The 288,358-nt window shown below is 39.4% G+C and overlaps 2 protein-coding genes and 1 long non-coding RNA gene across 6 annotated transcripts; 1 reads left to right on the top strand and 2 right to left on the bottom strand.

Moving 5' to 3' along the window:
* Positions 1-3,614: 3,614 nt before the first annotated feature.
* Positions 3,615-5,595, bottom strand: LOC116420231. Its single transcript, XR_004230528.1, has 3 exons — positions 5,373-5,595; positions 5,130-5,234; positions 3,615-3,974 (listed from the first exon to the last, which is right to left on the bottom strand). It is a non-coding gene; the product is annotated as an uncharacterized LOC116420231 (long non-coding RNA).
* Positions 5,596-61,070: 55,475 nt separating this feature from the next.
* NUP62 (nucleoporin 62) lies at positions 61,071-123,362 on the bottom strand. 3 transcript variants are annotated; one of them, XM_023507254.2, is made up of 14 exons: positions 123,142-123,362; positions 109,018-109,306; positions 107,438-107,817; positions 105,502-105,612; positions 97,969-98,070; positions 96,717-96,821; positions 90,709-90,823; positions 88,886-88,924; positions 84,492-84,636; positions 84,274-84,323; positions 84,014-84,148; positions 82,332-82,443; positions 77,279-77,345; positions 61,071-61,510 (listed from the first exon to the last, which is right to left on the bottom strand). In XM_023507254.2, exons 1-14 carry the CDS (start codon positions 123,344-123,346, stop codon positions 61,419-61,421), a joined length of 1,947 nt encoding a protein of 648 aa, XP_023363022.2. In that variant the 5' UTR covers positions 123,347-123,362; the 3' UTR covers positions 61,071-61,418. The 3 variants fall into 3 exon arrangements, with proteins under 3 accessions (XP_023363022.2, XP_012409018.1, XP_023363023.2); XM_012553564.2 differs by lacking the exon at positions 123,142-123,362 and adding an exon at positions 122,440-122,534 and having other exon boundaries at positions 61,332-61,510; XM_023507255.2 differs by lacking the exon at positions 88,886-88,924 and having other exon boundaries at positions 61,332-61,510; positions 123,142-123,361.
* DNAAF6 (dynein axonemal assembly factor 6) lies at positions 122,639-202,031 on the top strand. 2 transcript variants are annotated; one of them, XM_031944893.1, is made up of 8 exons: positions 122,639-122,848; positions 133,190-133,298; positions 140,376-140,448; positions 147,010-147,115; positions 155,098-155,194; positions 184,631-184,716; positions 193,997-194,138; positions 201,998-202,031. In XM_031944893.1, the coding sequence occupies exons 2-7, from the start codon at positions 133,203-133,205 to the stop codon at positions 194,124-194,126; spliced, it is 588 nt and encodes a 195-aa protein (XP_031800753.1). In that variant the 5' UTR covers positions 122,639-122,848; positions 133,190-133,202; the 3' UTR covers positions 194,127-194,138; positions 201,998-202,031. The 2 variants fall into 2 exon arrangements, with proteins under 2 accessions (XP_031800753.1, XP_031800752.1); XM_031944892.1 differs by lacking the exon at positions 201,998-202,031 and having other exon boundaries at positions 193,997-196,024.
* Positions 202,032-288,358: the final 86,327 nt, after the last annotated feature.

Genomic DNA, 288,358 nt, shown 5'->3' with positions numbered 1-288,358 from the left:
GAGCTGATGCTAAGTGAAATGAGCAGAACCAGGAGATCATTATACACGGCAACAAGATTATAGGATGATCAATTCTGATGAACATGACTCTTTCCAACAATGAGATGATTGATGCCAGTTCCAATGATCTTGTGATGAAAAGAACCACCTATACCCAGAGAGAGGACTGTGGGAACTGAGTGTGGATCCCAACATAACATTCTCACTCTTTTTGGTGTTGTTCACTTGCATTTTGTTTTCTTACTCATTTTCTTTCCTTTTTGATCTGATTTTTCTTGTGCAACATGAGAATTGTATAAATATGTTTACACATATTAGATTTAACATATATTTTAACATATATTGGATTGTTTGCCACATAGGGGAGGGGGTGGGAGGAAGGAGGGGAAAAGCTGAAACACAAGGCTATGCAAGGGTCAACATTGAAAAATTAACCATGAGTATATTTTGAAAATAAAAAGCCATTTAAAAACATGTTTTCCTTTTCACATAAGCCCAATAGCTCTTTATACCAAGGAAAGATTCAGTTCTCTTCCAATCTAGGTACAAACAACCCCACTCAGCTTTGTCAGCCTATTAGCTTGTTTATTTTGTCATCTCTCCCAGGCAGTAATAGCACTCAAAGTGCTAGACAGTTGCAGTGAAATGGTCTTAACCACAAGAAAAAAAATACTAGGAAGCAACAGATTGTAGTGGGATTCCCCCCCCCCCCCCCTTCCCCAGCCCATTCTTCCAAGCCTGCTGCCTGACTTCAGACATTATATTAGGATCAGGGTCTATGCACTTCGGGAAGGCATTTCTGGGCTGGTCCCGTTCCTACTTTTTGAGGAACTGAATGTTGAATTATTCTTAGACTGTCAGAGACAGCCCAGGCTGGGAACCTACAATGTTTCTGTGCTTCCAAAGAGGTTTGCTCCAGGGCACAGTATGATCTCGGCCTTCTTGATCTGACCTCTGCATGCTACTGATCTGTGTTTGGGAAGGAGCATCTTGCCTCTGGCTGGGTTTCCAGTAGACTGCTGTTCAACTCAACCACTCTCAGCCAGCAGGATAGTTCTGCTAATTCAGTGACAGAAATGAAAATTCTGCTTTGCTTTGGGATTTCTGCAGGCTTCAGATTGAGCTAGAAATTGGACTGAGACACCACGCCCCCCCCCCCCCCCCCCCCCCCCCCCCCCCCCCCCCCCCCCCCCCCTCCCAAAGCTGCCTTCTAAATTTGCTCCTTTCTCAATACAGGCCGGGGCCTGTGATTGCTCCTCACCCTGGAACACCACTCCTTAGGCGGAGGTCCCTTCCTCAGTCCTAATGAGCAACAGAGCTGCTGCCCACTTAGACAAAATCAGTCATAGTAACCCTTATACCATTAACTCATTAAACATGGATTAGCCCTTAATAAGGCAAAGGCTTATTTAGAGTGGAATACATCAGGTTAATATTGACAGCCCTGGCTTTTAGCTGCCTTTTTGGGCATTAAGAGTAATCTGTTTATAAAAGTCCTTCAGTTTCCATTCCCAACTGCCTTGGAGTCTTTTATTAGCAGGATTAACTTCAGTTTATGCTAAAAACATATAGACGCTAATAAGAACAGGTAGCACAGCAAATAGACCTCTGGGATCTAGTCAGGAAGTTTTGAGTTCAAATCTTATCTCAGACACTGTATGTACCTCACACTAGCTGTATGACTCTTGGAACATCATTAAACCTCTCCTGGCATCCATATTTGCATCTGTAAAATGAGGATAATAAGAGCATCCACCTCCCAGGGTTGTTATGAGGATCAAATGAGATAACTATAAAGTGCTTAGCAAACCTTAGAGAACTATATCAATGTCAGATATTATAGAATTTTGTCATTTGGTTTGAATGAACTTACAGGAGAACAAGAGAAAATGGTCCAAATTCTGTGGGCTGTTCTCCCACTTAACTGAAAGCCTTTAGGGAAGCCTTTCAGGGCTGCAAGGCACTTGAAACCTCACAAGAACCCTGTGATATAGATGCAGTCTCACAAATAAGAAGACTGAGGCTGAGACCAACTGGGTAATTTGACCAGGATCCATGAGAGAACTCGGGTCTCTCTGACTCCAAGAGCTGTGTCCTAAGCCACTTAGCTGCTTCTGTCTTGGCCTAGTTTCCCCAAATTATGTGTTTGGTGGGATAATAATAATAATAATAGCTAGCATGTATAAAATGCTTTAAGGTTGGCAAAGCCCTTGGCAAATATCTAATTCTTTTAATTCTGATCTTATTATAGATCCCAGCTTCTTAGACTAGGTTCAGGACCCCATATGGGATTGCATAACTGAATGGGGGGGTTGTAAAATTGTGAAATATTATTAGTAAATATTTGATTTGTATACATATTTTATATACCAACATACACAGGGTCGTGTAAAAATTTCTCGGCAGAAAAGGGGTCACGAGTGGCAAAAGTTTAAGAAGTCTTGTTTCTTTGTTTTGGCCAGGCAATTGAGGTTAAGCCACATACTTAGGGTTACACAGATATGAAGTGTTAAGTGTCTGAGGCCAGATTTGAGCTTGGGTCCTCCTGATTCTAAGATTATGTTACCTAGATGGTACAATTTTTACAAGTACATTGTTGAGCTATTCAAGACAAATTTTCAACCGATATGTTTTTTATCCGCAACCAAAATTTGGTACTCCAGCAACAACAAAATTAGCCTAGATCTCCTTTCTCTAAATTGCCCGGCCAGCCATTAGTAGCATGGCCTTGAATTAGACTCCTGAAAAACTCCTCATGTGCTTAACAAAGACCAGAATTTGGTTATGGCCTGAATTTTTCTATTGAGATTTTTTTTTTTTAACTCTCCTGAATCCTAAGTTCCTGGAACAGCTTTGGTATTCATTTACAGAAGAACCTTCACAATACTTCCAGTACAGGAATGATATCTTCAAGTCCCAGAGAAGGGAATATTCAAGCCCAATTGCAACATCCATTGATAAACATTCCAAGGTCAGCAGCACTGTGCAAAATCCTGCTTTCATAATCTGGAATAATTACATTTGAATACTTTAGATAGTCATTTACCAAACTGAGAGGACTCCCTATTCTAGGCTTAATCTTGCTTGGATAAGCAGTTACAGAATTCTGATCAAGGAGAACTTAACCTCCAAATGTTGCAAAGCAATCAAAACATTTCTCTACAATGGTTTCCAATATCATGGCTTTTAAACTTCTGCTTTATTTTTCTAAGTTAACCCTTGAAAGAGATTTGGATAGCTGGCAAAAATGAGGACCTTGTTTAAGTGAAAAATCACTCTTCTATTTTCTTGCTTTTGGAGAATGAGGAATTAAAGTCATTCATCTGGGTTCTAGATGAAGTAATAAATGTGTGCAGAGTTGTATGTTTAGCATTTTTTACTTTCAAGAGCTCCTAATCATTTCTCATTGTCTTCAAATTGAGTTTTAGATCCACACCATGACGTTGTAAACTATAATTACTATAATTTGCTTTTTAATTCATTTCCTTTTTCTATGTTGTTTTGGGGATCACTGAAGGAAAACCTTTTAAATGAACTTCAGTTCAGTTTATGGACTGAGCATCTTTCACACTGAACATAAACTCATAGGCAAGATAAGATACAAACATTCCATTTATTCATGTAATCAAAAATCCAGACAGTATATTTTTAATTTAGATTAAAAGAGAAGCCTCTGAAAAATTTCTGGTCTAATCATGTTGTTGAAGAATTTGCATCTTTTAATTCTCTGATGGGGGAGCTCAAATGTCAGCTTTTCTAAGGATAGAGACATTGTTCCCCAGTCTGAGGTCCCCCTAACTTTTTCCAAGGTGGACATTCAGTGTTTACTTTAGCTGCACGCCTGGGTTCCAGTGGCGATGAAGGTACTGTGAAGTGTTTAGAGCTTGGTCAGACACGATACCGAGGGTCATCCATCGCATCCCAGGTCATCTTGGTCATCTTGATCTTTGTCCTGGTACTGAACTTTGATGATTCTGGAAGAGAGAGTGAGGCTGATGACTTTATGCGACTCTGCCTCACAAATTCAATTCACCTGCAAACCAAGCCATCCCTTTGATGTGGTAGATCCTCTCCTAAAATGAGTATCCACATAGTGGAGAAATTGTTCTTAAAGCTCACTGACTGACTCTCAGGAACCTAGATTTCTTTCTACCCTTAGAGCAGAGAGTCTGGTCTTTTTGGGGGGCACAGAGACATCTGGAGCCTCATTTTCTCAGCTCAGTAATTCTCAGGAAAGAGGATGCTCTGGACAATTTTAGTCAAGCACTCTGAAAATGACCAGGAGCATCTACTGAGCAAGAAATTGAACACTGTGTGGCGGGAGAGGGGAGGGAGAGGAAGGATGAAGATCTTTGTGATCGTGTGGTCATTTACCCCTTTACAATGGAGGACCTGGTGATTTTAAGATCGATCAGTCACTCCTTTAGGACTCTCTCTCTCTCTCTCTCTCTCTTTCTAACTACAGACCAGACTGATAAACATTAAAATAAGCATAAAACTATGAAAACAGTATGTGATATTTAATATGTATTGGTCAACCTGCCATGTAGGGGAGGATATGGGGGGAAGGAAGGGAAAAATTGGAACAACAGATTTGGCAATTATCAATACTGTAAAATTACCCATGCATATAACTTATAAATGAAAAGCTATTAAAAAAAAAAGAAAAAAAAAAGAAAGAAAACAGTATGTGAAAACATATCCTTTTCAGTCAGCTAGGAGTCTCTGGACTGAGAACTGTGGCTAGGAACAGTTGTGCTCAGAGTAATGGCCTGGGTCACTATACCCAGGAAATCTGCTGCCCAGCACAAGAAGAAGGAAAGAAAGCTTACTGGGCATTCCTGCTCATGGGTTGAGATGCAACTTCCTTGTCATCAGAGATCCCTTGCTGAATTGTCAGTGTTTTGGTAGTAGCTAAAATTGGTTTAGTACCAGTGTGAATAGGGGATTTAAAGCTGCAAAAGAAGGCTTTATACTGGCTTCCCACATGTAATACCCAAGGTGGGCGCGTTACCAATTCAGTCACAGACACATACACATACTCCTTCTAATGTATGACACACTTGGACTTTCTCTCAAATGGGCAGATTTTGTGAGTCCAGTCAGAAGTCAGCAAGGCTGGGGCATACCTTTTCTGAAAAACTTCCGGTGGCCATGGATGTCTTTCAAAGAGAAGCAGTCTTAGGTCTGATGCTGACTTTTATTAAACATTACCATTCAGGTAAATGGCAACACTAAACAATGGAAGAAAAGAGATTCATATTAATATAGCACTGTGTGACTTAGGTTTGCCTGATAGAAATTATTTTATTTAATATAATATTATTTATTTTATTTAATCTAATATTAATCAAAATTCAAACCTTTTTTACCTTAAAGAGAAAAAAATGTCCAAACAGTCTCTCATGCCATCGCACATATCCTTTCTTCCCCAAAACACTATGAAACCTTGAACAAGGAAAAAAGATAACATGTTAAAATATAATAACATTCTAGAATAATAACTGTTCAGTTCTTTTCTGGACAATTCTTTTTCAAAGAGTTAAAGGCACAGACCTCTGGGCCTGGTGTCAGGAAGACCTGCCTCAGACACATCTACTGTGTGACACTGGGAAAATCATTGAGCCTCTGTTTGCCTCAGTTTCCTGAAATGGCCAATAGAAATAATGATAGCACTTGCCTCCAAGGGTTGTTGTGAAGACAGAATTAGATAAAATTTGGGAAAAAGTATTTAGCACAATGTCTGCCACATAGAAGATGCTATTTAAATGCTTATTTCTCCTTCCCTAAGAATTAAAAAGAATTTCTTCTTGTGATCAATACTTTTACCTTGAATGAAAAATAAGACAACACTGTTAGGGAAATAATGATGACAACCATTTTTAGATGGGTAGAGAGACTATGATCTTATTTGGACAAGTTTGGTTATCAATATTAATCCATTTCCCTAAGAAAGGTCTTAGCTTTTGTTCTACCTTCTTTCCTAAAGGGAAAAGTCTGAAAAGAGTTTTAGACTGGAGAAATGTTACTTAATACTTTTAGAGAAACTGCAAAGGAGGTGTTTGTTTTTTTAAATACACTTCCATAAGGCAAAAGATCCTGAGAAAGACTAGTCAGATAGGATTGAGGGTAACATCAAAATAACAACAAAGAAAAAAAAATCTATAAAATCAAACCTTGGAGGAAGAGAGTCAAAGAGAGATGTCTGACAGTGTAAAAACTGCAGAGAGGTCAGGAAGCATGAAGACTGAAAAAAGGCCATTAGACATGGTTGATGGAGTTATGAAACGATCCAACCATTCTGGAGAGCAATCTGGAACTGTGCCCAAAGGGCTATCAAACTGTGTCTACCCTTTGATCCAACAGTGTTTCTACTGGGTCTGTTTCCTAAGGAAATCATAAAGGAGGGAAAAGGATCCACATATACAAAAATGTTTGTAGCAGCTCTTTTTGAGGTAACAAAAAACTGAAAAATGACCAGATGCCTATCAATGGGGGAAGGGCTGAACAAGTTATGGTATATAAAGGTAATGGGATATTATTGTTCTATTAAAAATGATGAACAAGCTGATTTTAGAAAGGTCTGGAATGATTTACACGAACTGATGCTGAGCAAAACAAGTAGAGCCAGGAATACATTGTGCACAGTAACAGTAAGATTGTGTGATGATCCACTATGAAAGACTTGGCTCTTCTCAGCCATTCAGTGATCCAAGGCAATCCCAATAAACTTTAGATAAAAAATGCCTTCTGCATCCAGAGAGAGAACTATGGAAATTGAATGTAAATCAACATATGCTATGTTCACTTTTTTTCTGTTTTTTTTTTTCCTCTTGTGGTTTTTCCCTTTTGTTCTGATTTTTCTCTCCCAACATGATTCATAAAGAAATGTTTATTTAAAACGTTATTATATATGTATAACCAGAATAAAACAATTAAAAAAGGAAAAAAAAAGAAAAATATATTGCTGTGTGTATAGAAAAGGAAAAATCATAACTTGAAAAAGAAAACTTAATATTAAAAATAAACTGATAAAAATATAAAAATAACTCATAACAAATGTGATTGAATTAAACAACCCAATAAAACAAAGAAGCAGATTGGATAAGAAAACAAAGCTCTACAATTTGTGGCCTAAAAAAAACACTTAAAAAAAAACCAAAGACATACACAAAATGAAACTTAGAGAATGGAAAAAAAAATTACTATGCATTGAGTAGATCCAAAAAAAGTAAGAGTTACAGTCATTCTATCTGACAAAACAAAGACAAACATCCAAAAAATAAAAAAGGGATAAAAATGAAACATTATGGTAAAAGGCATCACAGATAACAAACCAATATCAGTAATAAACTTATAAATTCCAAATTCCTTAGCATACAAGTTCAAAAAGGAAATAAATACTACCTGCACTACCAGAAGGCAGTAATACAATAGTGACAGGAGACTTTAATATCATTCTTTCAGTTTGTATAAGTTTAACAAAAAGATAAACAAAAGGCAAAATGTGGAATTGAACAAATGCTGGAAAAGTTAGGGGTGAAAGACTTATAGTATCTCCTAAATAGAACAGCAAAAGAATATACATGTTTCCATTCTGGAGAGCAATTTGGAACTATGCTCAAAAAGTTATCAAACTGTGCATACCCTTTGATCCAGCAGTGTTACTACTGGGCTTATATCCCAAAGAGATCATAAAGAAGGGAAAGGGACCTGTATGTGCATGAATGTTTGTGGCAGCCCTCTTTGTAGTGGCCAGAAACTGGAAACCAAGTGGATGCCCATCAATTGGAGAATGGCTGAATAAATTGTGGTATAGGAATTATGGAATATTATTGTTCTGTAAGAAATGACCAACAAGATGATTTCAGAAAGGCCTGGAGAGACCTACATGAACTGATGCTGAGTGAAACGAGCAGGGCCAAGAGATCATTATATACTTCAACAACAATACTATATGATGACCAATTCTGATGGACCTGGCCATCCTCAGCAATGAGATCAACCAAATCATTTCCAATGGAGCCGTAATGAACAGAACCAGCTACGCCCAGCGAAAGAACTCTGGGAGATGACTAAAAACCATTACATTGAATTCCCAATCCCTATATTTTTGCCCACCTGCATTTTGGATTTCCTTCACAGGCTAATTGTACAATATTTCAGAGTCTGATTCTTTTTGTACAGCAAAATAACGGTTTGGTCATGTAATACTTATTGTGTATCTAATTTATATTTTAATATATTTAACATCTACTGGTCATCCTGCCATCTGGGGGAGGAGGTGGGGGGAAGGAGGGGAAAAACTGGAACAAGAGGTTTGGCAATTGTCAATGCTGTAAAGTTACCCATACATATAACCTGTAAATAAAAGGCTATTAAAAAAAAAGAATATACATGTTTCTCAGTACTACATAGAATTGAAAAAAAAATGACTATATATCAGGGCACAGTGATATTTCAAACAAATGTAAAAAAGCAGAAATAGTTAATATATCCATTACAGAACATAATACAATAAAGTTAGTAGTTGGTTCAGGAGCCATAAACAAAAGACATAGACCCAAGTGGAAATTTAAAAATGAAATCCTAAATAATGAGTGGGTCAAAGAACAAGTCATAGAAAAAATGATTCTTTGATCCAGCAATGTCACTACTAATTCTGTATTCCAAAAAGATCATAAAAGTAGGGAAAGGACCCACATGCGCAAAAATGTTTGTAGCAGCTCTTTTTGTGGTGACAAAGAATTGCCTATGAATGTAATGGATTATTATTGTTCTGTAAGAAAGGATGAGCAGACGGATTTCAGAAAAGCTTGAAAAGACTTACATGAACTGATGAATAGAACCAAGAGAACATTATACATCATAACAGCAAGACTGAGTGAAAATCAACTATGATGGATCAGGTACTTCTCAGCAATGTGGTGATTCAAGACAATTCCAATAGATTTGGGATGGGAAAATGCCATCTGATTCTAGAGAGAGAACAATGAAGATTGAACGCAGATCCAACATACAATTTTCACCTTTTGTTGTTTGCTTTTTTTCTCATGATTTTTCCCTTTTGTTCTGATTTTTCTTTCACAACACAATTAATATGGAAATATGTTTAAATTGATTGTACATTCATAACCTATATCAGATTTGTTGCTACCTTGGGGAAGAGAGAGGTAAGAGAGGGAGGGGAAAAAATTGCAACTCAAAAGCTTACAGAAATGAATGTTGAAAACTATTTTTACATCTAATTGGAAAAATAAAATACTACTGAAAATTTTTTTAAAAGTAAAATTATTATGAAGAAAATAAACGATAAAATTTCAGGGATGTAGCTAAAGGAATCATAAAGGGAAAAAAACATCTCTACAAAAAAATTAAGGCCAAATAAAGGAATTTCAGAGTTCATGGAAATGGAAGTAGAAACTTTGTGGGTGAAGGCAAGTCAAGGCTATGAACATCTTTGTGTGTAGCTATAGTAGAGTATATCATGGGAAATAAGCAAATTGAAGAATCAAAAAGTTTCAGAGTTGGCCTTAGTAGTCCTTAATATGATTTTCCCATAGTCTTTGGTAATTTAAGTTTGCTCTGGCCCCATGTCTGAAGGACAGGTCTCTTACATTTCATTCACTCCCAAAACTTCTCCAATATTCTGAGTGGGTTGGGGGATTGTCTTTTTTCCACATTGATTCATGTCCCCATCAATTGTGGTTCCCCCTTTCTAGGGCCCAGTGATTAGCATCCCACTTCCATTTAACTATTCAATATAAGTTTTGACAGAGTATTATTTACTTTAAAAGTGTAGCAAAAACAAGTATACAAATATTTCCCCCAGCATCTTGGGGCTACCATCCTCCTTACACGGCCTCACTCTCTAGGAAGATGATGTCTACCATCAAGCATGTTAAGATTCTCTCTGGTAGAATGGGCAGAGGAGCACAATTTGTCCCAATTTGCTATAATTGTACTTACACCTTGGTTGGGCACTGAAGCCATTAATGTCACGCACTGCATCCTGGGCCATTGCCAGTTTTCTTGACTTTTGTCCTGTCACTGGACACTGATGACTCAGGAAGAGAGTAAGGCTTTGAACATCTCTGCTTCACTTAAATCCAATTCACCTGCAAGCCAAGCCATCATCCCTTGATGTGAATGGTACTCTTTAAAACCGAAAGCAAACAATAACAACAACAATGCAGGGGTCCCACCAAGTTCAAGTCCAAAGTCCCCTTGGACTATTTATTCCCTGAACCATCAGAGCTTTCCAGCTGGCAGACAGTTGAGTCAAAAAATATGCTATTGGAACTCTAGATTTGGGTAAGTCTACAATTGTATTGCTCAAACCCAAGCCCAAGTCAGGAACTTTCAGACTTCAGAGTAGGAAGGCAGAAGTCAGATTTTTCCTTGGATCACACCATTCTGGGAGCAGTGAAAGGCTGCAGGTCCATAACCTGAGCTGTTCCTTATAGTTTGAAATAACCAAACATTCCATTTCTTTGTTATTTTATAATTTTCCAATTACATATAAAATTAAAAAATATTTTTGGAAAATTTTAAGTTTGAAATTTTCTCCCTATGTTCATTCCCTCCTCCCTTCTTGAGAATGCAAGCAATTTGATATAGGTTATATATGTGCGATCATGCAAAACACTTCCATATTAGTCATGTTGAGAAAGAAAATATCAACCCTCCCTTTCTCATCCCCCAAAGAAACAAGAAAAAGAAAATTTTAAAAAATGCTCAGTCTTCATTCAGACTCCATCAGTTTTTTTCTCTAGAAGTGAATAGCATTTTTCATAATGAGTCATTTGGAATTGTCTTAGAACATTGTATTGCTGAGAATAACTAAGTCATTCATAGTTGATTACTGCAGATTTTCTTGTTACTGAGTACAATGTTCTCCCGTTCACTTTACTTGGTATATGTCTTTTTAAAGAATTTAATATTTTATTTCTCCACAATTACATGGAAAAATCAATTTTCAACATTCATTTTCAAATCATGTTCCAGGGGGTGGCACCAATATGGCAGAATAAAACCAGTAAGCTGCTCAAGCTCTTTTAGTTTCTCTCAAAAACCACATGAAACCAAGCCTCTGAACAGAGTCTGGAATGACAGCTCACAGAGAGACAGAATGAAACAAGTTTTCAGTTCAAGATAGGTTGGAAGCACTTCAACAAAGGTCAATATCATGTAAATCAACATATGCTATATTCACTTTTTCCCCCTTTTCTTCTGTTTTTTTCCCCCCTCTTGTGGTTTTCCCCTTTTGTTCTGATTTTTCTCTCAACATGATTCATAAAGAAATATGTAAAAAAAATGTATATGTATAGACAAAAAATAACATAATATTACATATAACTGGGGAAAAAAGAAAGGTCAATTTTACTGGGGTGAAAAGGGATGCAAAACTCAGAGAGTATCTGGGAAAGCTAATTGGAAGGTTTCAAAGACAGCAGATCAGCAACTGAGACTGTTGATACTGACTCAGTAGATTAGTAGCAAAGCACACCAGTGGAGTACCCTTTTGGCCCAGGACAAAAGGGAAATTACCAGCCTAGGAAATCAGGTGACAACAGGCAGAAGGTAGGTCAGGCTACCCCTAAGTTCAGTGATTAAGTCACTAAACACAAGGGGCCCCTGTGTTCAAAGTCACATAAGAAGTTTGGGACAAAGCCTCCTGTTCCCCCAGGAGCAGAGCTCAACCTTAAAAGTCACAAAATAGGGGAAAAAAGAAAGAAAATGAGCAAGAATCAAAAAAGAACCTTGAACATAGAAAGCTAGAATGGTGACTGGGAAGACCAAAACTCAAATCAGAAGAGAACAAAATGCTTACATGCAAAATATTAAAGTGGGATATGAATTGGTCTCAAGCTCAAAACACCTTGTTGGAAGAGTTCGTAAAGGATTTTAAAAGTCAAATAAAAGAGGTAGAAGAAAAAGTGGGAAAAGAAACAAGAGGTACACAAGAAAGTCAACAGCTTAGAAAAGGAAGGACAAAAATTGACTGAAGAATGGTTACCAATTCCTTAAAAAATCCAATTGGCCAAATGCAAACAAATATCCACTGTAGGAAAAAAAAAAAACTTTTAAAAGTAGAAAAAGAGATACAAAAGCTAACTGAAGAAAATCATACATTAAAAAGCAAAGCTGGGCAAATGGAAGTTAATAACTCTATGAGACATTAAGAGTCAAACTAAAAAGAATGAAAAAAAAATAGAAGAAAATGTAAAATACCTCACTGGAAAACAGATCCAACAGGGACAAATTAAAAATTACTGAACTACCTAAAAGTCACAACAAAAACAACAACAAAGAGTCTGGACAACATTCTTCAAGAAATCATTAAAGAAAACTCTCTTCAGAGAAAACCTTAGAGGGCAAAATAGTCATTGAAAGAATCCATTGATCACCTCCTGAAAGAGATCCCACAAGGAAAACTCCCAAGAAATACTGTTGCAAAACTCCAGAACTATAAAGTCAAGGAAAAAATACTATAAGTTGCATACAAAAACAATTCAAGAATTGAGAAGCCAGTCAGGATTACCCAGGATTTGGTAGCTTCTACACAAGAAATACTATATTTTGGAAAGCAAAGGATCTGAGATTAAAACCAAGAATCAACTACCCAGTGAGACTGAGCATAATCTTTTGGGGGAGGAGATGGAGCTAAAAATGAACTAAGAGATTTTCAATCATTTCTATTTAAAAAAACCCCAGGAAAGAACAGAAAACTTGATCTATAAATACAAGATTCACAAGAAGTATAAAAAAGGTAAACGGAAAAAAACAGTATTTAAAGATTAAACTCTTTATATCCCTAAATGGGATTTAGGGTTATAACTTTTAAGAACAATATCTTTTATTAGAGTATTTAGAGAATGTTATAAATATAAGTTGACTTTGATATGATGATATATTTTTTTAAAAAGACATTAAAGGATGGAAAAAGGACTGTACTGGGAAAAGAGGAAAGGAAAGGTAAAATGGGGTAAATTAGATCACATAAATAGGCATAAAAATACATATTACAATAAAGGTAAAAAAGGGAGAGGGATGGGATACTGTCTGAAGCTTAATCTCATCAGTTTTGGCTTGAAGAGGGAATAACATAGTTGGTTATAGAAATCTATCTTACCCTACAGGGAAGCAGGAGAATGGGAGGAGAAAAGGAGGGTCTAGATAGAAGGGAAAGCAAAAATAGTAGGAGAAAAGAGTAAGAGACAAGAGGAGAGAAGTTACAAAGGAGGGCAGTTTGAGGGAGGGAGTAGTAAGAAACAAAACACTGGTGAGAAGAGATAGGGTGAAAGAGAAAAAAAGGATATATAAGGGAGAAAATAGGATGCAGAGAAATAAACAACTAGTAATCATAACTGAATGTGAATGGAATGAACTCTCTCATGAAATGGAAGCAGATAGTAGAGTAGAAGTTAAGTGCAATGAGTTGAACCAAATCAGTTCCAATAGAGCAGTAATGAATTGAACCAGCTACACCCAGCAAAAGAACTCTGGGAAATGACTATGAACCACCACATAGAATTTCCAATCCCTCTATTTTTGTCCGCCTGCATTTTTGATTTCCTTCACAGGCTAATTGTACACTATTTCAAAGTCCGATTCTTTTTGTACAGCAAAATAACTGTATGGACATGTGTGTATATATATATATATATATATATATATATATATATATATATATATATTGTATTTAACTTGTACTTTAACATATGTATTGGTCAACTTGCCATCTGGGGGAAGGGGTGGGGGAAAGAAGGGAAAAAGTTGGAACAAAAGTATTTGCAACTGTCAATGCTGAAAAATTACCCATGCATATATCTTTTAAATAAAAAGCTATAATAAAAAAAAAATAAACTACAACTGACATTTTAAAAAAAAGAAAAGAAGTTAGGTGTTATAGGAAGAAATATATAGCAAAAGTATACTAGTGGGGGTCCTCAACCTCCCCCTCTCAGAATCAGATAAATCTAATCACAAAATAAACAAGAAAGAAGTTATGTAGGTTAATAGAATCTTAGGAAATTTAGATACTATAGTCTTCTGGAGAAAACTGAATGGGGAAAGAAAAAAATATAACTTTTATCAGTGATACCTAGCACTTACACAAAAATTGAGCATGTATCAGGGCATAAAAACCTCACAATCAAATGCAGAGAGGCAGAGATAATAAATACATCCTTTTCAGATCACAATGCAATAAAAATTACATGCAATAAACGGCAAGGAAAAGACTAAAAAGTAGTTGGAAATAAAACAATCTATTCCTAAAGAAAAGAATAAGTGGGTCAAACAATAAATCAGAGAATCAATAATTTTGTCCTAGAGAATGACAATGATGAGACTACATATGGGATGTAGTCAAAGCAATTTTGGGGGGAAATTTTATATTTCTAGATGCCTACATGAATAAAAAAGAGAAAGAAGAGATCAATGAATTGGGCATACAACTAAAAAAGCTAGAAAAAGAACAAATTTAAAACTCCCAATTAAATGCCAAATTAGAAATTCTGAAAATCAAAGGAGAGATTAGTAAAATTGAAATAAAAAACAATTGAACTAGTAAATAAAATTAAGAGTTGGTTTAAAAAAACAAAAAAAAAAACCAACAAAATAGATACTTTTCATTAATTTGTTTAGAAAAATAAAATAAGAAAAACAAATTACTAGCATAAAAAATGAAAGGGTGAACTTACCACAAATGAGAAAGAAATTAAAATAATTATTAAGAGGAATTTTGCCTAACTATATGCCAATAAATTTAACAATCTAAGTGAAATGAACAAATATTTGCAAAAATATAAATTTTCCAGATTAACAATAGAGGAAATAAAATACTTAAATAATACTATCTTGGAAAAAGAAATTGAACAAGGCATCAATGAGCTTTTTAAGAAAAAATCTCCAGGACCAGATTGTAATGTCCGGGCTAGCTTTCTGGAGGGCCTTCAGATGGGCCTTGGTCTTAGCAGGATAGACACCACAAGAATGGTCAAGAATATAGTCTAGATTCTTTATTCTGGCCCAATCTTGATTTTAGTGCAGGAGACAGGAGAGCCACCACAAGGCTGGTCAAAGATAGAATGTCTCTCTTCCAGTCCTTCTTAGCCCTTATATATCTTATTGTAATAACATCATTATACCATATTGATTATGTGTGAACTTAGAGAACCATTACATCACTATACTAAATACTAAGCATATATGTGAACTAGAGAACCATTATATCATCAATTCCACTGAATTAGCACCTTGTTTTAAGTACACTTCTCCAGAGTTCCAGCCCTCTACATCTCCCACTTTCTTTTGTTTTAGAACACAGGTGGTCAGCCCCTTCCTGACTTCTCAGGGAGGTGAGAACACCAAACCAGATATTGTTAGCAGGTTTCCTCTGGACTGATGGGTCTGACTTGAAACAAGTATACATAAATCCATCAGCATGGGAGATATTATATAAGCACATAGGAATATAACACAGGCTAGTAGTGATGTAACAAACAATATAAATCAATTTAAGAAATTATACATGTCCATAAGTCCTAGAAGTGGTCCAAAACCAGTCTATTGTGTATTACTTCACGTGTGAGGGAATCCAATGATTCCTGCAAGTTTTGAAGTCCTGCAAAAGTCTAATCATGTGTCAAGGAATCCAATGATTCCTGCGGTTTTTGAAGTCCTGTAGTATTCTCATCGACAATTTTTGATGTTCATGAGGCATGCTTTTTCAGTGGCACACGTAGTCAGAGATGGAACCATCAGATGTTTCTTGGGTTTTAAGGGTCTTCTCCTTTTCCTTCTCTCTCCAATGGACAAAGTGAATACAGCTTGTTGGCCCCCATCTGATTCCTTCTCCACTTGGAGAGATACAAGCAAACCCTCTCCCCCAAGCAGTTAACCTATCTGGTCCCTTCCATTCATCACTTTCTGGATCTCTCCACATCACCTGGAGATTATCTAAAGATAATGGAGCTGCTCGCACTGAACACTGCCCTCCTGATGGGTTATAAAATCTGTCTACGAGAGCCAATGCATCTTTATCAAAAATTAAAAAATTAACAGTGTAAAGAGCTAAATTTAAAAGTTCTTTAGGATTACCGGTGGATCCCACTTTCTTTTGTTTTTGGAGGAGTGTCTTGATGTCTCTGTTTCTCCTCTCTACTATTGTCTGTCCTTGAGGATTAAAAGGTATGCCAGTGGTGTGTAAAATCTGATACTGTGCACAAAAGTATGCAAAATGTTTAGAAGTATATACAGGTTCATTATCTATTTTTATTGCTTGTGGCACACCCATACTTGCAAAAGCTTATATAAGGAATTCAGTGACCACTTGGGCAGTCTCTTTTGTTGCTGGTATTGCAAAAGTAAATCCTGAAAAGGTATCTACTATAACATGGATAAAACACAGACGACCAAAAGATTTATAATGGGTCACATCCATTTGCCAAATTTTACTAGGTCTCAAACCACGAGGGGTTTTCCCTGGACAGAGTGTAAGAGCGTGGAAAGGAAGGCAAGCTGTACAGGCTTTTATTATGCTCCCAACTTCCTCTTTTGTTATACCAAATTGCAGATGTAAAGTTCAAGCAGCCTGATGATATTTAGAATAAAATTCTTTGGCTGCCTGAAATAAAGGAGTATTGGCCAACATGGTTAGACGGTGATCTGCCTTTGAATTACCATCAAAAATAGGACTTGAAAGTCCACTATGAGAGAGGACATGTAAGATATAAATCTTACTTGGATGCTTTCTCACTTGCTCTTGAAGTTCCTTAAAGAGCTGATATATATTAGAAGCTACAAATTTTATTTGGATTGTGGCAATTCTTTGTACCACACCTACTGAACAGGCCGAATCAGATATTATATTTATATCTCCTGGATAATAAATAAGAGCTAGAATGATTGCATACAATTCATTCTGTTAAGTGGACTGAAAAGGAGTTCTGACTACTCTCTTTATAGTTAAGTCATGTGAGTATACAGCACAAATGTTATGTTTGGATGCATCTGTAAAGATAGTTGGTCCTTTAAGAGGAACTTCAGAAACCTTTTCTTCAAGACTTCATCACCAATTATGTAATAGTCAGATTATCTTTAATGGAGACCCATGTGTAAAATTTGGAGCCATGGCCAATAAAATTTGCCACTCTGGGATGGTTTTGCAGCACATATTAATTTGTGCATTGGTATAAAAGGTGTATATCTTGTCAGGTCTTATCCCAGATAATTGTACTGCTCACTTAATGGCCTTTAATAAAATTCTAGCCACAAGCACTGAGTAAGGAGGAAGGCTTGGTTCTTGTTGTGCTGGGAGGTTCACCCACGCTATCACACTGTCTTGTTGATGAAGGACTGCTGTGGGTGCCTTTTGTATAGCAAAAAACTTATATTTCCAAGGGGTTTTGAGTGACTCTTTAAACCACATTGGATAAAGCCAGTTCAACTTCTCTCAAAGCCTCTTGAGCTTCTTTTGTAAGCTGGTGTGGTGAGTTTAAAGCAGTATCTCCCCTTAAAATGTTATATAATGGTTGCAATTGATAGGTAGTCAAGCCTAACACTGGACGCATTCATTGGATCATTCCCATCAATTTCTGAAAGTCACTTAAGGTGTTCAACATCTCTGTTCTTAAAGAAAGCTTCTGTACTGTAAGCACCCTTAGGATATACTTCATATCCTAAATATTGAAAAGGAGCATGCCTTTGAATTTTTTTCTGGAGCTGTATGCAATTTGTAGTTCCTTAGTGTTTCTATCCCAAGATATCATTCATGTAATATAACAACATAACTTTTGGAAATGCTTTTCTTTTTTATTATTATTATAGCTTTTTATTGACAGACCATATGCATGGGTAATTTTTCACCATTATCCCTTGTACTCAGTTTTATTACAACTTTTCCCCTCCCTCCTTCCATCCCCTCCCCTAGATGGCAGGCAGTCCTATATATGTTAAATATGTCGCAGTATATCCTAGATACAATGTATGTGTGCAGAACCGAACAGTTCTCTTGTTGCACAGGAAGAATTGGATTCAGAAGGTAGAAATAACCCGGGAAGAAAAACAAAAATGCAAACAGTTTACATTAATTTCCCAGTGTTCTTTCTTTTGGTGTAGCTGCTTCTGTCCATCATTGATCAATTGAAACTGAGTTAGGTCTCTGTCAAAGAAATCCACTTCCATCAGCATACATCTTCATACAGTATCGTTGTTGAAGTATATAATGATCTCCTGGTTCTGCTCATTTCACTTAGCATCAGTTCATGTAAGTCTCTCCAAGCCTCTCTGTATTCATCCTGCTGGTCATTTCTTACAGAACAATAATATTCCATAACATTCATATGCCACAATTTACCTAACCATTCTCCAATTGATGGGCATCCATTCATTTTCCAGTTTCTAGCCACTACAAACAGGGTTGCCCCAAACATTTTGGCACATACAGGTCCCTTTCCCTTCTTTAGTATCTCTTTGGGATATAAGTCCAGTAGTAGCACTGCTGGATCAAAGGGTATACACAGTTTGATAACTTTTTGGGCATAATTCCAGATTGCTCTCCAGAATGGTTGGATTCGTTCACAACTCCACCACCAATGCATCACTGTCCCAGTTTTCCCGCATCCCCTCCAACATTCATCATTATTTTTTCCTGTCATCTTAGCCAATCTGACAGGTGTGTAGTGGTATCTCAGAGTTGTCTTAATTTACATTTCTCTGATCAATAGTGATTTGGAACACTCTTTCATATGAGTGGTAATAGTTTCAATTTCTTCATCTGAAAATTGTCTGTTCATATCATTTGACCATTTATCAATTGGAGAATGGCTTGATTTTTTATAAATTAGAGTCAATTCTCTATATATTTTGGAAATGAGGCCTTTATCAGAACCTTTAACTGTGAAGATGTAGGAAATGCTTTTCTTACTGGAGTAAGAGCAGCAATAACATACAGTTGACACGTAGTAGGGCTATTCTTCATTCCCTGTGGCAAAACTGTCCATTCATATCTTTTATGAGGCTCAGCTAAATTAATGCTAAAAAAAAGGCTAAAAAGGCAAATTTTTTTTTATTTTATAGCTTTTTATTTACAAATATATGCATAGGTAATTTTTCAGTATTGACAGTTGCAAATACTTTTGTTCCAACTTTTTCCCTTCTTCCCCCCACCCTTTCCCCCAGATGGCAGGTTGACCAATACATGTTAAATATATTAAAGTATAAGTTAAATACTATATATATATATGCATATCCAACCGTTATTTTGCTGTATAAAAAGAATCGGACTTTGAAACATTGTACAATTAGCCTATGAAGGAAATCACAAATGCAGGCAGACAAAAATAGAGGGCTTGGGAATTCTATGTAGTGGTTCATAGTCATCTCCCAGAGTTCTTTCGCTGGGTGTAGCTGGTTCAGTTCATTACTGCTCTATTGGAACTGATTTGGTTCACCTCATTGTTGAAGAGGGCCACATCCATCAGAATTGATCATCATATAATATTGTTGTTGAAGTAAATAATGATCATCTTTTCATATCTTCCTTATCCAGAAGGATAGAATAGAAACAATCTTTAATGTCTATAACCCAAAGAGGCCATTCTCTAGGCAATTGAGTCAGAGATGGGAGTCCAGGCTGAAGAGTTCCCATAGTTTCCATCTGTTCATTTACTTTTCTCAAATCAGTCAACATTCTCCATTTCCCAGATTTCTTTTTTTCACAATAAATACAGGGCAATTCCACGGACTTAGAGAAAATTGTAAGTGTCCTTGGTCAAGTTGCTCTTGTACTACATCTAATAAGGTTTGGATTTTCTCGCTAGCTAAAGGCCACTGTTCTACCCACACTGGTGTATCAGTTTTCCATTGAATGGGAGCAGGTGAGAGTGCAGGCAGGCCTTCAACAGCAGCCCTGCCTAAAAAGCCAAAAATTGCAATCCTAACTGTTGTAAGATGTCTCTTCCCCATAGATTGATGGGAATTTTTTCTACTACAAAAGGAGTAAAAACTCCTTTTTCGCCTTCAAATGTCCATCTCAAAGGGGTAGCACTAATTTTAGCTGCTATTGATCCTCCTATGCCAGATATATAGGTATCTGCCTTAATCTTTGGCCAATGACTGGACCAGCTGGCACCTCTAATGACTGTAAGATCTGCACCTGTGTCTACCAATCCTTCTAATGGCATGTCATTTACATAGATAGTGAGCAAAGGTCAGTCAGCTGTAATAGCTGCTTTCCAGAATATTCCTGGATTTTGTTGCTGGTGTCAGAATCTGGGTGACTATCACCAGATTGCTTATTAGGAGTCTATATCAGTAAACCTGATGATACTACTTTTCCTGGGTGATAAGTCACACATTGTCTACCTATATTAGTGACTGGGATATTAGCTACACATTCCCCAGTTTCCCAAATCAGTATATGGATGGACACTGTTTTGTACGTACTCTCAGGAGGTGAAATGGTCAAGCCTACTATGCTTGGAGGCAAGGAATCTATAAGCCGGACAGGGACAGATTTTACCTCTCCAGGGGATATCTCAGTAGTCCCAGCTGCATACAACTCTATTCTCCCCAATTGTAATCCCTTTCTCCCATCAGGTTGCTTTTTTGGCTGATTGATCATGTCGGAGTACTGAACTTCTAAAGACTTTCTGGGGGTAACATCGGCTGCCACCATGCTCCAAGTGTTTTTTGCCTGGGATGCCGAGCCCCGCTTCCCATTTCTTTGAGTCAATCTACATTCTGATGTCTAGTGGAAGCCTCTGTTGCATTTTGGACATGGGGTTTTGGATCTTGTTCTTCTACCTTGTCTTCTATGCCAACATTGAGCTTTGTGACTAGTTTAGCCCCTATCAAAGTTTCCTGCTTGTCTATTTTTGTGTTCACCCTATTTCCAGGTCACAGGGACTTTCCACTGAACTCATGATCGTGTTAGTTAAACTGCTGAGTGTAAATACTTATGCCCCATGTTGGGCACCAAAATATATTGTCTGAACTAGCTTTCTGGAGGTCCTTCGGACAGGCCTTGGTCTCAGCAGGATAGACATTACAACAATGGTCAAGAATAGAGTCTAGATTCTTTATTCTGGCCCAATCTTGATGTTAGTGCAGGAGGCAGGAGAGCCACCATGAGGATGGTCAAAGATAGAATGTCTTCCGGTCCTTCTTAGACCTTATATACCTTATTGTAATTACATCATTACAGCACACTGATTATGTGTGAACTAGAGAACCATGACATCACTATACTAAGTACTAAGTATATGTGAACTAGAGAACCGTCATCTTATCAATTCCACTGAGTTAACACCTTGTTTCAAGTATACTACTCCAGAGTTCCAGCCCTCTACACCAGATGGCTTCACAAGTGAATTCTACCAAATATTTAAAGAACTATGAATTAAAGTATTATATAAATCATTTGGAAAAATAGGTAAAGAAGTAGTCCTGCCAAATTCATTTTATGACACAAATATGGTGCTGATGCCTAATCTAGAAGAACCAAAACAGAGAAAGAAAATTACAGATCAATCTCCCTAATGAATATTGGTGCAAAAATTTTAAATAAAATATTAGCAGAGAGGTTATAAGAACTTATCAACAAGATAATATACTATGACCAAGTAAGATTTATACCAGGAATTCAGGACTGGTTTAATATCAGGAAAATTATTGGCATAATTGACCATATCAATAACAAAACTAACATAAATCATATGATAATCTCAATAAATGCAGAAAAAGCTTTAGACAAAATACAGCACCCATTCCTATTAAAAACATTAGAAAGCACAGAAATAAATGAAGTTTTTCTTAAAATGTTAAGTAGCATCTTTCTAAAACCATCAGAAAGCATTATATGTAATAGGGAGAAATTAGAAGCATTCCCAATAAGATCAAGGGTGAAATAAGAATGCTTGTTAACATTACCATTGTCAATATTGTACTAGAAATGTTGGCTTTACCATTCTGGAGAGCAATTTGGAACTATGCCCAAAGGGTTATCAAACTGTGCATACCCTTTGACCCAGAAGTGTTTCTACCGGGCTTATATTCCAAAGAGATCTTAAAGGAGGGAAAGGGACCTGTATGTGCAAAAATGTTTGTGGCAGCCCTGTTTGTAGCGGCCGGAAACTGGAAACTGAGTGGATGACCATCAATTGGAGAATGGCTGAATAAATTATGGTATATGAATGTGATAGAATATTATTGTTCTGTAAGAAACGACCAGCAGGATGATTTCAGACCTCCAGGCCTGGAGAGATTTACATGAAATGATGCTGAGTGAAATGAACAGAACCAAGAGATCATTGTACATGGCAACAACAAGATTATATGATGATTGATTCCAATGGATGTGACTCTCTCCAACAATGAGATGATTCAGATCAGTTCCAATAATCTTGTGAAGAGAGTCATCTACACCCAAAGAGAGGACCGTGGGAACTGAGTGTGGACCACAACATAGTATTTTCACTCTTTCTGTTGTTGTTTGCTTGCATTTTGTTTTCTTTCTTTCTTTGCTCTTCTTAATCCAATTTTTCTTGTGTAGCAAGATAACTGTATAAATATGTATACATATATTGGATTTAACATATTTAACATGTATTAGATTATCTGTCATCTATGGGAGGGGGGAGAGGGAAGGAGGGGAAAATTTGGAACACAAGGTTTTGCAAAAGTCAATGTTGAAAAATTACCCATACATATGTTTTGGAAATAAAAAGCTTTAATAAAAAAATAAGATAACCCTAAAAAATAAAAATAAAAGTAAACATAAAAAAAGAAATGTTGGCTTTAGCAATAACAAAAGAAAAGGAAGTTGAAGGAGTTACAAAAGGCAAATTTATGACCAACAAGCAATGAAGAAATAAAACTATCACTCTTTGCAGATGATTTGATGGTGTACACAGAGAATCCTAGAGAATCAACTAAAACTCTATTTTAAACAATTAAAAACTTTAGCAAAGTTGCAAGACATAAAATAAACCCACATAAATCATCAGCATTTCTGTTACCAAAAAAGCCCAGTTTCAAGAGATAGAGAAAGTCCATTTAAAGTAACTGTAGACAAAATATTTGGATGTCTATCTGCCAAGACAAACCCAGGAACTATATAAATACAATTATGAAACACTTTTCACACAAAATCAGATCTAAACAACTGAAAAAATATCAACTGTTCATGGGTAAGCTAAGTTAATATAATAAAAATGACAATTCTGCCTAAATTAGTTTATTTATTCGGTGCCACACCAATCAAACTGCCAAAAGTTTTTTGTAGAACTAGAAAATATAAGAAAATTCATCTGAAAAAATAGGTCAAGAATATCAAGTGAATTAATTGGAAAAAATGCACAGGACAGTTGACTAGCAATACTAGATCTAAAACTATTATAAAGCAAAGACTGTTGTCTTTGAAATCATCTGGTACTGGCTGAGAAATAGAGTGCTGGATCAAAGGAATAGGTTAGGTGTTGGAATCTTTACTAAAATGTTAAGACATTTCTTTACAAAGTGTTAAAGACATTGGAGTTAATTTAATCTTAGAGTTATTTTGGGCCAGAACTTGAAACAAGATACTAAGTGGAACTGATTGAACAATGCTTGTGTTCACACCTTTAAAGAGCTCATAAGTATCTAAGTACTCAATGGAGTTCACTCCTTTGGGAGAGTTCAGGGCTAGTATGAGAGCTGAATTCACACCTCCCTTAGGACCAGAGAGCACTCTGGGAGATAACCCAGAATCCCTCTCCCTCCAGAAGGCGGAGTTAACCTTTGGGAGATCACATAAATATAGGGAGCTTTTGAAGCTTGAAGTTACTTCTTCAGGTGGAACTGACTGGAGGTACAGAGAGATTCATTGCATCTTCCAACGTGGTGCTGGCTGGAGGCTGAAGAAAGCAGAGGCAGAAGCCAAGGACAAAGCTGCAAGATCTCTTAGAGCTCAAGCAGAGAGATAGGCCTCAACTAACCGGGCTAATTTGGAAGGAGAAATAAACGTTGGCATTTTTTATCAGCTGGCTGCGATTTTGGATTAATTATTGAGTGCAACTGAGACTAAGGCTGCCCCCTCCAAGGAAAACCCCTCAACAGTTAGGTACAAAAAAATAGTAATCAATGATCATCATAATCTACCCCAAAATTCCATTTTCTGGGATAAGAACTCACTCTTTGACAAAAATTACTAGGAACACTGGAAAACAGTATGTCAGAAACTAACCATAGACCAACATCTCATACCCTCTACCAAGATGAAGTTAAAATGGGTAATGATTTTGGCAAAAAAAGGTGATAATATAAGAAAATTAGGAGAGGAAAGGATAGTTTAACTGTCAGATCTTTGGAGAAGGGAGGAATTAATAATCAACAAAAAATAGAGAACATTATGAAATGCAAAATGAATAATTTTGATTACAATAAATTAAAAGGTTTTGCACAACCAAAATCACTGCAGCCAAAATTAGAAGGGAAGGAGAAAGCTGGGGAAATTTTTCAAAGCCAGGGTTTTTGATAAAGGCTTTGTTTCTCAAATATGTAGAAAATGGAGTCAAATTTATAAGATTACAAGTCATTCCTCAAAAAATAAATGGTCAAAAACATGATCAATTTTCAGATAAAGAAATTAAAACCATATCAATTCCAATAGATTTGCAATGGAAAGTGCCATCCACATCCAGAGACAACTATGAAGACTGAATATGGAGAAAAACATAATATTTTCACCTTTTGTTGTTGTTTTTTACTTGTTTTTTCTTACTTGTGTTTTTTTCTCACTTTTCATCTAATTTTTCTTGTACAGCATGGCAAATATGGATATATGTCTAGAAGAATTGTACATGTTTAATTTATATTGAATTGCTGTGTTGTCTTTGGGAGGGAGAGAGGGAGAAAAAATTTGGAACAAAGATTTTGCAAAGATAAATGTTAAAAACTATCTTCGCATGTATTTAGAAAAATAAAACACATGGGGCAACTAGGTGGCACAATGGATAAAGCACCAGTATTGAATTCAAGAGGACCTGAGTTCAAATCTGGCCTTAGACACTTAACACTTCCTAGCTGTGTGACCTTGGGCAAGTCACTTAACCCTAATTGCCTCAGGGGGAAAAAAGAAAGAAAGAAAAAGAAAACCTATGTTTTGTTTAAATATTGAATCAGGATTAGGGTTACAAACTCCAAGGGCTACTCAATTGGAAGAGTTAGATGAAATAAGATCTTAAACCTCAGTGGATATATAATGGAATGGGGGAGGGGGTTTTAAAGCAAGGTGAATGAACACAAGCTATTACCATTAATAAAAATAATAGACATTTTTAAAAAAGGAAATACAATAAAAAAAGAAATTAAAACCATTTATAGTCATATGAAAAAATACTCTAAATCGCTATTAGAGAAATGCAAATTAAAACAACTCTGAGGTACCACCTCATATCTTTCAGATTGGCTAAGATGACAGGAAAAAATAATAATGAATGTTGGAGGCGATGTGGGAAAACTGGGACACTAGTACATTGTTGGTGGAATTGTGAACAGATCCAGCCATTCTGGAGAGCAATTTGGAACTATGCCCAAAGGGTTATCAAACTATCCATACCCTTTGATCCAGCAGTGGTTCTACTGGGCTTATATCCCAAGGAAATGATAAAAGAAAGCTTTTGATGTAGGAATTTTGACTTTGCTGTTTTCTTCTGAGTTTGTTTTGATCTTTCTTATCATAACAGTAACTTTCTATAGTCAGAATTTCTTTGTTTTTGCTTATTTTTCCAGCCTATTTCTTGACTTTTAATTCGTTGTTAAAGTAGGGCTCTGCTTCCAAGTGAAGGGTAACACTGTCCCAAGCTTCAGGGGTTTTGTATAGCTGTTTTAAGTTATTTGTAGGGACCTATAATTTTCAGTTCTTACAAGGTGGCGTGATCTATCCCTTGGATAGTACTCAGGTCTGTGAGACAGCACTCTTCTATCCTGGAAATGTGATTAGACTCCCCAATCTATTGTGGCCCCAAGTTCTAGTGCACCTCCTCACTCCGGGACTGACACCCAAGATGGCAACCTGCATAGAAGTATGAACAAAGCAACAGAATCTTATCCCCAATGCCAGTAAAGGGGTCCTGTAATCTCCCTCTGACCAGTTGCCTAAACCCCCTTACCATCTATAAACAGAAAGCTCTGGAAGCAGTTGCTGTTGCTACTGATTCAGTCATTTTCAAGGTCTATTCCTAGTTTGCTGGGGCCCAGTCTGTGATTGTGAGGTCTACACTGGACTGTGATCCACTCTCACTCTAGTGTAACAGGCCTTTCCTGTTAACTTTCTAAGGTGTCTTGGTCTTGTCCCTGTCCTTTTGTAAATTCTGTGACTCCAGATTTTGTTTTAGGGATTTATTTAAACTAAACAGGGATTATTAAACAGGGATAGGCTGGTGCTCTATCCACTGCGCCACTTAGCTGCCCCTTGTAGTTATTTTAAATGGAATTCTCTTTGGTCACACACAAAAAAAAAGATTCTCTAGGATTCCCCAAGTGTACCATCAAATATTATGCAAAGAATGATGTTTTTGTTTCCTCATTACCTATTTATTTTAATTCCTTTGATTTTTTGTGTTTGTTTGATCTCTATAGCTAGCATTTCTAGTACAATATTAAATAATATTTAATATTGGTGGTGATAATGGTGATGATAATGGTGATACTTCACCTCTGTTCTTATTGGGAAGACTTTTGGCTTATCCCCATAACATATAATACTTGTCGTCAGTTTTAGATGCTATTTATCATTTTAAGGAATACTTCATTTATTCCTATGTTCATTAATGTTCTTAATAGGAGAGGGTGCTGTATTTTGTCAAAGCTTTTTCTACATATAATGTAAATCTAAATGCATCCACATCTAATGAAATAATCATGTTTTTTCTTGTTTTTATTATTGATATGGTCAATCATGCTGATAATTTTCCTAATATTGAATCAGCCCTGCATTGCTGGCACAAATCTCCCCCTGCTCCGGGTTCTGGTGTATGATCTTTGTAATATATTGCTATAATCTACTTGCTAGTATTTTATTTATAATTTTGAATCAATATTCATTAGGGAAATTTGGTCTATTGTTTTTCTTTCTATTTCCCCAACTTAATAGTATTTTATTTTTTATGCTTATATATAAAGACAGTTTTTAACATTGATTTTTAGTTTTCTTGTAAGATTTGGGGTTCTAAATTTTTCTTCTTCCTTTCTCCCCAAGAGAACAAGCAATCTGAGAAACATTATACATGTATAGTCATTTTAAACACATTTCTATGTCATTTGTGAAAGAAAAATCCAAAAAGGGAAAAACCATGAGAAAGAAAAAAAAACAAACACCTGAAAACAGTATGCTTCTATCTGCATTCAGTCTCCATAATTATTTCTCCAGGTGTGGATAGCATTTTCCATCACAAGTCTATTGGAATTAATAGAGCAGTAATGAATTGAACCAGCTATGCCCAGTGAAAGAACTCTGGGAGATGACTAAGAACCACTACATAGAATTCCCAATCCCTCTATTTTTGCCCACCTGCATTTTGGATTTCCTTCACAGGCTGATTGTACACTATTTCAAACTCCGATTCTTTTTGTACAGCAAAATAACTGTTAAGACATGTATACTTGTATTTAATTTATACTTTAACATACTTAACATATATTGGTCAACCTGCCATCTGGGGGAGGGGATAAGGGGAAGGAGGGGGAAAATTGGAACAAAAGGTTTGGCAATTGTCAATGCTGTAAAATTACCCATGCATATAACTTGCAAATAAAAAGCTATAATTAAAAAAAAAAGTCTATTGGAATTATCCTGGATCACTGTATTGCTGAGAAGGGCAAATCAATCACACTGATCATTATACAATGCTGTTACTAATCTAGACAATGCTCTCCAGGTTCTGCTCACTTTACTCAGCATCAGTTCATGAAAATCTTTCCAGTTTTTTCTGAAGTCACCATGCTCATTATTTCTTATAGAACAAGAGTATACCATAACTTATTCAGTCATTCACCAATTGATGAGCATCCCCTCAATTTCCAATTCCTTGATACCACAAAAAGAGCTGCTACATTTTTACACGTGTGCTCTTTTTTCTTTTTTCTGCTCTCTTTGTAGCTAGATGAAAAGGTATGCACACTTTTATGGTTCTTCAAGCATAATTCCAAATTGTTCTTCAAAATGGTTGGATCAGTTCACAGGTCCACCAACTGTGCATTAATGTCCCAGTGTTTCCACATCCCTTCAACATTTATCACTTTCTTTTTCTGTCATCTTAGCCAATTTGATAGGTGTGAGGTATTATTTCAGAGCTGTTTTAATTTGCATTTCTTTAATAAATAGGGATTTAGAGCATTTTTTTCATATAACTAGAAATGAAAGATTTCTTCACCTGAAAATTGTCTATCCATATTTTTGACCATTTATCAACTAAGGAATGACATGTATTCTTATAAATTTGACTCAGTTCTCCATATATTTGAAAAATGAGGCCTTTATCAGAAACACTGGCTATAAAAATATTTCCAAACTTTTTGCTTTTCTTTTTTTAATTCTTTTTTTTTTTTTTTTTTTTTTTTTGTGAGTGTGAGGCAAGCTGGATTAAGTGACTTGCCCAAGATTACATATTAGGAAGTATTAAATGTCTGATACCACATTTGAATGCAGGTCCTCCTGATTTCAGAACCAGTGCTCTCTCCACTGTACTACCAAGCTGCTCCTCTGCTTCCTTTCTGACCTTGGCTTCATTGGGTTGGGTTTGTGTGTGTGTCTGTGTGTGTGTGTGTGTGCAAAATCTTTTAAATTCAACATAACCAAACTTACTCATTTTACCTTTCATAATGTTCTCTATTTCTTGTTTGGTCATAAATTCCTTCCTTCTCCAAAGATCTGACAGATAAACTATCCCTTGCAGGGCAGCCCTGAAGTCAGGAGGAGGACCTGAGTTCAAATTTGACCTCAAGATACAACACTTCCTAGCTGTGTGACTCTGGGCAAGTCATTTAACTCCAACTGCCCCAGCCAAAATAAAAAGAAAGAAACTATTCTTTGTTCTCTACCCATTTCAACCTCATCTTGACACAGGGTGTAAGATATTAATTAGTCTATGCTAGTTTCAGCCATACTATTTTCCAGTTTTCTCAGCAGTTTTTGTCAAATACTGAGTTCTTATCCCAGAAGTTAGAGTATTTCTTTGGGTTTTATCAAACAGTAGGTTAATCATTGACTACTGTGTCTTATATGCCTAACTTATTCCACTGATACAACACTTTATTTCTTAGGCAGTACCAAATGGTTTTGATGACTGCTGCTTTATACTACAATCTTAGCTCTGATATGGCAAGACCACCTTCCTTTGCATTTTTTCCATTAATTACCTTGATATTCTCAATCTTTTGTTCTTCCAGATGGATTGTTTCCTCCCCACATTTATTTATTTATTGAAGCTTTTTATTTTCAAAACATATGCAAAGATAATTTTTCAACACTGACCCTTGGAAAACTTTGTATTCCAATTTCCCCTCTTGCCTCCACTCCCTCTCCTAGATGGCAAGTAATCCAATATATGTTAAACGTGGGAAAATATATGAAAATCCAATATAGGCATATATACTTATACAATTATCTTGTGGCACAAGAAAAATTAGATCCAAAAGGAAAAAAATGAGAAAGAAAATAAAATTCAAGTAAACAACAACAAAAGAAGTAAAAATGTTATGTTGGGATCCATATTCAGTTCCCACAGTCCTCTCTCTGGGAGTAGATGGTCCTCTTCATCACAAGATCATTGCTGGAAAGAGTCACGTCCATCAGAATTGATTGTCATATAGTCTTGTTGTTGCCATGTACAATGATCTCCTGGTTCTGCTCATTTCACTCAGCATCAGTTCATGTAAATCTCTCCAGGTTTCTCTAAAATCATCCTGCTGGTCATTTCTTATAAACTAATATTCCATAACATTCATATACCATAACTTATTCAGCCATTCTCCAATTGATGGGCATCCACTCGGTTTCTAGTTTCTAGCCACTACTAAAAGGACTGCCACGAACATTTTTGCACATGTGGGTCCCTTTCCCTTCTTTAGTATCTCTTTGGGATATAAGCCCAGTAGAAACACTGCTAAGTCAAAGGGTATGGACAGTTTGATAACTTTTTGAGCAAAGTTTCAAATTGCTCTCCAGAATGGCTGGATCCGTTCACAACTCCACCAAAAATGCATCATTATCCCAGTTTTATTATATCCCCTCAAATATTCGTCATTATCTTTTCCTGTCATCTTAGCCAATCAGAGAGGTGTGTAGTAGTATCTCAGAGTTATCTTAATTTGTATTTCTCTGTTCAATAGTGATTTAGAGCACCTTTTCATATGACTATAAATGGTTTTAATTTCTTCATTTGAGAACTGTCTGTTCATATCCTTTGACCATTCATAAATTAGAGAATAACTTGAATTCTTATAAATTTGAGTCAATTCTCATGAGACCTTTATCAGAACCCTTAAATGTAAAAATGGTTTTACCAATTTATTACTTTAATATTAATCACTCATGTCTAAATCATGAACCCATTTCGACTTAATCTTGGTATACGGTATTAGTTGTAGGTCAATGCCTAGTTTCTGCCATACTAGTTTTCAATTTTCCCAGCAGTTTTTGTCAAATAGGGAGTTCTTATCCCAAAAGCTGGGGCCTTTGGGTTTGTCAAACACTAGATTGCTTTAGTTATTGACTATTTAGTCCTGTGATCCTAACCTATTCAACTGATTGACTACTTTATTTTTTAGCCAATACGAAATGGTTTTGATGACCTCTGCTTTATAATATAGTTTTAGGTCTGGCACAGCTAGGCCACCTTCATTTTCAATTTTTGTATTAATTCCCTTGAAATTCTTGACATTTAGTTCTTTCAGGTGAACTTTGTTATTATTTTTTCTAGGTCTGTAAAATAATTTCTTAGTAGTTTGATTGGTATGGCACTAAATAAGTAGATTAATTTAGGTAGTATTATCATTTTTCTTATATTTGCTCAGCCTACCCATGAGCATTTGATATTTTTCCAATTGATTACATCTGATTTTATTTGTTTTTGTTTAAATTTATTTTATTATAGCTTTTTATTTACAAAACATATATATGGGTAATCTTTCAACATTGACCTTGTAAAACCTTCTGTTCCAAATTTTCCCCTCCTTCCCCTACCCCCACCCCTAGATGGCAGGTAGTCCAATATATGTTAAATATGTTAAAATATATGTTAAATCCAATATATGTATACATATTTATATAGTTATTTTGCTGCACAAGAAAAATCGGATCTAGAAAGAAAAAACCTGAAAAGGAAAACAAAAATACAAGCAAACAATAACAGAAAGAGTAAAAATGCCATGTTGTGGTCTACATTCAGTTCCCATAGTCTTCTCTCTGGTCTCTCTTCATTACTAAACAACTGGAACTGTTTTGAATCATCTGATTGTTGAAGAGAGCCACGTCCAGATTGGATTTTATTTGCGTAGAAAGTGTTTTGTAGTTGATATAGTTCCTGACTTTGCCTTGGCAGATAGACTCCCCAATATTTTATATTATTGACAGTTATTTTAAATGGAATTTCTCTTTGTATCTTTTGCTGCTGGACTTTGTTGGCAATATATAAAAATGCTGATGATTTATGTGGATTTATTTTGTATCCTGCAATTTTGCTAAAGTTGTGAATTGCTTCTAGTAGTTTTTTAGTTAATTCTCTAAGTATACTATCACCTGATCTATAAAGAGTGATAATTTGGTTTTCTCATTACCTACTCTAATTCCTTTAATCTATTTTTCTTCTCTTAATGCCAAAACTAACAATTCTAATGCAATATTGAATAGTAATGGAGATAGTGGGCAACCTTATTATATCCCTGATCTTATTGGAAATGGTTCGAAAGACCCCAGCTTTTGGGATAAGAACTTACTGTTTGACAAAAATTGCTGGGAAAATTGGAAACTAATATGGCAGAAACTAGGCATTGATCCACACTTAACACTGTACACCAAGACAAGGTCAAAATGGATTCATGACCTATGCATAAAGAATGAGATTATAAATAAATTAGAGGAACACAGGAGAGTTTACCTTTCAGACCTGTGGAAGAGGAAGGAATTTATGACCAAAGAAGAACTAGAGATCATTATAGATCACAAAATAGAAAATTTCGACTATATCAAACTGAAAAGTTTTTGTACAAACAAAACTAATGCAGACAAGATTAGAAGGGAAGCAATAAACTGGGAAAACATTTTTACAGTCAAAGGTTCTGATAAAGGCCTCATTTCCAAAATATATAGAGAATTGACTAATTTATAAAAAACTAAGCCATTCTCCAATTGATAAATGGTCAAAGAATATGAACAGACAATTCTCAGATGAAGAAATTGAAACTATTTCTAACAATATGAAAAGATGCTCCACGTCATTATTAATTAGAGAAATGCAAATTAAGACAACTCTGAGATACCACTACACACTTGTCAGATTGGGTAGAATGACAGGGAAAGATAATGCGGAATGTTGGAGGGGATGTGGGAAAACAGGGACACTAATACATTGTTGGTGGAACTGTGAATACATCCAACCATTCTGGAGAGCAATTTGGAACTATGCTCAAAAAATTATCAAACTGTGCATTCCCTTTGATCCAGCAGTGTTACTACTGGGCTTATGTCCCAAAGAGATCATAAAGAAGGGAAAGGGATCTGTATGTGCACGAATGTTTGTGGCAGCCCTCTTTGTAGTGGCTAGAAACTGGAAACTGAGTGGATGCCCATCAGTTGGAGAATGGCTAAATAAATTGTGGTAAATAAATATTATGGAATATGATTGTTCTGTAAGAAATGACCAACAGGATGATTTCAAAAAGGCCTGGAGACACTTACATGAACTGATGCTGAGTGAAACAAGCAGGGCCAAGAGATCATTATATACTTCAACAACAATACTATATGATGACCAGTTCTAATGGACCTGGCCATCCTCAGCAACGAGATCAACTAAATCATTTCCAATGGAGCAGTAATGAACTGAACCAGCTACACCCAGAGAAAGAACTCTGGGAGATGACTAAAAACCATTACATTGAATTCCCAATCCCTATATTTATGCCCACCTGCATTTTTGATTTCCTTCACAAGCTAATTGTACAATATTTCAGAGTGTGATTCTTTTTGTACAGCAAAATAACGGTTTGGTCATGTATACTTATTGTGTATCTAATTTATATTTTAATATATTTAACATCTACTGGTCATCCTGCCATCTGGGGGAGGGGGTGGGGGGGTAAAAGGTGAAAAATTGGAACAAGAGGTTTGGCAATTGTTAATGCTGTAAAGTTACCCATACATATAACCTGTAAATAAAAGGCTATTAAATTAAAAAAAAAATAAAGTTAACCCAGTATTGAATTTAACAAGAATATAGATGGCATAAAGGGAGAAAAAACCAAAAAAAAAAAAAAAAAAAAGGAAATGGTTCTAGTTTTTCCTCATTATATATGATGTTTGCTGATGGTTTTAAATAGATGTTACTGATCATTCATTTATTCCTATACTCTCTAGTGTTTTTTTTTTCTTTTCTTCCTTCCCTGACTCCCCGAGGCAATTGGGGTTAAGTGACTTGCCCAGGGTCACACAACTAGGAAGTGTTAAATGGCTGAGGCTGGATCTGAACTCAGGTTCTCCTGACTCAGGGCTGGTGCTCTATCCACTGCACCATCTAGCTGCCCCATTCTCTAGTGTTTTTAATAGGAATGGGTGTTGGATTTTGTCAAATGCTTTTTCTGCATCCATTGAGATAATCATAATTTTTTGTTAATTTGGTTATTGATATTGTCAATTATGCTAATAGTTTTCTATATTGGACCAGCCATGAATTCCTGGTACAAACCTACTTGGTCGGAATGTATTATCTTGGGGATGACTTGCTGTAATCTCTTTGCTAATATTTTATTTAAGATTTTTGTATCAATATTGATTAGTGTTGGAATCTTTACTAAAGTGTTAAGACATTTCTTTACAAAGTGTTAAAGACATTGCAGTTAATTTAATCTTAGAGTTATTTTGGGCCAAAACTTGAAACAAGATACTAAATGGAACTGACTGAACAATGCTTGTGTTCACACCTTTAGAGAGCTCAAGTATCTAAGTACTCAATGGAGTTCACAAGAGAATTCAGGGCTGGCTTAGTCTGAATTCACACCTCCCTTGAAATTCTTAGGACCAGAGAGCACTCTGGGAGATAACCCATAATCCCTGCCTCGAGAAGGAGGAGTTAACCTTTGGGAGATGATATATATGGAGGAAGCTCTTGGAGCTAAGAAGGATTTTCTCCGGAACATCAACAGGGCTCTGAGACAGAACACTCTGGAAGAAAAGACTACTGGCCACAGACTGGAGATTGTGAAGCCACGAGTCAGAGCTGGCTGGAGGCTGAAGAAAGCAGAGGCAGAAGCCAAGGAAAAAGCTGCAAGATCTCTTGGAGCCAGGCAGAGAGATAGTCCTCAACTAACCGGGCTAAATTTGGAAGGAGAAATAAATGTTTGCAATTTTTACCAGCTGGCTGAGATTTTGGAATAATTATTTATTTCAACTGAGACTAAGGCTGACTCCAAGAAAAAACACCACAATTAGGAAAATTGGTCTATAATTTTCTTTTTGTGTTTTCACCCTACCTGGTTTAGGTATCACCACCATATCTGTGTCATAAAAGGAATTTGGTAGAAGTCCTTCTTTCCCTATTTTTTCAAATAGTTTGCATAGTACTGGAATAAATTGTTCTTGAAATATTTGGTGGAATTCGCATGTAAATCCATCTGGCCCTGGAGATTTTTTTCTTAGTGAACTGATTAATAGCTTGTTCAATTTCTTTTTCTAAAATGAGAATATTTAATTTATTTTCTCCTCTGTTAATCCAGGCAATCTATATTTTTATAAGTTTTCATCTTAGATTTTCAGATTTATTGGTATACAGTTGGGAAAAATAGTTCCCAATTATTGCTCTAATTTCCTTTTCATTGGTGGAAAGTTCACCCTTTTCATTTTTGATACTAGCAATTTGATTTTCTTCTTTCCTTTTTTAAAATCAAATTAATTAAAGGTTTATCTACTTTGTTGGTTTTTTCAACTCTTAGTTTTCTTTATTAGTTCAATAGTTTTCTTACTTGCAATTTTATTAATCTCCCCTTTTATTTAAGAATTTCAAATTTGGTATTTTTATTTTTGTTCTTTTTTTTTAAGCTTTTTTAGTTGTAAACCCAATTCATTGATCTTCTCTTTCTGTATTTTATTCAAGTATTCATCTAGAGATATAAAATTTTCCCTAAGAAATGCTTTGGCTGTATCCCATAAATTTTGGTATGTTGTCTCATTATTGTCATTCTCATGGATGAAATTATCAATTGTTTTTAAGATATGTTGTTTCACTCACTCATTCTTTAGGATTAGATTATTTAGTTTCCAATTATTTTTTGATCTATTTTTCTCTGGCCCTTTATTTATTTATTTTTATTAAAGCTTTTTATTTTTCAAAACATATGCGTGGACAATTCTTCAACATTAGCCTTTGCAAAACCCTGTGTTCCAATTTTCCCTTCCTTCTCCCATGCCCTCCCCTAAATGGCAAGTAGTCCAATATATGTTAAACATGGTAGAAATATATGTTAAATCCAATATACGCACACATATTTATACAATTATTGTGCTGTACAAAAGAAAAAGTGAAGCAAAATAAAATGCAAGCAAACAACAAAAAGAGTGAAAATGCTATGTTGTGAACCACATTCATTTCCCAGTTCTCTCTCTGGGTGAAGATGGCTCTCTTCATCACTGACCTAGTTTGAATCATCTCAATGTTGAAGAGAGCCATGTCCATCAGAACTGATTATCTTATAATCTTGCTGTTGCCATGTATAACAATCTCCTGGTTCCGTTCATTTCACTTAGCATCAATTCATGTAAGTCTCTCCAGGCCTCCCTGAAATCACCCTGTTGGTCATTTCTTACAGAACAATAATAATCCATAACTTTCATATACCATAATTTATCCAACTATTCTGTAACTGATAGGCATTCACTCAGTTTCCAGTTTCTTGCCACTACAAAAAGGGCTGCCACAAACATTTTTGCACATGTGGGTCCCTTTCCTTCCTTTAAGATCTCTTTGGGATATAAGCCCAGTAGAAACACTACTGGATCAAAGGGTATGCAGAGTTTGATAACTTTTTGAGCATAATTTCTGGCCCTTTATTATATGTAATTTTTGTTACATCATGATCTGAAATAGAGGCATTTACTATTTCTGCTTTTCTGCATTTGATGTTGAAGTTTTTATGACCATATATTAGGGCATTTTACCAAGAAAAAAGTATCATCCTTTCTCTTCCCATTCAATTTACATCAAAGGTCCATCACACATAACTTTTCTAAAATTTTATTTACTGCCTTAACTTCTTTCTTGGTTATTTTGTCATTCAATTTATCTAGTTTTGATAGAGTAAGGTTAAGTTAAAATTACTAACTGTATTTCCCTTATAGGGCAGTAGAAGGGGAAAAGGGAAAGGAAAGGGGGAGGCTAATAGAAGGGAAAACAGAAGTAGTAGTGGAAAGGTATAAGAAAGGGGGAGGGCTGTTTGTGGGTAGTGGTGATTAGAAGCAAAATACTGGGGAGGAGGGAAGAGGGAAGGGAAAGAAAAAATCATAACCTGGTGTAAATAAGATGATGGGAAATACAAGTCATTTTAACTGTGAATGTGAATGTGATGAACTCTCCCATAAAATGGAAGCGAATAGCAGACTGGATTAAAAGCCAGACTCCTACAATATGTTGTTTATAAGAAACACATTTTAAACAGAGCAATACATACAGAATAAAGGTTAAAGGCTGGAGCAGAATCTATTATGCTTCAGGTGAAGTAAAAAAAAAGCAGGGGTAGTAATCTTGATCTCAGATTAAGCAAAAGCTAAAATAGATCTAATTAAAAGTGATGAGGAAGGAAACGATATCTTGTTAAAGGGTATCATAAATAATGAAGCAATATTAATACTAAACATATATGTGCCAAGCATCATAGCATCCAAATTCCTAGAGAAGTTAAGAGAGCTGCAAGAAGAAATAGACAGCAAAACTATACTAGTGGGGGATCTCAACCTTGCTCGTCAGAACTAGATAAATCAAATCACAAAATAAATAAGAAAGAAGGTAAGGAATTAAATAGAATTTTTAAAAAGTTACGTATAACAGATCTTTGGAGAAAGAGTACACTTTTTTCTCAGTGGTTCATGGAATCTATACAAAAATTGACCATGTACTAGGGCATAAAGACTCAAAATTAAATGAAGAAAGGCAGAAATAGTAAATGCATTTTTTTCAGATCATGATACAATAAAAATTACATGCAATAAAAGGCCAGGGGAAAATAGACCAAAAATTAATCGGAAACTAAATAATCTAATCTTAAAGAATGAGTGAGTGAAACAACAAATCATAGACACAATTAATAATTTCATCCAAGAGAATAACATGAAACTACATACCAAAATTTGTGGGATGCAGCAAAAGCAGTTCTTAGGGGAAATTTTATACCTCCAGATCTTTACTTGAATAAAATAGAGAAAGAGAAGATCAATGAATTGAGAATGCAGCTAAAAAAGCTAGAAAAAGAACAAATTAAAAACCTCCAATTAAATATCAAATTTGAAATTCTGAAAATAAAAAGGGAGATTAATAAAATTGAAAGAAAACTATTGAATTAATAATTAAAAACTAAGAGCTGGTTTTATGAAAAAACCAACAAAGTAGATAAACCTTCAGTTAATTTCATTAGAAAAAGGAAAGTAGAAAATCAAATTGTTAGTTTCAAAAATGAAAAGGGAGACCTTTCCATCAATGAAGAAGAAATTAGCGCAATAAGTAGGAATTATTTTTGCCCAATTATATGTCAATAAATTCGATAATTTAAGTGAAATGGAAGAATACCTACAAAAATATAGATTGCTTAGATTAACAGAAGAGGAAAAAAATCATTTAAATAGTCCTATCTTAGAAAAAGAAATTGAACAAGCTATTAATCAACTCCCTAAGAAAAAAATCTCCAGATGAATTGTTAAAATTTTTTCTATTTTTATAAAATAATTATTTAGCATCTTGATTGGTATGGCACTGAATAAGCATACTAATTTAGGTAGAATTGATTCATTTTCATTATATTAGCTGGGCCTAATCATGAGCAATTGATATTTTTCCAATTATTTATATCTGACTTTATTTGTGTAAAAAGTGTTTTGCATTTGTATTTATATAGTTCCTGGGTATGTCTTGGCAAGTAGACTCCGAAATATTTTATATTGCCTACTTAGCTTGGATAGAATTTGTTTTTCCATTTCTTGTTGCTGGGTTTTGTTCCTAACTCATAGGAATGCCAATGATTTAGGTGGGTTTGTTTTACATCCCTCAACTTTGCTAAAGTTGTTAATTATTTCAAGTAGTCTTTTAGTTGATTCTCTAAGTATATCATCATATCTTTTGCACAGAGTGATAGTTTTGCCTAATCTAATTCCTTCCATTTCTTTTTCTTTTTTTTATTGCTAAAGCTAACTTTTTTTTTTTGTAATTGGGGTTAAGTGATTTGCCCAGGGTCACACAGTAGGAAGTATTTAGTATTTGAGGCCAGATTTGAACTCAGGTCTTTCTGACTTCAGGGTTGGTGCTCTCAACTAGCTGCCCCTAAAAGCTAACATTTCTAATACAATACTGAATAGTAATGGTGATAGTGGGCAATCTTGCGTTACCTCTGATCTTCTTGGGAATGTTTCTAATTTATCCCTATTATATATGATGCTTGATAATTTCTTTTTTCCAAGATAGGGTTATTTAAGTATTTTATTTCCTCTGTTGTTAATCTGGCAATTTATATTTTTGTAAATATTCATCCATTTCACTTAGATTGTTAGATTCATTGGTATATAATTGGGCAAAATAGCTCCTAATATTTTAATTTCTTATTAATTGGTGGTGAATTTACCCTTTTTATTTTTGATACTGATAATATGGCTTTCTTTTTTCAATCAATTAATCAATGGTTTATCTATTTTATTGTTTTTTTCCTTTCTTTCATAAAACCAGTTCCTAGCTTCATGTATTAGGTTTATTGTTTTCTTACTTTCAATTTTATTTATTTTTCTCAATAATATTTTATTTTTCCAAATACATGTAAAGATACTTTTCAACATTCAATTTTGAAAGAGTTTCAAGTTTTTCTTCTTCCTTCTCTTATCTCCACCTCTATAAGACAGCAAGCAATCCGATATGGTTTAAATATGTTGTGCAAGAAAAATCAGACAAAAGGAGAAAAAAACAAAAATCAGACAAAAGGGGAATAAAAAGATAAAAATACTATGCTATAATCCACATTCAGTCTCCTCAGTTCTCTTTCTGGATGCGGATGGCATTTTCCACCCAAGTTTATTGGAATTGCCTTGAATAACCACATTTTAACATTCATTTTTGTAAGACTTTCTGTTCCAACTTTTTTTTCTCCCTTCCTTATTTTCCCCTCTCCCCTCAAGATAGCAAGCAATCCAACATAGATTAAATAGGTACAACCTTTTAAACATTTCAATGTATGTTATGTTGTGCAAGAAAAATAAGACCAAAAGGGAAGAAAACTACATTCACTTTTATTAATCTCTCCTTTACTTTTCAGGATGTCCAATGTGATGTTTAACTGGGAATTTTTAATTTGTTCTTTTTCTAATTTTTTCATTTGCATGTCCAATTCATTGCTCTGCTCTTTCTACATTTTGATGTGATGCTTGTTATCATCACATTTTAGGATTCTTGTTTTTAATCCATTTTGCTATCTTTTTCTGTTTTATGGGTGAATTCATCTGAATCACATTCATAATTATGATTACTGTGTATTTTCCTCTATCCCATTAACTTTTGTTTCTTTTTCTCTTTTTTATCCTGTACCTCCTAAGTTTTTGCTTTTGACCACTGACTCTCCTAATCTGCTCTCCTTTGTATCAAACACCCATTTTCTTATCCCCTCCCTTCCTACTACCTTGTAGGTAAGATAGATTTCTAATTCATAACTGAGTGTACACAGCATTCCCTCTTTGAGCCATTTCCAATGAGAGTAAGTTTCAAATGTTGCCTGCCTCCACATACTTCCCTCCACTATAAAAGCTCTTTTGTTCTTCTTCTATGTGAGATAATTTACCCCATTGTGTCTCTCTTATCCTTCCTTTTGACACTGAATTTTTTTTTTTTTGGATATCATTCCATCATGTCAACTCACAATTGTGCCCTTTGTCTACATATGCTCCTTCCAACTGCCCTAATAATGACAGAGTTGGGAAGTGTAGGGTATGTTCAGGGAAGACTAGTACCTCTGGTGTGAAGACTGCCAAGCCCTTTACAAGGCTACTTTCCACATATGGTAGCCCTCTGATCCACCTGTCACCTGTGGCTCCGAGAATCTGTAGCATGTACAGCAACCATACCCTGGTAAATCGTTTAAGCAGGAGAGCTAAACCAGGTTGAGGGTAATGAAAGCGTCTCATCCAGTAAATTAGGGGATTATCTATCACAAGCATGTAAAGAATTCTGGTGTAATGGGCAGATGACAACAATTTGTTCCAACAGCCATGAAGGCAGGTGAAGAAATAAGTTTTTGTATCCTCCCCCTCCCTAATTTCTATTTTTTAAGCAGTTCATCAGTGATTTTTTTGTATCTTTTTACCAGCTTGACCTATTCTGCTTTTTAAGGAGTTATTTTCATGCCTTTCTTAGCCAAGCTGTTCACTCTTTTTCATGCCTTTCTTGCCAACATTCACATTTCTCTTCCCAATTTTCTTCTACCTCTCTTATTTGGTTTTTAAAAAATCCTTTTTTAGCTCTTCCAGGGCCTAAGACCAATTCACACTATTTTTTGAAGCTTCGCATATTACTACTTTGATTTCATTATCTTCTCAATTTGTATTTTGGTCTTCCCTGGTACCATGGTAACTTTTACACTCAGGTTCTCTTCTTGTTGTTTACTCATTTTTCTAGCCTATCTCTTGACTTTTAACTTTTATGTTAAAGTTGGACTCTGCTCCTGGAGTAGAGGTGGCAGTATCTCAAACTTCAGGTTTTTTATTCTGCTGTTTTCAGAGCTGTTCTGGGGGCCTATAGGTTTTGTTCTTCCAAGGTGGTATAATCTAAGAAGAAGTGTGGCCACTGCTCTGCTGGCCTGTAAGCAACCAGAAGTACCCCTTTCTGTCCCACAACTAGGAGCAGGGTCTGAACTGCTAGTGTTTCTCCTTGCCCTGGAACTATGTCTGAGCAATACAGTAGAGTCATGCTCCTAATGCCAGTAAAGGATACCCACCTCCTGATAGCAAGATGATGGACTCAGGGTGCAGATCAAGATATCTTTTCTTAGGTATGTCAACATGGGAATTTGTTTTGTTTGATTATACATATTTGTAACAGGAGTTTTGTTTTTCATGATTTTTCAATAGGGGTTCAGGGTGGGTTGGGGGGGGTGAAAGGAAAAAAAGACAGATTTTCTTCACTGAAAAAACATTTTAAAAAAGAAAAGCAGTTGGGTGCTTATTACTGGACCCTAATTGCTACTGAACTGATGACACAGGGTCATACAATTACCTTTTGTCTAGAATTGCCTACTATGAGTTAGATGGATGATGAAAAATTGTCCCTCTAATTGTGCCTCTAAGTAAGGCAGCTAGGTGGTGCAGTGGATAGAGCATCGGCCCTGAAGTTAGGAAGACCTGAGTACAAATCCAACCTCAGATACTTAACACTTACTGGCTGTGTGACCCTAGGAAAATCACTTATCTCCAATTGCCTTGCAAAAAACAAAACAAAACAAAACAAAAAACTTTAAATCATAAAGGAAGAAAAAGGACCCACCTGTGCAAAAATGTTTGTAGCAGCTTTTTTTTGTGGTAGTAAAGATTTGGAAAATGAGTAGATGCCCATCAATTAATTGGGGAGTGGCTGAACAAGTTGTGGTATATGAAGGTAATGGAATATTATTGTTCTATAAAAATCAGTGAAGAAGCTGATTTTAGAAAGGCCTGGAAAGATAACCATGAATTGATACTGAGAGAAACAAACAGAACCAAGAATTCATTGTACACAGTAACAACAAGAATGGGTGATGATCAACTATGAAAGACTTGATTCTTCTCAGTGGTTCAGTGAGCCAAAGCAATCCCAATAGACTTTGTACAGAAAATGCCATCTGCATCCAGAAAAAGAACTAAGGAGACTGAATGTAAATCAATACATGCTATTTTCACTCCTTTTAAAAATTTCTTTTATCTCTCCCATGGTTTTCCCCTTTTGCTTTGATTTTTCTCTCCCAACATGATTCATAAAGCAATGTGTATTAAACCAAAAACAAAGTAGGTGAGATACAGGAAGCTTCTGCTCATAAATGGAAATGGCACATTCAAAATCCCATCTATCTGGCTCCCTCTGGTGTCAATGTCTTTCAAATACAAGTAATAAGTGTCAGACTGGCAGTTTAGGACAGATCCTGGAATCCTGCCTCTTCTGTTAGTCCAGTGGGCCTCAACCAATAAGGTTCTGGTTCCTAAGCAACACTGATTTCATTCGTTTGCCAGTGACCCCATCTGCTATCAGAGAAGCATATACAACTGGGCCTCATCAGTCACAACTCTGGTAATAGGGGATGATATCCTAGAGCAGGAATCCTCAAACTATGCTTAGTGACCAAATCAGCTGGCCACCTGCTGTATGGCTTCCTACCAGAAATGTTTTCTATATTTTAAAGTACAATAAAATTTTATTTAAAAATGTAAAAGCTGTACAAAAACAGGTATAGGCCAATTTGCTGACTAGGGATCCTGGAAAGTCCTTTCAATAGGATAAATTTTAGGCTGCATACCTAGGAAAGCCTTGAAGGACGGAACAGAGGTCTTGATCTACAGTAATTCCTGGGTAATGGACATGAATCTGGCCAAGTAATATATGATCTAGAGAGCATAGGCTCCACCCTTTGGGGTCAGGATCATTGGGGGAATTGTGCTAATGCTTCCTACTGGATTCAGTTGCTTGTGGGACATGTTATAATCATGAGTCATCAACCAGGTTGAATCTGTTAAAAACAACAACAGAAATTGGGGAATTTATTCACTGGCAACACAGACATTGATATAGTAATATCATGTTGTATAGAGCTTGTGAGCATGATCTTCCTAAGTAAGGATAAGGCAGCTATTCTCACCAAACTGGGCTCTTTGGGCCAGTGGAGTGGTATTTAGCTCAAACGACTCTCAAAATATCCCCAACTGACAAAATTTCTATCTCAAGGCAAGAGATTTGCTCCCACTAATCAATAGCAACCTAATTGCTCAGGTCAGTGTCCAAACTCCTGAAGTCACGTCTGGGACAAATCGATGCCATTCTATGGAGGAAAGGGTTCTTTGGTCCCCTGGTTTCTGGGATCCAGCCTCCAGGAAGACTCATTTGAAAATAATGGATTGGTTTTGGACAGAATTTCAACTAGCCGTCTCCAGCTATTCCCTATTCCTTCTCCAGAATAGCTGCCTTGGCTTCAGAGTTTTTCCTCCTTCTGAGGGCTATCTATATTATAGAGAAATAGTTCAGATTCTCCTTAATTAGCACACTACCTCTCCTCTGGGATGGTTCAGACAACTACTTCCCAGAAAGGTCTTGAGGGAGAAGGAATCAATAGAAGACCCCTTGCTTGCTAATAGTACAGAATTGAAATTATTGGTAAATAACAACGAATTAATAAGTATTCAAGTGCATACTATGTGCCAAACGCTATACTGGGTACACAAAGGATGACATAAGACAGTCCCTGCCCTCAAGGTGCTAATGGAATCTAATGGAAGAAGACATCAATAAAAAGCTGAAAAAGGGATGGGGGGTAAGTTACCCTATGGAAAGATGATCAAGTCTTATACTCAGGATGGGAAATGATTTGAAGAAATAAAGTTTTCAGCACTGATTTCATTTTGCAGAATGATGGGTTTCTGGAGAACATGAAGTCTAGGAAAGCAACTGGATGGAAAACGATGAGGTGTGAATTCCTAGTCTGCCATCTTTAAACCATGGGTATGGGAGAAGCTCCCAGATGTCCACCCTCTCTTCCAGCTAGAGATAGGGAGGGCCTAAGAGCAGGGGGAGGAGGGTGCTGAGAAGGTGGGAGTTTTTTTTGGGGGGGAATCATTTATTTTTGTTGCATTGAGTTCCAATTTGCCTTCTTCCTTCCCTCCCAACCCTGCATTAGAGAAGGCCAACATTTGATATAGATATATATGTGGAACTGTACAATACATAATTCCATATATTAGTTCTTTCTCTGGAGGTAGAGCATATTCTTTCATAAATCCTTCATATCTGATTGAATACTCAGAATAGCTTTGTCGTTCACAGTAACACTGAACAAGATTCCTGTTCCTGTATACAAAGGTGGGAGTTCCTGAATTGATTTCATCCTGTGGAATAAGTTATCACAGATCATAAAGTCCAGGAAAGCAGCCAAATGGGAAATAACGAGGAATTTATATCTACTTGGAAGAAAGGGGATTTCCCTAGATGACTTGATGGTGATTCTGAGTCCCTGAATGGGGGTGATAGAGAATCTTTATTTAGTCACCCTGGAAGAAAGGGGAAGCCCCTCAAGGTTCTCAAGGAGAAGGTTTTGGGGGAAGAAGCAGGGATTAGTGAATGGGTAAAAAGAGAAGGCCTCAGTATCAGCTTAGATTTTGAGATAAGAACTATTTTACTATAAATAACCTTGATGTACCATATACTTCTGACTATACATGAGATGTCATCACCTGTGCTGTGATCCTGATATTTTCAGGGCTCTGAATTGGTTTACTGTCATCAGCCTATATCAGGAGACAAGATCTACCACAAACAGTAAAGACACCATCTGACTCAAGGGTCAGATTACTGAGATGTAATTTGATCCTTCTGAATGGGGAAAATAAAGCTTAGGATTTCTGGGTTTTGTCTACCTACACTTTTTCTTTTTTTCCTTTATAGTGAATCTACAGGGTTGGGAAGAAGGAGCATTGTAATTTTTTAGTTTTCTTTTTTTCTCTATCTGGGACGGGAAGATTGTTTAATAAGCTCACTGAAAGCATTTATAAAGTGGAAGGTCTCCATGAGATCCTCGGTGGCTTGCCACCATGGGGATGGTATATGATTGGACTAATCTGTAGCATGGTTTTCCCTTCTCCCTTCAATAAGGATTACTTTTCCTTAGAAGAGAACAATACTGTAGAGGTCTATTTCCTTTGATAACAGTCTCTTGGTCACTTAAGTGCCTAAAAAGTATATTCCAGAGTTCCATGTGGATCTGGGATTCTCTGACTTGGTGAATGACTCTATACCATGGAAATCATCATACCCCACCAATCTGACCAGATGCATTTGTTCCAGTGTATCCTAGTTTCATATTCTTGCTATGTTAGGGCTCCTATTTTTGTAAATTATACACTGACTTATGAGTGACTTCATTTCATGCCAAAATTGAACTTATGGGTAGTAGACTGAGCCAACAATAAAAATTACAATGCTATCTAAATTAATTTTCTTCTTTAGTGCTACACCAATCAAACTACCTAAGGACCATTTCATAGTGCTATAAAAGACAGTAATGAAATTCATATAAAGGAATGAAAAGGTTAAGAATCTCCATGGTAATAATTAGAAAAAGTATAAAGGAAGGAGGACAGCTCTTACACTGTACTACAAAACAATAATCATTAAAACAATTTGATACTATTTGAAAAATAAAGAAGTCAATCAGCAGAACAGATTAGATACACAACAGACAGAAATAAAAAAAGTAAAAAACAAACAAACAAAAAACACAGTAGCAATTTAAGTTCAATAAATGCAAAGATTCTAGTTACTGGAGGGAATAACAACCTATTTGACAAAAAACAAAACAAAAAAGTTTCCGCAAAACTTTTAGGAAAACTGCACAGAAACCTGGTTACTAAAATTAGATCAACACCTCATACCATACACCAAGACAAGCTCCAAGTGGATATATGATCTAGATATATAAAATCATATCATAAACAAATAAAGGAGGAAGGAAGAAATTATCTTTCAGTTCATATCTAAGCAAGTCATATAGAGGAACACAAAGCAAAAAAACTGACAGTTTTGATTACATAAAATTTCAAAGTTTTTCCACAAATAAATCTAAAGTAGCTAATTTAATTTAGGTGACAAGCAAGTAATTGGGAAAAATATCTCCGATAAAGGTCTCATGTCCAAGAGGACATGAAGGAACTGATTTATTTATAATTGATTTATAAAACTAAGAGCCATTTCCTAATAGATATTTAAATGATCAGAAGATATAAACAGGAAATTCCTTTCATTGCCACCCCTTCCAACTCTCTGAATTGAGTAAATTTAAAAATAAAACCTGAAAAATAAAGCCTTCAATATATAGGTGGCAAAATAAAATTTCCACACTATGTCCCAAACCATGCATCTTTTGCTACATTTTAAATTTATTACCTTTCTGACAGATGTCTTCTTGTTTATTATGGCACTGATCAGAATTCCAAAGTATTTTTTAATTTTTTTCTCTATATTCATCATATTGTAAATGTAACTATAAATAATTTTCTTTGTTCAGAATTCCTGTAAATGTTACCTGAAATCTTGAGGAAGTTATTTGAAAGGCATGGACAGCTTTTTGTCCAATTAAGTTATGGCTTGGATATAGATAAAAGGAAATTATATAAAGCTGTTTCTGGCAAACTGGAGCCTGAATTCCAAAGTATAATGTAAGAATTAAATAATTTTTCTTTTATACCATATTAAGGAAACTGTTTATTTATACTTTTAAACTTTTTTTAAAAATGTGTTGTATTTTGTCAAAAGCTTTTTCTATAAGAATTTATATAATCATGTAGTTTTTGTTTTTTATGTTCATGATTTTCCTAATGTTGAAACAACTTGGAATTTCTGGTAAAAATTCAATCTGGTCATGGTAAATAATGTTTAACGTTTATTGCCATTCCTCCTTTGCTATCTTATTTATTCATTTTTTTTGTTGTTGAGGCAATTGGGGTTAAGTGACTTGCCCAAGGTCACATAGCTAGGAAATGTTAAGTGTCTGAGACCAGATTTGAACTCAGGTCTTCCTGACTTCAGGGCTGGTACTCTATCCACTGTGCCACCTAACTGCCCCGATAATATTTTATTAAATATTTTTGTATTAGTATTCATTTAATGTATTGATTTATAATTTTTCTTTCATTAAACCATCTCTTCTTTGATTACATCAATTATTTTTGTCTTACTCTGAGATACCATTTACACACCTGTCAGATTGGCTAAGATGACAAGAAAAAATGATGATGAATGTTGGAGGGGATGCGGGAAAACTGGGACACTGATGCATTGTTGGTGGAATTGTGAACGAATCCAACCATTCTGGAGAGCAATTTGGAACTATGCTCAAAAAGTCATCAAACTGTGCATACCCTTTGATCTAGCAGTACTACTACTGGGCTTATATCCCAAAGAAATACTAAAGAAGGGAAAGGGACCAGTATGTGCCAAAATGTTTGTGGCAGCCCTTTTTGTAGTGGCTAGAAACTGGAAACTGAATGGATGTCCATCAGTTGGAGAATGGCTGAATAAATTGTGGTATATGAAAATTATGGAATATTACTGTTCTGTAAGAAATGACCAACAGGATGATTTCAGAAAGGCCTGGAGAGACTTACACGAACTGATGCTGAGTGAAATGAGCAGGACCAGGAGATCATTATATACTTCAACAACAATACTAGATGATGACCAGTTCTGATGGATCAGGCCATCCTCAGCAACGAGATCAACCAAATCATTTCTAATGGAGCAGTAATGAACTGAACTAGCTATACCCAGAAAAAGAACTCTGGGAGATGACTAAAAACCATTACATTGAATTCCCAATCCCTATATTTATGCACACATGCATTTTTGATTTCCTTCACAAGCTAATTGTACAATAATTCAGAGTCTGATTCTTTTTGTACAGCAAAATAATGTTTTGGTCATGTATACTTATTGTGTATCTAAGTTATATTTTAATATATTTAACATCTACTGTCATCCTGCCATTTAGGGAGGGGTGGGGGTAAGAGGTGAAAAATTGGAACAAGAGGTTTGGCAATTGTTAATGCTGTAAAGTTACCCATGTATATATCCTGTAAATAAAAGGCTATTAAATTAAAAAAAAAATGTTTGTGGCAGCCCTGTTTGTAGTGGCTAGAAAGTGGAAAATGAATGGATGCCCATCAGCTGGAGAATGGTTGGATAAATTGTGGTATACGAATGTTATGGAATATTATTGTTCTGTAAGAAATGACCAGCAGGATGAATACAGAGAGGCTTGGAGAGACTTACATGAACTGATGCTAAGTGAAATGAGCAGAACCAGGAGATCATTATATACCTCAACAATCATTCTGTATGAGGATGTATTCTGATGGAAGTGGATTTCTTCGACAAAGAGAAGATCTAACTCAATTTCAATTGATCAAGGATGGACAGAAGCAGCTACACCCAAAGAAAGAACACTGGGAAATGAATGTAAACTGTTTGCATTTTTGTTTTTCTTCCCGGGTTATTTCTACCTTTTGAATCCAATTCTTCCTGAGCAACAAGAGAACTGTTCGGTTCTGCACATGTATGTTATATCTAGGATATACTGTGACATATTTAACATGTACAGGACTGCCTGCCATCTGGGGTAGGGGGTGGAGGGAGGGAAGGGAAAAGTTGGAACAGAAGTGAGCGCGAGGGATAATGTAAAAAATTACTCAGGTGTGGGTTCTGTCAATAAAAAGTTATAATTATTTAAAAAAATAAAATTAAAAAATCATTTTTGTCTTTTTAGAAGTTTGGTAAAATTATATTTTCTTCGTTTGTTTTTTTATATTCATAATTTTCATAATGATGATGGAATTTCTGGCATACGTTCAACTTGGTCATGGTGAATAATTTTAGTTTATTGCAGTTCCTCCTTTGTTAGTATTTTATTCAATATTTTTGCATCAGTATTCATTAAATATATTGATTTATATTTTTCTTTCATTAAACTATCTCTCCTTTGATTACATCCATCATTTTTGTCTTTTTAGAAGTAGTTTGGTAAAATGTCTTTTTTCTCTATTGTTTTTGCAAACAATTTACATAATATATTGGAGTAAAGTTTTCTTTGCAAGAATTCATTTGTAAATGCACCTGGGTCTGGGTTTTTTCTTTCCTTTGGGAGTTTATTTAGGGCTTATGCAATTTACCTTTCTGGGATGGGGTTGTTTAAATTCTCTTGATATAGTGCTGGGCATGAAGTCAGGAAGAACTGAGTTCAAATGTGACCTCAGACACTTAGCAGGCACTTAAATGCTTGTTTCTTTCCTTGTTTTGTTTTATCAACCATGATATTTTATATTTTTGTCACTATACATTAATTTTATTTATCAGGGTTTTTTGTTTTTTTTTTTTGGCATGTAACTGTAATGCCGGAGAAACTGAGGCAGGATGGAGATTAGAGAATTTTAATATTTTATTTGGAAGGGAGAGATTGTACTGGGGGCATGTTGCCCCCAGGGCTGATGTCCAAAGCATCTAGTAAGGAATGTGAGTTCTCAATGACATATTTATGCACAGTAGCTAAACAAAGGCAGGGGGTGGAGTCCAAACTCTGGTGAGCGGGAATCTCCAGGCAGGAACTGTCAATCCAGTTCTGACAGGTTGGGGGGTAAGAACATAAATTCTAACAAACTGGGAGTTAAGGGGATGTCCAGGTTAGAGCCAGGAAGTTTGGACTCCCCCTTACCTTGAGTTTACATTTTGACAATTTATTATCTTGGAGCAAGTAGCCCTGAGTTATATCAGTCTTAATGAACCAGAGGGAGGTTTGCAACTAAGGGCATTGAGGCAGAACAATTTAGGGAAACTGAGTCAGGACAACAAAAGGGAACTGTGGCACAACATAACACAAAAGTTTTCCAACCCTTTCCTTTATTTCTTCATCTTATGTCAGGTGGCTTTTTTTCATCACTGATTTTGCTAACTTGAGTTTTTTCTCTTTTTTGAAAAAAAAAATCAAAGTAGCTAATGATTGTGTATTTTATTAATTTTTTTAAGAAAGGAAAATAGCTCTTCATTTTTGTGTTCCTTTCAATGGCATTTGGTTTTTAATCATGTTGGTTTCCTTTTTGATACTCACCATGAGTACCTTTGTATTTGTTATTTGTTGCTTTTCTATTTAAGTTCTTGCCCAAAGCATCAATCTCATCTTTCTTTTTTGTGAGTGACAATATTTCGATGTGTCCCAAAATATTGTTATGTTGTCTCATGGAAATTCTTTTCTTTGACAAGATTTTGCTTCTGATTTTTTCTTTAAGATTTATTTTAATCTGCATTTGTCTAAATATTTTTCTAATTCCTTTTGTTAATTATAATTTTTATTGCATTGTGGCTAATATAGCTTGAGTTTATTATTTTTACTTTTCTGCATTTGTCAGTGTACACGATTAATTTCTGTAAAGTTGCCTTGCAAAGCTGAGAAATTCCTTATGATTCCTATTCAGGAATCAATAGCTTTGCCACATCAAGTATTTTTAAAATTCTATTTCACATTTTTAAAAAAGCTTATTTCTTGCTTATTTATTTATTGTTATATTTTCCTTGGTCTGAAAGGGGCACGATGAAATCCCCTACAAGTATTGTTTTACTGTCTATTTCTCCTGATTGTTGCAAACACATTTCTCCCCATAGCTCAATTCACTTTTCCATTTAGTTTTTAGATACAGTTCAGTGATATATGTTAAATATTGCTGTTATTTCTTTTTTTAACCATAATTTAATTTTTTAAATCTTTGTTTATCTCTTTTAACCATGACTATTTTTACTACTACTTTGTCTGAGATCATAAATGCCATTCCTGCCTTTTTTTTTTTGATCCACAATAGATTCTATTTTGAGACATAATAGAAGATTCTCTTCTGTCCTCAAATTTTAATTTTGTGTGAATCTTTCTAAACTATGTTCTTGTAAACACCAAACACTGGATGCAGCTTTCTAATCCATTTTACAGCCCTCCTTTGTTTTATGAGCTCAATAATCAATCAACAAGCTTGGTCTTAGTGCACATTGTATATCAAGAGCCATGCAACAAATACAAAGAATGAAACATTCTCTACCCAGTAGAACTTATATTCTAATGAGGGAGACAATAAGCACATGTAAAAATATTTACAGATTCTGTTACAAAGGATGACTCTCTTGGAACTGGGGGGGGGAGCGGTGTTTGAGGATGAAAGGCTAAATGAGAAAACTTCCACAATGTAAAACAAAGATATAACATAAAACAAAGATAGAACATAACAAAACAATAAGATATAACAATGTTTTTAAAATTAAGAGCTCTGCTAACAGTAAAAATAAATAATTAATATTAAGTATATGCAAAGTAGTTAAATACAAGATAGTTGGGAGAGGAAGGGCACTAGCAATTTGGGAGGTTAGGAAAGGTTTCATGTGGAAGATGATGCTTGAGAAGGTCAGTTTGGGTAGGTTGAAGAGTAATGTCCAAAGAGGTTAGAAATAATTGAGTCAGGTTGGATAGGCCTGTAAAGGCCAAATAGAAGCCACAGAAAACTACTGAATTGATGAATAGTTAAGTGAGGAGACTAACATAAGTAGACTAGACATTAAAACATAATAAATCGACTAAGCCTTAAAATAGTACAAAGTAAAATGGCGGACCAATTTTCAGTTTCGCAGGTGACTGATGAATAATGAAGTTCAGACTCCAAGGAGTATAACAGAAGTAGCTGGGTCAGGCCTGAGTCCATTCCTTCTATGGTCTGGCTGGTGGAAAGGATGAGGCAGGGAAGAGCCTAGATCATCCCATTCATATTCATGGCTGATTGTTAGGTGTTTATATTTGTATCCTTAGTGTCAGGGACATAGTAGGTCTTTAATTAATAATGACTATCCTACCACATCCTATTATTTTTTTCAATCTCCTTTTTCCATTCCCCAAGAAAAAGTTGGGGGAAAGGAAATGAGATAAACACTACTATTATCATTGAAATAGTGTGAACCTACTCTTCCCTTGTTTTCACTGAGTCCAGATCCAAAATACTTAATCCTTTTGTAATTAATGCTTCACAATTGTTTTGCTTTTGATGATCTCCCTGACTATTCACTTAATACTCATCTCCTCTAATTCCCCTTTTCTACATATTTATGTTTCATGAAATTCTACACTAAACTGTGTGCATATATCCCACCTTCTTTTGGAAGGTTAACTTCAGAAAAAGATGGTTGTAAAATGCCCTATCTTCATGTTTGAATATTCTGACCCCACCCCAATTGTAAGAAATAGAAAGTTCTTCTTTCCACCTCATTTCTTCTCTGATGTATTCCTTTCTGCTGCCTTTCTAGCTAGCTTAAGCCAGGCCCTGAATTTGTCTAGGTTTTCTTTTTGACTTGGAAGAAAATGTAATTCTGAAGGATGAGTCTCTTTTCTCTGATTAGGATGTTAATCATTTCCCCCCTCAAGTTGCGCAAACATATGTGATTCTGACTATAGGTTCCCTGGCACTCCATCAGGAAATTAGTAGCATATTCCCACTGCAAGACAGCTGTTTGCATCCCTCTTTCCCACCAAGGCTTCCCTTTCCAATTCATGGATTTCCTCACAAGAATAAAATTTAAACTATAGATGATCTCACTAATTTCTAATTCAATCCATTCCTTTATAATAAGGTGTCTCCTTCTGTTCCCATATTTCGGTTATGTTACATTTTGCTACAGTATTCCTCTACCCAAAGCCTTAGTCCAGAAATCTGCATCCCATTCATCAATACCACCTCTTTAAATCAGCTGTCAGGTATCAAGCATTTATTAGGCACCAACTACTACTTAGCACTAGGGATACAAAGTAAGGTAAAAAACACCCTTTGCTCTGGAACTCACAACCTAGTGGGGAAGACAACATGCAAACTACTATGTACCTAGAAGATATAGATGGGATTAACAGGAAGTAATCAACAGAGAAAAAGCATTAGAATTAAGGAGGATTAGCAAAGGTGAATGGAAGGTGGGATTTTCACTGGGGAAGCCAAGAGGCAAGAGATAGAAAAGGGAGAGCATCTCATGCATGTTTTATTGTTGTTTAGTTGTTTCAATCATGCTTGACTATGACCCCATTTGAGGGCTTCTTGGCAAAGATACTGGAGTGCTTTGCTATTTCCTTCTCCAGCTCACTTTACTGATGAGGAAACTGAGGCAAACAAAATTAAGTAATTGCCCAGGGTCACACAGCCAGGAAGTACCTGAGGTTAGATTTCCACTCGGAAAAAGGAGTCTTCTTGATTCCAAGCCAAGTGCTCTCTTCACTGCAGTGCCACCTAGCTGCCCCTATTCCACGTATGAGGGACACTCACTGAAAACATGCTCAAAGCTGGGTAGGACAGCAAGAAGACCACTGGATTGCAGAGTCTGCAGAGGGGAGTAAAATGCAAAACTAGAAAAGTAGAAATGGGGATAGGTCATGAAAAGCTTTGAATACCAAATAGAGGCTTTTATGTATTTGATTCTGCATGGGAAAACTGGGACACTGATACACAGCTGGTAGAGTTGGGAATTGGTGGAGTTGTGAACTGAGATTATCACTCTGGAGAGTGATTTGGAACCATGCCCAAAGGCAATCAAACTGCATAACCTTTGTTCTTGCAACATCACTGTCTACATCCCAAAGAAATCCTTAAAAAAGGGAAAAGGACCCACATGTACAAAAATATTAATAGCTCTTTGTGGTGGTTAAGGATTGGAAATCAAAGGGATGCCCATCAGTTGGGGAATGGCTAGACAAGCAACAGTATATCACTGTAATGGTATATTATTGTAATAGAAATGACAAGCAGGAAGAGTTAAGAAAAACCTGGACTGGAGATCATTACACACTTCAACAACAATACTACATGATGATCAATTCTGATGGACGTGGCCCTCTTCGATTCAAACCAGTTCCAATTGTTTAAGAATGAATAGAACCAGCTACACCGAGGGAAAGGACTCTGGGAAACAAGTGTGAAGCACAACATAGCATTTCCAATCCCTCTGTTTTTGTCCACTTGCATTTTTGATTTCCTTCTCAGGTTAATTTTACCTTATATCTAAGTCCAATTTTTCTTGTGCAGCAAAATAACTGTTTGGACATGTATACATATATTGCATTTATTTAACATGTATTGGTCAACCTGTCATCTGGGGGAGGGAGTCGGGGGAAGGAGGGGAAAAATTGGAACAGAAGTTTTGCAAGGGTCAATGCTGAAAAATTTCCCATGCATATATCTTGTAAATAAAAAGCTATAAATTAAAAAAAAAAGAAAAACCTGGACTTACATGAACTGATGCAAAGTGAAGTTAACTGAACCAGGAGAACGTTGTACACAGTAACAGCAATACTGCTTGATGAATGATTTAGCTATTCTTAGCAATAGGATTAATGATGAAGCACTACTGTTTCTTTACTTTCCTTTGTTTCTTAAATTCGAGGGGGTTTTTTTTGTTGTTTTTTTGGCTGCTGCAATTGGGGTTAAGTGACTTGCCTAGGGTCACACAGCTAGGAAGTATTAAGTGTCTTAGACCACATTTGAACTCGGGTCCTCCTGACTTTAGGGCTGATGCCACCAGCTGCCCCAAATTTGAGTATTCTTGTACATAATGAACATGAAAATGTTTTATATAATTGTATACAAATAACCTATATCTGATTGCTTACCATCTTAGAGAAGGGGCAAGGGGTACAATTTGGAACTCTGAATCAAATATACATATATTGATCCTGAAGATACTAAGGAGCCACTGGAGTACAGGAGGCAACAGTTAGACCAGAGCTTTAGGAAAATCACTTTGATGGCTGAGTTGAGGATGGATTGAAGCATGGAGAGGCTGGTGGCAGACTAGTTCAATCATAAGGAGCTAACTGTTCACTTTTCTTTTTCTTTTTTTTTTTCAGATGTGTCTTTATTTATTTATTTATTGGGGTGGTTTACTTTTTTATTTTATTATTATAACTTTTTATTGGCAGAACCCATGCCAGGGTAATTTTTTACATTATCCCTTGCATTCACTTCTGTTCCGATTTTTCCCCTATCTCCCTCCACCCCCTCCCCCAGATGGCAAGTAGTCCTATATATGTTGAATATGTCCTAGATACAATATATGTGTGCAGAACCAAAAAGTTCTCTTGTTGCAACAGGAAGAACTGGATTCAGAAGGCAGAAATAACCCAGGAAGAAAAACAAAAATGCAAACAGTTCACACTCATTTCCCAGTGTTCTTTCTTTGGGTGTAGCTGCTTCTGTCCATCATTGATCAATTGAAACTGAGTTAGATCTTCTCTTTGTCGAAGAAATCCACTTCCATCAGAATACATCCTCATACAATATCGTTGTTGACTTATATAATGATCTCCTGGTTCTGCTCATTTCACTCATCATCAGTTCATGCAAGACTCTCCAAGCCTCTCTGTATTCATCCTGCTGGTCATTTCTTACAGAACAATAATATTCCATAACATTCATATCCCACAATTTACCCAACCATTTTCCAATTGATGGGCATCCGTTCATTTTCCAGTTTCTGGCCACTACAAACAGGGCTGCCACAAACATTTTGGCACATACAAGTCCCTTTCCCTTCTTTAGTATCTCTTTGGGATATAAGCCCAGTAGTAACACTGCTGGATCAAAGGGTATGCACAGTTTGATCACTTTGAGCATAGTTCCAGACTGTTCTCCAGAATGGTTGGATTCGTTCACAACTCCACCAACAAAGCATCGGTGTCCCAGTTTTCCCGCATCCCCTCCAACATTCAGCATTATCTTTCCCTGTCACTCTAGCCAATCTGACAGGTGTGTAGTGGTATCTCAGAGTTGTCTTAATTTGCATTTTTCTGATTAATAATGACTTGAAGCATCTTTTCATATAGCTAGAAATAGTTTCAATTTCTTTGTCTGAGAATTGTCTTCATATCTGTTGACCATTTATCAATTGGAGAATGACTTGATTTTATAAATTAGAGTCAATTCTCTATATATTTTGGAAATGAGGCCTTTATAAGAACCTTTAACTGTGAAAATGTTTTCCCAGTTTGTTGCTTCCCTTCTAATCTTGTCTTGCATTAGTTTTGTTTGTACAAAGGCTTTTTAACTTGAGAGGACCAAATTTTTTTATTGTGTGATCAATAATGATCTCTAGTTCTTTGGTCACAAATTCTTTCCTCCTCCACAAGTCTGAGAGGTAAATTATTATGTTCCTCTAATTTATTTATAATCTCGTTCCTTATGCCTAAATCATGGACCCATTTTGATCTTATCTTGGTATACGGTGTTAAGTGTGGGTCCATGCCTAATTTCTGCCATACTCATTTCCAGTTTTCCCAGCAGTTTTTCTCAAATAATGAATTCTTATCCCAAAAGTTAGAATCTTTGGGTTTGTCAAACACTAGAGTGCTATAGTGATTGACTATTTCGTCCTGTGAATCTAACCTATTCCACTGATCAACTAATCTATTTCTTAGCCAATACCAAATGGTTTTGGTGACCGCTGCTTTATAATATAGTTTTAGATCAGGTACAGCTAGGCCACCTTCATTTGATTTTTTTTCATTAATTCCCTTGAAATTCTCAACCTTTTGTTCTTCCATATGAATTTTGTTATTTTTTCTAGGTCAGTAAAATAGTTTCATGGGAAGTCTGATTGGTATAGCACTAAATAAATAGATGAGTTTAGGGAGTATTGTCATCTTTATTATATTCGGTCGCTCTATCCAAGAGGACTTAATATTTTTCCAATTATTTAAATCTGACTTTATTTGTGTGGAAAGTGTTTAGTAATTTTGCTCACATAATTCCTGAATTTCCTTTGGCAGACAGATTCCCAAATGTTTTATGCTATCAACAGTTATTTTGAATGGAATTTTTGTGTCTGTTGCTGTTGGATTTTGTTAGTGATGTGTAAAAATGCTGAGGATTTATGTGGATTTATTTTGTTTCCTGCCACTTTGCTAAAGTTGTCAATTATTTCTAATAGCTTTTCAGCAGAATCTCTGGGGCTCTCTAAGTATACCATCATATCATCTGCAAAGAGTGATAGTTTGGTTTCCTCATTACCTACTCTAATTCCTTTAATCTCTTTCTTGACTCTTATTGCCGAGGCTAGTGTTTCTAATACAATACTGAATAATGGTGATCGTGGGCAATCTTGTTTCACACCTGATTTTACTGGGAAAGGTTCCAGTTTATCTCCATTACATATGATGTTTACTGACGGTTTTAAATATATGCTCCTGACTATTTTAAGGAAAAGTCCATTTATTCCTAACTGTTCATTTTTCTCTGTTAATTTTCTCCTGAAATGTCCACCTTCAACTTAAAGCACAGCAAACCACCACCTGTGGTGTTCCCTTCTTTAAAATACAATGGTTGTCTCTGGGCTCATAACAACCACCTCAGAGCATTTTAGTCCTTTTAAGAAGCTTTATATAGCAAAGATTCTTAAGCAGGGGCCCAAGAATTTCTTCTTTTTTAAACTATACTTTCAAAACTATTTTTAATGATATCTTTTAATTTTTACTTTTATTTTAAAATATAGTATTCCTCTGTCCCCTACTCAGTGAACCACCCCTTGAAATAAAGGTGAAAAAAAAAAAACCCAAAATATAAATGAAATATAAAACCAGAAAAGCACCGACTTGTCTGATGGTATATGCAATGTCCCACATGCCAAGTTCCTACAAGCATCCTTTGCTAGTGGCTTATTGCACTATCTAGAACAGTGATATTTTCTTGGGGTCCCACAGGTATTTTTCTGAATAGATTGTACTAGGTGTCCAATGAATAGATCAGGACCTTCCAGTCACTTGAGAAGACTGACCTGGTACCTCTCCAAGCTGGTTGCTCTTATCCCACTCCTTCTCCAGGCCATGTTTCCCCTCCCAGTTTTCCAGGACTCTCACCAGAAGGGGAGAGCAATGGACAGTGGCAACACCTTCCCTCACAGACTATTATCAGCCCCATCATCATCTTTGGTGATCTCAAAGTATCAAGAATGTATGAGTAGATTTCGAGCCATATGAAAAGATGCTCCAAATCATTATTGATCAGAGAAATGCAAATTAAGACAACTCTGAGATACCACTACACACCTGTCAGATTGGGATTTTGGGGAAATCCCAAGTTCTGCCCCTTTGGATTTCTAAAGACCTCATTTCAAGGTTTTAGAGGACAGGACTGATGATAGAAGATAAGATCCACATTCTTCTCAAACTAGTCATTGTTACCCCACCCAGCCTTACAAAGAATTTAATTTATGATGAAACTCCTGGCCCAAAGACTACTAAGCTTTGCTTAGGCTTGGGTGGGGAATATAGATTCTTTGTTCAGATTACTTAGGCTGGTGGTTGTCCTTTGTTCTTGAAGAGGACAAAAATGACATCACTGTTACAATTACATCATGAGTTACAGCGTGTCCAACCATGGCTGATCAGACCAATATGAGCTCAGAATGTTCCACCACAGGTTGGGCACAAATAGCCCATATGAACATTTGGAGTGGACTCTCTAACTGAGCATCTCACATTTCTTCTAAGCCATTTCAATTCCATTTTGCTCATAGAGCACAGGACCTTTTCTGATGAGGGCATGCCATGCTATGCAGTCCTATGCCAGTGTCTCCCAATTTGTGCAACCAATTCTAAAGTCTTAAGAGATGTTGAGAGTGTTTTTGTACCACCATAAGAGTACATTTGCCCTGTGCAAGAGTTCTCCATAAAACAGTCTTTTTGGCAAGCATATGTTCAACATTCAAACAACGTTGCCAGTCCAAAGGAGCTAAACCCTCTGTAGTAGAATGCTTGGCAGATTAATTTGAGAAAGGACTTCAGTGTCTGGTATCCTATCGTACTAGGTGATCTTCAGAATCTTCCTGAGATGATTCAAATGAAAGTGATTCCGTTTCCTGGCATGGTGCAGGTTTCATAGGCACACAACAAGGTCAACACAATGGATCTGTGGACCTTCATTTGGTAGTCAAGTCTTCTCTCCCACATTTTCCTTCAGAGCCTTTCGAATACTGAGCCATCTTTGGCAACGTGTGCCAACCTCAATGTGGACATCCCTTGAAAGTATACTGCCAGGATAAGTGAATTTATCCACAGCATTCAAAAAACTCCTCCATTTACCATAACCAAAAGTTCCACATGTGGATGATGTGATGCTGGCTGATGATCACCTGTGTGATTTCCTTGAGACTGGAGATAACTTACAAGTAAATGGTACATCTCTCATTAGTTAACAAGTAATGAGAGAATGAATATTACAATCAGAGTTAAATGCTACCCTTGGGAACACTCATTCTTCCAAGAACTTGTAAACAACGTAACAAGGTCTTGTAAACCAATAGCCAAGATTGGTCTTTGGCATTAGAGTGTCACTAATGCTTTTATTAATAAAATGCTACCATTATAAATAAAGCAATTAATAATTACCCAGAAACTCTCTTCAACATTTTAAAGATCACACCTCTACTGAGTTCAGGGCTTTTTCTTTTTTATGGTAATCTTGATTTCTCAAGTGTATATAACACACACTTTTACTGAGAAACTTGAAATCTACAAACACTAGGAGGAAAAACTACCCATGGCTAGGAATCAAAAACAACAAACACTATCCCTGTAAACAAAAAGAGTAGCCAAACTTTGTTTCAAAAGAGGCATACCTAGGACATTCACTAATGGAATTAGGCAGCCCATGACATATATTCTAGTATTTTTGTTATTAAAAATTTGGTCCTTTGAGGAATAGCTTTCTCTAAAAATGGGAATAAGAGAAAAAAGTGAGTTGCTATCTTCTGTTTATTAGGTAACTGAGATTCCTAGTTAGCCACGTTAAAACTATAATTTCCTCCTTCAGTATTGAGGTATGGTAGAAAGAGGTCTGGACATGTGAGTGTGAAAACAAACTCAAATACAATCTTTGTCAATAACTACTCATGTGGATCTTTGGCAAATCATCTACCTCACCTCTGGATCTCAGTTTCTTCACCTATCAAATGGGAAGTTGAACTAAATTGTTCTCCAAAGCCCCCATCAGTTCTAAATGTAGGAGCCTATGTGTGTCATAAAGGGTTGTCAAATGCAGCCCAGCAGAGGAATTATAGATGATTAACAGGCTGTAGTGATTTCAGAGAGTCTTAGCTAAAGGACTCATTTTATTCTTGTCTTTAAAAATAGCTAACATTATATAATGTTTTATGGTTTGCAAAGCACTTTAAATGCTAGCTCATTTGATTCACACAATATCCTTGTGAGATAGGTGCTATAATTATACACATTTCACAGATGAAAGAAAATGAGGCTAGGTGATTTGTTCAGGATTACAGTAGTAAGTATCTGAGGCAGGATTTAAACTCATGTCTTCCTGACTTTAAGCCCAATGCTCTATTAAAGGCATCAAGTAAAAAAGATTGTGTAAGGTCAGGTTTAGGAATTAGGTCTTCAAAAAACAAACCAAATCAAGAAAAAAACTCCCATCTATTTTGAGAAGCTGACTTTGTAAGATGAATAAATGAAATGTTTTACCATAGCTATGTAACAAAACCAAGTAGAGGACTGAATATTACTTTTCCCTCAAGGACTGGCTAGAGTCTCATGCCTTTCTGGATTAATCCAGTTTGCAGTGCTCTCTTTCCCAAAGAAATGAGCTGTGTCTGTGGCTCCAACTAGATGAAGCTCCTTCACAGTCAGAGACTACATCTTATTCTTCATTGTCTATCTCTGAAAGGCCAACACAGTGGCTAGCATGTAGTATTAAGATATCAGCATCATTTCCCCCACATTTTTATCTTTGGACAAAACTGGGAGGAATAAAAAAAAAAGTGACACATTTACACGTGTTGGAAGACTTCATAAAGCATTGAGCAATTTAATGGGCATAAAAAGATTGACAAAATTGGATATAACTAATGTAAATTCCCATCATAATTTCCTCTGACCACCATAAAAGTTTTAGAACGCAAAAGAATTCCCATGAACTTTACTGTAACAAAAATTAACTGCAATAGAGTAAATGTATGTTTTTACTTGAGATTTAGAATCGAAGAAAAATAACCACACGAACGTTACCGTAACAAAAAATAACTGCAATGGGTAACTGTATGCTTTACTTAAGTTTATGCCCTAAGGCCTTTTTTATACTGGATAGATAACAACACAGCATTACTATCCAAGAGATCACAGGCCATTTAATCAAACACGATCCGGTAGGTGCGTTCCTGCTCCTTGCGACGGCTCTCGCAAACCTTTGATACCTCTTCCACCTTCCGCTGCAACAGGGCTGTGGGGAAACACATGATGCAATCATTTTTCTAGGGCAAAATTTACAAAACTTCAGTTGGAAGGAACCTTAGTGATCAGCTCATGTAACCCATAATTCAACGTCTCTTCTATAAAATACTCAGTGGGTGGGCATCCAGTCTTTGCTCAAAATTGTCCAAAAAAGGGAAGTCACCAGCTTCCAAGGTGGTTCCTTCCATTCTGGAACAGACCTACTTGTTACCTTCCTTATATTAAGCGTAGAGCTGTCTATTTGTCATGACTTCTGTTCTGCCCTTTGGGGCTAAAAACAAGAAGCATAGTTAGCATCTCTTACACATCTTATTCAAACACTGGAAAATACTTAGGTTTTCCTAATACTATTCTTCTGCTGGCTAAACATTCCGTTCCTTTAATATGGGATGAATTCAATGCCTTTCACCACCCTGGATGTTCTTGTCCAGAGTGTCCTCCCTAAAACGTAGTGCCTAGAATGGAATGCTAGATGTGTTCTAACTAGCACCGAGGCCACTAAAAGCCTCCTTATTCCTGTTAAGCCAGGCTTCTCATAGCACATTAGCTTTTTTGGTTATCATATAACATTACTAACTAATATGGAGCTGACTGTCCACCAAAACTTTCAAAACTTTTCAGATTTCCTCTAATCATAAGGGGCCATGAGTAAATGCTTTAAATTCAAATCTAGCCTCAGACACATACTAGCTAGTGACCCTGAGCAAGTCACTTAATTTCTGTCTGCCTAGTTTCCTCATCTTGTAAAATGGGCACCTACTTCAGTGTTCCCGTGAGGATCAAATGAGATAATATATATAGTGATTTCTAAGCCATAAGGCACTAATGCTAGCTAATATTATTACTACATTGATTAAGTCCAGCTTACTATTCTACCCAGTCAAGATCTTTTTGATTGTCTTTTATTACCTAGTATATTATTCTTCCCAATGTGATTAAATTGCCAAAGGACAAAGCGTTAGTACTTTGCTCTTCTTGATTTTTTTTTGAAAGGTAATTGGGGTTAAGTGACTTACCAGGGTCAACATAGCTAGTACATGTCAAGTGTCTGAGGCTGGATTAGAATTCAGATCTTCCTAACTCCAGAGTTGGTGCTCTTATCCAATGCAGCACCACCTATCTGTTCTTAATATCTTTTTTTTTTTTTTTTTTTTGCTGAAGCAATTGGGGTTAAGTGATTTGCCCAGAGTCACACAGCTAGGAAGTGTTTTCTGAGATCAGATTTGAACTTAGGTCCTCCTGACTTCAGGGCTGGTGCTCTATCCACTGCGTCCCCTAGCTGCCCTGCTTTTAACATCTTTATCAAGGACCATAGCACAGATCCCTAGGGCACTCTGCTAAAGACCTCCTTCCACGATGATATGAAGGACCTCTCTCTGGATCTGGCCATTTACTCCTCAATCTAAGGAACAATACTCCCATTTAGTCATTTTTATCTAGTAACGATAGGAAGTGAGTGGGATTTATAACGGGAATGCAAGGATGGTTAAGGAAAATATGAGAAAAACATAATTATATCAATAACAAAAGTAACAAATTACATGATTATTTCAATAGATACAGGAAAAGCTTTTGACAAAATAGAACTCATTCCTCTTAAAAACACTTGAAAGCATAGGTATAAATGTATTTTTCCTTAAAATGATAAGCGACATCTACCTAAAACCATCTGCAAGCATTACTTAATGGAGATACAAATTTGTATACAATGGGGATACAAATGGGAATATAAAGGATAGAAGCTTTCTAATAAGATCAGTAGTGACCGCCCTTTATCATCTATACTGTTCAATACTTTATTAGAAATGCCAACAATAGAAATAATAAAAGAAAATGAAATTGAAGGGCAATGAGGGAATACTCTTTTTGAAGGAAAATCCTAGAGATCCAACTAAAAAGCTCATTAAAACAATAATTTTAGCAGAGTAGCAGGATGTAATATAAAGCCACAAAAATCATTACCATTTCTGCAAGACACAGTATGAGATCTCTCATTTAAAATAACCATAGATGGCATAAAATACCTGGGAGTAGATCTGCCAAAATAAGTTCAGGAACTACATGAACATAATTATAAAACTTTTTTTTTATCCAAATAAAGTCAGATTTAAATAATTGGAGAGATATTAATTGTTCATGAGTGGGTAGAGCCAACACAATAAAAATGACAATTCCACCTAAAACAATCTACAAATCCAATCATACACCAATTAAATTACCAAAAATTGTTTTATTGAGCTAGGAAAAAATAATAACAAAATTAATTTGGAAGAACAAAAGGTCAAGAATGTCCAAGAAATTAATGGAAAAAAATATGAAGGAAGGAGGTTTAGAAGTACCAGATTTTAAACTATAAGATGGTAATTATAAAAACAATCTGGTATTGGCTAAGAAATAGAAGGATCAGTGAAACAAAGTAGATATATAATACACAGTAGTAAATGATTATAGTAACCTTGTTTTGACAAACGTAAAGATTTAAGCTCTGGGGATAAAAAGTCACCATTTAGTAAAAAACTGTTGGGAAAACTGCAAAGCAGTCTGGCAGAAATTGGTATAGACCAATAGACCATTTATTAAGATAAGGTCAAAATGAATATATGATCTAGATACAAAGGAGATATCATAAGTAAATTAGAAGAACATGGAACACATTATCTATCAGACTTATGGGTTGAAGAATTTATAAATAAACAAGATAGAGAACACTATGAGATACAAAATGGATAATTTTGATTACAATTAAAACATTTTCCTAGCTAGTATTTCAGATAAAGCCTCAATCTCAAATATGGAGAACTCTCAAATTTATAATAATAGAAGTCTTTCCTCATTTGATAAATCATCAAAGGATATGAACAGACAACTCAAAGCTATATACAGTCATATGAAAAAATGCTTTAAATCATTATTGACCAGAGAAATGAAAACTAAAAAAACTTTTAAAATATTATTTCATATCTATCAGATTGGCTAAAATGACAGAAAGGGAAAATTTCAAATGTTGGAGGAGATGTGGAAAAAACTGGGACACCAATACACTGCTAGTGGAATTGTGAAGTGATCCGACCATTTTAGAGAACAATATGGAATTATGTCCAAATAATTATAAATCTGTGTATGTACCTTCTGATTCAGCAATACCACAATTGGATCTATTTCCCACAGAGATAAGATGAGGGAAAAAGGAAAAGAATTTATTTATCCCAGAATACGTTCTATTTGTGGTAGCAAAGAACTGGAAATTGAGAGAATGTTCATTAATTGGGGAATGGCTAAACAAGTCGTGGTATGTGACTGTGCTGTAATAAATGACCAGCAGGCCAATTTTAGAAAAATATGGAAAGACCTGCATGAAATAATGAAGAGTGAAAGGAGCAGAGCCACGAGAATATTGTATACAGCAATAAGTTTTTGCAAGGGTCAATGTTGAAAAATTACCCATGCATATGTTTTGTATATAAAAATCTATTTTAAAAAAATGAATAACTGAACGAAGCTATTCTGAGTATCACAAATATTCAAATTAACTACAAAGAACCTATAGAAAAAATGCTATCCACCTGCAGAGAAAGCATGCATACAAACATACATATACCCTCCCTGTGTCAAATGGTGGCCTTCTCTAGTGCAGGTTGGGAGGGAGTCGGTTCAGAACTTAAAATGTAACAAAAAACAAAACAAAAATTTAAAAAACAGTGAGACTGGATCAAAAGCTTGACTAAAATCTACCTCATCAATGTGTACAGAATCTTTGGACACATGGTTTGATCAAACACAGAAGCAAGCCTGTAATGAATGACCTGTTCTTTTTCAGTCCCCACAGTCCTCTCTCTAGATCTAGATAGTTCTCTTCATCACAAGACCTTTGGAACTGGCCTGAATAATCTCATTGAAGAGAGCCACATCTATCAGAATTGATCATCTTATAATCTTGCTGTTGCCATGTACAATGACCTCCTGGTTCTGCTCATTTCACTTAGCATCAGTTCATGTCAGTCTCTCCAGGACTCTCTAAAATCATCCTGCTGATCATTTTTTAATAGAAAAATAATATTCCATAACATTTAAATACCATAACTTATTCAGCAATTCCCCAACTGCTGGGCATCCACTCAGTTTCCAGTTTCTTGCCACTACAAAAAAGTCTGCCACAAACATTTTTGCACATGTGGGTACCTTTCCCTCCTTTAAGATCTCTTTGGAAAAAAAAAAGATCTCTTTGGGATATAAGCCCAGTAGAAACACTGATGGATCAAAGGGTATACACAGTTTGATAACCCTTTGGGCATAGTTTTAAATTGCTCTCCAGAATGGTTGAATCAGTTCACAACTCTACCAACAATGTATTAGTGTCCCAGTTTTCCCACATACCCTCCAACATTTGTACAATGACCTATTCTTGAAAAAGTCAAGCTTATTGTCACTACTTCCTTTTCTGGCTGTTGACGAATCATCTCTTTAATAATTAATTTCTTGAAGTCAAATTCAAACTATCATGATACTATTGACTTAGAATACAGTTTAGAATCAGATTCTTTTAAGGAAAAACTACTGTCTAGCTATGCCTTCTCTTGTCTTACATATGTGAATCTAAGTGCAAAACTTTCCATTTAGCCCTATGTCACATTTCATCTTCTTGGATTTAGCCCAGTCTAGAATTCTAGCCAATTTATATCTTTTCATGTGGTGGTGTTCCCTTCCAACAAATGTGCTCCTATCAACCTGCAAATCTCTGTTCATCATCTAAGTTACTGACAAAAATAAGAAATAGCTCAAAGTCAAGTACACATCCCTTGGGCACTCCATTGAAGATGTTCTTCCAAAATGAGATTAAGTATATATTACTCTTTTTGAGTCCAGCCTTTTCTTTCAACTAGTTCCAAATCTAAATAACTGAATTATTGTCTAGCCCATTTCCCTTCATTTTTTCCACAGGGACAGACTTGATCAAGTTTCCAGAAACAGAAAAGGTAGGAAAGCAATCTTACATTCTCTCAGTGGTATCTGTTTGCAAAACTTCCTCAAGACTTTTATTTATTCGCTCTTTCCAGCCTTCTTTCATTCAAACAAAGCACCATTTGCAGAGTAGAAAATGGAGGCAAATTAAATTCATTTTCCCTTCTAAAACCTAGAGAAACAATGGGCAAACACAGGCCTTCATGGCTGCTCTCTTTGGCCTTTATCTACATAAAGTCCACTTCATATGTAAACATCCTCTGAGAAAAGTTCTCAACTTTCAGTAGGACGCACACAAAAATATGTGTTCATTAAAGCCTACCAGTACTGCAAAGGACAGTCATTAATTCAAGGCATAGGTTCGTGTTTGTGTTACTAGTCAGCAAATTAGGAACCTGTATTTATAGTCAACATTTTTGTTCATAGCCTAAGCAAGGATTTGACATCTGGCTGCCTCCAGATTAAGGGAACATCAAAATGCAAAATCCCAAAGCTAATTTGTCAGGCATGTTCTTTCCTGCCCCACCTCCAATTTTTTACCAGGCCAAGGGCTCCCCCAGAGGACAGATAAACCTTTAGATTCAAAACAAAAGTATCCTAGAGGCACAAGCCCTTCATTTGCTGATGAAACCATTATTAAATTACCAGTAAATAAATCTATCATTCAAAAAAAAAGTCAAAAGGAAAGCAAAGAACAACTCTAAATTACCAGAAGCTTACTACTAGCATTAGGTCCCATCTCTATAATGAATTTTCAAGACTCTTTCAAAAAACAAGCTTAAATCACTTTGGTTGTTTTCCTTCAAAGGAAAAAACTTCTTTTCTTTGCCTCTTACCTAGACCCTGGGTAAGCCCAGGATAAAGGCAACAACTTGGGTTTTGTTCAGCTATCAATTTATGTGCCCTGGCAAGTCTGCATTTTAGAACTTTAAGAAAACAGTTGATTTAGTGCACTATGACAGCTGCTGTCAAAAAAGCAATTTTGCTGTTCTAAAGGTTTAGCTAAGCCCCTCAAGGAGTCCTCTTTACATGCCTAAAATCTAAAACCATCTAAACTCTTTACAGAGATCCTTATGAGTGTCAGCATTCTGATTTGGATATGAAATTCTTTTCTTTAACTTTGCCTCAAGTTTTATAAAGTTGGCTCAATTCCAAGCTATTCAAAAATGGAATGGGCTGCCTTTGGGAGGCAGTATTTCCCCACCACTGGAGGTAATCAAGGGAAAGTTGGAGGACTATTTGTCAGATAATGTTGTAGAACAGATTTTTTCATTCGGGTAAAGTTTGGATGAGATGGCTTCTGAAATCCCCAGTGGCTCAGATTCTGATAGGAAGCCAAGAAAACTTCAGATCCCAGATCTGGAAAGGAGATCACAGGCTACGGAGTCCAACAATCTCATTTTTACAGAAGACAAAGTAAGGCCCAGAGAAGGGAGATAACTTGCCCAAAGCCACCCAGTTAGTAAGGAGCAGAACCAAGATCAGAACCTGGTCCCCAGACTCCAAATCTAGCCTTCTCTCCATAGCACCACAAGGCCTTTAACTATAAATGAGGTTTCCAAATGAATACTAATTTTTATCTTTAAATTCAGTATAAGCTATGTGTACAGAGAGATAAGCAAAGCTAAACTCAGAATCCTTTCAATCCTACCCTACTTAAGAGCTGTGCAAATGGAAGTATTTTCCAAGCTTTTTCTAGACCCAAAGAAGAGTACCATCCTGTTGACTGGAGATAGATAATAGGAAGTAACAAACCTCGCTGTGCATTCAGCCTCTAAAGAGGAGAAGCTGGGTCAATTAGATGAATGAGGTTTTGCTCACAGTCCTGGATGCATCCTAGCACTCGAATATGACACTTGGATTTATCAAAGTTGCTGGGGCAAAGAAACTGTACAAAATCAGGCACCTCCTCAGTGGGAGGGCTCAAGTGCTACATCTGTCTGGAAATGCCTCACAGGGCTTGCTTGTGACTGCCAGGATCAATGAGAGGAAAGAGCCAAAGGCACCGAGGAGAAACAGTGGTGGAGATCAACATCTCTTACTAATGAGAGCTCAAGGATACTGTGCTTTCGATTCTTCACTAATAATACAGCTTGACATTTTCATATTGCTGAGACGCCTCACTGAAAGGTAGGAGTCTGGGGTCCCCAAAACTAGTTCATAAGAATACAAAGTCCGGTATTCCCCACAAAGCTTTGCCAATGGGCTCAGTGTGGATTAGGGATTGATATTTGGAGGTGTATGCTTAACTGATAAAATGATATCTTCTGGAAGTATCAAAGAGCTTTACAGCAAAGTTTCCAAAAGTATTTTCACACACATCATCTCGTTTGGGCCTCTTGACAACTTTATGAGGTAGGGAGATCAGCTATTATTATTATTCCTGTTTTACAGATGAATAAATTGAGGTTCAGAAGTAAAACTCTTTCTGGTCAGACGGTCAAAACAGTGAATAGCTGAGCTAGGTCTTCTGACTCAGGGCCTAGGGCTTTTCCCATGGTACCGTTCTCATTGATCAAATACCAGGAAATTCTTGAATTAAAAAGGATTATTTAGCTAGCTTTTTGATCATGGGCAAATCATCCAACTTCTCAATGGCACTGGGTAACTCCCTAAGTCGCAAATGAATTCTCTCCCTGCATCAGTGTATGGAGTGTCCATACCAAAGAAATCACACATCTGAACCAAAAAGAAACAGTTCTTCTGCTGGAATCCCAACATACGCACTTGGCCATAAAGCCACATGAGGCTGATTCACAAAGAAGCCCGTCCAACCAAATTTTGTTGGTGAAATGCCATAAAAGGCAATAAAGTACCCTGTGCATGTAGGACTGCATTATAGCAAGGCTCCATTTATTTATGCTTCTTAATCACAAATAGTAAGAAACCGCTTTGAGGGAAAAAAAATCTGTTTATCTCTTCAGTGTTAATTCCTACTTATGTGAGTGATTTCAAACTTGTATCTAAAGCAGGGGTCCTCAAACTACAGCCTGCGGACCAGATGCAGCAGTTGAGGACATTTATCTCCCTCACCCAGGACTATGAAGTTTCTTTATTTAAAGGCCCACAAAACAAAGTTTTTATTTTTACTATAGTCCGGCCCTCCAACAGTCTGAGGGACAGTGGACTGGCCCCCTGTTTAAAAAGTTTGAGGACCCCTGGTCTAAAGCATCTGAGGGGGCTATCCAGATGAGGAATTTCACGTAAGTATGTACAAAAAATGGATTAGTGAGGGATCTACTGTTGCAGAGGTATGAAGGCTCCCTTTTCCCATTGCCTTATTAGTAATACTACTAAATAATAATAACAACAATAATGATAATGATGATGATGATGATGATAATGATGATGACGATGACATGTCCTAATAGGAACTAAAGACTTTCTTTGGTTTTGACTACCTAATCTAATTTTTATTGATAGAATTTCCTAAGACAAAAAGCATGACCAAAAATCTCTTCTATTTTCCACGGGGATTAACATAACTTCATCAATGAAGTTATGAAAATATATCAATCAACTGAAAGACAAAACATATTCCAATTAACTGAAACAGGATGAGGCAAATTTTTAAGAGTCTCGAAATCTTTATGTCACTGATCTCTTGGCAGATTAAAAGCAGTTTTTAAAAAAATGCTTAAAGTAGAAAGTTATGCCCTTCAAGGCCAGGAGATGGCCCTATAAACCAAAGGACACCAAGATTTCCCAGAGAATTTATGAAAGAGGAAGAAAGGGAAATGAAGCGCCCTTACTCAATAAATCAAATTCTATTTTAGAAGAGATAACATTTTAAGTAGAAATCAAAGGCATCTTTGGGCATCTTTCAGCTTGTTTTTGAAGAAATGAAAACAGAGCACTTAATAATGATTTGAAAAGACCTCATTTTTATCTGAATCTCATTTTGAATCGGCTCTGTTGGCACAGTCTGCTGCCAACAAACCAACCAACCCACAAACTACATCTCATTAAAAAAAAAAAAAAAAACCTCACTATTCTCAAACAGTTGGAAGAAACAAAACTGCTTCTCCAAAATGACCCTAGAGATACTTTATGAAAAAGCTAAGTATCCTATTAGAATCAACAACTGAAAATCTTTTACATTTGTAAAAAATGAAATTGCTCGGGGACAGTTGAGCTTACTGTTTTAGGTAATACTCAATTACTTGGATTTATGCACTCACCAAATCCCCTTTTTGAGAATTTTCAGTAACATAAAAAAAAAAAAAAAAATCCTGACTTTTGACTGTAAAGAGTAGCACTGTTTCTGTTGCCCTGTAGGCACATTATAATGCCATAATCGACATCTCACTGTGCTGAGGCCTCTTTATCCCCTTCCTTTACATTCTCTACATGCACAAGCCAATGACCTCAGTTTTCCTTGTTCCAACAGTACTTAATCGAATGGTCTTTGCTTAGTGCTCACCCTCCTTGAACTCTCTGTAGCCTTTGACATCACCCATCACTCTCTTGGATGTAGATTTTTATGCCATTGTTTTCTCTTGGTTTTACTCCCCCATGTCTGATTGCTCCTTCTCTGTCACCTCTGCAAGATCTTCATCCAAGTAACTCCTGCTAATGTAGGTATTCTCCCCCAAAACTCTGTCCTCTTCTCCCTCTATATTACTTCCCTCTGTGATGTCAAACTCTCATGGTTTAATTATCATTTCTATGAAGATGATTCTCAGCTCTACCCTCTTGCCTTACCTCTGTCTCCCATCTTCAACTGCCTATTAGACATCTCAAATTGGATGGCTCATAAATATGTCCAAAATCAAACGTATCTTTCTCTCACAAACTTGACCTCTTCTCAACTTTCCTATTGCCCTCAAGGGTACTTTCATTCTCCCAATCAACCAGGCTTACAACTTAGATGTCAGCCTCAGCTCCTCACTATCTCTCATCCCCCATGTCTAATTAGGTACCAAATCCTGTACATTTACTTTTCAGAGCACCTCATATACCTCTCCTTTGACTGGTCTTATCCTGATATAAGGCCTAATCCTCTCATACCTGGATTAAGAATGGAAGTTTCCGTTTGGTCTCCTTGCCTCAAGTCACTCTCCACTCAAAACCATCCTCCACTTGGCTGCCAAAATGATCTTCCTAAAGCAAAGATCCAATCATATCCCATCCTTCTTTCCCCCCAATTCAATAAACTCCAGTGATATTTTCACTGATTATTCTCCAAGCTTGGAATTCTCTCCCTCCTCATCTCCACTTTCTGGACTCCCTAGTATCCTTCAGGTCCTAACTAAAATCCCATCTTCTACAAGACCCCCTTCCCCACCTCCTGCTTCATACTAGTGCCTTTCCTCTGTGATCATCTCCAGTTGAATTTATATATGTCTTATCTATATGTGGTGGTTAAAGTTATTTTCTCATTAAAGTTCGAGCTGTTTGGGGGCAGGGACTGTTTTGTTATCTTTGTTTCTCTAGCACATAGCACAGGGACTGGCATATCTGTGGCAATAACTGTACTAGAAGGCCCCAAAGATCTAGAGATGTAAGTACAGTTATCCCTTCCATATCATGAAGATTAGGGGTATGAACACTTCACTGCTCCTCCAACCAATTTGGAAAATCCTCCCTTTGTACCAGAGGAGAAATTTAAATGATTATGGTATTAAAGGAAATTTTTCATTTTTTTTTTAAATGCCAACCAGTGATACATCAAAACCTCAATGGGGAAAGTTGATATGTGGAAGGGATTACTGTCCTGCAGCTCCAGAGGTTGCCAAGACAGATATTTGTGAATGTAGTACTGAAAAAGTCCCAGTGCTTCATCTGACTACAGGAAGTTGAGCTGCTCCGAGTCCCTGATTTCAACCTGCAGTTAGTCATTCTCAATTATTTATGATAATGAAAGGGAGAAGAAACATAGAAAATACCCTCAAAACCACCCACAGTACCTCCCAGTAGCACTTGACTCCTCCTGGCTAACCAAGAGAAGAGCACCAGAAACAACCTGTTCGTGGACAATTCCACCTTAGACAAAACGGTGTGGTGCAATTTAAATAAAAGTACTTAGGAAATATTATGTTAATTTGCAAAAGCCATCTTTGAAGGAAGTTTAACTAACACTTTCACACTAAAAATGTAAATTGATTAATTGAACAGCTGCTGGGCTTAACAAGAAAATAAATCTGTACTGAAATTAGAGATTATAAAAATCATTAAAAATATTTCCCACGAACTTCTTAAAACACAAAAGTAATGACTTCCAAAAACAATTTTAAACATATAGCAAGATATTTATAGAAGCACTTTTGTGGTAGCAGAAACCTGGAAACAAATCCAGGGAAGGACTGAACAAATTGGGGCGTATGAATATAATCAAACATCTTTATGCAGATATGATAAATTCAGAGAAAAATGTGAAGACTCGTGTGATATGACACAGAAAAGAGAATCAGAGCAATACACAACTCGACTCTTGTGAATTAAAAGAACAGTAAAAGGAAAAGTAGTGAAGAGATTCATCCTTCTCTTTTCCTTGGAGTGTTGGGGGAAGAGGGGAAAAAGGGTCAGAATGCTGCACACATCATCCAGCACGGCCATTGTTATATTTTGCTTAACTTTTGTTGTTGTTACTCCAAGCAAAGGCTCGCTGGATGGAATATATCTGGCTATAATGTAAAAATATCACCTCCATTTTACAAATGAAGAAACTGAGGTTCTGTTACTAAGGGTGAGAGTGCTAAGATATGAACTCATATTTCCTGAACGCAGGTCAGCTGGGTAGTACAGTGGATAAAGTCACAAAACCTAAGTTCAAATCTGGCCTCAGACACTTACTAGTTGTGTAACCCTGAGTTACACTTCTGTTTACCTCAGTTTCCTCATCTCTGAAATGGGGATAATAACAGCATCACCCTCCCGGGCTTGTTGTGATAAGATGAAAGAATATTTGTAAAGAGCTTATGACAGTGCCTATGACATAGAAGATACCTAATGTTTATTCCCTTCCCTTCTGAATGCTTGTTCCCTTTGCCTTCCTTCCCACAGGTCCAATGTCCTTTCCACAATGCTACATTTTATTATTTCTTAGTGATAAAATGACACATGGGAATAAGAGTTCTGCACCTGACTTTTGTTTCTGCTTAAAAACTGGGAATTTCTGAGTAACTGATTAGCTTGGTCGTTATTATATTGGGCAGTCCCCTATATGTTTTCACTTGCCTCTCCTGGAAGAAGAGTCTCTTGACACTCATATTTGTCTGTTAGCTTGTATTTGTTATTTCTTGGTATGAGAGGGAAAAGAAAGAGGCATCTGGGGACGAAGTGAGGAGCAGAGGGAAAAGAAACCAGGGTCAGCTGTGATATTCCTTATTAAGGCTTTCTTGGCCAAGATGCTGGAGTGGCTACTGGAGTGGCTCTCGAGGGTTCCTTCCCCAGTGAGTTAAGACAAACAGGTGAAGTGACTTGCCCAGGATCACACAGCTACGAGACCATTTTGAATCCTGCTCTTCCTGACTGCATGCCACCTGGCTGCCTACACCCATCTATTGTTACCGTTTGCCAAAACATTCGATTATGCTCATATTACAACGGAAAGCCTTCACACAGAAGCAACTTTCTGCTCAGAAATCTGCTCAGTTATCCACGCTGTTGAGTGAGTTTCCAGAAACAAAGTCAAAAAGTAAACAGTTGCCCTATTCTCCCCTTGCCCCACCCATGGCTAAGAACCACATCCAAATACTTCTTTGTTCCACATGGAGACATTAGAAGGGGAAGGGGAAGAGAAAAATCAAAATTCAGTCTTGCAGGAAATAAAGTCATTGGTCACTGGTGCTACATTATCAAACATTCAAAGGAAAGGATAAACTGGCCAAAATCTTAGCTCTTCCTATTTGCTAACCTGATTCCAGGTGAAAAGAAAATGGATGTTCTACACAACACAAAGACAAGAAAACCCTGCTGACCCAATGAAAGTAGGCCAAGAGGCCTGTGACTACTTGTTTACAGCCTGCATTGCAGTGTGTGGTCTTGGAACAGAGTGGAGCTGCCCTGGCCCGAGGAATAGCCAGTGAGTCAAGACCAACAGCCTTGTGAAAAAGCCCAAGAACAGGAGGATGATTTATCCTCTATCTAGAAGACTGGAGAGTCTCTCCTATAATTCACAGTTAAATTCAGGGTTACTCGAATCCAGTGAAGAAAATTCCCACCGATTCCAATTCTCTCCATTTGGAACCTGAGAGAATAGCCAGAGCATGGCCTCCTCTTTCTTTTAGGGCTGTCCCGGCTTTCATCTGCAACCTGCAGGCTGAGGGGGCTTCCCAAGCTCCTTCTCCAAACTCACCTGGGACTCAGCCCTGCTGGGCCTAAGACCACCTGCCTCAGGCTCTAGCTCTGCCACACCGGGAGCCACCACAGCTGCTGCAGAAGCCATAGAGTGGCCATGGAACCTATTCTCACAGCCATTCCTGCCAGGCAGCAATGGCAATGCCTTTTCTAGTCCCGGCTCAATGATTGTATTCAGAGGAGGCATCATGCCACTTTTGTCACTTGTAATTTTCTCTCAAGCTACATTTGGCTTGCTAGAGACCAGAGGTTTTTTAATACCTGAGATCTATGAACTTAGATGGGGGGAAAGGCATCTTTATCTTCGCTGGCTTTGCCTCCCTTTGTAACGTGTTTTTTATTTTACATATTTAATAACGTTTATTCTGAAATCTCCCTGGCCCCCATGCTTTCCTAAACTTTTACAACATACAAATTCCATTCAGAAGCACTGGTCTAGATGGGAACTCTTGCTTAGCAGGGCTGAGAAAGAGGTGCTCTGCCTAATCAAATGTTTTGACAAACAGTAACAATAGATGGATATAGGCGGTGCTTCAAGGAATGGAGTGCGGGGCCTGCAGCCAGGAAGAGCAGGGTTCAAGAGCGGTCTTAGATACTTAGTAGCTGTGTGATCCTGGGCAAGCTACTTCACCTGTTTGCAATTTACTTTCCAAGTGCTGGGGGAAAAAAAAAACTCATTGGGGCAGGAACCGGCAAGAGTCACTCCAGTAGCTCAACGAAGAAAGCCCCACAGATAATACTGGCATGCTAGAGTCCACAAGGTCACAAAAGTCTGCCGTGACTGAACGGCAACAACCATAGATGGAAGATTCATTTTAAAGGAATTTAAAGCATACTAAAACGGCATTCAGTACAGGACTTAGTGACGGAAAGGAGATACAAATGGTGACCGACTAGTGAACAACCAGAGAAAACAACTTTTATAGAGCTGACTTTAATCAGCAGTGGCTCAAGGTGTAACTGCAACTGGAATTACTGTAATGCTAGAAACATACAGAACCTTTTACAGACATTCAATGTCATCTCAAAACTCTGCAAAATAGTCTTCTCTAGGTATTATCCATTTTTTAGAGATGAGGAAACTGAGGCGCAGGTTTTAAATAACTTGCCCAGGATCTCACAGCTAGGAGGTGAAAGGTGGGATCCAAACCACTGGATCACATTCTTGACACTGAATTCACAATCTTTTCACTACACATGGTCCTTATGAAAATCAACAACGCCAAGCAATATGTATACATGGCAATGCCAGTTGAGAGAGAAGCTTGTAGCCAGCAGGACAACAGATAAGGGCTAAGTCTGAGAGGTACTTCTACTTCCAAATGCCAACAATCCCGTAATTCAGATAACTTACTCTCAAATTTTCATTGGCTTTTTCATTTTTCCATGCCAAAAAATGTTTAATTTATAGAACTGAAAGCAAAGCTAATTTGCATCACGTAACTGAAGTAATCAAACTGAAGTAAAGGATTTTTGCTGAAGTTTTAAAAGAAAATGAAATATTTACTGAGTGGATTTTATGTGCAAACCCCTGGGCTTGGTTAAAGATGAACAAGATTAAGACAAAGAAAAAAAATTTTTGCTCAAGAATCAAAAGATAGAAGAATATGCCTGCACTCTATCAGGTCAGTATAATCAAGGCTTGGACAAAGAAAGGCAAGAAAAAAATTAATGAACCAGACTTTAGAATAAAAAATACCCTCCATTGCAAATCAGTGAAATTGAAAGCTGTTCAGGTAGAGTTTCTCCATTAAGGCAGAAAGTCTTATTTAGGCCCTTGGAAATGGTTTTTGAGTCGTCTAATCTGTGTAATTAGCAAATAATCCATTGGCAACTACGAGACAGACCTAAATAAATAACAGAAGTGCTTTACAATCAAAATTATTTTGACTTCCTTGTGCATAATTGTTACAATGACCAATTAGTACTTGTTAAATATCTTAGGACTCACTATTGTCAAGGACCCACTTAGTAAATGTGGAGAGGTTCATGCCAGGAGATGAAATAACTGGTGATGATCTCCCCCTCCCCCTCACAGAAACTCTTGAATTCTTTGTGTCAAAGAAGAAATTCTAACCAGTGGGTGGATAATTAGCAGAAGGAAACACCTCTTCAAGACCCTATGAGATTTAGATAGAATACAGAATAGATACAATTTCTAAGACTCTAAGGCATCTGTGATACTATTGTGGACATCCCATAAAACCTCTGAAGCACCCACATTAAGACAACAATCCCAGAGAATAAAAGGACCAGCAGCATCTCAATCAGTAATAAAATGAGTTTTCTCATTTCCCAGGCTTCCAGGTATAGAGCTGGAAGGGGACTTCAACATCAGCTGGTCTCACCACCTCCTTTTCCAAGCTAAGTTACTTGCACAGTCACTCAGGTATCAAGTGGCACAGGAGAGATTCAAACCCCGACCCTTTGATGATCAAAGACCAGTCTTGACCTTTCACTCTAATACAGGTGGCCAGACATCCTCGTTAAATCCTACCTGAGTTTTGATCAATCCACTGAAGCGAATCCATATGGGCATTCAAAATTTTACAGATCTGCTGAAGCTAAAAAAAAGACCAAAAAAAAATTAAGTAAATATATGTTAGCTTCTGATCCTCTCACCTGAAAGAGAAACAAGAGTGAATAAAATGACCCGAGGGTTGCGTTAAATACTCAGTTGGACCCTCCTTGTCTCCTTGGTGATACAAACTTGTTTTGGAGAGAAGTATGAGTACATGTTGCTTTCTCCCACTTTCTATTTGTCAAATTACATCAATCCCTTAAAACAGCTGTTTATGAGCCGTCATGCAAACAAAATAAATATTCTGGAATGTTCAGTCCAAAAGGGGTTTTCGGGATAGTAAAGGCCATGAACAATGAGACGGGACTTATAAGACACTGCCAATTAGTGGGGAAAGGTATAGGAGAAAAACAGAAACCAAGTTAGTACAGGCTAAATCCAAAGTGCTTAAAGATCTGATGAAGAAGTCACTGGCAGATGGAGAGGGGATAAAGATTAAGGTCTTTCAACCCCCCCAACCCTCCAACAGCACAAAGAATATTGATGTGATTCAGATGCTTCAACTCATATGAAAAGTTTTATTTGGAAAAACAAAACAAAACCAAAAAACCGGGGATGATGGCAAGGGGTTTTATGAGTAGGGAAAAATGGCTTCTATTTTTTCAGTAATCACAAATACACCTGAAGATATAGTGCCATCTCTCTCAATCTCCCTTTCAAATTTCATATCTGATATTTTTATACAACTGGGCAGGCAGCTAGGTGCTATAGTGGATACAGCACCAGGTCTGAAGTCAGGAAGAACTGAGTTTAAATCTGGCCTCTGACCTTGGACAAGTTACTTATCCTTTTTTGCTTCAGTTTCCTCCTCTCTAAAATGAGTTGGAGAAGGAAATGGCAAATCGCTCCAATACCTTTGCAAAGAAAACCCCAAATGGAGTCACAGAGAGGCAGACACAACTGGAACATAACTGAAAATTTTAGATAACCAATCTATACTTGAAACTCCTAAGGTAACAGATTGGATTTTACTCAGAGATTGGACAATATTTTGAAAAAAATAAAAGCATCATAAGAAAATTAGTTAGATATGAACTAGCACTTCAATTACCTTTGACTTTCAAACAATACTGAATGAAGTGGCTATATTTAAAAGATTCTTTCTAAAATCCCAAATATTTGTGAATAATTTTGAAGGACCTGCACCAAAGTAGTACATTAGAACATTGTTATTGCTGGAAACGCCATCACCAAATGAAAAGAAATAATTTTTTTTTTTTTTTTTTTTAGCAAGAGTCAAGTCAAAATAGCTTTTGCAATCTTAAAAAAGAAAAGAATTATAACATAAATACCAGTCTGAGACAAAAGGAAAGATTTTCATGATTTTAGGAGATTTTTTTTCCCTGACAAATAAAAGAAGAAAGAGCCTTGTATATGAAAGCTATTTCTAGGCTCTGGAAGACAGCCCATAGAATCTGTTTTCTTGCTCGAGTTATGATAAATCCGCTACAAGGAAAGTATTGTATGACAAATATTTCTTCTGGTTTCTATCCATTGATTTCTCCTGGTTGAGCACAGAGCTGAGCTCTTCATGCTTCTGTTCTGCCATCACAATTAGCAATTACAGGTATACTCCATTAAGCTGCAGAGGGGCATTTAGCTAGACAGCAAAGTTAGACAAGAGATATTGTTCTTAGTCCATGATAGAGAATCATGGGGAAGCCGTCTGCAGGCCTATGCCTGGGCTGCTTATTAGGAATTGGGAGACCTGATGCTCCAAACTGGAGACAGCTGCTGGCTTCAGTCTGCTAGACAATGGGGCCAGAAGGATAAGCTTACACGAGAGGGACCTCTCTGTCAGCTAGACAAGGGATAAGAGTAGGGGTCCCTGGTTAAAGAATCCAGTGACATCTTGAAAGATAGATTGAAGAAGGGGCATTTTTCCTGTTTAGGCATCCCAATTTCAGCTTAAGATTTAGCTAGAGAATGAGAAGGTACAATATATCTTCCCAGTGGAGAGAGCAATGGAAAACATGCCTTAGAGGTTCCCTTAGGGGCTTCAAGTACAGATTAAAGTGCAGATATTTTAGATAATATCAAAGATTACTGAGCAAATAGAAGATAATCACCAAAAGCTCCCTTCTCTCTATTCTAGATCATAAAAGTTTTGCCATCATCCCCTATTAATCCATCATGGTTGATGGAGAAGCAGGAAATGAAAGGGATAAGGAAGCAAATCCCCACGACTCTTGTGAGAACTTGGAGAAAATCCACTTTTGACTTTGCAAAGTCAAATGAAACTCAGTGACTCAGGAAGCCCAAACTTGGACTTAAATTTGACTGACCTCCAGAGTTTGTTTCCTTCTCTACTGCATTCTTGCACAAAAGGTTAACTGGAGCACAAACCTGACGTCTTATTGTTCTTAACAGGGTTGCTTCTAACCAGTGAACTGTCAATCTTGCCCTGTTCTATGAGGATATTGCTGGGGAGCTGGGTGTGTTTTGGGGGGCATAAAGGAGCACCCTTAAGGAGTAAGGAGACAACTTAGCAAGCAGCAGGCTACACGGGGGATGTACAAGTAAATAAAGTTGAGAAATGGGCTGAGCCAGCCTTGACTCTCAGTTACACAGTCAGGGCTGGCTGCAGCAATGTTGAGTAGTGGGCTATGCCTACACCTGTCAATTCCCCCTCCTCCAAGAGCACAGTGCTTCCTGCCAAAAGCAAAGACCATTATCTGATCAACTTATCTCCTCTACAAATAAACAAACACTCCAAAACAAAACAAATGGTTACAAATGGCATAGCAGAAGAGAGGGGCTGGCACATGGGCCTCCTGGGCCCTCTTTCTCCATTATGGAGAAACTGGGTATCAATCAGCTCCATTTCCATAGTCAGGCCTACTGACAACAGAGACAGATTTCTATTCTTTATGGCAAAATTATAACAAAAATCCTAAGTTACTTTTATTACAAAGAAATGGCCACATAAAAAATTCTTGACTGTCTAGGCAAATTCAGGAAAGCCATTTTGCTAACTGGATCTGGATTTCATCCAGGTAAGGAACACACTCTCTCAAAGCAGGTTTCCAACTGCTTTGCAATTTAGTTTAAACATCATCTGGATCAGTGGAAGGAGAGTGACTTGAGGGTCACCAGTAAGTATGTGGCAGAGGTGAAACCTAAATCCAGGCTCTCCTGATTCCAAGGCTAGCTCTCTACCCACTACACCACCCTGCCTCTCCACAAGGACAATTTTAAATTTATCTTATTTGGAATCTTGTATATTAATTTTGAGACATAGAAGAGACTTTAAGGATTAAGCAGAAATGAACGATGGACGCCAGAGTGAGATTGGAGTGGGGTCTGGACAAAATCATTTTTCCTTGTGGACACTTTAGTTTCCTCAAGTGCAAAATGACAATGACAATTTCTGCATTAACAGTTTCCCAGGGTTGTTAGGATCAAGTGAGGGTGTGTGTAAAGTGTGTCAACAAGTCAACTTTCAAGTGTCCTCCTGCCCAAAGTATCAGAGCTTGTAGAGGGTCAGTTAGTGGGGAAACTCTGGGTAAGGTGTAAGACCCTTCAGCCCAGAGAGAACCTGCTAACAATGTCTGGTTCGGCTCCCCATGTCCCCTAAGGACTTTCGGCCTTCCTGAGAAATCAGGGGGCGGTGACAACCCGTGCTGTGATTGAAGCAGAGTGAAAGCAAGTGGAAGAGTGATACCAGGTGGCAAACTACATACAAAAGCAAGTTGTTTATGTGGTCCTACGTGCACAGTGTTGTTTTTGTTATATTATATAAAGGGGAAGGTCCTTGAAATAAATGGACTCCATTTTCCCATCCTCCTCAGGAGTCCCGCCTCATCACTTCTCCACTAGGAAGGTATATTTTAGTCATCCCAGTGTGGGGCCTCTAGAAAGCAACGGTATGTTTTGTCACCCCAACTTGGAGGCTCTAGAAAGCAGGACACAACAAGAGTTAGCTAAGGGTAAAGGTCTCCTGGCTCCCAAGCCAATAAAATTTCCCCCACACCATGCTACTCTTTGCTTCATGATTTGGCAGGGGGATGCCCGAGGCACATAAAAAATGACTCTAATGAATTAGCATGAATAGCTAAGTACTGACTAGACACAAAAATGGTTTTCTTTAAAAATGACTTTGGAGTTTTGTGGTAATGAAATTTTGTTATAATGAATGGACTGTTGGAAATCAGTCTCCAGATCTGGATAGTAAATAAATAGAGCTGATGTTCAGATTATTCACAGTGAATGTAAAAAAAAAAAAAAAAAAAAGCACAGAAATCAACCAAGTGACCCACCTAGACTTCATTACCATTGCAAACCTTAATCATCAATTGGAAAAAAAAAAAAAAGACAAAGCTAGAATCACACACATTCATACCATCAGTCCCTGCTATAGGAGCAAGTTTAGAAACAACCCTTACATTGGAATAGCTAGCACATCACGTTGGGAAGGGCATTCACTTCTATAGCCTAGGCAAACGTCAGAGGAAACTGAACACATAATTTCCCCAAAGAAACAAAGGGAAACAATAGTATAATCAGCCAGCTACATCATGGATTTAAGTACAGTTTCTGGGGAACAGTTAGAGAAGCTAATGCCCATTTATACTGCTTTTTGCTATGATAGCATGTTCTGAATTCCAAAACAAACAAAACCTTTTGCTATGTTATAACCTATTTGTCCATGAACAAAGATAAGTCACTCAAGCATACAGAGAGTTAATATAAAGATACACACATAACCCAAAGGGGCAGGTGGGCAATATGGGAAAAGGTACATACATATAAGGAGGTGAGAAAAATCAACTAGGAGAAAACATAGGGGCTTCACCACAGAGAACGGTTAGGGAAAAGTTACACGTGAGAAAGTGTAATGGATAAACTTCCTTTGAATTCTGCTAATTCTAGAGGTAGGCACAAAGACTTGAAAGAAGAAAGAAGGCAATTGTTACATGGAATCAAGGAAGGACATTGGCTTCCAGACCCCCAGAGGGGCAATACTCACTGGGTCACTGGTGTCGGGAGGCCCTCCAGACATGTTCAGGTGCTCAATAATATCCTTGAGGTCTTGGGCCATGCGCTTCAGCTGAGCGTCTATATTTTCTGCTAATTTATAACTGTAAAACAGCAGCAACGTTACAAATTAGTTTCATATAGCAGGATTTAATCAGGTAGGGTTTTTCTGTTAGGTACTAAGAGACCTACACTTGGCGTACCCCCCCATGTGACTACTGACACCTCCTGGATAAGGCATTAAGGGAATCGCAATCTGAAATCCCAAATCTGAAACAGGCCAAAGTTAATCGGCTTTTGAATGACCCTGACTTCACTAACAATACCCTGTTCCACATTCTAAGCCATTTCAGTAATAAAGAACTCTTGAATGCTAAAATTATTACAACATTCTCAAATATGCAAAAAAAAAAAAATCTGTTTCTCGAGTCTATGATGAGTCAGTAACAGCTCACATTTCTGAAGCACTTAAAAGGGTGACAAGGCACTTCCCCTATAACAATCCTAGTAACAAAGGGGAGTTCAGGAATTATCATCTCCCTTTTACAGATGGGGAAATCAAGGCTCAGAATGGGTACCTGAAATGGAATTTAGAACCCACTCATTCCACACTAAATCCTTTCTACTTACACAGCGCTGTCACTTACAGATGCCCTGATAAAATTCTTAACTCACTAATCAGTCAAAAAGGAAAAAAAAAAAAACTGCACATGTAAAAATTTGAGAACTAAAGGGAATGGAAGCCTTTTCAGATTTAAAGGTTTCCAGTGATTCAAATAGATCTATTAATAGCACATTTGCCGTTTTTCTCTGCCTAGGCATGGAGATCACTTGTATAGGTCAACAAAACTGGAGGTACTATTTTAACGTAAGATAAATTTGATTGCACAGAACAATTCAGGGAACATCATCTCAAAGATTTCTTCATGCCCTTGTTAAGACCTCATGGCCAAAGCTGTCTGTCTGTTCTCTGGATACTGCACAAGACAAAAATTAATTCCTAGAATACAAAGGTTCACAAAGGTTAAAACATAAAACCAGAATCAGAACTGTGCTTTTATCATGGTCTAAAGTTGTTTCATGGGTTAATTGGTAAGTCCATCTTTTCATAAGGATAATTCACTAAGAAGACTTGATTTACTTATATTCTCCAAACATTTTGTCATTTTGGAGAGAAACAAAGTAGGAGAGTGGGGAAGACACAACTCCAAAAAACTCCTCAAATACACCTGCCATTTTCCATTGGAGAGTCAATTTTTCTTCAAATGAATAAAATGCTTTGAAAGAGCAACTAATTTATCAATAAAACAAACCATATGAAGATTGGGTCCAGAAAGTGCCCATATTATGACACTTAGCAAATAAAACTGCTTTAGTATTTCTAATCTGAGAACACATCTGATAGGTACAAATGTTTCTGATAATGCAACAGTTATGTGTGATATCATCCCTACTTTACAACATATATAATAATTGTCAGAAGAATGACTTGGCTTCCCAGGAGTCTAGAAAAACCAGACATTGAGAGAGCAAGCAAATGTTCAGAATAGCCTTTGCCTCTTTCTGCCAGTCTTTCAGCCCTACCCTCCAAATCTTTCTCTTTTACAAGTCCTTTCCATGGTTGCCAGAAGCCCCAGCTGGCCGTATTCTTCCAAACTTGACCAAAGCACTCACGTTTTCTCTCGCTCCTCATCTGCATGCTGCAGGTAGATAGTCCCACTCTGCTCCTTCACGGCATCCTCCAAAGGAAGCAGCAGGTCTTCTAGCTCTTTCTGCTGTGACAGGATGAAGTCTAATTCTTGGTCCAACCTAAAGAAATAACTCCAGTAAGCCGAGGAGCTGAAGAACAGCAAGAAGTGACCAAAGAGAGCAGAGTACCTCAAGAAAGCAAATTCCCTCATCTCCTAACCTGGGGAATTTGCCAAAATTCCTACCTTTTCTGATCCAGCTTCACTTTCTCTACTTCTCTGTGTAAAGTAGTAATCTAAGAAACAAATAAGAATGTGTAACAATGAAAATAATGCTGCTCCAAAACCAAAACAAATGAGAGTAAAAGTCAGTACACCTATGACAGGCAGATTTAAGTTATCTGTAACAGTCATCATAGATTCTTTCTTTGGTTTATCATAATGATTGAAAATTACCTTCTTACCTTCTCACCATTCTCAATTAATGTCCGGTCCCAAGCATTCACTTGCGTGGCCTGCTGAAGGAAATGTTTTTCTTGGTCCTCCAGTTCGAGACTCCATTTATTGATCAAACTTTCCAGCTGAGCATAAGTCATCATAGGGGTTACACTGAAAAAAGACAAAAGATGTCACCCCATGGTAGGTACAATGATTCTTTGAATAAAAAAAAAATCAATATTAAGAGATAGGGACATTAGTGGACCCCAAATTTTGTTTTACCCGCCACCATCCATCCCTGTCATCTTTTCAGGTAAGTCTGTCTAGGTGTCTCTCAAAAAGTTCTTAGAAAGTTAATATAGCACTATCACTCAACATATCTAAACAACGGCAACCACTGAAGCCAGAGACAAAAAAGAAAGAGGAAAGCTAAAGCCCTATTTTAAGGAGAAGGGTGTGTGCAATAGAAAATGGCAAGAGAAAGGGGGATCTGTAGGATCACAACGAATAATAGTAATGGCCTCCTGTTTTGAAAGAGCTACACCAAGGAACTCTGGAAGTAGAGGGCATTCTTTTTTATAGTTATTTCCTTGGCTTCCTCAAAGTCAGATATGGGGGTGTAGAGGGAAGAACTAGACACAAATAAGTAGAGATGGGAAATTCAGTCACTGTCTAACAGCATTATTGTAAGGATAATTAATTGGCAAAGTGGGAAAGACTCAGCTATTCTGAGCAAAACTGTCAATCCAAGAAAATGATGAAAAATACTGTCCCATCTCTAGAGAAAGAGAACTGATAAACTCTTTAAGTGCAGATTTAAATATATTTTTCTTTAATTTAAAAAAAAAATTTTGCTTTGTTTTGCAACAAAACTAATATGGAAATTTTGCCCATTCTTCCTCCTAATGCATTCCTTCATTAAAAAAAAAACCATCTAATTTAAAGGCCTCATTTCTCAAAAATATAGAGAACAGAATCAAATTTATAAAAATGCCATAACCAAATTGATAAATGATCAAAAAAACAGTTTTCAGATGAAGTAATCAGAGCTTTCTATAGCCATGTGAAAAAATGCTCTAACTCGCTATTGATTGGAGACATGCAAATTAAAACAATTCTGAAGTATTACTATTTTTCTCTTTACTAGGTATGTACCTATTATTAGATTGGCTAATAGGAAAGAAAAGGAAGGTGACAAATGTTGGAAGGGATGTGGGAAAATTGAGACACTAATTCAGTATTGGTGAAGTTGTGAACTAATTCAACCATGCTGGAGAGCAATTTGGAATTATGTCCAAAAGGCTATAAAAACCATGTATATACCCTTTGACCTAGCGATACCACTACTAGGAGTGATCCCAAAAGAGGTTTAAATTAAAAAAAAAAAAAAAAAAGAAAGAAAATGTACATCTATATGTACAAAAATATATATAACAGCTCTTTTCTGGGGGCAAAGAATTGGAAATTGAGGGAATGCTCATCACTTGAGGAATGGTTAAATAAACTGTAATATGTAATTATGATGGAATACTATTGTGTCATGAGAAATGATGAGCAGAATGCTCTCCAAAAAAACTTGGAAAGACCTCCAGGAGGTGATGCAAAGAGAAATTTACTGTGTATAAAGTAATAGCAACATTGTAAGATGGTCAGTTGTGAAGGACATAACTATTCTCAGCAATACAATGATCCAAGACAATTCTGAAAGACTTAAGATGAAAACTGCTATGCACACACAAAGAACAGTGTCTGAATACAGATTGAAACATACATTGTTTTTTATCTATTTTGCCTGAAGGTTTTTTTGGCCCATGTTTTCTTTACAACATTACGGAAATGTTTTGCAGGTACATGTGTATTTATTGAATTGTTTGCATTCTCAATGGGGGTGGGGAAGGAGGACTAGAACTCAAAGTTTTAAAAATTGGGGAAAAATAACATAAAATAAATTTTAAAAAATAATCTATTCGAGCTAATTCATACATATGCTCTCTAAGTATATTCCTTCTTCTATTTGCCCTGATAATAAGAATATTCTTAGGAGCTACAAGTATCATTTTCCTGTGCAAGAATGTAAACAGTTTAACCATATTGAATGCCTCATAGTTTCTCTTTCCTGTTTACCTTTTTGGGTTGGAGGAAAGGTAGAGCCAAGATGGTGGAGTAAAAGTAGGAACTCACACCCAACTTCTCCCCCAAATCATTCTTTTAAATAATGACTCTAAAAACTCCACCCCAAAAGACAAAGTAGAACATTTTACAGCTGAAGACAACAGATCAGCAGAAAAGGTCTGTGACATTAGGGTGTAGCTCAGATGTTTCCTTTATGAATTTGGACACTAAGGTATTTGGAATATATAAGTTTATTACTGATACTGGTTTGTTTTTTATGGTTCCCTTTAACATAATACAGCTTCCTTTATAAAATCCCTTTTAAATTTTTTAATGTTTGTTTTTACTTTGATAGCCTGATAGCAACTTCTGCTTTTTTGGATATACCTCATATATAGCAAATTTTCCTTCTATCCCCTTAAGCTTTTGTGTATGTCTTTGCTTTTCAAAACATGTTTCTTATAAGCAACAGATTGTAGGGTTTTGTTTTCTTACTCAATCTGTTACTCTTTTTCATTTTTTTGGATTGTTTAATTCATTCTATTTAAAGTTATAAGAGTTAAGTTTATATTTCTTTCCTTCTTCTGTTATCAACATAGTATTACGTTCCTTGGGTGACTTTAATCTTTTTTTTTTGGTGGCCCTTTCCAAAAAGGATTTCTCTCACTCTCTTCATTATCTATTCTCTCTGTCTATTCTAGACTCTTTAATTTAAACCCCTATAATTTTCTGGTTTCTCTTTTTTTCTCTGTATTCCTCATACAATCAAAGCAAGACATTCATTCTAAGCTCTTCTCCCATCTAAGTTGTTTCTCTACTGCTTTATAGAACTTATACCACGGACTGTCCTGCTCCATTGTGCCTCACTCTCAGAACACCACCATCTACGGCAGGTGTCAGAGAGGACACTGGCCCATAGTAGAGCCTTTTCTCTACCAAGTCCCTGACGTTGCAGCATACTACTAATTTATACCCTCTGGTGATGATCCTTTCCCCATTGGCCTCAAAATCTCCTTGGTTCCATGCTCTCCCACTCCTTCAAATGCCAGCTACTCCCAGAAGCTCTAGGTGCTTCCCCATTCCCAGGTAAGATGAATATTTTTCAAGCACCAAATTCCCCAGACCACACCCAGCCCCAGATTTAGTGTGGAGAGCTAAACACGCTCTAGCCTACTGCAACTTGGAATTACTGAGCTTAAGTGATTCATTCATTTCAGCTTTCCTAAGTAACAAAATTATAGTATATGCAACCATGCCCAGTGTCTATGTCCTTTGACTCAGCCATGACACTCTTGAGCATATACCCCCAAAGAAGTCAAAAACAAGAACAAAGATTTAATATAAATATTTACTTGTGGCAGCACAAGAATTAAAAATAAATTAAGTGCTCATTATTTGAAAAATGACTAAAAAAAGTGATGATATAATTTAATAATAATCAGGAATAATTCAGAGAAAGGTAGGAAGATTTGTACAAAGTGATAAAGAACAAAATAAGCAAAATGGCTAAAACAAGATAAATTAACAGATCACTAAAATAAGCTGAACTTTTGAGTTATGGTAAAATCAATGAAGGCCATGAAAGAGAGGTAATGAAACATACTCCCTTACTTATAGCAAAGAGTTGAGGGAACACTAGAATATACTACTGTATATGTTATTAGAAATGGTCTCTGTCATTAAAAAAAAAAAAGAACCCCAATCTGGAGGGGGGGGGGGCACGCGAGTGCATAATGACTGATTTAAAGACAAAAGGTATTAGTTTTTTAAAGGGTATGCTGTCTTTTTGTCCATGTTGCCATCCCTAGCACCTTTCCATTTTATCTGGCCTCTGACACTTTACAGCTGTAACAAATCTAAGTCTTAGTTTCCACACGTATAAAATGGGCATCACAGAATTAAAGATTTAGAATTGGAAGAGACCAAAGTTATCCAATTCAGTTCCTTTAGTTGCCCTTCCTTTTTCCTTTGCCGAGTAGTCTCTGGTTCCCTTTAGTGTGTTCAGAAGATAAGTGAGCAAAGGTAAATCAGTAGGGAGCTCATGTTCCTGTGAACTGGGAGGCACCAACATGAATGGTGGGTAGCTAGGAACAGGAGAAAAGGAAACCGAATATGACTTCTTACTTGATAGGAATCATTTTAGAACACAAGACAAGTTCACTGGAATGATATGACTAAGAGGAGCCCCTATCCCAGAGAGGACTAGGTAGCTTTGGCTTTGCTCCTTGCTGGAGCACCACCCAAGGCAGTATTGGAAATCATAAAAATCACACAAGTCTTTACTGGGGTTGGACGAAATGGAGCCTACCAGTTTTGGGATGGGGGAATCTCTTGATCCATTGAGGGCCTGCAAATAAAAACATTTTTGGTTTTTCTTTGATGCTCCATGAACCCAAGTGCTTACTACAAAGGCTAACAGAGGGGAGTACCAGATAGTGAAGTTTTCAGATTCTACTTGGGTGATCACAAATGAATAAGAAAAATACTATCTATCTCTAGGGATTGTTGTAAAGATAAAATAAGATAACATATGCAAGATGCTAAATGGGAGATGGTAGTAAAGGGAAAGGAATAAGCATTTACTTTGTGCCTACAACATGGTAGATACTGTACATTTACAAATATGATCCTCACAACAACCCTGCAAGGTGGATGGGTGCTATTATTATCCCCATTTTATAACTAAGAAATTAAGTGATTTGCCAAAGGTCACATAAGTCACAAGGCTGGATTTGAGCTCTGGTCTTCCTGACTCCAGGCCCCATGCTCTCTCCACCATGCCACCAAGGTTAGTTGCCTTTACAAACTATAAATATTATCTCCAATTCATCTTGCATATATTTTGTTTGAACAGTTATCTTCATGTTGTCTCTTCCATTAGACTGTGAGCTCCTTGAGAACAGGGGCAGTTTTTGCCTTTCTTTGTATTCCCAGGGCCTCCTATCTAATTTAATGCTTATTGGCCAATAATCCTATATTGGCTTTTATTGCTAATTTGTGCTAGGTCTGTCAGAAAAACATAATAAAAACTTTATTAAATATGGCATATAGGGCTTAAACCCTTTAGGTTAGGATGAATTTTGGTTCCTCACTTTCCTTCTCACTGGCAATATTTTTGATATTCTCCTTTTCCAGCTGCTGAACCTGGAATCGGAGTATTTCTCCTACCCATCTCACCTGAATTCTGGTACTCCTGACTTTAAACAAACACGGCTCCATTCAAATATGGCTTAGCACCCCAATTCGGACCTCTTCTGTTCCTAATTTTGCTCCTGGCTGTGCTCCTTTCCCTGAGATCCTGACTTCTATGTTTCTATGGCAATTTGATCTCCGTCCTTAATCCTTTGCTTGTCCTCAGGACAATAATGGCTAAACCAAATACTGTGTTTTGTTGACCTAACAGCTTGTAATTAGAACATCAGTTACATTAAAACAACTGAACAGTTATTTTGCTGATTGTCATTAGAAAACCACGAGTCCCAGAAGACATAAGCAAAGATCAGACATTTCAAGCTTTAGCTTTAGTGGGATAGGACCACCTCCCATCATCCAAGGACACCGGAATAAACATTTATGAGTTTCAAAAGGATTCAAATGATGGAAAAAAATTTAAAAATAAATAAGTTAAAAGTAATAGATTTACTTTATATTGGCCCTCATTAAAAGGTTGCTATAAACGAAGGATTTCTTGGATAGTGCTATTTTTTGCAACAGTGAAATACATTGTAACCAAAGCCCACAAATAAAGTCTAGTTCCAAGAATCAAAAATTTGGGCTGACTCTGAGTCTTAGCTTGACGCTAACAAACTGATGTGACCTTAGACAAATCACTCCCTAGGACTCAGTATGGGCTAAGACTTGATGGTCACTGAGGTGCCCTCCAGGTTATAAGTCTTATTTTCTCCCAGCTTATTTTCTCCCAGTATTTAACAAAGGCAAATAAATTAAACGTTCTTTTCACTGGGTTGCAGAAATCTAACTCTAAATGGATCTGGGTTCAGAAGCAGTTTTTCCGTATTTGAAATGTTTTGGGAAGATACTCAAGTGAGGTACATGCACCCAAGAAGTTGCCTGACTGTGTGTGTCTCATCAGTGAGGTGAATGCAGAAGAACTTGGAAATCAGGCCTCACCTTGGAGTTGTGCTAGCTGAGGATAAAGGGACACAGGTGGAAGGGACGGTCCCAAGGCCAGTTGTTGTCAGTGGCTTTAGATTCAAGGCAAAGCCTGGGGTGGAAACTGAAGTAGCTGAAACAAAAATATCTGAGATTAAAGGGGAGAATCAAGAGCCAATTATTTCACTTACAAATCTCAAAGGCAGGGAAGACTGAGGGCTTGGATATAGTTATTGTTATGCTAGAAATACAAAGGAAAGTGCCAATGGAAGACCTCCAGAGCTACATAGCATTTTCTTCTCTGTGCTAGCCGGCAACACCATCTCTGGCCAGAAGCCTCGGTCTTGAGTCAAATAATCCCTGGCTACTTACGCCAGTGTTAACTCTGCAAGGTGGAACGTCAGGGCTTGACTGCCCCCATTACACTTTCCATCTGAAGAAATTCAATTAGACATCAATAAATTAGACAATGACTTTAGAATTATTCAAAATCAGTGGTTACTGAAAATCAACAAACAAGAATTTATTAAGAACCTACTATGTGCCACATATTGTGCTAAATTTATAGATAACCAAAATAAGACAGTTGCTACTCAGAAAGTTTGTATTCTTCGAGGAGATAAAAAGTATTCCAAAGAAGTAAACACAGCCTATATACAAAATAACAGTGACAGGGGAAGCACACTAACAAATGGGTGAATCAGGCAAGGTTTCCCTTCAGAAGAAGGTGGCATTTAAAGGGAGCACAGTTTCAAAAGGTAGAAAAGAAGATAGAGTGTGCTAAGTATGATAAGGGGAGACAGCTTGTGCAAAGGTATAAAGATGAGAAATGGAAGGTCATCTGTATGAAAGATGGCAGACTATGGTAACCCTCCCCTATTCTTCTTTCTTCATATATTCAAGCAACTGATTTTTAACTATTCTGCCTACCTTTTGACCATATCCTTGTTCAGTGATTATTTTTCTTCTAACACACATGCATGCACGCGTGCACACACACATACACACACACACACACACACACACACATTCTAACATGGATTAATGCAATACTAAAGTAAAAAGGCAAAAGTGCCCCAAATAAGACTATCAATAGGAGAGGGAAGGAATTCCTTCATAAAGTTAAAAAAATAAACTTGGTATTTTTGTGGGTTTGAATGAATGGGTCTTTGGAATATATGTCCTTGGTAATAACAAACATTCTGTTTCATATCTTTGTAAAGTCAGGAGGCCTAAGAAAACTTCTGCCTGCTAAATCTGTATGGGAAATTGCAGCAACTCAGCCCCCTTCACTCATTTCCAGCCATCAGGCTCCATCGTCAGTCTCACATATAGCCTAGTTGACCTTCCTTAGTCAATTACCTATTCTATTATTTGGCCAGACCCCCAATTTCTCACAACTTTAGGTCTGCTGACTAATCAAGCCCTAAGAGATTACACTGATCACTCCCAATTCAGGAGCCAAAAGTCACAGGCTGCTACTGTTTTAGCTTTCTTCTCTAGGGAAGACAGGAAAAGATAATATCCAACACAAGGGCAACCTTAGTTCCAGATCTGGAATGGGTATGTTAGATGTAGCAACTTCCCCTGCTGCCATTTCTTCCTCCTTAGGGGCAGGGTCCGGGGATGGCCACCCTCAAGAACTGATAATGGGTATCCTCTGGGTGGCAAAGGTTTGGGTCGGCCCAGGAGAATGGCACATCCTGAAGTGCCTTTTATCCAAACCCACAAAAATAGTAGCCAAAGGCTATGTTAAAATTGGAGAAAGGATCTACTGAACTAAACAGAACTGAAGCAATAAGTTGGGGGAGGGTCCATGAATATCTCTCTCAATCCCGGAGCTACAGATATATCCCTACACACAAGGAGTGTGACCAACAGATAAGGAGACTTTTATCTCATTGTTCTTGAAAGTATGACAAAAGCAAGTAGCAAATCATTAAACTCTGCTCATCTCAACCCCCAGAGGGCATTTAGTTCCTATTTGGGTCTGGCCTATCCCTGAATAAAGACTTAAGAAACCAGATGTGGAATAGAACCAATTCAGGGGATAGACCCTCTCATCCAGAGTGGGCTTATGAATTCGTGCCTCCTTTTAGATAACCTCCAAACTGAAAGACTGGGTGTGTTCTTTAGGGCTGAGGCTTTGTTTCCATGTCTGTCTTTTTATGGCACACTCATGGAATAAGGTAATAATTATAATCAGTCCTCAGTATCTGAGGGTATACCAGGGAGGACTGCACCAAAGTGGTGAATCCTCAGGGGCAAAAGGGTCACACTAGGGAACCCAAGGGAGGCAGCAACCAGCCTAAGTCAGCTCCAATGCTGATCAGCGTGGGATTGGCTTGTGAGGAACCCCTGTATTTCCAGTGGAGGTAAAGGGGCAAAAGGACAGAGACAGAGAACAAGCAGCCACAAGGCAACTAGATTCAGCCAGAGTTCATACCGGCTACAAATGCATTCTCCTATCCCTTTCTTCCTTTATACACTTAATAGAAAAGGATGAAGCTTTCATGCAGGGGGCACAGAACATACACAGCTAACTCTGAGACATAGCAATTAAGTGTACTAGAGAGAGAAGTGTAAGCCAAAGAGGTACCAGAAGCTTGAGGGGAATGATTAGTATAACTGCCTTGGGCAGAGATCAGGGAAAGATAGGAAGGAAGTCATCTGTGGCATAAGAATAGCACTTTAAGGGATGGTTTAAGGACAAGGACCATATATTATATTTTTGTTGTATCTTACATAGTACTGAGCTTAAATACTTGGCACAAAGCAAGTTCACTATAAATACCTGATTGAGTGAAAAAAAAAAAAAAAATCAAGTGAGCCACCTGCCCAAATGGATTGTGGTCGAAAGCCAACCTCCCACTCTCGTCTCCGAAGGCGCTAGGTAAGGAAAAGCTGGGGGGGGGGGGGGGGGGGGGGGGGATGGGGGAATGGCCAGCATCATTTCTATGTGGTAAAAGGAGCCAAGGGGTCATTTTCATATTTCTGAACAACAGACTGAGAGATCCACCTTTGGACTTGCATTTTCATGAAGGTGGAGCCTGATCTCAAAGCAAAAATACATATTTGGGAGCAACAATGTTCCTTAATTGAAGCTTTCAATACTCAACTTTTAGGGAAAACAGTTCATGGGCTCAAAATTAGGCTCCATTATGCTTTCTTGCTTCTTCAAACAACTGTACCACATTGAAGCTAACAAAGGTATAGGAGGCATGATTGCAGATGGTGAGTAAAGCTGTGCTCAGCATATTTGAGTCCCCCTTCCCCCAAGGTCTGAGAAGGATTGGAGAGGATGGATCTTGCAGTGTACCACAGTGGGTAGAAGAATGAGGGAGCTGCTTGCCCTGAAAGGTAACAAGCTCAATAACAAAAACATTTGGGCATTTTAAGAAGACTTTCTATAGAGGACCTTGGGCTTTAGCCCTGATCTACATAAGCCAATATCACAGAAGACGATCCAGCACCCACAAAGTGTCCCTGAGATATACTCCATATATCCGCTCCATAGAGCAGAGATCTGCCTTACTAGTGCATTGCTTTCTTCTATTATTTCCCTGACCTGAGAAGAAAAGGCAGCATGGTGTGGTGGGAAGAATATTGGAGCAGACAACCTAGGAGACCCAAGGGCTCCTGACCCATGCTTCACCAGGGTTTGGGGGCAGCCATAAGCTTTTCAGGACCTTAATCTCCTCTCTGATGCCTCCCACCTCAGGAGATACAACTATGCTCTGGAGGGCCCCTTCTAGCTCTAAAGTTTTAAGATTCCCTCCCTCTCCTCTGAAAACTTCAACTCATTCTCTGGGAACAGGAAAGACTGATCTAGGCCTTAATCAATCCTAGGATCCCCACTTCATGATATTCCCAATTCCCATCAGCCTCAGCGTAAAATAAAAGCCGGCTTTTTAAATTCTCAACTGTTCTACACCTAGTTTCTATAGCCCTGATAATTACCTTTGACTCTTCTGACTTGTCATACAACTCTGACATAGGAGATAGCAGTTAAATCTCAATGTTGCTCTGACAAGAAGCAGAGCAGTAAAATTGAAAAGGCAGGCCAGATGAACCTTGGACTACACCAAAGTGCAAATAGCAGATCTCATTTTAGAGACATAACATTTTAAAGCCAACTCTTAATTACCCCTAATGGTGAAAGGTCACGGGCTACACAATCCAAAAGAGCAGAGAACCAAAACTACCCTGCTTTGACTTTGCAACATATTTCTGAATTTACATTTAAACAGACTTTTCTTTTGATGCCCTTTGATATCCTGGAATTTCGCAATCCAAAAAAGAGCTGTAAAAACCAGTTTTTCTTTCAGGAACCCTCTTTTGGGCATCAACTATTATCTTCCTGGGCTTGACTTTGCACTGGGAATGCTAGGGTCTCTCTAACCCTGGCCAAGGACTCCCCTGTAACAAAGTGGGGCTATGCTGCTCAGCCCTGGGGGCAGCAAATATTTTAAGGACTGATGCCTCCATGCATCAGAGGCAACCATTTTGGTTTAAAAGGTTCTCTCTCTCATAAAGAAGGGAAAGGGACCTGTATGTGCACGAATGTTTTTGGCAGCCCTTTTTGTAGTGGCTAAAAACTGGAAACTGAATGGATGTCCATCAGTTGGAGAATGGCTGGGTAAATTGTGGTATATGAATATTATGGAATATTACTGTTCTGTAAGAAACGACCAACAGGATGATTTCAGAAAGGCCTGGAGAGACTTACACGAACTGATGCTGAGTGAAATGAGCAGGACCAGGAGATCATTATATACTTCAACAACAATACTATATGATGACCAGTTCTGATGGACCAGGCCATCCTCAGCAACGAGATCAACCAAATCATTTCCAGTGGAGCAGTAATGAACTGAACCAGCTATGCCCAGAAAAAGAACTCTGGGAGATGACTAAAAACCATTACATTGAATTCCCAATCCCTATATTTAATGCACACCTGCATTTTTGATTTCCTTCACAAGCTAATTGTACAATATTTCAGAGTCTGATTCTTTTTGTACAGCAAAATAACATTTTGGTCATGTATACTTATTGTGTATCTAATTTATATTTTTATATATTTAACATCTACTGGTCATCCTGCCATCTAGGGGAGGGGGTGGGGGGGTAAGAGGTGAAAAATTGGAACAAGAGGTTTGGCAATTGTTAATGCTGTAAAGTTACCCATGCATATATCCTGTAAATAAAAGGCTATTAAATTTAAAAAAATAAAAATAAAAATAAATAAATAAATAAAAGGTTCTCTCTCTCAGAAAGAAAAACTCAATCATTAACATTTATCCTACAGTAGGTCAACTTATACCCTGTGATGGGTGATATGCTAATAAAATTAAGAAGAATCTAAAAGCAAGTTTTGCTCAGGGCAAGTATAGCACACTGATTGTTGCCAAATCGAAAAATAAAAATTAACCCCAACAAAAGAGGAAAACTGGTGATCTTAACTGCATTCCTTGTATTTGGCTGTCTCAGTGGCATTCTACTGGTGCCCTGCCACTCAGAAACACCCACTCCCACACACTGACATGGGTCCTTTAATAGACAAAATCTCACTTGATCCTCAGAACAATCTCAACAATTTTACAAATTTCTCAGAAAGGTTAAGTGGTTTTGCCCAAGGTCACATATGCTAATAAACAGAAGACCCAGGGCTAAAAAACCCCAGGCCTTCAATTCTACTCTGGTGCCCGATTCCTAGTCCTAGCCACCTCTCCAAAAACAGCTCCTTTTTTTGCAAGCATCTGTCTGAAAGGAGGTGCCAGTTCCAATCCAGTCTCTGATGTGTACTAGCTTTACAACCCTGAGTTAATCCTTTCATCGGTCATAAAATGGTGATACTACCTGGGCTGTGATGAACTTGTAAGGAGACAAGACCCTCAGAGCTTTCCATGGTGCTGTGATAGCACATTGAAACTTTTTTCCAGTTTTGGGGGTCTGACTTAATGGCAGCCTCAGTGGCCTCCAATGCACTCCCCTCCTCCTGCATCCCAGAATCCCATACTTACTAATAGCAGTAGTACTACTGGGTGCACTTGTTAAGGCAGGAAGCTTTAATCCAAATCCCAATACTCCAAGACCAGATGTTCCAGCTGAAGTGGATGGAGCTCCAGCTGTAGGGAACAATTACACATTCCCTCTTTAATACCGTATAAAAAAGGAAAACATTTGAAAACCCTTTTGTGGCTACTGTGATGATCCTGACCAAGGTTTTTTCTAGCATATTATTTCGTTTTATAAGAAAAGTAAAGTACAGAGAGGGGAAGTGAGTTTTCAGAAGTCATATACCAAGTCACCAATTAAATGGGATCAGTTCAAGAGTTCTAAATGTTAATCTTTGACTTGACAATATACCATATCTTCACAAAATGTGCCTCAGTTGAAAAGGAAGTCTATGTGAATCAAAAGAATTTTTTTAGATCACATTCATATATAAAACTAAAGTTTCTTCATGCAATGAAGTGCTCATATCATTCTACTAACTAGCAGCCATTTTCAATCACTCACCTATGCCTACTGCACTAGAGAGAAGAGGTTAAATATCCCCATTCTGATTCTGGCTGCAAGAAAGGTATCACTTCTCAGCAACTCACCACCCTCGAGAAGGGACTGAGGTGAGGGGACATCTTACAAACATTGTAATAAGAGAACCAAGATCTTGCTAGAATGACGTTTCAGTAAGATGTCATAGAGCCATCCCAGCAATGCAGATGTGAGATCAACAGGAAAATTTGACACCTGCTGCTTGAAGCTCCTCTTCTAAGATGAGAGGGATGGCAAGGACTCTATTGAGATGCTGAAACCTTCGCTGACAGTTTGGACCTCAATTTTTTAACCGCATACAGAGTAACAAAATCATTTAGGTCTTAGCATATTAGACAGAGCAAGAGTCAATGCACTCAGAGATTTTATCTTCTCCCTGCCCCTTATTCCTTCATCATATTCAACAGGCAGTGAGACTTCCTCTTCCTTTTGACATACCTGAAAAAATACTCAATTTTTTTTTTTGCCAAGTCTGAAGAGTTGCTTCAAACTGGTACACGCTGTGATATTATATAATCACAATAGTCACTTGTATCCCAAGTTCAGAATAAAAGCTACGTCAGTAAGTCTGGTCGAGCTGCTAATGAGAACAAGATGCTACCTGATGAAGTATAATGATAAATTTGAGGGTGTAAGAGACATTCAGTTTTACTAACAAGTTTGTAGCGAAGAGCCCAGATTTAATGGAAGAGATTGGCTTTAAAACCGGTGACTTACCTGAGAGGCTTGGGGCAGAAGAGGTTGTAATGGGAGTATTTGCTATGGAAGAAAACAATGTAGGTCCCGAAGTGGTGGTGGGTGGACCGGTTGATGTTGATACTGGAAAAGAATTGGCATTACACAGATTCAAATAAAAAACAAGTCCAATCACATCCCCTGAAACCTAAAAGCTATACAGAGTAAAAGTTTAAAAGAATAAAAGGATAATACAAATAGAGGAGGTAACCTGGTATACGGCATTTTACAAAGCAGTCTTATACCCATTCTTTCATTTATAGGAAACAAGGTAGAGATTAACTCCAAGTTACAGATGAGAAAACCGAGATTAGGAGATTATACTCTCACACAAATCAAATCACTTGCTAGTAAGAGGCCTAGAAAGCAGAGGAGGATAACAACTTAGGCCTGACTCTTATCTGCATCTTTCCATAAATTTTCTCTACAGAAGTTACTCTATGCGAGAAGTTCTTCTCTCCTTTAATTCTTTAGAATGGCTCAGAACAAAAGTCCACTTGCATCATAAATCCAGTCTCATTCTTGCTATATGACTACCCTTTTCCAGTTACACAGACTCAATGACGTCTCCGGCACCAGAAGTATCCATCTAACTTGTAGCCCATAAGACTCCTAAGTGCAGAATAATGCAAATTGAAATAGCAGTGGGAAATATTTCAAAACATAAATAATATTCTAATATATGCTAAACAAGTACAATTCATATATATGTATATATACATACATATATATATATATATGTATATATGTACACAGACATATATCTATTTCCACATATACCATGCTGCACAAGAAAAATCATATCAAAAAGGAAAAAAAATGAGAAAGGAAACAAAATGCAAGCAAATAACAATAAAAGAAGTGATAAGGCTATGTTATATGATACACACTCAGTTCCCACTGTCCTCTTTCTGGGTACAGATGGCTTTCTTTATCACAAGTTCATTGAAACTGGCCTGAATCATCTCACTGTTGAAGAGAGCCATGTCCATCAGAATTGATCATCATATACTCTTGTTGCTGTGTATAATGATCTCCTGGTTCTGCTCATTTCACTTAGCATCAGTTCCTGTAAGTCTCTCCAGGCCTCTCTGAAATCATCCTGCTGATCCTTTCTTACAGAACAATAATATTCCATAACATTCATATACCATAACTTATTCAGCAATTCCCCAACTGCTGGGCATCCACTCAGTTTCCAGTTTCTTGCTACTACAAACAGGGCTGCCACAAACATTTTTGTACATGTGGGTCCCTTTCCCTCCTTTAAGATCTGTATAGGCCCAGTAGTAACACTGCTGGGTCAAAGGGTATGCAGTTTGATAGCCATTTGGGCATAGTTCCAAATTGCTCTCAGGAATTCACTTCTATTTGAGTTTGAGACCACTGGCTTCTAGCACATATTATACCATGTATCTTTCCATGGTTCACAGGACTATTTGTAATCCTGATTTTCCCATGCTCCTATGGTGGTGACTGAACAAGGAGACCACAGATTGAAAAAGGAGTCCCAGTGTCAGTGGAAGAATTTGGGGGATAATAGTGGGGGAAAGAAGAGGGAATGGTTGAGGGAGGAAAGATGGAAGGGCAATTAAAGCACAAAGCAGTTTGGGGTCATTGAAAGTAAAGTAATTATTCAGATGCAGTTGGCCAGATTTTTTTTCTCAATTCAATCATAGGCCCAAATCAAGTCTATTTGTTATTCCTGTCCAACAAATAAATACTGCTGGATCAACTTAATGCTCTGTTCATCCAGCTATATGAGTAATATGAGTTTGTCATCTTTGTTTTTCTCCTATATAATAATTAGAGGAATCTCTTTGACAATACTGTGGCTTTCAACTCAAAGTAATAATAACAAGAGAACCTCCCCATCTGACTACAACATGGGAGAATCTATTCTACATACTGTTAATTTTAAAAAGTAATTTAACTTGACAGAACAAAATTCAAAGTACAACCTATGATAGACATAAAGGTCCAAGCGAAACCATGGAGATAGGAGATGAGCTTTATAAAGACAGAGGAGATAGCTCTTCCTCTGAGATAGGAAGAAAAGATGGTTGAAAGTACAGAGAAGATTGGAGATAGAAGGAAACCAAGCAGGCCAAGTTGAAGGTCCAGGTTATCCTGCTGGAAGCAAGGACATGAAGGTGGGTTTGGGGGCCTGGGAAAAGGGGCAGAATGATCTCCATGGAAAAGAGAATAAGTAGAAAATAAGATACGCCTGATGCTAAGGAAAAGTAAAAAGGCCCAGCTGAGGTTAAACAGCAAAGATCTGTGAAAGACTGAACTGTGTCCAGAAATGAGAACAGAGAAAGATAAGACCTGGTATTAGGTAGGGTTGGGTGTTTCAAGGAGGTGAAGTCAAGATGGGCAAAGATATTACTGGCTGTGAGGTTCAGGATAAATGGCAAGTTAGGAAAATCCAGAAAGGAGCTAAGAAACTGAGAGTTTCAGGGAGCAAAGATTGTGAAAAATAGGAGGGAGGGAATGGGATAGTTGGAATGAGTAGTTGTGGTGAGAATACTGTCCATGTCAATGTTCAAGATCTTGAGTTCTAAGTGATGAAAAGGTCGAAGGCGTGGACCTTTTGGGGGCTGACTGAAGTGGAGGGAAAAATCAATCAGGGCTGAGGAATTGTGAGTCAAGGAGGTTGGTTAATTCTGAATCCATTTCCACTTGGAATATCCTATCAACTCAAATTAAACCCATCATCTTTAACCCAAACACCTTTCTCTGTGTTCATTAGGTCTTCCTTCTTCTATTCTTCTATATCCTATCATTTCCATACAATTGTCTATTGTATGAATTTTTAGTAACTCTTCTTTTGAAATGTCTCACATTGACCCCTCTCTTTCCATTCCTCATTCTAGGCCAGATCTAGGCCATATTGGAGAATGTGATTTCTGCAAAAGCTAGAGCTAATATCTTTGACTATAATCTGCCTTTCTGCTCTAGCATTCAGTCAGCTGCCAGGTCAATCATTTATGAAAACACTACTCTCTTCATCTGTTTGGGAATATACAATGGCTCCCATAGTCTATGAAGCCAAGTACAAATTCCTTTTCTTTTTATTACTATAGAATTTTATTTTTCTAAATGCATGCTAAGATGGTTTTCAAGATTCACCTTTAAAAATCTTGTTTCAAATTTCTCTCTCTCTCTCTCCCTCCCCCCTTTCTCTAGATAGCAAACTATCGGATATAAACATGTACAATTCTTCTAAACATTTCCATATTCCATCAAGAAAAATCAGATCAAAAGTGAAGAAAAAAACACACACAAGAAAAAAAAAAAGCAAGCAAACAAAAACGGTGAAAATACTATGCTTTGATCCACATTCAATCTCAAGAGTTCTCTCTGGATGCAGATCATACTTTCCATCACAAGTCTATTGGAATTGCCTTATATCACCTCATTGTCGAAAAGAGCCAAATCCATCACAGTTGATCATCACCTAATCTTGTTGCTGTGTACAATGTTCTCTTGCTTCTAATCACTCACAAGTCTTTTCAGGCTTTTCTAAACTCAGCAGTTTCTTATGAAACAATAATATTCCATTACCTTCACATATCATAACTTATTCAGCCACTCCCCAAGTGAGGGACATCCACTCAATTTCCAGTTTCTTGCCACTACAAAAAAGGGCTGCTAACAAAACATTTTTGCACATCTGCGTCTCTTTCCCTCTTTTATGATCTCTTTGGGATACAGACCCAATAGACACTGATAAATCAAAGGGTTTGAAAGCTTGTTGGGCATAGTTCCAAATTGCTTTCCTGAATGATTGGATCAGTTCACAACTCCACCAACAATGTATTAGTGTCCCAGTTTTCCCACATCCCCTCCAAAATTTATGATTATCTTTTCCTGTCATTTTAACCAATCTGAGAGGTGTGAAGTGGTACCTCAGAGTTGTCTTAATGTGCATTTCTTTAATTAATAGTAATTTAGAGCATTTCTTCACATGACTAGAAATGGTTTCAATTTCTTCATCTGAAAATTGTTCATGTCCCATGACCATTTATCAGTTGCGGAATGGCTTGTATTCTTGTAAATTTGAGTCAATTCTCTATATATTTTAGAAATAAAGCCTTTTTAGAAAACACTGGCTGTAAAAATTGATTTCTAGCTTTCTGCTTCCCTTTTAATCCTGGCTACGTTGGTTTTGTTTGTACAATTTTTTTTAACTTAATATAACCTAAATTATCCATTTTGAATTCCATAATGTACTCTAGTTCTTCTTCTTCTTTGGCCACAAATTCCTTCCTTCTCTACAGATCTGAGAGGTAGACGATCCTTTGTTCTTTTAATTTGCTTATACTTTATATTTACATGAACCCATTTCAATCTTATCTTGGTACAGGAGTTAGGTATGGGCCAGTGCCTAGTTTCTGCCATACCATTTTCCAGTTTTCCCAGCAGTTTTTGTCAAATAGCGAGTTCTTATCCAGAAGGTGGAGTCTTAGGGTCTAATCAAACACTAGGTTATTATAGCCATTTGACTATTTTGTCCTGTGAACCTAACCTATTCCACTATTCTATTTCTTAGTCACTACCAAATGGTTTTGACGACCGCTGTTTTATAACATAGTTCTAAGTCTGGTAGAGCTAGGACACCTTCCCCTTTGCATATTTTCTCCATTAATTCCCTTGAAATTCTTGACCTTTTGTTCTTTCAGATGAATTTTATTATTATTTTTTCTAGCTCTATAAAATAATATTTTGGCAGGTTGATTGGGATGGCACTGAATAAATAGGTTAATTTAGACAGAATTGTCATTTTTATTATATTAGCTCGGCCTACCCATGAGCACTTGATATTCTTTCAATTGTTAAAAGCCTAATTTTGTGTGAAAAGTGTTTTGTAACTATGTTCATATAGTTCTTGGCTTTGTCTTGGCAGGCAGATTCCCAAATATTTTATATTGTCTACAGTTGTTTTAGAAGGCTTTTCTCTTTCTATCTCTTGCTGCTGGACTTTGTTGGTAACATATAGAAATGCCAATAATTTAAGTAGGTTTATTTTAATATCCTACAACTTTGCTAAAATTGTTAATTGTTTCTAGTAGTTTTTCAGTCGATTCTCCAGGATTCTCTAAATAACATACCACCCAAATTTCTTTTTAAAGACTTCATGAATGCTGCCTTAAACTGAATGAGACCCCATTCTACCTATACAATGAGTTGTAGCAAAAGAATACTTCTTGGTTCTCAATGTTAAAATTAGAATCAAATCAAATCTCCTGGACAAACTCTATCTCAGAATATTCAAAGAATATGCAGTTCTGACCATTATGTCAGTGATCTTTGAAAACTGTGACAAAAAGAGGACTATATATAGGCAAAAGCTGTAAACTATCAGCTTGTAAGTTGACTTTGATTCCTAGCAAAATTCTAGAAAGGATTATCAAAAAAAATGGCTTCAGAGAACTTTGAATTGGAATCAATGAGCCCTAAGAGGCAGCATGGACTCTGTAAGACCAGTTTGTGCCAGACTAATTTAATTTCCTTTCTCTTTTTGGCAAGCATATATCTTTTTAGATTAGCTTTCGTGTCCTTTTTTAATTAAAATGGTAGATTAGAAGAAAGTCATCTACATAGAACACTTGGATTTAAGCAAGGCATTAATAAAGTTTTTCATAATATCCTTGTGGACAAGATGGAAAGGCATGGGTTAGATTAATTTGGAACTGGTTGACTGGACCTAGAGTCAATGGAATTATCTTAATCCTGCTGTAAGTGTCATAGAGCTGTGTTATTGAAAATTGTTATGTGTCAAATTTATGGATACATGAGGATTGATGAATTGGGTGTGCAATTAAAAAAGGTATAAAGGACAGATTAAAAACCTCCAATCAAATATCAAATATCAAATTAGAAATTCTGAAAATCAAAGGACAATTGTAAGTAAGAAAACTGTTGTACTAATAAGTAAAACTAAGATTTGGTTTTATGAAAAAACCTTTGGTTAATTTGATTAGAAAAAGAAGAAAGCCAAATTATCAGTATCAAAAAAGAAAAAGGTGAACTTAACATCAATAAAGAGGAAATTAAAGCAATAATTAGGAGCCATTTTACCCAACGTATGCCAATAAATCTGACAGTCTAAGTGAAATGGATGTATATTTACAAAAACATAGATTGCCCAGCTTAACAGATGAGAAAATAAAGTACTTAAAAAAAAAAACAAAAAAAAAAAACTGAACAAGCCATTACTGAACTCCCTAGAAAAAAGATTGGCAGGACCAAATGGATACTACCTAATTGGAATTCTACCAGGTTGAAATTCTACCAAACATTTAAAGAACAATTAATTCCAATACTATATACACTATTTGGAAAAATAGGTGAAGTACCATCAAATTCCTTTTATGACACAGATATGGTGCCGATACCTAAACCAGTTAAGGGCCAAAACAGAAAAAAATTTATAGACCAATATATCCCTAATGAATACTGACACAAAAATCTTACAAATAAAATATTGGTTGTTTTGTTTTTTCTTTCTTGTGGTTTTTTTCTCCTTTTGATCTTATTTTTCTTGCACAGCACGACAAATATGGAAATATGTTTAAAAGAACAGTACATATTTAACCTATGTCAGATTGTTTGCTGTCTTGGGGAGGGAGAAAGGGAGAAAAATTTGGAACACAAAGTCTTACAAAAATGACTGCTGCAAAACTATTTTTACATGTATTTGGAAGAATAATGTACTATTAAAAAATTAGAAAAGCCCCAACTTGGAAGGTGTCCAGGAAAAGCACTTAAAACTGTGCTGTATGTTGAGTGGCTGAAGAAACTAAGACTATGTAGTCTGAAAAAGAAGATTTATGAGGACATGATAGCTGTTTTCAAAGGTCTGAAAAGCTACGACATAGAAGAGGAAGAGAAGGATTCAGTTTAATGTCAGGAAAAGCCTCTTACCAAAGAGAGCTGTCCAAAGTGTAATGGGCTGCCTCAGAAGGAAGTGAATTTCCACTCGATGCCAATGGACAATGAGGTGGCTAATTGGATGAAGGACTGAGCATGGAGTCAGGGAATCTGAGGTAAAATCCGGCCTCTGACATTTACTAACTGTGTTGACCCTGGGCGAACCACTTTGTCTCACTTTCCTCATCAGTAAAATGGAAGTAATAATAGCACTTACCTTGTAGGGTTTTTTTGAGGACCTAAAGAGATATTTATAAAGTGTATCTTTATAAGGAAGACATTTAATAAACATTATTTTATTTGAAGCAATCAGGGTTAAATGACTTGCCCAGAGTCACACAGCTAACAAGTGTCTGAGACTAGATTTGAACTCCCTAAATACATGGTAGCACATGACCTAATTTCCTGAAGTCCTAAATACACTAAATGTTGCTGGGAAAAATAGAAACTATTAATAAATGGCCTCTGAATACCTGGGGCTCACCATCCCCCTTTTCCATATGTTTAAGCTGTCACTGAGTCTAGCACCTTCTATGAAATTGCAGGCAAGTAAGCATGCAAACAATTCGAAACATCTACCTGAGACTTTAGTGGAAAAAGGCAAAGGAGGTGTCTGACTGAAGCTTGAGACCTGTGATCCAGTGGGTATAGCAGTAGACCCGGTAGAGGCCAACAATCCAAATCCTAAACCTGGAGAGAAATAAAGGAACAGATATAAACGATCAATTAATGACACAGAGCGTGTAAATGTGTATCTGAAAGAAAAATGTTCAACATCACTTCATCAGCACTTCAGGGTATAGAGCTACTTGGCAACTGTGTCTGCCATCCAATACCGTATACAGCTTAGCTATCCCTAAACTGATGCTTTGTATACAAGGAGGTATCAGTAAAAAGACTGGTTCATCACTGGCTCTTCCTAAAGCACACACAGAGGAAATGGCATTCAACATTGCACCAATTATGCTATTGCCAACACAGTTTTTCAGTCCAACAAAACACAATCACAAACTAGTGCCAAAAGCTGTTGTATTTAGCTCAAGTATTGTTCCTACACTTATTACAGAAATCACTCGTCCTCAGAACTGGTAAATCTTTAGTTGCCTAAACTATACCCACAGTTGGCTGACTTTTAAACACATCACTTAAGGTCAGTTACTTTTAACTGAAAGTAGCTTTACTCCTTCAGAGTTAAAGAGTTGTGTTTTCCTAGAAACAGGCCCTTTCCCTGGTGACTGAACCCAGTATGAAAAAAAGTTCCCCACCCAATACTAAATAAATGATATAATTATAGTGAAGCAAAACTGAGTTAATGATCTATAACTTTATTCGTTTAGTTTCTGGCAAGAATCAAGAAAATAAGCCTCATTTCATCAGGCTTAAATGGATTTCGGGGAATGACAAACATTCTGATATCAATCTGTTCCCCTCCTTTCCCCCACATTCTAAACATATTATAAATGGCTCATTCTTTACATTTCTTATGACACCTTAACTCATTAGTTCTCATTTTTTCTTGGCCATAAACCTTTGAAATACTGTTGAATCTATAGTTTGCTAAAACCCATTACAAAATCAAATCATTATATATATTCACTAAGAGGCTCCCCCAGCAGCTTTCCAATACCCTATACCATCTATGTAAAATAAAAGCTGGGGGACAGCTAGGGGGCGCAGTGGATAAAGCACCAGCCCTGAAGTCAGGAAGACCTGAGTACAATCAGACCTTTCTAGCTGTATGACCCTGGGCAAGTCACTTAACCCCAAGTGCCTCAGCAAAAACAAACAAATAAATAAAATAAAATAAAAAATAAAAGCTGGCTCATTTGGGATCTTGTCATTAGAGCTCTTTATTAATCAACACTTCGGTACATGTACAATACAATTGTCTATTTTCCTAATGACAAACAATTCTAGAGTCATACCACAAGAGTCCTTCGTTCACTCAAAATAACAAAAAAGATAATGGATCATGTTTGGTATGGTTTTACTATATTATATGTAGTATAAAAATTATATTTTTGTAATTTTCTAAAAACTAGCAACCCAGATATGGTATATGCTAGCTACGTAGTATATAAAAACAAACTACTAAGCAGAATGTTTTACACAAAACATCCCATTCCCCAACCATGCCAGACATAAAAGGTTAGTAGGACTACTTTTAAGTTGTTCTAAAATTCTACAATACTTTCTATTGTGGTATGGCTTTTTTTTTTTTTTTTCTCTGTCCTTGAAACTTCATTTCAGAAGTTGTTTTAAAAAGTAGCAAAGAACATACCACGGTGAATAGCAATATAAGCACACGGGTGTCCAAAGGACTAACAAACTATTATAGCAAGTGAGCCTGGAATTCTGTCTCAACTCATTGAATCACCAGTTTTCTAAGTTTCAGCAATTTCCACAACGAAAACCATCCCCAGTAAGCTAAGTCAATGTGAAACTAAATCTGATTTTGACAAGGAAGCTTGGATATGAGTGTTCTCCAGGAGAGATGGAGCCGTCGAAAGCTTACCTGTAGGCTGTCCTCCAAGGCTGAAGGCAGTATGTGGTTGTGTGGAAGTTGCTGCAGTGGAAGCTGGAGTAGTAGCAGCAAAGGTTAACCCTGAAAATGCTGTTGGTTGACTTGCACTCCCCATTGAGCCGAGGTTAAAACCAGTGGTCCCCGTCTGGGAAGCATTTCCACTGGGGAAGGAGAATCCTATGGATGATGTAGGTTGGGTGACGGTGGTAGTAGGAGGGCCAAAAATAAAGCCAGTAGGTGCTGATGTCTGGCTTGACACATTGCTTGCTATGGAATTAGTAAGTGTGCTGTTGGCAAGCCCAAAGCTCCCTGTGAAACCTGTAGAGAGTGGGGTGCCACTGCTGCCCAAACTTAATTTTGGTGTACTTAACCTAAACGGAGAAAGGAAATTCGTCAGAACTATGACTAACAAATCACAACTAACAAAGTCCTGTTGGCTATTAAAAGGACGTCCCACACCAAACTCTTGTAACTGGTAACAATTTTACTAGGTTTTTGTCACCTTAATACACAGAAACAGAGCCAGATCTTAGTATATTTTAAGACTAATGGGTGGGGGCAGCTAGGTGGCACAGCGATTAGAGCGCCAGCCCTGAAGTCAGGAGGACCCAAGTTCAAATCTGGCCTCAGACACTTAATACTTCTAGCTGTGTGACTCTGGGCAAGTCATTTAACCCCAATTACCTTAGGAAAAAAAAAAGACTATTGGGCTAGCTGCTCATTCACAGGTATGCAAGATCTTGGCCTGCTGGGCAAGTCATTTAACCCCAATTACCTTAGGAAAAAAAAGACTACTGGGCTAGCTGCTCATTCACAGGTAAGCAAGATCTTGGCCTGCTCTGCATAAAGGAGAAACAACACTCTAAACTAGGATTTGGGGAAGGCATGACTCCTAAGATTTTCTCGGGGGGGGGTAGACATGTTATTGCTTCTGACAGACTATTTTAATGAGATAACTTGGTCAAATGACAGGCATGCCATTAATTTTTCTTGAGTACAGGTCCAAAACAATTTTAATGCATTTTTTAATGCTAGATGATAAATGATCTGTTGCTCAACTTGCCTGCTTAAAGACAAACTATTAGATAACTGAAATGAAGGGGAAGAAAAATCCAGGAAGGCAACTGCTCAGTTACTTCGCAGGTGCCACTGAAAGGAAGCAAATGGTTCTCTCAATCACAGAAAGTGATTCGGACTGGATTTATTTTTTAAAAAAAGGGGGATCCTTTTAACACTGAGACACAGGAAGGAAGAGTTTGGGGTCATTAAACTGATAAAGCTAACTCTGGAGAGCCACAATAAGGACAAATCTCTGAACAGTCTTCCTCTCCTTCAGTGGGTCACAAAGAATTGCTGGCTGCAGATCAGCCTTCAATTTCCCTTGATCCAGAAACAGTTTAATTTAAGAGAGTACTTAGGGACTGAGTGGCATAATTCCAAATAGTAGTTTTTATAAATGCCTTCCTATAAAAATTGATTGACCCTTTACCCACGCTTCAAATTAAAAGTCTGTCCTTGAGAGGTGATATATCCACAGCTGCTTAGAGAGCCGGAAACTATATAGCTCTTACCCTAAGGAAAACCCCGGAGTGGTGGAACCTGGAGTTGATGTGACCTGTGATCCAAAGAAGCCTGGAGTCTGTGTAGATGAGGCAGGGGTGGTCAGGGAGAACAAACTAGTAGCAGGCGTGCTTGCAGCAGGCTGGGAGGGAGTCCCAAAATTAAACCCTCCAGAGCTAGGTGTGGAGAAAGAAAAGCCTGGTCCTGGTGTTGTGGTGCTTGTCTTTGCAGGGCCAAAGGTGAAACCACTTCCAGTGGCAGGAGATCCTCCAAAATTAAATTGATTCATGACTCCAAACCCTAGTTTGGGGGGGAGGGGGAGGGGAAATCACGTCATTTTAGAAATCTAAATGGGATGAAGGAAAAAAAAAAACCTACCATGCCATAGCAATTGAAATTCTCAATACCAAATATATAGGTATATTTGGTCATAGAAAAACATATTCCCGCCTAGTCCCTATATTCCTAACTTTCTTGAAAACAATTTGAAATACGTGATGCCCTGACAGAAGATCCTTAAAAAACTCACTTCAGAAACAATGGAAGTCCAGTGAGTCAGACAAGATTTGACGGTGGTAGTACATCCAAGTTTACTTGATGCTTTACTAATGGATGCAGGAAAATAATGAAAATTTCATGGAGTACCACATTATTTTCAAGTGGTCCTCTAAATGGAAAATGTCACTGTGTGGCACTAGTAACAGTAGCGACATCTGCGACTGAAAACATGTCAGCTTTTAATACAGCCACCAAGATCTTAGATTTGAATAATGTAACTTCTCCTATCTATATAACTTCACAATACAGGGCAGTATGGCTGGGACAAAGTGCAAGGACAATTCCCTGAGCCCAATTCTAATAGCCCAGGATTTTGCATCCATAGAAATCTTAAAATAGGAAGAGGCCATAGAAGTCACTTGGTAAATTGACCAATAAGCATTTATTAAGTGCCTACTATGTCTAGGCACCATACAAAGAAAAGCAAGTCAGTCCCTGATCTCAAAGAGCATACAGGCTAATAGGAGAGACAACATGTAAAACAGCTAGAGATAAACAAGCTAGAAATAGGATAAATTGGAAATAATTAAAAGACACTCGATTTAAGGGGGGTTGGGAAAGGCTTCTTATAGAAGACAGAATTTTAGTTGGGACCCAAAGAAGTCCAAAAAGTGAAGATGAGAATGTTCCAGACATGGGAAGTAACAGCCAGAGAAAAGTCCCAGAGATAAAGAACGGAATGTTTTGTTCAGGAAACAGCAAGGAGGCCACTGAATCAAAGAGTGTATGAGAGGGAGTAAGATATAATAAATGGAAAGGCTGGGGCAGAAGATGTTATGAGGGGCTTCGAATGACAAATAGAGGATTTTCTATCTGATGTGAAGAGATTTAGTTTTGTGGGGAGGGGCTGACATGGTCAGACTAGCCCATGTGGGGAAAACACTTTGCTGGGTGAATGGAGGATGAACTGATATATTGGGGGGAAAGGAGAGACTTAAGGCAGGCTGATCACTCAGCAGGCTACTACAATAGTCAGGCAAAAGGTGATGAGGGCTTGCCTTGGGGAAACAATGTTATCAGAAGAAAGAACAGGATTACACTAGAGAGATGTTGCAGAGGTGAAACCAACAAACGATATGGGGAGACCTTCTCTTGAGAGAGAGTAAGGAGAATACTTAGGGTTGGGAGCCCAGGAGACTGGGACGGGAGTGGGGCCCTTAACAATATTAGGAGGACGTAGGGGGAAAGGGAAATGATTTAGGGGGTAAGACAAGTTCTGTTGGGACATGTATACTTTAACATCTAGTTGGAGATATCTGAAAGGTAGTCGGGCATGGGATTCAGGAGGACAGCAGGGAGGTTAGGGAAAGAAGGCAGATTTGAAAAATCACAGCATAAAGATGGTAATAAAATCCACAGGAGCTGATGAGGTCACCAAGTGAATTAAGTAGTATAGAGGGAGAAGCCAAGAGGGTCCAGGACAGAACCCTCTGGGATATCTACGTTAGAGAGCATGATCTAGATGAAGATTCAGCAAAGGACATTGAGAGAGAACTGTCTGATGGGTAGGAGGAGAACCAGGAGAGAGTTCAGAAAACCTAGAGAGGATGATTAACAATGTCAACGACTGAAGAGAAGTTAAAAAGAATGAGGATTGAGAAAAGGCGTGGGGAATGACAATTAGGAAATCATTGGTAAAAGCCAGGTGGTAAGAAGTTAAGAGAATGACAGTAGAGGAAGTAGAAGTACTTATCACAACCTTCTCAAGAAATGTAGCCACCATCGGAAGAGATGATATATGACAATAGTGGAGATGAAAAGATCAAGTGACTTTTTTTTTAAGACGGCAAGACAAGGACATGTCTTGCAGGCAATAAAGGAACCAGTAGATCAGAGACACTGAAGATAAGTAAAGAGAGGGGATGGCAGAGGGGCCAGTATCTTAGAGGAGACAGGATGAAATGGGATTACTTTAGCAGGTAGAGGAGGAAGGTCACCTCTTCATGTGAGACAGGGGTAAAAGAAGAGAGAGTGAAGAACCTGAGTGATAGGAGATGAGAAAAAAGAGAGAAAATGGCCTCAATTTTAGCCATAAAATATGAGGCAAAATTCTCAGGTGAGAGTTGACAATGGAGGATTACCTAGCAGCAGTAAGACCACAGTTGAGGTTCTGTAATACAAATTTGTAGCGGAGCCATCAGATGATGGTTGTGATTGTTCCTCCCCTTCATTCAGCAATATGTATGTAGAAACAAAGGCAGTCGGTGGTGTTGAGGCTTAGCAGACCACAAAAGAGTACAGAGTTGAACTGGTTTATCAAGTGGTCAAGATGGGGAAAAGAGGAGATAGTGGCTAGTGGAGAGGATAGCGAATAGTGCAAAGGAGGCGGCCTGAAAGAGAACTGAGGAGCTAGGAGGTTACAGTGTGAATAAAGAACAATATTTGGCACAAGCAGGTTAAGGGAGAGGAGGGAAGCCAATAGACCCAGGTCAGATAAGGGAATTTTAGAGTTTGCGACATGTTAATGGTATGTTTATAGGTGATGGGAAGAGTAAAGGTCTAACTTTTTATATATGACTCAGGTAGGGTGAAGGAATAGGCCATGGCAAGTGAGTAGTTAAAGGAAATGGGTGGTGTGGGTGTTTGAGGCATAGGCAATATGTAGGCGAAAATATTATGGGCGAAAGAGTTGAGGAGGAGAGAAAGTGTGTCAGGTACTCAACTCTTTGAGGAAGGAAGGGGAAACGACCTAAAGATCAGTTGACAACTACTACCAGGAATCTGGAAATGGCATTGGAAAGCAAGTACTCTCACTAAGAACAAATATTTTACTTTGAGCCAGGTTTGGGACATAAATATTTTAATGCTGTGTACACACATAAGGTGTGTGACTGTAAAGAAATAAGACTGATATTTTGTTTAAGGATCTTTTTTGGGGGGGAGGTGTTTACATTTAAACACCCTAGAACTTAGATGTCCAAATGAATGTTTTTTGTCAAAGTAATGTAGAGAGTTTACACTCCTCTAATGAGTTTGCCAGGCTTCACAAAGCCAGGTGAAGTAGTGAAGTAGAGAGTGGTAGGCTGGGGCAGTTAGGTGGCACAGTGGATAGAGCACCAGCTCTGAAGTCAGACAAATCTGGCTTCAGACACCTAACACTTCCTAGCTGTGTGACTCTAGGCAAGTCATTTAACCCCAATTGCCTCAGGGGGAAAAAAAGAGAAAATGAGAGTGGTAGGCTGGAAAGCAGGAAGAAGACTAGCTTCTTACTAAAGCTTGAAACCCCACTAAAATGTTTGGGACATCTTGGATTTATGTGAAATGTTCTAATAGGCTTATTCAAAAGGTAATTTCCAGTGTTGATTGTGAATGATTGCCCTTAGCATAAAAACATTTTAATGTAGGCAGTTTCTTATTTCAAAGACTTGAGATCCTAACTAAAAATCCTGACTGAAAATTCCCAATGTACTTACTACCCACTAAGAGAAATCTTTTTTCTTCTTCTTGTCTTTGGATTTTGTTTTCTTGATTTTTTTCTTTTTAGCCTCATTCCTTACTAAGAGGTAGTCTGTGGAGCTGGGCATAAGGTGGTTAGAGAGGGTGCATCCTGAAATCAAACCTCACTGGCTGTAGGACTCTGGGTAAATCACCATGACAAAGTTAAAAAATGCAGATGAGATGCCTGCCTGCATTTCTAGGTAGAGTTTTCTTACAGGAGCTCTCCATACCAAGTGTCAAACTCCAGGATACTCATGTGTCCAAACTAATTAAGATATAATTGTGAAATATTCAACACATTAAAGAAAAATACAATACCACATAGATAATATTAAATTTGTGAGTTTCTGAGTCAATATGGTATGAAAGAGATCCATTTCTACTAGAGTTTGACATCTCTTCTCTATATCAAATTAAATCTTGGGTCTAAACTAAATCCAAACCAAACTTTATCATGTTGTGAGAGAAGAAATAGTTTTCATCTTTCACAGTCAAAAAACCAAAATGAATGAATACTGCCCAGTATATGACACAATAATAAACAAGACAATGGAATTAGCATTTATTAAGAACAAATTATGGGCAAATCTCAGTGCTAGACACTAGGATGCAGGAAGATAGAAAGCAATCGGTCCCTGCTCTGAAGGAGCTAACGACAAAGTAAACACAGAGCATATCAGGTTCATTACAAAGTCCTATCAAAAAGTTCTTAAGAAAAAAGGGGGTGAGGTGGGGGGGGGGGGGAGACAGGATCAGAAGTACACAGGTGATACCTGAGTTGGGCTTTGAAGGAAGCCAAGGATTATAAGAGATGGAGATGAGGCAGGAATACACTCCAGACTTAAGGGATAAGATCTGTATATTAGGAAAAGCCAAGAGACCACTTTGGAGAGTATGTAAAGGGAGGTAATCTGAAATATTGCTGGGAGCCCTTCTGTGGAGGGCTCTGATTGACAAGTCGAGGCTTCTGCTTTTTACCCTAAAGGGAACAGGGAGTCGGATATTTCCAAATAGGAGACTGATGCCGTTAAGTCTGTGGCTTAGAAACATCAGTTTGACAGCACCTGGAAAGTGGACTAGAGAATAAGAACATGGAAGCTGGAAGCCACTTAATTTAAAAATCTTTTTAAAGGACAATGGTCTAAGAATCTAATTTATAAAAGACAACAGTTTAAAAAGGGGGTAAAATAAGGGTCTAAAGGGGCAATTTGTAAGACTTGGCAACTTAGACAGGGGATAATGAATCAATAAACCTTTTTTATATGTTAGGTGCCAGGGCTACAAAGACTAAAGTAGAGTCAACATTTATTGAATTCACTTGAAAGGAGAGAGGTAAGAAGTGATCATTTCTCTATAGGACAAATATATGGTGGCTAATTTGAGGTTGGGAATCTGGATAACCAGAAGTAGGGTGGGGTTCTCATCACAAATGGCTAAGCCTGGAGGAATGGTGGGAAGTTTTGGACTATTTTGGCCATGTGAAGTTTGAGATACACCCAGATGCAGATGTCCAATGGGCTGTTTGTACTGCAGAAGTTCAGGAGAGAGATCAGGGCTGGAAATGAGGGGGAAGCAGGAAATCACCCATACAGAAGTTATTAAACTCAGAGAAACTAAACAGATCTTTAAAGGACAGGGTACAGCAAGAGAAGGAGAATGGGGGGCTGGGTGAGTAGGCATGCATAACAAATGGGAGAATCCTGACTTGGGGGTGGGGGGGAAGGTAGGAGGAGAACCAGGAGATAGCCGGGTCACATAAGAAAGTCAAGGGAAAAGGTGGGGGGGCCCTCCCGCAAGAAAGACAAAAGCTGCAAAAAGGTCAAAGAAAAGAAGGACTAAGAAGGGGTTATGTGCATATTCTGGAAAAGTGTTTCAGAAGGACAAGAAATCACAGTGTTTTCAAAGACCTTAAATTGGTTATTGCTATAAAAGTTCATCCAACATTCTTCCGCTGAAGCTAAGTGAATACAAATCATGGACCACAATGTTTTTGAAACAAAATTACAACGAACTCCAAAGGGAAAAGGAAAGAAACTTAGCAGGTCCAAGTTTAGGTTGGTTACATATTTATAAAGTCTCTGGAGGGAGAAAGAGTGGGCCACATGTGAATGAAAGGCTGCACACAGGTATGCAGAAGATATTTCAATACCTCTACAACTAACATCCCCTAAATAGGAGGATTCTACCAAAAATGGATTAAAGCAATTTATAACCTTTCAAGCGATTTTCATTGGACAAAAGAAAGAAGATCAATGAAAACAACAACTTGAAGGTTTCACCTCATACTCATCAAGCCGGCAAAGGTGATAAAAGATATTAATAATGTTGGAGGAACTATAAGAAGAGAGGCACACGGAAACAATTTGGAATTAGATAAGTTACTAAATTGTTCGTAGCCTGTGATCCTGTAATTTAACCGGGCGTATATCTCAGGGAGGCAAAAGAGGTCTCTGCAGAAAAAAATATTAGTAGCAACACTGTTTTGTGGCAGAAAGACTGGGAAATAGGCAAGAGGTGGTTTATCACTGCGGCACAACAAAGGAGGCACCCAGGAGGAATTCAGAGAAACATGCAAAGCCTGGAAGAAATAGAAGTCAGGGAAGCAATCTGACATTATTACGTAAGCCTCTATTTCTGAGAGTGTGTTGTAGTTGTGTTCATATAGAACATGCGTAATGTGGTAGTTTAACTGAGCACTAGTTCTGTACTTTGTACCTATTCTGAATCAAATGTCTCTGGGTTTTTTAGATAGTGTACAATAGCAATTCTTAAACTCTGCAGCCTTCGGAACCCCTTTATAACTTTGTAACTCTTAAAAATGAATGAGGATCATCCAAAGAGCTTTTGTTTGTGTGGGTTGCAACTATGTCTATTTACCATATTAGAAATGAAAATGTCTTAGTATTATGATGAAAATAGTTTTCCCTCATAGACCCAAGGATTTCCGACACCCTTAAGCATTGAGCAGTGGTTAGAGTGGAGTCAGGAAGATTTGAACTCAAATTGAGCCCCATTTTCTTGTTGTGTGATCCTAGGCAAATCAATGAATCTATCTGCCTCAGCTTTGTCAAATGTCAAATAGGGATAATAATAGCATCTACTTTGTAGGATTATTGTGAGGATAAAAGGAGATAATATTTGTAAAGTAATTAAGAATAATACCTGGCACATAGTAAGAACTTAATAAATGCTTGTTTCCTTCTTTTCTTCCTCTGAAAAGGAGTTCCAGGATCTCAATCTACACAGACTAGATTGAGAATTGCACAGAAATACTGATTTAAGATTTTCTACCATGCTGAAGCTACTAATCACCTCAATTAGTTTTTTAAAAATTTCATTCCAAATTCTCTCCCTCCCTCCCTTCCCTCCCCTGCCCATTGACAAAACAAGGTATGACATATCTCCCCCCTCAGCCATGTTCAGAGACAGAGAGGGGGAGAGAGAAGAAAAAGGAAAGAGACTGGGGATGGGGGGGATGAGACACAAAAGGGGGGCAAAGGGGGAGGGAGAGAGAGAAATGCTTCAATCTACAGAGTCCATACTGAGTCCATAATTTTCTATCTGGAGCTGGACTGCATTTTTCATGAGTCCTTTGGATTTGGAGTTGTGCCAGATCACTGTATTGAGCAGTTTACTAGGTCTTTCAGTTGACTGATTATCTTTACAATGTTGCTGTTATTGTGCAGTGTGTTCCTTGGTTCTACTCACTTCACTTGGTATCAATTCATTGAAGTCTTCCCAAATTGTTCTGAAACTCCTCCCTTTCGTCATTTCTTATAGCACAATTCATAAATCGTATTAACTCGTTCCTCTCGATTTCCAATTCTTTGACATCACAAAAAGAACTGCTAGAAATATTTTTGTACATATGGGTCTTTTTCCTTTTCTTTCATCTGTTTGGTGTGTAGAACTAGTAGTGTTATTGCTGGCAAAGTATGCAGTTTTACAGCTTTATACAAACAGTTCCAAACTCCTTTTTAAAATGGTCAGACTAGTTCACAGTTCTACCAACAGTATATTAGTGTACCTATTTCCTTACACCCCCCTCCAGCATAATTCTTCCTTTTCTGTCATTTTAGTTAATCTGACAGACATGAAGTACTACCTCCAAAGCTGTTCTGAGTTTCTTTAATTATTAGTGATTAAGAGCATTTTTTCATATGAATACTGATAGCTTTGATTTCGTCTTCTGAAAATTGCCCGTTCACATGCTTGACCACTTATTAGCTGGGGAATGGCTCATATAAATTTAGTTCAGTTCCTTACACATTTGAAAACGAGACCTTTATCAAAGAAACTTGCTGCGAAGATTTTCCCCTTCAGTATCCTGCTTTTCTTCTAATTTTGGCTGCATTGGATCAATTAATTTCTTTATGGAATCTCAGAGGGTTTTAAAGTATACCACCATGTCATTTGCAAGTAGGATAATTCAGTCTTCTCTCTACTGATGTTTATACCTTTAAATCTGCTGGTCTTCTTCCTATAGCTAGAATTTCTAGAAGTATGTCAAATAATTAGCGGGGAGACAAATCTTTTTCATTCTGTGAAATGCTTCCAGGGTCCAAATATCCCATGACATACTGCAGGATTACTTATCGAGAACAATCAGCAAGCAAAATACTTGCCAACCACTGAAGGTACAAATACAAATGTGGGCAGGTCCTGCCCTCAAGGAGGGCATTTTACAGGGGATTGGGGGATGGCCAGGATGGGCAATGTACATGCTCATAAATAAATAAATATAAGAAAAATACAAAATAATTGGGGAGGAGAGAATGACCAGAAAAGCCTCTTCTAGAGGGTAGTATTTTTACTGAGCCTGGAAGGGAGCCCAGAGGTTCCAAGAGGCAGAAAAAGGAGGGAAAACAAAGGGAAGACAAAGGAGCCCCTGAAAAGGCACAAGTGGGAAATGATACTCCCCTATGCAAAGAACAACAAGTAGGCCAGTTGGGTTAGAAGGTTAGAGAGTAATGTGCAATCAGCCTGGTGGAAAGAAAAGCTGCTGCCACATGGCAAAGTGCATAAAATGCCAAACAGAGGAAATTCCTCAAATTCAGATGAAAAATTAGACAGAGGCAGAAGATGGCAGACCTCTGGGCATTATATGCTTGCCTTAGATAATGGAAAAAGAAAAAAAAGAAAAGAAAAAAGCAAGAAGAATCCTAGAGCAGAAAAGGTTCTTAGGAATCACCTAATCAAATTCCCTCATGCAACACAGAGACAGAAAAAGGTTCAAAGAGAAGAGGACAACAAAGAACCAAAGATGGATTTTGGAAACAATATGCCAGAACTCAATATCAAATAATGGTTCAAGGCTGGACCACAAGCTGGTTAACGTGTCATGGTCAGGCCCCTTAGGGACAACTACTGTCCAAAGTAGCCACATCTAGTAACCCATATGGAGAACAAACCTGTCACAAAGCTTTCTCAGCTAATCTTGGCTTAACTTTTCCTTCAAATGAGGGAGAAGTATTAGTACTGACCATACAAAACTCAAGTACTCCTCAAACAAACATCTGAGCTTACAGATTCTGAGATCTAAGCAAAAAGTTCTAGAATAGGCCCCTTAGCCCTTTTTTCTTAACAACCCCCCCCCCCCCACTTATTTAGTAGTAACTAGGCACCTATTAAAGGAAGAGCTTTAATTACCTAATATTCCCGTTTTAGAGGTCCCTGATCCATTTCACGTCAACATGCATGGTCATCCTGCAGGCTACTTCAGCTTATTAAGCAGAACAAACCCATCCAAGTTTGGAGATTTAACTGGCCTGTCTTTACAGCCTTTAAGCTCTTGTCCCTCTCCTAAAACACAGGCTCAGAAACATGAAATCTTAAGAGTTGGAAGGAACCTTACAAGTTCAACAAGCCCAGTGCAAACAAGAAGTCCTTTACAATATCCCTGATAAAGGCTCACCCTATTGCTGCTGGGAAGTCTCTAAGGGGGAACTAACTTCCTGTTTCTGGTATGGTGGCCCATGCCACTAATAGGCCAACACTGGGAAGAATCTCTCAAGAAAATGCCAAAATCAGCTTTCTTGGCAACTTTCATTCATCACACCAACTGGTGTTGCTAATTTAAGCCCTTCTACATGAAAACAATCATGTTTCTCCCTTAAAATCTCACCTAGAAGACAAACTAACCTTCCCTAACTTTTCCAATCCATTCTTAAATAGCATGCTCTCAAGTCCCCTCACTCTCCTGGCTACCTTCCCCTAGACAAGCTCTGGCTTATCAATATCCTTCCCAACTCAGAACTCAGCATGATAATATAGATAATGATAATATTAACATGTCTATAGCTATGCTAAGCTATATACTAAGAGTTATATAGGTAGGAGCTATTATCTCCATTTTTTCAGGAGGAAACTGAGGTAAACAGAGTTATGTAACTTGCCCAGAGTTACAAAGCTAATAAGAGTCTGAGGACAGTTTTGAACTCAGGCCTGGTGCTCTATCCATTGGACCTCTCGGTTGTCCCCAGATGTAATAATGATCAGAGGTACAATATTCTGCATGTTATGTTTCTATTGACAAAGCCTAAGATCTTCCAAGAGGAGCGGAGTATAGTAACAGATAAGAGAACCAGGCTTAAAGCCATGAGGACCTGGGTTCAAATCAGGCCTCACACACATCCCAAGTTTAAGACCTTAAGTAGATCACTCAACTTCTCAGTGATCCAGGCAACTCTCAAAGTTACAAGTTGCAGGAAGGATTCTGGTCTGACATTAGTAGCAGGGCTCCCCACACCAATAAAAGCAAAAATCCACAGCAATGAGAGGCAGCCAGGAAGGATAGAAGCTGAAGAACCTGGCACCAAGCCCTATCTCAGATATCCTCCGACATCCAAAACATACCCAAAGGCAGCTCATATAACCACCCAGTGCACCAGGGGGTCCTCTACAAGTGGCATAGGAAGTCAGACACTTTCCTCACTGAGCTCTCCGGTCTCAGAGAATTAAATAAGTAAAGGTCACATTAAGTCTTGATTTTCACAACACAAAGCTATCAACTGAGCTGGAAGTCTTAAAGCTAGACGTTCACTTGTTCAGGGTAAATTTTCCAAAGTCATCTAAATTTAAAACTCTAGAAGCTTTACAGAGTGAACAGAGAAGCTGCCTGGCATAGTGGGCTTAAAGACCTAGGTTCAATTTCCACATCCAACTTTTTTAATGGCTATGTGACCCCTAGGAAAGTCCTTAACTTCCCAAGCAACTCACTAGGACAAAGTTTCCATGACAGGAAGTTGGGTATTCAAGCAAATAGTAAGTAATCAAGTTTAGTAGTTTTTAAATACTTATATAAAATCCTGTATATTAATTCTATCAATTAACCAGCACCTACTCAGTTCCAACATTATGCCCTAAGCAATATAAATACTATAGGAATACCAGAGTTTTGAGAGTCTTTGCTCTCAGCTGAAATTAAGCTGAAATTCCATTCCATGCCTGATCATTTTGCATCCTCTATTAAAAGCATTCTTTAACTGTGGCTTCCTAGGTATGAAAGGCCCTGTCAAAGACTCACTTTCACTTAATTGCAGAAACTGAAACATCTCTTTAGTCATAGAAACTTTCTTATTTCTCTCAGAGAATCAGTAAGCCAAGTTAATGGGGGGTTTCTTGGAAAAGATAAAGAAACAAAGTACTAAACCACGTTGCCTTTAAAACACAAGACAGAATTTTCTTGAGCTAGCTACCCAGAATTCCAAACTGCTGAGACTGAAGAACAGAAGACTACTTCTAAATGTATAAGATAGGAATTCTCCTATGGGAATGTACCTTATAGGGTGAGATTCCAAACTAAGCATTAGCTTGGAAGAACTCAGCACACAACCAGGTTATCAAGTATCATTACCCTGGAAAAAACATCCGCACACTCCTAGATCCTCCAGGCAACTGGCAACAATTTCAAGTCTCAGCCATATAATAACTGACAAGCTGGTAGGGCAGCCAGAATCAAGGCTCACTGAAATCAGAGACATACTTTTTGGTCACCCATATGGTTTGCTAGTTGAGACCGTATATCAAATGGTACATCACCAACAAGAACATGTTTTATGTAACATCTGAGGCTAATGCAGCCAGAGTTGTCTCCTAGAAGGTCTGTACCATTCTAAAGCTTGGTTTGAGTGAAACACCCGTTTCCTTCTTTAATCTTGTCACCAAAAACTGACCAGGTTGCTAGGAAATGCAAATCACAATTTCTACAAAAAAGGCAATTACATAATCATATCCAGCATTCTGAATCCACAAATGTCGTAAGAGGCAAGCATAGTGGCAAGAGAGTTTTGAGCAGGGGACTCCTAGGGTGCCTAGAAGTCACTTTGAGAATCGTTGATTTAGAGTACCGAGAGGTTAGGTCATACCTAGTAAGTGTCAGAGGAGAAATCTCAACTCAGTTCTACCTAGCTTCGAAGCCAAGCTTCCTATCCACTATGCCCAAGTTCCTCTCTATGCCAACAGGTTACCAAAAAAACTTTAGAGAAAAACTGTTTTCCCTATTTTTCCCAAGGGTGGCAATACCCTCCTACTCCACCCAACTTTTTATTATGGTGGATGAAGGTTGAATTACTCCTGAAAGATTCAGTTCCTCAGCACTAGGTCTCACTACAACAGGAAAAGCTTAAATGCTAATGAACTGACTTTCCCTTTCCCCCTTAAGAAAGGCACTAACAGGAGAAGTAGGAAGTCAGGACAGCGGGAAAGAAACTCAGCTGGTCTACAAACAAAACAAGCGTCCCGTTCTAACTATATAGGCTCATCAAAACCACTAAATGCTGCTACGTGCGTTAAGAAGTTCCCAGACGAAATGTGGCAAACTCTAAACAGCAGCCGTTACAGATAATTCACCAACAAACGCAATCGAAATAACGTAACCTCGGCAAACCGCACGGATAAAGGAAAACGAAAAGCCAACGCTACTTTTCTATGTGTCTATCAGAAAAGAGTTCCCAAGTACCAAAAAGCACAGGCCAAGCAAAGGCATTTCAGAGGCGAAAGGACAGAGCTGCCATAGTGAAGTATAAAAAGGCGGGAAACTTGGAACTTAGGCTCGTGCAACTTTTGCTTTAGTGACAGCGTACTGCGAGGCTCCCTCCACTTTCTATCTCCGTGAGCTGCTCTTTTCCCTCCAAAGGCACAAGTAGGAGTCCGAGAGGGCGCCGCTAAACACGACCCCCGCCACTTCTTGTACTAAGGAAGAGGACTCAGACACGTGGAGAAGCGGAAGCCGGGTGGCGACAAAAGCAGCCCAAGTCGCTCGGCTCAGGTCCCTGTGCCCGGCCTTTCGCCCTCACAACCAGACTGCTTTGTGGTTAGTTCAGCCTTCGGGCGCGGGCGGAAGAACCCAGGTACAGGGAGAGGTAGCCTGTCAACTCCTGCTGAAAGATAACAGAAAATTAAAGCTAAAAGACCCCCCCAAACCGATACGAACTCACCACAATGGCCGCCGCTCCCGGCCCGGAAATGAAGCTACTAGGTAGATGCGCCTGCGCAACAGCGTGCCGGCGTCCTATATCCGGTAGAAGAGAAATAGCTGAGACAGTTAGCCGGGTGGGGTGGAGGGGAAAGGTTTCCAATTGGCCCGGACTTCCGATTGGCTGCTTCTAGCATCGCCCTAGAAGGCAGCTTCCTCTAATTGGCGAAAAAAGTTAAGGAGTTCGCGGGAGAAAAAGAGGCCAGGAGTTGCCATGACAACACGCAGAAGCTGAATCCTCGGACTTCTTTTTGGCTTGAGGACAGATTTTAACTCTCCAAAAAGGGTTTTGATTCCCAAACCACACTTCACGAGGCAGGGAACCTTCGGAAAAAGCCGAGGAAGACACTCACATAGATCGCAGGTGGCAGGTAATGGAGATCCGGCTCCTTATTCCTTACGGTCCGAGAACTGGCAACGGTTCAGGACCACTGCGCTGCCTAGCAGTCTGGGAAATGGCCGAGGGGCATCACGGTGACGAGAATTAGCCGGACTGGCCGAAGCCGTCGCCACGAAAACCCCCGAAGTAGAGGGGGGAGAAAGAAAGAAAAAAAAGAAAAGAGGGGAAGCCCTCCTTCCCACCTCCCTGTGGTGGAATTCTGTGTTAATTAAAAAAAAAAAAAAAAAAAAAGTGATGAAGGTAGCCCGGTGCCGCCTTACTTACCTAGCTGGCTCCCCCTGTGATTTATTCTGTCCAAAGAGAAGGGCGACGGCTGTGGGTCTCTGAGGCCCGGTACCGGGGCTGGGGGGGTTTCTTGCTCTTTGGGGAAAGGCCATCGGAACATATTCAGGTGTCCTTGCCCAGGTGCTGGAGGTTGGAAATGATAAAATTTTCTGGGCTGGGGCCGGGAGGGAGGCGGTCCCAGCATCTGTAGTAGGGGCGGGATCACAATGAGGGGAGAACTGGCCAGTCGTCTTGTGGGGGAGGGGAAAGCCGAAGCGCTCTCAACCTTCGGAGGGAACATAATAATAGGGGTATCCCAACTGCTCTCTGAGAAAGGGGGTGTAATGGAGGTGGTCCCAAGATGTCCGCGGGAGCGGGGGTCACGATGGGGGCGGTTCTATCCTATAGGGACGGAGAATGGTGGGAGTGGTCTCAATAACCTTATGGGAGAATGGCAGATGGAAACCGTCCCAGTAACACTATGGAGGCGATAACATTTGATCCCGAGGGGAGACGAAATAGAGGGGTCTTCCAACAGCCCTTTGGGAAGGGGTACAATGGAGGCGGTAGCGATAATCGGGCGGAACGGAATGAAGGCGGTGCCGATAGTTCTGTGGGGACGGGACCGGATGGAGACAATCCGGGCAGCTCGGGGAAGCGGGGCAAAACTCGGGGCGGTACCATTTAACTCTGGGGGGGGGGGAACATGATGGGGTGTCCCAAACGGTTCTTTAGAGAGGACCACCCTACGTAGTCTGAGAACGATGGGGGCGGGGCATGGCGGGAGGTTCCATAGCCTCTCGGCCGTTGCCAGTGAGGGCCGCGTGAAGATGCAGACGATCCCAGTGCACTCGTGGGGGCGGGCAAAGAGCGCCTCGGGGATCCGTCGCTTCTTTGGGGGTGAAGTCACCCCCGGGCAGCCCCGGTGACTTTTTCCAGCTCAATTTCCTCCTTTGTAAAATGAGGCTAATAATAATGACAGTCTTGCAGAGTTGTTGGAAGGATAAAATGAGTTCATATAGTAAAGAGTTTTGTGAATCTTAAATCGATATAAGTACTCCCTATTATTGGCTCTAGCAAATACTTGCCAAACATACTAGGTTATTAATTATCACATATTTTGACATAAAAATTCATACTCCTGGATTTTCAAATCCGTGAATAGAGAACCCTTCCTCAAATGGGATCACCTGATTAGCTGCTACTGGTAACAATACAGAACGGAGCTTGGACTCCCTTTGTTAGTCTGCTGAAGTCTTATGGACCCTTTCTCAGAGGGATTTTTTTTTTTAATAATTATAACTTTTTATTGACAGAACCCATGCCAGGGGGATTTTTTACAACATTATCCCTTGCGCTCACTTCTGTTCAGAGTGATGTTTTAAAGGCATAAAGAAACAGGATCACAACCAATTATATAGAAATTAATTATCCAAATATAAAAACAAAAACCGAATTCCTAGACCCCAGATTATGAACATCTGGTCTAGAACTAAAAGGTCATTGGAATCTGAGCCACTTTTAAACCTGCTTTATTCTACGGCCTACAAGTTTGTGCGAGTGAGAGCACAGGAAAAACATTACTTTCTAATAACCAAGCTTGTCCTAGAAGAAGACATGAGAAAATGTACCTTCGTTGGGTTTGAAATTTGGAACATTTGTACAAAGCGTCAGATTTGGATGACGTGGTGGTGAGACCGGAAACCTAGTGTTTGACTCAGGGGGATGTCACAGAAGTAATTCTAGGCCTCTCCCATGAGGCATAAGTACTATGTGGGGCAACGGGGTAAGAGCCTAGCAGGATCTTACCATACCAGAATCAGAAGTGGGTATTCTATAGATAAAAATTATTCACTATTTACTTAAGATATCTCCATGCAGCTGGGCATATGAAACAGAAGTTGAAAGTTTAAGGGAAGTTTTCTACCCCCGTGACATTTTGCTATTATCTATTGCTATAATCATTAATCTTTGTTTCTATAGATTGGTAAAGCTTGCGGAGGATGTGATAGGTTAATCAGGGCTCCTCAAACTTTTTAACTAGGGGGCCAGTTCACTGTCCCTCAGACTGTTGGAGGACCCGACTATAGTAAAAACAAAAACTTTGATTCGTGAGCCTTTAAATAAAGAAACTTCATAGCCCTGTGTGAGGGGGATAAACATCCTCAACTGCCGCATCTGGCCTGCGGGCCATAGTTTGAGGACCCCTGGACTGTTAAATAGATGGCTGAATTAACTGAAGAACTATGGAGTTCTTCTATTTATTCTTCTGACTGACCAAAAATGATATAGTACCTGGGCTAGGGAATTCCAATTTGTCTAATACCATCAGATGCATGTTGGTATTGATAACTCACACGTACATGGGTTTAATGTTTACAAAATATTGTCCTTGCAACCTTGTGAGGTAGCTTGTTTATGGCTACCATAAACTTTAAAGATGAGGAAGCTAAGGCTCTGACAGGTTAAAACACTTGTCTATGGTCACATAGCTATTAAGAGCTGTGTGTGAGAGCCAGGTATAGGGAACTCAGATATTCTGACTCCCAGTCTTATACTCTTATGATATTTGTAGATTCAAGATGTTAGATATGATTGTTGTTTATCAGAAGTCATGTGGTTGTTTAGTTATTTTCAGTCACATCTGCCTCTTCACGACCCCATTTGGGGTTTTCTTGGCAAAGATACTGGAGTGGTTTGTCATTTCCTTCTGCAGATCATTTTACAGATAAGGAAACGGAAGCAAAAAGTATTATGTGACTTGCCCAGGGTCACACAGTTAGTAAGTGTCTGACAAGCGCGGTAGCCACTGCCATGCCACTTAGGTGTCCCAATTAGCCGGGTTGCTGCTAATAAATGCAAATGATCACAAGTCATTTACTAACCTTAACCTGACCAATTTTCTGTGGTGACAGGCTTAAAGGACAAAACAGGTGCTCAGCTCAAACCAACTACAGGGTAACATAGACCTTATAACAAGCAACCTCTGTGGACGTATTAGACTCATTCAGACATTCGGTAAAATACGTTTTCTCTGGTGGCACATCATTTTTCTTATATTTTTTCAATCAACATAAATTTACCTTTTCTCCTTCCCCCTAAGAATAAAAGAAAAACAATTTTCTTGTTACAACTGTGTATTATCAAGGATGTGCTTGTACCAAAAAATGCCATGTACATGTACAAATGTACAAAAAGAAATGCATTTCATCACTTCTCTATCAGGAGGTGGGTAGCGTGTTTCATTGTTAGTCCTCTGGTCATCACACTGATCAAAACTCTAATTCTTTCTAAGTCAGTTGTCTTTCCAAATGTCTTTGTATAGACTGTTCTCCTAGCTCTGTTCACTTTGCATCAGTTCATATAAGTTTTCCCAGATTTCTCTGAAACTGTCCCCTTTATAATTTCTTATAGCACAATAGTATTCCATCATATATATACTATATTTTTCAGATATTCCCTTATTTATAGGCACCTCTTCAGAATCCCGTATCTCAAAAAGAGTCATAAATGTTTTTTCTACATCCTTAGGACTGGTTTTGCCTAGGACTAATCCTTCCTTTCCCACTTTTTTCTTCTCCTCTCCTGTTTGCCTGTTGAGTTAAATGTAGTTTTGTACCCCATCTGTGTGTTTGTGTGTATTTTTTTGTGTGTTTGGATTCAGTTTGTATTCTTCCTTCCCTTCCCAAATTCGGCTGAGGATGAGGTTCAAGTATCAGCCACCTCTCGCATCTTCTCTTCTCTGTTTGTATAGATGTCTACTTGCATACCCAAATTATGTGAGATAATTTTCCCCAGTATTCCCTTTCCTTCTCCCAAGTGTATTCCTCTTCTCCTCCCTTTCCATTCTTCTATTAAGATCAAGACCTAACAACTACTCCAGAGTCTTCTGTTTAATTAGACTCCCTTTCTGACCCTAGAGAGTGGTAAGGTTTGGAGTAAAGTAGTTTCCTCCCTCCCATATTAGAATGTATGCAGTTTATCCTTGTCTAGTCCTTTATCATTCTTCCTTTAAGGTTTACCTTTTTAATGTTTGTCTTAGTTCCTTTGTTTTAACTTCAAAGTTGAAACACAGCTCTGATCTTTTGATCAAGAATGTTTGGAGGCCCTCTGTTTCATTAAAGGCTTATTTCCTCTCTCCTTTCCCCCCCCCACCCCATTATTCCTTCCTTTTTAGGATTATACTTAGTTTTGCTGGCTAAGTAATCCTTGGCTGTAAGCCTATAGCCTTTGCCTTCTAGAATATGGTGTTCTTAGCTCTTCATTTCTTTTTAATGGTGACTGAAAAACTGTGTGTGATTCTGACGGTGACTCCTTGTAACTTGAATTCTTTCTGGCTGCTTTCAATATTTTTTTCCTTAGAGCTGGAAACCCTAGATTTTGGCCATAATGTTTCTGGGAGCTTTTATTTTAGAATTTCTTTCATAGGGTGAATTCTCTCTAGTTCTAAGAGATCTGGGCAATTTACTTTCCCAGTTTCTTCATATTTAGGCTTTTATTTTGGTCGGGCACTCAAGTATCTGATGATTCTTAAATTCTCCTTGATCTGTTTTCCAGGTTGGTTGATTTTGGTATTGTAAAAAACAAGCATCTTAGCAAGAACTCCACTGACTTGCTGATGAATCCAGGAAAGATTTTATTTTGTGTTTTTGCAAGAGCTGGTGCCTAAACAATTAGGCACACTCTGGAAGTATTAAAAACATAGCCTTCTATTTCCTGTTCCTGAATGCAAAGCCCTACTCTGTTTATCCCATTGTCTGGGTACTACAAAGGTTATAGTTATCTGAAATGTCTAATTCCCCCCCCCGGGGGAGTGGGGGGCGTCATTGTATTTGGTTGTGCATATACCCTTTCTGCATCTACCAATAGTGTGGTTCTTATTCTAATTTATGGCTCCTCTCTCTAAGTTTCCTTACTGTTGTTCCACATCAGCTTCACCTTTGGGTTTATTTCTTAGATTTCAGTTTCATTTCTCTGATTTTGATTTTTTAAATAAAAATTGGAAATTTTTATAAAATTTGGAAATTAAACCTTTATCCACTCCTCACAGTATGAGTTACCTTATGTTTTCTTCTGTATTTTTTGTCTTGATTTTGAAAAAAATTCTTGTTTTTTATGCAGCAATTTTGTCTAATTTTCAGGGAGCATGTTGATTGATCAAAGTTTTGTGCCTCTTTTGCCAAACTATAAATTCCTTTTCTAGTTCTTTCATGGCTCTCATTTATTTTCCAATTTTTTTCTTCTAGTACTTTCATTTCATCGACAATGACATTTTTCACTCTTAAAAAAACCCCCAACAACTCTTGGTTCATGTCTTCTACGAATTCTATTGAATTTGTGCCTAAGCTGTTTTAATTTGAGATTTTGCTCAATAATATTTTGTGGTAATTTTCTCCTTTTAGATTTGTGTCTTGAGTTTTCCTATCATGATTTATGGCTTTTATGGTGAGATTCTTTGCCCATTCATCCAGCCTACTTCCTAATTTCAGACTTGATGTTAGGATTGGACTCTGTATTTTTGTAGCGAAGGACTAGGCTGGTCCTGTTGCCACTTTCTTAGGAGTATTGAATTTTATGTTCTATGATCTCAGGCTCACCTGAGACTTGGGACCTGCAGAATTTCAATGCTGGCAAAATGTTCTTATCCAGAACAAAGTCTGATTGTTGCATTTTCTATCTGAATTCTGCAAATTCCTAAGTAGGGTTTGGGCTTGAGCAACAAAACAATAGATTGCTGTTGGAACCTGCCGCCATCAGCCAGCTGAGAAGCCCTGCTGATTCAGAGGGACAGAATTGCAAGCTCATCTTTGGCCTGGGATAAACCAGATGTGAATGGCCAAAAATCATGTCTTTGATTCCAGTGAACTTTGGTTCTAGATGTTACCACTTTGTCAGTGGATGCCTAACCGTTAAGCTAAACTCCTTGAAAAAAACGCTATATACTTACTACCTCTATTTTCTTTCTTCTAACTCACTTTTAATTATTCTGGGCTTTTGATCTTATTATTCAACTAAAACTGTCCTCTAAACTTACCACCTTAACTGACCTCTAAGGTCACCTCTTAATGGCCAGATTTAGTGGTATTTTCTCAGTCACTCTTGACTTTGCTGAAACCTTTGACACTGTTGATCATCCTCTTCTCCTGGATATTCTCTACTCTCTAAATTTTCATGACAGTAATCTTTCCAGGTTCTCCTACTTATGTAACCACTCCTTCTCAGGATCCTCTTCTGGATCCTCTTCCAGATCATACTCCCAAACCATGAGGGTTCCCCAAAGTTCTATCCTACACTCTCTTCCTTTCTCCCTCTATATAATTTTTCATGGCTCCTATTGATTCATTTATATGCAGAAGATTCCTACATCTATATAACTAGCCAGTCTCTGATCATTAACTACCTTTTAAACCTCTTGAATTGGACATCCAATAGACATCTCAAACCCAACATGTCCAAAACTGAAGTTATTTTTCCCTCCAGACTATCTTCTTTCAAATTTCTCTATTGTTTATTTTTTTTTAAATATGGAAGGCTTCCCAAATTTGCATGTCATTCTTGTGTAGAGGCCATTGTTCCAAATTTTAGTGTAAGTTCTGTCAGAGTAATTTCTCTTGAGGATGACACCATTCTCCCCGTTACCCAGGCCTGAAACTTAAGTGTCATGCTTTCCTCTTCACTTTTTCTCACACCCCTTCCCTAGGCTTCTATGCAATTTGTTGCCAAGGCCTGTTGATTAGAGTTTGGCAACAAAAGCGATTTCATTTTTGTAACTCTCCAGTACTCTACATTCTCTCCTCAGACGTCATCAACTCACATCTGGACTATTTCAATAGAAGTTTGTGGATCTGCCTGATACAAGGCTCTCCCCATTCCAGTCTATCTTCCATTCAAGTGCCAAAGTGATCTTCCTAATATGCAGGTGGTTCCCTGTTACCTCCAAGAATAAATATAAAATGCTCTCTTGTGCATTTAAAGCTCTTTACAATCTGGCTTCTTCCTGCCTTTCCAGTCTTCATACTCTTAACTACCCTTCATGCACTTCAAAATCCAGCTACACTGGCCTCCTTGTTTTTGAAACAGTGAGGATTTCATCCCCTGACTGTGCCTCATATCGGGAATTTCTCCCTCTTCACCTCCTACTCCTTGTTTCTCCAGCTCCCTTCAGAACTCAGTTGAAATTTCACCTTCTACTAGAGGCTCTTCCTTGTCTTTCCCTCCATCCTCCATCCCTTCTCTCTAAATTTTAGAGTCTGAAGGTCCCCTGCATTCCTACTCTACACAGTTTATTTGTCCTTCATTTTCTAAATGTGTCTTACATTAGAATGTGGGCTTTTTGAAGGCAGGGACCTTGTTTTTGGCTATCTCCAGAGGCCTTACCTACTTGTTAATTGATTGTTAGCTAATGCATCGCTGGGGCTTCACCCTGGAGATTTGGAGTGGGACTGGAGAACATTTCTATGCTCATATTTGTAATAATTGACAACCAAGACGTAATGGAATATGTCTATGTAATAGTCATTTGCAAACCCATGGAAAGATTCCTATCTTGGGTCTTTAAAAGGAATCTATCACCCTTCAGCCCCAGCATCTTGAGATGATAAGTAAAACTCTGTATGTGTCTTAAAAGTGAGTTTCTTTAAAATTGCACATGTTTAACATATATTAGATTACTTGCAGTCTAGGGGAGGAGAGAAGGGAGGGAAAAATTTAGAACACAAGATTTTACAAGGGTGAATGTTGAAAATTATCCACGCATATGTTTTGAAAATTAAAAAAGCTTTAATTAAAAAAAGAAAGTGAATCTGTTTACAATTTCTTTTATCTCAGTAATATGATAAATTAACCTGGGTTTGGGGTAGAAGAAGATTAGGTTGAAGGTTGTAAAAGAAGACAGAAGAAAATTTTAAAAATATATTCTGAATTTAACAATTACCAAATAAAATGAATACTTCTTTACACAGTTGAGAAAAAGAATTGTACAGAACCAAAACTTTTAGTTGTAAGGGGCTTCAGCAGCCATCTTGTTCAAGTTACACACAAAGGGAATCCCCAGTCTAATGAACCTAGCATGTAGCCATCTAGTAAGTGCTTGAAAACTTCCTAGAAAAGGGGGCCGACACTTTCCAAGGTAGCCTTGCCACTTTCAGTCTGCTCTAATTCTTGGGAAGTTTTTCTTAATGTCAACAAAAAGTTAGTATCTGTATCCTCCCCCCTACAGTTTCTTATGCTTCTTTCACATGAGAACCTTTCCAATAACTTGTACATAGCCATACCCCTTATCCTATCCCCCTTAGTCTTTCTTCTCCAAGTTGAAAATATTTTAGAAAAGAGGCTTTTATCAGAACCATTGGATAGAAAAGTGTTTTCCTAGTTTATTGCTTCTCTTCTAATCTTGTCTGCATTGGTTTTGTTTGTACAAAAACTTTTTAACTTAATATAATCTAAATTATCCATTTTGCATTCCATAATGTACTGCAATTCTTTGGTCATAAATTCCTTCCTCCTCCACAGATCTGAGAGGTAAAGTATCCTTTGTTCTTCTGATTTGCTTATAATATCACTCTTTATGTCCAAATCATGAACCCATTTCTACTTTATCTTGGTATAGCTGTGGGTCAATGCCTAGTTTCTGCCAAACTAATTTCCACTTTTCCCAGCAATTTTTGTCAAAGAATGAGTTCTAATCCCAGAATCTGGGGTCTTTGGGTTTAATAAGCACTAGATTACTTTAATCATTGACTAATGTGTCTTCTGAACCTAATTTATTCCACTGATCGACTACATTTCTTACCCAGTACCAAATGGTTTTGGTGACCGTTGCTTTATAATATAGCTTTAGATCTGACACAGCTAGGCCACCTTTGTTTGCAGTTTTAAAATTAATTCCCTTGAAATTCTTGACCTTTTATTGATACCTACTCTAAACAACATAACAGAGACTATGACGTTGGAGTACCAAGAGAGTGGCTCCACTGTTGACTCACCTTGAGTATGACCTGTTAATTCTTTATCTTCCCTCTCAGTTGATCATTGCATTTTTCCAGCATGCATTTTCAGTATGCAATTTCCAAAAAGTGGGAGCTAGTCTAAAAAAAATCCGCCACTGATGCTTACATATTGGGCTACATCTAAGTCCTATGGGAGTGGACTTTGCTTTACTCCCTTCCTGTTCCCTTTCTGCCTCCATGGCTCAATTCTGTTGCTTTTTCCATTTGGAAGGCTCCCTATTTTCCCCAAGAACAGATGGACAGGACTGGACTTCCTAGATTTAATCTAAATAACTGAGTTCCAAGAGAACCCCATACACTCACCTAGGAAGGGGTGATGACAATGCTATGAGTGAGAATTCTGTGATTCTCATCTTCTTCTCTGGGTCTCAGCTGCAGTGTTAAATTCAACAGTATCATTTGAGATGAACTTCACGGTCCCTACTGCCTCTGACAACCTGTGCTTATAAAAGTATACCCCCAAACGTTGGGTATCCATCTTCTACCATATTGCCTAGGAGTTACTCTCCACTTGTTTCAAGCATATGTTTTGTATTTTCAAAAGATTGTAAGTTCGGGGGGGGGGAGGGAAGTCCTTTTCTTTTCTATTCTTTCTTTTTTTAAAAATGTGGCTATTGAGGTTAAGTGACTTGGCCAGGGTCACACAGCTAGTAAGTATTTGAGGCAGGATTTGAACTCAAGTCCTCCTGACTCCAGGGCTAGTGTTCTATCTATTGTGCCACCTAGATGCTGCAGGGTATTTTCTTAACATGCCTTGTATTGTCTAATACAGTTCTTTGTATACAGTAGGTAGATTTAAAAAATTGCTGAATTGAGGTGAAATTGGAGAAACTGAGGGAAGCAGGGCAAAAGCCTGAACTTGTTGCTCAACCCCTGTCTGAGAGACACCAAAATGTCTATAGGAGGAGCAAAAGAGAAAAATAATTCGGGGGGGGGGCTATATTCTTTACAGTATTTCTTTGCCTATTTGTTACTTGGCAAAGAAACTATTTCAACAAAATAGGAAAAATCTCTTGGTCATTGTGTCCCTCTAACTGTAGGAAATCGAGAGCCATGAATCTGGAGAATATGTGTTCGGCTTCTGCTCTGCAGGCTCTCTCTAAGCTGCTCAGCTCTCCTGAAGAGGAGGAAGATGACTTGGAGCAGGTGGTAAGTGTCTACACAGAGCTCAAAGGTTAGGCCACCTGATGGTGCTGGGTCACTGCCTCACGGTATCACATTGCTAGCATTGGAGGCCGGCCCACAAATTGTTATAGAGCATAACCTTGAGAACGGTTTGGTAAACATTCAAAACAAATCTTCTCAAATACTCTGGAGGAAAGCTGGGTTGTAATTATGGTAGTAACAACCATTTCTCTCTCTGTCTCTCTGTCTGTGTCTGAATCTGTCTCTCTGTTTCTCTGTCTGTCTCCATTTCTGGCTCTATCTCTGCCTCTCTGTGTCTCTGTCTTCTTTGAAGAGAAAGGACAGTTTGAATTGTTTTTCCCATTTTTATGATATCTTTTGGTTTAAACGACCTCAATTTCCAAATACATCGCTCCCGACTCTGCCCTTCTCCTCCCAAGTACCACCCTTTGTAACAAAAAGAAAACAAAAGTGAGGAACAATAAATTCAGCAGCACTAACATCAGACAAGTCTGAGAGGTATGCACTACTCCATACCCACAGTTCCCCACTTCTGCAAAGGGAAGGAAGTACATTCATTCTTCTGTTCTCTTCTAAGAATAGTAATGCATTCAGTCTCTTTTGTTGTTGTTATTCTTTTCACTTTATTTCACTGTAGTCACTGCTGCTCCCTATTACCTTCAGGACAATATAGAAAGTACTCTGACTCTGTTCCCAAACTGGTCTCTTCTTCCCTTTCCAGTCTAACCCTTGTCTCCTTCTAGGACTTGGCTCCCATTTTCTTCAGGAAGCCTTTTCTAATCTTCTCAGCTGCTAGTTATTTTGTCTATGAGAGTCCTATCTATTTTGTTCATATCTTTCATGTACAGAGTTGTTTGCATGTTGTCTTCCTCGTTGGACTGTGAGCTTGATAATAAGGACTATGCTTCTTGCCCTTTTGTGTGTCCCCAGCATTAGCACAGGTTCTGGTACAGAGTAGGTGCTTAATAAATGTTTACTGATTAAATAAACACTTAATGAAAGCTTATTGAATGACTATATATTTTTTCTTATTCTACTTACTTTACTTTGCATCAGTTCATATATCTTTTCATGCTTCTCTATATTTCTTCTATGCATCATTTCTTGTAGCCCAGTACATTTATACCTCACATTTAACAACCACATTTCAAAATGTTTATGACTTAGATTTTTTGTCAAATAATTCTTGTCAGCTCTTGCTTAGAATGGCATTGTTGAACCCATGGACTACGTTTTCATGAAATAACATTTTCATTTATACTGTATTCCTTAGGCCCCAAACTTCCCTCTCCCTACTCCTCTGATCTAACTTACCTATTAAGTGAATATAGGCATAGGAAGTATTGTGGGCCAAATGACAGAATATTTTGGGGCCTAGTTTGAACCTAAAAATGTTTCTCCATCTTTTCCTGAATAGAACTGTAAGTCAGGGGTATTTGAGTCAGAAAGGAGGTCCCAGATTGCCTAGACCAGTGGTCCTCAAACTTTTGTTCTCAATATCTTTATCCTATTAAAAATGATTGAGGATCTGTCCAAAGACTTTTTGTTTACGTGATTTATAGTTATAGATATTGATCACATTGAAAATAAAAAAAATAAAAAATAAAAAAAAAATTATGAATTTGTAAACTCTCTGAAAGGATTTCAGAGATTCCCAGGATGCTCTGGACCAGACTTTGAGACCCACTGGCCTAGACTTCTACTAGGGGACCCCTCTGACAGCTCCTTTTTTTTTGACCATTCCAAGTTGACAGGAGTATTCTCATGCCATCACCCTCAGTCTTGAATAATAGTGAACCCTGCCTAGCAGACCGTCCACATGACAGCAAGTAAATGTTTACCAGAAATCTATTGAATACAACAGAATTCATGGATCTGAAAGAAATGTATTTTGTGGTTATTGTTGTGTTTTTTAAATGAAGCATTTCATTATGGGAATTGGGAAATTGTTTTTACCATAAAACGGTAAAAATCCCAGCATCATACACACCAGCATATTCCTTTCAAAGCATTCATTTGCCAAGTTTGGAAAGACATATAATCTGGATGAGTGGCAAGTTCATTATCATCAGACTGAGCCCTTAGTCTTGCCCTCTAGAGAAGGGTAGACTTTAGATTAGTCCTAAAGTGGAAATGGAATTTGCACAGGAGGAGAATATAATCATCTGGGATCTAGGAAGAAGAGGCCAGGTTCACAAAGCAGAAAGTTTTAGTCAGGAAAAAGTGTAGGAAGAATAAAGGAAAGTCAGAAAGCTGGAAATTAATAAGTGCTTAGAATCTATAAAAGCAAGACACAGGAGAAAGAAATAGGAGAGAACTGGAAGAGAATTAGGTACATGGGCTCCTCTGTGCTTATTTAGTTGAAACAGCAGGAAAATAATTGTCTGGAGACCACCTCCTGAAAATGGTCCAGGGCTGTGTCATTAAAAATATCGATGCAAATCAAGTCTGCTGCCCTCCAGAGATTGTGAATGAAAGAAAATGACAATTTGAACCTTAACAGAGCCAGAGAGGAGGATTTACTCCCACTGCAAAATGTTATTACCATGAACATTTAAACACAGAAATAGTTATTTACATCTAGCTCTGTTCTAGGGAAAAAACAAGAACCCGTGAGAGACTACAGATTACTGCTCCCTCCATATTCTGTGATCCCACCATATTGACTGCCTCCTCTTGGGTATTGATCTATCTCCCATCCCTGTATTGCTTTTCCTCTTTCCCTCTTCTTCTTAGAAGGGATCCTGGCTTTCTTTTCTAATCTCATCTTCTATAGGAGGTCTTTGCTTATCCTCCTAGCTACTAGTCCCTTCCTCTCTGAGGTTACTTTCCATTTACTCCTTATACGTCTTCATATCATACATGTGTCATGTTGTTGCATGTTGTCTCCACCATTAGACTAAACTCAAAGGCAAGAGGTGCCTTTTGTCTTTTCTTTTTGTATTCCTAGTACTTCGTACGGGATCTGGCACATAGTAGGCTGGTTGAGCGAGATGACGGATCTCAGTGAATGATATAACCAACAGTGGAAAATTATCATCCTAATGTCATGATTCTGCAGGTCTAGATTATAAGCCATCTGGAAATATTGCTCATTCACATACTGTAGCACTGTAGCATCAGATACTGTAGGATCGGAGAGGATAACGTTACTTTTTGAAATAATGTATGTAAAAGCACACTTTAAATTGTGAAGTACTATACAAATATATGCTATTAATGTTATTGCTAATAAGCAATTAAATTTGACACCAGAAGAGCAGCTGTCTTTTCTTTAACATGTGTTCATTTGGAAGCTGAAGAAATGTCACCAGCATGATTTTTTTTAAAGCTATTCTTTTTCACAGCAGGAGGCTTATTGCCTGCACATTGGTTTGTCTATGCCAACTTTCCTGAGAATTGTCTTGAATTCTTGAGATTAGAAAGAAAGTACTTACTTGGGTTTTTTCCTTTAAAAACTTGTACCTGTAAATAGGTGCCTGTAAATCCCTAGGGATTTGGATGGGCCTTATGATCTCACTGACCTGGGGACTCTTGGTGAGAGAACTCCTTTAAACAATGCATCTTCTTTAGAACATGTGGCCTTAAACTGTAAGAGCTGCGCAGAACCTGAAGACACTGAGTTGCCCAGGGCACCCAGCCAGCCACTAGGTGTCAGGGTCATGACTTCAGGTTTCTCTGAGATCGAGTCGACAACGTATCAAAGATTTTATATCAAGAATAGTCCAAATCTCTTCCATTTTACAAAGTGGAAGGGACGACGAGGACAAATTGCTCAAATTATTGGCCGAGGATCCTTGGTACAGGTTCAAATCACAGACGACAATTACCAGAAGCTTCTGAATCCTTTTATTACCCAGTTTGATATTTTATTTGAGAAATAAGTTTTTTTAATCATTTATCTTCATTAAATTAGTAAGCTGCAACTCCCCTCTCTGTTCCAGTAAACTGATCCAATAAGTAAAGCCCGTTGTGAGCATATTGATTTTATCAAGAACTTTTAAGGCTTTATTTCTACTGATTTTAATGTTTTCTAGGAGACACCAAAAAAGACTTTCTACTGGCTACTAATATTTCAGCAATTGCTAGTCTATCAAAAGGCCTGAAAATTCCTGATAAAAAGACCCAGCATGTATTATAGAATTGGGGTTGTCACATAAAAATGTTTGTAATATATAATGCCCCAAGGGGGTTATTGTTGTTTGTCCTTATTCTCAACGAGGACCATGATATCACAGGGATTATGCTGTGAGTTGAATTTAAGTGAGAAATGGCTATGAAGGTCACCTGCCTCCCTTTTCCCCTTCAGAGCCATCTGGTCCAGTGGCCAGACATAGATCAGGATGACTGGAGATGGCCCCGGATGAAATGGGAGACCCTGGCCTTTTTAAGCTAAGGTCTTCAAGAAGTGTCAGTTTAACTGAGGTTGCACCAGGTCAGTGATTAAGGCTCGGTAGCAGTTGAGGCAAAAAATGGCTTCTTTTACCTAGTGAAAAAACAACAACAAAAAAAATCCAATCTTTATCCAGTGATAAAAACAACGTCCTTGCAGTCATCAAAATATTCATAGCAGCCCTTTTTGTGGTAGCAAAGAAGTGAAAACAAAGTATATGCCCATTGACTGGGGAACAGCTAAACAAACTGTAGCTCACAGATGTAATGGACTGTAACTGTGCTCTCAGAAAAGAATTGAATATGATGAATACAGAGAAGCATGAAAAGACTTATATGAACTGATACAGACTGAAGTAAACAGGACCAGGAAAACAAAATACAAAATGATTACAACAATATAAATGGAAAGAACAGCAATCCCAAAACAATAAAAAAAATTAATATCGCTAAACAAGCTTAGACCCAAAGAAGAGATAGGAAAAGATACCTCCCCATTCCTCTGCATAGATAGGGGCTCCATGGACATGGAAGATGGTAGATAATGTCAGATTTTTATGATATTTTGATAAATGTCACTGAATATTTTTCCTTCTCTTCTCCTTGGTTTTTCTTTTTAGAAATTTGTTTATTGTAAGGGATGGTTCTCTGGGATGGAAAATCTAGATAATGTAAAGCCAAAAGATGCACTAAAACTGGATTTTAAAAACAAATGTATGCTGCGGTACTTTTTCAGGCACCAGGTGGAAGTGTTACAGCTCTTTCAACCCATAGGTTTGTTTTCCAGATAGGTATGCCTTCTGGGGAAATAAGTAAAAGACTTACCTAGTGACTCTAGTAGGTAACTGGTAGTCTAAACAGCTGGTTCTCTATAGCAGGGGTGTCAAATATGCTCATTGCAACTAGCAAAACTCCCCAATGCCTTGGGAACCAGATCAAAATGTCATGGGGAATATTTTAAAAAATAAATTAAAAGGAAATAGTACAGAACAGAGATAATGTTATTTGTGGTTTTCTAAGGCAACATGCAGCGCACAGCAATATACGATTTAGTGACTGTTTCAATTTGAGTTTGACTTAACTGTTTTTGTTTTTATATGCCTAGTACTCAGCATAGTGCTTGATACAGTGTGTATTTAATAAATGCTAGTTCAGTTGTTTCTAGTGTTGAGAAGACCTAGAATATCAATTCAGTTTTTGGACTATCTCTGGAACATTGCTCCAATCAATCAATCAATAACAAGCATTTATTAAGCACCTACTATATACCAGTCACTGCCCTAAATGCTAAGGATACAAAGGCCTGCCCTCCATGACTCACATTCTAATGGGGGAAACAACTTGCAAACAAGTATGCATGTTCAAGATATATGCAGTGTAAGCTGGAAATAATTCCAGAGAGGAGGGCACCAGCTGTCTGGGTGAAGCCTTGAACCCTGTGGGAAAAGACCTCGTGAAGAAAGTAAGAATTTATTTGAGTGTTGAATGCAGCCAATAGACAGAGGTGAGGAGAAACAACATTCCAGACATGGAGTACATCCAGTGTCGAGGCTTGAAACTGGAAGATTTCTCAATCGGGAATTGAAAAGGATCAGCAGGGAGCCTGGTGTCATTGAGTCACAGAGTATATAGAGGCCACTAAAGTATAATATGACTGGGAAGGTAGGAAGGAGTCAAGTGGGGAAAGGCTTCCAGTGCCAAGAAGAGGGGTGTCATAGAGATAATAGGGAGCTGTTGACTGATATGGTCAGTCCTGCACTTTAGGAAGCTCTCTTTGGTGGCTGAGTGGGGTTGGAGTGGAAAGAGTCGAGACAGTCCAGCCTGTCAGCACTATAGGGGTAGCCCAAGTTGGAAGTGATGAGGGCCTATGCTGGGCTGAGAGAATTGTGAGTAAAAAGAAGGGGATATACCTGTGAGATATTGTGATGGTAGAAATAATGAATTACATTACAACAATGAGAACTTTAAATAGTCTTCTTTCTTCACCCTTTTCTAGTTTCTGATATTGTCACCCCATCCACCCCTTTTAAAAACTTCCTTTTCTTATTATAAGCAATTCAGTCGATAAAGAATAAAAAGAGGACTGCACATGAAACTGAACCAACATAATACATATGTGTGTTATAACAGTCACATTAATGTGTAATTGGCTTAGCTGTGAATTACTCCAGTCATTCTAGAAAAGCAACCCAAATTTTGCCCAAGAGGCACCGAACTTGACCCAACTGGAAGCTTATTGCCCAGGTCCAATTATCTCTGTGTTAATTGTTTATAAGGATATGGTAACCAGACACTGAAAAGAATAGTTTGGCACTTTTCCTCTTGGGAATATAGTAGCAATTTATGGTGGCAGAAAGAATACCAGAGCCATAGATTAAGTCTCTCATGTACCAATTTGATCAAGTCACTTCCTTCTTGAGCCTCATTTCCCAACCTTGTAAACTGTTAAAAAAAAAAAAAGATCACAGCAGGTTGTCTTGAAGGTTTAATTAGATAATGCATATGAAAGTGCTTTGTAAACATAAAATCCCTGTGTTAAGGTAAGATATTTTTATTGTATCAGAGATGAATAATAAATTTAACTGGACAGAGTACTAGGACATCTAAAGTTAAAAATCATCAAATTTGAATCATTAATAACTAGGTGGGCTATGTAAATATTACTTACCCAATTGTGAACTCTTTCAGTCATATCCATCATCGTCTGTGGGAGCCTTGAGTCCTGGGAATATTGGACCACCAAAGAAAGAAGAATCCAAAGGTATATTGTTCAATAAAACATGAAATATAATCAATGTTTGTTGAAAACTTCTATAATAGTAGGACTTCAATTTAGTCCCTCTTTATACCAGACATTGTGCAAAGCAGAAATATAGAGGCAAAAATGTACCCGCTCCAACCCTCAAAGAGTTTTCATTCTACTGCCATCCACACAGATAAGCATAAGCCATGGTCATTGAAGTGAGAGAACTCTAAAAAGGGGCAGGATCCCGAAATGTAGGTGATGGCACCTGAGTTGACTTTTGAAGAAAGGGAGAAATAAAGAAGAGCATCCCAGACACAGGAGCAGTTTGTGTGAATACACAAAGATGGAGGGTGAGTTTGGGGATCAGATAGTTTGGAGATAGTTTAGCTGGAATGCAGAGTTCATGAAGAAGAATATGAAATAAGGCTGGTAAGATATGTTGGAATTAAGTCTTTGAGGACCTTGAATGTCAGCCTAAGGGATCTGTATTTTCTCCTAGAGAACCACCAAAAGTTTTTGAGCAGAGGAGAAAACAAATCATTGGATCCATGCTTTTGGAAGGCTATTTTTACAGCTATATGGAAAAGGAAGAGACTGGAGACAGGGAGACCAATTAGGACGCTATTGCAATATTCCAGGAGAGGGTAGATAAAGGGTTCAAATGATGGCTACACAAATGGACAAGTGAGAGATGTTGTGAAGGCAGACTTGAAAAGTCTGGCAAACTGATTAAATATGGGGAATAAGAGAGCGGAAAGTCCAGGTTGATGCCGAGTTTGAAAACTTGGATGACTGGGAGGTTGGTGGTGCCTTCCACAGAACTAGAAAAGTTTCAAGGAGGGGTGGGTAGATTGAGGTGGGGGCTAGGAGAGGAGAGGAGATGGTGAATTTCAGATGCTGATGAAACAGCCAATAGATTATCGATAATGCATGACTAAAGTTTAGAAGAAAGATTTGAATTGTGTACCTAGATTTAGGAATACTATCTGTAGATATTATTGAATATTAAATCCATCCATCTCCCATCACCAAGGGAGAGGCTATAGAGGTATAAGAGAGGAGGATTATAAACAGAGCCTTGGGAGGCCACTTTGGCTTGAGGAGCTGCAGATCCAGTGAGGAAGACCAAAAGGAGAGAGTAGAGCATCCAGGAGGAGAGAATAATCAAAGGTATGAGAAGTTGCAGAGAAATGAAGGAGGAGAGAAGCAAAAGCTAGTCAATTTATAGGAAGTTGACAAGTGAGTGGGTGATGAGGAAGTGAAGGTTCCAAGTATTCACTACTCTTTCCACTGAGTTTGACAGTGAAGAGCAATATCTGTAAGGCATGGCAGGAACAGCAGTGAGACCTGAGCATGTTTTGGCAACTGGAAAGGAGCCACTAGAGATGGATACAACAAAGAGGAGAGAGAGAGCTCTCTGATCTTTGGGACAAACTCTTTTAGTAGGCAGGAAGGGATCTGGTTGAAGGCAAAAGTAGATGAAAGGCCATCTCTTTCTCCAGGATTGGAGTAAAGGGAGTGATGGGTCATTACCATTGTAGAAGGGGTTTGAAGTAGTCTAGATAAAGGCATTCATAATAGCTTCCAAATGTCAGTAAAGGAAGATGGGCAGGATGGGGTTTAAAAAAAGCAGTAATTTTCAATGACTATAGTAATCTAGTGTTTGATAAACCCAAAGACCTCAGATTCTGGGATAAGAATTCACCATTTGACAAAAATTTCTGGGAAAATTGGAAATTAGCATGGCAGAAACTAGGCATTGACCCACAGCTAATACCCTATACCAAGATAAGATCAAAATGGGTTCATGATTTAGACATAAAGAACGATACTATAAGCAAATTAGAAGAACAAAGGATACTTTACCTCTCAGATCTGTATAGAAGGAAGGAATATGTGACCAAAGAAGAATTAGAGCACATTATGGAATACAAAATGGATAGTTTTCATTATATTAAATTAAAACAAACAAAACCAATGCAGACAAGATTAGAAGGGAAACAATAAACTAGGAAAACACTTTTATATCCAATGATTTTGATAAAGGTCTCATTTCTAAAATATAAAGAGAATTGACTCAAATGTATAAGAATTCAAGCCATTCTCCAATTGATAAATGGTCAAAGGATATGAATAGACAGTTTTCAAATGAAGAAATTGAACCCATTTCTGGTCATATGAAAAGGTGCTCTAAATCACTATTGATCAGAGAATCCAAATTAAGACAACTCTTAGGGACCACTACACACTTCTCAGATTGGCTAAAATGACAGGAAAAGATAATGATGAATGTTGGAGGGGATATGGGAAAACTGGGATACTAATACATTGGTAGTGGAGTTGTGAAGGGATCCAACCATTCTGGAGAGCAATTTGAAACTATGCTCAAAAAGTTATCAAACTGTGCATACCCTTTGACCCAGCAGTGTCATTCCTGGCTCTGTATCTCAAAGAGATCATAGTAAAAGGAAAAGGACCCACATGTGCAAAAATGTTTGTAGAAGCCCTTTGTGTAGTGGCAAGCTACTGGAAACTGAGTAGATGTCTATCAGTTGGGGAATGGCAGAATAAATTGTGGTATATGAATGTTATGGAATATTATTGTTCGGTAAGAAATGGCCAACAGGATGATTTCAGAAAGGCCTAGAGAGACTTGCATGAACTGATGTTGGGTGAAGTGAATAGAACCAAGAGAACATTGTGCATGGCAACAAGATTGTTGTTGATGATGATCAATTCTGAAAGATGTGGCCCTTTTCAACAATGAGATGATTCAGGCCAGTTCCAAAGGTCTTGTGATGAAGAGAGCCATCTGCACCCAGAGAGAGGATTGTGGGGACTGAGTGTGGATCACGATATAGTATTTTCACATTTTTGTTGTTGTTTGCTTGCATTTTGTTTTCTTTCTCATTTTTTCCCTTTTTGATCTGATTTTTCTTGTGCAGCATGATAAATGTGGAAATATGTATAGAAGAATTGCACATGTCTAACATATATTGGATTACTTGATATCTAGGGGAGGGAAAGGGGAAGGGAAGGAGAAAAAATTTAGAATACAAGGTTTTGCAAGGGTAAATGTTGAAAATTATGCTTTTTTTGTTTTTGTGCATTTTTTTATTATTATAGCTTTTTATTTACAAGATATATGCATAGATAATTTTTCAGCATTGACAGTTGCAAATCCTTTTGTTCCAACTTTTTCCCTCCTTTCCCCCACCTCCTCCCCCAGATGGCAGGTTGACCAATACATGTTAAATATGTTAAAGTATAAGTTAAATACAATATAAGCATACATATCCAAAGTTATTTTGCTGTACAAAAAGAGTCGGACTTTGAAATAGGGTACAATTAGCCTGTGAAGGAAATCAAAAATGCAGGCGGACAAAAATAGAAGGATTGGGAATTCTATGTAATGGTTCATAGTCCTCTCCCAGAGTTCTTTCGCTGGGCATAGCTGGTTCAGTTCATTACTGCTCTATTGGAACTGATTTGGTTCATCTCATAGTTGAAGAGGGCCACGTCCATTAGAATTGATCCTCATATAGTATTGTTGTTGAAGTATATAATGATCTCCTGGTTCTGCTCATTTCACTCAGCATCAGTTCATGTAAGTCTCTCCAGGCCTTCCTGAAATCATCCTGCTGGTTATTTCTTACAGAACAATAATATTCCATAACATTCATATACAACAATTTATTCAGCCATTCTCCAATTGGGCGTCCACTCAGTTTCCAGTTTCTGGCCACTACAAAGAGGGCTGCCACAAACATTCTTGCACATACAGGGCCCTTTCCCGTCTTTAAAATCTCTTTGGGATATAAGCCCAGTAGTAACACTGCTGGATCAAAGGGTATTATGCATATGTTTTGAAAATAAAAAGCTTTAAAAAAAAAAAAGAAAAGAATTTTGGAGCAGGTTCTCTGATGATTGGGATAGAGTCCATTTGGAAGGAATTAAAATGCCATTGCACAGCAGGGGTACTCCAGTGAAGATCAGCTAATATACATTTAGAGAGAACCAAGCCTTTCTTTTGCAAGTAGGTGGCTCAGTGGATAGAGTGTTGGGCCTGGAGTCAGGAAGTCTTGAGTTCAAATTCCCCTCAGGTATTTATTAGCTCTGTGATCCTTTTTTTGCCTCAGTTTCCTTATCTGTAAAATGGGGATAGTAATAGTACCTAAATCCCAGGATTATTATGAGTAGCAAATGAGATAATAATTATAAAGCACTTAGAACAGTGCCTAAGACAAAGTAAGTGTTATACAAATGTTAGTTATTATTTAGTAGTAATGGGAGTCACTCAGAATTGAGCAGCAGAAGGACAAGGGAGCAAATGCTTCCAGGTTAGAAAGTCAGGCATAGCTGAAGTGGTTAGCTCCAAGGTTAGGTCTGTGAAGGGAAAATGGTGAGGCCAAAGCAGGGATGTTGACCTCAAGGTCATAGTGAAGAAGAGGCTGGCAACTAGTTGGCACAGTAGATAAAATGTGGGTTGAGGTCTGGAATCGTCATGAATTCAAGTGTGGTCTCAGACATTACCTGTGTGACTCTGGACCCTGTTTGCCTCAGTTTCTTGCTCTGTAAAATGAGCTGGAGAAGGAAATGGAAATCACTCCAGTATCTTTGCTGAGAAAACCCCAAATGGCGTCATGAATTGTCAGACAAGATTGAAAAAAAGCTAGCCTCAGAATCAGGACATTTACTGGCCATGTGACCCTGGGCAAATACCTTCACTTCATTGATAGAGAGAGTTTCCTCATTAAGACCTCTCTATACTAATGTTCATCTAGGTCTGGTCCCAACCATCACTAGCATTTCCTCAAATTTATCTAAAATGAGGAGAAGGAAGAGAAGCTATAGAAACCATGATGACCCCTCTGGAGACGGCACTCAGCCCACACACTGGAGCGCCATGTTGGCCCTTGGTCATGCATACATGCATTGGCTCTCTTTCCATTCAGTGCTACATACAAGTGTACACTGGTGCACATTGGTACACTATGGCATGTATAAGTGTATGTTAGCGCACACTGATACGCACAGATGTACATTGGTACACATTGGTACACACATGTATACGTTGGTGCACATTGGTACACAATGGCATACATAAGTGTATGTCAGTGCACACTGACACACACAGACGTATATTGGCACACATTGGTACACATGGGTGCACATTGGCACATGGTACATATAAGTGTACATTGGCACATATTGGTACCCACAGGCATATGTTGGTACACACTGGCACACACTGACAATGCTGAACAGAGACAGGTGTGATATGGAGCCAGAAAGTTTGGGCTGTTTCAAGATCCACTTGTCTTTTTTATGTATTAGTTAGCTTTTGCCTTCCTGCCTTCCAGAGTGCGTGTCTATTTTTAAAAAGTGTCATTAGAGAAAGTCCATGGATTGTGTATGTTAAAGTTGTGCTAAATTAAAATACGATGCTTTGTGGTTAGACTGCTTTTGTGCAACATGCCTTATACGCTTTCAAAATACGAGGTATTCTAATTCCATTGTTCATTATTACTCTCTACATTGTGGGCAGGGTAAAGAGGTGAAGTTCATCCATCACTTTGACTAATTTTTAGATTTGGTTGGGGAGTTGAAAGTGATGGCTAAGCTAAACTCTTGGGGTTTCTGTAGATTTCAATTATTCATGCTATTTCTCTCCCTCATTAACATGAATAATGAAAAAACCGTCTCTTTATTTGTCTTAGTCAAGAAAGATCCACTACATAAACTTCTGTAAAAATATATTTATATGCCTCTAATCAGCTTTGAGTTCTGGGCCTTTAATAATATAGAACTCATAGAGCATGTGGTTTAGATGTGTAAAGGCCATGTGAAAGCACATCTCCTGATAACCAGAAAGTCATTGTCGTGCTGAGGGTGGTAGGTGCGCTGAGGAGGGTGTCCTGCCTGCATTTGATGTGGGGCTCAGGATGCTGCCCTTTAAGCCGAGTTCTGCATTTCTCCTGGGGCCGTGATGCTAGTGCTCATTGGAGGCCTAGTGTCTCTCTTGGTTCTACTGCCAGTCTCTCATCTGTAGAAACAAGAACCACATGGCATCACCCTGCTCATATGAGCATAGATTTTTATAGCTAAATGAACCTTAGAGACAATCTACCTGCTCTAATCAGGTTTCCCATCATTGTCGTCATTAATATCAATACTAATAACGGCTCACTTTTATAGAGCCCTTTAAAATGCGTTGAGCCCTACCTACTTCCCCAAACATCGGAGGCGGTTTACAGGATAAAGCAGTCTGTTGTCGTCATAACGCCCACATCAGATTAATGCACTCAGTCAACAAGCATTTATTAAATGTCTACTCTGTATCAGCCACTGTATGGGGAAGATGGGCTTACTGGCTGCATGGTTGATCTGAGTTATTGGGTAGGAATAGATTGTGACCGAATTAGACAGAAGGAAAACTTGACAAAAAGGCAATTCGTCTGATAGCAACAAATAGAAATAACTCGATTCTTTCTGTCCAGAAGTGACTGTGGAAAAAGGACAGCAATCACTTTTTAAAGGGTAGTAGCATCCGTCTTATCTTTTTTCTCTTCCTAGTCAACCCTCCAAATCACACTGAAAATAGAAAGGACATCTGGGATCCGGAGGAGGTGCCAGAAGGTTTGGAATTCGATGACATGTGGGACCCCCGAGAACAGCCAGAGTAAGTCAAGTGAAGCCAGAAATGGGTCTGCGGCTATGAGGTAGGCGAGGGATGTGACGGTGCTCTTTCCCACAAGATGCACGTAGCACAATCCCTGACGAGATGGAAAGGCAGGGGATATAATAGAGCAAATAAGAAAAGATTAGACCTTTTACTTTCAAAATGATCTACCAAAAAATGGCATCCCACGAACACAGATTTCAAGCTGGAAAGGACCTTACCTGTCCTTCCTTTTCCTTGATTTTGCAGATGAAGAAACTGAGGCCCATAATTGCTGAATAACTTCCCCAAGATCACACTGGTAGTAAGTGGTGGAGTTGGGTTTTCACTATACCATGCTGTAACACCATGATAAATTTTTCCATAATGTCAGTTATTTGTGTAATGTGGGATTCAGAGTGGGAGAAAACCAGCCCCTTAAATTGCCAGCATTCCTCCAAACTGTTTTATAATACCATGTTTATGTATCAAAGAGTTGCTTTTAATTGTTCAGTGTTCTGCAATGGGTGGGAGGCTATGTTCTCCCTCTAATTATTAATCATTACGTGAACTTATTTCTTAGAGATCACCAGGAACAAAGGCAGTATTTCATATACTTTATAAGCAGGATTAAATCCATGCTCTGTATTACTTTCAATGCCACAAGATTTTGAAAATGTAATTTGGAACTATTGTCCCTAGATCAAGGACCTATGATTTTCTGTGAGTGGGAACTCACATAAGAACCTAGAGTTATAACCTAGAGTTTTAGAAAGTTGCCTGGTTTTACTGTGGAGATGAAAATTATCCCACCTACATTAAAAGAGACTGAGGCAGAACTCTAAAGACAATGGCACTTTATTGAAGGGTCCATGATCCTCTCTAATGAAGTGGACCTCGGATCTTCCTCACAATCTAAGATGACTCCTCCTTCCAGGGCCCTATTTTTATAGGGTTAGATGTCCAATCATTCCAGGACAACTATGCCAAGTACAGAATAATTCCACTGATTGATATGTGATGCATAAGTTTATTTTATTTTTTTAATAGCCTTTTATTTACAGGATATATACATGGGTAACTTTACAGCATTAACAATTGCCAAACCTCTTGTTCCAATTTTTCACCTCTTACCCCTCCACCCCCTCCCCCAGATGGCAGGATGACCAGTAGATGTTAAATATATTAAAATATAAATTAGATACACAATAAGTATACCTGACCAAAACGTTATTTTGCTGTAGAAAAAGAATCAGACTCTGAAATATTGTACAATTAGCTTGTGAAGGAAATCAAAAATGCAGGTGTGCATAAATATAGGGATTGGGAATTCAATGTAATGGTTTTTAGTCATCTCCCAGAGTTCTTTCTCTGGGCGTAGCTGGTTCAGTTCATTACTGCTCCATTGGAAATGATTTGGTTGATCTCACTGCTTGAGGATGGCCTGGTCCATCAGAACTGGTCATCATATAGTATTGTTGTTGAAGTATATAATGATCTCCTGGTCCTGCTCATTTCACTCAGCATCAGTTCGTGTAAGTCTCTCCAGACCTTTCTGAAATTATCCTGTTGGTCATTTCTTACAGAACAGTAATATTCCATAATATTCATATACCACAATTTATTCAGCCATTCTCCAACTGATGGACATCCATTCAGTTTCCAGTTTTTAGCCACTACAAAAAGGGCTGCCACAAACATTCGTGCACATACAGGTCCCTTTCCCTTCTTTATAATCTCTTTGGGATATAATCCCAGTAGTAACACTGCTGGATCAAAGGGTATGCACAGTTTGATAACTTTTTGAGCATAGTTCCAAACTACTCTCCAAAATGGTTGGATTCGTTCACAACTCCACCAACAAGATGCATAAGTTTAAAATAAACAATATGTCAGCAAGAAATATCTCCACACAAGATGGACAGGCTTCTACTTAATTTGGGCAGAGGAAATGGTCCAAGCCATCCCAGTCAGGAACTTAATATAGGATGGTCACCTGCTTCTTTTGGACAAATGATTGGTCTGGAGGTACAAAAATATCTTGGGGGCACTTTTCATATAATTGAATCATCTCTGTCACGCTGGGTTTGGTCACCATGACAAGTGAACTTAGGATCTGCAACTCACAGTTCTGGGGCCATATATAAGGAACTTTGATACGATTCTATCAAATTGATGAATTGGAATAGAGTAGGAACCCAATGAATTATTGCCCATCTTACTAATGGTCACACAACTAATATCAGAAGTGGGCTTTAAACTCAGGTTTTCTTGAGTCCAGACCCTTTGCTTCTCATACCTGATGCAAAGATTGAGGAACCCTGGAAATCAGAGATTGTAGGACCCTTACAGTTTGGTCCAAGTCATATACTGCTTGTCTGTCTGTCTGTCTGTCTCTCTCTCTCTCTCTCCCCCCCCCACTCCCAATGGCACTTTATTAAAGGACCCATGTTCCCCTCTAATGAAGTGGACCTCAGATCTTCCTCACGATCTGAGATTCCTCTCTAAACTATAGGCCAGTGAACCTGACTTTGATTTCTCACAAAATTCTGGAACTTTTTATTAAAGGATTGTGTAATGAACTTCTAGAAAAGGAAGTACTGATCAGAAAGAGCCAGCCTGGCTTCCTCAAAACTAATATCATTTCCTGTTTTGATAACTCTATTAGATTAGAAGAAGAGACAATGTGGTATAATGATTACAGGACCAACTTTGGAATAAAGAAATCCTGGGTTCAAATTCTGATTTTGACAAATACTGACTCCAGACAAATCATGTAACCTAGAAAACTCTCTAAGATAATAAATCACAAATGAGTTACTGCTCTGCATTGTTGGAAGAAGTTTTCTTACACCAAAGAAATCATAGATTTGGAGCAACTACCACAGAAATCGACAGGTAGATCAAGGGAATAGCATAGATATTGTTTGCCTAGATTTTAGCAATGTATTTGACCAAATCTCTCATTTCATGTTTCTGAATTCAGTGGAGAAGTATGGCCTAGGCCATAATCACGGCCTTCAGAATTGGCTGAATGACCAGATCCAAAGAACACTACAGTCACAAATGGTTTGCTTTCAGCTTGGAAAGAGACCACCAGTGAAATGCTCCTGCTCCTTGGGCTTGCTTGGCCTTGTCTCTTTCCTAATTATGTCAGTGATTTGGATAAAGGCAAAAATGACATGCTTATCAAATTGATACAGTTGATACAAAGCTAGCTTGTTGGGTGACAGAATCAGGATCCAAAAATATCTCTGCAGACCAGACTGGCAAACTAAATCTAATAAAATTAAATTTAATAGGAATAAATGTAAAGTTTTACACTTAGTTTCAAGAAGTCAGAACTTCTTGAGAGTAGATGGGGATTGTGGGCAGAGTGCAAACTTCATGTAAGTTGGTCATATGATACTGATGAATCTAGGGTCTTGCCGATGTGAGGACTCCCTCTAGAAGTGCAGAACATTCTCTCTTTCTCAATCTATGTGATGCTTGTCCATGTCTTCCACTTTCTATAAATCCTCCACAGAGTTCTCCCAGATTTATGGGGACTTTCTTCTAGATTTCTTGATGTTGTTGACCAGTACCAGTAGAGTATATGCTGCCCTTTGATTGTCCCTTTCCTACATAACTAGTCCGTTCCTTTAAAAATATTCAAATTTTATTTTTCATGAAAAACTTAATAAACATCCGCAAACAAACAGAACTTTGGGGAGTGACACAGGAAGACCTGTTCTTTAGACACATCACTTCGACAGCTATACGGAGGATGAATTGGAGGGAGGAGCCAGAGAGCCCAGTTAGGAGGCTACTACAATGGTCTACCTGAATGAGGATGATAGTCATGTGAGTGGAGAGATAGAAGTGGAGGTAAAATAAAGATTTGACAACTGATTAGCTTTGGAGTGTGAGGGAAAATGAAGAGTCAGTGATGACCTTAAGGATGGTGGGAACCTCAACCCAAATAGAACCTCTAGAAATAGAGGAGCAAGTTTGGAGAAAAGATAATGCATTCTGTTTTAGACATGTTAAATTTGAGGTGTCTTTGGGACGTCTAGTTGCTAATGTCCAATAGACAGCTGGTGATGTGGAACTGGATATATGAATCTGTAAGTCCTGTACATAGAAATTCTAGTCAAACCCACCGATGATGATGAAGTCCCTAAGAGTATGAAAGAGACAAAGACCAAGGACAGATCCCTGGGAAGCACTCATACTTAGGAAGTTGGATGCTGATCCACACTCCTCAGAAAGGAGGAAAAACAAGAGAACAATAGCACCAAAAGCAAGAGAGGAAAGAGTACCTCACAGCAGGGTGTAGTCCACCACAGAACACAAGCTCTGAGAAGTCCTTCCAAGCTCCAAAGGCTTTGGAAATTGGTCTGTTAGTGGGCTGTATTTCTATGGTTCAAAGACCAGTCTAACTAAATTGGAGAGACTCTTCTCACCAGGGTGGCCCCATGGCGATACATTTTTTTCCTCAGCCAAAGCATATCCCATCTGCCAAGTTAGAGAGGAGTTGTGATCTCAGTAAGCAGAAGGAATACCCATACCAATGAAATCATGAATGCTTGAAGTATTGAAATAAGAAGTGTCATGTCGGGACTAACAAACTACTGGAAAAGAAGTGGCAACAGTCATGCACTTTTTTATGGTACCATGTCAGAAAGAGACCTAAAAGGGGAGGGCCATTTTTGCAGCCTTAGACGTGTGGAAGAGGGCATAGAAATGGAGAGAATGAGAGATTAATTGTCTCCAAGTGGATAAAATAAGGACCAGTATGCCATAAATAGGGGAAAGTTATGGTGCAAGAGAACAGATGAAAGGATCAAAAATGATGGGGAGTCCTATGCCAGGCTAAAGTTCCCCTGGATAGTGGGATTCCCCCAGTCAGTTCAAGTTCTCATCATCTTTCACGTGGACTCTTTTGTTTGGCATTTCATGCTCCTCTTCCCAACCTCTTTTCTCCACTTCTTTTCTCTGCCTCCTCTCTTTCCTGTCTTCTTTTACATCACTCCCTTCCACGTACTCTTTGACCCAGCCAGACAGGCCCATGTGCCCTTCCTAACATGTGATTCTCCATCTCCCACGGTTGTCCCCCATTCCTGTATTTGTCTCCCTCCGGCCTCTTAGAATCTCTGAATTCTTCTAAAACTCAGTTCAAGTACCTCCTCTTGAATATGACCCCTGCTGCTTCTGCCCACTTGCTAGTACCTTCTATTTGATCTACTCTGTATGTGTCTCATATGTACCCATTTCCATGTATGATATCTCTTTGTGCTCTCTGAGGACAAAGACTTATTTGTTTTTGTTTTTTCCCCCTGAGGCAATTGGAGTTAAGTGACTTGTCCAGGGTCAACAGCTAGGAAGTGTTAAGTGTCTGAGACCAGATTTGAACTCAGGTTCTCCTGACTTCAGGGCTGGTGCTCTATCCACTGTGCCACCTAGCTGCCCCGACGTATTTGTTTTTTGTCTTTGTTTCACCAATATACATAATGATCTTCATAAATTCTTGATCCATTGATTGTGTGGGTAGACCCTCAGTGTCAAGGTTACTAGGATGTGATCGTTAGCTCTATCACTGCAAAGATCTCTTTGAGTTGAGGGATAGGTGATCTGGGAAAGGGTCTCCTTAGGCTTCCGAGACAACCTCCTCTTTGCCTTGTCAGCATCCCTGGGTTCAGATCCTGCCTCAGACACTTAGAAGCTGTATGAACCTAGGCCAGGAGCTTAATCCCTCTCTCCTTCATTTTCTTCATCTATAAAATGAAAGAGTTGTGCTAGAAGTCCCTGCCAGTTCTAAATCCAAGAACCTCTGATCCTTTGTTTTCTAATTCTTTTCCCAATGAGAAGAATGGAGAGCCAGGAGTAATAGATCCATGTGGTCTGAATTCCATTCCCTCTTTGGCCCTGAAGCAATAATAATAATAATAGATGACATTTACATAACTTTTCATGGTTTGCAAAGCGCTTTTATATATGTGATCTTGTTTAAGCAATAGAAAGATAATGAACTCTGATGCTATTTACACAGGGTGACTGACATCTTCAATAAAAATGGCCCACTGGTAAAGCTGCTTTTAGTACTATTATGGCTTTTCCAATTTGAAATGACTAAAAACAAGCATGCTAATTTGAGATCCATTTGAGCACAGGAAATGCCATCTGTTTGCCAAGTTGATTATCTAAGTTAAAAATCTTTTACATTTCTAAATGGTATTTTGATACATGGGAATGAAAAGATCAAATAACTTGCAACGGCACCGATTTCAATCTTCCCCGGCTTTCCTCATAGCCAAACGGCATTAGCGGTAGTCCGGTAACTTCTAGGATAACATCAAATCCCTATTTTCCAATTTTGCCACATTCACACACAGCTTGAAGAGGGAGGAAATAAAAACATCCAACGGGCTTTGGATAAAGCCATCCCTCCTAGCCTGCCCCTGACCCAAACGGTTCCCTGCCCAGCTACACTGTTGACTTCCCAACCTCTGATTAAACATCAAAGCAAGCACTACAAGCTAGGTCTCTAGACTGATGTGTGGCAACTTCCAATGGTAAACCAAAATGATTTAGTTGAAGGTCCATGATTCCCTATAGGGTCCCAGGATCACGGAGCAAGAGCTGGAAGGTTTCTTAGATGCCTTTCAGCCCGTCGTGCCGAGAATAAACAGTGTGAGTAGAGACTGATATAACTAAAGTGGAGCTCTCAGTAGCCGGAGGCCGCAGGGGCTAGCTACCCTCATCAAATGGCCCTGAACAAGAAGTAAAGGTTGCTTATAGAGGAATTCTAACTGTGTTGTGAAAGCGAGAGATAACAGGAGCCCCCAGAATGAGTTTAGCCTACTTTCTTATCTTGCAGCCATCACACATTTGGACAAATATTTTTCAAGCACAGGCAATAACAAGTCAGGGCTTAGTACTGGTCCATGTGACAAATATTCTCCAGGCAATAACATTCCAAGGCCAGAGGACTTTTACAATGATTGACAGACAGATTCTAATTTTGACTTATGCGCGGTCTCAGGTTATCGATAACTGACCAGCAGATTCGATTTGCAGATTTTATGGCTGACAGGTAGATTTGAGGGGTGGTCTATTCCAGGAACTTGGTCATTACTGATCAACAGAGCATCCATCAGACAGTCAGCAATGTTTGCAGAATATTTTCACAGCTGCTACTTTCTGGATACACAATGGCAAGCGGGGGGGAGGGGGGAAGTAGTTTCTGGGTCATCGTGAGTTTGGAGTTAGTCTTTTCATGCCCGGCTTGCCTAGGGTTCTGGTTGGCCCAATAAGCCAAACTCCTTTATTTTATTTTACTTTTTTCTCAACAGTATTTATTTTTTCAAATATATGTAAAGATAATTTTCAACATTCATTTTTTTCTGACTGAGGCAACTGGAGTTATGTGACTTGCCCAGGGTCACACAGCTAGGAAGTCTTAAGTGTCTGAGGTCAGATTTGAACTTAGGTCTTCCTGACTTCAGGGCTGATGCTCTATCCACCTCAGCACCTAGCTGCCCCCAACATTCATTTTTGTAAGATTTGGAGTTCTAAATTTTTCCCCTCCCTTTCTTACCTCTCCCCCCTCCCCAAGATAAGCAATCCTATACAAGCTATAGATGTACAATCATTTTAAATAGATTTCCACATTTGTCATCTAACCCCTTCATTCTACAGAGGAAGAAATTGATGCAGAAGTGAAATGACTTGTAGCTAATCACATAGCTAGTAATTATTTGAAGTGGGATTTGAATTCAGGTCTTTGGAACTCCAAGTAGTATTCTATCTACCAAAGCCCTAAATTGAACACTTTTTTTTTCTCGGCACTCGCTATTTGTTACTAATTGGGCAACACTGTTCCCTACTTTTCTCCTGGCACTTTCTCCAGATAGTTTTGATCATGTGGTTTTTCCCTGCGCAGGCTCGGTCTTGGTTTTCTATGCTGGCCCGATAGCTATTATCCTGTTGGTCCCAATGATCATTTGTTTTGTTTCTTCCAGATATGACATTATATTCAAACAGCAGGTGGGAGCTGAGGATGTATTCTTGGGCATGACCAGAAAGGACCCTTCTACAGCCTGCTGTGAGGACCTCTTGGTGAGCTAGATCCTGATTTCAGAGATGCACCCAAAACAAATCTAATTACTCATTGTCTCTTGTTTACATCACACTAGAGGAATAATTGAAAACTTATTTTAAAAAACAAGAATCCCTATCAAGAAGGGTTGAGAAAGTTTTTCCCTTTTTAGACCAGCTGTGTGAATTCATTGGCATAGGGTACTCCTGGTGTGAATAGTCCCTTTACCTCCATGGAGCAGAGCCAACACTGAAATTTCTGATCTTAGAAAACTGCCTGGGTTCTGGAGATTGTGATTGACCCAGAGTCACACACCCAGTGTTAATCAGAAGGAGAATTTAAGCATAGTTCTTGCTGATTTTGAGGCAAGTTCTCCATCCCTTAGACTACAAGTCTACGGGGAAACAGCCTAAGTAGTTATAATAAGTCATATTCCTATACAGAGGTTTAAGGCTTACAAAGTACTTTCTTCTCAGCCTCCCCCCCAGGGGGTAAAGAGTACAAATGTGATTATCCCTGTTTTAAAGACTCAGAAAGAGAAAGGGACATGTCTAGCTAGAGTCATCAAAATGTGAAATCTTGGAGTCAGGACTCAAACCCATAACTTCTGATTGGGTTGAAAGAATTTGGTCTTCCTTCCACTCTACCAAACATATACCTATGCATATTGACAAAATGTATACATTAAAAATTCACACGTTTCCATCTAGATGTCTACATTTCCACAAATGGCTCCTGTCCCATTAAGACAGATGATAACACTGGACTCAATTTTTGTTCCTTGGGCTTTTCCCTGATGCTATCTGATTGACTCATGGCTTCTGCTAGATTACAGGCAGCCTGGACCAACGATTGTCTTTTGGAGACTGTCTTATCGCTTCTTTGTGTAGGTTGTTTTTTTAACGTGAGATCTCTGAGTTTATATACTGAGAGGATGAGTTAAGATTCATCGCACTCACTTCTTTGAAGGGCCACCATAACCAGTTGGAGAGCTTCATCAAGGCAAACGCATCTTGCCAGTGGCCTTCGTGTGCAGGGTTGAGGTTGAGCTCGGAGAATATTTGGAATCAACAAACCCCTTTCTTACAAGTTTTGACATGTGGGACTAACATGGTGGATCAGGCAGGAAGTCCATGTCCATTTTCCTTTCTATCCCTTGCATAGCTCTTTCCTTATGTCTCCTGTCCACCAGAGTCAGAACTCTGGATTTAGGTCAGGTCAAGTCATACTCTATGGTGCGTTCTCCACTCAGAATTTCACTAAGAATGTCAAGATTTAGCGATTTTGCCTCTAACCAAGATTTCCCTTGGGAACATCAGAATTCTCCAAAGGTCTTCAAAACAAAAGGGAAAAGACCTTAGCTTTGACTTGAGTACTCAGACCAATAAGCTATCGAGTCGTCCCTGTACTGCTACCTTGTCTCCACTTCACCATCTTGACTCCTTGGTGAACTAGTTCAACTCTATGGTATCCTCTTCCTTCAAGTCCCTTATACCTTAATCCTACTGCAGATCTTGCCCTGTTCCTCAATTTTCCCATTTCCCATAACTTTCTCCTGGACAGCTCCTCAGCCATATACATATGAAGGTCATAGCTTTCTTCTAGATCATAACCACTACTTGTACATGTCTCCCAGGGCTCTGTCCTGACTCCTTTTCTCCCTCTCTATACGATTTCTCTTAGTGATCTCCTCAGTTCCCATGGATTCACTTATTATCTTTATGCAGATGATTCTCAAATCTCTTTTTCGAGCCCTAACTACTCTCCTGCGCCAGTCTCACATTTTTAACTTTCTCCTGGACATCTCCACCTGGGTGTCCTATAAACACCTCAAACTCAACATATGTAAAACTAAATTCATTATCGTTCTTCCCAAACCATCCTCTCGTCTTAATTTTCCTATTGTTTTCATGGGTACCACCATCCTCCCAGTCACTTCCATGTGCCATCTTTGATTCATCCTCTCTCACACACCCCACCCCCATCCAAACTATTGCCAAACCCTATAGATTCTTTCTCTTCTTCTTTTTTTTTTGCTGAGGCAATTGGGGTTAAGTGACTTGCCCAGAATCACACAGCCAGGAAGTGTTAAGTGTCTAAGGCCAGATTTTAACTCAGGTCCTCCTGATTTCAAGGCTGGTCAACTCCACTACACCATCTAGCTGCCCCCAAACCCTATAGATTTTCCCCTTGCAACCTCTTTCATATACTCCTCACTTCTGTCCTTTGACATTAGCATCATGCTGCAGCTAGCCTCTCTAACCTCATGCCTGGGACTAATGCAATAGCCTGCTGGTTAGGAATTTTCTTCCCTCCAGTCTCTCTCCACTCTAGTCCATGCTTCACTCAGCTGCCCAAGTGATCTTCCTAAAGCACAGATCTGACCGGGTTACCTAACGTACTCAATAAAGTCCAGTGGCTCCCTCTCCCCTTCAGGATTAACTATGTAAGCTTCCATTTGGCATTCAAAGGCCTTCACAGCCTGCTCTCTTTCTGCCTTTCCAATCTTTTTGCACCTTATCCACATTATGTACTCCTTTGACCTAGTGATACTGACCTTTTTTGCTGTCCCTTGCAGAAGACTCTATACTTCCTAACTATTCATTTTCTCTAGCTGTCCCCCTTGCCTGGAATTCTCTCCTTCCTCACCTTCCCCTCCTGGTTCCCTTTGCTTCCTTCAAGTCTCAGCTAAAATCCCACCTATAGGAAGCCTTTCTTGATCTCCCTTAATGCTAGTCCCTTCTTCCTGAGATTATTTGTATATAAAAAGTGTCCCTTTAGTTTTCTGCTCTTTGCTAGAACAAAAGGGCTGCTTTAAATATTTTTGTCCACATGGGGCCTATTCCTTTTTCTTTGATCTCTTTGGTTTATAGGCCTAGTAGTGATATTGCTGGGTCAAAAGTTGTGTACAGTTTAGTGACTCTGGGACATACCCCATATTGCTTTCCAGAATTATCGAGCCACAATTTAAATGTTTCCCTTTGATGTCTGGTTTTTAGCTGTGTTATCAGAAATAAAATTGTAAAAGGTTAAAAAGTGGACAAGAAAAGTAAAGTTGGAAAAGGGACATGTAGCCGGCTTTTCCTAGAAGTTTGGCTGAGAAAGGGAAGAAAGATGAAGGACAATCGCTTGAGGACATGATGGGGTTTGTTTTGTTTTTTTTAAAAGGATGATGACACATACAAGCAACAGGGAAAGAGCCAGTAAACAGGAAGAGATTAAAGATGGAGGGGGATGATGATTGTGTGGGAATTCTGCTGAAGAAGACAGAACGGGATGAGATCAAGGGTACTTGTAGAGGGATTGTCCTTGAAGAGAAGAATGGTCCGCCTCTTCACCAGAATCAAAGGATTATAAGATGTGGAAGAGGAGAGAAGAAGAAGCTCTTGAGGAATGGCTCTAGTTTTCTCAGGGAAATTTTAGGTTGATCTTTAGCGGAGAAGAGGGATCTGGGGAATGCTTGAAGTTTGGAACAGTTGCCGAGGAGGAGAGTATGATACAGAATTAATTAGGGAAGTTTAAAAGAATTGCCTCACTGTAGTAAGGACCCAGTTGAAATTAGAAAACAGAAATTCATAGGAAACCCAATCAGCTCAGTTGTATTGACTTGCTCTAGCTTTGTTTAGCATCAACACTCAGCAACAAGTGAAGAGGAGTGAAAGAGGCAGATGGTGGGAGGGATTTGTGGTTTTGATTCAGCAACTATTGCAAGCTCCTTCTCCTGAATTCCACACTTCAGATCTCCCCCAGTATCATCAGTTATTCTCTTCTCTGTTGTTTCATTTTCATGGGATAAGTCAAGGACAACCCTTCTGCTTTGATACCCTTCCTGTCACTCTTGGCACCGGCTCCTTGAACCGCCCTCTCTTTTTCCCTAATGTATCTTCAAAGATATCAAAGTAAAAGTTAAACTGCTTCACTGTTTTTAACCTATTGCTTTAAAAGAGTATGACCCCCTTTAAGAAATCAGCTTGCCAAATCATTCATTCAATCTTGGGTATAGTTAATTGAGGTCACTGAGACAGAATGACATCCTATGCCATTAGTATAAAAGGCTAACTACTAGAAATGCTTTTTTTTCTAGGGAGATCAGAGGAACATAGAATTGGATCGGAGAATTAATGAAGGATAGTGAAGTGTAAGGAGGAAGAAGGAGGCCAGGTTGCGAAAGTTTTTAAGTTTTTAAATTGAAATTGAAAGGCCAAACAGAGCATTTTATATTGGATCTTGAAGGGGTTAGGGAACTATTGGGCTTTATTGAGTGAAGGTGGGCAACACAGTCAGACTTGTGCTTTAGGAAGATCCCTTTGGCCCCTGAGTAGAGGCAGGGAGACAGACCAACAGAAATTAGTCCCAGGTAGAAATCATGAGAGCCTGCCCCAGGGTGGTGGCAGTTGAGATACCTAGAAGTAAAAATCTAAGAAAAGTGACAGTAATAAAACCCATAGCTTCAAAATCTATATACAGAGTGCAATTTAAGCAATAAGCAAAAGGGACTAGAGTTCCCAATGCAAGGAGGCAGATAGGTAGGTATCTCTGGTTTGACAGAAAGGAAATATGATTGGAACATGGCTCTGATTGGATATGATTTATTTTTAAAAACCAGATTGGTCAAAGAGGGGTCTAGACAGCGTTGGATATTAAAAAGAAATAGTCTTGTGAGGAAACTGAGGAGCTAGAAGGGAGAAGCATGTAGGTAGAGATCCACGGAGGGAGAAACAGAAATGATTTTGCCATCAGAGTATATAACAAAGCCCCTGGCAGAAGCCAGTAATAAGCTGGGGAATTTAGAAAGCAGATCCTGGAGGCAGAGGCATGACAGAGCTGAGACACAGCGCTTCAATTATCCCCACATCCATTGGAGCGTTTTCTCTCTCTCTGCCAAAACACAGCAGCTAAGACTTTTTTTTTTTTTGACTTGCTTTAATAATAATTTCATCCTTCACAAGATGGAGGAACTCCCAAGGAGAAATTCCAAGATACAGCTGTTTCTCATCAGCCAGGAAGAGCTGGCTGCTAGAGTGAAAATGCTGTCCTCCTGTCCTCCCCCTTTCCTCGTCTTGGGGGATATGACCATGATCTCTTCGAGTTTTTAGTAGAAACGAAATATTTGTTTAGTTTGGCATGTTCCTTAGTCTGGCAAAGAACAGATTTTAAAAGGTTCAAAGGAGAGGTAGGATCCTATGGACCAGAATTTTACAAGGAAACGGGGTTCTCTTGAGAACAAAATTCTGAAGCCCCAAAGGGAAACAGTTCTGATTAGAGGAGGAAAAACTGGAGTTGTCTGAAGAGGCAGCTGGGAAAAACCAACTTAGATTTTTAAAAGATCCATAGAAAAGATGGAATCAAGGATAAGTAACAGCATAAATTCAAAAGGGGAGAAGAGGGGAGGAAACAAGCATTTATAGGACTACGTGCCAGGCACTGTGCCAAGCGATTTATAAATATTGTTTCATTTGATTCTCACAAAAGCCTTGTAAGGTAGATGCTGTTATTATTTGTAGGGAAACTGAGGCAGACAGCTGGGAAGTGACTTGCCAAGGGTCATCCAACTAGTAAGTGCCTGAGGCTGGTATAGTCCTTTAAGAACAGAGTCAAGATTTATATGTCTAATGGGTATTATATTTCTTTTTTTTAACTTTTTATTTTTTATTAAAGTTTTTATTTTTAAAACCTGGGCATAAACAATTTTTACCATTCACCCTTGCAAAACCTTGTGTTCCAGGTGTTATATTTCTATTTTTCTATATAGAATTCTATTTCTATATGTTTTATATATAATTTACATATATAATATTCCTATATTATATTATAATTTATATAATATACAAGATCCTATATTCTATAATATATAATATTTCTATAATTCCATCATTAATGGTTGAGAGAGTGGGTGGAGGGAAGAAGAGAATTTGGACCTGAAATTTTTTAAAAATAAGATCAAGAGTGATAAAGCTTATAATGAGCTGGCAAGAAGTCCTAAGCAATATAAGATTTTGTTTGCTTTTTAAAGCTTTATTGGGAAAAACAAGGAAAATTAAAGAGGGGATTGGACCTACGCCTGCTGAGAGTGGATGGGACAGTGATGACTGATAGCAGAGAGAAGGCCCAGCTGTTCAACTCTGATTTTGCTTCTATTTAGGAGAGTGACCTTTGGACTGGAGATAACAGAATGATGGGGAACTCACATACAACTGAAATAAAGAGCTAGTAAGAAAACATCTGGTCGCCCTGAATGAAACTTGATTTCTCTGGTCCAGATGAACTATGTCTTCCATGCTGAAAGAACTAAGAGATATAATTCCTGGGCCACAGTCAATTATAACTAAGAGATTGTGGAGAATGGCTGAGCTCCTGCAGGACTGCAGAAGTTTGTCTTGCTTTTAAAATAGAGAAGATAATAGAGTCTGCAATCTATAAGTCAATGAGTTGAATCTGATCCCTGGCAAACTTATCTAATGGATTATTTAAGAAGATGTGTTAGCACATCTAGAAAAGAGGTAGTAATCATAAAGAAGAAGGTCGATTGGGCTGAATTTTTCCTTTTTTTCCCATAATTACTAAGCTGCTAGATCAGATGAATGCTGTTCATGGAATCTGAATAAGTTTTAGCTACTGAACAAGTTTATCTTCTTGTTTTTTGTTATTAATTCTCAAAGAAGACCATGAGATCAGGGAATGCTATGCAAAGTCACCAGCCCCACTTTCTTCTCCTAAGCCATCTGCCACTGGCAAGATATAGGTCAGGAAAACTGGAGATGGCCCTGGATGCAGTGGAAGATGCTGGCCTTGTTAAGCTAAGGTCTTTAACGGTTCTTAGTTTTGATGCATATTGTGTCCCCCTTGACTTTTGGGGGTGAACTCTGAAACTCTCCTCAGACAGAGACCACTCTTCTGGGCAGTTAAGTGGTTTCATTCTGTTGGAAATCTTGGCAGGGACTGGCTACACCCTCTGTTGGGTTGAAGATTAGCCTAGGACACTTGAACTTAAGTGGTCTCATTCAGTTGGAGATCTGGGCCTGTTATTTCTATTGAGTGGCTTGAAACTCCAAGATGAGTACTCTCTTTTCAACTGGAAATCTAGGCCTGGGGGCATTGAATAGAAGCCCCAGCCTCAGACTTCTTATAAAAAGACAATTTTGACCTTCAGACCTCTGCAGGAATCCAAAGCAGGATGATGCTTTGCCAACGAAGCTCTCTTCCTGGCACAGCTGCTGCCAGGACTCTTGCCCGCTGTGAAGATACCCTCTTCTCAGTGATAACCTTTGTTATTTCTCTGACAGGACCTTGCCACTGAGCTTGCAAAAGCTTCCTTGCAAAACTGGCTTCTCAGAGCCAATAAAAAGCCCTTTCTTTGCCACACTCAGATTTTGGGGTTGTGAATTCTTTCACCTTAAACCTGTGCCAACCAGAGGGGATCCTCACACCCCAACTCTCTACCACTAGACCCGCATCATTTCCCTTAAGAAATGGACAACTGGTCTGGGATCACCGAGGGCATGACCCTGCCTGTCAGGACTGCAGACAAAAATAAGGCTGGGGTTAAGAAGCTCCAAATCTCTTCGGTGCTTGAGAAATCTCTCCATCCTGACCGAGGCTGGAGCAGAGAAGCCTATCTTCTCCCAGAATTCAGAGGAAATGTGGGAGAGTTTTGGGAGCAGGACAAAAAGGTCATCTGCAGGTCTGAGAAGAGAAAATTGGGTCCTCGATTTCACCATTAAATCACACTCCAATAAGGGAGCAGGATAGAAGGGAATAATAAACGAGCATTTAAATGATAGGTCACCAAGCTGGCGAGGCAGAGGAGAGGTCTCAAGGCAGCTCTTCAGTTCCCCTGCAACCCCCACTCCATGGGTGGAGGGGCAGGTGAGACCAGAGTTCCAGAGCCAGAGTGAAGGAGAAGCCCCTCCCATAGCAAAGAGAAATTCAATGGTCTTACCAGCCACCTCTGGGGATAGCCAGGGTCCTGATGTCAATGTCCTGGTGGAGCGAGGGGGAGCTTGACCAAGCCCCAAACTCCTGCCGGAGGGCAGGACACTGGGGAAGCAGCTTGGGCCTGTAGGCAGTCCCTCCTCCAGTGCTCCTCCTGCTCGAACTCAGGGCAAGGACTGGGGAGCTTAAAGCATGGACCTCTGTGGTTCCCAGATATAGTGAGTCAGCCAAGAGTAGGGACTTTTCTCCAAATCTCGCTTTAATTTGGCAACCTCTCTCCTCAACTGCAGCCTGATTCTTGTCATTAAAGACTCCAACAGCTGTTTTTAAGGGAGAAATTTGAAGGACCAAATCTGGCTTCTGCAGCTTCCTCCGTATATCGGGGGCAGATTGTTTCACATTAACATCTCCCAGGACAGATCAAGGAGTGCGTTGGCCTTGGACCCCTCAAAAAGCTGGGTGGGGTCCCCAGAGCAATGGCCAGGTTTCTCCTCAGTCTGGGAGAGATTTGACATTGAAAGAGCGACCTCTGCTCTGAGTGTCTCTCCCTGAGAATCTGCTGCTTCTCCCAGGGGGCAGAAGTTAAAATCAGTATCCTGAGGAGGAGAAAAAAGGCTGGGAGGCTCAGGATCAGGTTCAGGTGAGAGAGAGTCAAAAAGAGAGGGTCTTGTTCTGGAAGGGATTCAGAAGCCTCCTGATAAGTACTGCATAGAGATGCAGAGGGGGGCTCCCGTGTCTCTAGGGGAGCAGGAAGGAGGGAGTTTGATTTCCTTCTAGCAAATTTAAGCAGCATCCTGCCATGCTGTTTTAATTTAAGCTGTTTAGTTTTGAGATCTTTCAAGCCAAATTTGTCTTTGTTTTTTAAGAGACTTCCTAAGGAAAGTTCCTTAGAAACAGAAGTGTTTTGTCCCATCTTGTCACAAGTCTTAGTTTCCCGATTCTATAGCTCCTCGTCCGTCTCCAGAGATGGAGAGATGGCAAAATGCTCCCTGAGTAAGGGGGCTTTTGTCAGAGAATGCAGGTATTCTCTTTTTATTACAGCTTTTTACTGACAGAACATATGCATGGGTAATTTTTCAACATTGTCCCTTCCAATCACTTCTGTTCCAACTTTTCCTTTCTCTCCCTCCGCCCTCTCCCCTAGATGGCAGGCAGTCTCATACGTGTTAACCATGTTAAAGTATATCTTAAATACAATATATGTGTACATATTTATACAGTCCTCTGGTTGCACAAGAAAAATCAGATTCAGAAGGTAAAAATAACCTGAGAAGAAAAACAAAAATGCAAGTAGTCCACATTCATTTCCCAGTGTTCCTTCTCTGGGTGTAGCTGATTCTGTCCATCATTGATCAATTGGAACTGGTATTCACCCTGCTGGTCATTTCTTACAGAACAATAATATTCCATAACATTCATATACCATAATTTATTCAGCCATTCTCCAATTGATGGGCATCCACTCAGTTTCTAGTTTCTGGCTGCCACCAACATTTTTGTACATACAGGTCCCTTTTCCTTCTTCGACATTTCTTTGGGATATAAGCCCAGTAGTAGCACTGCTGGATCAAAGGGTATGCACAGTTTGATAACTTTTGGGGCATAATTCCAGATTGCTCTCCAGAATGGTTGGATTCGGTCACAACTCCACCAACAATGGAATGCAGGTATTCTCAAGGCGTTCCTGAGAGAATTCTGCTTGAGCGTTGAGCTCCAGTGACTAAATCTTCTGAGGTATTTGGGTGTCCAGCCATACAATAAAACAATAAGAAAAGTTTGGGTTTTACTTCATCAAGATTTTCAGAGTTTCCTGGTCAGGGAACCAAAAATGATGCGGATCTAGTGGTAAAGAGTTGGGGTGTGAGGATCCCCTCTGATTGATGCAGGTCTAAGGTGAAAGAATTCACAAACCCAAAATCTGAGCATGGCAAGGAAAGGGCTTTTTATTGGCACCAAGAAGCCAGCTTTGCCAGGAAGACAGACTCCTCAATGGCAAGGTCCTATCAGAGAAATAACAAAGGTTATCACTGAGAAGAGGTATCTTCATAACGGGCAAGAGTCCTGGCAGCAGCTGTGCCAGGAAGAGAGCTTCGTTGGCAAAGCATCATCCTGCTTTGGACTCCAGCAGAGGTTTGGAATTCAAAATTGTCTTTTTATAAGAAGTCTGAGGCTGGGGCTTCTATTCAATGCCCCCAGGCCTAGATTTCCAGTTGAAAAACAGTACTTATCTTGGAGTTTCAAGCCACTCAATAGGAATAACAGGCCCAGATCTCCAACTGAATGAGACCACTTAAGTTCAAGCTACTGGGAGTGTCCTGAGCTAATCTTCAACTCAATAGAGGGTGACAGACAATAGAGGGTCAGTCCCTGACAAGATTTCCAACAGAATGAAACCACTTAACTGCCCTGAAGGCACCCTCAGTCAAACTGATGCAAATTGTGTCCCCCTTGACTTTTGGGGGTGAACTCTAAACTCTCCTCTGAGTTTGCATCCGTTTGACTGAGGCAAAGCCTAATCAATAATTAAGTCTAGGTAAGAAATGAAGCAGAAAATGGTCTCTTTTACCTACCTAAAACCAATCAATCAATCTGAGAGGGGAAGACCCTCAGTGTTTCTGACTAAAAGAGAAACAATTGCTATTTACATTCACTCTGAGCCCCAAACAATGACCAAGTGGGGTTTGGGCTAAGGCTTATTGTTGGCCAACCAAAAGAGCCAGAGTGATTTGGGTTTAAGGCATGGTCCTTTAGAAATATTGCCCATGAACCCCAAGCTGTCTTGCGAGGTTTCAGGGATCAAAATTTATGTTCCTTTGGGTATAGCATAGGGTGATACCCTATGTGAACAGAGGGAAGGGAAAGGAATGGAAAGGGGAAAAAAAGAAAAAAAGGAAGGAAGGAGGAGCTGTGTTGTGCAACTGACCAGTTCCAGTTGGGTCCCTGGTGGGCCAGCTCCTACTACTACTCACAGAGGTTGTTGTTTGTCCTTTGTTGTCACAGAGAGAGGTGATTCCATGACATGCAAATGAATTGGATTTAAGTGAGAGAGGGATGTGCGAAGTTATCAGCCTCATGTTCATTCCTTCAGAGTCATCCAATCCAGTGGCAAAATCTAGATCAGGATGACTCACATGTTTATCAGTATCTTGGCTAACGGTAGAGATAGTATGCTCACCAAATGTGCAGACTCCCTGAACTGGGAAGGGTGAATAACATTCTAGACAACAGGCAGCATCCAGCAAGATCTTGAAAGGCTGGAAGATGAAGCTAAATCTAATCAGATGAAGTTGAATAGGGATTTATGCATAGCCCTGCACTTGTCTCCAACCAAGCTATTTCCTGCAGCACAAGTTGGAGGAGGCCTGCTTAGATAGTTTGTCTTGGAAAAACCTTGGCATTGTAATGAGAAACATGGCTTTCAGTGATAAGAAAGAAGTCATTCCTCTATATTCTGCTTTGATCAGACCATAGCTGGAGTATTTGTTCAGTTCTGGGCACCATGTTTTAGGAAAGACACCAATAAGCTCTGAATAGTCATAAATGAGCAAACAAAATATGAAGTGTCCTAAGTCCATGTTCTGTGAAGAGAATTTACTGAAGGAATTGGAGATGTTTAACCTAGAGAGCAGAAGCCTCCAGGGCCCATGATAACTGTGTACAAGAGGCAGTTGGTATAGTATTTAGGACATTGGCATTGGAATTGCTGAGACCCAAGTTGTAAAATTTTGCTTCAGATACTTCCTAGTCTGGCCAAATCACTTAACCTCACTGAACTTCAGTTTCCTTATCTGTAAAATGAGGAGGTTAGACTCCATAGTTTCTTGGTCTCTTCCAGCTCTATCAGAAATGAAGGATAAACAACTCAAATCTCATGAGAACATTTGGAGAATTCTCTTGTGCTTTGTTATTATGTGGTTTCTCTATTTCTGGTTGAGTGAATTAGCTAATTGGCATTATAAATATTTATCATGATAGCAACACTGCTGTGTTTCCCCGAGGTTCCCAGTTTTCTCTTTCCAAAGCGATCCAAAGGAGCCAGCTGTGCCTGTCATGCTGGGCAAACAAGAGGTACATGGAAGCCTGGGATGCCAGTGCCTCAGGGGTACCTCCAGAGCTTACAGTGAGACCCCTCTCTGAAAGGTTCCCTTCTGAACTCCAAACACTGAGCGTGGCAGAGAGCAATGAGAATAAGAATAACAACAACAATATGTTGGAATTGACGATTCACATTAATACCACAAAGGCACTTTGGACTTTGGCTCAAATTCTGGTTCTTACTTGTTTACTAGTCCCTGAACTCAGTTTTCTCCCTGAAAAGGTGGTAACTTCCCTTCATACTTCAGAGAGTTATGAGGAGGATCCATTGAGATTATGGATAACATAAGAGTGTTCTGTAACATAATAATGAAAGGGGAACCTGGACCTTTGTTGTGGTAGCGGGAAGGACCATCCCAAGGGCTGCTACCTCCACTGTTTTCTAGGCTTCTCTGAGCTGCAAGGACATTAGCATGGTAATGCACCAGTTATCCCAGGGGCCTGATGGAATTTGAAAGGGCAAGTGAAAAGGCATTTGTGTTCATGCTCTGTTTATATTTTTAACAAACCTGACCTAGTGAGAGGGAAGAGATACCCTACTTGTAATCTGAGGCAAAGAAGAGGTAAAAGGTAAAAGAACGTGCCTGATTCAGGAATAAGTATTGGAGGTCAGAAATGGCTAAGTTTTACCAAAGATGCTGAGGATCTGTTTAATGGGGGAATGAAAGAAGGGATTACCAGATGCAAAGCCCAGTGCTACACTACAGATACACTTAGAAAAAAAGCAGGCCCTGCTCCCCAGGAGTCCACAGTCTAATGGGACAGAGGATAGGGAGCAGAGGGGCCACATGCTGACCAGTTTGAGGTGTGGGGGCTGAGTGGTGTTGATGAGGGTTGAGGGTACCGAAGAAGAGGTTAGGCAGGAATGGGTGAGGTTCAGTTCTCCAAGGCAGGGTTTGGGCCAAGAAATTCGCTAAACCCAAAAGCTAGGGCAAAAAGCTTTATTGTTAAAGAGACACCAAGAGGGATTCTCTTGGCGGGCATATCATTCTCAAGAGAGAAGTGATCTGCAAAGAGTCATTTTCTGAAGACCCATTTTTTGCATGAGTCTAAGGGAAGTCTCAAGTGGATGTGAAATCTTGCCGGGGGTCAGGACTTCCTCCAAGAAAGCTTATCTTGCTCCAGAGGATACAAGACCATTTGGGTTTGTAGCTCAAAGGAGACATTTTGTTGGTGATTTTACATAATTTACAGGGCTCACTCAGATCTTACTTACAGATTCTCACTCAGAGAAAACAGAGTTTTACTCTTATTAGTGTCACCTTAAAGAGCAGGGACAGGCCCCCTCAGACTGCAGCAGGGGCAGTGGCAGCTATAGCAAGGGCAGGGGCAGCAGCAGCTGTAGCAGGGGCAGGGGCAGCAGCAGTAGGGGTAGCAGCACTGCATCACTAAGGCAAAATTTTGGCAGCTGAAGCTCAGTGGATGGCAGTTAATGCACAGAAACAATGGGTGATCCTGGAGAAGCAGCAGAAGCTCTGTTTCATCTAATGATGGTCATAGGAGGGGAATTTAGCACTTGGAGAAGATACAGAGTGGAACTGAGAAACAACAGAATCTACCAGCCAAGCCAAGCAGCTATGGGAGGCAAAGCCACCCCGGTTCGGGTCAGAGGCTTTCATCAGCCAAGGCACATGATAGACGGCACAGAGACTAAAACCTTTCCCCACCTTGGAGAAGGACTTGTCCAGGGACTGACAATCAACAAGCACATCTTTCATGCAAAAATAAAAACGTTTAAGCCTTCAAAGAGCTTATATTCTAGGGACAAGTAGGTATATGCAGAAGCATATATGTTTGTACAAAATGAATACAGGAGGTTTAGGAAGTGGCACCTATGGTTGGGTAAAATAGGCAAAAGCTTTGTGCTGAAAGTTGTGCTTGACTGGAACTTTGGGGCTGTGTTCCTTATTTGCACACAAATCTAATGGAAATTAGATTTGATTTAATACCTAATTTAAATATGGGGGACTAAGAATGGCCTCATTGACTTTTCTGATATTTACCTTACTGATTCAGCTAGGTAGAGCAAGGGGGTTGGAGTCAGGAAGACTCATCTTCCCGAGTTCAAATATGGCCTCCGCCACTTATTTAATTGTATGATTCTGAGCAAGTTACTTATCCCTGTTTGCCTCAGTTTCCTCATCTGTAAAATTAAATGGAGAAGGAAATGGCAAATCACTCCAGTATCTTTGCCAAGAAAACCCTGAATAATATCACGGAGAGTTGGACGCGAATGAATGAACACAATTCCAATTCTGATTAAATACATTGCTATTTGATTTATGATTCCTACCTGTTCACTGGGTAAAAAAAATGCATTGAATGGGGGCACAAGATGAGTAATATCCCCAAGCTGAATGTAAAGGGTAGCATGACTCTGATGTAATATAGCTTCTAGGGGACATAGCGATAATTTTAAGATTCCCCTGTTCTAACAAAATGTCAGTGATTCTAAATCTTCTGGCTTTGGAATTTGTGATCCCGAGGCCCTGTGATGTAAGAATGCTATTGTTCTGTCAAGATTGGAAAAATCCTCTGGCCTAGGAATATAATAATATTTCTTCCCTTAGACTTTAGGGAAGATAATTAGAATCACTAGATCATAAGACTCTAACCTTAGGATGCTTTTGTTCTAACACTTCTGTCTGTCAAAGATTCTAAAGTCTTTCAGCCTTAGGGTAGTCCTAGGTCTGCTGATCAGTGATAACCAAATTCCTGAGACCTCCTCAGTTCTACCTCTAGGCCATAATATTAGCATGTCAGTGACATGAAGAACTGGATAAATGTGTCTCCTTGCTCCAGGTCCTTTGCTAAAATCTTGGACTTTAGCCCACTTCCATTGGCATTACAGTTACAATAAACTTTGCCCCTTGACTTGGATATGGATTGAAGCCTGCAAATTCTTTTGAGACACCTCTGGATCCCCAACCTTTTGGGTTCCCTTCCCAACCTCAACAATTCCAGAGTGGAATAGCATACTTATTCCAATACAATTTTTGTAAACTTGTTACTCACAGACGAAAATTATAATTCTACTTAGAATGTAGACTAGAACACTTGAGGATTGATCAGTTTAGAAGATAGCTAAGTCCCAGTTAGAAGTTATCTATTTCCTTGGCCCAGTAGTTATTTACCTTTTTCAATGTATTTTCCCTACAACTATTTCTCTAGGCCAAATAGAAAAATCTGCAATTGTTTTCAGAGGAAATCATACTTTTCTGATGCTATTTCACTAGTATACCCAAGGGCCGTTCAGGCAGTTATGAGCTTTTCTTGATGGGGTCAGAATGACAATATCTAGTTCAAAATACACGTCCACAATGGCCGTTCTCTTTGGCAAAAGGTAGATTTATTTAGGGCAAGAGGTTACAGACAAAATGAAAGTACACAATAGACACCAGGAGTAGTAAATATGAAATAGAGTTGGGAGAACGTATAGTTAGACTAACCAGAGTTAGCCAGAGTAAGGAGAAAAGATGCCATTAAAGGAAAGGCACCATGAGGAGGGAGGGAGAGTAACCTCACAGTGGGCTTAGTCCTGAAAATGATTTAGGAAGATCTTCATCTTAGGGAAAATATAGCCTTGGGGATTTCTCAGGTGCAAAGGCATTAAAGAGGGAGGGTCAGAGAGCTAGGTGGAATATACCTGGCAGACTAGGTCCCAGACCCGTCTAAAGATAATGCCAATCAAAATAGTCTGGGAAAGCTAACTTCCTTTTTATATGCAATTATGGTTGATAGAATTTACATTATGATTGTCTTAACTTATGGTAATAAGACAGTCTGGGAAAACTAAGCTCCCATTAAGGTTGTCTCAAAGGTTGTTGCAAATGTCTTTAAAGATGATAACTAGATTGGAGACGGGATGGATGAGTTAACAATAGACTCTGACTTCATGTTATTCTATATGAACAGGATTTGGGCGTCTTCCTAACAGGGGAAGAGAGTAAGTCATATCACTCTGGTTTGCATATCAAAATGGAAATTTCCCAGGCCACAGTCCTAGCTGAGTTAGGGCAAGTGAATTTTTTTCATCTCTTATCTTCTTATTGGTATGGTCCTTGCTGTGTAACCAAGGACTGGGCTGGATGGCACATTGGTCTGGTTCGGCATTTCTTATGCGGAAAAATGGGAAGAGGACCATTAATAAATTGTCATAAAGTTTAGGAACTTAGGTAGGTATCAAATTTTTTGGAATTTTTTTCTTGTTTCTTGCAAAATTTTCTCTTTGATCTGGGGATTTCTAAATTTGGCAATAATATTCCTGTGTGTTTTCTATAAAGGATCTTGTTGAGGTGGTGATCAGTGGATTTTTTCTGTTTCTACTTTCTCCTCATATTGCATCACTCTAGGACAATTTTCTTGGATCGTTTCCTGAATTATTGTGTCAAAGTTCTTTTTTTGGTCACCACTTTCAAGCAGTCCAATTATTCTTGTGTTTTCTTTTCTTGATCTGTTCTCCAGATTTGTCATTTTTCTTATGTTTCCCATCCTGTTCTATTTTCTCATTCTTTATAATATGTTTTGTCCTTTCTTGATCTCTCATAACTTCACTGGTTTCCCCTTGCCTGATTCTAATTTTCAAAAGAATTATTTTTATCTTTGAGGCTCTTTCTCCTTTTCTAGTTGGTTGATTTTTAAATTTGATTCTTAAATTCTTTTTTGAGTTTTCTAAATTCTCTCTAGGCAGGGAGCCATTTCATGTTACTCTTTGGGGGTAGAAGTTTTTTTTTTTTACTTCACTGTCTTCTTCTAAAGATGAATGCTGGTTTTTCCTCTTCCCATAATAAATTTCTTTGGTGAGGTTCCTTCTTTATTGGTTCTTTTTTTAAAATATAAAGTATTAGTATAAACACTTCTAATTGTGGGGTGGGGGATGGGGGGGATGAAGCTTTCTTTCAGCTCTCTCCTCTGACTAGGAACCTCAAACAAAGAGCTCCATCCTCCTGCAAGTGCCTACAACCAGCAGCATCCCTGTTCCCCTTGCTTCTGTACTTGCCAGGAACTTCTTCTTGCCCAGGGTCGAGTCTCAGCCGCACAGCTAGGCTTGGATTCAGACCTGGACTCTTCATACTGTCTAGGGAGGTGAAAGAAATACTTGGTGTTTCTGGGAAGCTAGCCAGGAGGTGTTTGAATTTCACATGAGTTAATCCTGGCCTGGGGATCTTTCTTCAGATCTTGTTGGTTTGTGCCAGAAGGACCCCTGTTCTGCCCCAAATCTTCTTGATTTTTCACCTATGTTTGCCCTGAGTTGCAAATTTGTTCTATTTGTGAGGAAAATCTAGAGAACTTGAAATACCAACCTACTTCACCATCTTCCCAGAATGCTCCCTGAAATTTTTTTATATTATAGTTAGGAACTTTCTGTTATCACAGGAGCCAGAAAATTGTAATTTGTTGGTTAATCCCCTTTATTCCACTATCTACCATGTTCAATTGATCAACAAACATTTATGTGCAGATGATGAGGTTGAGGAGAGTTGTTGATGCCAAATGTTCAGTCTTATCATTTGGTGCTTAAACCCGTCTCCTTGTCATAATGCAAACTCCAGTATCTTTTTCTTTTCTTTTGTCCTACTCCTCAACTAAGCTGGGGTGTAACCGAGAACCCAGCAATATCTCAGTGGTACACTCATTCTCATGTTGCCCACTGGGTGGTGAGTGATGGACCTAAAGTATGGATTTGCCTCCCAAATAGGTCACATCCTTTTCTTAGGATAATTGCATGTAAAACACATATCCTCACTTCTCTCCAAGATGCTGGGTTAATGGATGAGGCCGATTGAGGGTAGGATTTTGGTTTTGGGTTTTCTATGGGTGTTTGTGCTCCCCAGCATTGCAAAGGGGAACAAATGTAACATCTGACCATCTAGGATTTAAAACACATGCTTTCTGCATTGTGTCTCTGTGTCTGCCTGTCTGGTCTTTTTGAGTTTTTTGTGACTATCTGCTTTCTGGGGGAAGGTAGAAAAAGAGAACCCTAGAATTTTTAAAAATAGGCCCTTGGGGAGACCCAAACCACTGCCATTTTGCCCCCAGGCACCATCTGGAAAATCACAAGCCTGTATCACCATCTCATGTCTTTAGCAGTCTGTGCCATCTTAAAAATTTTGAGGCTCTAGAACAAATTTGAATGTCGGAAAGCTTCAAAGTCGAGCTTTTGAAAAAACTGGCATTCCAAATTTTCTCCTAAAGATGCAGCTTTAAATTTGTATGCATTTAAATTGGAAATATGGTTCTAAATTGTATGAGACTAGAATCATGATTAATTGGTATGTGCTAAAACTGTGAACTTGTTTATCTGTGGGTTCATTAATCCTTAATATTGAGGTATTGCTACTAGAAATTTAAATCTGTATTTGGTTTTAAGTCCCAAACTAGGCCTTAAAACAAAGTTCTCTGGTAACTTACTCAACCTAAAGAGGTCATATGTTTGTATCTCCTCTAATTGGATGAAATATACTTAAGGTGCTATGTTGCTTTCTAAATTATATATTGTGCAATTTGTAAAAATTGCATGAGCTATGTTTTAAAATTCTGTCAGCCCTGTTGGACATGTGCTATAAATTTTGTGAAGTTTCACCCCAAATTATTTAGCTATCTACCTATGTTCTGAATTTTAAGATTATCTTCTTTTGAAATTGTAGCTGTTGAATTTATTAAATCTTATAAAAAGTTTGAAAGGATTTTAAAAAGCAATTGATGAGATTAACAGTTTTGTTACAGAGAAGGAAAGAGAGGTTTTCTCCCTCCATGCTCCATTCCTTCCCTGACTGCAAGAATGTGTGAATGGGATACAGCTTTTCCCCTCACTAGACTCGAAGCCCCAGACTTAGTACTTCCCCATCTTGCTAACTGGGCAAACAAAACCACTGTCAAGGTCATCAGCCCTAGAAAAAGAGCTTAGTATGAGAGAGGGAGGGGAGCAGTTTCCCTCGAAAACATGAAACCAAGTCTCTGAACAGAGTCTGATAGAATGAAACCACTTTCCAACTCTAGATTGTAAAAACTTCAAGAAAGATCAGTCTCACCGGGGTGAGAAAGGTGTTCAGCCCAGCTCAGATAGTCTCTGGGAAAGCCGGTGAGAGAGTCTTAATCACACCAACTCAGCAGTTGAGACTCTCAGTCCTGGCTCAGTAGAGGAACAGATCAATGGGGCGGCCTCCAGTTTCAGCTCAGAAGGCAAACTCTGGGAAACGAGGCTGTTTCCTGAAAAGAGCCGATAAAGCTGGTGAATTTGGAAAGACAGCTTTTTGAACTCTACTTGAGGATTGATCTTTCTAACACTGATTTCCCCACCGTGTTCCTCTGTATAGGACTATTCCTGATCTAATAATTCCTGAATCTGGCAATAGGGTGAGATTATTATGACATGTATGGTCAACGCTTGTGATTCATATCTGAATCAAACAGAGCTAAGGACGCTTCATCTTGTTATCATGTCCCTGCTTTTTTTTCTCTTATAGAAAATGTCTATATTCAAAGCAAGTAGCCCTTTGCTGCCTTTCTTTCCTGGAGATAGAATTCTTTTATTCCAAGTTGCTTCTAAAAATCTAAGGAAAAATGATAGTCTAGGAAAACAGTGAGGTATCCTTGAGCACCTCTGTCCAACACTATCATTTGAAACAGGGCTACCTGGTGACCCATTGGCAACAGGAAAGACCTGGTCCAGGACAAGATCTGTGCTGCTTTGCATATTTGTTAGGTAATCATTTGAAAAACCTCTTCCTTACCTGGAAAGATACTGGGTGGGGTTTATTGAAAGACTTACTGTTTGTACAAAAACTTTTCAGTTTGGTATAATCGAAATTTTCTATTTTGTGATCAGTAATGATCTCTAGTTCTGCTTTGGTCATAAAGACCTTCCCCTTCCACAGGTCTGAGAGGTAAACTATCCTATTTTCCTCTAATTTATTAATAATTTCATTCTTTATGCCTAGCTCATGAACCCATTTTGACCTTATCTTGGTGTACGGCGTTAAGTATGGATCAATGCCTAGTTTCTGCCATATTAGTTTCCAATTTTCCCAGCAATTTTTATCAAACAGTAAGTTCTTATCCCAAAAGCTGGGATCTTTGGGTTTGTCAAAGACTAGGTTGCTATATTTGTTGACTGTTTTATCCCTTGAACCTAATCTATTCCACTGATCAACTAATCTATTCCTTAGCCAATACCAAATAGTTTTAGTAACTGCTGTTCTATAATATAATTTTAGATCTGGTACAGCTAAGCCACCTTCATTTGATTTTTTTTTCATTAATTCCCTTGAAATTCTTGACCTTTTGTTTTTCCATATGAACTTTGTTGTTATTTTTTCTAGGTCATTAAAATAGTTTTTGGGACTCTGATTGGTATAGCGCTAAATAAATAGATTAGTTTAGGTAATATTGTCATCTTTATTATATTTGCTCGCCCTATCCAAGAGCATTTAATATTTTTCCAATTGGTTAGATCAGACTTAATTTGTGTGAAAAGTGGTCTGTAATTTTGCTCATAATGCAGACAAGATTAGAAGGGAAGCAATAAACTGGGAAAATATTTTTACAGTCAAAGGTTCTGATAAAGGCCTCATTTCCAAAATATATAGAGAATTAACTCTAATTTATAAAAAATCAAGCCATTCTCCAATTGAAAATGGTCAAAGGATATGAACAGACAATTCTCAGATGAAGAAATTGAAACTATTTCTAGTCATATGAAAAGATGCTCCAAGTCATTATTAATCAGAGAAATGCAAATTAAGACAACTCTAAGATACTACTACACACCTGTCAGATTGGCTAAGATGACAGGAAAAATAATGATGATTGTTGGAGGGATGCGGAAAACTGGGACATTGATGCATTGTTGGTGGAGTTGTGAACGAATCCAACCATTCTGGAGAGTAGTTTGGAACTATGCTCAAAAAGTTATCAAACTGTGCATACCCTTTGATCCAGCAGTGTTACTACTGGGATTATATCCCAAAGAGATTATAAAGAAGGGAAAGGGACCTGTATGTGCACGAATGTTTGTGGCAGCCCTTTTGTAGTGGTTAAAACTGAAACTGAATGGATGCCCATCAGTTGGAGAATGGCTGAATAAATTGTGGTATATGAAAATTATGGAATGTTACTGTTCTGTAAGAAATGACCAACAGGATAATTTCAGAAAGGCCTGGAGAGACTTACATGAACTGATGCTGAGTGAAATGAGCAGGACCAGGAGATCATTATATACTTCAACAACAATACTATATGATGACCAGTTCTGATGGATCAGGCCATCCTCAGCAACGAGATCAACCAAATCATTTCTAATGGAGCAGTAATGAACTGAACTAGCTATACCAGAAAAAGAACTCTGGGAGATGACTAAAACCATTACATTGAATTCTAATCCTCTATTTATGCACACCTGCATTTTTGATTTCCTTCACAAGCTAATTGTACAATATTTCAGAGTCTGATTCTTTTTGTACAGCAAAATAACGTTTTGGTCAGGTATACTTATTGTGTATCTAATTTATATTTTAATATATTTAACATCTACTGGTCATCCTGCCATCTAGGGGAGGGGGTGGGGGGGGGGTAAGAGGTGAAAAATTGGAACAAGAGGTTTGGCAATTGTTAATGCTGTAAAGTTACCCATGTATATATCCTGTAAATAAAAGGCTATTAAATTAAAAAAAAAGAAAGAAAGAAAGACTTACTGTAAGGAGTCTTTCTTCAGTGAGTGCTGAAGGTCCTAGCCAATGCCAGGAGTAAATGGCTTTCCAGGCTTAACATTTGGGAGAGATAAAGTCCATGTTCAAGTTGCCCTTATTAAGATAGGAGGCAGGAAATCTGGGCTTTCACATCTCAGTTTAGGCCTGGTAGACAGTAACCTGTGCTTAAATGCTCTCCTATGTCTGCAAAGCTGACAAAAGGCATATATGTCGAGCAGGCAGAGCCCTCAGAGGTCAGCTGATCCAGCCCTCTTGCACAGAGGAAGAAACTGAGGAGAAGTGATTTATCCAATGTCTAGAACTGGGAGGGACCTCAGGGGCCGGCTTGGCCAAGCCTCTCATTTTACCAAGGAGGAAACTGAGTTTGAGAAGTTAGGAGTTTTGACCAAAGTCCTGAGTGTCAAAGGTAGGATATGAAGTCAAGTCCTCTGAGTCCAGAACCACTGCCTGAATATTTGTCAAGCAAATCCTAGTTTATAATCTGTGTTTAGAGGTCAAGTGAGGAGCCCATGCCTGTTGTTGATTGACATCAAGTTGTACAGAATATAACCATAAATTACCCACAGGAACAGTGGGGCTCTTTGCTATTTAAAGAACGCATCAGGATTTGTGAGTTCCTTAGCGCAAGTAGGTACATCACGAACGCATGCAGGAGGTGAGGTAGCCCTTGTTACTATGGTAGATGGTCTTTGGGGATTGCTATGAGAGAAAAAAAAAACCATCACTGAGTGCTGAACCGCCAATACACTTGACTAGGGTAGCCTTTGGTCCAGTTAACTCCAGGTAGCACTGCAATGGATAGAGTGCTGGGTCTGGAGTCAGAAAGACCCGAGTTCAATATGACCTCAGATACTTCCTAGCTGTGTGACCCAGGGTAAATCACCTCAACCTGTATGCCTCAGGTTACTCATCTGTAGTATGAGTTGGTCAGTCCTGACCAACAGGATAATTTCAGAAAGGCCTGGAGAGACTTACACGAACTGATGCTGAGTGAAATGAGCAGGACCAGGAGATCATTATATACTTCAACAACAATACTATATGATGACCAGTTCTGATGGACCAGGCCATCCTCAGCAACGAGATCAACCAAATCATTTCTCATCTGTAATTAGTTTAGGTAATATTGTCATCTTTATTATATTTGCTCGCCCTATCCAAGAGCATTTAATATTTTTCCAATTGGTTAGATCAGACTTAATTTGTGTGAAAAGTGGTCTGTAATTTTGCTCATAATGCAGACAAGATTAGAAGGGAAGCAATAAACTGGGGAAATAGTTTTACAGTCAAAGGTTCTGATAAAGGCCTCATTTCCAAAATATATAGAGAATTAACTCTAATTTATAAAAAATCAAGCCATTCTCCAATTGAAAAATGGTCAAAGGATATGAACAGACAATTCTCAGATGAAGAAATTGAAACTATTTCTAGTCATATGAAAAGATGCTCCAAGTCATTATTAATCAGAGAAATGCAAATTAAGACAACTCATCTGTAAATGAGTTGGAGAAGGAAATGGCATGCCACTCTAGTATGAGGACACAGAGAGTAAGATACAACTAGAAATGCCTGAAAATCAGCAATAAAAATAGGACCCACTAGCTACTGTATGCTGTTTACATAGATTTTGAGAATCCAGGGACCCTGCCATGTCACATCAAACCATCAGAGGAGACTGTTAATGAAAGCTCACCAGTGCATGAACTACTCAGATATTTTTATGTGAGAACTAACATTTGTTCATTCCTTTTTCCTTACTATTGCAATAACTGAAAAAGAGGCGAAACAGATTTTTCAAATTTTAATTAAAGGAAAGAAACAAGCATTTATTAAACTCCTACTGTGTGCCAGGCACTGCTCATCACTTTACAGATATTATTTTATTTGATCCTCACAACAACTCTGGGAGGTAGGTACTAAAATGATCTTCATTTTACAGATGAGGAAACTGAGGTAGACAGGGCTTCCATGACTTATTCAGGTTCACATACCTTAGTAAGTATCTGAGGGCAAATCTGAACTCAGTTCCTCCTGACTCCAGGCCCTGTGTTCTCCGCACTGTGGTGCCACCTAGTGGCTATAACCCTCTATTCCCTTTTTTGTTCTAGGAATCGGTTCTTGGGCCTGATCCTAATTTTAGGGTTCCATTTGTATATTATGTAGAGAGGGGAGTGATTAGGAGTAAATGTTTTTGCTTATAGATGGCCCCAGTTTTTTCAAGTGACATTGTCATCACTGAACTCTATTTCAGGAACTCTATATTCAGGTGGTACAGTGGATATCTCTCTATTCCTGGGAGCCAGGAAGACCAGAGTTCAAATGTGACTTCAGACACTTACTAGTTGTGTAACTAAGCAATTCACTTAACCTCTGTTTGCCTTAGTTTCTTCATCTATAGAATGGGGATAATAATAGCACTTACCTTCCAGGGTTATTGTGAGGATTAAATATGATAATATTTGGAAAGTGCTTTGCAAACTTTAAAGTGCTCTAAAAATCCTAGTAGTAGTAGTAGTTGTTGTCGACATATGTTGTCATGTTGTCATCATCATCATCCTAAGCATATTAACTCACTGGTGTTGGAGCATTTGCCTACTGTATAACAGCACCTTCCTCACAGGATTTCAAGGATCAAATAAGATAATATTTAAGTGCTTAGCACAGTGCCTGGCCCTGGCTATTTTAATGCTTACTCCCTTCCCTATATGACTTCTTTTATGTTATTAAAAAATGAAAACAACTGGTAACTTTCTCATTTGATCTGATAAAAATCAACTCTATTAAAAACTCACTTTTAGACATAAAGACTGACCTAAAGCATTATATCTACTGCTACAACCACAGGGTCTTTTTTCCCAAATATTTAAAAATTTTAATAGTGTTTTATTTTTTCAAATACATGCAAAGATAGTTTTCAACACTCACCTTTGCAAAATCTTGTGTTCCAAATTTTTTCCCTCTCCTCCCCCTTCACACCTCCCCAAGACAGCAAGAAATCCAAGTTAATTATGTGCAATTCTTCTAAACATATTAACACATTTATCATGCTGTGCAAGAAAAATCAGATCAAAAGGGGAAAAAATATGAGAAAGCAAAAAAAAAAAAAACCAAGCAAACAAAGAATTACAACAAAAAAGGTAAAAATAGTATGCTTTGATCACATTCAGTTTTCATAGTTCTCTCTCTGGATGGAGATGGCTCTTTCCATCCCAAGTCTGTTGGAATTGCTTTGAATCACCTCATGGCTGAGAGAGCCAAGTCCATCACAGGACTTGTTATACAATTTTGTTGCTGTGTACAATGTTCTTTTGGTTCTGCTCACTTTGCTCAGCATCAGTTCATGTAAATCTTTCTGAAATTAGCTTGCTCATCGTTTCTTCTTCTTCTTCTTCTTCTTCTTCTTCTTCTTCTTCTTAAATTTAATAGCCTTTTATTTACAGGTTATATGTATAGGTAACTTTACAGCATTGGCAATTGCCAAACCTCTTGTTCCAATTTTTCCCCTCCTTCCCCCCCACCCCCTCCCCCAGATGGCAGGATGACCAGTAGATGTTAAATATATTAAAATATAAATTAGATACACAATAAGTATACATGACCAAACCATTATTTTGCTGTACACAAAGAATAGGACTCTGAAATATTGTACAATTAGCCTGTGAAGGAAATCCAAAATGCAGGTGGGCAAAAATATAGGGATTGGGAATTCAATGTAATGGTTTTTAGTCATCTCCCAGAGTTCTTTCGCTGGGCATAGCTGGTTCACTTCATTACTGCTCCATTGGAACTGATTTGGTTCATCTCATTGCTGAGGATGGACAGGTCCATCAGAATTGGTCATCATATAGTATCGTTGTTGAAATATATAATGATCTCTTGGCCCTGCTTGTTTCACTCAGCATCAGTTTGTGTAAATCTCTCCAGGCCTTTCTGAAATCATCCTGTTGGTCATTTTTTATAGAACAATAATATTCCATAATATTCATATACCACAATTTATTCAGCCATTCTCCAATTGATGGGCATCCACTCAGTTTCCAGTTTCTTTGCTCATCGTTTCTTATAGAACAATAATATTCCCTTACCTTCATATACCATAACTTATTCAGCCATTTCCCAACTGATGTATCTGTTCAGTTTCCAGTTTTTTGCCACTACAAAAAGGGCTATTACAAACATTTTTGCACATGTGGGTCTTTTTCCCTCTGGGAATCACATTGGAAAAGATTCACTAGTAACCTCAAAATATTAAAAGACCCAGAAGAAGATCTCTGGTGGATTGGGTAGATTTAGAGAAAGATCTAGGCAAGATTTGTCTAGGATGAGACATCAGGGAAGAGCTTCAGAGAGCATACACCCACACTGATCAGTTATGATAACAAAATATAAAAATAGAAGCACATAATATGGTGGAAGGAGAATTGGCTTGGGCATTGGAAGATCTGGATACTAATCCCCATTTGACCATGAGCAACTATTTGTGACCTGGAACAAGTTGCTCAAACTCTTTAAGCCTCTGTTTTGTTTTTTTATTTTAATTCTATAAAATGAGGATTTTGAATCAAGTAATCTCTTGAGACACTTCGAATTCCTTGTTACTGCTAGACTTCTACTATGATAGGATTTAGCAGTCTTAGACTGCATGCCCCGAAGCCAGTTTTGGACTCTGCCCTGTCCTTTGGTTGGTTGGTCTTAGTTGTTGTCCTTCATTCTCAAAGGGGACTAAAATGACATCACTGTGTCAAAATTGAGTTACAGTGTGTCCAATTGTGGCTGATCAGACTAATACAAGCTTAGAATGCTCTGCCATAGGTTGGACACAAATAGTCCCTATGAACATTTGGGATGGCTTCTCTAACTTTACGCATCTCGAGTTTCTCCCCAGTTGTCTGATCTTTTTCAACAAAGATCATGCATTTGTCTCCGTTTGCTTTGTGATTCTCTCAGCATATTCACCCTGTCTGGCTTTACACCAGAATCTTGACTGTCTCCTTTCTTCCTTTCTCTGACTGGGATTGATGAGGTTTGTATCCCCTCGATTCCCAGTGGTGATGAAGTCAGTGGCAATAAAAGAGTTGTTAAAATCCCCTTTTGGTCGGCCCGCAGGTTCGGAGTGAAAGAATTCACTTATCCCAAAATATTAATGGCAAAAATGAAAGTTTATTGTTGGATAGAAACCAGTTTGCTAAGAGACTGACTTCCATAGTGGCAAAGTCCTGTTAGGGAAATGGAGTCTGGCACTGAGAAGAGAATGACTTCTCAGCAGGCAGGGTCCTTGGGCCTCTGCAAGGAGTAAGTCCAGAAACTGCCCTTTAAAAGGAGTCTTGAGGCTTCAGGACTAACGTTCCCAGGGCTAGATGCTTATCAGTTTACAGCCTGGATCTCCTGTTAGAATTAATAACACTTCAAAGGGGGACTTTTTGACCAGGATTTCTAATTGAATCAAAGGCTCTGGCATCCTGGAAAGATAACTTATCTGAGGGGATATGCCTTCCCCAGGAGGGGCTGAGACTCTGAAAGAGATCACAGATCAAAAGGAAATACAGTTTTAGAGTGATAATCTTAAAGGGAACACAGCTTTAGTAAAGGGAACAGTTTTCCTCCCCCTTCAGGATCATTTCTGATAGGTTTCAGTCCTACAGGCAGTGACCCAGCTCCATCACTTGTCTCACCTCCACAACCTCACTTGGCCCCTTTTCCCTTTAGCCACGGAAAAGAGCCATAGTTAGAACCTGCAGCGCTTCATGCTTTAGACCTGTGACCAGCACAGGGTCCCAGGGTTAATGCAGACTCAGGGTCAGACACTGCACTCAGACTTAGTGTATTCTTCCTTTTGCGGATGAACTATTCAGAAAGTTAAGATGAAAAGCTTGGAAATTTCTCCCCTGATACTTCAGCCTGTTCTCCTTGGTTCACCCAGCCTCCCATTAAAAAGAAGTTATTCAGTTTGCATCTTAATGCAAAGAGAGTAACTTTAATCCCTTAAATTGGTTGGTCAATCCTATTAAGCTATTTGTGGTTTATGGGCCTGGTCAGATCCCTGGTACAATCAGATAGGGCTCATTTGGCAGCTCTCTCTACTTTCCATATATTAAGGGTAAGTCTCTAATAGCCTGCCTCATTATATTTCAAGAGGTGGTTTTTGTTAAGACCTTCTATTAAGGAAAGAACTACCTTGTATGATAACAATGTGGCTCCATCAGAGTTAATTTGCTTCCTCCTCCACTTTCCTTGTTCCCCCCCAGAAAAAACACTGTAAAACCACATTTTCTACTTGTAACTTTAATTGCCTCATATGGGAGAGACTCTTTTAATTTCAGTTACACCAGAGGAGAGATTTACTTAGCTGTAAACTCTTGGTTTTCAGTCATTTTTCTCTTTTTTAATTGTCTACAGTTATTTTATTTTTTAATAATAGCTTTTTATTTTTCAAAATACATGCAAGGATAGTTTTCAACATTCATTCCTGCAAAACTTTGTGTTCCAAATTTTTCTCCCTTCCTCCCCCTTCCCTTCCCTAGACAGCAAGCAATCCAATATGGATTAAGCATTGGGATTCTTCTAAACATATTCCCACAATTATTATGCTGCACAAGAAAAATCCGATCAAAAGGGAGAGAATGAGAAAGAAAAAAAAGCAAGCAACAACCACAAAAAGGTGAAAATACTATTGTGATCTACATTCAGTTTCCACAGTCCTCTCTCTGGATGCAGATGGCTCTCTCCATCACAAGTCTATTGGAATTGATCTGAATTTAATCATTTTTCAATAGTATTACAGTTGGATTTTTGGTGTGTAATAAAATTTTAATGCCTTCTGTTTTTATATTACCTACATTTTCAAATGTATTCTTTCTTCTTTCCCTCCCAGAGAGCCATCTCTTGTAACCAGAAAGAAACAAGAAGGAAAAAATGTTCAGCAAAAATAACCAGCACTTTGAAAAAGTTTGATATTATGTATAATATTCCATACTTACAGCCCTTTATCTCTGCTAAGGAAGGAGGGAAAGAATAGACAGAGATGTTCTCATATCTCTTCTTTGGGGACAAGCTTGGTCATTGTAATTTCACAGATTCAGTTTTGATTATTGTTGCTGTCTTTTCCATTCACGTGGTTGTAGTTACTGTGCATGTTGTTTTGCTGGTTACTCTGTAATCATATTTATCATTTCACATAACCACAACCATCCTCCATCAATGAGCAAGGCAGCTAAGGTGCTGCTGCAATGGATGGAGCACCGGGCCCGGAGCCAGGAAAACTCATCTTTCTTAGTTCAAATCTAGCCTCATACTTACTGGCTGTATGACTCTGGGCAAGTCACTTAATTCTTTGTCTCAGTTTCCCCATCTATAAAATGAGCTGAAGAAGGAAATGGCAAACCATTCCAATGACACAAATGGGCTCACAGAGAGTTAGACATGACTGAAATGATTGGACAACAACAAATCATTGAGTACAAATCATTTTAAACCAATTATTTCTAGTCGTTTGCCACCACAAAAAGTGCTGCCAACAAATATTTTGAGGTGTACGAAGACTTCCACCTAACGGTGGACTCCCAGTCTAAAATTTCTCAGCAAAGTCTCCCTCCCCCGTTAAGCTTTGGCTCAGTCCTAGAGAAGTAGTCCCACAATCTTTTATGAGAAGGAATCCAAATAACTTCTCATGTGGAAAGCTCTAAAATTCTCAAATTAAAAGAACATTATCATTTTCTCTTTCAGGTTAAAATTAAATTGCCAGGTACCAAGACCTCTGACATCACTCTGGATATCCATGAAAAAATTCTTGATCTTCGTACCCCCAAGCAGTAAGTTAAATCTGGCTTCTAGAATAGTATATACCATCAATATGGTGTAGACCAGTGGTTCTCAAAGTATGGTCTAGACAATCCTGGGGATCTCTGAAACCCTTTTAGAGGCTCTACAAATTCAAAAATAATTTTTATTCCCAATATGGTAAATGTCTATAAATATAATCCAGATAAACAAAAACTCTTTGGAGAGTTCCTCAATCATTTTTAATAGGATAAAGATACTGAAAACAAAAGTTGGAGAACCACTGCTACTATAGACAATCGATATCTTTTTATTTAAAATGTATAGTGTAATTTTGTTTTGGCACCCAAGGAAAGGCCATGTCTATACTATGCCAAGGCATCCTACTAGAAAATGAACTTTTTAGTTAGTCAGATATTTAGTTTACCTAATGTCAGCATATCTGGAAGACTTTAGATTTCTTTTTTTTTTAAACCTTATCATTTAGCTTACGATGCAATTAATTGACCTGTCAGGACCAATGCTAAGTGAAGATACTTGAAAGTTATTAATCTTTGTACGTGAATTCTTATAAATTCTCTACTGGAATAGCGTAGATGGAGAATCCGGTTTTAAAGTTTGTATGTATATTCATGGTTACATTTTATTAGCATCAGCAAAGTCCAATTCTATCAGCAACTGCTTGAAACAAAAATGTTAAGAATCACATTTTGCATGATACTTTTGAAACAATCATTTCCAATGTAGCCTTTCCCCCCATCTTCTATCTAGTGAACCTTCAATTGTAACAAAGATTAACAAAGAAAAAGAAAAAAGCAAATAGCAAAACTGACCATGAGCCTTATCAGTACATGCAGCCTTCTACCCCTTCACATCCTAGGACTTCATCTCTGCAACATTCACCAAAACATTCACAGAATTAGAAACAAAGTAGATGCCATCAGTTAGTGAATGGCTAAATTGTGGTCCATGGATATAATGGAATGATACCATATTGACAGAAATGTCAAATGTGAATAATTCAGGGAAGCCTGGGGAGGCTTAAATGAACTAATGCAGAATTAAGAAAGAAGAACTAGACAAGCATTATATATAATGACAATGACAGTTTAGACAGAAAGAACAACACAATGAAAACGAGGGCTGTGGCATTATTATGATCAAGCTTAGACTCAAAGAAGAAATGTGAAAACGCTTCTCCATCCCTTCTTTGCATGGGGGGGGGGGACTCTGTGTAGCTATTGTCAGATGGGGTCCCTATCAGCTTTGCTGAGTTGCTTTTTTCCCTCTTTTTTAGTTCTTTGTTATAAGGTAGGGTAACCTGGGTAAGGGAGCCAAGGGATGCAGAGATTTAAAAAGGAAGAGAATGTAAAAACAATAGAATCAATGAAAAAGAAGGCTGAAAGTGTAATGCCGGGGAAACTGAGGCAAGATAGAAATTAGAGGTATTTAATATTTTATTTAAAAGGGAGAGATTTACTGGGATCAAATGGATCCCTGGTTTGGTCCCAGGGCTGAATGAGACTATCATGTCCAAGAATCCAGCAAACAATGCGAGTTCTCAATGACATATATACATGTGGCCCAGACACAGGGGTTAGACTGAGGCAGGGGTGGAGTTAGGGTGCTGAGAGTGGAAGAGGACTCTGACAGGGTGGGGTGAGCCACTGGAGATGGGGATGACATTATGTCTCTCAACGAAGACGATATCTGATATTCTAATAGCTTGGGATGGGGAGAGGAATTCTGATATTCTAAAATATAAGATCTTTTATCCTTATCAAATATTCTGATTAAGGGGGAGGGATGGTTTTGCAGGATTGAGCAGAACAATATAAACTGAGGCAGAACAATTAGGGAAACTGAGGCAGGACCGAGTCAGGATAATAAAAGAGAACCGTGGCGCACCAAAAGAAAAAGAAGAAAGGCTAAAGAAGATTCGAATGAGGTTTTCTAAGCATGTCATGCACATTAGTGTCCTGGTGTAGTCAACTCTCCATTATCTGAACTTAAGATTCTCCACCACTCAAACATTGCTTTCAAAATGTTCACTGATGTGAACACCTATTCTGCTTCATTGCTTTCAGCAGGGAATTCTTTGAAACCCAAACCAACCATCGCATCTCAGACTGGTGACATGAATCTCTGCTGGTGTCCAAGTACATCATTGTGAATTTGACCATAATCAGGAAAAACCCAGTGATCCAAGCTGAGGAGCTACACCACACTTGCTCTTCATTAATGCAAATAATTGAGAGCTTCCTGTAGTTTGACACACCTTTGAAACAGCAAGCCAAAACTCAGAGGCTATTTACAGTTTGTCTGAAGTTTAAGTTCCTATAAGGGCTCTAGAAAATGCACATATGTTGCACACATACATTGTATCTAGGATATACTATGATATATTCAACATATATAGGACTGCTTGCCATCTAGGGGAGGGGGTGGAGGGTGGGAGGGAAAAATCAGAATAGAAGTGAGTGCAAGGGAGAATGTTGTAAAAAAATTACCCTGGCATGGGTTCTGTGAATAAAAAGTTATAAAAATAAAAACAAACAAACAAACAAAGAAAATGCACATATGTTTATCATCTGGATATAGAAACTAATCACTTCCCTAATCTACTAAATATGTGAAATTAAAACTACATAATATGAAATCTGGCCATAGCAAGGTTGATCTATGGCATTAGGCTCACTAAACCTGAACCATGCAACTCTAAATTTTGTGTACAGTTTTTGATTTTCATATTTGAATATCATGACTAATATTTACATAGTTTCAGTAGAGAAAATGTTAAATATTTGACCTTAGATTATGGAACAGAAACTCTTTTAAAACATTTAATATTTTATTTTTCTCTAATTACACGTAAAAACAATTTTAATATCCTTTTCAAATTTTGAGTTCCAAATTCTCTCCCTCTCATTGAAAAGGCGAGCAATTTGACAGAGGGTAGAGATGTGTAGTCATGCAAAACACAATTCTATGTAAGTCATGTTGTGAAAGAAAAAAACAACCGAAAAACCCCAAGGAAGATTTAAAAAGTAAAGAAAAAGTGTGCTTCAATCTGCCTTCAGACTCCACTAGTTCTTTCTCTGGAGATGGACAACACCTTTTATCATATGTCCTTCAGAACTGTCTTGGATCATTGTATTGCTGAGAATAACTAAGTTATTCACAGTTGTTCTTCATATTATTATATGAATAATATACATATATATATATATAATAAAATAGTATAAATGTAGTATTCCTGCATACAACTGAACAGAAACTCTTAAAGAACAATGCTTTAGCTCTTCAAGGATTCATAGTTTCCTGGGGGCAGGGGGTTGGAGTGCTTCCACCATCACAGACTTGCAGTCCTTCTGTAACTTGGTACATCATCTTCCAGAGTATCACCTTGTGGTTGACTGAGTGATGAATCCATCCAAACATGTGGAGACCATCAGTCACATTGCTCCATACTTAGGGACAAAGTGAAGGGTGAATCTTACCTAAAGACAACGTCCAAGTCAATTTTATGGTACAAATGTGATTCTATGGTGAACTGAGCATTTGTTTTCCTTCGTTCTGTTCATATTTTATTGAGTGACTGCTCTGTGTAGAAAAACAAAGATGGTTAAGAGGTATTCTCTGCCCCATGTTGGTAGTACTTGAGCTTCATCTTGGAGGAAGAGAAGATTTTACTTGCTAAATATTTAATAGAATTTTGTCACGCTTAAATATTAATTTTAGTTTGGTCATTGCCCAGTAAAAACAACAAGCAAATGTACTTCTCTCCTAAAAGTCTAAATTGGTTGAAATTACCAAAGCAGAAAGAGTAGTTAAGCTCTATCATTCTAACAGGAGCTGTCCATTGGAGTGGGTCTCTCTAGACAAAGAAATCCATGTTATCATCGACATTACTACTTCAGCTAATTTTTTACAGTGGATATGTACTGATTCTGACTGAAGAGAATAATTGACTCTACTTTTGAATTTTAGGTTTTCTTCTTAAAACATTATTTATAGGATAAAAGCTAAAGAAAACCCCACTTTTAACAGAACCTAGATTATGAGCAACAGATTTGAAAAGGTGCACGTGTATATATCTGCTCACTGATTTCTTTTGATGCATTTTTATACGAATCACAGCAACACAATTTTACAGATCACACAAGTGTTTTTGTTTTTTTCTGGGGCAAAAGCATTTGCTGCCTGAAGAGGGAGTTCTTTCTCCTAGACTGTAACTTTTCAAGTAGCTAAAGCCTCACAGAAAAGGTCACCTTTAGAAACTTGAGCTGTCCAATCAATATTTCTAATGAGAAAGAGCTCCTGCACTTAGGTCTGCATAGATGATTGAAGAGGGAATTGATTCGCAAGTGTTTTGTTTTTATAAAGTAATACTCAATTCAAGCACTCAACTTAATACTTTTTTTTTAAATAGCATTTTCTTTTAGGGATTGGAAATCTTGTAGCCTCTAGATAAAAAAAATCATCTGTCCATGTTGTTTTTATCAGAGAAAACTGAGCCATAAGTGCTGCAAACATTTATTTTTCTTTAGAGTCTTCTGTTTGCCAGGCCCATGCATAATTCAGACACACAGCACTATGACAGAATGATGGCTGTCTCATCACCCACATTGCAGCTAAAGTGCTCCATGCTGGACAACTCGGCCATTAACTGCAAACAAATCCAGAAATCTATCAGGGAGATTTTTTTTTGATCAATGTTGAGTCAGAAGAGCCAGAAGCAAGAAAATAGAAGCACTTTCATTAGTCTGGTATTGTAATTAAGCCAAAACCGAGCCTCAATTGTTAGCTCTCTGGTGAGGACTCGGGCCGCAGTGACACGGAACCTTTCAGACGTTCAACTTTGAGCCAACGGGCCTGGTCATCCCAGGCCAATGAGTTGACTCATCCCATTCCTATGCTACTATGAGGACTAATGGGGCAAACCAGTTTATTCTTGTACATATTAAGCACTTGTAATGTACAAGACCCTAACTTTAACTTCGAAAAATGTACATGTCGTATCCCCAGACCTGTACACAGATATAAAATGCAAGGTAGTGGGTTGGGAGAAAGGGGAGATTCAAGACCAAGTACTCCCTTGAGGAGGAAGGGAGTCCTCTTGTAACTGGATGCTCTTTCAGAAGAGATGGTACCTGGGATTCATCTTGAAAGATAAGGTTTCTGAACCAAAGATGAGGAGGGAGTGCCTTCTAGGCATGGGGGATCCAGAGAAGTAGGAGACAGCATATCAAGCACAGTTCAGAATACAGGATGGCTAGGGAGTAAGCCTGGAAAAGTAGGCTGGAACCAGATTGTGGAAGGCCTTAAAAGCCGGCCTGAGGAATATGCATTTTATCCTAGAGGCAGTAGGGAGCTACAACTGATTCTTGGGGCAGCTAGGTGGCACTGCACTATACAAAGCACCAGGCATGGAATCAGGAAGACTCATCTTCCCAAGTTCCCATCTGGCCTCAGACACTTCCTAGCTATATGATCCCAGGCAAGTCCCTTCAGCCTGTTTGCCTCAGTTTCTTTATCTGTAAAATGAACTGGAGAAGCAAATGGCAAACTGCTTCAGTATCTTTGCCAAGAAATCCCCAAATGGGGTCTTGAAGGATTGGATGCGACTGAAATGACTCAACAACTTATTCTCGAATAGGGAAATGCCGCAGTCAGAACAATATCCTATGATATATAGGAAGTACTGGAGAGAAAGGAGAGTGGAGGAGAGGTTGAGGCTTAGGAGACTTTTATAATAGTCAAGGAGAAAAATGATAAGGGCCCCGCTTTGTCAGGGGAGGAAAGTGAAAACAGAGATATTGTTGAGTCACTGGAGTTTGTCAAGAGCGGATTTGGCTGGGGAAAGGAAGAATCCATGATCCTGAGATCATACACTTAGAACTACAAGAAACATTGAAGGTCACATAGTCTAACCCTCTTCCCCCCAATTTTATAGACTAAAAACTGAGGCCCAGAGGGGAGAAATGTCTTGTCTAAGGTCACACATAAAGTGATAGAAGATGGGATTCAAAACCAGGCTTTCTAAGTCCAGAGCCGGCACTCTTCCCTCTATGGAAAGGTTGAGTTTGAGGTTTGGCTAGAATAACTATATGATGCTGTCCAGAAGACAATTGAAAAATGTGGATTTCAAGGGAGGGAATATGCATTTTTGAAGTGCTTGTCCTACCTGTGCTAAGCACGTTTTACAAATATTATCTCATTTGATCCTCCCTATAACCTTGAGGTAAATGAGTGCTAATTTATAGTTGGGGAAATTGAGGCAAACAGAGGTTAAGTGACTTACTTGCTCAAGGTCACATAGCTAGTAAGTGTATGAGGCTGGATTTTAACTTATGTTAAGGGAGTCAAAAGACTCCAGACCCAGAACTCTATGCACTAGGCCACTTATCTGCTTCTGGGGAATGTTAGTTTTTTTTTTTTAATTAAAGTTTTTTTATTTTTCAAAAGACGTGCAGAGATAGTTTTCAGCATTCACCCTTCCAAAACCTTGTGCTCCAAAATTTTCTCCCTCCTCCTCCCCAAGACAGCAAGCCATTCAATACAGGTTAAACACGGGCAATTTCTCTAAATACATTTTCACATTTGTCATGCTGTGCAAGAAAAATCAGATCAAAAGGGAAAACAATGAGAAAGAAAAAAAAATAAACCAACAAATAACAACAACAACAACAAAGGTGAAAATACTATGCTTTGATCCACATTCAGTCTCCATAATTCTCTCTCTGAATGCGGATGGCTCTTTCCATCCCAAGTCTATTGGAATTGGCCTGAATCACCACATTATTGAAAAGAGCCAAATCCATCACAGTCGATCATTGCATAATCTTGTTGTTGCTGTATCCAATGTTCTCTTGGTTCTGCTCACTACATTCAGCATCAGTTTCTGTAAGTCTTTCCAGGTTTTTCTGAAATCAATCTACTCATCATTTCTTATAGAATAATAATATCCATTTCATTCATATACCAGAACTTTGTTCCTTGCCGCTACAAAAAGGCCTGCTACAAACAGTTGGCACATGTGGGTCCTTTTCCCTCTGGGGAATGTTTGTTACTGGGATCTGGAAGTCATCTGTGTAATAATAATGATAATTGAACCTATATAGGAGATGACATTACAAAGACAGCTTGTAGAGAAAAGAGGACATAGGACAGAAGTTTGTTTGGTTTTTTTTTTGGGGGGGAAGCACACTTAGAGAGTGCAGGATGATGATGAATTGGCAAGGGATACTGAGGACAGAGATTTGAGATGAACCCACAGTTAAGGGACAGTGAAGGAGACCAAGAAAAAGTTTTCAGAGATAGAGGAAAATCAGGGGGAGGAGAGAGAATTCAGAAAGAGGGAATGCTCCCAAAAAGTTAAGGGGAAAGACAACTGAGAAACAAATGTCAGCTTTAGTAAGCACAAGGTCTTGGGTGATCTTTAAGTAGGCCCATTAAAGAGATGACTTGCATAGGAAGCCGATTGCAAGGGGCTAAGTGGGGATCAGTGGAGGCATCGGGTGGAGCAGATACCTCCTTTTAGGAATTTAGCTGCCAAAGGGAGTAGATATATCATACTTTGTGGAAATGGCAGAGGCAAAGGAGGATTTTTAAAAACAGACTTTTTAATTATAATTTGTTTTTACATCCCCTAGATTTTCCTCTGTATCCTTCCTCCTTTCCCTTTCCAGAGAACCATCCCTTATAACAACACAAAAAGGAAGAAAGAAAGAAGAGAAACAAGGAAAGGAAGGAAGAACAGAGAGAAAGAAGAGGAAAAATTAGGAAAAGTAAACAACACATCCAAAAGATCTACACTGACATACAGTGTCCCACACTAAGGGAATCAACCTCTGCAGAGGCAGAGGGAAAACTGTCTTTACTTGTCTCTGCCTTGGGATAAAGTTTGGTCTTTCTAATTTCTTAATATTCAGTTCAAAGGAATGTTTCTTGAAGAATATGAAAGCCATAAGCATGTTTGTAGCAATCAGGGAAGGGAGCAGTTGCTAGGAAAGGAATGAAAAGGAAAGAATTATTAAGTAAGTTCCTGAAAGGGAGGAGATCAGATGAGATTGAGATTACAAGGGAAGGCTTTGGCCTTCACTAGGAAGGCCAAAGAGGGAGAGGTTGACTTAAGATATCCAGAAGATATTTCCAGTTATATCTGAGGTATAGAGAAAGGGCAAGAAAGGATGAGGTAGGTATAGCTATTATTAGCTCCATTTTACAGAAACCAGGGCTCAGAGAGGTTGTCTTTCTGTGGGCCTCAGAGTAAAGAGCAGGTTTATGAAGAGTGAATTGAAGGAGAAGTCCGAGGTCCAAGGATGGCAATAAGTTAGGCGAGTTTCAGAGTTGAAGATCTTGGAGGTAAAACCGCCTTTTAATCCATGCCGTACATACATACAACTTTAGGATGTGACTCCTATGAGTGGTTGGCGTACAGTGGAAGTGGAGGTCTTGGCAGTTAACAAGGTTAGCTGGGTGTTCAAATGGTCATCAGCATGAGCATAGAAGTGATTAAGGATAAGGACAAGAGTCTGGGTGGAAAGCAAAGCCGAGAACTGAACTTGCTGAGGAAGGAGAAAGACGCAAAGGGTGGTAGATGGTAGCTGCCTACATCTGGACAAGGTGAGCTAGCTGGAGGACATGAACCTCAACAGAGGAGAATGGCACACAGAGGGTATGAAAGAGACCGTGGGCAGTAAGACATGATGGCTGTCTCCCCTGTCCTTCTTAGCGTGGCGATATCAGAGGAGTAGCCAACATTAAAGAAGGGTGATAACATGTTTAACTTATATTGGGGAATGGGGAGAGAAGGAGGGAGGGAGAAAAATTGGGAACATGAGGTTTTGCAAAGGTGAATGTTGAAAACTATCTTTGTATGTATTTGGAAAAACAAAATACTATCTAAAAAAAAAAAAGAAAAGTGATAAGGCTGATTATGGGAGGAAGAGAACTAGCATGTTACTAGACAGGGATTCCCGAGGATCCATCAGTGGGGTATCATGGAGGCAGAGGATAGAGATTGATGTGGTTTAGGACTAAGAGATAGTAGGGAAGAAGAGATTTGGTTTAATCAAAAGTTACAGTTGGGATGGCTCTGTCATGAAAACTGCAATCTTAGCCTGAGGATGTGTTACCCAAACTTCACGACAAGTTATTCATCAGTTAAGTGAAACCTCACATGTGAATCTTCACCTCACTCTGATCATTCATAGTTTCTTTTCTCTGAATTTCTATGAAGGAAATAACTTCTCATTTTTGTTTCAGTTTTAAGGAACAATTTCTAACACGTTTATTCCTATATTTTAGTAAGCTGCTCCTGCACCTTCCCCATCCTGTGGACAGCAAGACTGGCAAAGCAAGTTTTATCACAGAAACGGAGACCCTTGAAGTCATCTTGACCATGAAAAGAGAGTTTGATTTCATTAATTTTTTCTGAAATCATAATGGGGTAAGATAAGACAGTGTCCAGTAAGACTAGAAGCATCATCAGAGTCCTAGGAAAATTCCTTGTATACTCAATGGTTCTGCTGGCGACAAGACCATCCATTTACTGGGGTGATCACTAAGGAACTGATTAGATGTCAACATGATCAATGTAGTATTTAGAGCAATGGAAATATTTAGACCATAAAATTCATTTAGACAACGTTTTGTGGACTCAAACCAATGAAAGATGCAGTGACATAAGCCATTGCTCAAAAATTGGCCTTTAGGATGGCCAAAACAAACAAAACCAAAATAAAGTGGCCTTATTTCTTTGCTATTTGGTTAAACTATATAGATTTGGCTTATGATAAAGTAGTTGAAATGTTCTTACAGTTGGTATACAGGTTGTCCCAAAAGTTCTAGTGCTGATAAAGCTTAAAAATTTAAAACTGCACTCCAACTCTGGGGGACATTCTGTTTATAAGCATTAATGTTTTTATCACACGAAGCTGTAATCTTTGAGTGATTTGGATCTGTTTGAAGTATTTATTATTAGTTGCATTTAAAAAACATTTTTTCTAGGCAGCCTTATAATTATTACTAGTGCCTTTTTTTTGGGGGGGGGAGAAAATCTCTGTGTTATATTGTGGTTTTTTGAAAAGAAGTTAGAGAGACAAGTGGCAGTCCTATGAATTGTCCATGTCTCCCTCATTTCCAATCCTTCTTCATAATTAGTGATGTGTGTTAGTCTTTTGACCCTGTTCTTGTTAACTGTTCAAGTCTATCTCTAGATAAAAATGGCTCCCCATCAGTCAGATCCTTCAGTAATAAGTTAGCAATAAAAGAAATCTCGTCTTCCAAAACGGGCACTTCTTCCATGTTTTTCTTCAATCTCGAGAGTAAATTGAGAAAACTGAAAGTGAACAATTGAGCAATGATCATCCTTCTCTCACAAGTGCCAGGGGAAATCAGGACTCCACAGATGTGTCCTGGAGATAGCTTGCCCCTTCAGCCGAGGGGCCAGCAAGGATCTAGGCTGTGATTAGGTCAAGTAGAACCAAGCAGGACTGGGACGATGATCAATTGGCTGTGCTTAAGCAGGAAGAGCTCTCTGGAATTTAAAACTGAAATAAGCTTGGTAACTGTCTTCTGAGGAGACAAAAGGGAAGCAAAGATTAAGTGGCTAAGTAGAGCGGGAGTTATTTAAGTCCCTGAAGTGATTTGGATCAAAAGGGTAACCTACTCTCTACCTGCATTGTGGTTTTAGCATTTCTTTTTAATCTAGGCAATATTTTAAGAGTTTATTTGGATTATGCCCCAAAGTATAAGCTCTGGGTAAGCATTTCTCTCCTCCAAAGAATAGCAATGAATCAGTGGGAAATATACTACCCCACCCCCTATTTTATGTGCTGGTCCTAATTAGAAGGACTATCACTCAAGTAAGGTGAGCTGGATGACTGGGTACACTTTGTCCCTGGAAGAGAAGACAGCATTTCCAGGCCAAATTGCATTGGGCATTGCTTATATGGTTCTGTATTAATTATGTAATGAAATTGAGCTTCAAGAACAATGTAATTTAGTTCAGTGATTTATAGCCATCTAGAAATCATCCTACTTCACTGTCCTTGGGATCAGAAGTAGTCATTTTTGACAATTCAGAGGACTTGCTATTTTTAAAGAGAAATATTCAGACTTTTAGAGTGATAGGGTTTATTAAGCAATTAATGGGAATTTTAAAGTCCCCTACTGTGTGCCAGGCATCATGCTAGGAGCAGTTTCTGGCTTCAGTATTCTTTTCAGGGAGACAACATGATCATTTATCCTTGAGGAACTTCTTCAGAGCCCTGGGATAAAGTGCCACTCTATTTTCTATCAAGAGAAACTCAGAAAATAATTTTTTTATTATAGCTTTTTATTTACAAAACATATGCATGGGTAGTTTTTCAACACTGACCCTTGCAAAACCTTCTGTTCTAACTTTCCCCTCCTTCCCTCCACCTCCTCCCCTAGATGGCAGGCAGTCCCATACATGTTAAATATGTTAAAGTATATGTTAAATCCAATATATGCGTACATATTTATACAGTTATCTTGCTGCTCAAGAAAGATCGGATCTAAAAAGAAGGTAAAAAAACCTGAGAAGGAAAACAAAAATGCAAGCAAACAATAACAGAAGGAGTGGAAATGTTATGTTGTGCTCCAAACTCATTTCCCATAGTCCTCTCTCTGGGTGTAGCTGGTTCTCTTGTTGAGTAATCGGAACTGATTTGGTTCATCTCATTGTTTAAGAGAGCCATGTCCATCAGAATTGATCATCATATAGTATTGTTGTTGAAGTATATAATGATCTGCTGGTCCTGCTCATTTCACTCAGTATCAGTTCGTGTAAGTCTCTCCAGGCCTTTCTGAAATCCTCCTGCTGGTCATTTCTTACAGAACAATAATATTCCCTAACATTCACATACCATGACTTATTCAGCCATTCCCCAAGCAATGGATATCCACTCAGTTTCCATTTTCTGGCCACTACAAAAAGGGCTGCCACAAACATTTTTAAGCAAGTAATTTGAAGCAGGTTCAGGACTGGAGAATCCTGTCTCTACTGGGACCATGCAGAATTCACTACATTATATTAAACCACAAAACCCTTTCAATGCTGGGCCACCATGGAACCAAAATTGGACCCCAGAGTCCCTAGGTGGTCACTGTAACCCGGAATGGGGACCCATGCTGACAAAACATCTCTGCAGTATACACATATAAGTGTCCAAGCACAAAAAACAACTGTTGGTTCCTGGGTTAATGTCTAGGGTCTCCCCTAAAAGGAGACAGGAGAAAGCTACATGATATATGATATAAATCAAGTATGGAACAGCTATTTCTTTCTTCCACAAAAAAGACTCTCAAGCATGATTGACAACAAGAGTAAAACCCTTATACATAAAGCAGTGACTTAGAATCACTATCATGTTCATTTGGAAGATTCATAGGATGATAGATCAAGATAGATCCAACCGCCTCATCACACAGATGGAATCTGAGGCCTGGAAAATTAAATGATTTGCTCAAGGTCATACAACTATTAAATGTTACACTTTTGGGGTTTGCTGATTCGGCTTTTCACCTGTGATTCCACTCTGTACTGTCTTCTAGCAAGCCAGGCCTGTGTGCCTGCTGTGGGCCATCTTGTCCACAAAGGGGCTTTTCCTAAAGTATGGCCAACACCAGCTAAGGAGTGTGGGAATTCTTGAAGTAATCACTCCTGAGAAGTCTAGTTCTAAGAATCATTGTTCTGATACTTATGCTCAGGTTAAAAAAAAACTCAAAGAGAAGAGACGTCTAGAAGCCCAACATCCTAACTTGGGCATGTGTGTTTGGAAGCACACTAAATTATGGAAGTCACATAAAGAGAATATGACTTATATTCTGAGAGGAAGGAAGAAACAAAGAAGAGATTTTTCTTTTAAAGTCTACTGAGTGGGCAGCTCTTGCTAATTCAGTGGCCAATCCTCTTTCATACAGTTTTAATAAAGCTCTACCCCCAACCCTCTTGCACTCTATCCAGGATTTTCTACGTCATCCCAGAAAACCATCTCCTTCCATATTGAGCCCATGTGTCCCTGGACCTATCCCTACTCATGCTCCAGGGGATGACCATTGTCATGTAGGGATATGCAAAATAAGTACAGGTAATTTGGGGGTGGGATGGGGAGGAGAGACATGTTCATAACTCTTGGGACTGGGAAAGCTAAAGATCTTAGAAACAGATCCTTTTTGTGACAGATCAAACTCCGCTCATGCAAATCTAGAAAAGAGAACACATGGGAGCAATTTCCTTCTTGTCACTAATTTTTGGTGAACCTTTTCTACTGTATAGATCAGAGGTATCAAACACACCGCCTGCAGACCCCATGTGGCCCACTACACTCATGAGTGTGGCCAGAAGGAGATTTAAATGGAAGTGGGAATTATTTAACAAGATAAATAAAAATACAATAAAATAGAGACAATCTTACATTTTCCAACTAAATCAAAATATGCTGTCTGCGGGGATTGCTATGTGTGGATTAGTGCCCTGCTCTCTCCCACCACCTTTCTATTTGAGTTTGAAACCACTGATTTAGAAGGCTCAGTTCTAAAGTCATAACTTGAGCATATCACTAAGCCTCTTAAAGGAGCCTTCTTTAAGAGTGATTATTCTGTCCTATAATCTCCAGGGGTATTTGTGTAGGCCTGTATACGCTCTGATTAACTTTTGGCTTCCTAATTCCAAACTTGAACATTTCAAGATAATGTATTTTAAGAATCTTTTGATTGCATCATGGATTCTTCCATTTAATCCCATAATGGAACCATCCATCAGTTCTTAGAATGGCAATTGATAATTTGTAAATGACTATGAAGCAACAAATTCTAGTATAGGATCATACTCAGTCAACCTTCTAACTGTAAATGCTCACGGAGGTAACCGAAGTAAGATAAAATAAAAAGCATTTCTAATTCTGTAACCCATTGTTATCCGAGCCAGAGTCCTATTGATGGAGAGACAGATCTGGATGCAATTTTAGGGGATCTCTCCCAAAATCAATCTGGTGCATGGTTTCATTCAGATAAACCTGGAAAATTAGTGTCTGGCTTCCTTCATTCTCCCTACAAGGACTCTTAGCTCCCCTGCAAGCACATAGGTTATTGACAATATGACTTTTATTTTATTTAGCTTTTATGTAATCTAACAAAAATATAGAATGGGTATGAATGTATACAACCTGTGTTTCCCCTAAAAAAGATGGAAAAGGCTTATCTGTGTGCCCACTACATTAGATTTCAGTTGTTTGTATTCTGGTATTCCCCTATTCAAAGGCTAAACAGGAGAAGAAAGAATAATCATGTGGGTGAGAAAGGATCTAAGGGCCCAAAGAGATTTATGGGAATTAAAAGTCTGTTTAATAGAAGTTTAAAAAAAATAATATTATTTGAACTAGGGTTAGGGTTAAATCCAAATTCCCTTTAAATGAATCAAAAAAAATTTTTTATGGACAAGGTAATGGAAGAAAGTCTCTCAGGTAGGAAGAACAGAAATGAGAAATGGGGAAACTAGAAATACTCTCCGGCCTGGTCTAGATCTGAGAGAAGAGGAGGAAATGGTTTCTTCACTCAGCCATCAAGGAGCCAATAGAAGAGTCATGTGGGAGGAGGGAAGGGGAAGAATGGGAGGGATGGAAAGGGGATGTAAAAGGTCACTCCTTCTTTAGAGAATGGGGAAGGGTGCTACAGAGAACACATTTCCTTGGTGGGAGGAAGAGATAGGAGTTTTATAATGGTTTTCATTAGGGAGAAGTGGGAACCTCAGGAGACCCCCATTTATGAAAAAAGACCATGCTTCCCAAGTATATATTCTACACCAGGAGAAGTGGTATATTCTCTCCTGGGAGTATCTAGAGTCACAGTGAATGGGTAAACATGGATGTAGAGGCAGGCTTATGAGAACCCAGATCTAGGACTGGAAGGAACCCAAGAAACCATCTTGTTTAACCCCCTCATTTTACAGGTGAGAAAACTGAAGTCTAGCGGAGAAGTTACTAGCCCAACATCATACAAGTAGTAGCAGAGCTCAAGACTCAGGTCCTGTGATTCCAAATTCATTGCTCTTTCCTTCTTAAATGCTTATGTACTAGGTGTTGTGCTAAGAGATGGTGTTACAAATGAATGTGAATTAAATAATTCCTGCCCTCAAGGAGCTTACATTCTAATGGAGGAAGACAATACCTAAAAATCAGATGGAAAGAGGGGAGTTGGGGAGGTTTAGTAACATGACTAAAGATATCCAGAAAGTGCTATAGAGGCCTGGAATTCAGTAAGGTAGAGCCAAATCTTGTCTATCAAAACCCAAGAGGTTGGGGGGAAGGGAGTCCAATTTTCTAGTGGGGACGGAAGGGAGATGATGCCCTGGGTGTAGATGGTGTGATTAAAGATGTCTAGAAAGTGATTAAGGCAAGAGTGTGCAGTAGGACTGGCCTCTCTGACTCAGTATACACAGGGTGTATATACTTCATCATTTACCTCCTTCATGAATTAAGATATCTGAGAGTGAGACTTCTCAAAAAACAAAAACCCAAAGCTAAACCAACAAAATGATGAGGAAGGGGAAAATAGACAAGATCCAAGATTGTATTAATGAATCTAGAGCATTTAAAAAAGTTCCTCAAGCTATTCGTGTGAATAAGACAGAATCAGGAGATAATACATTTGGGTGGATTTAGAACAATAATGACTCTTTGGGTTCAATCATTTAAATAATGTCTTACAGATCGGGATCACTTTTTGTTAAGCTACAGTATAATGTTAGAACTACATATAGTCTAATGTCCCCATTTAGAAAAACCAGAAGTTTTTCAAATCTAATTTGTCTAAGTCCCTCCCAAGTTTTCTTTGTTTTCTATTTTATCTTTCAGCTAAATTTACCCAGCACTGAAAGAGAAATAAATAGAAACTCCATTATTTTAGAGATGCTATAGACAATGAAATAATATCAGTATTAAACATAAATGACCCAAATGGCATAGCATTTAATTCATAAAGGAAAAATTAAAGAACAATACAATAAGCGTAGGCAGAAATAATATTAGGGTAGGTGAAAATATGACACCCCAGACTTTAGGCAAATCCCTTGTTTCCCTTTGGGTCTTAGCTTCTTATTTTATACATTAGTCATTAAATAGTTTATCTCTTCCACAAGATTAAAAAAAAGTTCAGTGATCTCACCGTCATACACATACAAAGTCAATTCAGTCTTCCATGAACAACCCCCATTGCCTGAAATCAGTGCCTTTTTCTCCCATCTGTTTTGTTGTTGTTCAGTCATTTCAGTCCCATCCCACTCTTTGTGACCCCATCTGGAGTTTTTTTTTTTTGGCAGAGATACTGGAGTGGTTCACCATTTCCTTCTCCAGCTCATTTGACAGAGGAGGAAACTAAGGCAAACAGGGTGAAGTGACTTGCCCGGGTCACACAACCAGGAAGTGTCTGAGGCTGCATTTGAACTCACAAAGATGAGTCTTCCAGATTCCAAGCCCGGTGCTCCATCCACTACATCACCTAATTGCCCCATCTGTACTCAGTTATTTACTTTGCTTGGATGTGAGTGAGAGCTTCTTCTACCTCCCTGATCCAGCTGACAAGAAGCTGTTTTTCTGGGCATGACTGGGACTTGTCTCCCTTGGAGAAAAAAGTAAAAATAAAGGCAAAACTTTGGGGTTCAAAGATGCCATTGTACCTGGTATCAGGGAATTGTGATCCATACAGACAGACCAGGGTGGAAGTCAGAGAAGTATGTCTCTAGGGAGGCGTGTCTTTGGGAAATGATGCTTCCACTGGTGTTGGATTTGTTTGAAAGTGGTAATTATCTTGTGAGTGATATACTTAGGGCTGCCATTTTGACATAAGATCACAAAATGTTAAAGCTTGAAGGAACTTTTAGAGACTTTAGTCCAATCCCCTCAAGCTGGGACACAAGATCATAGAATTTCATAGTTGTAAGGGAACTGAGCAGCTGTTCATTTCAACCATACCCCTGGAAGGAGCCCAATTCCAAAGCAGAGCTGTCAGCCACCCTGAGCCATGATTTCAAGGCAGTGTCAAAGTCATCTCCTCTGAGGATTATTTTATTCCAGTAGGAAATGTTTAATTTGGAAAAGAAAAGAGAAGACTTAGGTGGAAGGAACATGCTAATTATTTCTCCTGTGAAAGACATTAGACTTGTTCTGCTTGGCCCTAGAAGGTAAACATAGGATGGACAGAAGTTTCAGAGACAAGCAGGAGTTAGGGACAGAGTGTTGCTTGAAAAATCTGTGTAAAATGACCAACATTTTGGTTTGATTTCAGAAGGGCCTGGAGAGTCGAACATGAACTGATGTTGAGTGAAATGAGCAGAACCAGGAGATCATTATATACTTCAACAACAATACTATATGGTGATCAATTCTGATGGACATGGCCCTCTTCAACAATGAGATGAACCAAATCAGTTCCAATGGAGCAGTAATGAACTGAACCAGCTACACCCAGATAAAGAACTCTGGGAGATGACTAAGAACCATTACATTGAATTCCCAATCCCTATAATTTATAACTCAGTTTCCTCATCTATAAAATGGCAATCATAACGGCCCCTCCCTGCCAGAGTTGTTGTGAGGATCAAATGAGATAATAATTATAAAACTCCCAGCACGTTGCCCGACACATTGTAAGCTCTGTGTAAATGTTAGCCCTAATAGCTATAGCTATAGTCAAGTCTTCAGACTTCTTCTTTTCCTTAACATAGTGGGGAAAAACAACATCCTAATGCACCAAATCCATTTTCTGTTATCCTGAACTTTCTTTGTCAACCTCTGCTTATTCTGAACACTAGTACTTTTGAATGAAGGAGAGAAGCACATATTAAACCCTGGCTATGTACAAGGTACCGTGTTATACTTTCAGTCTATTGGTACATGTGCCACGCTTTTGTACTCCCCTGCTGTCGTCTGACCTTGCTCTCATTTTCTATATTGGGCTTTAATAAAATATCAGTTTTCATTACTTTGTTGTGTTCCTAGCAGATCTCGAAGACTTATAAGTTGCAGAACAGTTGCCAATCTGCACTGGAGGAAATACCTACATTGATGAGATCACAGATTTAATGGAATATTAGACAGGCAAGCCAACTTAGCTGAAGTAGGAAAGCATTGTGAAGGAGAGACAGAAGACAGCATGTGCCAGACAAGTCCAACCACTTCTACCACTTTGATTTTTACTTCCCCTTAGCCCTTAGTGAAGATAGTCCAGGACCTTGAGCCAGAGACCTGGAAACAGCAGCTTTCCCCTCTTACCTCATCCTCAACCCCTCCACTCCTGCTAGCCCTACTTTTGTTCCATGTCTCCCAGCCATCAAGAAAGGTAGCAACCCTTCTTCAACAAGAGATCAGCCATTCCCTACCCTTCCCCCAACCATCAGCCACCAACTGAGTGCCAGCAAAAGGTAGGTAAGCCCATGAATGGCAGCATTCCCAAGACCATGGACTCTGCTTTTGGAGCCATCATTCATAAAAACAGTCCTTGTAGAGGTAGTGTAGAGTACTGGCTAGCTCCTTGGAAGGCCTTGGGGTCAGCCAGAGTCAGGATAAATTAAAGTCCTTGGTCTTTAGGGGGAGAAGTGAAGGAGGCAGACAAGCAAAATCCTGGATTTTGGAGTCCAGAGTCACCAGCCTCTCTCCTCCTCGTCCTGCCGCCAAGTGACTCTGGCCTCTGTCCCTCTGGTCCACCGGAGCTCCAATGCTTGCCTCTGGTTATCTTAACCGCAAACATTCAGCCAGCACCAACAGTAAGAAGAGCCATTTATCCAAACATATGCTAATAGAATCATTGTCTCACAACAATTAAATAATTAGCCTTAAATGCTCGGTTGTCTGATTCAAGCACCTTTTAGGAGTTTCAGCCCTCTACAAGGTAGGACCTCAATTGCTTCTGAGGGTGTTACAGGTCCACTGCCTCAGTTGTCCCATCTACAGAAAACCCAGAAGACAAAGTTCTATCAAAGTCCTTGGCGCTGTCTAGTTTCAGCATCAGAAATTGATATGATTTCCTCAATGGCAACAGCATTAAAGAAGACAAAATTACTCTCTGCCTTGCTGCTGCACCCTAAGAACAATGGGGCCATTTTATCCGCCCTGTAGGTTTTTCTACTCAGCGCAGTGCCTGGCACATGGTAAGACTTAATAAATGCTTTTTCATTCATCTACTCATTAATTTATCCAGTCATTCAGAGTAAAACTTGGGAGATTCAGCCCAGGATTTGAACATATCTTTTCAGAGGTTAACTCTGCAAATGACACACTGATCATCCTCCTTGACACAGAGATTATGCATCTACTTACTTATTAATGGCATTTTCCTCCAATGGAAGGGAAGATTCTTGAGAGAGGGCAGTGTTTTAGTTTTGCCTTTGCTTCCAGTGCCAAGCAATGTCTCACATGTGGTAGACACAACATATTTGTGTCTGTTGATTGAATGAACACGTCATCTACAGTTTTGATATGTATGCCATCCATGACTATACCTAAGTTATTGTTTAAATTGTTAAACAATACAGGATCAACACAACACAACACAACAACAACACAACACAACAACAACACAGGACATATCTGTGGGGCACTCTACTGCAGACCGAGTCAAAATCAACCTATTAAGGACTACACTTTGGGTTCAGATATTCAGATACTGGAGACCGAGTCAATATCAACCTATTAAGGACTACACTTTGGGTTCAGATATTCAACTGACTCCAAATCCTTCCAATTGTACTATTTTCTAACCCACATCTCTCCATCTTTTCTACGAGAATAGAATGGTGGACTTCATACAATATCTGGCCAAAATTCTGTAAGCCAGCTGGTTTCCTGTGATATATTTGTAATGTCCACAACTCCACACCAGAGGGCATTCTAAGGTATCCACCAATCTCCCTCTTCCTCAGTCTCAGAAGAGTTGGCTGTCACTCATCCCTTGACTTCTGCCCAATCTCTCAATTACTTGAGTCAGTCTAGGGGGCAAGTCTGCTTCCTCTAGTTAAGTCTTAGTATTTGTTCACCATTATTTCACTGACCCTCCCCATTTCTCCTTTATCTGTACGTGTTTAATGACAATAAATCATACTCCACTCCTAACCCAAATGGTTCTAAGACCCTATGTGTGTTCCCAACAACAATGCAGATCTCAACCCACCCCAGCCTGTCAATCCTAGGTGCCTCTTGTCCATATCTATTTTTCCATATCTAATCAACATTCTTGGGGCCTTCCCCATCTCCTAATTCGAATTTGATTTCTCTCAATTACATGTAAAAAAATTCTTAACATTTTAAAATCTTGAGTTCCAAATTCTCTCCCTCTCTTCTTTCCTCTCTCATTGAGAAGCAATCAAATTGATTATATGTGTGTAGTCGTGCAAAACATATTTCCATATTAGCCATGTTCCAAAAAAAGCAAGAATAATTAAACTCTTTAAAAATCTGCTTCAATGTGCATTCAGACTTCATCAGTTCTTTCTCTGGGGGAGGATAGTTTTTCTTTTTCATCACAAATCCTTTGGAATTATTTTGTATCTTTATATTGCTGAGAAAAGCTAAGTTTATTCACAACTGATCATTCTGCCATACTGCTGTTATTGTGTTCTCCTGCTCCTGCTCCTTTCATTTTGCATCAGTTTATGTAAGTCTTCCCAGGTTTTTGAGAGCGCCCTGCTCACCATTTCTTATAGAACAATAGCATTCCATCCACAACTTGTTCGGCCATTCCTCAGTTTTTGGACGTCTCAATTTCCAATTCTTTAATGCCACAAAAAGCTGCTATAAATATTTTTGTTCAGATGGAGCTTTTTTGTTCTTATTTGATCTCTTTGAGATATAGACTTAGTAATGTGATTGCTGGGTCAAAGGGGATGCAATTTTCTCATTTTCCCTTGGCATCATGAATATAAATAACAGTGGAGCATATAGACAATATTCATGTTACCCTTCACTCTTACCACATGACCAGCCTATTTTCCTTTTTTTGTCAGTCATGTATTTCTTTGATGACATCCTTTCAGCTGTCTTTGATTCATAATTCCTTGTTTTTGATGTGTTGTAGCCTGCTCACAGTCACCCTATAACTCTCCATTGCCCTTCAAGTGAACCTCAATTTCATTGTCTTAGATTCTAGTTTTATGTGACTTGAAGACATAAAACTACATTGGTGGAATCTGGATGATAAAATGATAAGTCTTTGTTTCAGAGAGAAGCTTGGGGGTCAACAAAAATCCTTTAATCAATTGTGAAAGACTTAGCTACTCTGATCAATAATTCCAGAGGACCCATGATGAAAAATGCTATCCCTCTCCTGAGAGAAAATTGATGAACTCTGAATACAGATTAAAGCATACTTTTTTTTTTAAAGAAAACTTTATTTTTGTTGTTTTATTTTGTTTTCTTTTCCAACATGAAAATGTTTTACATGACATCACATGTATAATTGATATCAAATTGCTTGCCTTTTCAAGGAATGAAAAGGGATAACAAAGATAGAGGGATTTGGAAGTCATTTTTTAAAATGATCATTACATTTTTTCATATGTAATTGGGAAATATGTAATGGAATAATTTTTTTTAAATAATTTTAAACTTTCCCAAAGGAAATCAGCCAACTCATCTTCTCTTGTTTAATTCTTGACCCAATTCATTATCTATTTGCAGTGTTTATCTGAGATATAACTTTTACATGAATATATGCATATGTGTGTGTGTGTATTGTTGTTCAGTCATTTCAGTCACGTCCAAATCTTTGCGACCCCATTTGTGATATTCTCGCCAAAGACACTGCAATGGTCTACCATTTTCTTCTTCAGCTTATTTGAGAACTGAGGAAACTAAGGCAAACAGGATTAAGTGACTTGCCCAGAGTCACACAGCTGGTAAGTGTCTGAGGATGGATTTGAATTCACAAAGATAAGTCTTCCTAACTTCAGACTTACACTGTACACTTAAGTGTCCTATATATTTATGCATCTCTCTATCTCTGAAATCTAACAAACCATCCCTCTCCAAGTGAGATTGTGATTTCTACATCAATGGGAACAAGACAAGGACCATGACTGAATACTTGCTGCTTGCCTCACATATTCTCAAGAAGTTTATCAGACTAAAATTATGCCCATCTTCCTCTTCAAATATCTCTGGTCTAGTCTAGGAATATGAGTCTACTTCAGAAGAAATCCCACTTCCCAGGTAGTTTTTAGGGGAGAGGGGCTTACACGCAGCAGCTTAGCTCTTTCTTACCAAATGCTTGTTATTCAAAAGACTGTCACAAATAGCAAGTTAAGCCATTTGCCTAAGAAATAAATATCAAATGATTTCTATAGATTATGCAAAGAATATATAAGTAAAGGAACTCTTTAGCTGGGAGTGAGATGACATCTTAGTTTAGACCCAAAAAGAGAGCTCTGTTTTGTCCAAGAAGATTCATTCTAGAATTCCCTAAAAAGTAAAGTGGAAATCAGAGACTTGTTGAGGAACTGGGTTTACTTGAAGCTATCTTCTCTGCTTCTGTCTCTGCAGCCCCAAGCGTATCTGTCTCTGTCTCTATCTATCTCTGCTCTCTCCCTCTCCTTTCCTTTCTTTTCTTCTCTCTCTGTCTCTCTCTCTGCCTCACCCCTCTCTTTTGCTCTTTTGGTCTCAATCACTCTGTCTCTGTCTCTAACCCTAAACCCTAACCCTAACTCTAAACCCTAACTCTAACCCTAACCCTAACCATCTCCATCTCTCTCTCTGTCTCTCTCTGTGTCTCTCTCCTCTTTCTCTCTATCTCTGTCCGTGTGTGTGTGTGTGTGTGTGTGTGTGTGTGTGTGTGAGAGAGAGAGAGAGAGAGAGAGAGAGAGACAGAGACAGAGACAGAGAGACAGAAGTGAGATGAGATTCTGTGTCTGAAGGGGACCACTGCCCACATGGGGTATGAGAAAGGGAAGAGCTGAATATGGAAGCTACCTCTTTCCTGCCTGATACTCCAACCATAGAAGGCCCAAGCAAGTTTTCCAGTCCAAAGGCGGCTGAAGAAAGTGCTAGTTCTACCACTATCATCTGTGAACTTGAGGAGGACCAAAGGTCACTGATTTAAGGGGACATGCTTTAGCTTGGAGAATTCATGAAAGTTTGTTAGAGGAAGAAGCGAACATTTTGCATGCCATTTACTAGCAAATGCTTTCTAGATAGATGGGGTTTTTCTGGGTGTGATCGAACTAGTAAAATGAAAGACAAACAATGCACAAAAATTATGGAACCTGGCAAGATTTTTGGAAATCTATTTGGTAAATGGCCATAGCGTGAATAAGCATTCAAAGACTGACAAACAGGTGTTTTTCACTCCTGAGTCAGTGGGGGTGGAGGGAGGAGTGATCTTGTGGAGCATTTCTCATATCAATTGTCTGCAGCCAGTGAGATGGTAGCAGCACCAAAATCATGGCTTCCCAGATTTCCTTGTGTACAAAATGGTCCCTCTGATATGTCCAAGTTTCATTTCCCCCTTTCTCAGGGACTCTAGAGCAACAATTGGATAAACATGGATGACAGAAGATAGAATTTGAATGCCTGCCCCTTGTTGCTCAAAATCTTAGCAGGGTCTATGAGAGAGAGTCCTCCTCTGTTTCCCCAAGAACAAGGAGACAGAAAAGGCTCTTCTTTGGCCGGATGGTCACTACCTATGCGCAGTGGGCCTCAAAGTGTAGTCCAAAGGATTGTTGGGGTCTCTGAAACTCTTTCAGAGGGTCTACAAATTCAAAATTATTTTTTATTTCTAATATAGTAAATAGCTATAAATATAACCCACGTGAACAAAAACTCTTTGAACAGATCCTCGATAGTTTTTTTTTAAACAACATGAAGATACTGAGAACAAAGGTTTGAGAACCACTGACCTAAGGAATCGTGATCTTGTGGAGGTGAGGGCCTTCCCAGCCATTTAGGCATGAGATGGGAAAAATAGAGGGACAGCAATAGAGCCTTGCATGCATACAGAAGGAAACGTTGTATAATAAGTAAGTGATATAAATTCAAGCATTCTAACCTTAACCCAGGCAAGCTTCCCTTATCTAATTGCTACATACTGAGAAAGAACAGTGCCTGTTCTCAGAAGAAGAGCAGGCAGACACAATAGGAGTCTTTGAACAGGAGGATTAAACCTCCCTTAAGGTTTCACACATCAGTGCAGTTAGGATTGGGGGGAGAGCTAGGGGAGCTTCATCAAACATTCACAAAGATGGTAAGGGAGGAGGCTTCATCTAACAGCACACAAAAGCGAGAGAGAGAGACAGAGAGAGAGAGAGAGAGAGAGTATGTGTGTGTGTGTGTGTGAGAGAGAGAGAAATAGAGAGACAGAGACACAGAGACAGACACACACACACACACAAAGAGACACAGAGATACAAAGACAGAGAGAGAGAAAGAGAGAGAGAGAGAGAGAGAGAGAGAGAGAGAGGAGAGAATGTGTGTGTGAGAGAAATAGAGAGAGAGAGACAGAGAGACAGAGAGACAGACACAGAGAGAGAGAGAGAAAGAGACACAGAGACACAAAGACAGAGACAGAGAGACAGGGAGAGAGAGAGACAGAGACAGAGACAAAGAGAGAAAGCTTTGTGAGATTATGGGTAGATGTGCATACACGTGTCTCTTCTGAGAGCAATCATTGCCAACCTGTTCACATGAACAAAGGAAGGCTAACACTTGTAGTGACGATAGTCTTAAATAACAAATGTATCCTTCCATACAGTCTATGGTGAATCATGGGAGCCACTAGCATTATGGGGTGGGCTGAAGTGGTCACAGATTAGCTGGCCCCTGAATCCTTCTATGATGATGGTTATGGTGCAGAATTGACATGGTACGGCTGTACCAAGCCTCCATCTTCAGGGATTAGACCAACCTATACAAAGCTGTCATTTTCACCTGATCTCTGTATCTGTGCAATTGTCTGCACATTGACTAAATATGCCTTTGTTATGTGTCTGCTTGTGACCCATGTGTCTTATCTGCTGCGTGCAGTTCTAATAATAAAAATAATTATCATAATGGCTGGCATTTATAGGCTTGAAAGTTTCCAAAGTTCCTTAGGTATATTATCTCATTTAATCCTCACAATAGCCCTGGGAGGTAGGTGCTATTACTGTACCCATGTGGATGTACCATGTACCTGTAGACATGCTGGGTATAATTACTTGGAATTCTACCTTATGCCAGTTGATAGATGTTTCTGACCTATACTTAGAGACATATGCTTGATTTATTATACTTAGAGGCAAATGTTTGATTTGAGAGCTTTGCTAATTCTTTGTTGAGGAGAGGATGTAGGGTAAAAAACAGCCGGTGAAAGATCTCACCTCCCATGAGCCCCCGGTCAGAAAAGGCTTTGGAATGATGTTTCCCAGCAGGCTGTGCGAGGGGGCATAGGTCACCATACTTTGCAGTTTGGGAAGTTTAGAGGAGGCTGCGATACATTTGATGAGAGAGGGATGTAACTAGGGGAAACACCAATGGAAAAGGGAAGGGAGTGGGAGTGGAAACAACAGTAGCAAGTTGGAGGATAAGAAGTCCACTGCAGGAAGCAACTCCAAAGGGCAGTGAGATCATTCTGCAACAGACACTACTGTTGCAGATGGTATCTCAGCACCTTCTAGGAGTCAGCACATAGTGTGCCCATCCTGCAGTCAGGAAGATTCATCATCAAGGTTATGGAATGAAAGAAAATAGCAGGAGGGCAGCAGAAGTCAGGAAGAGGCTTGTATTTTCTCCAAGAAATACTGGTTAAACATTGGAGATTTGAGCAGGAGAGAAAGATCGGAGGCAGGGAGAACAATTAGAGAGCTATTGGAATAGTCCAGGGGAGATGTGACAAGCCTGAACTAGGTAGGGTCTGTGTGAGTGGAGAGAAGTGGAGGGGGGGGTGTGTGTGTTCTGGAAGTAGATTTAACAAGACTTGCCTATCGATTGGATGTGGAGGTGAGAGGCATTGCATCAGTTGCTAAAGTTCCCAACACCCATATCTAAATGGAAGCCAACTATTATTCCCTTGATAAGTATCTACCAGGTATCTTTAGACTCACTCTCTGATCCCCTCTGTCTTCCCCAACAGAGCAGGAGGAAGTTATATCAGCAAGGCCTGGAAGGTGCTAAGGAGCCATCTCACCATAGGTTAGTGAGTAGTCTCTGTTACAGAAGGCTTTGGCTGCCCTTTGGGGCTCATCCTTTCTGCTTTTACCCAGCCTCTGGTTGTTTCCACTCCTGCTCTTGGTCCCCTTCCTTTCCCATTGGCCTTTCCCCTAGTTATGAGGCATCCATCTTCTCATCAATATTTTCCTGTTCGGGGAAGTCATTTGCTCACCAAAGTCTTCCAGCAATTTCCTTGAAGCTGCTTAGGAGTCTATTTCAGCACTGAGGTAAACTTCAATTCATCCTAAAAACATATATACTCTAACAGGCCATCATAGTACTTAGTCAACTTGGATGCTAACAAAAAAGTTAATAAACAGTATGCTAACAAATGCCAAGACCCCTATATGGTGGGTGCTGCTCTCTTAACCTTCAGGGAGCACTTTCAGGTCTCCAAGGCCCTTGACCCTCATAACAGCCCTGTGGAGTAGATGCTGTTTCATCCAAGATGGAGCCTGAAACTGAGTTCAGTTAGATAAGGTGACCAAGGCCAACCAGCTTGCAAGAACCCATGGTGTGTGGAACCCAAGTCTCCATGACCCCAAGCCCTACATCCATCCACAGAGCCTTTTCGATCCTAGGTGCCTGATGCATGTGGCAGCTGCAATAAAGACAACGTACAAGTACGATGATATTGTCAGCCTATGAAGGGCAAGTTTTGAACCCATCAGTTTTTTCAACCAAAGCTTTGTACTGCGGCAACAACCCCAGTGAACATTAATTTTCCTCTTTGTTCAAGTTCATTATGCTAGCTCCTTCACACTATTTTCTTTGCTGCTCTGATATTTTTCTTTCCTCATCCTTCCTTGACATGACCATCCCCTCTAGCTATTTTCTCTACTCCTTTTCACTCCCCAACTCCTAGAAAAAACAACCAGCATCCAATTTCTACCTTCTTTTTCCTCGCTGTCCACAACTCCTCAACCCCTTGCTGTCTGGCTTCCACCAATATGCTGAAATTGCTCTCATAGGTTGTCAGAGAACTGCCCTATCTGATTTTTTTCTCTCTTCACTGTCCTTGACCTTTCTGCAGCATTACAGTATGGCACCTCCTGCTGGATATTGCTACCTGGATGACCCAGAGGCATCTCAGACACATTGAATTAATGAAATCTCTTCTAAACCCACCCCAGCTTCCCTATTTCTGTTGAGGGTACCACCATCACTGAGATACGTAACCTTTTGAATCATCCTTTGTTCTTTACACCAATTTAAAGCCACTACCCACCCCCATATCCAACCAGTCGCCAAATCTTGTTAAATCTTCCAGAACATGTCCCCCCTCCACCTCTCCTCTCCACTCACATAGGCCCTGCCTAGTTCAGGCTTCTCACCACTCACCTGGACTACTGCAGTAGCTTCCTAATTGGTTTCTCTGCCTCCAGTCTTCCCTGTCTAATACATCATCTACACAGCTGCTAATGCTCCTCTCTTGCTAAAATCTTCAGTGTTTAGCCAGTATTTCTTGGATAAAATACAGAACACTCAGCCTGACATCACACATCCTTCTTAGTCTGGTTCCGATCTACCTTTCCACCCTTATCTCACGTTGTTGTATCCTGCTTTCTAGAGCCCCCATGCCGGGGTGCTTAAAATATACCGTCTTAATGGAGAAGTGATGAGGCGGGACTCCTGAGAACGGTGGGAAAACGGAGTCCATTTATTACAAGGTCTTTCCCCCTTTTATACCCTCATACCCTTAAAGTAACAAAACATTGGGTATGTGCCCAGTATATACTGCACAAGTGGGACCACATAAACAACTTGCTATTGTCCGGAGTTTGCCACCTACTATCCCTCTGCTTCAATCTCAACACAGTTGTCGTGGTCCCCTGACTCCTCAGGAAGGCTGAGAGCCCTTAGGGGAGATGGGGAGCTGAAGCAGACATTGTTAGCAGGTTCCCTCTGGGCTGAAGGGTCTTATACGTCACCCACAGTTCCCCCACTGACTATGATCCCCTACATCATATGACTTGATTTTCTTTTCATGCATTAGTTGAACTGGATCATTAGCTATTTCCCCACTTGACATCACATCTCCCAGATCACAGGCTGTCTGTCCCACTGTTCCTAGAATTCTCTCCCTCCTCCCCCTCTTCTTATTTCAACCCCCAATTTCCGTCATGGCCAGCTCAGGAGCCCTCTCTAACAGGAAGCCCTTTCTGCCCCACTCCCCAGCTAATTAGTGTTCTCCATCCTCTGATTGCCTTGCATTTATTTAACTGTGAACATTCAATCTCTCTTCCTCTCACTCCCTCCTCCTCCCCCAGACCCCAGTGAAATGAAAGCTCTCTCCAGAGGAGGAATGATTTTCTATTTCTAGCACCTAGCACACTGGCACATAGTAGGTACTTAACAAAATGCATGTTAATCTAATGTAGGAGAAAATGGCCATAGCTGGGTTTTTTATTGGAGGAGTCTTTGTAACCTAATAATTCTGTGCTTTTGTACATTTGTTTATACTTATCTTTGCTTCCCTAAATTACAGTAATTTGGGATTGTTTATCACTCCTTGAAAATTCAAACCTCTTTCTTAGTTGCACTAAAAGCAAGAAAGGGGATAGAGCAGACAATTTCTATTTTTGCCCAGACCTATAATTTTAGAGCGCTGAGCCTGGAATCAAGAAGATTTTATCTTCTTAAGTTCAAATCCAGCCTCAGACACTTGCTAGCTGTTGTGATCCTAGGCAAGTCATTTAATTCTGTTTGCTTCAGATTCCTCATATGTCAAAGGAATTGGAGAAGGAAATGTCAAAGCAATCCATTCTTTTTGCCAAGAAAATCCCAAATAGGGTTATGAAGAGTCAAACGCTACTGAACAACAACTGAACAACGATTTTTTTAGTGGGGCAGGAAACTTTCTCTCAATATATGTCTCTGAAATTAATAATCATTTTTTCATTTTTCTTTTTTTAAGTTTTATTTTAATAGTATATTATTTTTCCAATTACATGTAAAGACAATTTTAACCTTCATTTTTGTAAGATTTGGAGTTTGAAATTTTTTCTCCCCCACTCCCTTTCAAGCAATTTGATATAGGTTAAATATGTGCAATTCTTTTAAACATATTTCCATATTTCTCATGTTGTACAAGAAAAATCAGATCAAAAAGGAAAAAAAACAATAAGAAAAAAAAATAAGCTTAGAGTTCCTTTTGAGAAGAACCAAGTTCATCCCAGTTGATCATCACGTAATCTTATTGCTGAGTACAATGATCTTCTGGTTCTGCTCACTTTACTCAGTATCAGTTCATGTAAGTCTCTTCAGGCCTCTCTGAAATCATCCTGCTGATCTTTTCTTATAGAACAATACTATTCCATTATGTTCATATACCATAACATACTCAGCCATTCCCCAGCTGATGGACTTCCACTCAGGATCCAGTTCCTTGTCACAACAAAAAGGGCGGCTACAAACATTTTTGCATGTGGGTCCTTTTCCCTCTTTTATGATCTCTTTGGGATACAGACCCATAGTAGCACCGTTGAATCAAAGGGTAGACTTTTGGGCATAGCTCCAATTTGTTCTCCAGAATGGCTGGATCAGTTTATAACTCCATCAACAATGCATTAGTGTTCCAATTTTCCCACATCCTCTCCAACATTTATCATTTTCTGTCATCTTAGCTAATCTAAGAGGTGTAAGGTGGTACCTTAGTTGTTTCAATTTGTATTTCTCTAGTGAGCATTTTTTTCATGTGACTAAGATGGGTTTAATTTTTTCAGCTGAAAATTGTCTGTTCATATTCTTTGATCATTTATCAATTAGGAAATGACTTGTATTCTTATAAATTTGACTGAGTTCCCTATATATTTTAGAAATAAGACCTTTATGAGAAACACTGGGTATAAAAATTTTCTCCCAGGTTTCTGCTTCTCTTCTAATCTTGGCTGCATTGGTTTTGTTTGGGCAAAAAACATTTTAATTGAGTGTAATCAAAATCATCCATTTTGCATTTCATAATCTTTTCTAGTTCTTTGGCCATAAATCCCTTCCTTCTCCACAAATCTGAAAAAAAAACTCCACAAAACTACCCCTTGTTCTCCTAATTTATATCTAAATCATGAACCCATTTTGACATTATTTTGATATAGGGTATTACATGTTGATCAATGCCTGTTTTTCTGCCATATTATTTTCCAGTTTCTCCAGAAAGTTTTGTCGAATACAGAGTTCTTATCCCAGAACCTAGATTCTTTGGGTTTATCAAACAGTAGATTACTGTAGTCATTGACTATTGTGTCTTGTGAACCTAACCTATTCCACTGATGTACTGCTCTATTTCTTAGCCAGTAACATGATTTTGATGACCACTGCTTTATAATATAGTTTTAGGTCTGGTACAGCTAGGCCATCTACCTTCGCATTTTTTTCCCATTAATTTCCTTGATATTCTTGATCTTTTGTTTGAAATTAATAATCTTAGAGAGATACATAGGGAACAGAGAGGATAATTGATATGCCAAGATCACACAGTCGGTTTGTGTCAGGAGCAGGATTTGAAGGGTTTTTCCTGACTCTGAGACTCAGGGAAAGAAATGCCCAACTGTGCCTGGGATGGGTCTGAACTGTTGGCATCCTCTACCCTTTCACAATAGTCCTCCTAATGATGACATTGAGATAGCAATACCTAGTTCCAAAGAAATATGTGACAAATTCACAATGGCCATTGTCTTTGCCAAAAGGAAGGTTTATTTAAAAGAGATTACAGACCCCCAAAAAGAGGTAAAATAGGCACCAGGAGTGGTAAATATGAAACAGAGTTGGAGGAGTATGTAGTTAGACTAAGGAAAAAGACAAGTTCCCCAAGGGAACTCACAATTAATCAGGAGAAAGGAAGACTGCATGACGTGGGAGTAAACCATTGACTGGCAGGTTAGACTGACCAGAGTTAGTCAGAGTAAGGAGAAAGACATCATTAAAGGGAAGGCACTATGAGGGGGAGGGAGTACATCCTAGTGGGCTTAGTCCTGAAGAGAACTTAGCAAAGATCTTTGTCATGATCAAATCTTTTATAGGGAAGTCAAACTTTGGGATTTTCCAGGTGTAAAGGCAGGAGAGAGAGGGGGTAATCGAGGAGGAGAGGAAGTGCCGGGGAGCTCAAAGGTGGACAATCGAGTTAGATTGAATACACCTGGCAGACCAGTTCTCGGACCTATCTAAATGTATGTTAATCGATAGCCCAAAAGGTTGTTTGAAGATACCCAGAGGTTGGGTGATGGACCATGGAGGTTGATAAAGAGTTCTTTCCTAGATAGTCTGGGAGTTTTCTGATAATAGCTTCTTCCTGACAGAGGAATAGAATAAAGCCACATCACTGACTTTTTGCCCTTATAGTCACAAGGGCAACTCCATCCCTGCATGCTAACCCTAGGTCACTCACTGAGACCAGGAATAAGATAATAACAACCTGTAAGTCATTTACTTGAGACTCAGTTTCCTCCCCCATAAAACGTCTCTTCCAGCTTTAGAACTATTATCCTATGACCCAATGTGTGACCCTAGGCAAGTTACTTCCCCTCCCTGGGACTCAATTTCCTTCTCTGCAAGATGAAAGTATTGAACTAGATGGCTTCCAGCTTTAGAGCTAAGATCTTAAGAGCACTAGACCAGTCCTATTTCCCAACTCTTTTCAAGGTTCCCTATTGAGTCTGTGCCATTGTCTGGATTAGCATGGCAGATTCTCAAAGACTTAACCATGATGGAAGGAAGTGGGATAAGAGCTTGAGAGAAGTAAGAGCACTGGTCTGCAAGGTAGGGAAAATGGGGCCTTTGCCCAATTCCATGGGGAGGATGCTCTTTCACCTGTCTGTCTGTCTGCCTGCCCGTGTGTCTGCCCTTGGCCAGGCATCTCCTTGCCTGTGATTTTATTTCACCAAAAGAAGGCAATCTCTTGGGGGGCTTGAAACCAACAGCCTGGGAAAAAGGGGGGCTTGTTATTGGTTGAGGAAGCCAGCCTCAAGTCCTTGCAAAGAGGAACACAGCATTATTCACTGTGGGGAGAAAACTAGCAGCCTGAATTCCAAAGGAGAGATGGAGGACGGCCTGACATCAGAGAAATGGGATCTGGGTTGGCATGGCAACCACAAGAGTTACAGTGCATTGTTTGTACCCAGAATTTAAGAGATTATCCTTGGACAAAAAAAGAAAGTGTCACCCCACCTGCTTCAGCCTTACATGGACATCAGTCATCTTTGGATTTGCTCACTTTTTATTTGCCACCTGAATATTTGCTAGTTTACCATATTCTACTTTTTCCTTCCTTCCTTCCTTCCTTCCTTCCTTCCTTCCTTCCTTCCTTCCTTCCTTCCTTCCTTCCTTCCTTCCTTCCTTCCACCTTCCTTTCCTTCCTTTCTCTCTTCTTTTCCTTCCTTCCTTTCCTTCTTCCTTTCCTTCCCTTCTCCCTCCCTTCCTCCCTTTCTTCTTGCCTTTCTTCCTTTTCTCTCTTTCCTCCCTTCCTTCTACCCTTCTTCTGCCCTTTCTCCTTTGTTCCCTTTCTCCCTCCCTCCATTATTTCTCCTTACTTCCTTCCCTTCCATCCTTTTTCCTTCCTTCCTCCTGCTCTCTCCCTTTCTCCAATTATCTTTTCACTCCTTTATTTCTTTTCTAGCATCTGATCATCAGAAGGAACCATTTTCCTAAAAAAAAAAAAACAATAAGGAGGGGAGTGAGGTGCAATTGCTGCCTCTGTCCTAGGAGGAAAGCACTCCCTCTTCTTTCTGTAGTAGTATCAGAAGACCAAGCAGAAGACTGGCTAGATCATTTCCCCCAACCCAAGTCCTGCATTTGATAATCATAGACCCACAGACGGACAGCTGAAAGGGATCTCAGAGGTCATCTAACCCAACTTCTTCATTTTGCAGAGCAGGGAACTTGGGTCCAAGGAAGGAAAGCAACTTGACTATTGCCACATAGGTAATGAGTGACAGAAGTGATGGGGTTGGGATAACAATACCTAGATCGAAATAAACATGTGACATTCACAATGGCCGTTCTCCTTGCCAAAAGGAAGGTTTATTAAAGACATTACAGACAAAAATAAGAGGTAAAATAGGCACCAGCAGTAGCAAATATGAAATAAAGTTGGGAGAACAAATAGACTAAGGAAAAAGACAAGTTTCCAGAGGAACTCACAATTAACCGGGAGAAAAGAAATACTGCCTGATGTGGGAGTAAACCATTGACTGGCAGGTTAGACTGACCAGAGTTAGCTAGAGTAAGGAGAATGGCACCATTAAAGGGAAAAAGAGAGTACCTCATAGTGGGCTTAGTCCTGAAGAGAACTTAGCAAAGATATTCATCATAACCAGATCTTTTATAGGGGAAACATAGCCTTGGGATCTGCAAAGGCCAGAACTCAGTAGGGAGGGTCAGAGAGTTAGATGGAATGTATGTGGAAGACCAGGTCCCAGACCAACCTAAAGATATGCTAATCAATATCTCAAAGGTTGTTAGAAGATGCCCAGAGGTTGGGGGAATGGATAATGGGGCTACTAAAGAGTTTCTTCCTAGGTAGTCTGGGAATTATCTGATAATCGAATTATCTGATAGGAGTTTCTTCCTCATAGGGGAAGAAAGCAAGTCACATCAGAAGGAGGATTTGAACCCAGGTTATGTGACTAGTGACTATGAGGTGAATTAGACTTGGGCCTTATCTATTTAGGGCTCCATCTTTTCCCTGTCAAATACCTACCGGTATTTGGTCAGTGGTGGAGTCTGTGTTTACAGCTTGGAAGACATCCGGTCTTTTATTGGTCCTTGGTAAAAGGAGAAAGTGTCACTATTGAAGTTGATGTCTCTAAAGAACAAAACCTTTCTGATTAATCAAACAGGTCAACAAGCATTTATTATATACCAAATGCTGAGTTAAAAAGAAGCCAAAAGAAAGTCAGCCCTCCCCCCCCCCCTCCGTTCTACATTATAACTGGGGGAGACGGTACATGAGACAAAGCTGAAAGGGTGGGGGAGGACTTGATACCTGCTGGGAGAATATTGAAAAAAGAACTACTGCCTAGTCAAGTATTTCTTCTCATTTCACTGATGGGCAGCTGGGAGTCCCAAGGGGACCACTCCCAGGCAGAACACAGGGAGTCGATAAAGGCATTGGAGACAATACTTTCCTCTTCAATTCCTGGCTCCTGCCTGTTGTAGAAACAACCATCACCATCGCTACTATGAGACCCCATTGAGATTTATTATCCTTGGTTTTAATTGGCAACCTGTTAGGCTTTAAAAATAATTTCCTTTTCTTCCCCTCTTTGGCTCAGGAAATCTCACTTTGTAATCTTTAGAGATTTCAATTAACTAAAGAGCCTCCTGTCATTTCTTCCAGATCTTTTTTATTTTTTTTTAACCTCATGAAAAGTATGAAGGTTTATGTAAGTTTAACATGGTTCTGTTCTTGAAAATCCCTAAGGGTCTCTACTTAACTTGCTCCCCAAGTATTGCCCATCCCCAGGGGATCCTGTTTAGTAAATGTAAATGTTAATTCCAACCAAGATAGAAACTTTTCTGATTTCTAAGCAGGCTCCGGCCCAAAGGCTGAGCACAGCGAAGATCAGTTCTGTTTCTCAGTGAGACTCAGTGCTCAGAACTCTAAGGCAGGACATGAGGTTATTCAATCTTGTTGAGTACATCTGGTCCATCCTTTCAGTTTGGTTGTTCCATGACATGGGTGCCAGCTGGCGCTGGGAAGATCAGTTTAATTAACTCAAGCTTAACACCCTGTGAGATCTGAGTCTCTTCCTTGTGTTGAATATAAGTCTTGTTGATTTCACTTGTGTTCTTCCTCACACCAACATCTCTTGCTAGCCAAGATATCTCTATTGTGTGCTTTTTCGTGTACTCTTTATGTACTCATGCAGAAGACTTTGGACTGTCTTTTTCTTTCTCTCTCAGCTCCAACTTCTGTATTCTTACCTCAACTTCTTTCCTAGGTACCATTTCTCCATTCCTAGGTCTGAAGCTTTTACTAAAATCAGAGCTGTGCCCACCCCGACAGCTCCCTCCCCCCGATTCCCTCATGTAAAGGCCAGTGAAATTCCCCCAACACAAGCATTTTAACTGAGAATCAAAATGAAATAATTATTGGAGCTGAAGAAAATAAAAAATGTTATTCTAGGCTTAATGATTATGAAATTTGGGTCTAATCTTCATGGCAATTAAGCCTTTGAACCAACTGCTATACTTAAATGTTGAGAGATCAGTATGTTTATGCCAGTTATAATGATAAACAAAGACCAGTGATTTTGCTGCTGTCAGGTATGCATAAAAAGGTAGAAGCCTAGAACAAAGAGGAAATGAATAGCTCTGCTGCCTTCACTTAGCTCTTTTGTGTTTGCCTGGGTATTTATTGGCATGGTAATCAGAGAGCATTATGGGAGCTAAAAGGATGCCAATGACCTCAGCCCCCAAACATCTGTGCAATTTGTTGAAGAATCCCAAAAATGTTTTGAGAGCACGCAGAGGGCTTCTATTGGATTTTATCGATTGCCTGGCAAGTGTGAGGGCACAAAGCTCTGGGCTATGCATTATCGTTGCACTGCGTCCAACTTGGGCCTCCTGTGTGGCAGGCAAGAATTCTACACTGAACCACCAATGGACTGTGCACTAAAAGAACTTTGGCCCTTCCTTATCAGGCAGAGGTTTACTAACTGTGATCCCTCAGTAAGAGACTTTAGGCTAAAATTAGATTCCTTTCTTTTGACTACCCTTCTGATGTCAACCTAAAATCAATCCCAGCGCTAACTTGGAGTTAAATAATTTTTTCGAACTCCTGTTAGATCCCTGATTGTTAGTCTGCATCCCCTCAAACCATTTTGAAGACCCCTCAAGAAAACTACATAGGAATTGTGGAGGGCCTGGGGACAATGGGGTTGCCCTCATCTCCCACGATGCTCCCTGATTGGCAGGCAAATAGATCAAAAGGGCTAGTTGAAGCCTACAGGGCTATTAGATTCCCCTGTGTTCTTCATTTCTGACTTTATTATGAAGACCTACCAGCAACAAAATCACTGGCCCTCCTTTAGTGATACGACCAACACAAAAGTGCTGGTCTATGTATTATTATCTCTTTTTATCCTTATAACTCGAGGAGAGGGAGGGCAGGTTTTCTTTTGCTGGATAAGGATATTCAATCCTGATTAGATGTAATGAATTATCCAAAGTCACACAGCTAGTTTTTGAGGAAACCAACATTAGAACCTGATCTCCTGACTCTTGGTACTCTTTCCATTAAACAACTCTGTCTTGCAATGGAAGTGAAGAAATCTCCTTGATAGTCGCTCGAATCCACTTGTCTCCTAGACTACTGCAGTAGCATCCTAATTGGATTCTCCGATTCCAGTCCCTCTCCTTTCCGAACCATCTGTCCAAATAATCTTCCTCAAACGGGTCTGATGTGCTTTCATTCAAAAATGTTCAGTGGCTCCCTAATGCCTCTAGGACAAAATACAAATGCCTCAATTTGGCATTGAAAGCTTTTCCCAGTCTGGCTCTGGCCCACCATTCCAGACTTGTTTCACTGTGCTCCCCTTTGTACACCCTACTTTCCAGCCAAATTGACCTACTTTTTCTTGAAATTGGCACTGGATAGGTCTGAAATGTACACCCTTCTTTGCCTCCACTTCCAAATCATCATCTTCCTTCAAGGCTCAGTTCAGATATGCCTCTTAGGCACTCTAGTGCCTCCCCTCCATTGATTACCTCCAGTATATCCTCTCTGTGGCTTATATGTACATAGTTATCTGTGTGTTGTCTCTTTTATTAGGTTGTAAGCTCCTTGAGGACAGGGACTGCCTTTTGTCTCTTGGCCAACTAATTTAGTCCTGTCACCTTCCTCAAATTATGTTAGATTGACTATCTATTTAACGGTAGTGATCCTCAGTAGTATGTTAGCTCTTTTAAGAAGGGACTGTTTTGGTTTTACCTTTGTAGCAACAATCCTTCAAGTACACTGAGAATCATGGAACTTTAGAGTCAAAGGATCAGTAGGCCAAACTACACCTAAAAAAGAATCCTACTGTGAGATCTGACAGTAGACACTCTACCTCTACTTGGAGATTTCCCCTGGAGGGGAGCCCACTATCTCCCAGAGCAGACCTTTGACTCTGGTTTATTTCTCACTGTTAGGAAGTTAAATTTGCCTGCTTTAATCAAACAAGCTCTTATTAAATACCTAAGTGCCAGGCACTGGAAATACAAGCACAAAGAGTGAGACAATTCCTTCTCAAAAGGAATTTACTCTAATGAAGGAGACAACAAATAAAAAATATATACAGCTTAAGTGAAAATGAATAAATGCAAAAATATACAAAATTGTTATATACGAGGTAGTTAGTTGGAAGATACTAGCGATTGAGGGAAATCAGGAGAGACTTCAGGATATAGTGTCTGAGTGGCCTCTTAGAGAAAGAGAGAGACTCTGTGAAGTTCATTTTGGGTGTGGGGGATGAGGGCTCCTGCAAAGGTACAGAAGAAGGAAATGGAGGAGGGAAATAGGTCACTTTGACTGAACACAGAGTACAGGAAGGGGAATGTATTCAATGAGATAAGAGAGATTGATTGGGGCCAGGTTGAGTAGGATTTGAAAAGCTAAATGGAAGATTGTATACTTTTCCTAGAGGCAACGGGAGGCCATTGGAGTTGGTTGAGTACGGGAGTCACATGGTCCCATCTGTGCTGAAGGAAAATTATACTGGAACAGTGTGTAGGATGGATTGGAATGGTGAGAGATTTGAAGTGGGGACACCAATTAAGAAACTGTTGCAATAATCTAAGCAGGAGGTGATAAAGCCTTGAATTAAGGTAATAGTCGTGTGAGCAGAGAAGGGATTGGATGTGGGAGATGTTGCAGAGATAGAAACAGCAAGAATTTGCAACTGGTTCAATATATGGTACAAAGATGAGTGAAGAGTCTAGGATGGTGCTGAGATATTAAACCAGAGACACTGAAAAGATGGGGATGCTTGAGGTGACAAGAAAGACGGTAGAGAGGGATAATGGGAAGGAACCTTGGGCGGACCTCCATGGTAAAAGGGCCTGACATGAAAGATGAGCCAACAAAGGAGACAGAGAAGGAGCTGTCCAACAGGTGGGAGGTGAATCAGCAGAGAGCAGTGTCATCAAATGAGGAGAGATTATCCAGGAAGAGAGGGTGATCAACAATGTAAAATGCAGCAGATAGGCCAATAAGCATGAGGACTGAGAAAAGGTGGTCAGATTTGGTAGTTAAGAGATCTGTAGGAAAGAAAAGAAAAACTCAAATATTGAAACAAACTGAATGTATAACCATAGGATTTATAAATCCATAATTATAATTTATAAGTAAATAAACATACAACAAAAGAAAGATCATCGATAACCTTTGAGAAAACAGTGTCAGTTTAGTAATGGGATTGAAGTCAGATAGTAAAGAAATGGAGTGAGAAGAGAGGGGAGAGATATAGGAGAATAGCTTGAAAGAGTGGTAGGGTAGTTATAGTTTTTTTTTTTAAAGAGGAAGACACTTAGGCACTGTCTGAAGGCAAGGGAGAAAGAACCAGTAGATAAGGAGAGCCTGAAGATTAGAGGGGAAAGAGATAATTGAGGTTGCAATCTGTTGGAGAAGTTGGGAGGGGATGGAATTGAGGATACACAGAGGAATTGGCCTTGGCCAGGAGGAAGGCCACCTCATTGTCAGAGATTAGGGGAAAGGAGGAGAGCATGGTGGAGGTGGGGAGGTGATCTTCGGGAGTGTGAGATGGAGGGAAAGACAGAGAAAGAACTTCATCTCTAATGGCCCCCATTTTCTTAGCCAAATAGGAGGGAGTGTCTTTACCCGAGAGAATGGGGATGGGGGTAGGGGGAGAAGAGGAGAGGTGTTGGAGACTTGGGAAGGTTTGGAACAATTTCCATGGGGAGGGAGAGCTCTGACTACCGAATTTTTTTATTTAAGTCTTGATTTTTTTTAATATTATAGCTTTTTATTTACAAGATATATGCATGGGTAATTTTTCAGCATTGACTCTTGCAAAACCTGTTCCAATTGAGTGGGCATCCACTCAGTTTCCAGTTTCTGGCACTACAAAAAGGGCTGCCACAAACATTCTTGCACATACAGATCCCTTTCCCTTCTTTAGTCTCTATATAAGCCCAGTAGTAACACTGCTGGATCAAAGGGTATGCACAGTTTGATAACTTTTTGAGCATAGTTCCAAATCACTCTCCAGAATGGTTGGATGCATTCACAATTCTGCCAACAATGTATCAGTGTCCCAGTTTTCCCACGTTCTTCATTATCTTTTCCTGTCACCTTAGCCAATCTGACAGGTGTGCAGTGGTATCTCAGAGTTGTCTTAATTTGCATTTCTCTGATTAATAACGACTTGGAACATCTTTTCATATGGCTAGAAATAGTTCAGCCTTGTAAAACCTTCTGTTCCAACTTTTCCCCTCCTTCCCCCCACCTCCTCCCCCAGATGGCAGGTAGACCAATACATGTTAAATATGTTAAAGTATATGTTAAATATAATATATGTATACATATCCATGCAGTTGTTTTGCTGCACAAGAAGAATCAGATTTGGAGATAAGGTGAAATTAACCTGAGAAGGAAATCAAAAATGCAGGTGGACAAAAACAGAGGGAGTGGAAATGCTATGTAGTGGTTTACACTCATTTCCCAGAGTTCTTTTCCTGGGTATATCTGGTTCTATTCATTATTGAACAAATGGAACTGATTTGGTTCATCTTATTGTTGAAGAGATCCACATCCATCAGAATTGATCATCATGTAGTATTGTTGTTGAAGTGTATAATAATCTCCTGGTCCTGCTTATTTCACTCAGCCTTACTTCATGTCTCTCCAGGCCTTTCTGAAATCTTCCTGCTGGTCTGACTCCCTAATTCTATATGAATCTTGGAGTCCAGAATTATTCTCCCCTCAGGACCTATTGATTCCTTTTTATACCTGTTCCCCTTCCACTGAATATTGGTTTTCCTCCTCATCAAAAGTCTTTGAGAATTATGATGTGAAGCTGTTTGTGAAGCTGTTCATAACTTTGGGAGCTAGAGGTGGAACCTCCTGGAGGCAGTGGAGGTCATGCAGGTAAAGGAAAAATGCATGGTTCAGGCTAGATAATGAATCTATGGCAGCCTCCTGGGACATAGCTGAGAGTACGGCCATCACGGGGAGGTAAGATCAGATTAAATTTCAGTCCCTAGTTTCTTTCTCCCCAGCTTCCCCAGAATGCTTCCCCAAGAAGTTCCTGCTAGTTTTCAAAGCCATTCAAATCTTTTCTGTCTAACCTGTCTCCTATCTCTCCAAGTCCACCTTTATGAGAGAAAGGTTGAATAGAATTCAACCTAAATTGTGATTTTGCAATCTCAGCAAAGGAAGTATACTTTTACTGTGTGCTTGAATTTTCTATGCTATTTGATTGTGTTAATAAATTACAAGGCCATTAACAATGAATTGTATCTTGGGAGTTTGGGGATAGGATCATGATTTTTTTTTAAGTTCAGATTTTTAAAATTCTGTTTGAACTTAAATACAAAAATACAAAAATTTTCCATGTACACAGAGCAACACAAACAGAGGATTCAGTATGAAACCATGGCTCTCTATTTCAACCTATTTGCTTCCCCAAAAAACCTGTATAATAAATAACACATGTAGTTTTCAAAGCTATCCTGCTTTTCTATTCTTCCTTATAAGTTGTTGGGGTCATGATTGGGAGGGATAAATACAGCCTTTGGGGATGAAGACTAAATGAATTGAAAAGATTTTGTAATGGGGAGAATTCAGAATATATTACAGATCATATCATTAGAGTTCTATTGAACCCGGGGTCATGCTCATTCCCCTCTGACTATGTTTCTAACTCTCCATATTTCCTTACCATGCCCATGAGAGGTATCAGTGGCCTGGGAGGCAGGTGTGGTAAGTAGTTGCAGGCTTCTAATTGGTAGCTGAAATGTCATTTGGTGGCCAAATTTTACACTGTGTTGCCCTTAGATGCTCAAGTAATTGGCAGATCGTGTGCCAGCCAAAAGTATGAGGAAAAGTCAGGGACGATTGGACTCATTACAAAATTAATCTTTCAGCCCTAGCCTTCACCATCAATTTCCTGTTAAATAAAACAGGGCACATTGTCTTTTTACCTTGGAAATTCCCTCAGCACCTGGGCCTTCAGAACATCTTTCTCAACCATATCAGACTATTCAGGAATGTGCTGATAAATATTTAACATCCAGATAGATCTGTGGAGAAGAATATACCCAACACACACACACACACACACACACACACAGCATATATATATTTCTAAAAGTCCCTCCCTATCCCTCGCACTCTCATTTCTCGATAGGTTAAGAAGACTTTTATACTCTTACATATATTTATACATATGTATAATTTCCTCTTTAATCCACTTCCAATGAGAATAAGTTTCCTGCAGCTACCGGCTTCTATCCTAGCCTCCCTCTAGTATAACAGTTCTTCCATTCACATATGAAGATGATTTGTATGAGATGATTTGCTCCATTTTCCCTCTCTCTACTCAAATTTTATTTCTTAGGATCATCCCATCATAATCAAGTCAACCCTAAGCCTTCTATCTATGTATGCAAACTCCCCTAGAGTGATAATATTCTTAAGAGTTACAAATATTATTTTCTAAAAAATTTGGAACTCAAAATATTGTTAAAATGAATGCTAAACATTTTCTTGTAATGCATCTGGGTAAAAATACTATTATACAAATATTATTTTCTTATATGAAAAATAAACAATTTAGCCTTATTAAATCCCTTATAATTAGCTGTTCTTGTTTACTTTTTTATGTTTCTCTTGATTCTTGTATGTAAAATTTTCTGTTCAATTCTAGTCTCTTCCTCAAGAATATCTAAAAATCCTTTAGTTCATTAAATATCAATTTTTCCCCTTGAAGAATTATATTCAGCTTTGCTGGATAGGTAATGCTTGTTTACAAACCCATATCCTTTGCTCTTTGGAATATTATATTCATTCGGAATATTAAGCCTTTGATCTTTTAATGTAGAAACTGTTAAATCTTGTGTTATCCTGACTGTAGCCCCATAGTTTTAAAATTGTTTCGTTCTAGTTGCTTTCCCTCTCCTGGACCTGGGTGGGAGCTTTGAAACTTAGCTGTAATATTCGGTGATTTTTCCTTTTCATCCATCTTTCTGGTGGTAATCAATGGATTTTCTCAATTTATATTTTACTCTCTAGTTTTGAATTTCACAGCTATTTTCCTAAATGATTTCTTTTTTTATTAAAGCTTTTCATTTGCAAGATATATGCATGGGTAATTTTTCAGCATTGACAATTGCCAAACCTTTTGTTCCAACTTTTCCCCTCCTTCCCTCCACCCCTTTCCCCAGATGGCAGGTTGACCAATACGTGTTAAATATATTGGAGTATAAATTAAATACAATATATGTATACATGTCCAAACAGTTATTTTACTGTACAAAAAGAATTGGACTTTAAAATAGTGTACAATTAGCCTGTGAAGAAAATAAAAATGCAGGCTGACAAAAATAGAGGGATTGGGAATTCTATGTAGTGGTTCATAGTCATCTCCCAGAGTTCTTTCACTGAGCGTAACTGGTTCAATTCATTACTGCTCTATCGGAACTGATTTGGTTCATCTCATTGCTGGAGATGGCCATGTCCATCAGAACTGATCATCATATAGTGTTGTTGTTGAAGTATATAATGATCTCCTGGTCCTACTCATTACACTCAGCATCAGTTCATGTAAGTTTCTCTGTATTCATCCTGCTGGTCATTTCTTACAGAACAATAATATTCCATAATATTCATATACCATAATTTATTCAGCCATTCTCCAATTGGTGGGCATCCACTCAGTTTCCAGTTTCTGGCCACTACAAAAAGAGCTGCCACAAACATTCTTGTACATACAGGTCCCTTTCCCTTCTTTAGTATCTCTTTGGGATATAAGCCCAGTAGAAACACTGCTGGGTCAAAGGGTATGCCCAGTTTGATAGCTTTTTGAGCATAGTTCCAGATTGCTCTCCAGAATGGCTGGATGTGTTCACAATTCCTCCAACAATGTATCAGTGTCCCTGTTTTCCCACATCCCCTCCAACATTCCGCGTTATCTTTCCCTGTCATTCTAGCCAATCTGACAGGTGTGTAGTGGTATCTCAGAGTTGTCTTAATTTGCATTTCTCTGATTAATAATGACTTGGACCATCTTTTCATCCTAAATAATTTCTTAAAGTGTAATGTCTAGACTCTTTTTAAAATCATAATTTTCAGGTAGTCTGACAATTCTTATTTTGTCTCTCCTTCATCTGTTTTTAGAATGGTTGTTTTTTCTTATGAGATATTTCACATTCTCTTCTATTTTTCAACATTTTGAATTTGTTTCATTATATCTTTATGTCTTAAGAAGTTATTCACTTCTCCTTGCCTAATTCTAATTTTAAGGAGTTACTTTATTCAGTAAGTTTTTGGATCTCTTTATCCAATTGGTTGAATTTCTTTTCATAATTGCATTACTCTTATTTTTTTCTGTTTTCCCTTAACTGCTCTTATTTGATTTTTAAATTCCTTTTAAAGTTCTTTCAAGAACTTTTTTTGAGCTTGTAATCATTTTTTATTTGTCTTTCATGTTTTACAAGAAGCTGTTTTCTCCTCTTTTGCATTTGAACCCTGATCTTCTCTATCACCATAGTATCTATCTATGGTAGAATTCTTTCTTTTTTTTAGTCATTATTTTAAGAAAAAAGCCTATTTATTGGCTGCTAACTTCATATGAGGGGTAAACTCTCCTCCTTGGGTATAGGGGATAATGTCTTAGGCTTCAGGTTTTTTGTGCTGTTCTTTTCTGAGTTCTATCTAAGGGCTCTTTGTCCTCTTGGTTCTTCCAATATTTGACAATCCAAGGCCAAATGGGGTCCCTGCTCCCTGGCTCATGTCTTGGTCTATAAGTGACTTCAGGTACTCTTCTCTGCCTCTGAGCCTAATTGGAGTCCCCAGCACTCATCATCCAGGGACTCTGCTCCCCTTTTGAGTGACTGCAGTCAGCAGGGCCCAGCTCCTCTGTAAACCCACTCATGGTACTTGTTATTTCTTCTTTACCTGCAGCTATAGCCTGGTCTGTATGTCTAGGCCCCAAACACAAGTGAATAAGGAATCCCCTCTCATCCACAATCTTCCCCTGATCAGCCACTTAACCAGTATGTAGTCCATGAAGTGAAAATTCCCAAAGCTGAGGCTGCCTCCAAGGTTTGCCATTTGTTAACACCATCTGCCCAGAGATGTATGTATTTCTAACAAGCCAGACCACCACATAATAGATCAAGTCTTCCCCTCACATCCTCCCAAGTTGTCTTAGGCTTTACCCCAATTTTAATTATTTCTGCTGCTCTAAAGTTCCCTTTGAGGCATTATTTGAAGTCATTTGTGTAATAATTTGGTAGAGCCAGGTAATTTCCTGTCTTCTTCCATCTTCCCATAATTCCCTCTTAATATACTTTTAAGTTTACTATATATCATTAATAAGTTCTCCACCACTTTTTTGGATCTAGACAATAAAACAAGAAATTAAGTACTTATTTGTAGGGCTTGCCCATTTCTGAGGTGTAAATGTTCACACTAAAAATTTAACAATCAGTTTTCTTGGTTCAGTTCTAACACACCACTGTCCTTTTTCTCCCAATGATTTATTTCCAGGGGTCTTCGGTCTGGGGACTAGCCCAGCCTAACCAACCTCTATTACCATCCCAGCTATGTTTCTGACTCTTCAGATTCCTCTACTGTGACTCAGGTGACTGCTCACCTGGAGCATTCCTCCACAGTGCCAGCCCTTTTTCCCATTGATGAGTTTCTTTTAGGGGCCTTCATTTTGGGGATAGATCCAGTCTGATAATACTTTATTTGTCTCTTGGATATATTTCTTACTCTCTAGATTTTTCCATTTATATCTTTAGGTGACTTAAGTGGCATTTAGGCCAAGGGGTTCAGTAATGGAATACCACCGATGGATTTGTCAAATAATGAATTCCGGGGAACAACAGCTCCTGTGTGGCTGGAGGAAGTTACTGTTGTAATGAAATTACGGATCCTTGAAGAAGTGTTGAACAAACAACAAAATGAAGTGAAAAGTTCAGTGAAAGGAGGGGATGTGGAGTTTCAGCTTCCAGGGGTCCTCAAACTACAGCCCATGGCCAGATGTGGCAGCTGAGGACGTTTATCCCCCTCACCCAGGGTTATGAAGTTTATTTAAAGGCCCACAAAACGAAGTTTTTGTTTTTACTACAGTCCGGCCCTCCAACAGTCTGAGAGACAGTGAACTGGCCCCCTTGTCATATGGAATTTATGAAATAGATTATTTCTTTTGGTCAGCTTTCTTCACTCCAATATTTCTTGAATTCTCCATATTCACACTTAATTACATTCAGATACACTATTGTTATACACAGTGGATTTTTCCCCCAAATCTTTTGCTGTTACAATTGTTATGAATATGTTTGTACAGATAGGACTTTTCTTCTGCTCATTAACGCCTTATGACATGAATGTAAATAATGGAATTATCAAAGGATATGAACATTTAAAAACTCATTGTATGTTTGCACATTGCTTTCTGTTACAGACTATCTTTACTCCAGCAGTGACTTAGCACACCTGTTTTCCCCCAGCTTCACCAAATTGAATTTTTTCATCCTTTGTTATATTTGCCAATATGGTAAGTGTAAGTCATACTGAAATATTCCATTGATTTTCATTTTTCTAATTACTAGCAATTTAAAAACTTTTTAGATTTTTTTTGATAGTTTGTGTTTCTTATTTCAAAAAATGCATGTTCATATCCCTTGGGCACTTCCTAGAGAATGACCCTTAATATTATAGATTTGGGTCATTTCCCTATATGTTTTTTTTATAAAATACCTTTTATCAGAGGTATTGAATGTTTAAGAATTTCCCCCAGAAATTCTTATTTTATTCATTCATTTATTTCATTCTTATTTTAATTGTATTATTTTATTTGAACAAAAGATTTTAAAAATAATTTGAATCATTTATTTTTGCCTTTTATAATTCCTTGAGGTGATTGAGAATTCTTATTTGTTTGATTAAAACAAGTGTTTTATTGATGATTTTTTTCTTTTTTACATTACTATCACTTACCAATGACTCACCTCTCTTTCACCGTGTCCTTGACCTTGGTGTATATGCCTAGCAGTGATTGTTGTTTGTCATTTGTTTTTGAAGAGGACCAGTGATATCATGGGGTGATGTCTTGATTTCTGAGTGAATTGGATTAAAGAGAGGCAGAGTTGGACAAAGTCACCAGCCTTTTTCAGTTATTGGATTCCAGAGGCAGAACCAAAGTCAAGATGACTGGTGATGGCTCAGGATGCAGTTTTTGCCCTTAGCATCTTTGATGTCTGATCAAGTTTTAAACTCTCTACTGCTTCAGCTGTGTTCATGGCCACTAAAATAAATTGGTCTCGTCTATCCATTCTTTCAGGGGAAGTCTTTATTTTCTTGGGGTAGACATCCCCCCAAACTCACTACTGGGTTTGAGGCCTGTTGGTTACTCTCGACCTGGTTTAATCCATCTATCAAGATGGTTTTTACCAGAAGGTGGCCACTGTGCATATTACAGTAGCTTCTTAGAACCACAGATGAGAGTTAAAGAGAGGTAGGTACCAAAAGTGAATGAGCAGAATTAAAAAAGGCTGAGCAAGCCCTCCTGTTAGATATGCTGGTCCTCCCTGAACACTCCATACACTATTTTTTTAGTTGCTAATTAATGTTTTTTTTATTTTTTATTATAGCTTTTTATATATAAAACATATGCATGGGTAATTTTTCAGCACTGACTCTTGCAAAACCTTCTGTTCCAACTTTTCCCCTCCTTCACCCCACCCCCTCCCCTAGATGGCAGGTAGTCCCATACATGTTAAATATGTTAAAGTATAACTCCATATACTCTTAATAATGATATTGCTGTGTCAAAGGGTATATATACAGCTTAATGACTTTTCTAGTATTTTACAAAATGGTTGGAATAATAATTCAATTCCACCAAGAATGTATTAGTGTGCCAGTCTTTTTTTTACAATTCATCCAACATTTATCTGATGGGTATAAGATGAGTGCTTCATTTGCACTTCTTTTCTAACTAGTGAGCTTAAGCATTTTTACATGTGGTTGTTGATGGCTAGCATTTCTCCTTTTAAAAACCCTGTTCATGAGGATTTCAGAAAGGCCTGGAGAGACTTACACGAACTGATGCTGAGTGAAACGAGCAGGGCTAGGAGATCATTATATACTTCAACAACAACAATACTATATGATGACCAATTCTGATGGACGTGGCCATCCTCAGCAAGGAGATGAACCAAATCAGTTCCAATGGAGCAGTAATGAACTGAACCAGCTACGCTCAGTGAAAGAACTCTGGGAGATGACTAAAAACTATTATATTGAATTCCCAATCCCTATATTTTTGCCCACTTGCATTTGTGATTTCCTTCACAGGCTAATTGTACAATATTTCAGAGTCCGATTCTTTTTGTACAGCAAAATAATGGTTTGGTCATGTATACTTATTGTGTATCTAATTTATATTTTAATACATTTAACATCTACTGGTCATCCTGCCACCTGGGGGAGGGGGTGGGGAAAGGAGGGGAAAAATTGGAACAAGAGGTTTGGCAATTGTCAATGCTGTAAAGTTACCCATGCATATAACCTGTAAATAAAAGGCTATTAAAATTAAAAAAAAAAACGAAAAAAAAACCCTGTTCATATCCTTTGACCACTGTAGAAAGTGCTTTCTCCTTCCTCCTTTTTCCTTCCTCCTTCCTCTTATATATTCTTGTATATTTTTCTTATATATTTTTATCAATTCCTTGTATATCTCAGATATCTGCTCTTTGTCAGAGATAGCTAATGCAAAGATTTATTTTCTAATCAAAAGCTTCTCTTTATTCTAACTGCATTGATTTTGGTCCCACAAAACATTTTCATTTTATGTGACTGAAATTATCCATTTAATTTTTTATCACCTCTATCATTTTCTTTAATAATTCTCCTTCTAGCCACAGTTGTGCAATTCTCATTTAATTATTTTTAAGGTATAATTTTCCATCATAAAAAAGCAATTCAGAACAATACCCAACAAGTCACTAAACTATGATACTGCTACTAGGCATATATCCATAAAGAAATGGATGGTAGCACTTACCATTGTAGCAAAAAACTGGAAATAAAGGGGGTACTCAATCGAGGAATGAATGGCTGAACAGATTATGGTATATCAATCAATAAACATTTACTAAATGCCTGCTCTGTTCTGGACACTGTACTAAGGCATGGGGGATACAAAAAGAGGGAAAAGGCAGTCCCTGCCCTCAAGGAGCTTATAATCTAATAAAAATATGTATGTAATGGAACAGAATTGATCCATATGAAATAATGAAAGGAAAGAATTTAGAGCAACATAGAAGGACCTGTATATAGACCAAAATAAGCAGAACTAAGTGAATGATTACACAATAAAAAGACCATTGTAAAGGAAAATAACTGGAAAGATATAAGACCTTTGGGCACTGCAAATGGCCATCTGCTTACTCAAGAGCACCTATGATGAAGCTTGCATTTCATCTCCTGGCAGAAAGGGGATGGACTAGGGCTACAGAATGAGACATCCGTTTTTGGACATGCCCAGTGAATAGTTCTTTTTGTCTGATTATGCTAATTTGTTAAAAGAGAGTTTGTTTCTTTTTTGGTGGAGGAGAGAATGAGTAGGGAGAAAGGTAGTGATAGTGATGCACAGGAAGGAAAAAAAAGAGAATCAATGAAGCATTTAAAGAAGATGATCACACACAAAAAAGAACATGTACAGAAGAGATCAGAAGGAGGTTCAGAAGGGAATACAGATGAGCAAGACTGCTTTGGAAGGAATGTGCTGAGTGGAGTGTATCCTTGAAAAAACAAACCAAGCTGTATTTACTGACATTTGTGGCTTCATGGATAATCCTTCTTTGCATATATGGAAATGTTTATGTTTGTGTTTGATAAGTTCAAAATAACCATAAAATTTAAATTAAAAAGCAATTTCCCACATCTATAACCGTAAAAGACAGATTCCTCCAATCTTCTGTAATTTTAAAGTAATTTTAAAATATCAATTTAAAATATTTATACATTTGCAATTGATTTTTTGGGATCCAGCTAGATGATGGGTTTAGAATCTAGAAGACCTGACTTCAAATTTGACTTGAGACACTTCCTAGCTGTGTGATCCTGTGTGATCAACCTGCCTCAATTTCCTTATCTGTAAAATGAACTAGAAAAGGAAATGTCAAGCCACTTCAGCATCTCTGCCATGAAAACCCCAAACGGTGTCATGTAGAGAGGGACATAATTGAAAATGACTAAACAACAACAATAAATTGATTTTTAAATATGGTCTAAGTTGCTGTGAAATCATTTTCCAGCTTTCCCCAAAATCTTGAGTTATTCTTTAGGCAGCTAGATCCCTGGGTCTGGAGTCAGGAAGATCTGAATTCAAATTTTACCTCAGACATTTGCTACCTGTGTAAACCTGAGTAAGTCACTTAACTTTTATCTGCCTCGGTTTCTTCATCTATAAAATGGGGGAAATAACAGGATCTACCTTCCAGGGTTATTGTTAATATAAAAAAAGAGAGAGAGAATATTTATAAACACTCATCACCAACCTTGGCACACAGTAGACATTTAAATGCTCATTCCCTTCCCTCTTTTCCTTTCCCGTTCCTACACTTTCCTTAGTAGTTTGTGTTCCTGTGGTTATCAAGAACTAGACGAGTATGCATTCATTTCTAGGTCTTGGATAGTTTAAACCACTGATCACTTCTGGTATTTTTAATCTAGTACCAGACAATTTTGGCAATTCCTTTCTATTTTGTAAAATAATGACCATAACTAACATTTATAAAGTACCCCCCTGCATGTGGCAGGCACTGTGCTAGGCACTTTATAAATTATTATCTCCTTTGATCCCCATGACAAAACTGGGAGGTAAACGCTATTATGATTCTCATTTTACAGATGGAGGGGAAGTGATTTGCCCAGAGTAGCACAACTAACAAGTATCTGCCTCAGGTCTTTCTGCTTCTAGATCTGGTACTCTGTACATTGTGTCACTATGCCTCTTAGGTGCCCTATTGTTCAAGCTCTGGCTGTGGCATCCCCCTTTCTTTTCCACTTTTTTTGTCATCACTTCACTTGATATTCTCAGTCATTTTTTTTTTTCTACATGAATTTTGTTCTTATTTTGTCTAATTCTAGAGTCCTCCATTTGTATTGTGGTTGATATGGTGTCAAATCTATAGATTAATTTGGGTGGTAATTATATTACTTTGATTATTGTTATATATTATATTATAATTATTATGATTGCCATATTAGTTTCGCCTAGACATTGGCTATGTATCAGATTATTGAGATTTTCCTTTATCTTTGTAGAAATCATTTTGTAGCTGTATTTGTTTAAGTCTTTTGCATGACTCAATAGGATAATCCCCTGCTATTTAAACAATTTTTTTAGTTATTTAAAATAGTATTTTTCCTATTTTTTTCTGGGCTTTGTTAGTTTTGCATGCATGTGTGTGTATGTATAAAAATGCTCATTATCTTGTGGATTTATTTTATATTTTGTTATTTTGTTGAAGCCATTTATTATCCTGATTTTTAAACGTTCTATTCAATTTTCTAAGGAAACCATTTTGTCATTTAGAAATATATTACATATATTGTATATCTTTTGCTTTCTTTAACAAATGCTTCTTCTTGTGATTTTTTTCTTGCATAATAGTTATAGCTAATATTTCTAGAACCATATTAACTGATGATGGGGACAATATGCATCCTTGCTTCAATCATGATAGGAAAGCTTCCTTTATTTCTCCATTACAATTTTTTTCCTTCCTTCTCTCTCCTTCCACAAGATAATAAGCAATAGATTATATAGGCACAATCATACAAAACATACTTCCATATTAATCATGTTGTGAAAGAAGAAACAGAACAAAAGTAAAAAAACAATAAAAATAGTATACTTTGATCTGCATTCAGACTCCACCAGTTCTGTCTCTGGAGATGAATAGCATTTTTCATCATGAGTCCTTTGGAATTGTCTTGGATCATTGAAGAACTAAATCAATCACAGTTGATCATTGCACAATATTGCTGTTATTGTATACAAAGTTCTCCCAGTTTTGCTCACTTCACCTTGCATCAGTTCATTTGAGTCATTCCGTGCTCATCCTTTCGTTTAGCACAATAGTATCCCGTTGCATTCATATATCACAACTTGTTCAGCCATTGCCCAATTAATGGGCATCCCCTCAATTTCCAATTCTTTACCACCACGAAGAGAGCTGCTATAAATATTGTTGTACATGTAGGTCCTTTCCCTTTTTTATGATCTCTTTGGGATATAGACCTAATAGAGGTATTGCTGGATCAAAAACACACAATTACAAATGATTTTGAAAATTTGTTTTCATGTTAAGACAACACTCCTCCATTCCTGACTTTTTAGTTGTTATTTTTTTAAACATAAATTAATATTATAGGATTTTCTGTATCTATATAATCTTGAGAGGCAATGCGTCATAGTGAACTTCCAGGTAGGTCCAATACTCTGACTTTACAGATTACACAGGAAAGGGACATAATGCCTGGAGGTCCACATAGGTTCAGAGGTAGATGAAACCTCAAAGTCCATCTAGTCCATTTCCCTCATTTTACAGTTGAGGAGACTGAGAGAGACGGAAGATCTGAAGCTTTTTTTAATGCTGAAGTATTTGTTTTTTATCTGTATATTATTATTTCATTCTATCCACTATACCGTGTGACTAGTTTATAATTAACTGAAAATGTAGATAATATAAAATATTATAATATATATTTGTTGATTATGAAAAGCATCTGCTTCCAGACAAGAAAATACCATGTTTCCCATGCAAGTATAAAATTATTCAATATTTCCTGGAAAAATATAACAGAAATAGTCCTGTTCAATGACCTTGATAGTAGATTCAAACAAGCCACAAACATAATTAGTCCAAGGTCATACACGTGGGCTTCAGAGGTGGGGTTTGAATGCTGGTTCTCTGAATCCAAACTTAGCGTTCTTTCCACTGTACTATGGGGTACCCTGTAAAGCAGAGATGGAGTATAGGGCTGAGGCAGCAAAGTGGTGCAAAAGTGGATGGAGCACCTGACCTGGAGTCAGGAAGATGTCTCTCCTTGAGTTCAAATTTTGCCTTAGATACTTACTAGCTATGTGACCCTGGGCAAGTCACTCTACCCTGTTTGCCTCAGTTTCCTTATCTATAAAATGAGCTGGAGGAGAAAATGGCAAGTACTCCAATACCTTTGTCAGGAAAACCCTAAGTAGGTTCATGAAGAATGTGACATGACTGAAAATGATTCAACAACAACCACATCAAGGAAATGTGACACAGGTTAGATGAGGGGCTTTCCACACTTTGCTTTTTACTTTAATTGCTACCTTTTGTTGTTAAATCACATTCGTTTCTGAATATACACCTCTCCCTTCCCCATTAATTTTACAACAAAGATTTAAAAGGAAAAGAGAAAAATCAATTCAGTAAAACCAATCAACACAACTGAATTTGACAGTGTACACGATTTTCCATACCAACAGTCCTTAGCAAAGAAGAGAATCTGACGTATATTTTTTCCTTTTTTCTTCAAGGTAAAGTTTGCTTATTCCAATAACAAAAGTGCTAGATTCGTGCTCTTTTGTTCTTTGATCGATAAATTTTTGTTTTATTTTGTTTTAAGTCAGTAGTCAAACTTTATTGGGAGTGAAATCAGAAAGACCTGACTTCAAATCTGGCCTCAGACACTTGCTAGCTGTGTGACCTTGGGCAAGTCACTTTACTCTGTTTGCCTCGGTTTCCTTATGTGCAAAAGGAGAAGGAAATGGCGAACCACTCCAATAAAATTTCCAAGAAAATCCCAAAAGGTGTCAGGAAGAATAGGCAATGTCTGAAATGACCAGACAACAGCAGAGATGCTCAAAGTGGGTCCTAGCCTCTTGCTAGACCCCCAGGACAGCTGGCTTCCCATGGCTCCCAGCTCTTAAGCATCTATTCCAAGTTTAAAGAACAAAGAGGAATTACTGGGATTGGAAATAGATAGATGGGGTAAAATCAAAAAAAATTAGGCTTGCTTTAAAAGAGGCAAAATGGGTGGGACACAGGTTCTAGATCAGTAAGTGACTCTTCTGCTCACCTTACATCAAGATAAGTGATCTCTAGATTTTCAGAAGGATGTGGATGTGAGTGGAGTAGATAACAGATTCCGTGGTGAAATTTAAGGAGCCCTGAGAATCTTTGTTGGTTGAGACTTCAGTCTCCCCTAAAATGCTAGCTCCTGGGAGGAACGGCAGTATTAATCTGGGATTATTCTTCATTGACTTTAGTGAGAAAAGAGAAGTATAGAGAGGAAAGGGTTAGTCCAGAAGACCTGGAAGATTCCCACTCAAACACATTCTCTATGAGAAGGCCTTAAGCTCTTCCTGGGTCTCAGGCAATTCTGTTAAGACTTACATAATGATAACCGAAGTCTTACAGTTTTGACATAAACAATTCAGTGTGAATGGATTTACAAGGCTCATTTCCAAAGGATGAGATCTGAGAGCAAAGCTTGGGACGCAGATTTTAGTCAGGAAGAGCATTCAAACCTGTGATTTCTTCAGTGAAGGGGAACCCCCATTGGGGAAATGCCTTCTTCCTATGAAGATGAGCAACTCATCTGTCTTTGATCCAAGTTGGGATTATGGATTGTTTTCAGTGAGAGATGGGAGAATCCAGAGAAAGATCCAATGGGTTGTTGTTTGTTCTTCCTTCTGGAAGAAGACCATGGCATCAGGGAGGTAATGCCATGACATGCTAAGTGAGGGGGGCTGGGCAAACTCACCTGACTCACTTTCCCCTCCAGAGCCATCTGGATGCAGTGGCCAGATAGAGATCAGGATAACTAGAGATGGCCCTGAATGAAATGGGAGACTTTGTAAGGTCTTCAACAGGTCTCAATTTGACTAAGGCAACGCCCATTCGGTGATTAAGGCTAGGTAGCAATGGAGGCTAAGAACATTATCTTTCAATCCTAAATAAACGAATGAATGAGTCTGGGAGGGCGGGGTTTCTGCCCAAAGCAGAAATGACTGCTATTTACATTCAATCTGAGTCAATCAGGACCCAAACAATGACCAAATGGGGCTTGGCCCAGGACCTGTAGATGGCCAATTAGAATCAGATTGGTTTTGGTTGTTGGTTTGGAGGAATAAGGCAGGCCCAGGGACCTGGAAGCCTTGGCTGGAGGGAAAGAAGACAATGGATGAATTAGAGAGGAACAACAAACATCAACCCCATTGATGCGGGTGCTAGTGGTGTGAGAATTGAGGTGGGAATCCCCTCTGGTCAGCAGGTCCAATGGGAAAGAATTCGGAACTGAAAAGTCTGGATGGCAGAAAAGGAAAGTTTATTGGTCACTAAGAAGGAGCTCTCTTAGCCAGCGGGCAAATTCCTAATGAGGAATTTGGCAAAAGTGTGTTTAACAGAACCCCTGGGCTTGTGGGCAAATGTTGGCCTGGGGCTGGGAGCTGTCTGGACTAATCAGTAAAGGACCATCAGGCAGAGATCTCCAACTGAATAAAATCATTTTGAAGGCTTTTTCCCAGAGTCTGAGAATTTCCCGAAGGGGATCTGGGACACCCCCAAAAGATCTCCGTTTCAATTGGGGGGGTGATTTGACCAAGATCTCTAATTGAATGAAGCCACTAAACTTCAAGGAAGGCCTTGTCTGGGAGAAGATATGCTTTCCCAGGGTTTGGGAGTATCCTGTCCCCCCCAAAAGTTACATCATTTTCCCCCAAAAGATCTCAGTTTACATTACTATAATATGCAATTTTGCCCCATAACTTTCCTATGGCAAGGATGGCAGAGGGGAGGGTACATGGGGAGCTCTGAAGGCATGAAGGCAAAGCACATTCCCCCTCTCTTGCCAAGGCTTTGTAAGAATTCTGTAGGAAGGAGAGGAGCTTAATAGCCATTATGTGTTAATAAAGCCTGTATCTTAATAATAATAATAAGGATGATGAAACCTTCTGGGTGTCTACTGAACACATTCACAAAAATTGGCACGCTCTGCTCTGGAACAACAACTCTGTGTCATAGGGGATTCCCTGTCTCCCACCATTTCTGATTTCACTGGTAGAGGGAGTAAGGAAACTCCCTCTTCCAGCCAACTGCTTTAGTCTTAGGGAGTTGCCTGGAGCAATGGGAAGTGAAGAGATTTGCTCAGGAAGTGTGACCACACAGCTAAATGTGTCAGAGATGAACCCAGGTCCTCCTAGCAGGTTCAGGACTCACTTCACTAAGCTGACCTCTCCGACTCGTACCAGTAGCTACCTAATGAGTGGATAGGAACTAGAGCTGGAAGGGAGTTCTGAGACCAGGTGGTTCAACCTCCTCATTTTACAGAGGGGGAAACTGAGGCTCAGGGAGAGGAAAAGATTTTTCTCAAGGTCACAGAGGTGGTAAGCAGCAGAGACAGCGTTTGAACTGGAATAGACATTAGTTGAATGAATGAAGCTTTTTGTCCTCAATGCAATGGCCACAGCCTTTTGCCAAAGCTCTTAGAGTTGATGAGGCCTTGTTGGAAGAGGGAACTTGGCACCAATTTTCCCTGCAAAAGATGGCATCCTGGCTGAGCATACAAGTCCAGCATCCTGAAAAACAGCCCAGCCTGGGGCCAAATGCCAGATGCTGTCAGCAATGCTCTTTGGTCAAGTGGGCTTATTCCAGACCACGGGAACATTGCTGAGCTCCGCAGACAAACTCAGTTGGAAATAAATGATTCTGCAGGTTGGGAGTTCCATTTATGGGAGGAGCTGAAAGCTTCTGAGCCCAAGATCTGATTTCCTAATGTAAGGCTAGATCAGTTGCCAGCCACATATACATAATACAAGGCTGAATGTGGCTTGGGTAAGGAAGAAAAGAACGACCTTGAACTTGGGCTTCATTTTGTTCCTGTCTTTTCTCCTTTTCCTTCTTCTGCACTGAAAAACCAGAGGGCTTTGGAATTGAGAAAGGTCTTGGACTCTGGGCCCTGAGAGCCCTTGCATTTTACTACAAAAGTAATGTGAAAAGGGATGCTGACTTGAAGCAGTTTGGCAACTGGAAATTAAACGGCAAGTTACTTGGACTTTTTGACTCAAGACAGAGACTCCTGACAGCTTTGATCCTTCAACAGGAAATACAGACAATAAAATGAGAATGTCCTTTGTGCGTGTCCTTCCTCTTTGTGTGCCCCTCTGAATGCCTGCCCCAGCCAAATATGCTTTTTACATTTGGTCCCCACTACACGCACACCCTACTCATATGAGTGTATGATGCTTCCATGGATACACTTCCTACTTACATGTGCTACTCATGCAGGTTTCTCTTTGCATAGCTTGGGCACATGTTGACCTTATATTTGTGCAACTCTTCATGCACATATTGGTCACATGAACTTCCTCTCTGTGTCTTCAGTTGTTTTTCAGTCATATCTGACTCTTTGTGACCCTATTTAGGATTTTCTTGGCAAAAAGGCTGCAGTGGTTAACTCTTCAGGTCAAGAAAGGAGAAGATACACTCCTTTTAATCTAGAAATTATCAAAGACCTGAAAAGGGCTTGCACTCTTTACAGATCTACATCATCTTATGTTAAGATGTTATTACAGAATTTGGCTTATGAAATTTTAGCCCCCAGTGACTGGAAATCTATAGCAAGGACATGTTTAGAACCTGGACAAAACTTGTTGTGGCTTTCAGAGTATAGTGAACTATGTAGGACACAAGCCCAACGAAATGGGCAAACTGGAGATATCCAGTGATATCCACACCCAGAGAGTCTTTAGAAGTTTAGTACTCAGACATGACCAATCAGCCAAGAAGGAATCTGATGGGAGAAAGGGATTACAATTGGGGAGAATAGAGTTGTATGCAGCTGGGACTACTGAGATACCCCCTGGAGAGGTGAAATCTGTTCCTCTGCAGCCTATGGATGCCCTGCCTTCAGACACAGCAGGCTTGACCATTTCACCTCCTGAGAGTGCTTACAAAACAGTGTCCATCCACACACTGATGTGGGAAACTGGGGGATGTATAGATAATATCCCAGTCACTAATATAGGTAGACAATGTGGGACTTATCCACCAGGAGAAGTAGTAGCATCAGGTTTACTGATACAGATTTCTAATAAGCAACCTGGTGATAGTCACCCAGATTCTGACTCCAGGCCACAAAATCCAGGAATATACTGGACAGCAGCTATGACAGCTGACCATCCTATGCTCACTATCTATATAAATGGCATAACATTAGAAGGATTGGTAGACACAGGTGCAGATCATACAGTCATTAGAGTTGCCAACTGGCCCAGTCACCGGCCAAAGATTAAGGCAGGCACCTATATGTCTGGTGCAGCTGAAGTTAGTGCTACCTCTTTGGGACAGACTTTTGAAGGCAAAACAGGAGTTTTTACTCCTTTTGTAGTAGAAAAAAATCCCCATCACTCTATGGGGAAGAGACATCTTACAACAGTTAGGATTACACTTTGGTTTTTTAGGCAGGGCTGCTGTCGAAGGCCTTTGCACTCTCACCGGTTCCCATTGAATGGAAAATTGACACCAGTGTGGATAAAACAGTGGCCCTTAGCTAGTGATAAAATTCAGGTCTTATTACATATAGTACAGGAGCAACTTGACCAAGGACACTTGTAACTTTCTCTAAGTCCTTGGAATTCCCCTGTATTTGTTGTAAGAAAGAAATCTGGCAAATGAAGGATGTTGACTGATTTAAGAAAAGTAAATAAACAGATGGAAACTATGGGAACTCTTCAGCCTGGACTTCCATCTCCTACTCAGTTGCCTAGAGAATGGCCTCTTTGGGTTATAGACATTAAGGATTGTTTCTATTCTATCCCTCTGAATAAGGAGGACATGAAAAGATTTGCCTTTCAGTACTCAGCATTAACTTAGCTGAACCTTATAAAAGATATGAATGGACAGTTTTACCACAGGGAATGTTTTCATTTTCATTTTCATAGCCCTACTATGTGTCAAATGCACGTTGCTGCCACTCTTACTCCAGTAAGAAAAGCATTTCCAAAAGTGATATTGTTACATTACAAGAATGATATCTTGGGCCGTGCACCTGAGGAACAAATGTTAGAAGCATGTCTACAAAAGACCATAGAAACACTAAAAAACTACAAATTGCACATAGTTCCAGAAAAAAATTCAAAGGCACGTTCCTTTTCAATATTTAGGTTGTGAAGTATTCCCTAAAGTGCTTTCAGTACAAAAACTTTCCTTAAGAACAGAGAAGCTAAACACCTTAAATGGCTTTCAAAAATTGATAAGATATATCCAATGGATGCGTTCAGTGTTAGGCTTGACTTCCTATCAATTGCAATCATTATATGACATTTTAAGGGGAGACAGTGCTTTAAACTCACCACGTCAACTTACAAAAGAAGCTCGAGAGGCTTTGAGAGAAGTTGAACTGGCTTTATCCAATGTGGTTGAAAGAGTCACTCAAAAACCCTTGGAAATATCTGTTTTTTGCTACAAAAGAGACACCCACAGCAGTCCTTCATCAAGGAGACAGTGTGATAGAGTGGGTGAACCTCCCGGCACAACCAGAACAAAGCCTTACTCCTTACCCAGTGCTTGTGGCTAGAATTTTATTAAAGGCCATTAAACGAGCAGTACAATTATCTGGGATAAGACCTGACAAGATATACACCTTTTATACCAATGCACAAATTAATGTATGCTGTGAGACCATCCCAGAGTGGAAAATTTTATTGGCCACGGCTCCAAATTTTACACACGGGTCTCCATTAAAGATAATCTGACTATTACATAATTGACAATGGATTCTTGAAGAAAAGGTTTCTAAAGTTCCTCTTAAAGGACCAACTATCTTCACGGATGCATCCGAACATAACATTTGTGCTGTATATTCTCGTGATGTAACTATAAAGAGAGTAGTCAGAACTCCTTTTCAGTCCACTCAGCAGAATGAATTGTATGCAATCATTCTAGTTTTTACTTATTATTCAGAAGATGTAAATATAATATCTGATTCGGCCTATTCAGTAGGTGTGGTAAGAAGAATTGCCACAGCCCAAATAAAATTTGTAGCTTCTAATATATACCAACTCTTTAAGAAACTTCAAGGGAAAGTGAGACAGTATCCAAGTAAGATTTACATCTTGCATGTCTACTCACATAGTGGACTTCAGGTCCTATTTTTGATGGTAATTCAAAGGCAGATAGCCTTCTAACCATATTAGCCAATACTCCTTTATTTCAGGTAGCCCAAGAATCTCATTCTAAATTACATCTGCAATTTGGGATAACAAAAGAGGAAGCTAGGAGCATAGGTAAAGCCTGTACAGCTTGCCTTCCTTTCCATACTCCTACTCTCCCTCTAGGGAAGAACCTTCCTGGTTTGAGACCCAATGAAATCTGGCAAATGGATGTGACCCATTATAAATCTTTTGGTCGTATAGCTCCTGTACTATATCTAATAAGACCTAATAAGATTAAAAATCTTTTATCCATTTGTGGTAGATACCTTTTCAGGATTCACTTTTGCAATACCAGCAGCAAAAGAGACAGCCCGAGTGGTCACTGAATTCCTTTTACAAGCATTTGCAGTTATTGGTGTGTCACAAGCAATAAAAACAGATAATGGACCTGCAAATACTTCCAAACATTTTGCACACTTTTATGCACAGTATCAGATTTTACACACTACCGGCATACCCTTTAATCCTCAAGGACAGGCAATAGTAGAGAGGAGAAACAGAGATATCAAGATGCTGCTCCAAAAACAAAAGAAAGAGGGAGCCACAGGTAACCCTAGAGAACTTCTAAATTTAGCTCTTTATACAATGAACTTCTTGATTTTTGACAAAGATGCACTGGCTCCAGCAGACAGGTTTTATAACCCACCGGAAAGGCGTGTCCAGTGTGAGCAGCTCCACTATCTTTAGATAATTACCAGGTGATGTGGAAAGATCCAGAAAATGGTGAATGTTAGGGACCAGATAGGTTAACTGCTTGGGGGAGAGGGTTTGCTTGTATCTCTACAGGTGGAGAAGGAATCAGATGGGTGCCAACGAGCCGTATTCGCCTTGTCCATCAGAGAGAGACGGAGCAGACCCTTGAAATGAAGGAGAAGGCAGTTATGGCAATTGACTCATGGACATCAAAAATTGTTAATGAGACTGATGCAGACTTCAAAACCCTCAGGAATCATTGGATTCCCTGAGACATGATAAGATTATTGCAAGACTTCAAAATCTGCAGTGAGGAAATGATTCCATTGGATTCCCTGACACATGAAGAAATGAACAATAGATTGGTTTTGGACTATCTCTTGGCTGCTGAAAGAGGCATATGTGTGATTGTTATTTATATACCTTCCTTCTAGGACTTCTGGAAATCTTTTACAATAACATGTTGATTCATATTGTTTGTTATATCACTATGTTGATTCATGTTTTTGTTACATCACTACTAGCCTGAGTTATATTATTACTATGTGCTTCTGTAATGCCTCCCATTCTGATGGATTTATGTGTATTTGTTTCAATTTCAGCCCAGAGGAAACCTACTAACAATATTTGGTTTGACTCCCCATTTCTCTTTGGTCTTTTCATCTCCCTTCTTGAGCAGTCAGGGAGGGTATGACCACCTGTGTTCTAAAACAAAAAAAGTGGGAGATGTAGAGGACCGGGACTCTGAAAAGGTGTACTTGAATCTAGGACAGCATGGTGCTTATGGTGATGTAATGGTTGCACGTGCTCAGTGTGCTGTAGTGATGTAATCGTACTAAGGTATTTAAGGGAGTCTCAGACACAGAAGGCTCTCTCAGCCACAGACATAGAGAAGACTTCAGGCTCCAGACTCCAAATTCTAGACTCCATTTTTGACCAGCCATATGGTAGCTCTCCTGCCTCCTTCACTTCTTCACCTAATGACCAAAGACTGGGGCTGATCCCAAGGTCCTCCCAAGAGCTAGACTGAACACTACATGTCTCTCTGTTTGTCTCTCCTTCTCTCTGTCTCTGTCTCTGACTCTCTCCCTCCTTTCTCCTCCCTCCCTCTTTCTCTCTTTTTCTCTCTCTTTCTCTCTCTCTCTCTCTGTCTTTGTCTCTCTCTGTGTCTTTCTCTCTCTCTCCATCTATCTCTCTCACTGTCTCATCTTTTTCTGTCTTACTTCTCTCTATCTCTCTGTCTTTCCCTCTCTCTCTCTGTCTCTCTCTGTCTCTGTCTCTGTCTCTCTCTTCCTCCCTCCTTCCCCCCCCATCCTTCCCCTGCCATGTGCAACTGGTTGCCAAATCCTTTATATCATCTCTCCAACACACCCCATGTGTGTCCCAGTTCTGGTGCAGGCCCTTTATTTCCCCACTTCTGGCCCATTGAAGTAACTGTTGATGCCTCTGCCTGCCTCAAGTTTCTCTCCACTCCAGTCTATCTTCCACTCAGCTGTGGAATTAATCTTTCTAAAGTGCAGATCTGACTATGTCACCTCCTTCTTTATTCATTAAACTTCATTATCTCCAGTATCAAATATCAATCCTGTATTTGCTTTTTTTGTACCCTGGTCTCCTCCTACCTTTCTAGTCTTTGTGATGCAGACCCACATTCTCCTGTGTGTTCCTCCCACAAGACACTCCATCCCCTGACTGGATATCTTCTCTGTCTGGGTCCCCCACGCTTGGAATGCTTCCTCCTCATCTTCACTTCCTGGCTTCCTTCACGTCTCAGCTGAAATGTCACCTCCTGCAGGAAGCCTTTCCTGACTCCTCTCAATTTCACTGTCTTCTTTCTCTTCATTATTTCCTATTTATCCCATCCATAGCTTGTTGGTACATGATTATTTGCATGTTATCTCTTCTGTTAGATTGTCAACTCTTTGAGGGCAGGAACTGGTTTTTGTCTTCCTTTGTAGCCCCAGTGTTTAGTAGGATCTGGCACACAGTAGGCATGTAATTAGTTGGTGACTTGACTTGATCTCTTCTGAGTACCACAAGCACATGTGTTTGCTAAATGTGTCACCCTTCTGTTGACAAACTCTGGCTAGATGTGTTCTCATCTTAGTATGTGCTCTGGACATATGTACTTCCTGTTTATGTGTTCCTCCTATGTATACCCTGGATACGTGTGGTCCCTCTGTATACAATCATAGTCACGTGTACTCTTGATGTATTAACTCTGGATAGAAATGGTTCCTATTTCTAGACCCTTCTGGAGCACCTTCTGGACACATGTGACCTCTGTGTGAATCTCTGCAGGCAAACTGTGTCCACATGTGCATCTTATACAGGCATACCTTGGAGATTTTATGGTTTTGGGTTCCAGACAACTACAATAAAATGAATATTGCAATAAAGCAAGTTACACTAATTTTTTGGTTTCCCAGTGCATATAAAAGTTATGTTTATACTATATGGTAGTCTATTAAGTGTGCGATACAATTATGTCTAAAAAGCCAATGTATATGCCTTAATTAAACATACTTTATTGCTAAGAAAAAAAATGCTAACCATCATCGGAGCCTTAGTCAGTCAGAATCCTTTTTTTCCTGGTGGAAGATTTTGCCTTGATGTCCACGGCTGCTGATAGATTAGGGTGGTGGCTGTGGCAATTTCTGAAAATAAGACAACAATGAAGTTTGCCACATTGATTGACTCTTCCTTTCATGAAAGATTTCTCTGTAGCTTGAGATGCTGTTTTATGGTGTTTTATCTACAATAGAACTTCTTTCAAAATTGAAGTCAATTTTCTCAAACCCTGCTGCTACTTTATCGACTAGTTTATCTATTATTTTTTGATACTGTTATGTCCCAAGGACTAGGGAGGACTGAGGAGAGGGAGGGAGAGAGATGGGGAATGGCTGGTTGGTAGAGCAGTCAGAACACACAACGATAATTGATTAAGTTCATTGTCTTATACGGTCACAGTTTGTGGCATCACAAAACAATTATAATAGTAACATCAAAATTCACTGATCACAGATCACCATAAAAGATATAATAATAATGAAAACATTTGAAATATTGTGACACCGAGACACAATGTGAGATCATCCTATTGGAAAAATGGCTTTGATAGATGTGTTCAACACACAAACCTTCAACACAATGTATATGAGAAGCACAATGAAGCAAAGAGCAACAAAACGACTTTTGCATGTTTGTGTGTTCTTTTCACTATATACCCTGACTACATATACATCCTATTTCTGTGCTCCTCTACGGGCAAATCCTAGACAGACATGCTCCCTATTTGTGACTTACTGGTAGACTGACCCTGGCTCCATATCCTTCCTGTATGGGTTCTTCTAAAGGCACATGCGCTCCAGTTATGTGTGTCCTTCTCAATGTGAATCTGGGCCATGCATATTTCCCATTAGTGTGTCTTATTATTATCCTTCTGCGTGAGTGTGGCCATACCTATATGATCTGATGGTCTTCCCTACTTTCTTCAATTTAATTTTAAATTTTGCAATAAGAAACTCATGATCTGAGCCATAATGAGCTCCAGGTCTTCTTTGAACTGACTGTATAGAGCAGGAGTAAGGGAGATTTTTCTTTTTTTGCCAAGGGCCATTTGAATATTTGTAACGTCATTCATGGGCCAAACAAAATGATCAACTTAAAAGTTGTTGTTGTATTAACATAAAAGTTGTTGTACCCACCTTTCTGTTCATCATCATCTGTGGTTGCCTCAGCAAATGATTTCATGGACCTTATATGACCTATGGACTGAATGTTTCCTACCCCTAGTAGAGAGCTTCTCCACTTTTTTTTGCTGAAGTAATTGGGGTTAAGTGACTTGCCCAGTGTCACACAGCCAGGCAGTGTTAAATGTCTGAGACCAGATTTGCACTCAGGTCCTCCTGACTTCAAAGCTGGTGCTCTATCTACTGCACCATTTAGCTGTCCCGAGTTTTCTTCACTTTTGAATGCATAGTATGTAATCAAGCGGATTTCAGTATTGACTACCTGGTGATGTCTATGTATACGATCGTCTTTTTCATTGTTGAAAAAGAGTGTTTGACCTGGACAAAACTCTATTAGTCTCTGCCCTGTTTCATTTCTTACTTCAAGGCCAAAGCTGCCTGCTATTCCAATTATCTTTTCATTTCTGACTTTAGCATTCCAATTCGCTATGATGAATGTGACATTTTGGGGGGTGTTATTTCTAGAAGAAATTGTAGATTTTCATAGAATTGAGCAACTTTCATTTCTTTGCCATCAGTGATTGGAACATAGATTTGTATTATTGTAATGTTGAACAGTTTGCCTTGGATTTGAACAGAAATTGTAGATTTTCATAGAATTGAGCAAATTTCGTTTCTTTGCCATCAGTGATTGGAACATAGATTTGTATTATTGTGATGTTGAACAGTTGCCTTGGATTTTGCCATTTTGGAAATTATACCCCAGTACTAATTTTCTTACGCTTTTAGTGGCTATGAGGGCTATTATATCTCTTCTAAAAAATTCTCATCCACATCAATATATGTAGTGATTACCTGAATCAAACTCACCCATTCCCATTCACTTAATTTCACTGTCTAATTTCATGTTTAATCTTGCCATCTCTTGTTTGATTACGGTCAGCTTAGCTTGAATCTTACATTCCAGGCTCCTGTGCAATATCGATCTTTACAGCACTGGACTTTCCTTTCGTCACCGGACACATCTGCAGCTTAGATTTTTTTTGGCTTTGGCCCAGCTACTTCATTAGTACTGGAGCTACTTGTAATTGTCCTCTGCTCTTTCCCAGGAGTGTTTTGGACACCTACATAACATCTCTTATGAATGTGAAGTGGAAGCGATGAGTAGATTAGACATTAGATCTGGGAGAGAGAATGCCTGAAGTACTATGGACAAATGTTCACAATATTTTATAGAAGCAGCAACAACAAACATCCCAAAGAAAAAGAAAAACAAAAAAGCAAAATATATGATGAGGCTATACAAATAGCTGAGGAAAGAAGGGAAGAGAATGGAAATGTAAAAAGGAAACGATATCCCCAACTGAATGCAGAATTCCAGAGAACAGAAAGGAGAGAGAAGAAAATTTTCTTAAATGAGCTATGCAAAGAAATAGAAGAAAACAATAAAGTAGAAAAGTCAAGAAATCTCTTCTTATAGATATCAGAGGAATATTTCATGTAAAATGGGCATGATAAAAGACAAAAATGGTAAGGACTTAACAGAAGTAGAAGAGATTAAGTGGCAAGAATATATAGATCTGAACATCACCAATAATCACAATGGTGTGTCTACTGATTATGGAACAGACATCTTGGGGAATGAAATCAAGTGGGCTTTAGGTAATATTGCTAAAAAAAAATAAGGCTAGTGGAAGTGATAGAATTCTGGCTGAGCTATTTAAAATCCTAAAAGGTGATCCCGTTAAAGGGTTGAACTCAACATGTCAGCAAATTTGGAAAACTCCACAGTGGCCATTGGATTGGAAAATATTAGTTTATGTCTCAGTCCTAAGAAGGGTAATGAATAAAGAATGTTCAAATTGCTAAACAACTATGCTCATTTCACATGCCGGCAAGGAGATACTTAAAATTCTGCAAGCTAAGCTTCAGCAACGTGTGAACCAAGATTTACCAGAAGAGCAGGCTGGTTTTTCAAGAGTCAAAAGAACTAGAGACCAAATTGACAACATTCACTGAATTATAAAGAAAGCAAGGGAGTTCCAGAAAAACATCTATTTCTGCTTCATTGACTCCACACATTTACTGTGTGGATCACAACAAAATGTGGCAAGTCCTCAAAGACATGGGAGTACCAGCTCATCTGACTTGTCTCCTGAGGAATCTATATGCAGAGCAAGAAATCACAGTTAGAATTGAACATGGAACAACTGATTGGTTTAAGATTGGAAAAGGAGTATGACAGGGATGTATATTGTCACCTTATTTATTTAATTTATAAGCAGAGTACATCGTGCAAAATACCAGGCTGGATGAATCAAAAGCTGAAATTAAGGTTTCCAGGAAAAACATTAACAATCTCAGACATACAGATGATAACCACTCTGATGGCAAAAAATGAAGAAGAATTAGAAGCCTCTTGATGAGGGTGAAAGAGGAGAGTGCAGAAGCTAGCTTTAAGCTTAACATTAAAAGGGAAGATCTTGGCAACTGGTCCCATGGCTTCCTGGCAAATAGAGAAGAAATGGAAGCAGTGTGAGATTTTCTATTCTTGGGCTCAAAGATCACTGCAACTGCAGCCATGAAATTAAAATATACTTGCTCCTTAGAAGGAGAGCTATGGCAAATCTGGACAGCATAGTAAAAAGGAGAGATAGCGTCGTGTTGATAAAGGTCCATATAGTCCAAGTTAGGGCTTTTCCAGTAGCAGTGTATATTTGTGAGAGTTGGATCATAAGGAAAGCTGAGGGCTGCAAAATTGGCATTTTTGAATTGTGGTGCTGGAGAAGGCTTTTGAGAGTCCCTTGGACAAATCAGTCAATATTTAAAGAAATAAATTCAGGCTATTCACTGGAAGGTCAAATAACTGAAGCTGAAGATGAAATACTTTGGCCGCATAACGACTAGATAAGACTCATTGGAAGAGACCCTGATTTTGGAAAAAATCGAAGGCAAGAGGAAAAGGGGATGGCAGAGAACGGGATGGATTAGACTGTGTCATGGAAGCAGCAAACATGACCTTGGGCAGACTTTGGGAGATAATGGAGGATAGAAGGATCTGACGTGCCACGGTCCACGGGATCAGAAAGAGTTGGACACAACTAAGCGACTGAACAACAAAATGAGTTTTGTGCCTAAGATTTCCCTTGAAAAGCAGTAGAGTCACACACAGAGACACAGACACAGACATACATACAGGCACATACAGGCAGAGCAGTTATCAACATTTTATTACTATTTGAAGGGTGGGAGAATAGATGTCAGTAGAGTCTTGGTGGGAGGCCTCCATTGCCCTTGGCCCAGTGAGCTGGTTTCTGGACATGAGCTCTGGCAATGTCTTTCCCACACTTTTTGGAAGCTCTGGGATCCCTTGGGATTCTTCCTTATATAGTTTTTGACATGGATCCTGCTGCTACCAAGAGGAAACTGCCCTAGAATCCATAGGAGATGGCACTGGATCCTAATCAGTGAAATGAAGACATTTTGAAACTGTCCAATAAGGAATGAGGAATGAGAGGCAGGCACACTAGGAACTTCATCAAATGAGAGGTTGGGTGTAAAGGGTCACAGACAGTGGGGAAACTCTGGGTGAGGTAGAAGACCCTTCATTCCAGGGGGAACCTGTTAACAATGTCACATTTGGCTCCCCAGCTCCCCTAAGGGCTCTCGGCCTTCCTGAGGAGTCAGGGGGTGTGACAACCTGTGTTGTGATTGAAGCAGAGTGATACCAGGTGGCAAACTACATACGACAGCAAGTTGTTTATGTGGTCCCACGTACGCATGTCCAGTGTTATTTTTGTTACTTTAAGGGTATGATGGTATAAAAGGGGGAAAGAACTTGTAATAAGTGAGCTCCATTTTCCTCCCATCCTCAGGAGTCCCACCTCATCACTTCTCCATTAAGACGGTATATTTTAATCACCCGGGCGTGGGGGCTCTAGAAATCAATGATATGTTTTGTCACCCCAACTTGGGGGCTCTAGAAAGCAGGATATTTTAATCACCTGGATGTGGGGGTGCTAGAAAGCAGTGGTACATTTTGTCACCCCAACTTGGGGGCTCTAGAAAGCAGGTCACAACAGTGGGGGTCATGTTCTCTCAGGTTATTAGCCTTAGCAAATATTCATCAGGGTTAAATGGTTTTCATTTGCTCACAATGGGGCCCTGGCCACATGTGAGCCCCGCACTTGTATCTCTTTACCTATGTCCCAAAGCCACATGTACTCGCTTCATATGTGCCTCTCTCTATGGGAAGCCTGACCACATTTTCTCCTTATGTGTCTATACCTCCACATATACATCCATACTAAAGGTATTCCCTGCTTTAGTCCCCTCGGCCTGTTAGAATTCTTACCAGGTGCTAAGTCAGTTATCTAGTTTAGCACGGTATGTAATAGTTCTCTAGCTCACTAATGTATTTAGTACTCATTGGAGTTCTACAAGATTCACAAGCCAGAGAGGAGGGGAGAAGATTCACAAGTCAGAAGCCCACAATCCCCCTCTCGGAGGAGGAGTCAACCTTTGAGTTCACACCTCTAAAAGACCATATAAAAGGACAAGCCCACTGGGAGCATTCGGGGAGATTGAGAAGCCAGGAGTCAGAGTTGAGCTAGAGGCAGAAGCTGGAAGAGACAAAGGACTAGCAGCAAGAGCTCTTGGAACCAAGGAGAGAGCTAGGCCTCTAAGAAAACTAACCAGGCTATTTTGGAAGAGACAATAAAGTACTGGACTTTAACTCCTGGCTGCATTTGAGGTGATTATTACTCAGAACTGAAACTAAGGCTGCCTCCAGAAGCTCCTCAAGAAACCTGCTCCCAGAGAACATTATATTTTAGAGAAGAGAACATTACATCTGCCGATGAATCTCAGCCACACGTGTTTCCCATATGTGTTTTCCTCAGCATATGTTCCTTGGCCACAATGCTCCTTATCTGTGTACTCTTCTTCCTTCTTACCCTGATCATGTAAGCTGTTTCTGTGTGTGCTTCTCGGTATACACACCCTAACCACTTGGCTCCCCCGCACGATCACTATGGACAAATAAGCTCCGTGTTTCTCTGCATGAGCGCCATGGCAACATGTGTTTCCTCCCTTTGTGCCCCTGCATATTCACCCCGGCTGTGGTGCTTTCTATGTGCACCCTTCTTCCTGAACCCCAGGGCTGCATATCCGTGCTCCTCTGCATCGGTATCTCAGTGACGGATTATGTGCGTTCCTCTCCACACATGTGACGTGACCACACACCTTACCTAGAGCCAAGCTATTCCCTCTAAGAATTCATCCTTCCCAATGACGGCATGTGTATTTGAAGAAAAGGTTCCTGGGCAAATTGTATTGTTATTTTCCTTATTGTACAATGTCATTCAATGCTTTTGACTTATATTAATTGTATCTTCTGGCTTACTAATAAAAGTAAACACATCTGGGGGGACTCAACTGTTTTTGAGAACGTGCAGATCCACGGAGCACCTTGGACCTGGCGTTTGGGGGACCCAGGTGTAAGTTGAAGCAGATGCCCTGGGTACTAAATGTCTTTTAGGTTTTTTCATTTTTGTTTTTGCTGAGGCAACTGGGGTTAAGTGACTTGCCCAGGGTCACACAGCTAAGAAGTGTCTGAGGTTAGATTTGAACTCAGGTCCTCCTGACTTCAGGGCTGGTGCTCTATCCACTGCGCCACCTAGCTGCCCCTGTCTTTTAGTTTTAATGACAAAGAAAGGGATATGAGGGGAAAACACTATAATTACGCTTTCTCTGATTGGGTACTTCTTTCAGTGCCGGAGAATTGCTTTTTGCAATTGCACCTTAACAAACGCCTCCCATCTCTGTCTCAGGGCCATGGTTTTTGAGGCAAAGAATGGAAGCATTTGGGGCATGTCTGCAAAGTGCTTCTTCACTCTTATTAATCAGTCTCCAGCTTCCTCTCCTTGCCACAAGGCCGTCAATTATCCCTATATCTAAGAGAGGAGACCACTGGGGTCAAAAGAGCTTAAACCACATAGCCCTGATCACACACGTTGGTGATGGTTCCTGCCCCAAACTCTCAGCCCCCAACCAGAAACCTAACTTCCCCAATATATAAAATATTGGGGAAAACTGGGTTCTTCCAGGAGCCATAAAAACCCCAACAGTTTTGCCTTGAAAGATCTTTGGATTTTCTTTGTCACCAGGTGAACGACAGTGAAAGGAACAGGAAGTGGAAGAAAAGGAAGTAATTTGAGAAAGTGGGAGAGCACATCTGTGTGGCAGAGCTCTTTCATCTGCTTCCTAGGAGCTAGCCCATTGCCAGGGCAGATGGTGTGACAGGAGAGCTTCCAACTCCCTTGAGTTCATAGGCTCAGAGCTCATAGAACTGGAAGAGTCCTCAGACGCCACTTAGTCCAACATTCTCATTTTACAGAGGGAGAAACTGAGGCTCAGAGAGGGAAAGGGATTTGCCTAAGGTCACACACGGGATCTAAAATCTAGAGATGGAAGGGTCCTCAGAGGTCACCTGGTCCAACCTCTTCGTTTTACAGAGGGGGAAATTGAGGCTCAAGGAGGGGAAGTAACTTGACCAAAGGAAGACCCACAGGATCCAGAATCCAGAACTGGAAGGGGTCTCAGAGACCATCTAGTCCAACCCCTTCATTGATAGTAGAAAGAATTGAGGCCCAAGAAGGAAAAGTAACTTATCCAAGATCACACACTGACTTACTTGGACTTAAACTCAGTTCCATTTCCTCCACACCCTCTGTCTATTATATCAACAACATGACTCCATTTGAAGTCTGGCAAACCTGCATTGGAATCCTATTCCAGCCAATTGCTCAGCCGTATGACCCTGGCCAAGTCACTTATAGCCACTCTTGGTCTCAGTTTCTCCATCCAAAAATGAAGATAAAAAGAAGACCACTTTACAGTGATAAAATGAGGCTTAAATGATACGTATGAATAAAGCTTTGTACTTTTGTCCTCAGTGACCTGGTATTTTTTTATTAGCCAATCAATGCTTTCTTTTGACTGCTGTGACTCAACTTATAGCTTGAGGTATGATTGCTATATGAATTTCTACCTGTCAAAATGAGGCTAAATGATGGATCAAGACATGATGGTGATGATGGTGATGATGGCGGTGATGTTAGCAATGATGGTGGGGGAGGCTGATGATAAGGATGGCAATGGTGATGGTGATGATGATGATGATGAAACTCCCTATCTTATTTGGAAAGATGACATTGTGACCTTTTAGGCTAGCACATTAAAGGTTAATTCTTTTCTTCGAAGCATAGCCTGCCCACTTTCCACCTCCCTGTGGCCTCGTGGACATGAATGTCAAAAGTTCAACATTTTCTTGTAACTAGCAAAAAAAAAATTTCCTCCCAATCTAAAGCAAAAGTAACTTCTGTCAAAGGTGTTTTTCCTAAAGTGATCAGACTGCTTTTTCCTACTTCACTCTCTGCCACAGCTAACTCTTCTATTCGTGTTCTTGATCTCACCCCACTGAGTCATATCCAGTCAGCTCTCTTCAATCTTTCCTTTTTGTTGGTTTCTTTTCCGATCTCTACATATTTCCCTACTTAAAAGAAATGTCATTGGGTCCCCCCAGATCCTCAAAGCATCACTTTTCTCTCTCTCTTTTCACAGCTAAACTCGAGAAAGTACTTCTCCCTCTCAACTGAACCCTCTGGAGCTGACTCTTATCTTTGATCTGAAGCAGTCCTCCTCAAAGTCATCAGTGATTCCTTCATTGTCCAATCGAATCACCTGCTCTCAATCCTCCATCCTCTGACCTCCCTACAATCGTTGATGATACTGAATGCCGTTTTCTTTTTAAAACTTACTCTCCGGATTCTCATGATGTTATTCTTTGCTTGTTCTCCTTCTACCCACCTGCCCAATCGCTCATTCTCTATTCTCTTTGCTGGATCTTCACATATGTTATATCCATAGTTTGCACCCCTCAAGATGCTGTTCTTGGCCCTCTTTCTTTGCTTTCTCTCTTGGTGACCTTGTCAGCTCCCATGGGTTTAATTTTTCTAAAACTACACACCATTACGTCGTAGGTCCATATAACTTGTCCTAAGTTACCGAGCTCCAGTTTCACATCATCAATTTTATCTTGGACATCGGGAATGAGATGTTCTTGTAGTCATCTCAAAGCAACACTTTCCGAACTGAACTCAGTATCTTTCCCCCCAAGTTCTCCATTCTCAATTTTCCTGTAATTGTCAAGGGCGCCACCACCTTCCCAGTCACCCAAGCCAGCTACCTCAGTCTCATCCTCAGCTCTTCATTAGTATTCACCCCACAGAAACCACTTGTTGCCAAGTCTGCTTGTTTCTCTACACTCTCTCTAGTATAAGTCTCCTCTAGATTGTCATAACCACCACTTTGTTCAGTCACTTAGAGCTTCTCTCCTGAACACTTGCTATTATGATAACAATAGTTGGTTTCCCTGCTCTAATCTATCCTCTACTCAGCTGCTATAATAATTTTGCTCAAGTGTAGCTCTGTCCATATCGCTCCTTCTCCACTCAATAAACTCCAGTGGCTCCCTGTTACCTCCAGGGAATTTAAATTTTAAAGCCCTTTCATAGACTGATCCTATCCTACCTTCCCAGCCTTGTTGGTTCCAGCCTTCTGCTAATGTTGAACGTTATTCCCACATTCAGTGGGCTCTGACTAAACCAGACTTCTTTACACACTATACTTCATCTCTGATCTTCATGCTTTGGCACAGGCTTTTCCCACTTCCTGGAATACAACCCTTTTCACCTCCACCTCTTAGAATACCAGGTTTTCCCCACTCAAAACTTAAATACGAAATCCACAGTGTGTTTTCCCAGATTGCCAGGGGTTTAGTAGAGATTGAGAAGCAAGGAAGTGAAGGCACCTAGTATGGATGGCCTTCTTAAGGAGCTAAGCCAGAAAGGAGAGGAGAGGCATAGTGGGGATGAACAAATAGAATGATTTTGGACGATGTGGGGGGACTGGGCCATGTTATTAGACAGCATGGAAGCAGCCAATAGACAGGGAGAGAGTGAAGTAAGAGAATGAGAATGCCAGAGGGGACAATCTACTGAGGGGGACAGGATAAAATGAGGCCATTTGTATGTCTCCCATTTGATGGGGAGAAGGGTCATTTTTTCATGTAAGACAGGGATGATGGAAGACATAGTGGGGGAAGTGAAATGAGACGATGATGTCATTGACTGTATATCATCATAAGTTGAAAACCAGCTCATCATGAGTGTTCCCCTCAACGGCAGATGTCCACATCTATGGTTGATGAGGCTCTCAAGCGTGTGTCAAGAAAAGACTTCACAAACTAGGCCCATATGTCTTGGCCAATTAGGACTCAAAAGACTTTCTACAGCTTCTACTATGTATGTGCCCTGGTTTATTATTGTTATTAAATCTTTGAGAACATTTGACCTAGGGATGCTGGAGTTCTGGAACATGCACGTCCCAATTGTGTGGTTTGTTTTGTTCCACAGAGAGGTTGTTTCCAAGTTTGCCATGGTTCTCACTTTTTACTCACCTCTGCCACTTTCATAAGAGTCGCAGTCTGCTGAGAGCATCCTTCATGTAATCAGAAAGGATGCTGGGTCCTCTCATCATAAGGTAAACTCCAAGAGAGATTTGGGGACAATGTAGCAGCAGAGCCCCAAATGACTAAGTCTCTAGCAAAAAAGCAAAGAGGTACAGAATACCTACTCAGAGGAGTGAAACCTGGCTGTTACCATACTGTGACCTCACCCAGGGGACAACTATAAGTAGCAGTATACGGATAATATTTAATAATCAGCTTTCTCCAAGAAAAAATATGCACACAATAAACTTTTCATTTCGGATATTTTCTCCATCCTTTTTTAAGTTCAGACAACCAACAACAATAAATTAAGCATTTGTCAGTTTCCAAAGTTCAGATGTCCACACTGAAAATTTAATAATCAGCTCTCATAAATTGGCATGGGCTGACTCCAGCACACACCTACCCATAAATCACAGGAACTAGACACATCCCTATGTGAAGGCTAGCCCCTCCAGAGATTGGATGTTCCCTTGTCTCTCTACTGGCTTGAATAAGCGCCCTTTCTGTGCCCTTTACTGTGTAAATAGAACTGTTCTATGTATAATTTAAAAAAAAAAAAAGAAATGGAGTCACCTAAAATTTTCTCAGTAAGTGAGATTCTTGTCCTCAAGGATTATGGGAACGTGGAGTCCCCAGACATACTCTTTTCACTTAATAAATGTTAGAGGAGAAAATAACTGATGGCAAAAAAACCCTTAGGAATTGAGCAACACCTTTAAGTGGACTTAGATTTTGCTAAGCACAACACTCTCTGAATATATTTGAAAATCAGTAATATATAGCTGTGGGAGACATATTATTTTCCCAGTCTATAGAAGGTATGTTTGCTTCTTTATGGATTTGAATATAGACTCAGGGATCCCTTTGGGAGTTTTACAGCTCACAAGATGGGAACCACTGGGTTAAGGTATATAATTCAATTTGGTAAACATTTGTCACATGCTTCTTTGGCTAGGCATTGTGCTAGGTCTTGGAAACAGGAAAACAGAAATGGAAAACAGCCTTTGCCTTCAAGAAATACATGTTATACTTGGGGCATCCTTTGTGTTGCCCCTTAATGATAATGTGAACTCCTTGAAAGCAGGGATCAAACCTCTTTACTATCTATATCCCCGGTGTTTAATAACAGTGCTTGGTATGTAGTAAGCAATTAATGTTTTTTTCATTTATTCATATAGGGATATACAAGGCATAAGTAATACAAGTAAGGTAATGATGGGGGTGAAGGAGCAATCCAGAGAAAATGTCATCAGAAAGATATAAGTAGGAACCTCAGAGGTCATCTAATCCAACCTCTTACTTTATCTAAGAAGCTTGTGTACTGTGTCTCTCGGAAATGGGAGCTGGATGGCACTGCAGGGGATTGAGCACTAAACCTGGAGCCAGGAAGACTCATCTTCCTGAGTTCAAAATCAGCCTCAGACATTTGCTAACTGTGTGACTCTGTGCAAGTCACTTCATCCTGTTTGCCTCAGTTGCCTACAGTTCATCTATAAAATAAGCTGGAGAAGAAAATGAAAACCCACTGCCATTCTTTGCCAAGAAAACCCCAAATGAAAAAATAAACCATGTTCACAAAAAATTGAACATGACTGAAAAATGACACATCAACAATATCTCTGGGAAGTGGCCATCTGTCCCATGCCTGAAAACTTCCATTGATGAGGATTTCGTGACTCACCAAGGAAACTCATATTTTCAAAAAGAACTGAATTCTGGCCTGGTCTCTTGGGTAGGGCTGGCGGCTTGGCCCGAGCTTTGGCTAAGTGAGACTAGGAGAATGGGCTATTTGACCTCAGTGGGCATCCTGACTTCTGGGTTGACTTGGGGGACCAGGAATAAGCGGGAAAGTGGCCTCCTGCCTGATGCCCTTCTATAAATGATCTATGGACAAGAAATCTCTGATCAACCTTTTCCTCTATAACCTTAGGCAAATCCTTTACTTTCTCCGGGGTCTGTTTCATAGAATCCTGGAGATAGAGGGAATCGATTGTAGTTTGTACTTCAAGTGCAGAAGTTGCTATTTATGACTTGGTTCTTGGAAACATCCTCCCCATTCAGTATAGTATCTGGTCCATGGAGTACACTGATTAAATGTTTATTGATTGATCGATACATTCTGGTATAGACCACAGAGAAATTGAAGGTACTAAATCAACATAAGTGTCCTGTGAACATGCTAAGTCGTATCCCAAGATGCAATTCACTTACATGGATTCTGGACAGTGACTACTTTTTTAGCCTAAGAGGTCCAATATTACACAATGCTTGGATGACAGCCATCATCATCCTATACCAAGACTCCCAGGACTCCCCTCAATTTTGGTGTGTAGTTGAGCCATCTCCCTAGAATAAGCAGTTCACTTAGTTTAGGATCTGATACCTTGCTTTAAAAATATTTTGAGAATCGTATTTTAATATAATCGATCTCCTTTGAAATCCTATGTATTTTATTTTTTGCTTAAAATATGATTTTGAGAAGGAATCCATTGGCTTGCTAGGGCTGCTTTTTAAAAGTAAAATTATGTTTCCTATTCGAAACATAAATTGTTGTTACTTTTACTTTTATATCATTTAAATTTCTCCCTCCTCCTCCCCACTCCCAGAGAGCCATCTCAGATAAGGAATCCACTTTAACTGAGTAATCTCCCAACACACAACCTTTTGGCCAATAAAGCTGATTTTACTTTGAACTAAGCAGAAGTGTCCTGATTCTCTCCAAATGGCTCGGGAACCTCTCTAGTTGCCTGTTGGATATCTCCCATCAATGTGCTGAGCTCTTGTCCAGAGGTAGCAGTAGTCTATCCACAATTATCCAGCATCTCTATTAGCTGACTTAGGAATCAACGGGACCTTCGGTAAGAAATGACCAGCAGGATGATTTCAGAAAGGCCCGGAGAGACTTACACGAACTGATGCTGAGTGAAACGAGCAGGGCCAGGAGGTCATTATACACTTCAACAACAATACTATATGATGATCAATTCTGATGGATGTGGCCCTCTTCAACAATGAGATGAACCAAATCAGTTCTAATAGAGCAGTAAGGAAGAGAACCAGCTACACCCAGCGAAAGAACTCTGGGAGATGACTATGAAGCACTGCATAGAATTCTCAATCCCTCTATTTTTGCCCGCCTGCATTTTTGATTTCCTTCACAGGCTAATTGTACACTATTTCAGAATCCGATTCTTTTTGTACAGCAAAATAACTGTTTGGACATGTATACTTATGTTGTATTTAACATATACTTTAACATATTTAACATGTATTGGTCAACCTGCCATCTAGGGGAGGGGCCTGGGGGAAGGAGGGGAAAATTGGAACAAAAGGTTTGGCAATTTTCAATGCTGAAAAATTAGCCATGCATATAACTTGTAAATAAAAAGCTATTAAAAAAAAAAAAAAGGAATCAATGGGACCTGAGTTCTAGTCCAGACTCTGGGGCATATTGACTGTAGAACTTAAATTGTTGGTGACCTGGGTAACTCTTGAAGACTTAGCTGAAAAATCAGCAATGCCTGAGGAAACTCCCTGCCCCAATCAAATCACAATGGTGAATTTAACATAGTCAAGATGGAACTCATTATTTCACCCTTATCTCTCCCTCCATTAATGATACTGCTATCTCCCACTGGAGTTGTAGTCTCAGAGACATTCTTAACACCTCCCACTCCCAAACCAGCTGTCAAATCTTATAGTTCTTACCAACGTCTCTCAAACCTGTCTCTTTTTCTCCACTCCCAAGACCATCAGCTTAGTTTAAGTCCTCGTCATCTCTTTCCTGAAATACTCGAATGGCGGTCGCCTGATTTGGCTGCTCCCCTTTCCAATCTCTCCTCCACATAGTTGCCAATATAAAACTCTTGTAAAGTTCTTTCTTTGTATTTTCCATCGCATTTGAGACTGCACTGCAACCCTGTGGAGTAGTTGTTATGATTATATGCATTTTGCAGAGGTTATTTACTGAGTCACAGAATGGTTAAATGTGCCTGAGGCAGAATTTATATTCGTGTCTTCCTCATCTTAAAATCTAGCATCTTCTATTATAACCAAGCTGCTTCCTAAATCTAAAGCTGGAAGGGACCTCAGAAGGAAACGTCTTCATTTTACAGAGAAAAAAAACAAGGCCAAGAGTGTCCAAGCGACTTGCCTAAGGTCACACAGAGTATCATAAACCCAGAGATGGAAAGGCCAACTAGTGGAGAGAGTGTTGGACTCTCCGACTTAGCAGGAGTTATACCTTTTCTAAGTTATCAGAGGAAAGATTCAAACCCTGGCCTTCTGAATGCACAGTCAGCCCCATGCTCTTTCCATGCAACCACCTAACTTGTTGTGCCCCTGGGTCAGTGTATTACTCCATGTGGAGATAGTTTAGAACTGTATTAGTGCTTAAGGAGGAGTTGGGTTTCCCAGAGGCGCCCGTCACATTCGTGGAGGTGAAAAGACTCAGAAATAGGTCTGTGAGCATCTCTAAGAGCCAGTCTCTGTTCATGGGAATGTTAGAGCAAGAAGGAACTCCAAAGGGCATCCAATCCTGCTACCAACTGGGCAATGGCTGAACAAATTGCGGTGTGGGATGATCAAGGAATACTTTTGTGCTGTAAGAAATGATGGACAGGATGTTCTGGGAAAAACCTAGGAGAACCTCGGAAAAACCTTGGAAAAAAAGAAAAGACTCCCATGAGCTGATGCAAAATGAAACAAAGTGTGATGCAAAGTGTGTACAAAGTAGCAGCGATCTCGTAACATTAGCAGTCTGCAACAACTTAGCTATTCTCAGCAATTCAATGATCCAAGATAACTGAAGGATTTAGGATGAAAAATGCTTTCTATACCCAGAAAAAAAAATTGATGGGTATCTTAATACAATTTTTAATATCCTTTTTTAAACTTTATTTTTTTTTCTGGGAGGGGGTCTATGTTTTTTTTTATAACATGACTATTATGGAAATGTTTTGCATTACAATATGTGTAGTGCCCATATCGAATTGCTTGTCTTTTTTTTTTTTTTTTTTGCTGAGGCAATTGGGGTTAAGTGACTTACCCAGGGTCACACAGCTAGGAAGTGTGAAGTGTCTGAGGTCAGATTTGAACTCAGGTCCTCTTGACTTCAGGGCTGGTGCTCTATCCACTGCACCGCTTAGCTGCCCCAATTGCTCATCTTCTCAATGGGGATGGGAGTAAGGAGAGAAAAAAGGAGAGAATCTGCAACTCAAAATTTTAAAAACAAAGATTAAAAATAGTTTTGACATGTAACTGGGAAAAAATGAAATAACAAAAAAAAAACCCACAGAAAATTTTTAAAAATCCAAATTCATTTAGAAAAATAAGATCAATCGATGGATTAATCTCCTCCCTTTACTTCCCCTTCCTCCATGCTATTGGGAAAGGGATGAGCATTCTCTGATTCACTGAAGTCCAAGTTCTATATTGGGGAAGGGGTGACATCTCCAGCTCCCTAGGGAGCCGATTTCCTTGGTGAAAGGTTTCTACATTCCCAACCTTTTTGATCCCCTTTGGTTTTCAGTAAACCTTTCTCTATCACATCTTCAATAAAAAAGGAAATACAATTTAGAGTTCATTATGCATGTACTCAGAAGAAATAAAACCAGTGATTAATGAATTTTTCATAAAAAACTTCATTTGGCATATAATGTTTTCCTCCCTGACATTATTTTTGGAATATTTCTACAGGAAAAATATGGTTATATGCCCAATATGCAGACTCCAGCTTGGGAAGCTGTGCTATGATCCTCCCAGATCATTTTCCTTATTTTCCTTTTAATAATTTTAATTGGAAATTGGCGTCTGGACAATCCTTGTTGAATTCGTTTGTGATGAAATCCTGTCCCACTGGGTCCTTCCCCCAATTTGAAATAACTGGAGCTGATCAGAGTCCCCCCAAAACATTTAAGCTCCCCGACTTGCTTGAGAAGACAGAATGCAGTGGCCATGTAGGATTAAGGGACTTGAACCTGCCCATTGTGAAAAATTGCCCTCCTTTTAGATTTCAAGCCCCTTGTAAGGAGTGGGTGGTTATACTCTGAGTAACCTGTTTGTAGATTGTAAAGTGAACTGGGAGTGAGCCAGTCACAACTTGCAAAAGATGTATTGCAGTGGGTAGAGCAGCAGCCCTGAAGTCAGGAGGACCCGAGTTCAAATCCGACATCAGACACTTAACACGTCTAGCTGTGTGACCCCGACAAGTCACTTGACCCCAATTGCCTCAGCAAAAATAAATAAATAAATAAAAATAAAATAATTAAGAGGAAACTTTATCAATTTGCTAGCATTACAGAGCTGTGAAATCATTGGTCGATTAAGGATTAGCCCCACCCCTGGTGGCCTATAAAGAGGCAGCCAGCTCTGCAGTTTGAACAGACTTTCCAAGAAGCCAGTCAATAGAGAAGCTGTTCGGGAAGAGTTTGGCAAGAGGAGAGGGGATTTCTTTCTCCCCTCTCTGGCCACATCCATTGGAGCAAGAATCTCATCTTTGAGTCAAGTGAGTTGGCAAGAAGTCAAGAAGGTGGGAAGGGAGAGCTGAGCTGTGGAGAGGAGCACACCCAGGGAGCCCAGCTGAGGGCCTGCCCAGCAGAGATGGCATGGCCTGGGGAGAGCAGTGTGAAGACAGCACAAGAAGGAATAGGATATCGGGGCCTTGCAGCTTCAGAGGGGTGAGTGTCCCCCACATGTGTAGCCTCTCTTCTGATGAGTTCTATGTTATCCTATATGTGTGCCCACTCTTGCTGCTACCGTGGGTGTTTGTGGGAGAGCATGCCTTGGGTTGATGGGGAAATGCTTCGCTACTGCCCTTAATGCTTTCCTCTTTCAGTAATACCTCCGCTGTGAGCCATCTGTCAGTCGGTTGACCACTGAATGTGAATACCCATTGGTTGTTGGGAGGGACCTGGGATCATCGGGCTTAGGGGTGGACACCTCCGGGAGGCTCCGTCTAGGGTAACAGTAAGAGATCTTGGGGCTACCCCAGAGGGGTGCTGGAAAGAGAGCTGTGCTTGTGTAGAAGTGTTAAATATACACTATGTACCAGACATTGTACTCACTGGGTCCTGAAGATTTAAGAACAGACAGGGAAAGGGTCCTTGCTCGCAAGCATTCTCGCTCATTGTGTATGAGAGGGCACTTGTGAAGGAGTTCCATATCCACACTGGTTAGATGCCATAAGACCGGGGACCTTAGAGGCCATGGACTCGGATCCTCTCGTTTTACAGGGGAGGAAAGTGAGGCTGAGGGACTGACTTGCCCAGAAGTTAATGGAAACAGCAAGTTAGCTCTGATCTGAACTAAAGGGAATTTGTTTACTTAAATACTCGAGGATAACCAGGAAACAAGCAATTTTTGAGAGACAAGCCCACAAGCATCGTTCCGACCCAATGTCCTCCTCCTCCCATCCCTCCCTTGCTTCTTGACCGTGCTTTGTAGCACAGCAGCGAGGTAGGCTGAAACCTTGGCACCTGCTCTGAGCAAAATGCATCGGTCTCGGTTATTACCATAATTCACACTCCCTGACTTGTTGTTGTGTTGTTGATATAATGAAGGCATAACTCCTGCAGCCTCCAGAGTGGCGCAGGAGGTGATGGAGGCAGGAGGGGCTCCACCTTGTAGCTGCCTTCTCCCTGGAGGATCCCTGCACCAGCTTGTGACTGAGCTGTCTGCCTCCTAGTGACCTTATCCATCCTGGGCAGCTGCTCCCCCTCATCCCCTGAGACCTGAGAGGACGGCTCTTCACTTCCCTGATGTGAAGGGATTAGAAATGAAGTCTGAGTCATTCTCTGCCTTGCCATTTGTCTGGGAGCCCGTTCAGTCTGGGCATGTGTGTGGCAGGATGTGCGAGGGGCTTTCCCTCTGTGGCGGCATGTGTGTGGGAACTGCTGGGATGTGCAAGTCTGGGGGAATGAGCGGGGCAGCGTCACACTCGGAGTTTTCGACTCCAGTAATTTGCGTTTGTTTGTTTTTTGGCCCCAAATGCCAGGACTTTCCATCCTTCCTCTTTAAGAAGCCCCTGAAGGGAGGCATTTAATGGAGAGGGTGTGCGGGCCTGCCGCCAGCTGCTGGCCAGCTCCCTTTGCCGATCCCCAACTGTGGGGAGCCAGGGGCAGGAAGACCTGGCCCTAGGCTTCAGCCCCGTGGTCCCTGGCAAGGCCCTCGAAGTGGGCTGGGGCAGCATTTACACAGGATCCTGGGTTTAGAGATGGAAAGGGCCGGGGGTCATCGGGAGAGCTTGAAGAGAATCTTGCAATTAGCTCCCAAGGCTGTGAGCAGCTTCTGAGAGAACCCCCAGCCCCCAGAGCCCAGCTTTCAGACCTTGAAAGCCTGAAGAGGCCTAAATGACTCACGGCCGGGTCTAGGGTGACCGTGACACTAAGGAATGGCCACCCTTTGTCTGGTAGCTGCAAATCCATCCTCTCCTTGCCCCAGCTTCTCCCTTCTTTCTGGCCGGTTGCCACATTTCCTTCCAAATGCCACTCCTTCTGCGTGAGGGAGGCAGCCTTCCTTGGCGGGTCCCAGTGCTACCCTGCACCGGGGGATGTGGGCATGGGGGGCAGAGCGTGAGCGTTGGCAGCCTCGGCTCCGCCGTGCTTAGTATTCCCTCGGAGTGTCGGGGAGAGAAGCCCTCGGCTCATCCATCAGGTACCGTGGAATGTGCCTAGCTCTGCCCTGGCTGGCGTGTGTGTGTGTGTGTGTGTGTGTGTGTGTCTGCCTGTGCACGCGCGCGCCCCCGTTCTCAGATGCGTGTGCATGTGTGTGTGTGCACGCCCTCCATCTGCTGGTGAACGCACACATACACGCACACCTTCAGCAGCCTCCCTCCCTCTCGCCCCAGCCGCCGCATGCTCTGAGCAGATCTCCCCGTTAGTTGGCAGACTGCTCGGGCTGCTCGCCGCCGCCGGCCGCCGCCGGCCGGGGCTCCCCGACTTGCGCTCCTTCCAGCTGCTGCTGCTGCTGCTGCGGCGGCGGCGGCGGGGACGGCGGCTGCCGCGAGAGGGGCGACAGACAGACAGGCAGACGGGCGGAGAACAGGTGCGGCGCGAGCGCTGGCCGGCCGGCTGGCCGGCTCGGGCCGGGGTGGCCGGAGCTGCGCAGGGAGCGGACCGAGCTAGGGGCTAACGAGGGTTGGGCGTGGGGGGGGGCGGTGCCCGCCCCTCCGCCTCTGCGGAGATTTTGTCCCCCCTCTCTCTCAATTTAGAATCGAGCAGAAGTCCAGCCCGGGCGCCGGCTCGCAACCTCCAGGTTGGAGCCGCCGGCCTGCGGCAGCGACGGGACGGGGCGGGACGGGGTTGGACAGACGGACTGATGGGCGGGCGGGACAGGGGAGACGCGACCGGACGCGACTGGACAGGACCGGACCGGGGAGGCTGCTGGGCGCCGGCAGATGTTTGCCACATCTGTGCGGTCGTTGTTTGACGTAGTCCACTTTCTGTTTATTTTTAGTGCTTTTAAGCCTCTGCCTATCGGAGGGGGGGGGGACAGACTGAAGCCCGTGGACGCCAGTGAGACGCCTTGGGCAAGGCTCCCCCACTCTTGCCTCCTTCTTTCCTCCCCTCCTTTTCCCTTCCCCCTTTCCCCTCCCCTCCTCCCTCCCCCCCTCCCTTTCCTCCTTCGCCCCCGCCGCCGCCGTCCGGCCGCCTCCCCGCCTGCCGCCGCACTCCCCGCAACCGGCGCGATGGTGAAAGCCGCCGCCACGCAGCCATGGAGCCCGGCCGAGCAGCCCGCGCGCGCCTCTGCCTCTCTGCTCGCAGCCCGCCACCCGCGCCCGAGCCCCGAGCGTCCCGGGCCAGCAGCCCCCGGCGCCCGCCGCCACTGAAGCCCCGGGCCATGGCGGCCTCGTGCCGGGACCGCAGCTAGCTCGCTCGGGCCGCCGCCGCTGCCGCCGCCGCCGCCGCCGCCGCCGCCGCCACCGCGGAGGACTGAGGAGGAAGAGGAGGAGGGAAGCCCTCAGAGACGGTGAGTGGAGGCGCTGCGCGGCGCGGCGGGGCCAGGACTAAGGCCGAGGCCCGGCGCAGCCTGGCGCGGCACGGCTCGGCACTGCGCTGCGCTAGCCCCCTCCCCGGGGCAGCCCTGGTCGGACCCGCGCAGCCCCCTGGATGGGGCGGGGGGGGGGGGAAAGTCGCGGCGGGAGGGGGGGGGGGCTCTGGTGAACAGACTGCTGGGGCGTGGGGGGCGCACAGGGCTCGCTGCCCGAGGCTGCGTTCGGCCGCCGCTTGTGCGCGCTCTAGGGGACCGACGGCCGGCTAGCCGGGAGAACGGGGGCATGGGGACGCCGGGCACTAAGGGCGTGGGGGGGCGCGGGGCGCGCACGGCTTCTCCCCCTCGGCTTCAGGGCGGTGTGTGCCAGCGTCTCGTTCTTTCTGGGTCTCCCTGGACGGACGGGCGCGCGCCGAGGGATTCAGAGGCTGCAAGCAGCCGGCCCCGGGGGGAGGGGGGCGGCGAGAAGCGCGGTCATTATGCAGCTCCTAGTGCGTGCGCGTCTCGCTTGCGAGGAGCCGGGTGCACAGGCTGGAGCTGGAGGGAGAGACAGAAAGACCCGGTGGGATGGGGGCAACTTGAACCGGATTATGTCGAAAACACGCAACCTCTGGCAGGCTGCAAACCACGTCTAAACATGTGCAGGACTTCTAGGGCAGCACCGCGTAGCACAGCACTTGGATTGCGAGCCGTGCCGTACTCTGTTGCCGAGCCCGGGCGATACACCCAGAGCCAGGAGTGCCCCCCCCCTCCACAAAAGCACCTCTCCCTCCCCATACAGGCTGCTTCACGTCCCCGTCACTGACGCTTGAGCCTGGGTGTTTATTTTAACGGAGGGAGGGGGTTGGGGCATGATGGCAGGTGCATATTACTGCAGATAAAGCACCTGCCCTGCACGGCCATAAAAATGGAGGCACCCAGGTCCGCACAACTAACATCCCCAAGCAGGTGTAGACTGCAACGCAGCTGTCGGGCAGTGCGATGGGCGTTCCCAACACTTGTAGCCATGTCTTCACACGCCCCAGCGGCCAATGCTTCCTGCGCGCCATCGACTGTCACTGAAAGCTTCGAAGGGCCGAACTGTTCGGCTCCTCTAGGTGGTTGCGGCCATCACCTTTAACCCTTGCAACGACGGCTGCGGAGAATGCTCTCCTTTCTTGCAGATTCCCTGCCCTTCCCACCCATCCCCTTCTGGCCTCCCTCCCTTTTCCCGAATGCCCTCTAGGGTGTTTCTCCTTGCTTGGAGGTGGGGTTATTCTGCCACCCAGTGCTGCAGAAGGAAGTACCCCGGGAGCCAGGGCCTCTTGGAAAATGCAGTTGGGGCTTTTGGCCCACCTGATTGCAAAGCCCCAATAGCTGGGGGTGAGGGGGGGTGGCAGGGGCCTAGTCTGGACTGAGATGCCAATACAATTCAACCTTCCAGAGATGGGCTCTTTAAAAATAAATAAATAAAAGATTACTGTTGTATTGTTGCTTTTTGAGGGAATATCCAGCACAGCCACTAACCCACAGGCCAAACAGACATCTTCTCTTGCAACAATGTATGTATTGTCAGGCAGGACAAATGAACACATCAGTTATGGCTGAAAATCTATCTAATTCTGGAATTCTGGGTCTTCATTTTGAAGACCCTCCCCCAAGAATTCACTGCTATCTGACCTGGAGGGATCAGCTATTGGATCAAAGATCTGGGGCTGAAAGGCAGTTGGGGCTGTCTAGTCCAAGCCCCTCATTTTGTAAGGGCCCGGGGAGTTACTTGTCCCTGTCACATAGCTAGTGTCCAACTAGTCTAGTTTAACCCCATACTCCCCCCCCAAGAATTCCCATTCCAGCATGCCCAACAGGCACTCACCTAAGTTGTTTGAAATCCAGTAAATAGGATCTACCTAAGGGCTACCAAAGCAGTCATACCTTTGGATTGCTCTTCCTTGTAACATTTTCCTGAAATCAAGCTAATTCCTACCCATTGCTCCTGATTCTACCCATTGAGACCAAACAGTTAAATTTAATCCTTTATTCCTCCCCCAGCCTTCCCTTCTCCCTGTCAAACATCTCACAAACTTCATGCCATCTTCATCGTTCTTCTGGATATTCCAGCTTATCAGTGTCTTTCCTAAACTGGAACTCAGAATGAATGCCAAGGCTATAGATGGATTCTGACCAGGCAAAACACAAAGGTCCTGGAAATTCTTTTCCTCTTGGACCTAAAAACACTTGAGTGGGTTTTTTTTAACCCATGTATATCACACTTTGAATTCATGTTGAGCCATGTTTGGCCAAACTCTTTCCCAACTATGTTTCTTCATTATTTTACTTGGTGAAAATGATTTTTTGAACACAAACGTAAGATTTGACATACATCAATGATAAATTCTGTCTTGTTTGACTTAGTCCGATGTTCTAGCCTGTCGAGATCTTTGGGGATCCATTGTGTTAGCTCTCCCTCCCAACTTTTACACAGTTTACTGAGTCGTTGATTAAAATGTTAAACGACACAAGGCCAAATCCACACATCATTGGGATACTCCACTGTTAGACCTTTCAAGTTGACGATTCTCTAGACTTCTCTAGTATCTGCTTCCTGAAGTCATTTATTTTTTCTTTCTGACCAAGTGCTCTGTACTTTTAGGTCAAAGTATTGCTCTTGTTTCTTCTTCCTTTACTATGTTTCCTTTCTCTAATTCTTGATTTCCTCACCTTAGTCTCTCATTATGGCCTATTAGACCACAATGCTCCCTCATATCCCTTTTCTTGATGTCGTTGAGTCGTTTCAGGACCCTCTGTGACCCCATTTAGGGGTTTCTTGGCAGAGACACTGAAGTGGTTTGCCATTTCCTTCTTCAGTTCATTTGAGAAATGAAAAAATTTAGGCAAACGGGGTGAAATGACTTGCCCAGGATCCCACAGTTAGGACTTATCTGAGGTCAGATTTGAACTTCGGGAAGAGTTCTTGATTTCAATCCCAGTGCTCGATCTACTGAGCCACCTAGCAGCTCTCATCCTCACTTTTTCAATAAGGTATTATCCTTCCAAAGCCATATTCCTGTTACAATTTCATTCTAAGTCTCACCGATACATCGAGAACTGCTCTAAGATGATTGCTGGGATGGGGGTAAGGGAGGGACCCTCATCATAGTTCCACTACTGTTGGGTGGTATTGGGGCTGTCTGGGGGGGATGGAACTGCCGTTATTGGGGGCCTTGGAATTCAGTTGAGGAATTTTAATTTAATTTGCTGTTAGGCAATTGGAAGCTACTGCAAGACTCTGAGTTGGGTGGAGATGTATTCAAAGCTGGCGTCTCATCCCTAGTGTCTCATCCCACCTCACTCCAGCATTTGTCTGGCACATGGCCGCCTTTGGTCACGAAGGGGAGGATATATGGAGAGGTGGGGCTCTGGAGGGTTTCGGCTTCATAGGGAAGGCAGGTCTCATTGGGCAGCTGGGGAGGGCAGACAAGTGCATTCAAGTCCCACGTGTGTAAGGCTCACTCACTCCTCAATCAATTTCAAGTATTTTTAAGCGTCTATTTTATGCACAGCTGGATGATATGTCAAGAGAAAACAGAAAAGAGGCTCTGTCCAAAAGGAGTTTCTGTTGCATTGGGACCATGGCATAGGAGAAAAAGATAAGGCTAGACATAGAATTGGAAGGGGAGGAGGCAGGATTCATGGAATGGGAGATTAGAGCCGGGAGGGATCTCAGAAATCATCAAGCCCAGCCCCCCGCCCCCCCCCCTTTTTTTTTAACAGAGAAGAAAGCTGAGACCCAGGGAGGGGAAGTGAGTTGCCTATTGCTACATGGGTAGGATTTGAACCCAGATTTCCTCCATTCTTTTCATTATACTACTGCAGAGGGAAATTCAGTCAGAGAGAGGGAGAGAGAGAGAGAGAGAGAGAGAGAGAGAGAGAGAGAGAGAGAGAGAAAGAGAGAGAGAAGCTCTAGAGAATCAATATTGCTTTGACTCATTACTGCCTCCCCCAGAGTCTCCTTTGGGAAAATCTCCAAGATTCTGAGCTGGGACTCCACAAATATGGTTCGTGGGGTCCACAGCTAATGTCTAGGCCTCCATAGATGGGGATAACAGTGGGATCAGGTACAGGATAGCCCTTTATTTCACCCAGAGAAAACAGCCAAAGGATTCAGCGGCACACTGAATTGACCATACCCACTTTAATGTTTAATAGGTGACATGACATTATTTTTGTTGTCCAGATGAGGAAGCTAAAAGTTAGGGGGGGGGGGGGGGGCAAGTGATTTGCCTAAGGTCACATGACTAGCTATTTGACAGAGCCTAGAAGTAAACCTGAGCTAATATTGGTAAAACAGCTATGCTCAGCACATAGTAAGCTCTTTAAGAAATGCCTGTTCCCTTACTCCTGAGTTGCTGTCTAGTGTTCTTTATCTTGATTTTAAAATGATTTATGGATCTCTAATTTTTAAATAACCTTCCTTTTCTGATCTCTCTCTCCGCTCCCACTCATCCTTCAAGGTATTCCCCAGGGAGAGGAAGTGACTTGCCTATTGTTACATGGGTAGGATTTGAACTCAGATTTTCTCTACTCTTTTCATTATCTGCAGAGGGAAGACCATTGTATGTAGGCCAGTCTGTAGCAGAGAGCAGCCCTAAAGGATGTGTTGCATTCTACTTTCACAGGTGCTTGATAAATGTTTCTTGATTGATTGATTCTCCTACCTCTTTTGGTTGGAAGTCTTGATATTTGTTATTACTGAAGTCTGTTGTGGGTTCCATTTGCATTATTGTAGGCAGGTATATCGCTTTATTGGCTCTCCTCGTTTCCTTTTGCAGCAGTATATGTATTCCTATACCTCCTTCTAATTTTCATATTTATAATTTGTTATGGTATAATAATGACGTTCATATACCTCAGCATGTTGAAGCATCCCAGTAGGCTTTGTTTCCAGTTCTCTGCTGTCAGAAAAATGGCTGCTATGAATAGATGGGGCCTTTTTCTATCCTTGCTCTTCTAGGGGTGTTGCGTAGTAGTAGACTCTCTGGGTCAAAGAGCACAGATGTTTTAGTCACATCTTAGTATAATTCCACATAGCTTTCTTGCCAGAATGTTTGGACCAATTCACTAATGAGGTGCTGGTGTGCTTGGCTTTCCACAGCCCCACCAACATAGTTAGCAGGATGGTAGATTTGCTGAGCGTGAGGTGAAATTGCCTAGTTGTTTAGATTTCTATTTCTCTTATACATGATCAAGAGAATTCTTTCCCATGGCTGTTAAGTTTTTAGTTCTTTTGAGAGCTCTTTCTTCCTATACTTTGACTATCCACTGGGGACTAGCTTTGGGAGCTATATATTTGTATTAGTTTCCCATATATCTTGAATATTGGATTCTTATCAGAGATTTGATACAACTTTTTTTTCTAGATCTAGATGTTCTAGATTTTATGCTAGTTTTGTTACTTTTGTTAGTGTAAAAACCTCTGAATTTCATATAATCAAAATAAACTATTCTCTTTTATTATTGCCTCTATCTTTTACTTGGTGAAGAATTTTTCTCACTACAGGTGTGAATCTACCTGATCTGGCTCTTTTCTGGTTGCGTGCGTGTGTGTGTGTGTTATGTGATGTGATGTTTAATATTCAGGACATGTGACATTCATTGTTGTGATACATGGTATAAAATGCTAGTTAAATCTGGCATAGTGCTGTGCACAAAGTGGATGCTTCATTAATTAAAGAAATCTAATTTCTGGCAAATTTCTTTTCAGTTTTCCCAGCAGTTATTGTCAAATAGGGAGTTTCCTCCCCACGTATTTTATATTCCCTGCTTTATTGAACACTGGGTTGTTGAGTCCAGGCTAATTTAGTCTCAATCTGCTGATAGTTTTAGTGAGATAAGTTCTCAAAATGCTTCTTTCACTATTTTCATTATTTCTGATGAAGTTTTAGTTCTTAGTGTCTCTCCCAAATGAATTTTCTTGTTTTTATTTAGCTCTATAAAGTATCTTCTTGGTCTGCATTAATGGGTATAGCATTAAATCTGTAAATTAATTTCAGTAGTATCATTTTTATTGGTTCAACCCAGCCATGAGCACTGACTCCCCCCAGTTATCTAAGTCATTCTTTCTTTTAAAAGTGTTTTTTAGTTTCAACTACAAGTATTGACTGCATCTTGGTAGATTGACTTCAGGTATTTTTATGCATTCTCTAATTATATAACTGGATTTTATTATTGCTATGTAGAAATATGGGAATGCTATTAATTTTGTGGATTTATTTTGTAATACACTATTTTACTGAAGCTATTTCTATTTATTAGTTTATTTGCCGACTCTGGGGTTTTTTGCATTAGCCATCATATAGTACAAAAATAGAGATAATTTTGTCTATTTTATCTGTGTTCATGGCTGTTGCTATCTCTGGCATTTCTAGAACTTGTTCAGATGTTAGCAGAGGAAGGGGAGATCCTTGTTTCTCCCATTTTTATTGGAACAAATTCTAGCATTTCCCCATCTTTGGTTTTAGATACATTCTTTTTATTGTTAAAAAAGTATCTCCGAGTCTATACTTTGTAGGATGTTTTAGTATAGATGAATGTTGCAGTTTGACAAGCCTTTGTGAATCTGCTCCATAAACACCTAGTTATATAATCAGGAAGTTTTGCTTTTGATATATGTTAATTGTTTTTCCAGGGTTGAACCATCCTTGCATCCTTGGTATAAATCCAACTTGATACTAATGAATAATTTTTTGGATATATTGCTGTAGAATTTTGGCCAAGATTTTATATAACATGTTTGAATCGATATTATAGCTAGTTCAATTAATTTTTCTGAAATTAGATCTCTTTTTCATGTCTTGTTATTTTGGATAGTTTGATTTTTTGTTAGTATTCATCTTTTTATAATTCTCAGGTTTGCTGGCATCTGATTATGTGTTAGGGTCTGATTTTTTGGTGATACACCATTTTTTGGTTAATTAAAGACATCCATTTTTTTCAGTTAGTTTTTTAAAGAACCAGTTTTTGATTTTATCAGTTCTGTAGACATTTGAGTTTCTGATTTATCTATTTTTCCTCTAAGCATTTCCTTGTAGTTCTTATTTGAGGTTTTTTTGTGGTTTTTTTTTTTTTAACTAATTTTTGAAACTGCATTAAGTTCATTAATCATCCCTAGTTTGTTAAAACTGTGTCCTCAAAGATGATTTGTTTTGGAGACTATTTTATTGTTAAATATGTCAGAAATTTCCAGTTTTATCATTATCATCTTTCATGTATTTATTATTTCATTCTTATTATTCAAATATTCTTTTTAGTATTATAATGTTTCCTGTTTTGAGTTTCCAGCATTATAATTTTTGTTGCATTATGGTCTATAAAAATGTATTATGTCTGGGGTTTTTTTTACACTTAGAATTTTATCTGTGCCAATGGTATGTTTTTGTAAAGGGTACCATGTGCTGAAAAATATGTATATTTTAGAATTTTCTCATTTAAAAGATTCCAGAAGAGTTTCTTATCTGAATTCAACAGTGGTTCAGTTTGGTGTTTGTTTGCCTTTCCTTGAGAATTTTTCTACCTTTCTGAAGTCTTCTACAGTTGCTATATTGCTGTCTTATTGCAATTCATTTCACTTTTCCTTTCTGAGTTTAGATGCCGAGCCAATGGACCCAGGTAAGTTTTTAGTTCATTATCTGGGGTTTCATTATTTATTTTGGTTCATTATCTAGGCTTTCTTTGAATATACTATCATTAAATTTCCTGTTTATCTCTTGATATTGCTGTTTGTATTTCCTTTTAGCCTGATTGCAGAGTGTTTTTTTTTTACTTTTGAAATTTCCCTCTCTTTCGCTTTAAGGATATTAGTTGCCCTCCTACTTCTATGACTGATCCTTCTCCATCTTTTCCTTCTGCTCTTCAAATGTGGTGGCACTGGAGGGTCACTTTTCCCATCTGTTTATACCTCTAACTCCAAGATCTCATTTGGTCTCATGGCTTCAATACCACTTGTATGCAGAGGACTCTTAAAATTTTTTAATCTCTGGCCTTGACAGAGCTACTGAAATGGTATTCCTAAAAAAGAGACCTGTCAGGGCAATTGGTGGCCCAGTGAATAGCGTACCAGCCCTGGAGTCAGGGTTCAAATCTTGCCTTAGACACTTAACACTTAGCAGTGATGTGATTCTGGGTAAGTCACTTAGTCCCAATTGCCTCCTCAAAAAAAGAGACAGACAGACTTGTCCATGTCATTCTTCCTACTCAGAAGTCTTCCATGTCTTCTTAGGTTCTCTAGGACATAGGTTCTCTAGGACATAAAAAAGACCTCTACACTCTATCTCCTTCCTTCCTTTTTAGTCTGATATAATGTTACTCCCCATCTCTATGCAAGACATTCCATCCCCTACATGTACCTGTGGCCCCAAAGTTCTCCATATTGAGAATTCACTCAAATCTCTCTCTCTCTCTCTCTCTCTCTCTCTCTCTCTCTCTCTCTCTCTCTCTCTCTCCTTTTTTGGTGAGACCATTGAGCTTAAGTGACTTGCTCAGGATCAGTAAGTGTTAAGTGTCTGAGGTCAGGTTTGAACTCAGATCCTCTTGACTTCAGGCTTGATACTCTATCCACAGTGCTATCTAGCTGCCCCTCTTTTATAGAATCTCAAAGCGTAACTTGTGGGTGCTTCCTTTTACCCAAAGCTTTTCTGAATCTACCCACCCACTTATTAGCACTTTCTCCCTTTAGAAATCATTGTATATTAGCCACTTTCCATTAGCTTTTGCTCACTTGTGTCCATCTGCATCTTCTCTTCCCTCTTCCTCCCCTCCCCAGTAGAGGACCAGGACGTTGGTTTTTATCGTTGTCTCCCTAGTGCCTAGTACAGTGCCTGCTGGCACAGAGTAGACATGTATTAATAAGCGTCGGTTGAAATGGATCAAATTGCTCTTTTTGCTGAGTCCTAATTCATTTCCAACCATCTATTAAATCCTCAAACTCACCATTTCTAAAATGAACTGCATATACTTCTCCCTGGAACTCAATTTCTTGCTGATGTCCCCATTTCTGTTAACCTGCCCTGTTAGTTACCCATGCTCAAACATTTCAGCCATTCTAAATAAAAGGGGCTTCAGTGCAGTAGGTCGGGTTCTGGCTTAGCCTCGCATTCTTCTGTTCCACCTGCTGTCTGTGGAAGCCCTTTTCATATCTCTTGGCTCCTTCTATGCTGCTATATCCTCTGTACCTTTCCCTCCAGCTAAACCCACTCATGCTTCCAGCCTGAGATCCCATACTCCAACCTCCATAAAACCTTCCCTGACCACCCCAGGCTTAAATAATCTCTGCCTGCTCTGATTCCTATAACAATTATTGTCTCCACCACTTACCGGGCAATTCATCATGTACGTTCTTTTCTGACATGTCTCCCATTGTCTGGAGCTATTATTTAAATCTTGTCTGTTGTTTCACTTTGCACCTGTTTACGCCTCGTCTTCTGACCTAGACTTTAAATTACCTGAGGACAGGACCCCCAATCTCCACTTCTCACTCTCCCCCATGGGGCTAGTATAGAGCTGCGTGCTCGATAGATGCTTTGGAAATAAATGACCCATTTGATTGGCTGCAGGAGATAATGCAAATCTGTTAACAGGCAGCCGAGTATTTCCTGAAACATCACCTCTGTGCACGAAAAGGACTGAGGTACCACTGCTCTCATGCTTTGCTAAGAACCAGGCAACACCACGGAGCCCCCATGGAGTATTTGAGCAGTTAATTATTCAATATGTGTCAGACTCTTTGCTTGGACACTGGGGATGCAAACAGAAAGATTTGAGGAGTTTGCATTCTTAATATCAAGTGTACCAACTCTGTGTAAGTGGGGGGATGCAGAGCTAGCTAGCCCCTAGAGGGGCTTTATAGATGAGGACAAGAATCAGACACCACTTGGGATAATTATCGTAATCGTATGTAATTAGTGCACGAAAAAGGCATCAAAGGATAAGTGGACAGTGTTAACCTTGCGAAATTAAAGAGTATCACTAGGAGATTTTTTTTGAATGTCCAGAAGCAAACAAATGCAAAAATCATGCTTTTCTTACTATCTTATTCAATTTAATAAAATGTATGTATATATTTAAAGACAAGCTGTATGGAAAAGGTTCCTACTTTCGGATGAGCCTCCTTTGTTCCCCATGTTTTTGTGGGAGAAGTTCATAAATTTTATGGTAGATATTTTGAGTCTGAGGTTTCAGCAGATGATTTAGAGAAATTTCATTAAAGAAAAAAGCATTCAAGGTTCAGAACTTAGAGCTTGATGAGGCTCTGGGGGAAGGAAGGAAGGTTGGGCTTTGGAAAATGGGCTTTGGAAGAGCTTGCAGAAAGTAATGTGCCATTCCGTCTCTGGGAGCCCACTAATGAGTAATCAAACATGTGTGATTCCCATTTGAGAGAGAGAGAGAGAGAGAGAAAGAGAGAGAGAGAAAGAAGAAGAAGAAGAAAAAGAAGAGGAGGAGGAGAGACAAAAAAGGAGGAAAATGGAGGAGAGAGAAAAAGGGAGGAAAGTGAGAAGGGGAAAGAGAAAGAGAGACACAGACAGAGACAGACAGAGAAGGAGGAAGAGGAGAAGGAGAGATGAAAGAAGGAGAAGGGAAATGGGGGAGAGAGAAAAAGGGAGGAAAGTGAGAAGGGGAAAGAGAAAGAGAGACACAGACAGAGACAGAGACAGACAGGAGGAGGAGGAGGAGAAGGAGAAGGAGAGGTGAAAGAATGAGGGAGGGAAATAGAAAGAAAAGGGAAAGAGAAGAAGGGAGGGAAGTGAGAAGGGAAGAGAGAGAGAAAGAGAGAGAGAATAAACCCAAAATCCCATTTTGTGGATCACTAGAACAAATGTGAATGATTTTGGACCCTTTCTTGAAAATTCTCTTGAAATGGTAGGGTAGAACAAAGCATATCCCATTGATAAAGGTGGCCACTATCCATAACAATAATGGTAAGTCATATTTATATAATGCTTTAAGATTTATAAAACGCTTTTCATTTTATAAATGAGGAAACTGAGTCAGAGAGAGAGAGAGAGATATCAGCCAGTGATTTACCATGGGACTCAAAGCCAGATCCAGTTTTGAGATCCAGTTCCACCATTTTTGTTCTCTTTCCCCAATACTCCCACCAAGTAGCCCCATAAAGATTCCATTACCGATTGAGCATCATCTTCTTATTGGCCATTTTAGTTGGGTCCTTTCCTGCCTAGAGAGAGCAAGCAAAGTGGAGAGTTGAGCCTGCCTTTTCTTCCTTGTTATACTGTTCCAGCACTACTCTATTTCTTCCGTGATGCCCTATTGTCACTTCAAATTCTTATATCATTTTGAACACTTGGTTATCAGCAGCCTGTTAATTACTAATGATTACTCTGGCTTTTTAAGCAGCCAACTGAATTTCTCTTTAATCTGGGCCTTTTCTCATTCCAGTGCAGTCAGACAGCTCAAATCTTCTCCCATTTGTAAATTGGAGAAGATAAGGCCCACTGAAGAAATTAAAGTTCTGGCTATCCCTTCTTGGGCCTTGAATTTGCCCTTTCCTGGGCACTGAAGGCTGGACATATTGTTGAGAATGCAGCTACTGTTCAATCAGTGGGCACTATCGTGTTTTCCCCTCCTAACAGTCAAACCGCCTAGTTCTCATTTGTTAGAAAAGTTCCTCTTGACGTACTGAAGAATGAGGGGGAGCCTAAAACAGTCCCACAATCAGTCTGTCACCACTACATAGTTTAGCATCTGTCACCTGCGGAGTCCAAATTGGAACTGGATGTTGGGGCTGCTTGTCTTGTCTCTAGTCTTTAGGACGTTTTCTTGCCTAGAACGACATACAATTTGTCACACTTGATGTGAAATTACTTTGGGGGTTATTGCTGGGAAAGGGAAGGCTGGATTGACCTCTCACTCAAGCCCCACCTTGCCACTTGCCTACCCATAGGACATTTTGGTATCAGAGAATCAGAGAATCTTAGACCTGGAAGGGACCTCAGGCTATCCCAAGACACCCCATTTTTCTTACTGTCACATCTAAATGAGATTTCACAACTTTCTCTTGTCCTTTTCAGTTCTGTCCTGGGGTCAATCAGAACCAATCTAATCCTTCTTTCCCATGACAACCCATCACATGCCTGAAGACAGTCATGAAGTCTATCTACTTCCTCTACCCCACCCCAAGTCTTCTCCAGATTAAACATTCTCAGTTCCTGCATCCAATCCTTCTATGGCTTGTATTCAGGGCCCTTAATTATCCTGGTTACCCTGCTCTAAACATGACATTTAATCAAGTCCTAACTAAAATCCAGAATTCAATCGAGCACAATACTTTAGATCTGTAGTTTGACCAAAGCAGCGTTATCACCTCTCTAGTCCTTGGGCACAATGCCTCTCAACTTCTAAACTGCCACATCGCCCTGTTGACTCACTGAGCTTTCCAAAGGCCACTAAGATCTTGGGTCTTTTTAAGGAGGATTGCTGCTGGACATGCCTTGCCATCTTGTTTTTTTAAATTAAATATGTTATTAAAAACTTAATATTGACCTTGTTTAGTAATCATTTACATCTAAATTATTTTCAACACCAAAAAAAATAATTTTTACAGGCACTCTCAGTCCTTATCTGGATCCTTTATTTGCCCATTCAGATTCATTCTTATTTCTTTTAGTTAGTATTTACTTAATATTTCTGGTTTTGCTTTGTACTTCATAAAAGGCCTTTCCAGATTTTTGTTGTATTCCTCACACTCATCAGTTAGTTGCTTCCATTTTCTTTCCTTTTCAGCCCAAACCTCATTCTCTCTGCTGAAGAAACCAGAAACAAAATCCTTTAAATAGATTATACTTAGGCAAAGTCACCAATAAAAATATTAGACATCCAGAGTCTAGAAGAAGTCGGAAATCAGAGTCAGAAGTCTCTGCAGTTATCAGCAGCACGCCCCTGAAGACCCCATCTCAATTTCAGGACCAAATATTACCGACTACTCTTTCAGACTAGCCATTCAGCAAGGTCCAAACTCATTCAGTTGGCGGGCTAGATTCAGATTGAATTTTGTCCCCAGAATAAGAGTATGAGAGAGAATTTGTCAACTACTTTGCTAAAATCTAGGTAAACTCTATCTGTGGCATAGTCTGATCTCGGTTTAGTCACCCCATCATAAAAGGAAATAAGCTCAGTCTGCTATGATCTGTTTTTGATGAAGTCTTTCTGGTGCTTTTTTGTGAACTACTTTTTTAAAAGAGAATTTAAAAGTTTTATCAGAAACTTAGCATTAACTAGGAGTGCAAATAACTTAAGTTTTACATAGAATATGTCTCTGTCTTGAAGTTTCCCACAGGATTCTTTGTTCATTCATTTCCACTCCATTTTCCTCATATAATTGCAGTCTATGTGTATTCACTTACATCTCCTCAGTTTCTTCATTTGTAAAATGGGAATAATAATAGCACTTACCTTCCAGGGTTGTCAAGGAATATTTGTAAAGTGCATAGAAAGTGCTTAATAAGTGCTTATTTCCTTATTATCTAATACATTAATTCAAGCTAAAGTGTTTGCAGACTTCATTCTCTATCCTTTTTTGGGAAATGGGCATATTTGACTTTCTCCAATCTTTGGGTTATTTTCCTGTTCTCCATATCCACTGATGTAGTTCATTTGACCTGGTAATTTGAAGCATCAAAGGCATCTGGGTATTCACTTAATATCTCCTTCCTTACCTTGGGTGTCATCTTCCTATTAGCTGCTTAAGTTCTGTCCTTTCCAGTCCTAAGATAATTTTCCTCGGAAGATAAAAGAGAAGCAAAATAACAGTTGTGTTCTCTTGATCTTCCCTTATTTTCATTGTCTCAGAACTGTTTTATTTTCCCCATTGTCATCAACAATCTGTTCACTGCTAACTTATGTGATCTTTTCTCAGTTCTCATCCTTCTAAGATCATAGAATAGTAAGATCTAGCATTGGAGAGGGACAGATTCCAGAGACATGACGTAAGTAGGAGGGCCAATTTTTAATTGATTGGATGTGGGTATGAGAAGGGGAAATGAAGGGCAGAGAAAAGTCTGAGGTGCTTCTGAGATGGCAAATCTGGTCACTGTCAGGATAGTGATCTCTCAATCAGTTGATCAAACAAGCCTAACATATGCCAGAGACTGTCAGGCTTTGGATACAAAGAAGGAAAGAATGAGAAAAAGAAAAAAGCAACAGAAAAAGGCTTTTCTTTTAGATATGTTGAGTTTGAGATACCTCTGGAACACCTGGGTGGAGATGTCCAATACCAAGTGGGTAATGTGGGGAACTCAGGAGAAAGATGAACATTGTGCATACGGATTTAGGAGTTAGCTACGTAGAGATGGCCATTGAACCTATGGAGTAAGGAACCATTTAGTCTCAAAGTCCTTCTGTATGGGGTTCTCCTGTTTTTGCTCACTTGATATCACTTTATATCCACCTTTCCACTTTTCTCTGAATTTATTATCTTTGTTTTTCCTTGTTGCCTTAGACCATAAAGGTCATATTATTTATTCAATTATTCCTCAATCGATAGACACCTTTGTTTTTAGTTCTTTGCTACAACAGAGAGTACCGGATATGGAGAGAAATTGGACGATGCTTTTTGGGGAGATTAATAAAAAATTATTTTAAAATGTGGCAAAAATATTAATAAAATCTATGCATAAAATAAATATATTGATAGCAGCACTTTTCAGTGTCTGAGCACCTTGGAGTATTCTTCAAGTATACAATCTAGCAGTAGGACTACTGCATTAAAAAGGATGAACAGTTAAGTGTCTATTTTTGGATAATTCTAAATTGTTTTCCAGATTGGTTGGATCAATTCACTGTCCTACCAGTGCTGTAATTACTGTGCCAGTCTACCCACCACCCTTCCAATGCTGACTGTGTTCATTTATTTGTGGTTATCTTTGCCAACTTGTATGGTGTAAGGCAAAACTGCAGAATTGTTTTAATTTGAAGTTGTCTGATCAGTAGAGTTGTTGATCGCTTGCAATATTGCATCTTTTAAACACGGTTCGTGTCCTTTAACCACTCACCTATCGGCAAACTCATATTCATGTTTTTTCTTTTATGTTGGATATCAGTGGTATTTGATAACAAAGATTTTTTTCTTCCCTCAAGAGTTTCTCCTATATTTTTGATATCGAAAACTTATAAATTTTATGTAATCAAAACTACTATTTTGTAATCTCCTCTAAATTTTATTTGGTGAAGATCTTTCCACATAACCATACCTAGGAAAGATACTTCCTTCTGGTTCTTCTAATTTCTTTATGAAGTGACTTTTTACATGGAGGTTCTATATTCCTTTGAAGTTTTTTGTAGCATATGGTATGGGATGGTGGTCTTATTCCAATTTCTGCCATATTTCTTTCCATTTTTCTTAGTAGGTTTGTGGAATAGGAATTAATTCCTCAGTATTTTATATTCTTGTGTTTTTCAAAAACACCAGATTAGTCTCCCATGTTAAATAATTATTACCTTATAGTTTGAGATCTTGTAATATTAATGCCCTTTCATTCTACCTTTTCTCCCATTTTTCCTCTGAGACTTTAGACTTGTTGCTATAATGAATTATGTTATTCTAAGTGTTCTAAAATGTTCCCTAGGTAGTTTGGCACAGCACTGAATCTGTTAGTTTATTTTTATTATATTGATGTGTTCTGATCATGGATACCACATATTTAATTATTTAAAGCTTCCTTTATGTATAAGGTGCTTTGTGGTTATACAAATATCTCAGTGTATCTCAGTAGGTTAAGGAACAGATAGTTTATGAATTTTCTTGATTTGTAGAAATGAATGATATTTCTATTACGATTGTTTGTCTTGGATTTTTGTTAGCACTCTGTGGAAATACTGCTTATTTTGTGGCTTTATTTTGTATCCTGCTACTTTACTTGAAGCATAATCATTGCAGTTAGTTACTTTGATTTTTTAGTCTCTTTTAGACTCTCCAAACTTACCATGTCATATCTCTTCTGTCTGGGAGAATTCTTCCTCCTTCTTCTTCCTTCCCAGTGAACTCCATTGTTGGCCTCAGTTTCCTCCTGAAAAATAAAGTGGTTGGTCTAGCTAGCCTTTGAGGTCCTTTCCCGCTTTAGATCTCGGACCTTGTATGTGATAGTGGACAAATCTGTTTCCCTCCCTGGGCCTCCGTTTCCTCATCTGTAAAATGAAGTTGTTGAAGTAGCTGGCCTCTGAGGTCCTTCCCTGCTCAGATCTTATGGGTGACAGATGTCCCTTTCCCATTCTGAGCCTCAGTTTCCTCCTGTAAAATCAATGACTTCTAGTTTTTTTCCCTAATTCTAGATGTATGTTCAGAACGCTCCCTCTCCTCTCCACCTAGATAAAGATAGATTTGTCCTGGATCCTCATTCCTTCAGCACTCACTCTGTCTTTTCCTTGGTGACAGTTTATCTGTTCAGCTAATCCTGTGACTCAGTTGACATATGACCTTCCCAAGATAGCTGTATTTTTCACTAGAATTTTCTGGAGACAATACCTCCTTAAACAAAAGGCGGAACTAATGGGAAGATCTCTGGCTTGGTGACCCAGGGGAGGCCATTTTATACTTAAGTACTTTTTGCTGCTCCTAAAATCACAGGATGAGCTAGGAGAAAAAAATAGGTCCTATCCTTGAGGAATTTATACTTTATTTAAAGAAAACAGGCCTTGGAAAAGAAATGATTAAAGAACACATCAATACAACCAAATAAAAATGTGAATTTAAAATTTGTTAAAATTCTATAAAATCAAGAAGTATATTCCTGAGCAGAAGAATTGGGGTAGTTAGTTTGTAGTCTAATGAAAAAAAATACTAAGGGGAAGCAAGGCTTGCATTATTCTTTGGAGAAGGCCAGGCTGTCCAGAATAGAAAGGAAAATGGTGGACTTGAGCAGGAATCACCTTTTTTTTTTCTAGTATAGCATCTAGGGGTCATCAACAGTTTCTTTGCCCTGTGTATTGCCAGTGGACTCTAGTGACCCTAGAAGTGGCTTTGCACTAGTCTCAGGGTGAACAACATTAGCGTCCTCTCTGAGGTGGAACAATAGCAGGCACCCTCTGGGAACTTGGCTGCCATTTCAAAGGGGAGTTGGATAAGTAGTGGGGTGGAGAGGGAGAGGGGAGGCAGTGTTAGACCACATTTACATCTAGCCTCTTTAGCATCTCCGGCGAGCCCATCCCTCTGGACCTTGCCTCCTCTGAGTTAGGGTTAGCCCATTGTCCATTTCCAGTCTCTCCAATTCCTTCCCTGTTCCCTACACGCATGCCCACGTTTATTTCATGCTTAGAGAATCTTCACTTGCCCCCTCATCCTCTCAGGCTGTTACCCTATCTTTTTCCTCCCATTGAAAGCCAAACTCCAAGGAAAAAGACTCATTGCTTCTACTTCTTATACCGTGCCTCCTTCCCTCTTAGTTTCTTCAGTCTGACTACCAGCTTGATCACTCAAACTAAGTTGTTCTCTTTCAATGATTTTTAAGTGCCATATCTTAGCCCTCCTTCTTGACCTTTTTTTTCACCCTTTGATACTGTTGACCGTCACCTCTTCCTTGATCCTCTCTCCTCCCCCAGTTTTCCAGACCCCTTTCTTTCCCAATTCTCCTTCTGTCAGACCATTACCATCTCCTCTGTTGGATCATCATCTCTGCCCTTTAAGTGGGCTTTTCCCTCAGGGCTCTGTCCCTTTTCTTTCTATGCCTTCTCCTTTGGTAACTTCATCAGCTTCCATGGTTTCAGTTTCATCTTTTTGAAGAAGACTCTTAAGTCGTCTATTCAGCTCTCCTGTTTCCTTTCATGTCTACTGCCTGCTGGACAGCTCCACCTGGAGATCCCGTAGACATTTCAGCATAACACTGCTCTGCTCTGTTGAATTCTGTTCCAGAAGGAGAATTCACAATCTTCACCCCTCCCCAACCCATCCTAACTCCAAACTTGCCCATCCTCCTTCCTCCTCCACCACCCTCCACATCCAGCCAGTTGCCAAGTCTTGTCAATTCTGCCTCCATGATATCTCTCATTTCCTTCCCTTCTCTTCAGTGAGTGCTGTTAATCATCACCACTTGCAATTATGTGCTATTGATTACACTGTTGCCTAATTGCATGTGGTGTCGAGTGCATTGCTGTTGTCTGTCCTTTCGTCCGCTAATTGTTGGTCTATGTTTTATGCTTCATGATTGCCTCCTATTTTATATGTTTGTTAGCATTTGCTCAATTGCTTTGCTGAGCACGTCGGACAAAAATTCGTATGAAACTTAAGAAAAGTGATGCGCAATGATGCTCTTGGGAGACTTTTAATTCTAGGCCTTTGATGTAGAAATAAGGGCATTGGGCAAACCTTGGATCAGGGGAGTACTGAGGGCCTAGACCGATCCCTCATATAACGTGTCTTGCATTGGGTGATATAAAACAACATCATGGGAATTAAAGTTGGAAGTCCCCAAGAGGGTAAATGGAGGCACACAGTGGGTATGAGGAGGCTCTAACATATTCCTAATGAAGAATCATGCAGAAGTGGCCGAGAGTATATCGGTGAATCAATGTACATGCTAAGCTCTTGCTATGTGCCCCACACTGTGCTGGGCTCTGAGCCATAGTTTTCTCTTCTGTAAAATAGAGGGTTAGACTAGGTAGTCTCCCAAGTCCCTTCCAGTTCTACATCTGTTGAGCCCATATGTGATCTTGGCCACGTCATGTCTCTTCCCTGGGCCTCAGTAAAATAAAGGGGGAGGGAGTAGATGGCCTCCGGGGTCCATTTCAGGTCTACATCGGATGAGTTTATGACTTTGGTAGGAAGGTACCAGCATCTGGGGAATAAGGAAGCCCTTCATGCAGAGGCCTCATGGAGAACTGAGCCTTGCAGGAAAGTTGAGGGTCCAGAGGAAGAGCCAAGGCTGCAGATGCAGCACCCTGAAGGAGGGAACCTCAAGCCAGTGTGACTGGACTGCGTCATGTATGGGGGGGCAACAAGGCTGGACGTGTCCATTGGTCCAGATTCAAAAGGACTCTAAAGGCCAAACGGAGGAGCTTCTATTGGATACTGTAAGTGATATGGAGCAGCTGGAATTTATCAGAGGGTTGCGACATGGGCGGGCCTTAGGCTTTAAGACAAATCACTTGGATGGAGAAGTGAGGCTCTAGGCAAGGAGACTGGCTAGATGGTGCAGTGGGGAGAACATCGGGGCTAGAGTCAGGAAGATCTGAGTTCTGATATGATCTCTGCCACTTCCTAGCTCTGTGACTCAGGGCAAGTCACTTAACCCCTGTGTACCTTAAACTCCTCTTCTAGAAACTGGAAATAATATAGCACCTACCTCCCAGGGTTGTGGTGAGAATCAAATGAGATAATAATTATAAAGTGCTTAGCACAGTGCCTGACACACAGTGCACTCTAGAGAAACATTGGCTATTATTCTTGTTAGAAAGGTGACAAGGACCTGAACTCTTGGTGTCTCTTTGTGTGGAGAGCAGCAGTCCTAGGTGGGAGGTGAGAATCAGGGATGACACTGAGGACTGGGAACATAGGCAGCTGTAAGGATGCCCCAATAAAACTGGGGATGTTGAGAAGAGAGGGAAAGGGGGGGAATAGCTAAGTTCTGCTTAGATCGGGTGACTTTGACATGGCTCCATGGAAAATCGAAAATTAGGAGGTCACCAAGCAAGATAGCATAGAGAGGGGAAGAGAAAAGGGCCCAGGGACTTGGAGGACACCCACAAGTAAGAGGTTCCAAGGTCACGGAGCTTCTAAGTGGCCAAGTGCCCTTTCTGCTGCCCATGGACAATGGAAAAACAAGACCCTGACCCCCTGGGCTGAGCCTCCTTCTGGTGCTTCAGAGTGGATGGTTTAACTTCCTCTGAAGGAGGCTGCTAGTTCAGGAAACCTTTTGATTGGGTTAGGGAAGCTGGCCTTGGGAGTGGGCAGCCTGGTGGGACCTGGCAGTGCAGCCGCCCCAGAGGTTCCTTGTGCTGGGTGGACTTCCTTGGATATTTTAGTTGTTAAACCACAAAGCTTATTAGGGACTTACCGTGTGTGTGTGTATGTGTGTGTGTGTGTGTGTGTGTGTGTGTGTGTGTGTGTGTGTGTT

This window comes from Sarcophilus harrisii, chromosome X, assembly GCF_902635505.1.
Source record: "Sarcophilus harrisii chromosome X, mSarHar1.11, whole genome shotgun sequence".
Taxonomy (NCBI): domain Eukaryota; kingdom Metazoa; phylum Chordata; class Mammalia; order Dasyuromorphia; family Dasyuridae; genus Sarcophilus; species Sarcophilus harrisii.
The sequence above is the reverse complement of the archived record's forward strand: the minus strand, read 5'-3'. Positions and strand labels throughout refer to the sequence as shown.

What these genes read in the sequence shown, in the direction of transcription:
- DNAAF6 (XM_031944893.1), top strand. Translation starts at nt 133,203, where the DNA reads ATGAATCTGGAGAATATGTGTTCGGCTTCTGCTCTGCAGGCTCTCTCT. An exon ending in AAGATGACTTGGAGCAGGTG is followed by an intron (nt 133,299 to 140,375) that starts GTAAGTGTCTAC and finishes GAACTCTTTCAG; the next exon opens with TCATATCCATCATCGTCTGT. An exon ending in AAAGAAAGAAGAATCCAAAG is followed by an intron (nt 140,449 to 147,009) that starts GTATATTGTTCA and finishes TTCTCTTCCTAG; the next exon opens with TCAACCCTCCAAATCACACT.
- NUP62 (XM_023507254.2), bottom strand. Translation starts at nt 123,346, where the DNA reads ATGCTGGGACCGCCTCCCTCCCGGCCCCAGCCCAGAAAATTTTATCAT. An exon ending in CCTTGGAGGACAGCCTACAG is followed by an intron (nt 105,613 to 107,437) that starts GTAAGCTTTCGA and finishes ATTTCTCTCCAG; the next exon opens with GTTTAGGATTTGGATTGTTG. An exon ending in TTTTTCCACTAAAGTCTCAG is followed by an intron (nt 98,071 to 105,501) that starts GTAGATGTTTCG and finishes ATTCTTTTCCAG; the next exon opens with TATCAACATCAACCGGTCCA.